The 288,358-nt window shown below is 35.0% G+C and overlaps 1 protein-coding gene across 1 annotated transcript; it reads right to left on the reverse strand.

Moving 5' to 3' along the window:
- Window positions 1-28,901: 28,901 nt before the first annotated feature.
- LOC150093783 (salivary peroxidase/catechol oxidase-like) lies at window positions 28,902-228,774 on the reverse strand. The gene is made up of 13 exons (XM_090412512.1): window positions 228,693-228,774; window positions 132,363-132,537; window positions 69,988-70,217; window positions 69,321-69,659; window positions 66,844-66,945; window positions 62,583-62,779; window positions 62,054-62,314; window positions 56,283-56,535; window positions 54,635-54,959; window positions 54,046-54,215; window positions 52,882-52,990; window positions 50,508-50,570; window positions 28,902-29,124 (listed from the first exon to the last, which is right to left on the reverse strand). Exons 1-13 carry the CDS (start codon window positions 228,772-228,774, stop codon window positions 28,902-28,904), a joined length of 2,529 nt encoding a protein of 842 aa, XP_090268638.1.
- Between the last annotated feature and the right edge of the window lie 59,584 nt (window positions 228,775-288,358).

The raw sequence follows: 288,358 nt of genomic DNA on the forward strand, positions 1-288,358 counted from the left end.
GTCGGTGCGTAAAAGTATTTACTAAAATAAAGAGCCAAAAGGCTTCAGTTTTGCGATACAGACGTATTAGTTTATCCCACATTTATAAGCTTTTCACTAGAATTATAACCAATAGATTAGAAACAAGACTTGATTCAATATAACTCTCTGAACAGCTGGTTTCAGAAAGAACTTAAGTACAATAGATCATATTAAATCAATAAGCTTGCTTATTGAAAATTGCAATGAATACAATCTTCCTCTTCACATGGCCTTTATAGATTTAAAAAAAGCTTTTATAGCATAAAAACGCCGTTAATAATAGAAACTCTTAGAAATTATGGCATTGAAAAACAATTTATTAACATAATAAACTATATTATTATGTTAATAATAATATAGTTTATTATGAAAGACACAAAACTAAGGTAAACAATAAAGAAATTGAAATAGTACATGAGTATGTATACTTAGGAAAATTGTTAACAAAGAAGAAACAAGGAGTCATTTAAGAATGAAAAGAAGCTTTTGGAAAATTGAAGAGATTTTTAAACATCAAAATAAAACCGGAGAACAGAGTAAGATTGTTCAACCAGTGTGTATTGTCTCTTATGACATACGGAGCAGAAACCTGGTCCAAAATCAAAAAGACAATAATAGATAAAATGCAAAAGGTTTAAAGACGAATGGAAACATTCCTATTAAACATAAGACTCAGAGATAAATCAGAAATGAAGAAATAAGAGCAAAAACAAACTTTTTAGATATTCGAGAAAACATACTTCGAAAAAAATGGAAATTGGTGGGACACATCGCAAGTCTCAAGGACAAGAGATACACAAAAGTTTTACCGACGTAGCGGTCATATGAAGGTAAAAGATCAGCTGGAAGACCTGAAAAAATATCGTCAGATGATATGAGAAAAATAACTGGAACTCTTTGGTACCAAGAAGCTCAGGATAGAAACAGATGGAGAGAGTTGGGAGACACCTATAGCCAGAAGTGGCTATGAAAACGGTTAAAAGAAAGAAAGAAAGAAGAGAAACTTCATTTATGTATAATGATATACAGTTTATGTTGCAGATTCGCAAAAATTCTGAATTATTCATAATAGTTGGTAGGTGGAATTAAAATATCACCGAACATATTATTTGAGTGACTTTGTGATGATGAAAAAACTTTCAAAAGGCATTCACACGATCAAAATCGAATCAAATCAAAAAAGTTTAGTAATGAGAATTCTTTTCTCTCTCTCTCTCTCTCTTTTAGGAAAGTGATCCTAGAATTATGAAGTTACTGATAAAAATCGTAACCACGGGGGGATCATAATTGCTCATGTAATGTGACCCCAGAAGAACGAGACAGACCGCCATTGTTACAACGGCTCGTTCATTTTGAAGAAACTTTGCACTCTCGGCAGTCGTTAGTTTTCCTGGCTTAGATATCAGACAGCATTTTCTCGCTTGTGAGATGTCTGCGGATATTAGATTACCCGATGCGTCACGGTTTGCTGGTACAGATTTATGATAACTGTATCTAAGATTCTAGTTTAGGTCATAGAAGGGAGTCTTTACTGAGAATGCCATTACTCTTGGCTATTGAAGAATGTTATGGGAAATGGTACATGTTTGACTTCATCTTCCTTCTCGGCTCTTATATTCTCTCTCTCTCTCTCTCTCTCTGTGTGTGCGTGTGCGCGCAATTTTTTCTTAAAAAGAAGTTGCTCAGTTAGAGATATACGTGATCCACCTTGTGCCAGCTATTGCGTTGCGAAGATACCATGAATAGGAAAGAGACCGGATATTTATAATCCACACTGAAGGATGATGTCTGGACGAGAGTGGCTTTTGGCTATTTTGATTTCTAAAATATATGGGCTAGTTGATGTGGTTTGGTTTCGAAGACTATATATCCTTCCTTGGATAAATGAAATAAGAATTTCACTTTTTGGAGTTGTTATTAGATATTGAAGAATAACTCGAATATCATATACAGGTCCTCTTCGATTTATATGTGGGAAAGGGGAATGTATTGCTAGGAAAGGAGACGATATTGATTTAAATGGAACATCATTTCACCATGTATCATAAATTCATGTCTCGGGATCAAAGTTTAGGATTAATGTGATTTAAACGTCAAGTTAAAAGGAGGTATTAAAAACAAACGATGGAATAATATGCACTTGTGTATGTTAAGGAATGTAGAATAGTATGTTAAAAGAGTAAATATAAACTTAAAATGTATATGGCATTATATGACAGCAGCGTACTGTGACGTGTCAAATAGTAACACTTCTTGAGGACCTTATGTATTTTTATTCGAAACTTACACCATCATTTCAAACACAAACTCGAACGTTTTGTAGTACATAGAAGAGGGCCTTATCATATAATAAGGCCTCTTCTATGTACTACATATGTAAGACCGTGTTTGTTTCTAGTACCCGATTCGAAACGACGTTATTTAGGACAAAAAGGATGTAAAATGTGAAAGTTTAGGTCGCTTGTAAACGACATTATTATCGAAACAACGTAATTGGTAAAGTGTCGATTCAGAAAGTATCCGAGTATGAAAGTGCGCAAGTACCCGAAAAGCATTATGTTTCATCGATAGCCGGATCTTCGATTATTTATCCCTTAACCAACATATGGCACTAATGTGTTATCGTTTCTAACTTTTAGGATTGTCATAAAACACACTTTAATGGCAATTGTTGATATTTGGGGTTAAAAGATAAATACAAAGTCTAATAATGACAAAGGACATTATTGCCTAGCACGCACTGGATTCATGTACTATATTATGAAACATACAATATGTAATGACGTCAATTACATACACATACACATTAAGGCTGAAACTACACTATTGAACTATATTTATATCTACTGAACTACGGAGGCTACGAGAAGGCACTAGCATTTGTTATTACGAAGTTAAAGGTATTGCTTGAACACGTATTATGAGTCTTCATATTTTGCCATTAGGTATTATTTCCATTCTTTCTTAATAAACTGATCTAGTTTTATTTAATATAATGGGTACACTTTGATATGGCTTGTGAATAAAATATTGACAAAAATATTGATAAAGCTGCAACAGATATTTTGTTTTTTATGAAAAAAAACTGTGCAAGCGATCTTGAAAGAGTATATACCACTGTGGCTGTAATATAATATAAAATTAAGTTAAATATATCACGATCACATTTACACTACAAAGAATTTTAATTTTAATCTATTTAAATTAATTTTATATGCTATTTATTACATGAACCAGAAAACCCTGCTCTAGAGACCAAAACGTAACTTTTTCAAGCCATTGCAGGCATCGGATAAACGTGACGGTGGTCTCACACCGGTGATGATATTGATCTCCCAGCTAAAGACAATCTTATATAAACCTATGTGCCCTTCAGGACTCGAACTGCAGCATGTTGATCAGAGAGCGGATATGCTAACCACTCGAGCAACCAGCCTCGCAAACAAAGAACTTATTAGCTAACAAGGAGATAAAAATATGAATGTACTATTGATTAGTTATTACCAAAATTTTTCTAGAAATATGCGTATATCGATATATTGATTACTCCCAGTTCTTTTCATTATCAGTACCATTATCTTGCTAGCAGCAATAAAAATAGTAATAAAAGCTTCAACCGAAGCCGTGGAGGGGTGAAAATATTTCTCATTTTAGGGAAAAGTATTACTCGTTTGTTATACATTATTTATATTTTTATTTATTTATCGTTTGTTATACATTATAGATGTTTTTTTTTTTAAAGCCGCTTATATTCCAAAATGCTTTCTGAAATTGTGCCTACACTTGCTGGCTTCACTACTACGAAGGGAAGTTAGAAAGTATGCATAACATATTTATTAAAATTAGTAAAACATCAAAGCAGAAAGTACAAGTTTTCTCTCAACGATTCTCAGTTTTACATGTAGTTGCTCCATGCATGCACAAGCAACTGTACGAGTGCAGGAAAAAAATGAAACTGGGAAGCAAGCCACGTATTACATCTTATTTCGATTCACATCTCGACTGCTAGTAAACTGATGGCCTTTTAGGTGCTTTTTATTATCCCAAAGAATTAATTATCTCAAGAATCAAGGTATAGACTGAAGGATGTTATAGCATTTCAAATCCAAACAGTGGAGTATTTTCACTGTTCGGTTTGAGGTTGGAGACTGTCATGCAAAGAGCCTATAACCGCAGTTTCGACATATGCTCTGTATCATTAGCTTCTAACCTCTAGTATCGAGATGGGAACTTTCAATGTGCGCACTAATCGTTGTCGATAAGTATACTGATCGTTCTTTCTCAACGAAATATTTTTGGTCGTTTTGGCACACATGCGGATCCACTTATATTCATCTCTGTAAAGTTTTGGAACTTTACAGAGAATCAACACACCCATTGTGTGGAAAGCTCTCAGTTCAAATCTGTTCTAGCAACTGAGAAAGCTTATTGAAGTTTTAGTTAATGGTGTGTTAGCCAGTCTCATAGGTACATGATAAGTTTTTCCTTTGAACGAACAGATAAATGAGTCGGAGAACACATCGATGGAACTGGCTGATCACGTACGCTTGTATAGCTGAATGAGTTACACATTCTCTATTTCTGCATTAACTAATTCAATTAATTCAATTTTAGTTGAAAAACCCTTATAAACCTGTAAAATCACTCTGTAGTTGGGAGATGGTTCTTCAAATATTGAATCGATATTTCTCACGAATATATTTATTATGATGGTGATTACAAATCTATATTAAATATATAAAACATTATGGCGTAGAAACTGAACATTTCGAAAGTTATTGTGGTATTTTAAAACGGGTTTTGAACCTTTCCGATTATAAAACAGCGATCTGCTAGCTTCTTCTCAATCTCAATTGAATCGGAAAGAAAAATAAATAAAAGTATCTGAAAGTATTAATGCTTATTATTAATCTCATTTCTATAAAAACTATTCAGTTCTGTTTGCTTTTCCATGTTACGAACCAAGAATATCCAGTCTATCTTCATTAGTAATAATTAATGTATTCCACTAATTAGCTTTAGTGCAATTAAATGCGACAATAGATTGAATTAAAATTCCATTAAAATGCCTCTTAGGAAAGCAAAACCGAATAAAGATTAACAGTAAATGCATTATGTATATTAAACATACATAATGTATATAAAGAGAAAATGGATTTATCCAAGATTAGTTTCGTCAATTTTTAATTTTATTAATAATCCGTGATACCTGATAACAGTGACTTAAGAAAAAAAAGATTGTGGTTTACTAGCATTTTTGTTATGCTCAAAATGACACAAATGAAAACATTGTTGGTAGCAGGCCTTCTATCGGTGCCTATTAAGCATTTATAGGCTTAAAAGCAGGGAAGAGGCAGGATATGCAATCTTTTATAATTATATGTTGTAGTATGTAAGCTATCGTATCGTGGAAGGGGATGTCTGGTTCAATTTATTTACTAGTTCTGATTCAGTACTAGTAAATAACTTAGAATCTCGCGAATTCGAGTTTTAGCTGCTTAAATATTTCACACACACACACACACACACACACACACACACACACACACACACACACACACACACACACACACACACACACACACACACACACACACACACACACACACACACACACACAGTCGAGGGCACCAAGGCAACAAACACACTCGCACTTGCAAGTGCTCCCTGAAATAAATTAAAAAGAGAAAATCTTGGAAAAGATTTTGTAGCACTCCAGGAGTTGGCAAACATAATTTTATAAAAATAAATTTAAAAAATAAATGACGATGAGTGTTACTTTGTTATTTATGTGATTAAATGGGCAGCCCAAATTTAAGTTGTCTATTCAATGACCGATTATATCCTAATGTCGCACAAAATTCATGATTAATTTTCCATGAACATATTTAAAAAAAATTGCAAGTACAGAGAAAGCTGTGAAATGCACAATCACAATCCAAACCTTAACAAAAACGATTGCCTTCAACTTTGGGAAGTTACTGACTAAGATTGACTATTTCAGTGTTCCGTAAATTGTAATTAAGTAATTGTTGATATTTTAAAATATTTTATTAACTAATTGCTTTTTATTATGATTATTTTTGGTATATATTAATGCAGAGGGAGCTGTTCTCCTGCAGCCGATAGTGCATAAAATATCACGCCCTTTAAATCGAATTGATGTTCTGTTTCTTGTGATTGTTTTTCTTATAATCGTGTGGAAAATGAGACATAGCCGAAAATTTTACAAATAAAGATTTAAATATAACCCGATTTCGTTATTAATTAGTTATAATAAACTACCCAAAAGGTTGTGGCTTAAAGTGGGATATGCAATAAAAAGTTGTCGAAACCACTATATGTATTCATATTACTATTGCTTTAGTAAGCCTAAGCATAATGAAACGGATGAGTCAGAATATGAACAATTTTGAAACATTAAATGAATACTCGTGACGTTGAATGTCTTTTTGCGATTTATGTAATTAAGCCATTAATTCCAACTTTAGTGTTAGTTCAACTTAAGATTATATCGCACAAAATTCATTATTAATTTTCCTCGAACATTTTGTTTTTATTGCAAGTTTCATTTAAATGGAAATACTTTGAATGTTACTCATAAAGAAAACTCACAATGCAATTACCTAAAACAGGATTATAATTAAAATGGAAAGCATTATATTTTTGGCGTAACAGGTAAACAGTAGGCTATACAAAATAGTATACTGATTTCAAAACATTCCAGGCTTAAATAGTTAGATCTCCTACTGTATCCAGAGAATAAAAAGGATTTATGTTTATTTATAAGACATTTTTGAGGATAATTCGTTTATTCTGTGATAAATGTTATACGAGAAATGTGATTCAGATCTCATCTGAGGTAGAAGATGGAAACTTCGGCTTTGTCAGACAAGGCTAAGTTTACCGTTCTTATACGGTGGCAGTAAAATTGTTTCTCCTATTGAATCTTCTGTTAAAGTTGGACTTTAATCTCTCGTGAATTTACACACTTAACATACTCTGACGATAGGATTAACAGCTCTGGTAGTAAAAATTATACAAAATTGATTCAGATATTTTAAAAACGTAATGTGATTGAAAATTTAAGTATAAAATTAAAAACTGAAATGTATTTATTTCTTCTTTTCATCCTAACAGCAAACATATAGTATGAAAGTGGCTATAAGAATGATAAGGATGCAACTAAACCCACCAAATGATCCAAGTGATAAACTCCATTCTCTAACAAGTTGCCGTTCAATGTCGAAACATGCCATGTCAATATCCCTAGCTTATCGGTTTGGTAGTTTCGAAATAACAGAAGTACCTAAGGTCATACACAGAGTATTATGCCTGCCAATTGAATATATGTCGTCTAATTCATCGAATGGTTTTTAATGTACGAGAGAAGCCCTTCATAACCTTCCTGTAACATTTTCAGTTGTTGTAAAGGGTTAGAAAAATGTCCCTCGCATCACTGAAGTTATTCGAATCTAGATCTTTCGAGCCAAAGGGCACGAAAGATCTAGTTTGTGACCTTAGGTACTTCTGTTATTTCGAAACTACCAAACCGATCATGATTTCCAAGGATCAATTGAGAATCCCTGCTTGCTCAAACGTAGAAATTTTCCCTTTCAGAGTAAGCAATCAATGATTTGATTGTACAGCAGAATACACTTAATAGCATTTTGAATGATGTTTGTTGCGAATTTTAAAAACACCTTTGGATATATTTTATTTGAAATCTATTCTCTCCTCCTTCAGACGCACACACACACACACAACTCAATATGCAGCATGCATTGAGTCTCGAGTGTTGAAGACTCAATACACGAGCGCACTGGCATTTGTCACCCCAAATGGTTAACCACAAAAGGAGTAACATGCAGCAGGTCTGGGACGCATCTTATGCACTTTCAGGCGTGATGAGATTGCAAACTGTACGCGAGGGAGTCGCACACAGATTTATTTGTCCGTTTTAACGACAGCTCAGAACGTGCGAGTGAAATGCACTAAGGGACAATTTTAAAGGCTTTTATCTAAGGAAATTTCAGACCTACACTTTCTTACTCGAAGCCAGAACTCATAAAACATGTCGATAAGGTAAGAATGGAGGAAAACATCTTTGCCTTAAAAGGAAGGTGACCTTTGAAAAGAAATACTGAAAGAAGAAGAATATGTGATCGGCACTTCTAGATAAAGCTTAGACTCGTCTTTATGGTCACGGAGACCTTTTAGACTGAGCAGAAGGAGGAATTACAGACAAAGGAAAACCTAAGATGGAATTGATTTTATCGACTTGTTTTCCCAGCAGATATTTACGGCAATAGGATCTCCTAATCGACTGATATTGATTTTGGCATCTCATTTTCTGTCGTCTTTTACTTTCTGTTTTCTCTCTATCGTTTCACATCCCTTCTCCTGTTCCATTACTCATTTCCTCTTTTACTTTTTCCAGCTATTTTCCTTGCTTCCTTCTTTTCATTCTTTGTTTATGGGAGTCCTTTCTGCAGATGAGTTTCTCTTATCATGTGATCAAAAGACATTTCGTGGTTTTTTAACGAATTTTGATGCTTTGTCTAAAAATCTGTAATTTAAATTATGAATTGAATGTTTCCTAACCCATCTATTATATAACGAACATTATAGAATTGGTCATTTTGATCGTATCTGACAGCATAGGTTATCTAAAATAACGTCATCTTGTGATCTGTTTTCTACTCTTTTAAACTGGGTGTCGGATTCTCTCTCTCTCTCTCTCTCTCATACATTCCTCCTACTCATTTGACAAACATTTCAATACTCCAACATTTCAAGCTTCAAGATCTTCAACCAATAACGGCTTAAATGCTGATCTCCATATTACCAGCCATTCTTCGATGGGATAAGACATCCCACTCACTTTAAATGCTATCAAAATGCATTCAGGTCTTTTTTTTTTCGGAAGTAATATAAACGTCTCTCTCCTGACTTTATTTTTCACAATACCCAACTTCTCAGGTAGCATCTCTTCTTCGTCCGACATCTTTAATTCTATACCTCTTCAGGCTCCTAAAAATTAATATCCTCCTCCACACATGACTGTACTTCTCGCCTGTTAGGTCTTACAAGTTCCAAATTTGCACAACATAAAAACTGCTCTCATGTTTAACGTGGTGCACTAGAAACCTACGTAAAAATTCTTGATAATGTTTATGAGAAGAGACTTCGACTATTTGATTATCCCTTTTCTTATCGATTCCAAACGACATCTCAAAAACGGTCGATTTCTTTTTTATAATTTTTGAATTTTTTTATCGTGGGCCTACTTCCACTGAAAACTCATCATTTCTGCACTTTTCCCTAAGTCTATAAAGACGCGAATATCAACTGCTCACTGTTTATTAACAATCGAAATGTGTTCTCCAAGCAATAAAACCTCCAGCTGTTCAAGACAAACATCATTAGGTTCCTTCCTCTTCCACATCTATTGAACACGTACAGCACGAATATATTATATATTATTCAATCTCTCGGGCATGCAACTGAGATTTAAAAACTTCTGTTCTCGCTCAATTAATTATGTTTTTTAAAACATTAATTGATACAGTTTTTTCTTTTATTTTTCCGAAATTATGTATAAGATGAATGTGTTTATCATTATCTAAAGGTTTAAATTTATGATGAATCCGACATCGAAAGATTGCTAACCCATAACACATTTATAAGGATTAGTGAGATAACATTTAGGGAATCGGGAAATCAAATCCTGCTCTGGAGATCAAATATGAAACTTTTATTTTATGACCATTTCAGGCTTTTAGTAATTAGGGTGGTGATTTCACACGTAGAATGAACTTTATCTACTATCTGGTGTCATCCCTTTACATCTATGTACACTGGAATGAAATTAAATATTTTGTAATTTAATTTATAATTTTTTTAGACTTGTTTTTCGACAAGTAAAATCACTCTATGAATCGATACGCTTCCAATAGTTACTGATTTCTCTATATTTCGCATCTATGCAAGTGAATGGACGCTTTCAATGCTTGCAGCGGAATAAACTATGAGATAAGATAGTGAACGTATTTTCTCTAGTGGAATAAGTCGTTCAAGACTTGGTATACATTGACAAATGATGAAACATTTTGCAAATTCAAAATGATGAATGAAACATTCATTCATTTGTATGGCATATAAATCAAAACCATAAGTAATTTCTGAGAAATGAATGTTGTTTGGTAAGCTTAATCAACACGTTGAGTTAATCGTGATGTAATCCAGTTCTGTAATGTTCTCTTAAAAATAATCCATTCTCATCATTTATTTTGATTATATGGTAAAGTTTTCGCAAGTAACATAAAAGTTATTGTACCGCTTCCAAATCATTGCAAAAGTATTAATGCACGATGTATAACCATATCAGTAAGTCAGTTAAGAGGCAAAATATAATAACTTTTTTTATTGATTTCTAAAATATTTACAAAATTACAATAATCATGTTCAGTGACATTCCACCTTGTAATTTTTACAAAATTCAGCAATGAGTGCTGCATATGTGATTCATTTTCTGCATTGCATTTCATTTAAAAATTGATAATAATAGTTTTCTACATCTATATATTTACAACACGTGTTCTTCTAATATTAACAATGAAGATTACACAGAATTTTTGAATAATGGACAATAATAATAATAATATGATAATGTCTCAGATAAATTACATATATATATTAATAGTAATAATAATAATTTATATATATATATATATATATATAAATTATATATATATATATAATTATATATATATAATATATATATATATATATATATATATATATATATATATATATATATATATATATATATATATATATATATATATATATATATATATATATATATATAATACATTGCACGAATACAATTGTTCATAACAGATACGTGCACGTACATTGTACTTTTTAAATAATAATAATTGTTTACAACGTATATTATTATAATATTAACATTGATGATTATTACAGACATTTTTTGCATGCTTGCATATTATGTATAAAATAACACTTTTTCTATTTTTATGGTACAGAATATTTACATATTTACAAATGCATATTACACTTGATGCTCTGTACAATATTCTGTATGCAGTTTAAGACACATTATTTCTTTTCAATATTTTTTTATTTGGATACAAATTCATAATTTTTTTTATATCAGTATCTTCATTATTGTTATACACCTTACTGACTGTTTTGTTACATAATCTGCAGTCTTTGATTATGAGGATTACGTGTAGATGAATGAGGATTAATCCCACCTACTTCGAAGCTTGGGTTAGCTTTTATGAAGAGAGTGGGATTTAGCCTTCACTATTTATGTTGTTGCAACTGTTTATGAATGGGATTGGATGCTAGTGATTTGTGTTGTGTATATTAGTGCTCCTGGTATATTAACTTTGTTGGTATATTTTTCAGAGTTCGTGTTTAATGTTCTGTAGTTGTCTATGCGTTTTATTCTTGGTAGGTTGTTGAGTTGCGTGGGTATCTGATGTGATCGCACAAAAGAACCATATGAGTTGTTGAAGGGTGGAAGGATGTGGAGAGTTGTCGTGGGTTGTGTTATACGAGATGTGTCACTGTTATTTCGATAGGTGATGTTGAAGTAATTCCTTAGTAATATTATGTAGTGTTTCAGATTTTTAATGCTCAGGATTCTGTGTATCGCCATGTGCTGGTCGGATATCGGCTGTTGTGTATAAGGTGTCCAAATCACTGTTGACCACAATTTTCCTATGTAATATTTCTAATTTTGTTATGTGGCTATTTGATGTGTTTGATTAGACTGTTATACCGTATCTGAGTAGGGATTCGAGATACCGTGATATAGGAGTTATTTTATGTTAGATGGAATAATGTTTTTTACTTGGAAGAGTTTTGCTGCGATGATGCGTAGTTTGATATGTAGTATTCTATATGTTTTTTTCATTTACGGTGGCAATCTATGTAAAGACCAAGATATTTTGCATGTGTTACAGGTGTGATTTCGGTACGTTGGCAGGTTTTTTTGTTGCTAATGCAGCAGTATGTGTGACAATGTATCGATATCGATGCGGGGCGCATGATTCTTGGGTTGTGTATTATCAACATCTGTGTTATGGTGCCGTTGATTAGAATTGCGTTTTGGTAGAAGTATGTTGTGATTTCATTTAGGTCTTGTTGTGGTTTGCAGAGAGCCGTGTTGATGTCTGTGGATTCCTAGTAGTAGAAATAGTAGTAGTAGTAGTAGTAGTAGTAGTAGTAATAATAATAATAATCTTTTTTTAACATTTTTATTATTTCTCAGATAAATTACATACATTACATGAACACAATTGTGCATAGCAGATACTTGCACGTACACAATGTTTTTTAAATAATAATAATAAAAATAATAATTGCTTACAACCTATATTATTATAATATTAACAATGACGATTATGACAGATGTGTTTCGCATTTTTTACGCTCTATATATACAATAAGAATGTATATAATTACTCTATATAATAATTTTTTTCCATTATCATCATACAGAGTATTTACATATGTATAGTTAACATATATTACATTTTCTGCGCTGTACAAAATTCCGTACGCAGTTTAAAGTACCTCATTTCCTTTTTAATATTTTTTTTCTTTAAATATAAATGCACATAATTTTTTTTTCATATCAGTATCAGTATGATGATAATAATAATAATAATAATAATAATAATAATAATAATAATAATAATTTAAATTATTCATTCGAAAACTTTATAATTCGTACATACTATTTACAATACATACATACATGTGGGGCAGACAGTCGCAATATTTCAGTCTTTATTTATAGTGAACTCAAGCTTCAATAAAACAAGGCTTTCTGGAGAGAATGCGAGGTTTTTTAATGGGGGTTAAAATTACAGTTTTCGGAAGGGGAAAAAACTTACTTGACTGTGCAGTATATAATTAAGTAAATTAAATATTTAGATATTTATTTACTTAATATATATATACGCATGTCAGCGTAGTCTTATGGCAACGTTTATGGTAGGCAGTAATGCTGGACCACAAAATGATACACTATAGATTTGATTCTAGTTGCCAACTAGAGGAATTTTTTGTTGGCTTTTTTCAACCGTTTTTTCCAGTTAGTCTATCCCTGTCATAAGCGAATATTGTATTCTTCAAACGAACGTGGGCCCTGTTAACACAAATATCAGCAAAACACTGCCAAGAACTCACTCAGACTGTTTTGATATCAATATCGGTGTTAGGGTTGGAATAACGAGATGACTGCAATAATTATAGTTTAATATGATATAAAGTATAAACTTCACCTTATAAATCAGAAACAGAGGAGATTTCGTGGAAAAAATAACACTTTAGCTTATTGTGTTACTTTCGTACATTAGGATTAGCCTATTACGATTTGAAACCTCGACCGCCTCGAGGATAATGCTTCAATATTAAACTGGTTCTCTAAATAATGGTCATATTAGCTTACGGATATACTTCAATCTCAGCGTCCTCTAGATTTGTGATGACTTTAACCCTAGAGGAAAACAACTTATTTTTATTAATGCAAATCACTGGAATTAGATTCAAAGTTTAATCGCTCTGACAAGTTGGACGAGTGAATTAATACAATCAGAATACAACGTAGTCAATGTTAACTACGTTGTGTTCCATGTTAATGATGATTAAATAATCTTATTAAGAAATTTTACCCGAATTTAAGAATGCATTTATTTCAATAATCTTTTCATTTTCTTCAGTCACTTAAAAGTCCATAACGACCTTAGTCACCAACCATAATAATCTCAAGAGACCAACTTTCGTTTCTTAGGTCTTATCTAAATGAGAGATTTTACGGAGCAAGGGGTTTATAGAAAAGAATCCCAGCAACTGGAAGACTTCTTTAGATAACAACTGGAGCGATTCCTCCCAAAAGATTACTTCGTATGATGCACGTGTCTGACGGTAAAGCAAGAAAATAAATCCACGCGACTTATTCCCGGGCGTGCTCTTTTAAATCGCCGCAAGTTCACTTAGGAACATTATAAGGTGCTCGGTGAATCCCTGGGCTCGTTATTCGTGGGAAGTCCCTGAGGATAAAGGGTGGTAAAGTTTTCTGGTTCAAGGTTTGATCGTCAGTGAATGACGAGGTAAATATTCGGAATGTTTTAGACAATCATAAAAAAATTTTCATTGATCGGCTAATTGCATTTTCCGGACTCCATTACATTTTCCAAAATTTTAAACCTTCTTTCTCTCTTGAACATAGACTGCAAACGCCTATGAAGATCGTTAGAAATGTTCATATGTTATCACAGGAAACAGTTTAACTTCTTTTAGGAAAATCAAAAAATAACGAGGCTTCTGTTTGGTCTATTATTTAATTTTTTTGTGCATTTTATTGAACCAACCCGTTCAGGTAGCTCGTATTCCTTTTGCCTTCACAGCTAAATTAATCCATTCTACCTATGTCATTGTCTGCTGATATTTTTCTGGTTAGCTAATTTTTTTTAAAAAAAAACTTTTAGGATATTAAGATAATACATATTTTACAATTAAATTAAAATTTACTTCCTTAATTTATTTAGCTGATAAAAAGAGACCAGAAAAGTAATGACGCAGCATCCCTATAAAATAATATAATGGTGTGGGGAATGAGACGTCATCTATCATTAATGTTGTGTCCATTTTGGAGCACTTGCCAACCTCGTTGTTTTGAAAGAATGAATATAAATAAATGAAGATTCTAGCATCTTTCATTCCATAAAGTGATTATGCGACACTCTTTTAGTCAAACGTTTTGTTGGAAATTGGTAGGTAACCAAACTTCAACTCTCGTCATCATCGCCGAGGTCGAGAGTATTTGCATATCGCACCAGATGAAAGGCAGTTTTACGATTCTGGGTATTATTTATTGTATCTACAAACGTGTGTGTGTCACTTTGGCAACGTTATTTACTTTACACAATTTACTGGTATTGTTTACTTTATCGAGTCATTTTTTTTTTAAATATTGCCACTTGTATGTAATTTGTTACATTGAAAGACTAAGCCTTTTTCATTTTTCATATTATGAAAAACTACACGAACTACACTTCCTTTGAAATGTTGACTGTTTAATGAATATATAATTCATTCTTTTAATAATTAGTATTTGATTAAAATGTGATTAACGCAATACTCTTTCTTCAATTAGGCCTAATTATTTCTAAATTATCTTGTGACTTTCTTCCTTCGACTACTTGAATATTGAAGAATGTCTTCGAATGCTGCTTCTGTCTGAATGTAATCTTGCAGTTGCCATCATTTACTTCTTATTTGTTATTTATTTCATAGATTTTTTTTTTCTTCTTACGTCAAGTGCCTTATTTTCGATGCACTAAACTAAATGAAGTCGCGAAAAGCGGTTGGACGATAATATTGTTCTCTTGCAATATCTGTGGGAGGAACGCAGATGAGAAATTGGAATAGAATGAAGATTTATGGTAGGATGAACCATCGAGACTTTTATCTAAGGGAGCGAGAAAATTTAATCGGCACGATTAATGGCAATCTAAAAGCGACACGCTAATGGCTCGATAAAAGATACGTTATACTGTGCATCGCGCGGAATATGTCAGGCATCCACACAGATGTGATGAAATCAGTGACATTTCTCATTTCCAGATGTGTTATTTTTACTTTACGTTAATTGAAAACATTTAAAGCAAAACAATTTCCCCCCTTTCATTCTGCATGCATTTATGCAAAATAGTGCGAGAGAAACTAGCTTCCAAATGAGATAGTAAATAGATTTAGAATGATAATGACTGAAACAAAAAAAAGCTGAGATAATCTTGAAATGATTCCTGAATTAAATAGATAAGAATACTCTTAGTTGACTCTTCAGACTTATTTATCGAGCATTGGATTTGTCATTCACTGTATATTGTAATGGATGATTTGTGTATTCATGAGGGAAGGAACTGGAAATTCTTCGCAAAATCTTAACTAATCCAATACGAAGTAATTTTTTCTTTCACATTGTTTTCTTTGTTTTTGCATTCCATTTTATAGCATTACTAACGAACTACACTGAGTTGTGCTTTACTTACAATCGCATGTGTACATATGGATTTATTTATTCTTTTGAATGCAAGATTCAGGCTGGTTTGTGTTTGGGTTGTTCTAAAAGTCCCCATATCGATTCTGTAGTTAAAGGAGGACTTTTAAAAGGAGTTTGTAGCAGTGGACCGAGTAAACACAGAATTCTACCCTGAAAAAATAAATACGTTTTACCAATCATCAACAGAATTTTGATATTTTTAAGCAAACAAGGGATAATTTATTTTCAACGGAAGCTATTAATTCGATATGCTCTAAAAGATAACCATCTTCTTCGTTCAGGAAGAGGAATTCTCTTTGAGATAGATTATGATATCGTCTTATTATGATAATTATCTTATCATAATGTGTAATTTGATTATGTGGATCTTACTATCACAGCGCCTTCGTATTTTCATCTTTGAGGTCTAACAAAGGAAGTATGTTGGATTTTCTCCTAATCATGAAATCTTATAATTACATTTTCGTGCATTAATCTATTCATTTTGTTGTCATGTCATTTGATTTTCATTGTAAAAATAGCCTAATACCTAATACGTTTTTTAAAGGAAATGGGCAGAGTACTTTTAGACGTAACTAATTTTTGGAAGATTACCGGCAGCCGGTTTCTATCCTTCATCGTTTTTGCTGAGAGTGAGTTCATTCTACCAGTTAAATGAAGCTTTCAAGGGAGAGAAAGAGAGAGAGAGAGAGATTACAACTGACAAGTGCCCCCATATAGTGGGTTTAACTCCGAACAGTAGCGTGAGTTCTATTATGAACAACTTACCATTATGAATTACATTATGAATACTTTAAATTAAGCTCAGAATAACAGAAATTAATATACGCTTTAGTGATAGAAGAATTAAAAATCCTGAGAGATTACGAAAAAAAACCATCATTCTTAAATCTGAAAGAAGTATTTAAGCCATGCAAATTGCGCTGGTGAATATTTAGAAAGCGTCGGAAATAGAATTTGATATTTTGCATTCCAGCAGTTATACAAAGCATGAATGATGCATCGGTTTATGATAACGGCGACCTTCTAACCCCCATAGTTTGTCTCCTCTTCATCAGACTCTGTGTGTGTACTTTGTCTCTGCAGGCATGTATTAGTTTTGGGTTAGTTTATCGCACCCGTCTAGCAAAACGTGAGCCTTCAACGAAACTTGTCGGACCATTAATCAAAAGTGTTGTGATATTAGTAAGGATAAGGTTCATAGAAACGAACAAAAAGAAAAAAAAAACGATATAACACAAAAAATGTCGTACATCATATTGTCAGTTGTTTTATCTCTGTGAAGTAGTCATCTGGGTAGAGCACATAATTTACATGTAACAGGATTTTAAATTTTATTTTTCCATCATGACAACGCTATCTTATATCTCAAAGGACGTTAAATGCTAAAATTAATATTCATGTACAAGTCACACAGTTTTTTTTTTCACGCAGTGTCTAGTGTTTCGATAAAGTGTTTTTTTATTAATAAATTTCACGAAAGACAAAGATGTCGAGAACCATTGTTTGGAAATAATCTTCATAGAGAAACAAAACTTTTTTTCGCCTTTCTATTCAGGACTTTGCCAGTTAAAACTTCAAACTACAAGAATAATGGTCTTAATAATTCTATTAATAAACAATAACGCAAAGATTTCAATTCTTTTAATTTAATTACTAAATTATAGCACTGAAAGCCTTCTACTAGGATTTTAAATTAGGTTTGACTTGGCCAGTGAAACCTAATTTAAGCAATAATAAAAGATGAACATACGGGCTCCTTCGCAGAGCTAATTTCTTTTAAACAGAGCATACTAAGGCAACTCCATTGCTGAGGATTAAATCCTCATAATCTCAAAATCTGCAAATTTCGAATATTTTTAAGTTTCTTTTGATATTTAGCTATAAAATATGACTGGATCTATAATATACCCCATTGTAACCTCTTTTAGTTTAAGTTAACTTTAATAGGTTAATCTAATTCTGAAATGAAGGGGCTATTGAATTTATGTCAATAATGTAAAAGATATATTTTATTAATGTAATGAAGGATAATGATTTCGAGGATTATTTAACCTCAAATTCATTATATTTCTTCTGAATTTAGATAATCAAATCCTGTTATATAGTCTTATTTGAAATTCAATTTACTGTTGCATAGATATTTCTTGAATTTTCCCGTAACTTCCATCCATAAATTACATCCACGAAATATTGTTTTAGTACGGTCTAGTACAGGTGCTAACGTATAGTACTGAGATTGGTATATTAGAAAGATTGGACCAGATAATTCAAAAACCTGGAACTAGAACTTATTCAGACTTCATTGCTCCAATAAGTAGGTAGTTAGTTGCACACTGAACGTTTAAAAATAATTATCGTTTATGCGCATTTAAAACATTGATGCTTACGGTGGGATTCAAACCCACAACCTCTTAGGTGAATAATGTATCCATTATCTACTCCACGCGGTTATCTCTCCGCGCGATTAGTCTAGTGCCTATGCGTATCACAACCATATGCCTGGGGGGAAGGAGTGTCCTAGGTTCGATTTCCGTCGACGACGTGAGGAGTTTAAGGATCTCCCTCAGCCATAGCCAAGTTAGTCGGTCTTGGACGTGGACAGTGGGGTTTTTTCCACTAGTTTATCTGGGGTTTTTCGTCCAGCAAGCAAGCAAACCGGCCCCGTGAACACACAGGCTACAGTCATTGGATATAGCACGGCAAGGAAGGTAACGGGAAACCACTTTGCTCATAATCATTTCCCTAGTACGAGTATGGTATATAGCTACCCCCACCAGCCGTATGGTTGAGAGAATAAAACTCCATCAACCAGGAGAAGATCATATCTTTCCTTTGGTTTCAAATGCTGTAGAGATCCCCAGGAATATTTGTAGACTTTTCAGCTGAAAGAAAATTGATCAGATGGAAGTAGCAGGAGTTTTCCTCTCAAATAACGTTAAAATTCTCTGATTTTAACGTTATTTGAGAGGAAATAACGTAGTAGGAGTTATTTCTCGTGAATCCTAAGCGAATTCTTCTGGTAAAAAAGTGTTTACCAATCTATGGCTTTGCCTCTAAGATTTCATAAACTCTTCTATCATTTTATTTGCGCTGGTCATTTAATTAAGGATCGTCTGATTCATTCTATCCACCACGAAAATAACGTAAATAAAGAATTCAACATATACGACATGTTAAGACATTACGAGCAGAGCTCATCGTATTCTGAATTATTCTCGTTAACTTTAATCATTCATCGCAATTGAGATTAACTGTCATAATCCCCAAGAAATGATCTACGAAACAAATATTTACAACATTCATAGCAGAAGATAAATTAGATTCTACCATTCATTTGGTAGATTTCTTGCGCAATCAGGTGCAATTCAATAAAAACTCTAGCTGATTGCCTTTTGGTGAACATTTTGAAATGTACGTTCAATACATTTTAAAATTTTAAAGATTTTTCCCCTAAGATGCACTCTGTTTCAGATCGTTTCGATAACATTACGAGCTGAAGCTCAAAGTAATTTTTAAATGTTATTTTCATTACAGTTGATCCTTTGAGTAACTCCAATGAAATTAATAAATAAATTAAGAGAAAGAAAGAGTTACATTTTTTGGCATTTAATTCTGTATGTTTATTGAAATGGTGGACAAATTGTTTGATCTTTTTAGGTCTACGGATTTTCGTTCTTCATTGCGAAGGCCTGCGGTCTAAAGTGGATTGAAATAATTTCTTATTTGGTCTTTGGTTTCCTTATTATATATATATATATATATATATAACAAGGACAGCATTTTTAACGTTTTTTTACCTATGTTCCATTTCTCGATCTTTCTTCGTTTTATCTCCTTCATATGTTTCGATCCTAAAATAGGGGGTGTCAGTCTGTTGAAATTGTGATCCCTGTTAGTGCAGAAGAGAAGTTGGCACATGTAGAAAAGGGTGTTCAGTAAGTGCTTACTAAAAATTCTTACTAAAACCTCGTTTCTACATGGACCAGCACTAACAGAGATCACAATTACTGCAATAACTGCAAACTAAATAATGAGTTTTGGCAGACTGCTCCTAAATAAAATAGCTTTGTTACTATAAATAAATATTTATTTAGGAGATCATATTTTCCAAATATACCCTGACTATTTGCATACTAATAGTAAACAAGTTAGCGATATTATTCCTATGTTTGCTGCTATTTCGTCCAGACTAGGCTCACGCGTGCGTATCTTATTTTACTAGAAATGTTTATTTTTTTTACCTGAACAAAAGAGAAATTTTCAGTGATTTATAATCCGTAAACAAACAATATTTATCATATAACACAGTAATTCATTTCAAAACACTATTTCAACCGAATATCACAGAATAAGAATCGTATTGTTGGCATCATATTTAAAGGATAAAATTAACGAACGTTTCAAAGATTTAAAAGTATATCGAAATATTATCCATAATATTAGGAGACCCTCACTGACGTTCCGAGAACAGTCTTTCATCTTTTGGTTGCCAATATCAGAATTAACAATTTTTATTAAAGTGCTTTTGATCAGGTGATGATAATTCAAATTCATGAAAAGAGCAAAATAATTTATTAAAATTTATCTCCTTGTTAATTGATTTTATTCTAGATCAGCTGATATTCATTTTAGCTATGAATATTAGTTAATATTTATTATTGTGAACTCCAGGAAATGTCTGAGATAACGCGTCAATTTTGGTTGCTATGCAAAGTCTTCTTTACCTCCTACAAAGACAGCATGACCAAACAGGAAACCAACAGATCATAATTAAGCGATGGCGTTGGTCATTGTGGTCGACATGATGGATGATTTCATCGGATAATAACTACATTTTAAACTTTGCTAGATATAAAAGAAAATTATTCATTATGTGTGTTCGGGTGTCTGCTAGTGCAATGCTATGAATTAATATCATGTTGACAGATGATGGTCGGTGTGACCAGCATCCTCAAAGAGTTAAAGGCGAAAATATTTCCACAAAAGATTCTTGGTGATATCCAGGAACTCTTTTTATTGTAAATGATCTCATTATTCATTATTGTATAAAACGAGGGAAGAAAAGAAAGTGTGGAAGGAGAAATATCCTGTGGACATCGAGAGAGAGAGAGAGAGATGAATAAAAAATAAGCGGAAACAGCATGTGAAGGAGATAAAATGAAGAAAGATCGAAAAAATGGAAAAGAGGTAAAGAAACATAAAAAAAACACAAAGCAGATAAGAAATATCTTGCTTTCTTTTTTATAGAATAATAAATCCTTTTTAAAGAATAATAAATACGACGAAAGCTTTTTACCCACATTATACAATTCCAATTCCATTTAAAAGATTTCAGTTTAAACTGAAATCTTAATGTGAATTTTAAAATAATCTAAACTGTACGACACACAATTATCTATCATTTCATGCAGTTACTCGAAGTTTTTTTGGGTTTTAATAGTTAATTATTCAAACTAGTACACGTATTCGACATAAGCGAGACTTTGACTCTTTTTTGCATTTCCATTTCCTCAGTGGAGAAAGATCGAATAGAATCCTGCATAATTCTATTCAAATAATTGCGATTCTGTTGGCATGATAGCCACACTCAAGGAAATGCGAGTCCCCGAGAGCTTAAAGAAATGCGAATCTTTAATTGCATTGCATAGACTTTCAGGCTTCGTTTTAGAGGCAATAACCGATGCAGCAATCTCTCTGGGAGGTGAATGATCTTCCATTTTGGTGAGGTACAGGTTTTCCTTTCAGGATCGAAGTATTCAAATCACGTAATTGAAGAGAAGTGCTATTCTTCGAGTGATCAGTGCATACCCACAGTGTATGCACTGTTGACTAACCCATCTCTAACTTTTATTTCTGTTTAGTTTCAAAGGCTTAGTATAACTTAACATTTTAGATAGAAATGGTTTTTTCGTATTCAGTATCGTGTAATATCTCTCTCTCTCTCTCTCTCTCTATATATATATATATATATATATATAGATACAGATAAGTGATGGGAGTTCCCTGTGCGCAGAGAACTTAGCTTACGAAGGAAAGACACTAGACTTGACCTTTTTTAACCTCCTATTTCCAAAGACTACAGAGATATATATTAATTGAAATCCAATACACGTCAATGATATTCACTTATTAATAAGTTAATCCAATGTCACCAACGGAACTTGCCACTCGTATGCAATACTAATTTTAAAAAAAATAGGGATTTGCGTATGATATGGAAACATAATGCAAATGAAAAACATTATTTCGTTAGATAAAAGGAATTTTACTTTTAATATTTTTCTATTAACTTTTTAAATAAAAATCAATCATATACACTCTTCAATCAATCATATACAATCATACACTCTTCATCATTTTTTTTCTTTTCATGTAATGAAGATGTATAAAAGGTCCCCGGACTGTTTCTATTATCCATTCTATCATGTATATCTTGTATATTCTTCTTGTATAAAGTCTTTGACCGGGTCTGACACAAGGACGTACTAAGCAAATTACCATCATTCGGTCTGACTCAGGACTTTTCACCAACCCTCTTCCTACTATATATCAACGACCTACTTCAGTTGACCTCCAATCCAAAACACAGTTTTGCAGACGACAGCACACTGCACTCCTCGCTTTCATTTGATAAACCTTATCCTACATACCTCACCTCAACCTACAGAACATCAACAACCCACCAACCTCATTTCCGACCTCCAAGACATCCAACCCAATCCTACGAATGGGGTTCGGATAACCTCATCAATTTCAATTCTAGTTAAATCCGGTTCTATCCTATTTCCCATAAAACATTTTCCAAGTATCCTCTTTGACGATACCCAAATTTCCAGACAGTTTGAGATCTCCCTTTTTGGAATTACCTTGACATCAAACATCACAACCATTACATCCTCAGCTTGCAAAAAACTAGGCTTTCTCTTTCGCTCAAGACGTTACTTCATCTCTAAAAAGCTGTTAACATTAAACGAATCACAAATCCGCCCAGCTATCGAATACTGCTCTCACATTTGGAGTGGGACCTCTAAACGCTCCCTCAAAATGCTTGACTTAATACAGAGGACAATTGGACTTATTAACCTCCCATCTCTTACCAACTCTCCTCCCCACTTTCGCACAGACGTTTGGTTTCTGCAATATGTATATTCTACAAATATTTCCAGGGGAAATGCTCATCTGAAATAACATCAATAATTCCTCCACTAAGCTCGTTGGAACACGAGCAGCTGCTGCACAACATTCCTTCACAGTACACCTAGAAACAAATAGAGTAAATTTCTCTTCCTCCTCCTTCATCCCTGCAACTGCTGCACTGTGGAACAGTCTCCCACCTGCTGTGTGTTTAAAGGAATACAACATACAGTCATTTAAATCAAATGTAAACAAGTTCCTCCTTTCTCAACTCACTACCCATACAGGGTACTAATGTACTATAGGTTGACCAACCAACCTCTTGTGTATGTGCACAACATAAATATATATATATATATAGGTTATAAAGGTCTTATCAACTACGAATCTCATCTATTGTCAACCATTAAGTTTGAATTTATTTTCTGTTTGGCAATACGTTTCCTGTTTTGAAATAAATGGCACAAACTTTATAATTATTTCTAGCTAATAGAAAAGATAGCGAAGAAAGAAGAAAGAAGAGGTGAAGTGAAGTTACTTTGAATTCTCTGCTATTGCGAAGACCTTTTGTTTGGTCGTGTTTTCTTAAGTAAATTCAAGAAACTTCATGCCGCAGTCAAAACTCGATAAAAAGCATTCACCATTGTTGAATGAGGACAGCGTGTGACTCTTAACAGAACCCTTATCTTCTTCTCTCACTCCCTCTCTCTCTCTCTCTCTCTGCTTTCCCATTCTCTCACTTATGCTATTCGCTACACACTCTTCTACATTAAACTTTTGTTATTACGCAACTCATTTTTCTTTTTTCCTGCAGGGGAAAAGGGGACGAGAATTCTCCTCGCAAAGTTCTAAATACGACCATAACTTTGCCTTCATTTTCTTAACTGAATTTGCACGGTTAGTCGGCAGCTGGGAAACTCAAGTTTCCTTTGTGAGAATGGTTTTCTTTTGTGCTAATAATCAACATCCGCAGTCAGCGTCAATGGAAGGACGTGTAACATTGCGATCGATTCATAATTCAAACCGATTTTTCCTTTTACTAATGACAGATGATGAATTAGTGCATTTCTTTTGGCTCCTTTATCTTTCTGTATTAACAGAGCCGCTTTTGAAATATTCGACTGCGGAAGTTTAAAAATTAAACTACATCCGCATTCTTTCTCTTCTCTCTTCGCATCTGTCTATCTTTATCTTTTACTTCTTTTATATTAACCTACTATTTATTTTGTTTGTATTTCTCTCTCTCTCTCTCTCTCTCTGTGTGTGTGTGTGTGTGTTATTGCTTTCTTTTTTCCTTTCCATTCATCATATCATCCTGTAAAAATTAATCTATTTGTCTTATTCTAAAGAGAAATACTTCAGCATATTAGATCTTTCCGTAACCCACGTTTAATGAAAATGAATTAATCCTCTATCATGCTATGTTTATTGTTCGCTACATCTGTCACCTGCATACGATCTCTGATTAGTTTGTCTATGTATTAAGAATTATCACTTAATATTTATAATATTGGTTATTTTTAAGCGAAAAACCGTACATAATAAACATAATAAAAATAATATACAGCCAATGAATGGTTCATAACTTATGCGGCAAGTTCGAGAAACTTTAACAGCCGCTATTAATCCGAACCCACCAAAGACAAAGTTTCAGAAGTCCATCTCTTTGTTTGACTCTACTTAATGCAACGACGTCCTCCGTGCAACTTTATCTCACGATGCTTCAGACCGTGCCTGTTTTGGTCGTAAACTAACCCAACTAGTCAACCAAATAAAAGTTGTCTATCTTTCCTTGTGGCAACAAATAGAACTTCGACCTTTTGTTTGATCCTTCTGTTTATTTGTTTCGTTTAAATTGAAGAAGAAGAATCCTTGTTTGAAAATGAAACTGTTTAGAAGAACTTGTCGAAAACAATTTATTAAAATAATTCTATATTATTCAGAAGTTCCATTTAGAAGAACTGTTAATTTCTTTATTTACTAATACTTAGTGCTGCATATTTTATTTTAGAGCCTCCGCAGCTCAGTTGGTATACACGAAGCCCTTTGGTCGGAAAGACCTGGATTCGATTCCTCGGTGATGTGAGGAACCTTTATCAGGTTCTCTTTCGACTAAACGTGAGTTAACCGATCTCATACGGGGGTAGGTAGAGGGTTTTTCATCCGGAAACTGGAGTTTTTTTTGTCCCTAAGAACGGCACCTCGTGAACACACGGATCTACAGTCAAAAATATATAGGGAACTTTTCCCCTATATATTTTTGAAGATGCCACCTAAGATTATGATTTTATTTTACATGATCAGTGTATTTATTTCCCTGTTTTTAAAACAATGAAAAATAAATGAAAAATTAAATGACTGAAGAACTCGCCTCTTCAGTAGTTTATCTCTTTCTCTTACTTCGTTTACATTCGATTGTTGATATTTCATTGAATTATTCGCATAGAGAATTATGCATTTGAATGAATGCACTATCCTACATTCTGTTGCTTGTTACAATGGAACATAAAACATATACTGATGTAATAACAATTGACACTTACATAAAATAACAAGGATCGGCAATAATATTTGCTCTAAAATGTATTGCTTTTTTGCTCAATATAATTAATTCACTATTTTAATACTTATTTGAGGGGATTGTTAAAAAAGTTTAATTTTCCTGTATTTAAATACTACGCTTACAAACTGGTCAGATGTGTCTTATCAACCGAATATAAACTGTTCCTTTTTTGTCTGAGTAATGATTGCTGTCCAAATTGAATGCTCCGTAATTTTCTAAGTCTCGTCACTTCATCAAATGCCACCAACCCTAATCCCAGCAAACTAAACTTCACCACTATCAGGCTTCCTGAGTAACACACACAAGTAACCCGAGATTAAAATTGATTCCTAGTCTTACATCTTCTACAGAAGATAAATAATTTTCACTTTTCTTCGTGATGAAGCTGTTAATAAGTAGCCTTTACGAACTATATCTCGTTTTTCAAATATATATATAACATCCTAAGTCATTTTAGGCAATACTTTTTATGAAGTCTCGGACATTGCTGGTTCCAGAAATGGGAAAGATGTAGGATTTTTTGTTCAGATCGCTTTCATATTGCAAATAGATAAACCAGTTAATACTTATATGACAGCACATATAGCACATACATAAAGTTTTTGTTTCCAAATTAGAATTTTATTTATTCATTTTTTTACTTTTCAAATTTACATGCAATTTCAAAATTATATTAACCGTGTCATATGCATACCCAAGAGAACAGCTTATTCGAGTTATAAAATGTATAACATGATATTAATGTTAATCCTCTAATCAGAATTGTGCAATATGTAAATTAGACAATGGCGAACAAGACTGAAAAATGGGATGAAAATATACAGACTGAAATACGCACGGGCATCCCCCTCCTCTACATTCACACCCATACAAAGAAACAAACACAGTCTACGCATCATCTCATCTAGGCATTGATTAATTTCTAAATGAGCACACTTATTCTAAATAAACTATGAATATTCTTACGTTAATTTAAGTATTCTGATCGTGCTTTTCTCCTTGGTTTTGTAAGCGGGTTTCTTTTTAATAAGCGCAGATTATTGATTTTGTTTGGGGGGGGGGAGATAAAGCAATATAGTAAAAGTTTTTTTGTGAATTACGGATTACTCAAGACCGTACGTAATGGATAAGTCAAAAACAATAATAATCCTGAGAATACTGGGTTTTATCTAAGAGTATATTTTGATGTATTTTCAATCTTATTGTCGTTTGCTATGAAAGTTTTAAGAAAACCAAGTATATTGCATTTCATGCATATGTCACTAATCCTCTTCCCATGTCGCCTCTCTGAATATTTGATTTATTATGCAAACACAGCACAATTTTTCGAGGTCAAGAAAACTCTATTCATCTGAAATAAGAATTATACTCAAGAGGTTTCTTGGATATGTTACCTAGATTTTCCTTAAGTAACTGAAACGTCTTATAAAATGGGAAGTATTCATATGAATGAACAATATCTTTAGTATTTGCACAAGGAGTTATTAAAAAGAGAGTGTCTCACTTATTTCCCATTACAATGATGAGACTCGAAAATGTTCGCCAAAGTCTTATCTAATGCAATAAACCATGAATTTTTGCATCTCTCTCATTCACACACCCACCAGCGTGCCGTTCACCCTTTTCGCTATCTATATTGCAGGATTGCCTTCCATTTGTCTGTTTGATCAAATTTACCTGACTGGCAGAGCAGAAGATTCATTTGAGAAATGCAACAACCGATTATATTATGTAATGGAGTGAATTAAGGTCTAGTGAATGCTTTCTGTTAGTAGAATTTGCCGAAAATAAATATAAAAGGGAGAAAAAAAACACACATTAAGCTTATCGTGAAACCACATTTGTATAACAAGCATATTTAATTTCGCAAACTCTTTACAGCCAGGCGCACACCGATGCCGTATCTATTATCTAAGGGCTGAACTGAACAAATTATTGCTTGGATTTAAAACGTTTGGCAAATTAATCATAAATACTTTCATCAAATGTTTCCTCTTTAGTTACGCAGGAAGGGATTGCTTTCATAAAGAGAGCCCTTCCATTGTCATCAATATATTCATTTGATTTGTCAAATAAACAGAATCACTAATTTTGTTTGTATAAAAGACTTTACATTCGAGTTTAATAAAGATTAGTTGTTGATTTAAAATGTAATTCAACATTATTTTTATTGCTCGAAATTTAATAAAAGAGATAATTTTCTCAACTTTTTTATATTAACTAGCATAGGTTATTTTTAAAACGTTTATGCGGATTCCAACGATTGGCTAGCTGTCTATAATCCAATAGGCAGATTAACAGTTACATAATCTATTTCTCCAGAGCTAAAAACTATTAAGCTTTAATATGCAAAGCAATGTTCTGATAATAGAATAGGAAATTCGTTTACCACCTAAATTTAATAATTTGGCTCGTAATTTAATGAGTTAAAATGCATTTATTTAACATTGACGAAGGATAACATTATCAAAATCATCATATTCAACTAACGCATTTGAATTTGATAAAGTAACTGAAGTGAGTTTTTAAACTTGTAATCTGTGTATAAAAACAAACACCTTTTAAACTTGGACATCACGCAGCTCATGAATACTTTGAATTTGAATAAATAAAATTCTTATGATTTACGAAAAAAGGAGTATTAGTATTTATTTCTTATATATATATATGAAATGTAATAAAATATGAAAAAAATCTCCTGAATCTGAATGTTAGTCAGCATTTTTCTTATTCATATATTCAACAGGAACAGATAATTCCTATTTATAAAACGTATTCATCAATCTGACTTTCCTATTTTTCTACGGCATTCATTTTATTGCAAATGTTTAACCCACTCTTTTATTCTACAGAGAATTTAAGTTCCATATTAATAAATCCGAAAGTCCTCACATCGCAGTGATGATGATCTCAGCAGGGATGAAAGAGAATTTATTATTTAGAGGAAGTTGAAAGTTTTTCATCCTTGGGAAAATTTCAAATTATTTCATACCCTTTTTAAGGGAACAGGAGGATCTTCTCAACATATTCAACCCCTTGGTCCCCATGAGTATGAAGAACGACTTCTGCTTAAACGTAGAGTTCACCCTGTGATTCCTTTGTAGAGCTTTCGCACATGCACCGATATTTGGTAGCATCCAGAGATGGAATACGTTCACCCCTGTACTCACATATTTTATTCCTCCCCTTACGACTCTCTATAGGAATTGATTCGGGTAAAGAGTGATGTATATTCGTCGCACGTACTGACTGATGACCACGCTTGGATTGTGAAGCAGGAAGTGAAGGCCAGCTAGGGAATAAGCAAGATTATTTCAAGAAGAAAGACAAGTTTGGAAACACGACTCTTCACCTGATGTCTCATTTGAATTTATAGAATTACCAAGGCATTTCGATAACTGATGTTTCCATTAGATAAGACTGTCAAAGAAAACATATCAAAGCTACTCTGTTCCCTTCCTCCCCTTCTACATACCCATCTCTACGTTTCCTATTGACAATGAGAAGAGAGAAGCAGAGAAAACATGCGAATGTCAAGATCACGGCATAAGTCGGTGCATAACGCTCAGCTGCCAAGAATTGTGTTTGCGTTGCTTTTTCGACAAACGATAGCAAACGTACAGAAATTCTAGAGGCATGGAAGATAGCGTGCGCTTATATATTTCCTCCTTTTTTTTACTTCTACGAATGTTGAGGCACTCTTTCGTTCAAAATAACCGATGAAGTGAATTCATGAAAGTCGATGTGTCCAAGAGTTTGAGTATGTCGACGAAACTGAATTATGGAAATCCAAATTGGGTTATACGATAGCGTAACATCAAAGAGTTGCCCCGCAAAAGGAAAGTCATCTAACTGCTCAGTTGCACAGAAATCAAATACCACCAAGCCGATAAAGTTCAAGTGGAATGGTTCTCATGAATACATCTGAAACTTTAGATTTAAAAATTTTTGGATTCCCAATGGAAAAAAAAAAAGAAAACGAAAAGCGAATGAAACATTTCTAAAGAGTTTTCATCGTCGAAAATTAAAGTTTATTCTGGCAGGTAAACTATTACGGTAGTTGCTTGACTTAATAGAAAGAGGAACTAGAGTCACAAAAGAAAACTGATGATAGATATAGAAGTCAGAGGTGAGTTATCAGAAGTTATAAGACTTCTATCTTTAAAATATTTCCTCTCTCCTTCTCATTTGATATTTGAATAAACATCTGAATAAAAAAATCAAATTAGGTGCTTGATATAAAGTTATTTTATTTGTAATGTTAAAAAGACTTGTCGTAATTCTGCATAATATATTTTATCACCTCCAGTACATGGTACAAGTGTTTTTTCAGTTTAAATTCATGATTATAAATTTCATTCCTAGAAAATATTTGTAGCTTTATAAATATTTTCTACAAATATTTATAAATATTTGTAGCTTTTGGCATTTTAGGCATGATTCGGGTAGGTGTTTCCTACGATTCTCATGAGATATCAGTTACTGGTCTTACTGAGCCTGCTCATCACAGTCCTCTTCGCAGATCAGATGTATTAGGTATTACTATCCTACAGAACGTCAAATACCAATACCACATTCAATCACTGATTGAGCTATCCTCAGATCACCACTCTATCTTACTTAAATTAGGCATCAAAATCAATTAACTCCCCCTCATTCCATCATAGCTTGGAAAGATTATCAAAAGTATTTCCCGAATATATTGGTCCTATACCCAGCATAAAATCAAAAGAAGAGATTGATAAAGCAATAGAAAACCTCAGTAATCAAATCAACAAAGCATTAGCAGCAGTCGCCAAAGCTACAACTATTTATAAGCCTAACCGTCTTTCAGAAGATATGAACAAAATTAAAGAGAAGAATAAAGCAAGGAAAAGACATAACACAAGTTCTCCACAAGATAAAACACTCCTCAACAAATTGAACAGTTCAGTCAGAAAACCTTTCAAAAACCACAGAAATTAGCAGCGAGGAAATAAATTATTATCTCTTAATCCTGAAGATAATTCCATCTGGAAATTTTTAAAAAATCTCCGAAACAAACACAAATCTATACACCCCCCCCCTTCTGTGCAATCAGATCAGGGTTTAGCACACACTGCAGAAGCAGAAGCTATAATAAGTAATCTGGAAAAACAGTGTAGTCCTACATACGAAAATTTAAACATCAATCATGTTTATAAGGTGCATTGTTATGTTAGACGCACACTCAAACAATCTGGAAATAATTTAAATTTGATTACTCCTACATTACCAGCAGAAATAATTAATATCATCAACCATCTGAACAATAAAAAAAAGCTCCAGGTCCGGATGCCATCACAAAGTCAAAATATTGCTACCGCGCAAAGCTATAGTGCATCTTGTCAACATCATGGATGCAATCCTTAAAATATAATCTTTTCCTCCCTCCTGGAAAATTACTGACATTATACCAGCTCACAAACCGGGCAAAGATCCTCATTTACCTCAGAATTATCGCCCCATCAGCCTGCTATCAAATCTGAGAAAAATTGCCGAAAAAATAATTCTCCCCCAGATTTCAAGAATCAGTAAATAGATTAAATATCATACAATGTAAACAATTCGACTTTCGTCGAAATCACAGTACCACTCAACAAATTCATCGTTTAATAGAGTATATTAATCCTGGATACAATTGGAAGCAACACATCGGTGCCATATTCTTTGACATTGCAAAGGCTATTAACAAAATTTGGCACTATGGTTTGCTTTATGAACTTATCACCTCTAATCTATCACTGGACATGATACGTTTAATCAGGTCATACCTCACCAATAGAAAAATGCAAGTCAAAATCAATGGAACAAGCTCTACCCAACGTAAAATTTTGGCTGGAGTCCCACAAGGATCCATACTTGCCCAGCTTTTCTTTGCAATCTACATGGAAGATATCCCAGAGAACACCATGGCGTCTATCATGGCTTTATATGTAGATGGCGATGCAGTATTATTAGCTAGATCACTCCGTCCTCACCTTTTAATAAAAAAAAAAACTTTAAGATAACATTTCAATGCTAGAAAAATGGTTCTGAGATTGGAGACTGCAAGTAAACTCAAAAAAAAAAAAAAAGAAGCGTAGCGGTACTCTTCACCAGAAGGCTGGAATTTCCCAAAGGGGACATTATTCTGTTTTGTACCAAACTCCCATGGGAAATAGAAGCCAAATATCTAATGCTGCTACTAGACGAAAGATTGTGCTTCAGTAACCATATCAGGCACATCTTTGTGAAAGTATCCAAAACTATCACTCTTCTCCCTTCCTTGATTAACCGACACAGCAAATCAAAAACAAGGAACAAACTATTCTCTACGGGATGGTGATTCGTCCTATAATTACCTATGCCTCCTCAGCTTAGAGCCATACCGCGAAAGCTAACTTACTAAAATTACAACGAGTGCAAAACAAATGCTTGCGAATGATGCTAGATGCTCCATGGTTCACGAGAAACAGATTCATCGTAATACTAGTATTCCATACATCTCCACGTTCCTTCGCTCTCTGGCAGTAAACTCCTTTTCAAACGCGGCTACGCATCCTAATCGACTGATACAACAAGCTGCAGACTACAACGAATATGATCTTTACAATCACAAAAGACTTAGAGCCGTTTTACTTTCCAATGATATCGCTTAATCCCTCATCTCCCAAAGGGCGAGCTAAATGCTCATAACTTTTTTCCCACCAATGATTACTTTGATTCAGACAACGGGGAGTATAAAAAGTGTTAAGCTTCATCCTTTAGCAACAGTACCGTTATGCATTTGTTTGTTTTTTTATAAGAGTTGCTCTAAGTTTAAGTGTTTCGTTTGCAGAAAATGGCGCCTTGCTGTGTTATGTGGACTGCTGGTTTTTCAACAACGTTCTGCCTGTTTGCTTAATTTTTAAAATCTCTCTCTCTGCTTATAAACATCGATTTCCTAGTTGATTTCGCTTTTAGCTATTCTATTCTAAAAAAACTTAGTCGCTTTCTTAATAAGTAGCTGTTGTATGACAAACAGTGAAGATAATAAATCTGCGTTGACTATTATCATACTTGATCTCATCAATACAAAAAAACGTAGTCCGATACCATATCATGGGAAGCATCTACACATTAACACACTTTTAGAGACGGTTACCTTTAGAAATAATACAGTCATATAGAAGCTGGCTTCTCTGTCGTCAAATCTTCAATTGAGTCACAAAATTTCATTTTAGCTTTCCCCTATAATCCAGCTTATGTAGCTATGACATCCATGTGACACTTCGAGCACTAAGAACCGCGATTTGTCAGTTGCTCGTCTGTGAACATATTGCAACTGTAGTTAGACGTTCCTCTAACCATATAATGATCGGTTTTCTATCGAGAATTCTAAGAGTAGTAAGGCATTTCCAAAGGCAAACAATTATATTGGGAATAAGATAACAATGCACGAATACTCTCATCTCTCCAATAATATATCAGGTACAGAAAGACAATAGAGTATCTACCAAATTATTATTGTACAATTTCACATCTATTTTACAATAGAAGGTTATTTCGGTTTCAAAAGAAATTTATTTCGTCGATATTACTTCTAAAAACAGAATAGCATTTCCTTCTGTCAATTTCAGAGACACCGAAACCAGCGCTCCCTATCGGAATTCGAAATGTAGCACGTAATTATTCTTGAATGGTGTACAGATTGCGAAAGCAAATCACCAATCACCATTTGCTAAAGCAAATCACGTGGTTCGAATTGCTGCCTGTCCACAAAAAGGAAATTGCATCTTAGTAGAAGGAATGAATTTCCTTTCCACACACACACACACACACACACACACACACACACACACACACACACACACACACACACACACACACACACACACACACACACACACACACACACACACACACTATTCTTCAAGGCACAAAACCCGAGATTAGTGGACTGTTGTCTTAAAATTCAACGTTTTCCTGCATCTCGTGTCTTGTTTCAGAGTGTGCGATAAAGGTCTCATTATTTTCAAGCATACTTCGGTACACTTTCATTAAAAAGACCAATTATAAATAAAAAAAAAAACATTCTCATCTTTGACACCACATAATTGCACACAAGGTAATTACACCAAGTGAAAAGATAACATTCTTATTTGTCGTGGAGATTTTCTTACGTTTGATCGGATCCTTAGAATCGAAACAATCAGATCAAGAACTGATGCGTCACTTTTAGATTAGGACATAAAAAAGAAGTAGAAAGATCTGAGGTAAGACGTTTATTCCCTTAAACATATAACACAGCCTTAATGTTAGATATCATAAACAAAGCCTTGTTAGCGAAAATAAATCGCGCCTCCTAACGGTGGAGTCTGTTGCGCTAAGTAATGATTTATTTGCTGCCTACTTACGAAGAGAATCAGAAAATAGCCGAGTGTTCCCTAATCCAATTTATCTGTAAAAAGTATCCGCTTCGGCACCTTTCATTTTTTTTAATATTTTCCCTTTTTCCTTTGCTGACAATAAAAACTGTCATTTTCTTCGTCATCTCCATCTTTCTTCTTCCATTTCATTGCCATTTCCTGAACTATATACTACCAGCATTTCGCTGCCATAAAACATGGTAGCATTTATGATTTCAGAAAGATTCCTTCTTTGATGTTACACAGCTTTAACCAGAATGATATACTTCATGCTTGAAGTTCTCCAGTGCATTTTCTCTTATAATCTCAAAAGATTTGTGCCTTGGGAAGAAGAACATAATTTAGAAACCCTTCAAGAATTTAAACATGCTTTAAAACTGGGGACATGAAATATTAAATCAAGTTTAATCATCCTGGCTTATTTAACTCCAACTCTTTTGTTCGAATTAAATATATATTAAAGTTTATTAAAAATAAACATTTTAATAGTAACTAATTAAAAATTTATTATAATGAATTTTATAAATAATAATCTTAAAATATATATGTAAAAATTTAAACTAAATTGCAACACCTATTCATTATTTTAATAACATGTATTTTTTAAATTTCTGCATCGAAAAATTTATTTTGAAAATGATAGTCTCTCTTTCCTACTGTTCCAATGTTTTGCGATAACACCAAATAGATCTTCCAATTATTGAGCCATCTCATTTCACTTTAATTTTCCACTGTTTAGATTTGTCGAAACATTTTCTGCAATTAGTTGCCTCTTGTTTCTCTGTTCATACTCCCCGTTTTCAGCCATTTGACTCTATCTATTTTTAGATGTAAAATAAAATAGATCATATTAAAATAACGCTACGATTCGAGAAAAACGCTCACTAGTTAACCGTTTTCTAACAGGTAATCTAATCTAATACAACTTATTCATAAACTAGGCGAATAATATAGTTACAAGCGGATGATGAGTATGGTTTCACTGCAAATCAAAATCAATCAAAGGTTTTAACGAACGTTAATTAAAATAATATATTTTTTATCTAAACTATAAGAATGATTAATTTTTTATTTTTAAAACATTCAAAGACTTTCAATTTTATGGCTATATAATTAAAATACATTTTTTGGGAAATATCAATAATAATAATAATAATAATAATAATAATATGATTATATAAGCACACCTTTTATTTTAAATATTGTCTGTGGTATTTATAGAGTAAAAAACGCTTGAAGAGGATGGGTGCGTGATAAATACTCTTGGAGGATAATGGATGGCAATGCTGTAGCCAATGAAGCTCTAACTGAGGCTCGAGGGTGAATGTTACCATCTGCCATGATCAGAGCTTTAATAGCTCAATAACACCTTATCCCTACACTGTCCTCTACAGATAACGATGAAGGTGAAAATCAGAGCTTTAATAGCTCAATAACACCTTATCCCTACACTGTCCTCTACAGATAACGGGAAGATGAAAAGCATTCTTGCTTCGCCCCTTTAAGCCAGTCCTTATAAGGAATTTTGTTTGTACCCGTGTGGTTGCCGGGATAAGATAGCACCAATGCAAATCCAAGCATGTCGTAAGAGGCGACTAATTGGACTCTGAGATTCGAGAGTTTGAGTTCGCTCTCTTAAGGTTTTTGCCTTAAGGGAGCAATTTGAGTCTCCGAAGGAAGGTGTTTTCCGGCACGGCCCGGTGAGAGGCTTTGTCGGTGAATGCTTGTCTTCGGAATTCGAGCGTTTCTGCTCGGTGGTGGTGGTGGGTGGAAGGCCAACCTTGAGTGGAGCCAACGCTGATATGGACGGTCTTTCGGTCACTATTGAGTGGTCTAGGGATCGTCTTAATTTTTAGAGATTGGCTTTACTTACGTATCACCAATGTAGTTCATGTATGTCGTACGAGGCGACTAAAATTGGTACTCAGGGAGGTTAATGGATGGCAATGCTGTAGGCAATGAAATTCTAACTGAGGCTCGGCTATTGCTGTTAGCCTCATTCCATGATCAGAGCTTTATATAGCTCAATAACACCTTATCCTTACATTCTCCTCTACAGATAACGGGGAATATGAAAAGCATTCTTGCTTCATCCTTTTAAGCCAGGCCTTATAAGGACTATTAAATTTTCTTTGACATACCTCTGTGGTGGCCGGGATAAGAATAGCTCCACCACAAATCCATGCGGGTCGTAAGAGGCGACTAAATGGACGCAGAGTTTAGAGTTTCGTTCTCTCAGGTTTCTTCATGAATTTTTCTCCTGGTGTGGGGGATGGTTAGATTTCGGGGGGGGGGTTCCTTGAGAGAGCATTTTGAGTCTCTGCGGAGGCTGTTCTCCTGCATGGCCCGTGAGGGGCTTTGTCGATGATGCTTCTCCTTGGAATATGAGCGGTTCTGCTCGGTGGTGGTGGGGGGCGTCACTGAGTGGAACCAACACTGAGTTGGACGATCTTTCAGCCATTATTGAGTGGTCTAGGGATCGTTCTAATTTTTATACAGGACTTTACTTACGTATCAGCCCCAATGTAGCTCATGCATGTCGTACGAGGCGACTAAAATGGGTACCCAGGGAGGATAGTGGATGGGAATGCTGTAGCCAATGCAGTTCTAACTGAGGCTCGGCCAGTGCTGTTACCCTCCTGCAATGATCAGAGCTTTAATAGCTCAATAACACCTCATCCTTACACTGTCCTCTACAGATAACGGGGAAGATGAAAGCATTCTTGCTTCGCCCTTTTAAGCCAGTCCTTATAAGGACTATTTTTTTTTTGACCGTTTTCATTTGTTTAATTTTATTTCTTTGTCATTGAATTGGGATATTTCAAGTTTTGCATTAAAATCGCTTGATAAATGGAAGTTCGATAACAAGATTGCAAATCACTGAATGTCATGCGACGGTAAAGAATGTTCGAAAATTACAAAAAAAAAATTCATTGCAGAACATGGAATGGCCTGACAGTAGTTGTTTGAATATGTTGCTGCATACTATTCTGTTCACTAGTAATCATTTATTTAGGTAATGTAGTAAAAATGTTTTGAATAAAGAATCAGCAGCAAATTCGAAACAAAAAATGTGAAATTATTGATACTAAAACAAGTTTATATAAATATGTGATGCTATTATTATTACTATTATTAATATTATTTGTTCGGTATCCAGAAGGTCCAAGTAGACCAGGGGTGGCTATTTCATTAACTCTAAATTATTCTTAAAAAGTGCCCACACAGTATTCGTGTTTTTGAGGAAGACACTGGAGAATAAATAATTAGGGAATAAAACCAACCTTAAATACTAAAGTTTAGCTTTATATTAGTGAACATTACTGCAATAACAACAACCGAAACACGTGATATTCTCAACCTTGAATAATAAGATAAGTGGCAACTGCCTCATATTCATAACATGTCCCGTGAATGAAAAAAAATATTAATCTCTTTCATTCTGCATTCTGTTTTATATATTTTCTCTCTTTTATGCATATACATCAAAATAAATATTATCATGTTCGACGGTACTAATTACATATTGCCGGATATCAAAATGTCTTATCAAATCCCTATTTTTCATCAATATCCATATGAATCGCAAATAAGTTGTCATTCAGAATTTATCAGTAATAAAAACAGTTAACCATAATATCCATAATTCGTCATATACCAGTTAATTACCAATTAATTTTTTTATCAAAGCGATGCTTCAAACATAAACCATAACAACTTAGTCCCATATGAAAAAAAAATTCGTTTAATATCTTTTATATCCTAAAGGGAAAACACAAGGCCGTTTATCCCTCCTAACGGTTCGAAGATCAATGGGCAGCTAACCTCCACTATAAGCCGTCATTAAATAGCTGGTCTAAGACTATCAGTGATCTTGCAGGAATTCGAAGAGGAAAGTACGTCAGATAATTGCTATCATCCTATAGTCCATAATTCCAACACTGTCTATTATCATGTGATATTCTACGGTCAATTTTATTGAGTGGCGAATTTAAAAATTCTAGTTTTTTTTCGCGAAGGAAACCCTACTTGTCCGTGCAAAAGTTTGATTAACTAGCGAGCCGACTGAAAGATTTCCTCTAGTCGCTAACTAGAATGGAACTTATAATAATGGACTCTCGTCGGACAGTCTAGCGTTATGGAGCATAGGGCATTTCCAGAATAGCTAAACTAGCATGTCCAAATTATGATCAAAATGTTAATGTTGTTTATATGAACATCGCTCTCTGCATGCGCGCGCATACACACTCACACACACACACACACACACAGTGCTTAATTTTTATGGATTTGTGTTTTTTAAACTTACTTTCTACCCAAATTATTTATTTTATTCTTAAGCTATTCATATATCGATAACACTTAGAGGGGACAACCATTCCATAATTTACTATTCTAACCGTAAAAATGAACTCCTTATATTATAATTTTCTCCTTCATTATGTTTGTATTATGCCATTGTGTAGACCCCACATCTGCTAAGGGTTATGGTGACTGGATATCTACGTTATATTTGTTAAAAGTTTATTTTTCACTTGGTTAGACTATAATAAATTTACTTTAATCCTTTATCCAAGTGTGTGCAAACAAACTTTGCGCCTGAAAGTATCTTCAGGACTGGGGAAAAGTGGTACAACACCGGGCAACTCGTTGCAAAGGTGGAGCAAGCTACCAACGCACCTATCTCAGTATCTCCCATAATGCAAAACACATCTCCTTGCGGATATGTATAATATTATGCATTAAGGGAAGGGCCACTACCAAGACTAGGTTCGACCTTTATTGAGGTCTCTTCAGTGGGAGCCAGGCCCAAGTGGAGATACCAAGGCAGAAGTATTAGCAAGGTCATCTCCTCCTATAGGAGCTGCCAAACGGTGTGCTACCTTTTTATTAAATTACTCTGAATTTAGAGAAAGATGTTAAAAGTTTACTTTTCACTTAATTATACTATAATAAATTTACTTTAATTTGTTTGCTCCACCTTTGCAAGGAGTTGCCCGGTGTTGTACCACTTTACCCCAGTCCTGAAGATATTTTCAGGGGCAAACTATGTTTGCACACACTTGGATAAAGGATTAAACTAAATTTATTATACGTTATATTTGTGTTAGCTAATTTATCCTACCTATACCAGAAATGGAAGATTAAAGTATCGCAAGTCTACCAACGACCGACTAATTGCAATTTCAGTTGATAACTGAAAAAAAAATTATCAACTGCCAACTTCTCTACCACCTAGAGTCCCACAAGTATAAATTCCGCTAATATAGATCTGCAACTGATCTCTTAGCCTACATCACCTACCTGGACACGTGCCATGGAAAGGTTAGGAGAAACATCCACTGTCATCCTTGACATTTTCAGGTCATTAAAGTGGTATAGGGATATGCTTAACAAACAACCTTCATTCGGTCGACCTGTCATCCTCTGTATTTGAATGGCTGCTTTCTCTGGTTGTTCACTGCTTGTCATATAGACAGCATCGTCTCTCTCTCTCTCTCTCTGAGCTTTGTCACCAATGCAGAAATGGAGAAATTGACAATGGAGAATAGGATAATTTGGTTACCATCAATGGTGGTATGAATAAACTACTGTTCATGCATTTGGGTGGTACACCTACAATCTACTTAAAAATGCTCGATGCTATTCAAAGGAGAGTAGTTCGGCTCATAGATGACCTCCCTCTCTCTCTCTCTCACACACACATTCACTTTAACCTGTATCTGAAAGACTCATCGTTTTAGCTCTGTTTCTTCTACAGGTACTTCCGTAGTGACTCTTCCAGTGAACTTGCAAAATCATTCATCCAAATTCTGTTGCGCTGGTTAAAAACAAACAAGAGCAACACAGGTGCCCAACATCCTTTTCAGTACTGCTGCATACTCATCGACCCTGCTTCTTTCCTTTCTTCTCATTTCATGAAACAGCCTCCTTCATAATATCTTTCCCAACTTTAACCTCCAGCTCTTTATAAGAAAAATATCAACAGACTTCTTTCTTGATCCTTACCTTCACCCACGGGCACCAGTGTACTATAGGTTCCTGTACGTTTCACGTGTGGGATAAATAAAAAAAAAACTAATGTATAAACTTCGATTAAGTATCCCATTCTTAGACTGTTAGTTAATCTTAAAAATGGCAATTTACCAACTTTAATTCTTTTGTTTTTCTTATTTACTTCAAGTGATGTATTCGGAGAGATCCGCTATGTACTGATACTATCAGTATCAGTACATAGAAATCAGTACATAGACAACATAATGGTCATGGAAATGTTGTCCATGCATAGGATGTCAGCCAACTTTGAATTGACCGAAATCTATCAAACTATCCTCTTAAAGTATAACTAAATAAACACAAATCCTTTTCTGAAAGCAAACATGTCCACTACCTCTGTTCTGTAGAGATTTTTTGTATTAAATATTGGTATATTAGGAAACAAAAAAGGATTTATATTACAGTTTTTGCACTTTTACATGACCGTACTTTCTGCATGGGAAGATGTAGCGTGATTATATTCGTAATTTCCATAAATACACTAAGGTAGCACTACAGGATATATAACAAATGGTAACATAGTCAATGAAATACTTAATCTATCCACAAACAAAATCTATTTGTACAGTACACGAAAAATGTCCGTTAAAAACTAACATTACATACATAGTATATATAGAATATACAGTAGTTCCTGTTCAGTCGACAATAAACATGATTTTCATCACTGTTGCATAGAAAATTTAATAAACACTGTTTGTTGTTGTTGTTGGACTATTCTTAGTCATTATCAATATCAGAGATCGCTACTGAGTTACCGGCAGGTAGATACTGAGAGTATTAAGGGTTCTCGTATGAGGCGGGCTTAAAGGACAAGATTCTTTTACAAATGTCACAGCAGAAATCATGGTATTCTTATATCATAGATAGATTGAAGGTATGGAAGAAAGATGAAATATATTATGGGCAAGTTATTATTATTATTATTATTATTATTATTATTATTAGCATAAATAGTAGTACTAATAAGAGTTTTTACTTTGTAAAAATATATTGGATTTAATATCTGCTTGCATTTTCTCTTCAGCTAACAGTCGATTATAACAACATTCTTTGGATAGATAAGAATCATTTTCAATTTTATATTAACGTGTTGCTCGTCCGTAGATCTTCGAGATAAATGCACTATAGGTTCATTGCATCAGTGCTATGTAACTGAACGGTAATCGAAAAATTCAAGTTGATTTACTGAACATCTCTTCACTAAACGAAAAAGATAAAATGTGGTAATAGAGACCATCCATGACATTGAAAATTATATTACCAATAAAGGCCTTTCTGCAGCAAATCGGTACATTAGACAACCCGAATCATTTAAGTTCTTTCAATAAGGGACGTGTTAATTCTGTGCCAGGAGCAAGTATTCAGATACCCCCCCCCCGTCAAATACGCAGCTAAATAAATGCTCATATCGTATAATATTGTAAGTATATTTTAATAAATATACTTACAATATTATATCTTTGCATATAAAAGCACAGTAAGGGTTATAGTATCTAAATGTATAACCATTAATGCAAAATAAAACTTTTTAAAGATTACTACAGCAGTCGCACCAGCAATTACTTAAATATCAGTAATACAAAAGTGATTTTACTTTTGAAGCTTTATATTTTATTATTATTTAATTTTAAAGCTGCTTTATATCCTACGCAGATTAATGTGGTCATTTTTATAGATGCTGAATATGTATTTATATTTTACAGCCATCGTAAAATTTTAATTACAATTTTAATGTAATAGACAGTATAATGATTAGTCTCAACCCGAACACGTTTTCTAATGAGTGGAAGGAGGGTAAGGTAATTCCATTACACAAGGGCGGAACTAGAACTGATGCATCCAATTATAGACTAAGCTGTATCTCTGGAGTGGTCATTAAGGTATTGAGAGGCTGATCAGAAACCACATACTGAGGTGGGGGGAAGATAATATGTACTTGGATCCTTTATAGTGGGCACTAGGCCTAGCTTTACCAATCTGCTCACGTTTTACAAGTGACAACAGCTGTGTAACGGGAATAGATATGCTATGATCCTTTAGATTGTGCCAAGACATTTGACAGGATTCCATATGAAGTTATTACACTTAAAGGAATGGATATATAAAATAGACTTTGTGATATGGATAGGACAGTGGTTGATGAGGTATCAAAAGAGTGATGGATGAAGTAACTGAATCAAGGGAAATAAAGACAAATCATAAGGTAATACAAGGTTCTGGGCTTGGACGTCTCCTGTTTAACTTTGATTTTAATGACATGTGCAGGCAGACATTCGATTATATGCGAATGATTCTTTGTTGGGTCAGTTGATAGGAGTCATATCTATGGTAGCCGTATTTTTTTTGAAAAATAAAGGATAAATCCGAAATTGTTTTATAATAAAAAAAGCAGGTTGCGTTTATTTGTTTCACTAAAACTAAAAAGCTTTATAACATTTATTATAAAATATAAGCATATACATAACATTATAAACAATCATATTATTATTTGGAAAAAATTTTAATTTTGATACTTTTCACGAGAATGAACTTTTTTTTAAATAAATCAGGTTTGTGCTTTAAAAATTCATAAAACTATACAGTTCATGTCAATGTTGCATTTGGTATAAATGCATGCTTTCAATGTTTCGATTTTTAATTGGGTGTTTTCACTGGTCCACATATTATTCACTAATGAAAATACTCGATCAATGGGGGGAAGGGCATTAGATCCAGGGAGACATAAGCAAAATTCGACGATTTTTATAATGTTTTTAAAAGATACGTGTTTATCTGTGAAATATTTAAAAATGTAAGCCCATATACGTTGGCAGAACTCGTTATTTTTGTCACCATTCTTCGATCTTCTCACTGGTGACATAACGTTTACTAGACGAAACTTTATCAAATAGTTCGCCGTCATTCAAAACGCTTTCCTCGACCTTCGCCCACAGAGGGATTTCTCGTAATAGGACTCATTCAAATACTTCCGTTTCCACGAAAGAGCTGTCCATTTATTTAAATAATCAATGCAGGTTTGGTAAAATTTATGAATTGCATCTTTAAATATGTTGGCATCGATATTCCGTTTATTATTTCAATTCACAAAATAAAGGACAAAATGCCCATTTCAGAAAAAAATAAACATAAAGGACAGAGTAGTGAAATAAAGGACTGTCATCTTATCTAACAGTGAATCCCTTGCAGGCCGAATTGAATGGAATGATTCTATGGGCAAATATTAAAGAGTGCCAATCTAATAATATCAGGTGCAAGGATATGGAATTTAGACTGAAGACATTGCAGACTGAGTATTATATTAATAAAAAATTTCTGCAAGTTGTTTATGAAGCTTGAGAGCAAGGAATGATGATGATGACAGCGAGATGAAGTTTAGAGACCACATGCTACGGTATTTAACTCATTATCTCGAATAGCGTCAACGGTGAAGGGTAAACTAATTTGTAAGAATGAGGAAAGATTCTCCAACTTTACAAAGAGCCATGATAAGTATACGTGTGGACTACTGTGCTGAGATATGGCCACTTGGGATCCATAGAGATGAGGAAACCGTGGAACTTGAGATATGAAAACAGACTAATGGAATGTGGCCTTCAAAGTTTGAGAAAGGAGGGATCTTGCATTAAAGAAGAAAGGATATAACAAAAACATAGAAGCTAGTAAGAGGATGTTACAGTATAGATACAAAGGAAAATTGGCAGCTCATGAGCGGAGAGAACTTTGAGTCATCCCTAGAGGTTAAGAATGTAGACAGGAAGCATGTGAAGTGAAGGTTTCTTTCATGACGTGTGATGAGTGAATGGAATAAGCTGAAAATGTACATTGCCATTGTCTCTTGGGCGAATGTTTTCAAGTAGTGCTATGAAAAGTACTTAGTATTGTATAACCTATAAGCGCCATCTATCAGCGATTCCCTAGAAATGCCAATATAATAATAATTATCATGTAAGAGCAAAATTACTATTGTAATTTTATAGTAAGTTCTTACATTTAATATAAACGCTCGAAATATTCATACAATACCATTTATATATATGACATACGTTTATATACAGTAAAAGTGCTATTCCACGTACAAATTTTGAGGCGAGGTAGAGAACATCAAAATTAACCATATTCACATAGGAAAGCATGACTGGAAACGCCACCCAAAAGTGATAGGTGGCACTGTTCGCCAGCTCTCCAGGTGAACAATTGGGGCTTCCTCATTCAAGCTTTTGACGTCGCACGAAGAACATGCATCGTTTGACGAACGCTGAGATGGCAGACATTCACCTCGTTTATGGGTTAGCTGACGGTAATGGACGAGCCTCTGTACGAATGTATCGCGAAAGGTACCCAAACAGACGCGTACCGCATTATCAAATGTTTGCGTATTTGCATCAGAATTTGTGTGACTATTGATCATTTAGGGATCGCAGGCATGATAGTGGGCAGCCACGATCGACGCGAAATCCCGCCATGGAAGAGGAGGTTTTGCATGCGATGGACAATAATCCAGAGACAAGCACACGTGCTGTTGCCTAAGCTAAAGGAGTATCTCGATCCACTGTATTGCATGTTTTGCACTCTGAATCCTTACATCCATTTCTTCTGCAACGGGTCCAGTTACTGATGGCCGAAGATTATCCTCGACGTGTAGAATTCGCGCAGCGGTTTCTGCAGAAAAGTGCCGTAGACCCGGATTTTCCAACTTGTGTTTTGTTCACGGATGAAGCTTCATTTACCAGCGAAGGGGTCTTCAATCACCACAATGCTCATGTGGGGGCCCATGAAAACCCACACGTTGTGCGATCACATGCTGCACAAGAACGCTTCGCCATTAATGTATGGGAAGGTATCGTCGGTGACTGTTTAGTCGGCCCATACTTGTTACCACCCCGACTGGACTCCCAGAAGTATCGGACCTTTCTGGAAGACGTTCTGCCGGATTTCTTGAACAATGTTCCAATGACTGTGCGTCGGCAGATGTAGTTCCAACACGAAGGGGCTCCAGCCCATTTTGGCATTTCTGTGCCTCAGTATTTGGACAGGTCCTTTGGATCTCGATGAATTGGGCGTGGTGGACCCGTCACATGGCCCCCCCACGCTCACCTGATTTATCGAACATTGATTCGCTATCGCCGCTGCTACTATCCGGGAAACTCCAGGTGTTTTCGAAAATGTACGGCAATCAATGCGTTGTCGGTGTCAGGCATCGATCACTGCTAATGGTCGTGACTTTGAGCACCTGATGTGAGACCATATTATGTATCCAACTACTACTGAACTGTTCAGTTACGCCTAATAAAGTTTTTTACACTACTTACTGCCTTCTGTTATTTCTGTATCTTTGTGTCCCTGTTAGTATCTTCCTGTGGCGTTCCCGGTCATGCTTTCGTATGTGAATATGGTTGATTTTGATGTTCTCTACCTCCCCTCAAAGTTTGTACGTGGAATATTGAACCACCCTGTATACATGGTTCCTCATTTAACTGAATGCAATTTAATCAGTAATTTAGCTAGGTGGTCATCGTATTCGCTTTGAAAGCTAACAGATTGTGAGTTCGATTCCCACAATGGGTATGAATGTTTGTGACTGTCTTCAGGGGAACATGTATTCCATTACCTCATGTGTGAGACCACCCTCTTTATTGGAGACTTGAAGTGGCTTGAAAAGTCTATGTTTGGTCTCTACAGCAGGGTTTCAGAATTGTAAAAATAACAAATAAAACGAATAAAAATAACACTATTCCCTATCACGGCCACGTTACTATGTACAATTGGTTTATAAGTTCAGTCACATGAAAAAAATAATTATATAAAGCATTAAATGTAAGACCAATCACTGGAATTTATATAATTTAAATCAAATAAGAAAATTCAAATATTTAAAATTTTAACATATGTTTATCTCCAATGTATATTGCCATTAATTGAGCGGGAGATGGTAAATCCCGTTTTATTTTATAGCCGGGTACGAAACTTGGGTCGAAATCCATCGACATCCATAGAGTTTTTTGGATGGATTTCAACCTGAGTTTCGTACCCGGCTATAAAATAAAACGGGATTTACCATCTCCTGCTCAATTAACAAATTCGCCGGTAAAATAGCCTTTCGGCTTATTATCTTTGTATATTGCCATTGTTAGTGGACCTTATTTTTCATCCCTCCAAGATATTCAATCACATTTCCACAGTCTGAAAAATAGTGTTCAATGTATGGGAAAGTGCATTACTACATCGTAAAATGGAATAATATTACCCAAATTTCATAAAATATAAAATGCTCTTGTATTTTTATTATTATTATTAAGGGAAACATCCAGAAATTCAGGGAGTCATCGATGGAAACCACATGCTACACGCACCAGCTATCATACTTATTCTTGAATTCATTCACACGTCTTGCACTCACAACATCCAATGGCAATCCATTCCAATCACGCACCACACTCTGAGAGAAAACTCTAGCCCTCATTCCCTTCTTAGCGGCATTCATTCTCAGCTTCCAAGGATTTCCTCTTGTCTTTTCCCCACCGTCCATAAATTGCAAAATTGCATTAACTGAAATCCTGTATGACCCTTTCAGAAGTTTGTAAGTCTCAGTCATATCACCCCTCTTTCTCCTGTTTGCTAGTGTCTGCAGTCTACAAATTCTCAATCTGTCTTCATAATCAGTATACCATAATCTTGATATCATTTTTAACACTCTCTCCACTGTATCAGAATCACAAAGGAAATCAGGAGACCAGACTTGCGCACAATAGTCCAAGTGAGGTCTTATCAAGGTCTTTAAAGAGGCAAAATGACATCCTCATCTTTACATGTCAAAGTTCGTTTCTGCATTGCAATTATCTTTTGAGTTGTATTTGCAATCTGTTACATGGCCCCTGAACTTCAACTATATCTACTAACATTCCAAGATCCCTAGCCTGATCAGTTTCTTCTAGCATAATCCCACCAATATAATACCCAATACTTACCTTTCTTTGCATAATCAGCAAATAGCTGCATGTCGCCTGTCAAATCATTAATGTACAGATTGAATAAAACTGAACCAAGGACTGATTCTTGTGTTACAGCACTAGTTACTTTAAATCTTGCAGACTCATATACCCACCTCCCGTATACCACACTTTTTGTTATCTGTCACTCAGCCGTCCTCTTATCCAAGTTAATATTTTAAAATCCAAATCCATATTCTCAAATTTATGCAACAATTTTCCATGCTGTATTCTGTCAAAAGCCATGGCAAAATCCAAAAGTATCATTATGTATCCATTCTCCTTGTCTAGTTCAATGGTAACATTGCTATAGAATGTGAGCAAGGTGCTAAAACCTTCCCTTAGTAAACCTATGCTGTGTATTGCAAAGTAAAGATTCACTGTCAACCCATTTCTGAATTTTTCCAAAATATTCATCACCATTCCTGTGATAATGATTGGTCACCACAGTTTACACCACCCTTGTGTAATGGCATTATTATACATTCTTTACATTCCTGGAGAATCTTCCCTTTCTGAGACTCAAATTATATCGCCTGATCAAAGAAATAGCCAGTTCAGCTGAACACTCTTTTAGTATCCATGCTGATATCCCATCGATCCCTTGATTGATTGATCGTTATTCAGTTTGTGCAACAGCTCTAATACCTCTTCCTCATATACCGGAGTTTCTTCATCCAGTGAAGAGTTAGCAGTGAGTTCAATGTTGTGTTTACCAGGTTGATAGCCTTTAACAAAATGGGCGCTTGTTAGTTGAACAACCTCTTCTGCATCTGTCACCCTCACACCGTCTGCATTCAGAAGAGTTATTCTTTCATGTTCATTCTTTTTTTTACTTGTAGCATATCAATAGAATTCTTTTGAGTTGTCTTTAACTTGCAATCAGTTTTGTTTCATACTCAAACTTGGCTTTCCATATAATTGTGACTATTCTAGCCTGCTGCTTATAATTTTCATAACGGATATCATCTTTATACACATCGTATTCCTTCCACATCATCCGTTTATTGCAGTTCTCTTGCACATCCATTTGAGTCCTATCCTATTTATTCTTCGAACTTTCGGAACACATTCTTATTTTGCATCACGTGAGTATTTTTAAATGTTTCCCACGCACTGCGGACATCCTTCCCGTCCAAGAACTGCTACCATGGTTCAAAACCCAACATACCCTTCAGGTGGTCATAATTTCTTGCTTTGTAGTTCACGTAACGTTTCCTGAATGTACCATTCACTGTCACCAACCGGAGGCAGAATAGTTACGCCTTAAACTGAAACACCCTCTGACACTATCATCAAATCTAACAGTATTTGATCTGGAGTTTCTTCTCTCATATGCTGCTTCAGGAAGTTTTCTTCCAACAGCTCACTAAATTCGGTTTCATTCTTCCCATGCGATTTCATAGCTACTCAAGCAATATTCGGATAATTAAAGTCTCCCATTAAGATTACTCTTTTCGCACCCATCGTCTCTATTCGGTGATGCATTTCTTCATCACTTGCAACCGATCCGCCAGGTCTGTAACTACACCCCACTATGTCTTTGATCTTAGATTCCACTTCACACCAGATAATAATTAATAAATTAAGATAATTCTTCTTAATTCATTCTTATCATATCGAGGTATTATACTTACGATTTTCAATTTCTCGCTATTCACTCTCGCCTCTTCCAACAACCCTTTCATGTTCTCCCTCATATTGAACCTATCGCTAGTTAAGTCGTTAGCACCTACTACGATTACGATCTCGTTTACGTTTCTTTTCGGGTTTTCAATTGCTTGCGTTATATTTTTAATTTTCGCTCCAGGAAAACTCGATGTTATAACTCTCTCCTCAACAGCACGTTTTATTATAGAGTCACCATATCAAATAACCTCCTTTTTAAAAACAAGTTTACTTACCTGATTTTCGTTATTTACTGACTTTTCTGATTCCGTGCTTTGTTGTTTTATTATTTTACTGCTTAATTTTCTCTTCCTCCCTATGTTCATTCAAACGCCTCACGACTTTCTGTAATTTCCGAATTGTCGTCTCTCTAAAAACTGCTTTAATTTCGCTATTTTGGAGGTTATTTTCGATAACCTTCTTAGCGGGGAAAGCCTTCTTGTTCTCAACTGCGCTGCTCTTCTTAGCATCATTACGTTTCTTGTGCGTTTTTGGCGCCATTTTAAACTATATTTATTATTACAATATCTTAACAAAAATATGTTTCATGTTATAAAACACAAAATTTAATTATAAATTTACGCTAATATGCTATAGAACACTCATTTTCTAAGGGAAAACAAAATAAAACAGAAAAAATCACCAATTTTACACGAGTTCTAAATTCACCGACCAATCATAATACAGCCTCGAACTCAATACGAGCGAATTATCAATTATTTAACTTACTTAATTAGTTAAATTAATTATTTATATTAATTTAGTTAAATATATTTTTATTAATTAGCTTATAATTTTTATTATAATAGTATTTATTTTAATACACCTTTTGTTTTAATTAATGTTTTGTAAATATAATTTCATACATAAGACAACTACACAACAGATTCAATCCAATACCCTTGGAGGGTAACGGATGGCAATGCTGTAGCCAATGAAGTTCTAACTGAGGCTCGGCTATATTGATGTTACCCTCCTGCCATGATCAGAGCTTTAATTGTTCAATAACACCTTATCCCTACACTGTCCTCTACAGATAACGGGGAATATGAAAAGCATTCTTGCTTCGCCCCTTTAAGCCAGTCCTTATAAGGACTATAACTACACAACAATCCCGTGTGGTGGCCTGGAAAGAATAGCTCCAACGTAACCTATGTGTGTCTTAAGAGGCGACTAAAATGGACGCTGAGTTTCGCTCTCTCAGGTTCCTTTCGGAATTTTGCTCCCGGTGAGGGAGCGGGGATTGCCTGCGTGGCCTCCCTGGAATACGAGCGGTTCTGCTCGGTGGTGGGGAGCCCGTCACTGAGTGGAGCCAACGCTGAGGTGGACGATCTCTCTGTCATTATGGAGTGGTCTTAGGGATCGTTCTAATTTTTAGAGAGAGCTTTACTTACATATCAGCCCATGCATATCGTACGAGGCAACTAAATGGGTACCAGGGGAGGATAATGGATGGCAATGCAGTAGCGAATGAAGTTTTAACTGAGGCTCGGCTCGGCTCGGCTATTGCTGTTACCCTCCTGCAATGATCAGAGCTTAGAGTGCTATATTACCTTATCCATCCATTTTCTTCTACAGATAACGGGGAATATGAAAAGCATTCTGGCTTCACCCATCTATCAAAAACAAAAAAAAAAAACTACACAACAGAAACTTCATTAACAAATTTAATTTCCAGTTTAGTTAAATTGTCGACAATTTTCAGAATCTTGAATTTAACTATTACATTTACATTTGTTTTCATTATTAGCTTACAATGCAGTTTATTTATATTTCTTCAGCTTTGCTTCTTTCAGTCCATTCCAACTCATCATTGAGTTTGAAAAAACCCTGATGATTATCTGCGATGTTTATGAGGACTGGAACTGCATCTAAATGATTCTTCGGTTGAGTCCTTCCTGTCGCTAGGGCAACGTTGATCTCATTCAGACAAGTCAATTATATACAGATATCCAATGACTAGTTTTAGGAATTTTAATAGTTAGGAAATATCAGTCCTTCCATTCTGTTAAATCAATGGCCTTCATTCTATTGCTTGAACATGAGATGCGGTAATTCCTGTAAAAAAGTCTTTCCATTACAATGTAAACAAAATAGAATCTATTATTGATTTAAATTTGCATACAATTAAATTTTTGCATTATTATTGGTCCGTTTGATTTCTAATTATCATCATCATCAGCATTTTTTATATTTATCAGTATCACCAGTCCTCACTGACATTCGGAGCTTTCGTGGATAAAATGATATTTACAGAAAAAATGTATAATCAAAAAGAGATTATAACATGTAGACTATCGTTCAACATGAATTGAGATACAGAAATATTGTACATAACATCAAAAAAAAAAATGAAGTGCCAAATGTAGCAACTATGAGGCGGTAAAAATGTTCCGTGATTGCGATTGCTAAATAAATACTACTGAAGTTCGATAACTTGAGAAAAATCGAGTTTCACAGATTAAAATTGAAATTCCTGTGTGATTTTGTTATTTAATTTTAGTTGATGATAGATCATTTGATGCAGCTGGCCCACGCAGATGCAATTGCAAATAAACTTATTTATTTATAATAAATATTATTCAACAAATAATTACTACAGAGTCTTATGTTTAGATGTTTCTCTAGAGATGAACAACATTCAGACAACTGTTTAATAAAAATAAAATAAAATTCATATTTTTTTACAAAATATTGTTCTAACTTCTCAGCGATCTAGCTTTTATTCGATGGATTTATTGTTATCTGAGTGATTCTTCCGAAAATAAAGAACGTTTTGGACCAGACGTTTTAGATCACTACCTTCTGTATTAATTGAAAATTAATTACGGTATTCGAGAGCAATGTTGACATAAGTGCACATTTGCAAGTCTGCACTTTTGCAGCAGAATTAAAAACTAGGAACTTGCAGGCCGAAATATATTTTCGGGATACAATACAGGATACTGAGAGATATGTAAGGTTACCATATTTTCAATAAAAGTGAACTCACAAATTACAAGAGATACATTAAGATTCTAACATACAGTGTGCGTGGATGGGGGTATGTCATGCTAAGTAATCTTGTAATATGACTGGGATGAGAAGGTGGATCTAGTGAAATAACTGATTTTAAACATTCTATGTATATATGAGCATCGTACAAAAACAAAGGATGTGTGTAAATGATGGTAGTGATGTACATTACTAATAGTGGAAATGATTCAGAGTGGATCGAGATCCAGTGAGGTGTTAGTCTCGTCTGCCATTTATCAGTTTGTAGGATTGAGGTTCATCCGAGATCGACCTTGGTCAGTGTCGTTAAAAGTACGAAACATAACAGTGAAATCAAATGCAAAAAAAAAAAAAAACAATCACGCAGATCACATAAACTGTTTAAAGGGAAATGCTAAATAGTGTTACATGTTTTTTTCTGACTTGCAGCAACAGATTTTCTCAACTGGGCGTTCATAGCGTTCACAGCTGTACAGGTTTGTGCTCAAAACTACGTACTGGTATCACAGATTCAGCTTCAGCGGAAGAATATATTACTATGTACAAATTTAGTTTGGTTATTGGAATTACTGCCGAAAAACTAACGCTATAAAAAGCGTATTATGTGTGAGCTTACTTACATTATCTTATTACTGACTACACAGCAATGGTCAGTATAGATGTTAGTAATTATGTATGCACTGATTCGAATCCTGACTTTCCAACTCTATAGAAAAGGATTAGAAAGTCAGGACAAGACCAATGCATACAACTTCACTACGTTGATTGCCATTTATTAGAGAAATGGACGATGATATCTGTGGCCAATTATAAACACCTAGTTTATAATTGGCCACAGATATCATCGATATCAATTATAAACACCTTGTTTCACTGCTGTCGTGAATATTAAGTAATCATTATTTATAGACCTGTCTACTCTTACATACTGACCTTTTTCTATCTGGTTGTTCCATGACCTTTCGCTGAATAGTTTTCATTTCATCCATATTACTACACAACACCTTAGCCAAAGTTACTTTTCGTAATTCTTTCAATTGACCTAAATAAAACAAATAAAAAAAGTCAAAAAATCTGAACTTAATATCATGAAGATTTTAAGCAACCCGTTTTTTAATTTCTCTTTTGAATTCAAATTTTCCCAGTTTTCAAGCCAAGTCCACATACGTCTTAATTTCTATCAAGTGTTCTTGTATAATTTAGTGCGTATAAATTTTCTATTGGGAAAATATGTAGACATATTCAAGACGTGTTGAGATATCTTAACATAAACTTACCGAGAAACTAAATGAGCATTAGTGTATTGATTTATAGTCTTGGGAATATGTAGATATGGAGCGTCGATGTCACCGATTCAAACGCCACAAATGCAGTTCTGGTTTTATAGTCGATGAATGTCATCATCAACTCGGCTCATTTATTATTCGAAATATGAGGCTTATTACAAAAATTCTACACACAGAATTACCGTCTTAAACGAAACACTTATTTTACATTTATTGGCCTATAATAATCTTCCTTCTGTTTTATCACTGCTATCCAACACTTCGGCAACTTTTATATTCCTATCAACAAACATTCTTGTTGATGTGTTTGATAAATCGAATCATCTCAGTAGGAAGCTCATCGACAGCGTTGATGTTTCCCGCATCTCTGGGTTTCCCACAGAGTAGTTCTTTCAACTTAGGGAGAAAATCAAAGTATGAGGACTCAATATATAATGATTGTGCCGAGGGAAGATGAGAAATCATTTGCTAGGTCAGAGCGAGGCCATGTTTCAAATATGATACATGGTCTCACACTGTCATGGAGAATAAGGACTCCATCCACGATATCCGACCCGAATCACGTCTTCCATTTTTAAGTTTTTACTCATAGTTTACTCATAAAACTGACAACGTCTTGATAAAAGATATCACAAAGAAAAATCTAGTAATTTTGGCACTAATGCATGGAAATGTAATTTTCTAAACGCAAATGAACGAGTACCCAGTAAATATATAAATTCGTGATTCGTTTCTATGAACAAATATAGAATGCTACAGGAGATACACGAATTGAGAAAGAAAAAAAAAACCCAAATAGGCAAAACCTCACCTAATGTGAATGAAGATTGAAGTCCTCCGTTTTCATACCAGAATCGATCCCCATAACGCAAACGAAAGAACTGGTGAGCTAAAAGACAAGCAAATGTTGGACCAACCATTCCACCAATGACCGGCATCTCTGCTAGTCCAGCAGGGAAGAGATCCACATCGTCAACTAGCCTACAAAATGAAAGTTTTGCAATAGATAAGGCTTAATAGAAAAAATGTATATGCTGATATTTTAGAAGTAATAATTTCATGAAATTAAGTAGAAGAAGTAAATAAGTACCCTCAGTCTATTTCATTATGCTGAAAAATAGTGTTTGAATTTTTTGATGTATTTCTAATGTCGAACCTTTTAAGAATAAACTAAGCCTAGCCGTGGACAGTTAGTATATCAGAGAAACGGAAATAATCAAATAAAATTTATAATTAAACACAAATAAACGAAACACCAAATTTATGTTTTACAAAAAAATATAATCAATACATTTCACTATATTTTAGGATAGTTACCTGTAAAAGATTTTACATTATTAATGTATTGTATTGATTAATTACATTAATCAATACATTTCACTATATTTTAGGATAGTTACCTGTAAAAGTTTTGCATATGCGTGATGGACCCATCACTCATTAATCCTTGCAGATCATTAAAGTTGTGAACAACGTGAAGCCCACAGAATTCTCTCCACGCATTATATCCTGGTATCCCATGATCCCTCGCGCGTTGAACATTCAGTGCGAATAAATCCATTCCAAAGTGATGACTTCTCTGGAATAAATGGTTTCTTAATTCTATTGTAATAGAAGAATCCACATCTTGAGACTTCTGATTACATAATCCCAGTAACAGTCCATCCACCTCACCATCTTGGTATACCGAATTCGGTCGGAATAGTTCATTACGGAGTGGTAATCCTATATTAATATTCGTATTGAGTATAACAATAATATACAAGAAGCTCATTCAATTATATAATACAATGAATACTTTTAATACGAATTATAATACTTTAACTTTTCATAACCTTTAACGAGTTGAGGGCAATGACCTTTGAGATTACGTAAAACAAAAGCTTTTGATTCAGGTTTTCTGTTACATACATTAATGTGCAACTAGCGAGTATGAAAAAGTTGAAACAATATTTCGTTAGTGTACTCTGCAATATAGGTGAACTTTGGATGCCCTGCTCAAATTCCTGTATAACGCACGTGCGTGCGTGCGTGCGTGTGTGTGTGTGTGTGTGTGTGTGTGTGTGTGTGTGTGTGTGTGTGTGTGTGTGTGTGTGTGTGTGTGTGTGTGTGTGTGTGTGTGTGTGTGTGTGTGTGTGTGTGTGTGTGTGTGTGTGTCACATAACTGCAATATTGGATTTGTTGGTATTCTCCTAGGATTTCTCTGGTAGACGATTTTGATCTTAGGATAGTTCCCACTATCAACCTGTTTGCTGATGTCGTAAGCATACCTTACAAACAACTTCAATGTCTTAAAGGCGGGTGTTTTATTGCTCACACCTTCAGAGTCATTTGTTTTATGTATGTTGGCACCATTTTTGTGTGCACCTTTGGAAACTGAGATCTCGTTTTTATAGGCCACAAATCCCACCAGTGGGACATTACGGTACCTGTAGTTTGACACGTGTTTCGATCGGGTCAGCTGACATAATATAACCATCTAAAGTCGAGAAACGTTTTGGCATTCTTATAGACAGAATGTTTAGGGGAAAGTGTAGGGCTCAAACCTTTTCATTTCGTATACTAATTATACATTATTACAAAATCATTTTATGTAATAATAATATTCTCCAAATATGGAACAATAATGAAAAAATGCATTTAAAACACTCGTATATTCTTCTATTACTCAAATCAGTTGAACTAAGATTAAATTAAAGCATAGATAGATTTAGATAATTGAAAAATGACCACGAAACATTAATAAAACATGAATGTTAAAGTATGCAAAAAAATATATTATAGTTAAAATTATTGCATAAACATTTCCAAAAATATCAATAACAGGAACATTGTAATAAATATTAGAAATTCACTTGATGCATATTTAATGAAAGCTGATTTAACATCGCGTGATAGCATTGCCACTGTTATATTACAGACAGTTAATTGTTGTTATGTGCTAAGAATCACAAGCGTTTATGTCGTCATGGCAATCAAGGAAAAGGAATGAATCTGCTGTTAAATTTATCCGTTTAAAGGAATGCAACTGTTGTCATGGTTACCTACTGAAAGGGACAATTCTGTGGTCTGACGTATATCTGTCTAACGATCCTTGTATCAGGCTGTGTCCAAAACGGAATGCTGCCGACCCAAAAACATTAGCCGCCCCTGCATTCACGGATGAATTATATTTCTCAAAATAATCTTCTTGTTGAAGTTCTAACTGGAACACTTTCATCACCACATCACCAAGAACGAGAGGCAGGAACTCGTTAAAAGTAATATGTTGCAACATTGCACCGATAATTTTCTTCGTTTCCTATAAATGAAAAATTAACACACTTCAAGAATCAATACAGATAATTTTTATTTATTTTTATAAACTTCTAAATTTATAAAATTGTTACTGGAAAAAAATCGACAAATTTTAGTTTTGCAATCACATGTAATTATTATATTCACTCTCACCATATCTTATATTCTATATTTTAAATATACATATACGTGCAATATACTGTAATTGAAGGAGGCCGGGAGAAGAATAACCCTACTGCAGCTCATGCATGTCGTACCAGTGACTAAAATGGGTACCCAGGGAGGGAATGGATGGCACTGCTGTAGCCAATGAAGTTTTAACTGAAGCTCGGCTGTTGCTGTTATCCTCCTGCCACGATCAGAGCTTATAGCTCTATATTACCCTATCCATTAATTTTTTTTACAGATAATGGGGAATATGAAAAAGCATTTTTGTTTCACCCATCTACCCCAAAAAATGCAATTAAAGGTTTTTTTCTTTTTGTTTGGAGATGGACCGAGTCCTTGACTCTTTATCCCGTCATCTGATTGAATAAAATCTGTGTGGATGGGGTGTTATTGAGCTAAAAGCTCTAGTCATGGCTGGGTAACGGCTAATAGCCGAGGCCTCAGTTAAAGCTTCATTGCCATCTGTTACCCTGGGCAACCCTCACCTCTGTTCCAATCGAAGGCTTTATTTTATCTATTTTGACAATTGATATTAATGTCTTTAGGGGTGAAGCAAGATGCTTTTCATATTCCCTACTATCTGTTACGGCTACAGTGAGGATAAAATTTAATGAGCAGTTTGCTCGGCCTGGATGGGCATGGAGATTATGCACCGCTACATGAAATTAAAGTGGCTTTCGGTCTTTTATGTTTGAATATATCCGTTGCCTTGTAGGCTATAGCTTACTGAACTAGATCTTTGGGGTGTATGGACATTTTTAGAAAACACTTTGTTGCTAAAGATTGTAGGAAAGAGAAGAGATAAGGAATATTTGTATCTCGATGAAGTTGATTGTTTCTGATGGACCATGGGGCGTTCAGAATCATTTGCAGGCACTTGTTTTACACGTTGCAGTTTGAGAATGTTAGTAATGGAGGTATGACTCCAAGTAGGAGAAGCATAAGTGACTATGGGACGAATCGTCAGTTGCTATAAAAGCTTTGATTCTGATGTTTAGCTTGCTGTTCCTGTTAATTAAGGGGAAGATCTGGGCGATGGCTTTAGATGCTTTTGTACACTAGTCTTGATGTGTTGGTTGAAAGTTAATTTTTTGTCGAGCACGACACGAAGGTATTTTGTTTCTGTCTGCCAGGGAATTTTAGTATTGAATAGTAAGATGTCTCCTGCAGGAGATATCGACCTTTTCGTGAAGAGAATGGCAGAGCTTTTTCGGGGATTAACTTGTAGTCTCCATTTGGAGAACACCATTTCTCTAACTTTAGAAGGTTTTCGTGAAGCTTTCTAGTAATCAGGTGTGGCCCGAGAGATCTGGTTAATAATGCATCATCCGCATATAGGGCCATGATGGATGACATTGGGTTGTGCAGAATGTCTGATATGTATATAGTGAACAGCAATGGAGCCATTAGGGATCCCTGCGGTACTCCGGCCAAGATATGGCGCTGAGATGAGGTAGTACCGTTGATCTAAACGTACCATTGTAAGTGAGATACAGGCTAAGATAAGTTGATGTAGCAATCCGAAGTACCATATTTTGTCAAATGCTTTGGATAGATCAATAAAAACAGCTCCAGTGTATTGACGCCAGTTGTAGCGTGGTAATATATTCAACTATTCTCAGGATTTGCTGGGTAGTACTATGGTGTTGCCGAAAACCGAATTGCTCTTTAGGAAGGATGTTTAGTTCATTTACTGAGGCTTGAGGTCGTGAGAGGATGACCTTCTCTGCGATCTTACCCAAGCTGGAGAGGCTGATAGGACGATCATTCTGAGGCAGGTGCGGGTCCTTGCCACGCTTATGAATTGGGATTACATCAGCCTGTTTCCAGGTGGAAGGAAAATAGTGAAACCTTAAGATTGCATTTATTATTATGGTCAAGTGCACTACAGCTTTTCGGGTTAGAAGCTTGATCAGCCTATTTGAGATACCATCTGGACCAGGAGCTTTTTCGTTCTTTAAATTTTTAATAATATCATATATTTCAGCAGGGGATATGAGTGCAATATGGTCAGCACCAGTATCAGGAAGTTCTAATGAGTGCCTGACCTGTCTGTGAATTTTAAGTAATCGAAGTCTAAGTTTTCATATGAAGGATTGCACTGCTCTTCTAATTTTTTTGCTATGGCTTTTGCCTTTTCTACATCTGTGTGAACAAGGCATTGGTCAGAAAATATTGGGGGGATGGAATCTGCCTTTGTTTCTGATTTTTCTCAGTAGTCCCTATTTTAACTAAGTAGGCGAGATAGAGACTAATTTTTCTTCCCATAATTGGTCTCTGTGAGTGCATCTCTCACTCACACACACACACACACACACACACACACACACACACACACACACACACACACACACACACACACACACACGCACGCACACACACACACACACACACATATATATATATATATATATATTATTTATTTATTTATTTATTTATTTTGGTATAAAGCTTAAGAATTATTTTAAATTTAAAGTTTTAAATGTATAGTTCATTTCTAAACTTAATTTTATTTTAGATTAAATTTAAATTAATTAGGTTTAATTAAATTAAATATAATTGTTGAAAAGAACATTCAGCAATTATATTCCAACACGACATTGAAATGATGATTATTAGACCCGTTGTTGACGGTTGTATTAAGTATACTGCAGTTTAAGATCTCTTAAAGTGCAAATGGGAATAACACCATTCCCTTTGATTATAAATGACCTAGACTCGATTCTCGTATACGATGTGAAGAATATTTACCGAAATATGCCACCACTGTCTGATAATGAGAATAACTGCGTGTAGTTTGATTCTAGTTGGAGGATCAAAGAGGAAGTACCTAAATTAAGCAAGAACTTGATTCAGAAGATAACTGTAGAACTGAACCCATATCCTAGATCAGCCGGAGCGCTTTACATAAGAACTCATTACGCCACTCCTCCCGTCGAAACATTTAATGGTACATTTTATTTTTAATGGTGATTTTCACACTGCATCTCATCCCATCTCTCTCTGCCTGTTAGTCTCGACAGTCTGCCATGGCCAAGTAACTTGACTTATTTTAAACTAATTAATGCTCTTTTAACTTGTCAGATACGACACTGTGGCCTCTCGTGTTGTAAAGAATCTAACTACTCATATTATTATTATTATTATTATTGGTGAATTTAAATTTATTTGAAAGGAGTGAAAATCTGAAGATATAATCAGTACCGATAAATGTATTATTTTCTTAAAAATATAGGAATTCTCTGTTTTCATCCATTAAGAACATTTTGTCTACTAAATTAAAATTTTAATACATTTTTCATTTGTTTACATTACGAATCAAATCTTATAAACTAGAATTTCGCACTCATTTACGACATTTGATGGACATTTTCATTTTTAGCATATTTACACCATTTAGCAAACAATTCACAAACAAAAGCTGTCAAACACAAATTTAGTAATGGGAAAGCAATGGCAGTGCTGACTCACACAGCTATGAAATATGTTAAACAAAACAGAATATTTCATATAATTAAATACTTATTTGTTCCGTAGTGGAACAAGGAAATATTTAAATTTTGATAAATTTATCTATTTAGGCAAGCAAATAAAAGCTAAAATTAAGTTTTAAAACACAAATCGTTTGGTTACAAGTAATAATGATGGAATCGTCTCGTGAAAATGGAATAAAAATACTAAAAACAGAAAATGTCGCATACTGCTATTTATACATTTTCTGTGTAATCGCTTACTTCTGTTCCTAATAAAGTGTGGCCACTTTATTAGGAACAGCATTGAATAACGAGTAGGATCCCCTCCCCTCACCCTTTTTTGCCTTAGGAAAGGGCTATATTCTATGTGGCTTTGATTCAACTAAGTGCCTAAAACGTTCCTTAACGTTCCTTTCGCTGTCATCGCCAAACTGTTGCACATTGGATGGTGACGGTTTGCTGCTGCAAACTGCTCGTTCTACCTCATTCCAGAGGTGCTCTGTTGGGTTGAAGTCTGGAGACTGAGCTGGACATTGAAGTAAAGGAAAAGCGATGTCGTATCCCTCGAATCACTTCAACACGCTGCGAGCTTTTGTGGCATGGCGCATTATCTTGCTGCAAGTACCTATTTGACAATGGGTAAACTGCGGCCATGCGTGAGCGTGATCAGGGATGATGTTAAGATAGGCTGGGGAATTCAGGCAGTGTTCAACTGGTATCAGGCAACCTAACATGTGCCAAGAAAGGGTTCACCCACGCTATTACACTCCTTTATACTACCCCGAGCAGTTGCTATTTGGCAGGAAGGGGTCCATGGTCTCATGTTGTTGCCACCACATTCTGGTTCTGCCATCAGCATGATATGGTATAAATTCGGACTTGTCAGGCCACGCGTCATTTTTCCAGTCCACAGCTGTCCAGTGTTGGTGATCACTTGTTTGCTGCATCCCAACTCCTGTTCTTAGTTGACAGTATTTGTACCAAGATGGTGACCCACTCTTCTACCTCCGTGACAGCGTTAAACGAATTGTGTGCTTCAGGATGATGTTCTGACTCCACTATTGTACTGAGCTAATTTGTTGTAACTCTCCTGGTACGTTTCACAATCCTTGTCATTCTTTTCTGACCTCGTGCATCAATGAGATGTTTCAATCCACAGAATTGGCACTGAATTGAAGTTATGTGATTATTATACCATCCATGATACACCCTAAAATGAAGCCCAGAAGAGTAGACGCTTGTGAGAGACTGCACTAACTTGTCTGTACCAACAATCATTCCACTCCCAAAGTCACTATATTACGCTTTTACCCATTGTCAGGATGCCTGTCTGCCGATTTATATAGCACACTGCAGCCTCGTGACTCAGCATCTTCAGGAACGGACTAATCTTCTAAATGGATACCTAATAATGTGGCCACACAGATTCATGGATGGAAAAATTCGGTTTATCATATTCAGGGTAACGCTGTTCAAATCGTGTAGTATTTTACTACGTCTAAGTATTGTTAGAGTAGTTCTTAATATATTATCTCAGTTAATTACCCATGTAATGCTTTTTTCATTGTTACAGGGTAACAATACTTGAAAACAAAAATAGATAAATACTGCAAACGCCAACAGTGTCTTCCCTATTTAACCACGATAACCGATTTCTACAAAATTCGCAGCTCTCTCTATCTTGATTACAATTTCTTACTATTAAAATTATTAAATTTTGCATAAATTAATTGTAGTGTTCATATTTTAATTTCCCCCTTAACCGACAATTTTCTGTCGTGTAATAACGCATTCCAATTACGTGAAGTCGAGTAATATTTATAAATTTAGTACTTAACACTTTAGTTTCAAGAATATCTCATCGGATGTTAAACAAAATACCTGAAACAGTTTCTCATCATCCCAATGAGGATTGATAACAGCCAGATGCGCTGCTAGCCGATTATGTTCTCTCATCCAGACCGTGTGCATCGCTGTTAGCCCTCTTTGCTCGTTCACCCTGTCATCACCTGTCATGAAAACACTTTGCATTAGAAGTTTCGTTGCTCTTTTGAGGGTATTTGGCGATTTAATTATATTCCTAGGCAAGGAATCTGATTTTTTCCCCAGTCCACTCTCGTCAACAGCAAAAAACAACAAAAACTAATTAAAACAGATGCATTTAGAATTACAATAAAAATGATATAAATAGAAGTAAACATTAAAAATAAACATTCTTAACATTACTAAAATATCACTGTTTTTAAATAAATAAATATTACTATTTTATATTTTATTATTACCATTATATAGTAGTAATATTACTATAACTATTTTTAAAGCAAATATGATTTTTTTAAAATCGTAATCAATGATCTATTTTGGCTTGCAGGGTACGAACCCACACTTTAAGATATATTACACGACTAACCTGCCTGGAAACAATTCCTTTCATCCCTAATGGTGCAATCTGATATTGTTCCATGAGCTGCAATGGGAAGAAGCGATTTTCTCCATTCAAATGATATTTCTTGAAGTCTTCCTTGGTGCAGATAAAGAATAAATAGAACAAATAACATCGTGTTGTGAAAATTTCACAAATGAAATAATAGTAAATGCTAAATGATACTGGTATTAATAATAACATATTAATAAAATTAATCATACTCTGCTCATAGTGTAATATTGTTATCCCGTCATATAATGAAAATAGTAAAAATGAATAGCATAGGTAAACATGGAGACTTCGACTTGAATCATCAAATTATAAATATTATAAATAATATTAAAATATATGAGCCTTCGCAATCAGTTGGTATAGACGAGCTATTTGGTTGAAAAGACGCGTGTTCTGTCAGCTACGTGAGGAACCTTTATCAGGTCTTTTCATGAAATGGTGAGCGTGCCGTTCTCAATACGGAGGTAGAAGGCCCTCTCCCTCCAACCCCGGAAACTCAGGTTTGTATGAAGAGGTAAATCGATGCCGTGAATACACAGTTTTCTACCTCTGCAGACAAAATCCTGACCACCTAGAGCGATGGCGCAGAGAAATGGCAAGCCGGCTCCATTAAATTGTCTAAATCTCTTAATCGGGGATTCAACCGATCTCGAATTGATGAGAAATAGAGAGAGAAAATATATAAATATAAATTAATGGATCTAGAATGTAATTGTAATTTTCATTTTTATGATCATTGCAATATACAAGAATAAAACACAATCTTGGTGAAACAACTCAGAGGTGAACAACATAGAGGGGTCTTTCCGACCATTCTTGGATTAGTTCATACCAATTGAAATGAGAAAAAACCACGTTACAATGGGCTTTTAGTTCATCTTTTTAGTAGAATGCATTGATTCATTAAACCAACGAGTGCTTTAAAGTAAATTAACGAACTATATAGCCCATGATTTCTCCTAAAAAAAACTACTGAATTCCACGAAGCAATTTACAAACCGAATCACAATTTATTATAATTGTTAAAACATTCGAGAGGATCAATGTATGTCATAAGAATTATTTTTTCTTTAAATTCATAATGTTCGGTAATGTATTTTATTAAGAACTCAACGAGTGTGTTTATTTAAAATCTAAAATAGAATTTAAAGTTTAAAAAAAGACTTAAATGTATTTCGTTTTAAAAACTGGTGATGTTAACTAAAATTTAATTTATTTTTCAGCAACCTTACTCTAGAACCCAGAATTTTTCAAGCTTTTGATCGATCTTTATATTTGAAGGCGAGTTAGCGGTCACATAGGTGATAGGGTTTTCCTCTAGATAACGCAAGTTTATCACCCCCCCCCCCCTCCAACACACACACACACACACGCCGAAACAGACACACTGACCAGAGGATAGAAGTTAACAGAGGTGGTATACTTCGTCTCATGATAATAGTTGCTTCTTCGGCCGTAATTCCGAATAATCAAGTTCAGCCTTACTAGTTGACGGCTAGCTCGGTATATTCAATACCAATATGTTCGATTTCCCACACGTCAATAGCCAAATATGAGAAACCTCGTCCGTCTTAAAGACAGATCTCGTATATGACTTTTCTTTGTGAAAAAGACTCTATTTCTTTGTTAAAAATTGAATGTATTGATATATATTAACATATAAATCTTTTATTTCTTATTTTTTCAATATTTATATTTCACTGATATTATCGTCTCTTGGGTATCCAGATAAAAATGTGACGTGCTTTTTTTGTATTATCTTTCCAAATAAACTTAACAGAACTTTAATCTTATGGGACATCAGTGAAAGCGGAACAACAGTTGAGAAACACTGATTTAGAGTGACTTGAAATAAACTAATTTTACTTCCTTCCTGCAGTTGATATCACGGAAAGAATTGAATTTCATGTCCATTAGGGTTGATGACCCTGTTTTTTTTTTTTTTTTTTTTGACTGAGAAAATGGAAGATTTACAGAGAGTGAAGTGTTTTTTTTTTTTTTTTTTTTTTATAGAACTAAGCAGCAAGCAGCTCTATAGAATAAAATTCCAGAAGAAGTTAAGAATATTATCGAATGAAGCAATTAATTCGGGCATATCAGCGAATGAAAGAAAAACACAAATAATTGCTTCAACAATCTCTTTGCTTCTAAGCATAAAATAGGGATGTTGTACTGAGAAATTTCATAAATTTAACGGCAAAAGGCAATTAGCTATGCTTTATTTACAACATAGCTTTTTTTCATAATTTTCAATAAAACTAAATATGCTTGATTAAAAAGTATGAAGCTAAAACGATGGGAAAATACTTAGTAATTTTACGAGCTTTCTTTTTTTGCAGGCACACCATCAATCCTATTATTATTGGAAGAAAATAACCCAAAAAATCACGAGGTTATGAAGTCTTTGTTTACTAAGTTGTATCATTTGCGAATTGCAAACGACGCTACTAATTTTTTTTCATGATTAGTGGGGTCATTGACGAAAATAGAACACTACATTTGAAGTGTCTAGTTTTACTGATCTTACCTGACAGATATTTATATCTGAGGGATTTATCTAGTCCTGGTTCATACGAGTGCAAAGGGGGGAGGGGGTTTACTAGTAGCAAATTAACGACTTGATATAAACTCAAAAGTCCCTCAAAATGCCTTTTAGGGCCCTATATTCCAAACTTTCTCACGGCCAGCTATTAGAGTTCCTAGATTTTCCGTCATCCCCCAAGGCTTAAGGTAGCGCGATCTCATATTTATATTAACCCCCCCTTCCATGTCTTTTGAATTATACAGCATTGGTCCTGTCAAAATAAACTAATAGTTCCAGCTGAGAACGAGACAGCATCCCACTACCACCAATATTGCATCGTTTTACGAAGCTCCCCTTCCCTCTACACATCCCTCCCACACACAAACAAAAATCTTGAACCTTCTACTAATGGCCTATTTGTTCTGACAGTTCGATGAGATGAAAAAAGATCAAAATTATTCTATAAATAAACTTACCAATATAAAAATAAATAAATTATATTTATTGTTGTTAATTTTTGAATTTTGATTATTGGCTAAGTTACCTGAAGATATATCCACGAGGTTATAAACGTGTGTGCATATATCATGTTTTTTAATTTAATTTTATTATAACGGGAAACGCTTTTTATATATTTTATTAATAAAAATGTAATCAGAAATTAAAATGAAACCTTAAAATTAAGACATATATGTAGTTAAAGGATGTACCTATTCTAAAAAAAAAAAAAAAAACTTGCACTTCGATATGCGATGAAAATCATCGATTTTCACTTTCCGTATATTATCAACAGCAATTATATGTATTTACTGTGTATGTTTTAAAGTGTGAAGAACTTGGATATCACTCCTCGGTAGTATAGTGGTTAGTATCCCTGCCTGTCACGCGAGAGACCGGGATTCGATTCCCCGCCGGGGAGTTTTTCCCCCCCTTTACGCATTCACACAAAGCACTGATATGCTATAGGTGTCGAAACATGCCCGTGTGTAGGATTGTTAAAATACTAATAAAAATAACCTATTTTATTGTTATTGCACTATGTAGGTTTTCTTAGGAATAAGTTTAATAATTGTGGTTATTCTTGTGTTGTTGGTTAATTATTATTTTCCCATTTGCTAGTTATTATTGTTGTAGTTTTTTTTGTTATTGCTCTTGTTGTTGTAAATTCATTTGTGTTCCTGTTGCTTTCTTGCTAATCTCGTTCTTGTATCGTTGTTGATGTTGTTTGTTAAGTATTGTGAGTATTTCTTAATTGATTATCATTGTTGTTTGCTAGTCGATTATTTATTGTACCATTGTTTTATTAACTGATTAATCATTGGTGTTTGTAAATTATTGATTGTTTTTGTCGTTCTTCGACTGATTTCATAATTAATAATTATTGTTGTTTGTTAATTGTAGTTCTTGTATTATTGTCGTCGATTGTTAATTGTAATTCTTGTATTACTGTTGTTTGTTAATCGGTATTCATCTTGTGTTGTTCTTTGTTAAATAGTGCTTGTGTATTATTCGAATTTGAATTGGTAAATACTTTTGTTACTAAATACGAATTTGAAAAATCCTTTCTAAGTCTGAGTTTCTAAATCCTTTTGCTATCAAACTTAATTTCTAAATCGTTTTTTGTGTGCTCCAGTTTCAAGCTAATCTAATTTCGAAAACTACACTTAAGCTATGATTATATTATTATACTAATTGTTTATATGAAATTACCTCCAAGGAAACTTCTTAAATTAATTTCTTCTTCTTTTGAAGATCCATACACGCTAGAACCATCCAAATATGACGTCACTTGATTGATCTGTTCCTGATGACCTGCAAATGAATGATAAAAACCTCTGAGTATCAAAATTTATGGTTTTGTGTCCATCAAGATAGATTTCCCTAAAGACAACGAAGTGGGTGTAGCTCGGTCAGCTCGAGAATCCAAATAGAAACAGTGGTGAAGTTTCCATGGATACAAGCATCTCTCAAGCACGTCTGGTTAAATAAGATAAGAGGATTAGAGAGATGGACAGGAGACAAAGCTGCGATAATATGAAAGGGAGGCCTCCGAGTATACCACACTTGACCTACAATAACTTGTATTCTGATGCTCGAACATGATCAGATTGTAGTCGCTTAATATTATCTTCGTTTTGATCAGATGATAAGTAATCCGAAAAGCAGTTGAGACAAGAGGAGCAAAGTAATAATGAGATTAATGATTATTACTCTTACAGTAAAGAAAAGAGAGCACTAAAGAAAATAGTATGTAAACATAAGTTAATATGTTTGCTTCTAAGAAAATAGAACAATTAACCGGTAATGTGAGAGGGAATTGCAGGCAACTGAAAACTCTTTCTTCTTTTTCAGAGACCTAATCGCTCTTTACGGCTTTTTGGACTTATGACCGATTTTTCTTTTAAAGTAATCCTCGGCTCGCTCAGCATCCTATAGTATAGACCAGGAATGGGAAAGTTCTTCGGTAATAAGAGCAGCATATAATGCATTTTTGAATGTTCAAGAGCCGCAGAAAATATTATTTTAAAATTGTATTTATAAATAATAAATTACAACTATATAGTAGTCCTACTCACCAAAGAAGAATGTGTTTAATCTCTACTCGTTGAAGGCTTTGATTGATTCTTCATTTGTGCAGTTAATAGTTTAAAATTTAGCTGGTAGGATGTCAACGCTGTTCTAAGAAGCTCGGTGAGGTGGCTGTTAGTGAGGATAGCATGATGTTTTGATAAATTTAATTACAGAGAAGACAGATTCACAGCAGTAAGTTTTCCCAAAAACAGAGAGTAGTCGGAAGCCAGTTTTCTGAAGATTGGGATACTTTGCTTCTGGGATTTGTTTCCAAATGTCAGTTACAGATGAGCTTTTATGTATTAACTTCAAACCCACATCTTCCTGCAGCTCAATAAGCTCTGTCTCTATTGAAGCAACATTCGCAGTAAAAGGTGCAACAACAGGACATCCATTGTTGATGACATCAATCACAAAAGGATTCACATGAAATTCAAAACATGGCTTTAACTTTTTTTAATTTCTCAAACCTATTCTCAAAATTATTTATAAAGTGTTTCTACGTTTGCTCAGTTTACTGAAACAATCCTTTGTCTTGTTTCAGTTGTTCGTATTTCCCTAGTTGTGTTCCGCTACCACCACAAGCGCGTAACTTTGTGTGTACTGCAAGAAGAGTGATGACGCAGAGTCTAGGTAACAAAGGCGGTGGTAATGCAATGATCATAGTAGTCGCTTTTGGAACTAATTTTGGCTGGAGCAACACAGGCCATCAAATGTCGAAACACTTTTTACCAACCAAATACTAGAGTAAAATCCACATTAACAGCCGTTTTGGAGATACCATTTAAAAGCTAAAAATGTAAAGTTTCAAAATATGTTTTTTATTTATCTTTAAAGCATTTAAAATAAAATATTGGTACATACTATACTACTATAAATCATTAACATAAAAGTTTAGAAAAAATGGCAATGAAAACCAGTATTGTCTTGGGAGCCGCAGTTTGCCCACCCCTGGTAGAGACAATTGCTTGTTAGTAAATAAGAACTCGATTTCGGTCATGGAAATATTCAATTAGATCCATATGAGACGTCAAGTGAAACTGTTTCATTATACGCTTTACATATTTCCTCTTAACTTGTAAAGATTCAATGGCCTGTTATTACTTAGTAGCTTGGTTACACACAAACCTAATTAATGTAATTTAATGTAATGATGGGTAAGTTAATTCCGTATTACATCTCCATGGTCTTTTTTGTCTGTCGAAGTGGATATTTTCTGTATTTGTATGTTTTTCATTACCTAAAACCCGAATTACAAAAAATAAAACCGTATAGGACCTTGTAGCTCACTTCATTTCAAACATTTAACCTCATAAAGATTCTTTGCATACTATATAGCATTTGAATACTATATCTTTCTACCCAAAGAGCATTGTCCATACCTACTGATCTGTGAGATTCCTTTGTTCCCATCTATCCATGAAGTGAAATGAGAAAATCATGTATAAAAAAAACCATGAAATCCTCATTATGAAAATAAGCAAACTGAACATCACTAATGGGAAAAAAATTGAAATAAAATAACATTGAAAACTTAAAACGATTAATCAAAAATGATTTCATAAAATAACATGCGGACGTGACAATCGAATTTATAAACAGATGCTTATACTTACCCAATCCACAGTTCTCTCTGGGCACAGGACTAGACCTGACAAATTCCATGCACGTTTGATTATACTTCGCAAAAAATGGATCGTCACGAGGGATAGTGATGGGATAACAAGATGGGTGGCGTAATTCTGCAGGAATTCCACAACATCGGATTTTTGTACCGTTAAATCCGACGGTGTTGGCGCTATGAGTGATGTCGTGGTCTATGAACTGTCCCCATTGCATTAGCATTAACGTTGCTCTAGAGGACGGTCGATTCTCATCTTGTATTAGAGAAGAACTTAAAAGCCGTGCACTTGGTAAAAGAGATCCGTTTTTCATCACACGTGGTTCAGACACGCCTTAAAAAATTACAATGAAGTGAACTAAAAATCATATTCAGTGAAACAATACAAATCACAATACAAGTATCCTTATAGTCTTTATAAGGACCGGCTTAGTGAAACAAATTTTTTTTTCAAATTATTAATAATTATAATGTAAGAAGAAATAAGGTGTATTAACAAAAATTAATAAAATAATTAAAATATTTAAAAATTAATAAAAGATTTAATTACTTAATAAAAATTATAAATAATAGATAATTTTTATAGTAAAAAATTTATATTTTATATCAGTATCATGCGTATTTTTCCTATAATATATACTATATTATGTTGCATAACTTACCGTCTGCATAGTCAGCTGGTAAAAACCGAACGAAGGAAGTCATACTACGTCCCCAGTAGGGATTATCCAAATTATTATAACTACCATCCGCAGTTCTATATCTAAGGTTATTTTCTGGAAAGCTAACAGGTTCATTGAGAAACCAGTAAGGACAATCATCGCCTAATGTCGTAGTGCTAACATCAACATTTTGCAAGCCATGAGTAATCTGGTCTTTGTTTAAATCGAATCTGTTAAAAATAAATAAATTGTCAAGTATGAATTTTTTTTATTCATTAATTAAAATTTTTTATTCATTAATTAACATTTTTTGATTAATTAATTTAAATTTATTCATTAATTTAAACAATACATTGTTTAATCTTATAGTTTGTAAGATCGCATAGTGAAGTTGAAAGCGATGATTTTTTTTAACGCTGAAAAATGCGGATAGGATATTTATAGAGGTGACTAAATGAGCTCAAACTCACTCAGATCCATACAGATAACTGATAACCTCAGTGGAGACTAGGGAAAACCCGGTTAGAGAGAGAGAGAGAGAGAGAGAGAGAGAGAGAGAGAGAGAGATTATCGAATTCAAGGTGCTCATTTTCATCAATTTAGTTGTTTGATGACATGTAACTGGGAATTATTACTCATTCATACTACGTTTATTCAATTTTACTGAAAGCGCTCAGGTTCCGTTTCCGTGTAGATTCAATGCTTTTAAGTGCGATGTAAGTGAATCTCAGAGGGGAGAACAGCGATTCGGTTCGTATTTTCTTAAACATAGTATGCTTGTAGTCACCCGTTTCAACACCATGCAATAATACTAGCATCCACATATACACAAGGGAAAGCCTTACTGTTTGGAGAGTAAACTTGTAGCCTCCAACGAAGCAACGGCTTGTCTAGCGAGTCTTTTTCCCTGCGGTCGAAGCTTGGAAAAGACTGCCACATAAGCTGCAGGATCATCATTAGACAAGCGAATACCTGAAATGAATCGCAGTCATGAAAGCCATAAATCTCATATTAGAATCAAATCTCAAATAAATTACATATAATACAAAGGAATCAAAGAAGACTTAAAAAAAGATAGATTGAGAGCAAGAAGACAGGATAATCCATCTTTTTCATAAATGCTTCTGATCTTTTTATCTATCACAAATTACTTTTTTTTGTACACAATGCGATTATCTGCTAGAACGAACATCTTACTTTGATATGTGTCTTTACATTTGCTTAAAACGAGCTCCTTACAAAATATTTTTTTGTAAATAGAAAGTTCAACACACTTATGCAATGATACATAATTTATATACTGTATTAATAAAATTATTTCATATATTTCTATTGTTTCATAGATATTTTGTTATTGTCATTAAATGACATTTGACCTCTTGGATTAATGTGTGCCTATGACAAGTTCGAGTTGGTGGTGCTAAGGAGGTCTGCTTTATTTTAGAGTTCGATTTTGATTTTGTCTTGCTTGTGTGGTGGTACCACCTGGAATAGAAAGAGAAATGGAAGCAGACGAGCAAATGTTTCTACTAAGGACCTTTGCAAACGAACAGAAGGTACGTGTGATATATTTTACATGAGGCGTATTTTCTGCATTTGGCCCTAAATAGAAAACTGCCGCTCAGAAACTATTAAAATAAAGTTAATCCTGTGATGTATTTTCAAGAACATGTTATGGTACTGAAAACTAAGGGGTGACGAATATCTAAACGAAAATTAACATCCCGGAATAAATGCTAATTAAAATTATATGTCATAGCTCGTAAATATACATGAATATGAGTATTATAATTTGAACTCATCTGGAGTTATTCGATCATTCTCAAGAAAGCGTCTCTTGCGTATATCGACGAACAGTTAAATGCAAAGGATCCCCTAACCTAATATGAGCACTAATTCAGAATCTTAGTTATTTTGCAAGCAATCAGACTACGTATCAATATCGAATAGGTATATAGTTTCAGGGGGTGCAATTCCAGGGGTGTAATTCTAGCTTGCCTCCTCATAGTGCACTTGGACAAATTCGGACAACAGGTCCAATATTTCTAGTTATCTTGCCTTTGTCGTCTGAATTTGCGAAATTAACGTTGAGGGTATATGTAGAGCAAAATTTGAATACCTCTCAAAGATTTAGATGACAACAATGTCGACGTTATTCTTGTTCAAAAGACTCACCGTAAGGATTAGGTCCAACTCCACCGCAGGGGTGGAATTCCTGGTGACATTTTCATTGGAACCACTTACCATCATGCTAAGTAACATGGTAAGTAACATAAGTAACATGGTAAGTTACTTATGTACGTAGTAACCTAGAAGATTCCCACCTCATTGCAACAAGTATTGTCAGCGGCGTGCATTTGATGACAACCAAGATAGGGAACATAACCATTACCGACCTGTATAAATTCCCCGTCCTCCTGTGGCCCTCTGTAAGTTTTACCAGTGCAGAATCACCCTGGATGCATATAGGTGACTTCAACAGCCACCACACACAATGGAAATATGCTTCCAACAATGAATGGAGAGAAATTCATAACATGCACCTAATTTTCGATGCAAAAGATGAATCTTCCTTCCGGTCATCAGCCTAGAACAGGGAGTACAACCCTGACCTCTGCTTCGTCACTCACGACAACAACGGACGACAATTATCTACATCGAGAAGAGTTCTCTCCAACTGTCAGTGAAGCCAAAATAGACCAATTATATTAAAGGTAGGTCTGCAGGTATCCATTGTCAGATCCATCCAACATCCCTACTGGAACTTCCAGAAAGTCGACTGGAATATTTGCTACCTGTCTTAACAAATGTGTCCGTTGGATTCCTCCAACAAGCAATAATTACAAGAGATTCGTGGGAGCTGTCTTAGCTGTCGATAAGAAGACCATACCAAAAGGCTTCCGCAAGGAGTATATCCCTGGATGGGACGATGATAGTAATAACGTGTATCAAGAATATCTAAAGTGTGGCGACCCTTACGTTGCAGATGAACTCATTCACAGTCTTGACAACAACCGACAGAAGAAATGGAATGAGACAGTAGAAAGGCTCGATTTTATGCACCCCATTAGAAAAGCATGAAGCCTTCTAAGAAAACTAGGTAGTGGCATCCTGACTGTCTGGGAACAATCAGCTATTTCTCCTAACCAATATGCATCACATATTGTCAACACATCAAGATATACCGCCAAGGACAAACAACACACACTTCAAATAAAAATAAAACTTACATATTTGAAAAAATAACAGACCATCAGACCCTTTATATTCGTGACCTTTCACTCTTGAAGATATTGACACTGCTATAGTGGATATGAAACAAGGAAGGACTCCAGGTTTCGATAGAATTTCTTCCTGATTTCCTATTGAAATCAGGCCAAAAAGCTCGACAGTGGTTGGCTTGCTTCTTCTCTGACATCCTCCACACTGGTAGGCTCCGGAAAGAGTTTAAGAGGACAAATTATCCCCATCTTAAAACCAGAAAAAACCAACAACAAACCAGAAAATTACCGACCAATCGCCCTTCTTAGCGCCTCTTATTAGCTCATAGAAAGGTTCATTCTCAATAGAATTGCCCCAAAGATAAGTTAGAACAAGTCCCAGTGTTCAAGAACAATGCCAGAAAACAGGTGTAGCTTTTGCAGACCTTACCGAGGCTTATGATGCAGTCTGAAGGCAAGGCGCAATTTGCAAGTTACTTCGTGCAGTCCCTAATTGAAAACATGCTAGTAACCGCCTGTTCCAAGTGTTTATGGACGAGAACAAAGAACACTGGATAAAGAATTAGCACAAGGATCAGTTCTGGCTTCCCTCCTTTCTACCTTATACATTGCAGATTTGCCTGATACAGCCTCCAAGAAGTTTTGTTACGCTGACGACATTACTATAGTCAACAGACACACCAACTTTACTAAAATGTAAGATATACTAAGAAATGACCTTGCAGTGCTAGATGCATACTTCTGAAAATGGAGATTATGCCCAAGTCCTAGCAAAACAGAAGTTTCATGCTTCCATCTGAACGATAACCAGAACTGATGATCTACTTCAACCACAAACGGCTGCGCTACAACTCATTCCTAAAATATCTGGGCGTCACTTTGAATAGAACTCTATCTTTTAAACTACATCTCATTAACACGGCATCCAAGTTAAAAAATCGAAACAATATACTGCAAAAACTATGCCGAACAACTTGGGATGCCTCAGCACAACGCTTCGCTGCACTACTCTTGGCCTCGTTTAATCTGCAGCTGAATACTGCTCACCCGTATGGCTGAACAGCGCCCATGTGTACTTGGTCGATACTCAGCTTAACACCACTATGCGCCTTATTTCTGGAACTGTGAAATCAATCCCAACCTACTGGCTCCCAGTTCTAAGCAACATCCCACCTCTGCAGATCCAATTTTCTTCTACACGAATACAGCAAAATCATGGAAATTCAAAATCTTCCAATCCACGAAGACATCCCACCCTTAGAAATAAACAGCTTAAAGTCAAGACACCCTCCAATCTTAACAGCGAAAAAACTTTGCGCAGACAACTTTTAACATGAAGGAGAAGTGGAAAGAGTCCTGGTGTAATACTTCAACAGGGGAAGGATTTCCATGAATTAGTGGACCCAACACAGAAGCCTTCGGGTTTTGATCTATCTCGGAAAACGTGGTCTACCCTTAACAGAATCCTCCAATTATGGCAGATGTGAAAACCAACTTTACAAATGGGCATGATTGTTTCACCCAGGTGCGAATGTGGATCACCCCGCCAGACAATTAATCGTATTACAGTAGAATGTGCCCAACGTTTCATACAATGGAAACCTGTCAGACTTCATCCATACAACACCAACTGCAGTCGACTGGATAATCAACCAAGACATTCAGTTGTAACCTATTCTTGAGTGTCTCTTTTATGATTGTATTATGCCCTTATTATCGTACATATGTCTATCACTACGTACATGTATATTAAGGATTAATGTAATGTAACTTTTCATGTGTGAGCCATACGCTAAATAAATAAATAAATAGTTTTAGAATTGATAGTACATATAGTACATCTGAAGGATTATAAGAAGTTTAATTTTATTAATTTTATTTATTTATGTATTTATGTTTAACGATACATTTTAGTTTTCCACTCTTTCAACATCTTTGAAAACATTCATTTTGACATCACAAATTTCTTCCTTCACCGTCTGACCTTCTCCATAAGGAAAGCAGCAACATTTCCAATGGGGGATTTTATCTTCCACATAACATGCAAATCAGTCCGAGAACACACACAATTTACCGAAATAATACCATCCCGTGAAAACCGAAGTTGTTTTACCGTAATCTACACACCAAACAACTTTTAAAGAGAAGGAGTTAATCCCTGCGCATTAATCGTGTGGGGATATTTTCTGATAGGTTAAGAATTATGACCGGACGTCCGTAAACGCTATAATTAAGTGCAGATTTAAATAAATTTCCTTGGCTGTTTCCATCCCTTTCGCCGAATAACGCTGCCCACTTGTTAATCAAATAACACGGTTCTGGGTTATAAGTCGCGTCTCTCTTGGCGTGGAAATTATAGGCCTACTTGATTTAACGGGTCATAACCTGTGCGCGGGAAACCTACTCCCCTGTTGGCTCGTTAACGTCACCGGTGTTTGGTAACACAGGAATGACGGGAAAATATTGCTATCGTGATGTTAACAAGGACTCACACCAGCCTGGCGTATTTTAATGTACGGCTAAGCGGTGTCTGTTGCAATGGTCATAGTGTAATGGCCTGGAAGATATCAGTTCAAGCAACAAATTATCGACCCCAAACAAGAGATATTAAGTGGAATAACCGCAGTTCTAAAATTACCACTTTAACCAAGGCCATAACTCTTTTTCTCGATCTATATGAAGATTACTGATGAAGTAACTGACTATTGAAAACTTTCATAGAGCTCCATCTATCAGAAGCAGCGTTTTCTACCTCCATCTACATCAAATGTAGATGGAGGCTGAACATTTTCTCCGCTATTTCTTTTCCTGGCTTTTTTAATGTTTATAAAGGTATAAATACATTAGTGTGTATAAAGGCAATTCAGTGCTGAGACTTGACAAGAGTACATCACTTAAATATCTAAGAGAGCACATTTCAATAAACGATCACTTTTATTAACATCACAATGGAACAAAACAAACGTTCATAATAGTATTAGGAAATTTGTGTGCATAAAAATAATCCTCTAATGCTTAAAGTTAACAAAGACAAAAACTATTAGTGCACATCTCTACCAGCTTCGGTTTATACGTCAATATATTAAAGAAATACACATATACTGCTGGAAAGAAGTCAATGACAATCCCATGGGCAAGGTGCTTCGTGCCATGTAATGAGTCGTTACGTACTTGTAGCCGGTATAAATTGTAGAAATATGATGCTCCCAACTCAGTGTAACTATGTCCGGTTGAAATGACTCCGAGAAGGGAACTGACGGAGTTTGAAAGAAGTATGATAGGATACTATGTTACAGGCCTATCTGTTCGGCAAATTGTTGAAACATTGGATCATTCCAGATCAACAATATGTGATACCATATTGAAATGGAAGCTCAAGAAGTGTACTGTAAGTGCTACTCGCAGTTGACAACCCACCACACTCAATGAGGGTGACCTTAGGGTGCTGCGAAGGATAATAGATAAAATAGGCATTCGTCGACCGGCACGTTAAATGCGGAGTTCTAGGCATGGATTGGAACACGAATCTGCACACAAAAAACAAAACATTCAAAACCGAGGCTCACAACATACGTTTCTATTGTAGTATTCAGGTGGTGTCGTATTCAGTGGTGCAAGAACGTGTACAGTGGGACTTGGAAAGCTGCGTTATGGAGCAACGAATCACGTTGCACCATCTACCGAGCAGATAGACGGGTGTGAGTGTGGTGGATGCCCAGTGAACGTGTCTTCAAAGAGTGCCTAACCCCAACTATGAAATTCGGAGGTGACGGTAATGGTATGGTCCTGATTTTCTTTGTTTGGGTCTTGGACCTCTGTTTGTGGTGCCACGAACATTGAACTCCAAGAGGTATCTGAGCATTCTGGACAATGCAACGCTTTCTAGTGTTTCTACGGAACTGACCATTGTCTCTTTCAGCAAGACAATGCGCTGTGTCAATAAGGCTGCTGCTGCTGTAACTGTGTGGTTTGTACACATGAACGTCTCCACATTTGACTGGCCTCCACGGAGCTCTGATCTCAATCTTATTGAACATCCGTGGGATGAACTTGAGTTTCCGGTGAGGTCAAGGGACGTCCGCCACACAACAGTCCAAGACCTCATTACATGCCTACAGGAAGAATAGTCCAAAATTCCCGTTGATCGCTATTGTACGCTTCTGGAAATTATGTCCTGTAGGATTGCTGTAATCATCGCAGCGAAAGGAAGTCCTACATCTTATTAAGGTAGACGTCATGGCTGTTTATTCCTCACAGGATGGTGGCCATTGACTTCTTTCCAAGCAATGTATACAATATATATTGATAGGATTAAATCACAAATTGTGATATCAGAAGAAGCGTGCAAAAATACGCTCTGCAATATTTTGACTCGAGAAAATACACATATCCTCTGCTAAGCCATTAACAAGCGTCATTAACTATCACTTAAACAGTTTCATTATAACAATTGCTGAAATACCCAAAACATTATCCAAGCAAGTTATTTTTCTCCTCTCTGAAACAATAATATACTCGCATTATCTGCTTATGATGCAATTGATCATTATCATGAAATTTCTTATGTGTATTGTTCGAGAGGGTGGGGGACAGAATATCATGATCTTACTATATAATTAAGTTTGCATTATTACTAGGGTCCTATCGACAGTTTTATTCCAAACTACTCTGTTATTTTTTCATGTTTCCAGTGTAGTCACATTTCTTTCTTCTAAAGCACTTCTAACTGCAATAAGAGTCTTACATCACCAGGTGTTTGAGGTCAGGAGAGGAAGAAAAAAACCAAGGGGAAGACTAAGATAAGAATCTTATATCAAGGACTGAGTGAGACTAAAATCAGGATTTTAATCTCTCCTGAATCAAGGACCTATTTTGCTGTATTTTCCTCTCATATTCCGTTTAATCGATAAGACCATTCTGCTTCCTAATATTTTTAATATGATGTTAGCTAAATAGCTGAAATATTTTATTTATCCTCCAAGTTTACATGAATGCGAGCAGCTTTCGATCCAGTCTCTTTTTTTACAGGACTGCCTTTATAACTACTCGGCTTATACCATTAAATTCTGTTCTGTGCTGTTCCTTGTGGAGTGCTTCGTCACCTTGGAAGAACCAGGGTCATCTTTAGATTTCAACACAGTGTCTCTAAGGTACGGTTCTTGCTTTCAAAGTATTTTATTTTTTTCCCTCCAATAATATTTGTATATATGAGTCGTCAGATCATCTCAACTTTGAATCTTTCTAAAATTTGCATATCTATTCTTCTTTTCGATGTGATACTTATTTCATTCCGCTCAAAATTAAATGGCGATCACGTCTTACTTCAAATCTTCTGTATAGCAGTCTTGTTCTGAACCAGTGTGAACACATCACTATGAACAATAACATAATCCACGAGACTTCTCATTTCTTGTGTGTTCTCATCATATGAAATTATGCTCATCTTTGTTGTAACATGGTATTAATAATAAATAGTCCATAATCTGAACAGAAATCCATCAGGTACTTTACCGTTCTTATTAGCTAATAAGATAATTTTTCTACCCCCCCCCAACATATTTTTCTTTATTGTCAGCTGCCTTCTTCAATGACTCTAAAAATCCCTCCACTTCTTGTTGAATCTTTTGTGTTACCATAGGCACAAATAAACTATGTTATCTAATTACTTACCCATATCACTTGCAAGCAATTGCCCTGCCTTTCAAGAAGCTTAGTTTCGTGTTTAGTGTTGAATTCTATACCTACTCCTTCATTTCTCTGATCACTATCTGCTAGAATCTATCTGATTTGTTTTAGAATTGTCATTAATAACATAATCATGTTGATGTTGGAATGTATTTCTCTAATAATAATATATTTTACATGGATGTTTCTTACATTGGTTGTACCCATCTTCCATTTTGTTGATCCGGAAGTTGTCAGGTTGTTTTAGCTGACGTTTAACTCTTCACCCTAGTTCCCTGACGAAAACAGTAGGGGGTTTGTTTAATAGAGTGAAATAATATCTGATTATGTCATAACATCATAATCTATCTGATGATGGCGAAGCTCAAAATTTTCAGTTCATACTAGTTTATTCTGTTGATGCCTACTAACCGGATCAGCCACCAGAAGATAGGGATTGAATATTAGATCAGAAATCAAAAGCAGTTTCTATCCCGGAGCTATCCGAAAGATTATATATTCTAACTTATCTAGTTTACACTCTTGAGCTGTTCGATATTTTCATACAAGTTCGTATTTTTAACGATTTAGGTTTTTCTTTAATTATGAATACATCACAACCTCTTCCTTGCAAACTACTTTACAATCTTACAGTTACTTTATGGCAGGGAGGTCTCAGATAATGCAACAGAGAGAAGAAAGTTTCAGAGGTATAAAATAGACACTAGTAATATATAGAAATGTTAAAACACAATCAGGGCTGTCATCTACTGATAGCGTGTTACGTCATTATATATATAATGCATTTTATTCTAAATTATGCATTCTAGTGCGAACAACGAAGGCTATCTGCTAAGAATATTGACGCTGACACGATAAGCACACATTATTTATGCATAACCGATAGACAATCTGTAAAAAAAATACAATTATTTGGTCTTTGAGTCACTGTACCTTTCTGTGCCAGTTGGGGCTCCACTTTATCAAACAAGTTATCTGCTACTTCCACTCCTTTCTTCGCTACACTTGTCAGCAAAAGCTGAGCGGCTTCAGAATACAGGAGTAGCGGCAATAAACCAACTTTACGGTCTGCTTTGGGAGATGTTAGCTTCGGAAGCTCGGGGCTCCAACCTCTCTTTACTGCACTTGTATTGTTGGTAGTGATCGACATTAATGGGACGTTTGCGCACGACACGCTTGCAGATAATCCAAGACATGTTGTAATGAATAAAGAAAGTCTCCTGGAACGAGAAAAAAATACAATAAAAGATGATCAAATATTGTAACACGCTCCATAAGCAAGATGTTATGATGGTATCGCAGGCAGACAAGTCCATCTTCACTTTAATGGCGACAAGATACTAAAACACATAAACCAAGTCAGATATCAGCAGAAAAATAAGGCGTGCTTATCACGAACGTTTCGACTTCCAGTAATATAACCTTCATCAGATAATTATCTGTAGGTGAATTTATAAAATTCGTAATATACTTAATGTACTCAAAATACATTAACATGCTTTTATGGTATGTAAAAGAACTACACCCACCTGATTGCTGTTCTCCAAGTAGCCATTCTTCAGCATTCGTTAGTTGCAAACAAGGAGTCTTCGAACTCTAAAGTCAGAGCAGTTAGTCGAGCGGTTGATCATTTAAGTATGTTAAGAACAAAGCGATCTTAATTAAACCGACAAGGTGTCTCTGTTTGTAGCCAAGGGGAATGATTATGCTATCCCTAGTTTCCGTACTCGCCTTAAAGGTTACTGGGTCGTTTGATCACGTTCTGACCTTGCGTGGTCGAATCAGAAAACTGTAAAATTGGTTTTGTTTCTTCCTATTCTCAAGCACTGGTAATAATAAAATAAATAGGAGGTAATATTTTTTGTCGATCATTGTTTACGATAAACTTGGAATTAATATAAAAATACAGAAAGTTTTATAAATTTTTATATTAATTGAATACAGTATTGTCTACAAGCATACATATTGTTGAATTATTTTAGGAGAATGCACATTATTTCTCTAAAATAACTCTAAACAATGCATTTAATAACAATGACTAACCTATTATAAGAAACAGTTCTATCATAATACCATTATTACAATAGTAAAACTTGCATCTAGAAACAATTACTGTAATCGCCTGTTAATAACAATACTTTTTCTACAAGAACTTTTACAATCCCCCCCCCCCCCCCACTGCAACTTTACATTACTGGTTAGATCACGTTTGCGAAAGTTGTTAAAATATTTGGAACGTTGTTTTACTTGCGGTATCTTCCCCCCCCCCCCCCCTTGAAATAAAAACTACGCCTTCGCAAAAACACAACAAATATAAATAAAAACTTAAATGTACCGTAAAAATTAAATATTAAAAAAATATTTTTTGTTCATTGTAATTGTTGTTGTTTCATTCTGTAGAAAGTCTTTTTTAGGCTGATAAGAAAGGAGTAAAGAATGTAGCAACAGTTCAAGCTTTCCGGTCACGGTGGCTCGTTGTCTCTCTCTTTCTAAGTTACAACTGGAGATGTCCCTGCAGAGGGAGAAAGAAGGGGCCTAAGAGACTCTTATCTGCACCAAAATAAATCCAGAGAAATGTCTTCTAGCGAGTTGCAGGGGAATGGAAATAGCACACTGTTTGCTAAAGTAGGCAAATAAATCTGGACTGTTTTCGTCCCCTGTGGACCGCTCTTGAGTGCTTCAAGCAGAAACGAGGGCTGTTCAGAAATGCTTTTAGTCTCAACGCTACTCGCTGCTCTGTGGTTGAACATTGTTGATGGATAGAAGAGTGGGGAGAAAAAGGACAATGGAAAACTCTGGAGTCCTTTGTGAATGGCAGAAGTGTCTCAGTGACAGGCAAACATTTGTGTAAATTCTCGGTCGCAACTTGAAACTCGCGCCTTCGTACTTTGGAAACGATGTTGCGGTCCTTACAAACCCGTTCCCTCCCTCCCCATCCCCCACCCCAAGAAACGTTAAACTGCTGTTTCATTTCCTTTGGGTTCACCAGGAAAATAGAAAAATTATCACGAGGACATTTTCTGGAGAGATAATTCCAGACATTTACACTCGAATGAATTTAACGTGCTGGCTGAGTGTTCTTTTATCTTGTCATTTCACGGGCATTTTCTTGTACAAAGAAAGTCTTCTTAGACATTCTAGTGCGAAGTGGAGGGAGGAACTAACTAGAAATTTTAGAAAAATAAACAAAATATTACGAATTCATAGGAGCAGTTTTAAAAAACGAACCAAGAAAACTTCGAATTTAGTTTGTGAGCCTTTTTATCCCCAAAGTGATTCTTAAATTTAAATGTTTATATACAGTGCATTTATCTCGATACAAAATTAGCGTTGCGTTAAAGGATGTTAATAATAATTCGGTTGAAATAATTTTTCTCAAAAGGTGGTACAGACTAAACTGTTCTATAACTGAATCTAAGAACATATCTGAATGCGTGAAACAAACAAGTTGAATTGATATTCGTGATGCTATGAAAGATCACAATACTAAACTTCCTGAGAAGTATTATTATAGACTGGACAAATGTCTCTTAAAATATTAAGCATGTCCAACAGTTCAACAACTATTTCCGAATATATGAAGGTCGGTTATATCTTCGAGGTTGAAAAACCCATTGCAGGCTGCTTGACGTACAAAATTCAGCATCTACGTCAATTACGCAAACCGTGCAACATTTTCCCTTTGGTTCAGAAGACATAGATTTGAATTTCATCAAGGACGCGAAGAATAATTTAGGGACTTTTAGCTGGGAATGAATTAGTTGATCTCACACAAATAATATCTCCCAAAAAGGCAAACAAACAGAAAATCACATGCAACGCTGGTCTTAGGTACTTCTGTCGGCTCGTTTCTTCAGTCGACATACTAAACCAAATCTAAGACGTCCAAAAACAATGTAAAAGGGATCACACAAAAGAGAGGAGGATGATCTCAAACTAAGACATTGCAATTGCGTTTTTCCTCATTATTTTTGATAACTCCAGAAGATTATGTTCTACATCTCATCCCTTAACTAACAAACACTTCACAGGGGGAGGACAGCACCACGATCAAATAGATATTTAATTTTTATGAAACAGGTGAAGCCTCAATTTACTTATTTATTTGTTTTTCTTCTCACAAACGCCACCATATGCTGTGTTCCCAGAGAAGGTCATAAATCATCATCTCCTAGAAGTATTCATTTCATAGCCAATACGACAAATGGGAAAGCAATGATATGGGAATGCTCAGAGAAATCTGGAAGTGGCTACAGATTGAATATCAAAAATGCTTTCTTGCCCAAGCAACATTAAATACAAATAAAGGACGGACAAACCACTGACTGTTTAGTTATAATTCAAAATAAACTTTTTTTTTATTCCTTCGAATGTTATATCGATAGCATATAATGGCCAAACAAATGGAAAATTATTTTTTGCATACTCCATATTAGGACTACCGGCATCGAAATATTTGTGTATGAGATCATCAGCAAACGTGATTTATGAAAATAAATATCACATTCAATTCACTTCTCAAATAGAAGCATCCGGGAACCTAACATAAATATTCGTTCCTTCAAATGATTGTGCAATACAAGAAATAGAAATATTTCCTCACTGCGAACAGTAAAATCAGAAAAATGAAAGTTTTCTTACTGTAATTGTATTTATTTTCGCTCTTTTTTCTTAGTTAAATGCCGTTGAAGACAAAATATTAGCTGAGAAAAATCGTAAATTTTCACAAATAAATTTTATAAATTACAATATCCAATAATTTTTGAAGATTGCCATAAAAATCAATGGAATCTCTACAGAGCAGGAACAAAATAATTACTCTGTGATTTCCTTTAGTTACAAACCCCAGCGGAAGTGTAATGAAAACAAATTAAGTAAGAACTGACTTATGGTATTTTATTTGTATACCAAATTTCACTATATCAGTCCTCAAGAAAAAAAAAATCCAAAAAATCAGGATATTCAGGATAATTGACAAACGAACATTTTGAATTTCATGCACAAATTACAAATTTTCTGGCAATGCTCGTGTAAAAGTTGTGTTAATTGTTGATAACAATTAAATTCTAGCAAACGTAACAACTCCAACGTTTTCAATGAATTAAAATTGGAAAAGTATTTTTTTTTTTTTTTAGTTTTTACAATGCTCGCACTCAAAAAAAGATTGTAAATCTATCGCATATTACGTGGATATGTCAGCATTTATATTAGAACGAAAAAAGAAAGGTGATTATCGGAGATTATATAATAATCTGCGATATTTATAGGCCCTGATATCCCACGAGGTATTCAAGAGAATATCGGAAAGGAAAATCAGATTTATTATGGTAAGTATAAAAAAAGAGAGTCATTACGAATAAAAAAAAGTCCAGTAATAGGATAAAAAGTATCACAATTTTTAGGTTAATAATAGAGAAAGTTTAGAATTATTTCTTACAGAAATTTCCACAGGTTTTCGAAGTAGACCCCAACGTTGAGATAAATATTATACTATAGATATTCACGAGAGAAGAGCTAGTCTCTTTATATCAATTTATAATGTCGATAAAATAATAATTCTTATTGCTTCACTTCTTTGAATACATGTAGAAAAAAAACAGAAAAAGAAATTTTAAAACCCATACCTTCCTGTAACGTGATATATTTTAATGATTTCGATACGTGTGATATAAATAAATATATCTGATCGTCCAAATGTCATGTTGTGCTCATAAAATATGGGAAAAAGTATCAAATGCAGCCCTAAATATGCATTTGGGAAGGCGACTCCATATGTGTTCCTTTCACTAACCTGTAAGTAACGATGACATCGTAATGGATAACTCATGAAGTCATTTTTCAATGTCCGAAAATGCGTGTTACATGCGGATAAAGAGCTCCCCTGAAAAGAGGTGCGTGATAAATAACGGGGAGGTCACTCTGTTTTCTTTCTACAGTGCCAGTGTGGCCATTAGGAAACCAGTAATATGACAGAAATGGGCACATACATACATACATATACAGAAAGCTACGGTATCCATAAACCGTACGCATTTTTTATGTTTTTATCTAATGGATCAGTAATATTAAGATTTTATTAATGCCGAAGTTGTGATGCTAATATGCGTTGCTTAAGTACATAAAAAGTTACCTTTGTGATATTTTATTATCTTTTATTTTATTTTTTTCTTCTTTCCGACAAATTCAGTTTACGGATTTGAGACTTATTTATCGATTAAATTTTCTTTGGAATGTGTTAAAACATAAAAAGTTTGAAAATTTTAAATTTCAAAAATAAAAAAAAAATAACAAAAAAATAAAAAATCTAAAACTCAAAAAAAAAAAAAAAACTAAAATAGAAAATAAAACTTAAAAGTCTTAATACTTTAAAAAAAATTAAAAATTTTTAAATTTAAATTTCACTTTAAAATATTAAACTCAAATTTGAAAATAATTTACATTTCAAAAATTTAATTTCAATTAAAAATTAAATTAGACAACGTGAAAAAATTTGAAAAAATTCAAATGAAAATTGAGCTGCACAATTTAAAAATTGAAGAAAGTAAATAAGTGTTGCATATTTTAAGAAAACCATTTCGATGCGTTTTTAAACATGTAAAAAGTCATTTATGTGCACAAAATTATGGCATTTGAATATATGGTATATTGAAATGCCATAATTTCAGCCAGATGAGCTTTCAATTTCAATGATTTTCATCGTGGAGAGCTTATTTTGAATATTTCCTAGTAGCTTTGAATCCGTACATCCTCCATCAATTTTCTGTACGAGAAATTATTGAATTTTTCAATTAATTGATTAATAAAATCCAAGAGGGACATTTAACTTTATAGAAACAGTATAGAGCACATGTCTAACCTTGACTGATGCATACAGAATATGCCTAACATACTCTTACTGTCTAACTGAAAATGCATCATGAAAGTTCAACTTTGAAATATAAATTTAAAATATAAAATAAATGGAGAAAAATATGTAAAGATATAAAGATTTATATTGTTGTCATGATCGGAAATTCATTTTTAGCATATGCACTTGTGATTTTATTCGCTTTAAAATAAATGCATTTTAAGTTAATCGAAATAATATTTTTCTTTTATAAAATGGGCTGGTTTTGTCAAGAATACTCACACGAAATTAGGAGAATAAGGAGCTGTACCTCACTAATACGATAGCCTCTGTGGCTCAGTCGGATTTGACAATTTCCTTCGGTTGAAAAGATCTGTGTTTGAATTCCGTTTGGACTTTATCAGAGCTTTTCAAAGGCATGTTAACAATTTTCATACAACAGCCTCCGTAGCTCAGTTGGTATAGACGAAGACCTTTGATCGGAAAGACCTGGCTCCGATTCCCGTCAGTGATGTGAGGAACCTTTGTCTGGTCTCTTTCGATTAAAGGTGAGTTAACCGGTCTCTTATGGAGGTGGAGGGTTTTTATGCAGGAAACGCGGTTTTTTCCCCCTCGGAACAGGCAAACCGGATCCGTGACCACACGCTGCTACAATCAAAAGTACATTACCCTCCAGCGGCTAGCTTGGGCGTTGTACTAACAAAGTCGCATTAATGTAACATGCGGATCCTGCATTAGCAGCTGAATAAATGCGCAGAGGAAGCTAACAGATTTCATACAGAAGTGGAAAGTTCTTCTGAAGTCAGACAACGGTGGGAGAACACATGCCAATTACATACGAACTACGCATAACAAGTAATAGTACTAACAGCTTCATTCCAGAGTTATGGTTATGAAAGAAAACATTCCTCTTAAGTGCTTAAGACCTTACAAAGATAGATGGAACGTCTTGCTACTTAAGGGCTTATTAGAACCATTGATTATGATGATCTCACTTAGACATATCTGAATAGAATGACCTATTCTTATGCTCTGGAAAAAAATTATTTTTCCAATATCGGCTTGTTTCAAAACTGTATACTTGATTATAAGACAAACTCACCAACGTCTTCTCCAGCTACTTGTAAATAAATGTTTTTGACAGGAACAACATTCTCAAACTTTCTTTTCATTTATTTAACAATAATACAATCTTCGCTAAAATTAAATATCTATCTAACTCATATATTGAATTATATTTCTTAATATTAATGCAAATAAAAAGTTCCATAGAGTATTTACTTCAAAAACAGATGAGACTTTCTCAATCTTTTATTCACCTATCGCATTCTACTGCTAGTTTTTTGTGTTTGTTTCTATTAACGGCATTAGATTCATCGGTAGAGATGCCCTTTTTTATATTCTAGTTACTGTGAACGAGGATGTTGAACCTTATTCCATTACCGGGAGGTATTTGGAGAGTACACTTTATCAAAATAATGGGCCCACAAAAACGGCAATTCACAGTTCGTTGCACTCTTGTTCACCAAGAGAAGTGTTTACACACCGTCTGAAAATTAATTTTGATATTTTATCGCCATTAAACAGTTTTTGTGTATGTTGGTGCTCTTCTTTGTTTATTGATGCTGTGAATCTTTATTTAACGGTCTCCTGGACAACGCAAGCACAGCAAATTTTTTCCATCATGATCCTAGGATTAAGAAAAACTAAACGAGAACTCTTTCAAATATTTGCTGAAAGCGATTTGAGTAAAAATATTGACATACATATATTTCATTATATATCGGTAACTGGTAATAACTATTATCAATCAGTTGTGGGTTAAAATTTCCCACTAGATGGCGATAAAAGTATCCTTCACTGAATTTGAAATCTACCACTTCTATCACCTTTTAAATAGCAACGTGTTCACATGTAATGCAGCCTTCGCAAGTACATATTCGAACAGAGAAAGTATTTATGCAAAACAAAATATGAACACGACTTTTTTAAAACTATTATTTCGTAATATAACCGACCGGAAACTCTGAACTTTTCTGAAATGCACGTCCAGCTCGTTTCCATGACAACAATGGCATCAGTAGTCTGCGAAGAGAATCATTAGTTGTATCAGCGGAGTGAACATCAAATCAATGATGCAGAAGGAGGTAGAAACCATGACGACGGTGTCATCATCATCAATCCCAACATCCTCCTTCGAACTATTTCTGGAAAACTTGTGTACGACTAGCTGCATATTTGCAATTTAAACTGTTCCAATAATAAACTGAAGTAGCAACTGTTTGTGATTGTCACTAGGAGATGCAAATAGTACTCTCATATTATTTATTAGATACAAAAAAAAATGCAAGACGAATTCCTAGATAGTATGGCTATGGTATTGAGCATTTAGTAGGATTAACAATTCTGTACTGTACAAATTTTCATTCTCTTCTTTAAAAAGAAGAGAATTATTGTACACTACCCATGTATTGACTGTTTAAAACTGTTTTAATTACGCGATGTAGAACTAGGTTCGAACCCTGAGTTAGCCTTTCTTAAAAAGTGATAGTGTTTTCTCTGCTACAAAATACACAAACTGGTCAAACTTTGTCTTTTGCAGGGAAGGTGTTGTCCGTATGCCCACTTAGTTCTATTATTCACAGCCCAGTCATTATTATCATCTTTGGCATTCCACAATCGTACCACTTCCGATAGATAAATATTCGTATGGATCAACTATAAACAAGTCCAGTATCACAACCTTGTTCCACAGTTAATATCCAATATTATGGCGATTCCTAATAGATTTCTGGAAATGGAGATCCCAACGTAAGGCCCATTCCTTCGTCATATAATCTTGCACAACTAATATAAACTTAAAGAGATTTAATGTCATATGTGGTGCAGTTTAAATTGCTACTGCTTTCATAAACAAATACTCCTTGCGGGAAAATTACCATTTTACATATAATAAATTATTTATTTATAACGCAATATTTAATTCAGATGCAACATCTGCTAAATTTTTAAAGTAATAGCATCGCTTAGCTATGAAATGAAGAAAGAGATACAGAGAGAGACTGTAATGTAGAGCTTGGAGAGTCATTTGTAGACATGAAATCTTGCAGAATCTTACTGGTAGAACATTGCTAACACGGTAATCTCATTTATTAAGATGTTTACTAACACAATTCATAAACTTGTACGAAGCAATTTAATATATGAAAACGGTTCTCTTTTATGTAAGAAAATATTACTTAGAAAATAAAAAAAACGGATACTAAGATTATCTGCTTTCATAAACAAATACTCCTTGCGGGAAAATTACCATTTTACATATAATAAATTATTTCTTTATAACGCAATATTTAATTCAGATGCAACATCTGCTAAATTTTTAAAGTAATAGCATCGCTTAGCTATGAAATGAAGAGAGAGAGAGAGAGACAGAGAGAGACTGTAATACAGCGCTTGGAGAGTCATTTGTAGACATGAAATCTTTTGGCACCTTTTGGCTACTTCTATATGAGTTATATAAGATTTCTGTATAACTTCAATCTTGGTATGGGTTGTTGGTGTGAAAATCGACCGTAAGATGCGGTGATTAATACCCTTGGAGGGTAATGGATGGCAATGCTGTAGCCAATGAAGTTTTAACTGAGGCTCGGCTATTGCTGTCATCCTCTTGCCATGATCAGAGCTTTAATAGCTCAATAACACCTTATCCCTACACTGTCCTCTACAGATAACGGGGAAGATGAAAAGCATTTTTGCTTCACCCCTTTAAGCCAGTCCTTATAAGGACCTTGGTATGTCTCCCGGGTCTGGCTCCCACTGATGAAACCTCAATAAAGGTCGAAACCAGTCTGGGTAGTGGCTCTTCCCATTATGCATTGCATTACACGCCCGAAAAGGGGGGGGTGCTTTTCATTATGGGATACATGCTAAGGCGAGTGATATGAAGTCATTAGCCTCTATATACAAGTAGCTTAGACGTGAATATATTTCACGCGAAAAAACTTTGTTTTGCTTACTTGGGAAAAGGATTAAAACCAAGTATAAAATTTCTTGTTATCTTTAACATATATACAGTATATATATATATATTTTTTTTTTTTTCATTAGAATTTACGTTTTCATTGTATTATGGGACTGCTTAATCTCGAGATAACATCCATGAGTAGATTTACATATGAAGGACATAAATTATTCCGACCAAAAGAATTTTTCTAGACCTCTTATAATTCGATTTCTGTTTGCCCATATATGAAGCAGTTACGTAAACGTCTCCCTCTCTCTGTCTCTCTGTCTGTCTATCTATCTCAAGGAAGAAACTCGTTATTATCATCATGATCAAATTTCTGATATTTATCATGAAAGGAGACCTTTTGATATTATGACGTGCGACGAGCGAAACATTTGGTAAACAAAGTGTCCATCATTGCTAACTTCCTAAATTTTCCTCCAAGTTCATATGTTATTTGTTAGACCTCAATATTGTCAGACTTTATATTTCTGTCTTCTAAGGCACTTCTAACTGCTTAAGTACACTTAGATCTCTATGTTTATCTTAGCATCGGAAATCATAATATGTTTTTTTGCTAACCTTTCTCTCCCATTCTCTTTATGCGAGCAGAACTAATCTCTAGAGGTGCGAATGTAAATAATTTCAAGTGACTTCCTTAATATCTTCATTTTTAATATGATTCTTCCACCGATACCATCTGATTACTGTATATTTTTCTCAGAATTCTTATATCTGTAATCTCTAGTCTTTGATCAACTGTTTTATTTCTAACGCCACTCTCATCCCATCCCATCTTCTCTTTCGTTATTAGGCCGAAAGACATATCAGGGTCAAGTAACTTTGATTCCTAAAACCTCATTACTGCTTATAATAGGGCGGTTATTCGTATCTACATTGTCTGCTATGCTATCTGTGGCCGTATTGTGTATTTTACAGGATGAAAAATCCGAGTTTCCTGAAGAAAAAACCTCGTAACCTCTTAATGAGACCAGATAATCCCCGAGAAAGAATCTTCGTGTCTAATAAGGAATTCAAACCTAGTTCTTTCAAATTAAAGTGCATCGTCGATACTGAATGACCTACGAAAGCTCTTGCTGTTAGATACAAGTTAACATTGGTTTGAAAACTATCGTTTACAAAGTTACTTTAGTGTTCTCACTGATTTCTCTCTTATTCCACATTTATTTATTCAGTTGATTTTTTACAATTTCAGTTTCACTAATTCTGTTGTCTATTTTCATATGTAATTTGCCATTTACACTAAAAATTCTGTATAAATTGTTGAAATGTTTTCTACGCTCTACCTATTTTGATAGTTTTTGTCTTTATCCGTATGAAACTAATGGCTTGAAATCCTGTAACTCAGTAAAATCAACTGTAAGGCACATTAGCACGTAGAAATAAACTAGTTAGAGTTACGAGCATTCTTTCGTATATCAAGCATGCGGTTGGAATTCACGCAATCCTGACGATGGTGAAAATCAAAGAGCAGTATCTTACCAAAGTCCAAAAAAATTAGGATTTAAAATTGTACATTCGTCTATCATTGGGAAAAAAAAGACCATACAGTTTTTTATTCTATTAGGACGTCATCAAAATGCTCGTACCGACATTATTTTTAAGAGTTATTTCTGTGCCAAAATGTTTTTCAGGTTGGATACAACAGTTGTAATAATAATAACCGTTGGAGTCCTTAAAATTTTATGAGTTGTCCAAAGAACAATAGCAAAGTAATCAGAAATGTGTTGGAGTTGTTTGAAATTTAGAAGACTCCATCGATATGACCAAAACCATAAATGTCACTAGCAAGGCACATTTGCTTCACTCGTCTATGCTCTTTGAAGCGTGTGGAACTTATGTTCTGACTATGACAAGCAGCCCACGACTCGAAAGACTTAAGAGACATCGTTGAAGCGGAAAGAAACGAAAATCTCGTGTAGAACTGTTTGTTTCTTCCGTCTCGCTTGAGCTCTCTCTGATTCCAGCTTTATCTTTGAGAAAACAATGACTTCGACCTTTTGCAAAAGTCGTTTTGTCTAATAACGAGCATGTTGTAATATTTAGGTAATACTAGGTTAATGGTTGTAACAAATTCTCCTGGGAGAAGTTAAGACGGTTAAGATTTATTTCTTGAGCTTAAGATGCCCATCACAACAGATCGGAAAGGATTTTAAGATAGAGAGTAACCTTTGAAAAAAATGAATTAAATTATAAATACTGATATTTACTTCGAATCAAGTGCAGCCAAGAAGTGAAGGGAAAGGAGGTTGCGATAATCGAATATTGAACCTTTTTCTCGGTGTGTAAACAAGTATCTAAAGTCTGTAGAAGCACCGCTTTAACAATAAAGCAGTTTTAAATTAAAAAAAAAGATAAAAATTGAATTATTAAATCAAAGAGTTATCATAAATAAATAATCCTCACTTAGAGCTGTCTGGAGTTTCAGTTATTGTAAGTAATGCGATGAAATAGTCTAGAACGTGCAGAATAAAATAATAATAACAATATTAAAATTGTACCGGATTTCACCACCAAGAGACAAAGTGGCGCTGTGCTGTTTCAAATGTTCATACTGTTCGCATGCTTTTGGCCATAAAGGAAGAAGCAACTGGAATAACAAAATGTTCTTAGGTTTTATTAGAGCGTGCATTAACCATGAACTTCTATTACATGAGGGAGTAATGCCACAGCTGCAATTCGGGAAACTGTGAAAAGGTGATTAGTAAGGGCTATTCAACAGTATCATATCTTCGTTCACCCAACACCACTCCCTTTGATTTTTGATTCTGGCTAAAGAACACATTACTGCTGCATTGTGTTAAAGAAAATCGTGTTATTTGGATGGAGTATATCGTATTGAAGAACCACAGCTGTAACCAGCCATTAATAAATTGATCATTCATAGACAGTAGCGCTATTCTTAGTGGTCATGTGTTGTACTAATTTTGTCGTTCCTTCTACATCTTTACAATATGGATGCTAAGTTTCGTTTCATAGCCTCCACAAAGCAGTGTAAATGAGATTATTTTTTAAATGTAATAATACTTCGGCCCATTTAATTTTGAATCTTCCTCTCATTGCATGATTTCGCTGTATCATAGTTAAGCCCCTGGTCCAGACATCGATCATTACAGATCGAATTATAGTATTATGATAATTTGGTATTATCTAGTAAATACTTTGAAAAAAGTGATAGTAACTTAGAGCTGCTACATGTATCCTGGAGAAAATACTTAGATAAATGAAACAAAGACAAGAAATTGGATAATAATTATTATATATTACTAATATTGCCAAAATACTTATTTTGAGTGATATTTCTTTAGCTGTAATGACTAGAAACGTCTAATCACTAACATAAAGCCAACTGGAACTGCTAAAAATGAAAAATATCATACAGTGTGTAAACTAATGTACGCAATCGGAAATGAGGATATTAACAGTAATAAAATGAAAATATTAAAGATAAATTTTGAATTAAAATCCAAATAAATAATTTAAAAGAAAATATATTAATGTTTGTATTTCAAATGACCCGTTTCTCTATCGTTTATATAGGAACAAAATCATTCTTATTAAGATTTGATCAACGAGAGAAGCAGTTTTAATTAATCATATTTGGAAAAAATAAGAATTGAAATTAGGTGGTCATTAATAAGGTATGGTAAGCTAGATTGGACTTCTTGAAGACAATGAAATGTAATCACGTGATATTTCTCTTTTTATTTCAATAGTCAGTGGGATGTCCATTTTGCCAATAATAATTCAGCCTGTAAAAACCACGAATATTCAATCAACACCTGGACAGAGAGAGAGAGAGAGAGAGAGAGAGAGAGACTTTTTACCTTCAAGCATAGGTAGGATGGAAGATTTATTTCTCTTATAAAAATGATGTGCATAAATTGAGCCTATTTTGAATATCTAACGCATTTTCAGAGATGCATTTCACGTATCAAATGAAAATTGTGTCGTCTTTTTTTTTTTTTGTTGAACCTACTGAATTATTTTGGAGATAAAATCATTGCGAGAGATGGAGTGAATGCTGTCATATCCTTGAGACAAACTATTACTAGAGCAAATGATGTCAGCCAGTCTGGTTATCCAAGTGAATAACCCAAAATTGTCTTTAAGTGACAGGTGACGTCCGTCTGAGACTAACATCTTGTTTATTGGATGCCTGAAGTAGGTTGATAGAGTTCCATATTTGGTTTTTAGAGGAGTGTACAAATTATCTAACGTTAGCCCATTCCAATATGATCCTGTAAAAGTGGACCTGTAAAAGAAGGTCAGCACATAATTAAGACTTGCTGGATTACTTGCTGGACAAACATCGACGAAGTTTGATATCGAGAAAAAAGTTATTTTAGCAGTGATTATTATTATTATTATTATTATTATTATTATTATTATTATTAGTCACACTGTTAGGACTAACTAATATTTGGACATAATAAAAAGTTTACGAATTTAAATGATTACATTTCAACATATTGTTTCTGTGACATAATTTATTGTTATCAAAAAATGAAATGACTACAGTACGCAGATATAATAAAAACACACAAACTTCTGATAGGAACAAGCATAGACATTAATAATTATCACCCAAACTATAAACGTTTCTTCCCAATGAAAACAGTTGTTTATTGGTGGCTTACGATAAGGAATGCAATTAGAATTCAAGACATGTTTGCACTTTTCACAAGTAATACAGGCCTCAGTTCACTGTAAAGCAAAAACAGAAAAAAAAGAGGACGTTCTGGCATCCTTTATTGATGGAAAGGGATTTACCACCATAACACAAGGCACAGATACCATTGGCTTACTTTGGGCTCTTTATGGAGTTCGTCTTACCCGGTACCTTCATGACAACTTAACATTTAAGTCTCTTTGTGTGCCGACATAAGGGATTTATATCTCAACTTTATGACATGTATTCTTTTTATGGTGACACTCACGGTGAAAATGTGTCAGGAGAGAAACTGCACTGTCAACTAATGTTTGACGAATGGTAACGATATCTGTCAAAGAATAAAGAAACTTCTCCGATCAAACTGTGAATACAGTTTTATTACAATTTACAAATTCGGTTTCCGTTCTCTAATCTCGTACTTCCAGAATATTATATATGGTTAATTATATGTGGTGTATATACATAATATAATAATATTAATGTACTATTAAACTACATTTAATATTTAAATATTATATAAGTTGAGTATATTGGTCTCAATTACTAATTTCTTTATAAAGGTTATATGTAATTAGATGCTTGTATCTGATTTCATCGGAAATGAACTCTCATTTTATATAAGTAACTTACATGAGATTTGCTGTGATCTGCTGTTCAGGTATTACTTGATGGTTTTTCTTGAGCTGCTTTGTGGACCTGGTTATCCAAGTTAGGTTGGTATTGCGCTTATAAAGAACATGGCTTATCTAATCATTAAGAGACGTCTTAATAGTATCCTCGCTGACGTAAGATCTCGAAATTACTATTAAGATGATTTTTGAACGTTACCGAATTTCGGTCCAATATTATAAGAAAACGCTGTCATAAACGTGAAACCATCATTGTTTAGAACACATATTTGCTAATAGATAAAATCTTTAGTTAAAAAAGCTCTAGCCATGGCTGGATAACGGCAAAAGCCGATCCTCAGTTAAAACTTCATTGGCTACAGCATTGCCATCCCTTACCCTGGAGTTCACCTCAGTATCATCCTCCGTGAGTGAATCTTTAGTTTTTTTTTGCTAGATGGGTGAAGCAAGAATGCTTTTTATATTCCCCGTTATCTATATAAGAAAATGTATGGATGGGGTATTATTGAGCTATAAGCTCTGATCATGGCAGGAGGGTAACAGCAACAGCCGAGCTTCAGTTAAAACTTCATTGGCTACAACATTGCCATCCATTACCTTCCCTGGGTACCCATTTTAGTCGCCCTTACATACTAAAATGGGAACCCTCCCTGGATATCAATTTTAGTATGTAAGTAAAGCCCTCTCTAAAAATTAAGACGATCCCCCGGACCACTCCCTACGAATGGCCAAAAAACCGTTCAACTCAGCATTGGTTTTACTGAGTGACGGGCTCCCCCACCACTGAGCAGAACCGCTCATATTCCAGAGTAAAGCATCCACCGACAAGGCTCCTCACGGGCCACGCCGGAGAACACCCTCCCCAGAGACTGAAAATGTTCTCTTAGGGCAAGTCTCCCCTCAGCGGTAGCAAAATTCAAGAAGAAACCTAAGAGAGCGAAACTCTCGAAACTCGTCCCATTTTAGTCGCCTCTTACGACATGCATGGGCTGCAGTGGGGCTATTCTTATCCCGGCCACCACACTGGGATCTTTAATTGTACCTATAGAATTAATTATGTATATTACATTAAAAATAAACAGGTGTTTTAATATATACAACACAATTACGAGAAATAAAAAGCTATTGGTATAATATTAATATAATTTCTAAAATAAATTTAAAGATCAATTTTGTTTTATTTTTATATCTACTTTATTTTAAATTTAAAAGTTTATTGTTAGTTAAAATTTTAATTTTAATAAAATTCATTCGAGAATTCCCATTCTGACGCAATTTTTATTGCTTGTTTGGTTTCACTCATTTGTTAACTTGGAAGTGCAGATAAATCGAATTTCAGAAATAAAAACAGAAATTATTTCTTTTTTATTGTTTTGTTTTGTTTTCTTTTCTTTTTTTTTCTCAGCTCTCTCTCTCTCTCTCTCTCTCTCTCTCTCTCTCTCTCTCTCTCTCTCTCACTTTCCTAGCCGATATCGGAGCTGTCCGTGTAAGCATTTACAAGCCAAGAAATTTTAAAGGTAGTCTTCGAACTTGAAGAGAAATCTTTTCGATTAGACCCAGGTGCTATTTTGAGATTGCCGTAGTTTTTTTATTTTATTTTTTTTTTTTTTTTATCTCTCTTCAAGTATTTTGGCGAGTTGAAATCGATTGCTTGATTTCCAGAGAGGAAACGGTTTTGAATCGTATTATTTTATCTCTGGATAAAAATAAGTAAAAATGAGGAAGAGATAGCGTAAAAGAAACGAGTATATAAAAGGACAAAGATTGGATAGGAAGTGTAAAGGATGCGCCTATTGAAATTTAAAAAAAAAGAAGCTGCTAAATATAACTGGAAAAGAAGAAGAACGTCCAAGTATCAATAGATAAAAATAATGTAAGTTTTATCACAATATTTCGGGTTCTTGAAAAATACTAATACTGAGAGTGTACTTTAAAGCCTCGTGGACATGTTTAGGCCTCTAAAACTTATCAGAGTTAATAATAAACTGGATTTTTGTTTACTTCTGTAGCATTAACATTTTAAAGAGAAAGAAAACCAAAGTATAACCTGTCTACTCAAGATGCCTCAGCAGCAGCAGGCATCTTGAGTAAACAGGATATAGCTGATGAACTATAAACCTATTTCTCTATGCCAGTTTAACTGTTTGGACTAAAATCTCTTTCAATTGGATAATATGAGTATGTGTAGAAAATATACTAAGGTGACTAGTTTGAATCTTTTTAAATATTTCGATAGATATTTATCATATTAAATGTCGTATCTACGGAATATTAATATAATTAATTATAAAATTAACTATATCAATATTAATAATAATTATATTATATTATAAAATTAATTATATTCATTGTTAAATCTTCCTGTGTATGTCATGTTTCCACAAACGAGACCATGGCGAAGTGAGTTTCCACTTTAGAAGCATGCCTTCCCTAGTTGGAAGTAATGCAATCAGATCGCTAATACCAAGTACGAAAAAACCCGAGTTTCATTAAAAAAATCTAACACCCTCCGTATGAGACTGATTAACTCACATTCAACTGAAAAAAGCTTTGATAAGGGTTCTTTGCATCCTAGATGAATTCAAATCCTGGTGTTTCCAGCCAAAGGGGGGGGGGGGGTCGTCGAAAGCAACTGTGCTACTGAGGCTCTAGCAGTTAATAAAAAGTATAATTGATTGTGTGAATGTTACATAGAACTGTTAGCGTGATAATGATACGGACATGTGCATGAAAGATGACATTATCATTAATATGGTAACGGGTTAAACATTTAAAATCATGCGACTATTTTGGAAAGATATTAAGCGCGAAAAATAATAATTTAACAAAAAACAGGAAGTGAGGCATACATTCTAATAGCCAAATTTATTATTTGAATAATCGGTAACTAAAATTTAATTTTTTTTGTATAAAATAAAAAAACAACAACGAAATCCTCCTTGAAAGAAGGAGCTCTCTCTATTAAGCATTTCGATTAAATCAATAGAGGTTTTCCATCCTTACAAAACGCAGAGTTCCTTGCAATCATCTCGTTTGTCTAGAGAGTAAAATTCCATCCCATGCCCGTATACGGGGCCTTTGTAATCAGCGCCGTTGACATTCTCAGAACTTTTGTTCTACCTTCCAACATCCAATTTCCTCTTGCGTGTCCTATTTCTATCTGGAATTGGTTGCTGATGGCAATTACAGACTTCTGAAGTACTCTCGTTAGGCCTGCCTGAATCAATATGATGTTTACTCTCTCATCTGTCAAAGCTATCTCTATTTGGCCAGTGCATTACGGGAGCAGGTACCTTTCCATCAATACAATATCCGTTTATTTTTCTAATTATTATCACTTTTGTCAATCTGTCTCACGAATATCTCTCTCTCTCTCTCTATCCCCCACTTTTCTTTCCCTTCTCGCGATCACACGTTCAATGCTGGCTGCATTTACACTGATTCTCGCAACTTTTCCGTCACAGCTACGGAATAAGAAGAGTGTAGGCCTTTAACAACGATAGAACAAACAATTAAGTGTAATATTTCACTTAGAAGTAGAGCCTCGGATGATACACCCAGACGATTGGAAAGGTAATCACCCAGTTGGCTTTCTTAAATAGGACTTTAATCTACTTCTTAACAAAATCCAATTTTCTGTTCCACTGCCATTATTACCAAAAATCGATTGCTGATTGTAATTACGAAGACTAAAAGGATGTAAAAATAAATCCAAAACCTCTCAGGGTATTCTTTTCTAGAGCCTTTTTTTTTAAACAAATTAATTAGCTAAAATTGTAGCACGTAATTATTTTTCTGTTAAGTGTCAAAATTATATGTATTTGTTACCGGTAGTATTTTTAAACGGTTCCTAATTAGCAGCTCATAAAAGCATAATTAACTAAGTAAAAAATCGTTACATTAATATGCAGCGAGAGTGTCTTTTTTTTTCTTCTTCTTCGTTAATCTATGTAAGTTAGGCTTAACCTTTTTATGGTTTGAATTCTTTTTGCCATTACACCGTTGTTTATCTTGTAGTTTCTCTGAATTATGGGAATTCATGGGGATTAAAAGTCAACTGAAAGTAGGTCTGTGATTAAAATGTGAAATATTTTCTTAGATTAGCTACTTATTAGTTACTTATGTGTTTCCTTTGCTAAGCTTGTCTCGTTTCTTAGATGACGTTAAAGGAGAAACCAAGGTTCTGTTTGGGTCAGATATTAAAATACATTTTACACTTGGGTGTAATTAATTTTTAAGAAATGCGGTATTTTCATTTAACGACTGTTGTGTATTTTGCAAACTTACTAACGGAGAAAAATCACTTTCAAGAACAAACACGCGTGGAAATATATTTGCGTTCTTCCTAAGTGTGATAAATATTAAAATTTTTGCGATGTAATTTGTTATTTTTCATTTTTTTTCTAGAGGAAATGTGATGATGTAATAATAGTGACTTGAATTATTTCAATAAAATGAGATTGTCGTATAAACCTTAGTTTGAACGATGGTGATACTTGTGCAGTTCGAAAGCTAATATAATATAAAATCATACGATATTTTACTCGCATATACATTTATTTATGGCTTTTACGACATAGGTTTAGACATTTCGGTGTTTTTATTTATAACAATTAAAGATGGACTATAAATGTCCTAATAATACGATAAATGTAAACGTTTCTAAAATATGTGGGTCCGAATCTTTCACTTTAGAGATATTTTATCTCAAGAATAAATTGTAATTCTTACATTAGTGGTTTTTACATAAGAAATTATATGCAATTGCGTATTCGACGAAATGCTGTTTTGTGTCTCTATCAAAAATACCAATTTTTTATTCAGTCTATTAGTTTCGCATATAAAATTGGTGAACCTTCTGTAAAAGATATCTTCGTATCTGTACAGTTTAATCCAGAAATCCGATGACAAGAGTAAAATGTGAAATGATATATTCCACTATTACATTTTTAGTATGCATGGGATGTTTCGAAGAAAAAAAAATCCAACGAAAGGTAAAAAAAAAACATTTCCAAATCCTGATCTCCTTCTGCGTCTTTTTTCTTCATGTCACCGACAAACATAACGTTGTTAGACTAGGTATAGCCAGCGGAATACTAACAACCCTTTATAAATCTCTTCGTTTGAAATTCAAACCATTATTTTTCTCCCGAGCTGATCAAGTACAGAACTAGTACACGCACACATTTTTTTACAAAAATAAGATATTCAGAAAAGTCTGCTTTGAGCGCGCGGGGGGGGGGGATGGACAACTCAGCAAAAAACATTCATGTATGTTTTATTACACAAAACATGAGGACGGCTGATATCTGTGTATATTATTTAAGGATAAAGAAATAAAATGATTATTTATAGTACATTTATGGAAAATGTTATTTAAACAAGGTATGCAAACAGCATCTGTACTGCATCTGGACCTTATCTCTTACACATGCTACATATCAGATAAATAAAGCATAAACATAACTCGGAGCAGCCAACAACTTAATTGTTTAACAATGAATAATAATCGTTGCAATTTAATGAAAATACATTCCGGATAAATCCAACACTATCCAGATGTTTGAACCAAATATTTCAGACTAACAACAGGGCTTTTAGCTATTTTGAGTGCATGTTAATAATGGAACTTTTAGCCTACTTCAGTTGCATATTAACAATGGAAATTTTAACCTATTTTAGATGCATGTTAACAATGGACATTTTAGCCTATTTTATATGCATGTTAACAATGGGCATTTTAGCCTATTTTAATGCATGTTAACAATGGACATTTTAGCCGATTTTAGATGCATGTTAACAATGGACATTTTAGCCTATTTTAGATACATGTTAACAATGGACATTTTAGCCTATTTTAGATGCATGTTAACAATGGACATTTTAGCCTATTTCATATGCATGTTAACAATGGACATTTTAGCCTATTTTAGATGCATATTAAGAATGGAAAGTTTAGAAAATTACGGTTGAATATATAAAAGAACTTTTGGCAAATTTCGTTGCTGTGTTAATGATGGATCTTTGATATTAATACACTATTATTCATACCAATAATAACATATTTTCAACTATCTAAGTTAAATAAATAAATTGCAATTCCTGAGAGAAAATTATAATATAAAACTTTATCTTCTACTATTGCAGATTTTTAAAACTGCTACCAGCAAAGGAAATATTAGCCCGGGTTTCAAAAGGCACAAAAGAATTGTCCATTTGTCTGAAAACCAATCAGTTATTCTTCTTTTTTCTTCTACAAGTACATCGAAGACTGGAAAAGGAAATTCCCTCGCCTGCAGTTCATTATTTATCCTCGAATATATTTCTCGGATTTTCGTACCAAAACGAAGACAGTGTGAGCAAGGTCAATTTGTCATCCTGGTGTTTCTGTATCGGTAATACACAGAAAACCATATGTTTCCAAGGGGCTGCGTGATTCTCATAGCTATTACAGCAGTATGTGGCTATGCCGGTGTTTTGCGAAACATATCTTAGCAATTTCACCAGCTGTCATATACTTCCAAGTGAGGGAGTGTTAAGGAAAAGCATTCAGAAAGACGAAACTTTCTTGCATATGTTGCGACGAAAAAGTGTACATTTTAGGAAAAAGAATCGTATAAATATATAGAAAAATGAATAAAAATAGTATTAAAATAGTGCTGTGAACACACACCTTATTATTCACGGAAATAATATTACCAACAGTATAGAACTTAAGAAATGACGAACTCAAAACATATCGATGTTATTTCTATGCAATTTTATGCGGGTGTCACTCACGATATGTTGTAAACCACTCGTAATTTAATCATACACTGGTTAAAGCTATATAATCAGGAAATACTATTTTAGACAGTAACTACGGATTTTTAAGCCACTTCAAACCTTCAATATGCAGGACAAGAAACCATCTATCATTCAAAAATAATCATTGATTTCAACCCTTCAAAGGAAAGCTATTTAAATCATCTCCATGCATTGCCTTCTTTACCACTAGGTTATAAAGTACTTCAAAGTCATAAAGATGATTGAAAAGACCACAGTTTGAACTCGGTCTAAGACAAGGAACGTTAAGGTGTTTTTACCTCAAGATCGTTAGCCAATGTCATTAAAGTGACAGAGTATGTCCTCTAGTAAAGCAGACAATCCAGCAGGAAAAGACTCATAACAGACCTTTGTCTTGACCTCTGCTGCGAAGTAACATTAAACAGCGCCACAATGATAATCTAATCTTTCATGTTGAAGATGTTATCGAAGTTCTTAAAAATAATTTCTATAAATATTACGTGTTTTATCAGCAGGATATCTCTCTCTCTCTCTCTCTCTCTCTCTCTCTGACTCATGCTTCCCCAAGGTTAAACATTGGATTATGCAATGTACTGACCAATAATTCAACTGTGTCATAGTCAAGGATATTCATTTTATTGATTCTGAAGAATATATTTCTGTTACGGTGAGTGTTCAGTTTTGTTTCACAATCCGATCATCACTGTATTGTAGATTATAGAAACTGCCCAAAGACTTCTTATCTCTCATATACAACTAATAAATATTACACTGATATTTGAATAATTAAGGGGGATTTAGGGAATTTATTTCGTTCCTTAAAAAGCATTTATACATATATAGACATTTGCATAAAAAGATGACAGATTATAAATGCATATGCTTATATCTCTGAAGCTAGAGCTTCCGTAGCTCAGTCGGTATAGACGAAGCCCTTTGGTCGAAAAGAACTGGGTTAGATTTTCGTCTATGGCCTGAGGAACCTTTATCTGGTCTCTTTAGACTAAAGGTGAGTTAGAAGGTCTCATACGGAGGTAAGGGATTTTTTCACCCCAAAACTCGGGTTTTTCGTCTCTCAGAACAGGCACACTGTCCCCCTGAACACATACACTGATCTACACTTACAAAATACATACTTAATCCCTCATTAGGAAGGGCTCAACCTGTTCTAAGGGATGGGAGAAGCAAGGAGGGAACCCATACGAAATAAATAAATCTGAAGCTAGTCAACAATCCAAAGCATTTAACAGAAAGAATCAAGTGTAGGGTTTTCATTCTAAATATTTCAGATTACAAGTATTCCATATGCCCACTTCTCTAGTAGTATATTTACGTATCGACTGATAACGTGACCTCAAATGTTTTGTTAATTAAAGAACAAGTGCTTCTAAGGTTGGAAAGCAAACACAGTCTTTGACATATTTTCTATATGCATGTTTAGTGCTTTTTTTCGGGAAAAAAGGTGCCCGTATTCACCATGAAGATGTTATTACAGCAACTTCCACACTTTTAGCAGATCCTCCGATATACCCTCGTCGTCTCGCTTTGTTGGCACGCTTTGTGCGCTGCACTCTCCTTATGATTGTAAATCTTTTTTCTTAATGACATTAACTGTTGTTTGGGAGATTCTCCAAAATGACTGATTTTACCATTTGCCCACTCCGCTGAAATTTGAGTTCCCATGTGTTTATCGACGGCAAGACTTCGTACATCACGACACACTTTACAGCCCAACATTTTATTCTTGACATACAGTCACTCGTTTCCCTCACATTTTTCTGCAAAAGAGTCCAATATTGGGGCCAATCAGAATCGTCTTCCTTTTGACCACGTGGATCTTCAGTCCTGGTTTCGTGATCCTCTTCACCAAGTGTATTTTCGGTGGTAGTTTTCTGCTTTACAGTATCACAAGTAGATTCGACAATTTCTGCTTCTTCAGCCTTCTTATTTTTACTCATTGGCATAAAGTAACTACCTATTTTACTGTACTGCGTACCGCCAGAAAATAAACAAGCCGCATGTTTATCTGAGATAAGCTATGGAGACCTCAGAGAGATAAAATAATTGGTCATTTTATTGAAAACTGCACCTGTTCTTGAGAAGTAGTCATTTTTCTTAACTCTTGAACGCACCAAAGTCTACGACTGGCAGGAGAATTGCTGTTTCAGCAAGAAATATTATGTTTCTCTCTCTCTCTCTTTTTCTCTCTGTCGTATTACGTTTGATTTGTTAGCTCTTCTAAAGAAGCATTAGGGATACGAGCATTTATAATCGGTGCGATATTTTAAAACAACTCCTTTCTCTATACATCAAAATGACAAGACTTACGCCAATTTTATTCTGTTGTATTAAATTCTTCTTAATACGCTTCTCTTAATAGGATCGAAAATTTGATCCTATGAATCCCTGATAATTGCTAATAAACCTCAAAAGGTTTGATTGAACTTTTGATCTTTTTTTTACGTATCCATTATCAACATCGTGTTCAATTTTTATTCTTACTAAGGAGAGTTAAAATAAGAGCAATCGTTGTATTAATAAGCACTGCTTGTGTTTGCTCAACTTCCTCTTACTGAATTACATTAATTATGTTAAGGTAACTTCGCAAAATTCTATAGAAGGGCGATTATTCACTGAGACAAGCGTGTTTCTTCGCCAGCTTTGTCTTGATGTACAGAGGATCAAATCTTATCTAAGCCTAAATTTAGTATTACGTTAATGAAGCATTACGGGAAAAGAGTCCTTGTGGAATGGAGGTAGAATCGAAAAGACTAATTGCATCAGATATATAATACATCTGGGTGCATCACTTCGCAAATCATTGAGCATCCGAAGTCGCAAATTACTCTTCTGTAATAACATTGTGAACATAAAGATATGTAGCAAGTTTTCTGTTGACCTTTTATCAATTGATTAACCTTTAGCGAGTGCATTTCTACAAATAGCCTTTGGGAAATAGATTCTTGTAGTGACGGAAGTGAAGTAGGAAGTGCATTCAACCATTGCCATATCACAACTGATTGCATAGGACTTAAATCTCCCAGGAGTCACTCTACTCTTCTGGATTTGAAGTTAACCGGCAGATGACCAACAACTCGATATAACCGAATGGCTTGTTCAGTTTAAAAGCTCTGAAATATTTATAGAGTAAGGCATTAATGGAAGGTATATTTAGAGGCTAAAAGATTGTCCCAATAATTTTACGAATATTTTTAAATAAGAACTGTTCCTGTTGCTTGCTACGCATTTAATAGAGTCATATATTTGGACAAATGTTTGAAATTTTATCACTGCAATTTGCTACAATGTTTACATTTTTGAGCTTAGTTTTAACTCTTTAATGATTTTGGTATTTGAACACAAACTTTTGTTTTTAAAAATTCAAATCAAACCAATGTACTAATCAAACCAAATATATTTTATTTGGTGCCTTTTTATTGCGCCAAATTTAATATAATATAATAATAAATATTGCATTAATATCTTTAAACTCACTAATATACATGGTGTGGTCACTTTATTAGGAACAGCATTTAATAACGAGTGGGATCCCCTTTTGCCTTAAGTACGGCCTGTATTTCATGTGGCATTGATTCAACTAAAATATGCCTACAATGTTCCACTGGGATTTTTGTCAACACCTTTCACAATACAATGGCATTGCCCAGTTGTTGCAGCATCGGACTGCTCGTTCCATCTCATCCCAGAAATGCTCTATTGGGTTGATCAGAATAATTCCAATACCCTACGTGCTTTGTGCACGGCGCATTCTCTTGCTGAAAGTGCCCATTTGACAATGGTTAAATTGCAGCCATGAATAAGTGAACATTATCAGTGACGATGTTGTAGTTCTGCCATCAGCATGATATAGCATAAAGTGGAATTAATCAGATTAGATAAACGATTTTTATATTCGTCACCTATCTAGTGCTCGCCATTAAGTGCCCACTGAAGCCGCATAGTCTTGTTCTTAGCTGACAGCATTGGCTAGAGTTTGTCGTTTGGTCCTGTATCCCATCCATGACAGCTTGCCATCAACCGTGCACTCCGGAATTGTTTTCATCAATCAACACCTTTAGGAACGGTCTATTTTCATATTCTATCCAATGGTATTTCTAATAAAGTGGCCACTCAATGTATAATATAGTAATAAATATTACATTAGTATTTTAACACTGTAAATATCGCACCAAATGAGTAAAATGTTTTTTTTTTATAATGCTTCTTATAATATACTAAATAAATTAAATATTACAAGTTTGCTGAAACGTTTTTAATTTAAGAAAATCATTATATAAAATTTTCGGTTTGCATTAATATATTCATGTAATATTAATATAATATAATTTTTCCAGTAGAAAAATTATATTATATTAATATTGCATGAATATGTTGATTCATACCAAAATTTTTATTGTTTACACGATGATTGATATATTTCTTCGAGGGTAATGGATGGCAATGCTGTAGCCAATGAAGTTCTAACTGAGACTTGGCTATTACTGTTACCCTCCTGCCATGATCAGAGCTTTAATAGCTCAATAACACCTTATCCCTACACTGTCCTCTAAAGATAACGGGGAAGATGAAAGCATTCTTGCTTCGCCCTTTTAAGCCAGTCCTTATAAGGACTAAGGACCATTTTGCACGATCCAAGAATACTTCCTCCAACGAATTTACAAGCTCCAACCTTACATCAGTTCTAACTACCTCACTAGCTACCATGCTTCAGGAATTCAGCAAAACAAATCCTACGCCATCTTCCATGAAGAAATTCCTTCAAGGCACTCATTCCATCCTGACAGCACTCAACAATGAATAAAACTAAAGTAAAACCCAACTCGCTCCTGATAGCCGCCTGGAACGCCGAGCCTCACCAGCAAGACACTAGAACTACAAGAATTTGCACTCTGACACAACCCTGACATAATGCTGATCAACGAGACTCACCTGAGACCTGCTAACAACTCAAAAGTGAGAGGATACACAATGTACCGAACGGACAGACTCAGCATCAGAGGGGGAGGCACTGCCATCTATATCAAACCGTACCTCCACCACAACGCCATATCCAACCCACAGACCACCGACCTAGAGATTACAGGAATCCAAGTCCACACAAACAATGCAGGAAGCCTCAAGATATATGCCGCCTACAACTCACTAAGCAACCCTCTATTGACAACAGACTTGGATGCCATCCTTGGCACCAGAGACCACACATCATAGCAGGAGACTTAAATCCCAAGCAAGCAGCCTGGTTCAGCACCATCAACAACAGAAGTGGCCACACACTACACAACACTCAACTCAGTTGTGGTAGCAGGAACCATCGAGCACACTAATTACAGCCCTCATGGCAGATCAGATGTACTCGACATAGCTATCCTTAGAAACATCAGTTACCAGTACCAAGTAGAGACGATCAATGAATTATTATCTGACCACAACCCAATCCTGATCAAACTTGGCACGCAAGACCAACTGGCTCCCCTGCACACCTTCATATCATGGGACAAGCTAGCCAAAATCCTACCAGAATTCATTGACCATGCACCCATCATCCACAAAAAAGAAGAAATAGATGAAGAAGTAAGCAATCTAACAAACCAAATCAAAAAAAGCACTAGATGCAGTCACCAAAACCACAACCAAACAACCACCCGACCAGACAGCTCCCAGAAAACATCATGGACCTAATCAGAACAAAACACAAAGCCAGGAAAAGATACCACAACACAAGAGCCCTACAGGGCAAGAAAACTCTGAACAACTTGAACAACCAAGTCAGAAAAGCACTTCAAACCCATAGGAATCAGGACTAGGAAAATAAACTATCATCACTCAAACAATATGGTTGAGATCACACAATATGGAAATTTCTGAAGAGCCTGCGCACCAAACGCAACCCACTAACTACTCCCCATGCAAACTGCACACGGAACTGCACACACTGACACAGAAAAAAGAGAAGCAATAGCAGACAACCTAGAAAAACAATGCAGCCCATCACATGACAACATAAACATCATCAACATTTATAAAATCCACCAGTAGATCAAGCGTACCTTAAGGCTGACAACTGACAAGCCAGACAGCATCACTCCCACTACTCCAATGGAAATAACCAACATCATAAAACATCTAAACAACAAAAAAACTCCAGGTCCAGATGGAATTACAAATAGAATCATCAAACTGCTTCCTCGAAAGACTATTGTGCACCTGGTTAACATAACCAATGCAATACTAAGGATGCAACACTTCCCCACTGCATGGAAAACTGCCGACATCGTACCAATAAAAAGCCAGGAAACAATCCACAACTTCTGCAAAGCTACCGTCCCATCAGCCTGCTATCCAACCTAGGAAAGATTGCTGAAAACATCATCCTCTCAAGACTAAAAGAAAAATCAGACAAATTAGGAATAATACCAAACGAACAATTTGGCTTCCGCCGTGTACACAGCACGACGCAACAAATACACCGACTAGTGGAACACATCACACAGGGATACAACTGGAACCTACACACAGCTGCGGGCTTTCTGGATGTTGCCAAGGCCTTTGACAAGGTATGGCATCAAGGCCTACTCTACAAACTCATACAGGCTAACATAGTTGAGATGGTGCCATTTATTTGCAGATAAAAATAAATGGCACCATCTCAACTATGCGCAAAATTCTGGCAGGAGTACCCCAGGGATCCCACAAAACCCGAGGACTACCATCACAGCTCTATACGCGGATGACACAGCCATAATGACAAGATCACTCCGCTCACACCTGGTGATCAGTCTTCTCCAGGATACCAACACAAAGCTAGAGAAATGGTTCTTGGACTGGAGGATATAAGTAAATCTCGTCAAAAGCTCAGCTATACTATTCACCAGACGCAAAGCTTTTATCCAAGATAACATTCAACTCCTCGGAAAACAGATACCATGGCAGACAGAAACCAGATACCTTGGAGTACAGCTAGATAAAAAACTAAATTTCAACAGCCGCATCAAGCTCATAGGCACAAAGACACCCAGAGCCATAGCCCAACTGTATCCCCCTGATCAACCGCAACAGCAAATTGGATACACGCAACAAGCTGCTACTATATCAGATGGTAATACGACCAGTAATGGCATATGCATCCCCATCATGGAGTCACACATCCAAATCCAACATCTTGAAACTACAAAGTATACAAAACAAGTGCCTGCGGATGATCCTGGACGCCCCATGGTTCGTCAGAAAAACGCAGATCCACAGAGAAATCGGAACTCCACACATTCATTCCCTCTTTCATGACCATGCGGAAAAGTTCTTCAGCAAGGCACACTCTCATCCCAATCCACTAATCAGACAAGCTTCCAGTTATAGTGAACACGACTATCACAAACATAAAAGTCCCAAGGCAATCCTGCTCTCAGCAGAACAGAGCTAATCCTATAGTTCACAATGTGCGAGAATAAGCCCCCCCCCCATCAAGCTTCTCGACACAGACAAAGGGGAAAACAAAAGCATTTTATGCTTCACCCAGCAAGCCAGTAACGTTGTTGTTGTTGTAATTTTTGTTTAATGAAGCATACAAGTATATTTAATGAAATATAAAATCACACAATAAACGACTCGCCTTATATAAGCCCAAACTGTTATGAGAAACTGTTTAGGCAACAGTTTCGGCATAACAGGAACTAAAGGAAATCAACCCAGTGGTGCAAAAATTCAAACTACTCTTGTCTTTATGTATATTAGATAAGCTATGGAAGCCCACACTTCAACCCACATTTTAAATTTGAAAAAAGCACATTGATTTGTATGTAGTAACATACATATTTATGAAAAACATTTAATTAACATTAAATTAATCATTTCAGGAAACCTAATACAACAATTCAGGAAGCTGCACTCTCAAGAAATTTTTCAAAGCTCAAGACATTAAAATGATATTGAGTACTTCAAAAGCGCTCTTTTCAAGCAGTTTGCTCTTTTTACATCCGTTATTTGTTGCCATATTGCGTGAATATGAGACAGCCTGTTCCATTACTTAGTTTAATTAATACTTAAGATCAGGTGATAAACACGGCATTATAAGTAAAGAACGTGTTATAAAAAGGTCTGTCGAATTTTTCGCAGCTATACGTTTTCCAGATTGTTAGGATTTGGCAAACTAGAGTTGACAGGATCTTGAGAAACCTCTTAAGGAAGCTGATTATTTTAATTTATTTTCCTTTAATTTCACGACAGGGGAGTGCTCTTGTTAGCGTTTGTCCATAATAATGTTAAATCTATTTGAACCCTAAGTTTCCTTTTGTTGCATTTTTTTCCTTTTTTAGATTTGGGATAATACACTATTGTAGTGGCAGAAATCTGCTACACTGACAAGAAATCAAATTTTATAAATCAGTCATTCTAGTTTATAAATTTTGTGTGTTCAACTTCATCATCGTTTTTGTTTTCAGTGATATCCGGAAAGAGTCAATTTTGTAATTTGTAATTCTCCATTCTTGACTGATTTAATTATTAAGTGTTAGTGGATAGCATGGGTTTATTATTGCTATTCCTGCTGATTTTCTGTAGCCTCTAGTGAATTGTTTATTATGAGCAGGTGAATTGCTTTCACAGAAGCATTGCGTGCTCAGCTCAGTCGTCTCTTGTAATAAGTCATAGGATTCTGGTATATATTCATAAACATTATATAGATAGTAGTACGGGACTGCGTAGTTAATTCATAGTGAGTAGTATGACCGAATGTGAAGTTAATTTTCTTAGTTGTTTTTGTGGTTGTGGTATTAGGAAATTTAGCGTTTATTTTCGACTGACTTAAAGAATTCAGCGAATTACTTTAGCTCAGAATGTCAGGTTTATAAGCAAGTAACTGATCCAATAAATGATCACAGTGTTACAACTAGTTGATCTCTTTCTTTCCAAACTTTGCGATACGCTCATCGTGCTTTGCCTACCATTAAATATATCTTATTGAATGTTATATGTAGATGGAACACAAATATTACAATACCTTTCATTTTACCTAAGGATGAAATTATATGCATGCGTATCTCAACTTCTTAAATCCTGACAATTATCCATCATAATCAGTCATTAAAATTCTGAATATCCCAAAATAACATCGATGTAAGCAATTGTCCTCACTTTCAGTGCAATATTACACATACGGTTCATCAAAAACATTTACAATTCAAACAAATATATAACAGCATTAAAGAGAAAAGAGATATCCCACAAGACATCCAGAATGAGCTTGAAATCTTCAAGCTTCATTCATTTCCTAATGAATGAAGCTTGAAATCTTCAAGCTTCATTCATTTCCTAAATGATAAAGAACGAAAAAGGAATTAAACAGTAATACAAAAATGTATTTTATTAATCTCGCTAAAGAAAACAGCAGACCTGCGTAAAAACAACAGAATTTATGAAGTGAATTGTCACTGAAATGCAGAACGACTCTGCATTGCAATTATAGTCGATCCACATAGATGACCCCCCCCCTCCCTTGCATTCTGCAGTAACCTCATAAAACATTGAAATACTCACCCACCTTCTTGACCTTAGCAAAGCAGAAAATATGCAGCTTACGAATGCTCTGCCGCTATTTGTTACAAAGTAAATAGACCCTCTGCTCTTTACTCTTTGATCAAACAGTTAGTAAAAGAAATGATTGGAATGGCTGCTAATAACATAGTATCCTAACACCGAAAAATACCATTCTTTTCCTGTATCCGAAAATTATAGGAATAAAATACAGTAGAACATATTTTTTTATTCAGAAAGATGACTAATTAAACTTTAATGAAATAGTATTCGTTTAAAGTTATTAATATTTTAATTACAACACCAGTATTAATCTTCCTTAAGGAATATAGATGTATATTGAATTCGAAAATATCCCTACACTTAGAAGCGATGTCCTTTTTAGGACTTCCAGGGTAACAAATGGCAATGTTGTAGCCAATGAAGTTTTAACTGAGGCTCGGCTATTGCCGTTACCCAGCCATGACAACAGCTTTTTAGCTCAATGACACTCCATCCACACAGATTTTCTTCATTCAGATGACGGGATAAAGAGTCAAGGACTCAGTCCATCGCCCAGTTCTTTTAAGAATTTAAGAATTTATCCCTACACTGTCCTCTACAGATAACGGGGAAGATGAAAAATATTCTTGCTTCACCCCTTTAAGCCAGTCCTTATAAGGACTATACAGGACTACAAAAATGATAATGGAAGTGACAATTGTGTCATGATATTATAATCAGCTGCATTATTTTTTTATGTTAATATCTATAGATTTTATTCATTTATTTTGATGTAGTTTATCTTAATCTAAAATGAAACCTTATATCTGTAACTTTTTTTTCTAACTTAAATATTTATTCTCGGTCGTGTTATTAGTGAAAAAGAAAAAAACAGAAGTTAAATCGTATATGGATACTTGACGTGTTACCGATATCGCAAGAAACTTTTTTTTTTCATGCATATCAAGATATAAATTTGAAGTGTGGTGATTATTTGGCAGAAAATATACTTCGACGTAGTCACATTAAAGCAGCAACAGCAGACTTGATATATATATATATATCCTGCAGATCATTCTGGAGCTAGATGATGTCAATCCTAGATGTAAATTAGAGGAAAATTGTCTGAAATTAACTCTAATATTATGCTTTAGCGGAAGCAAGGAAAGAAACACCGTACAGAAGGAGGCTGTACCTATCTTCGCTCACGACAGAGCTGAGACGTAGTGAAATTACTTTTAATTATATGGCTAGCTATTTAGGAGCAATTACTGTTATGGCATGAAGGAGAAAAGAGATCTTGTTATAGCAAGAACGGGCAAAGAACACCGTTATTATGTGTCTGGACGTTTAATTAGTGTATACAAACAACAATTATTCGTGTTATGGTTCCCATTTATCATCTTCCATATCACAATCTCACACAAGGGTGTCATTAGAACATTTATCTTCTAATTACAACTCAGTGCACTCGAAGATATGTGAAGAATCTGAAGAACAGCTATTAGATAGATTGGATCGTATCTCAGGTGTGAAGGCACATAAAACTCCCAGTTTACTAATTTCACTTCTTATCGAAGTCTTAATATTCGTCAGATACAGTTTTAAATTATGGCTGTACGTGCCTAATTTCTTGTTAGGCTTAACCGAGCTACTTTCATATCGCTGATATTAGGCCTAACTTTTAATGAAGATTTTTTTTTTAATCCATAAATCATTATACAAAGTATACGTTATAAATGCTGATGAGTAAAGTAAACAAAGTTATTAAGGATCGACAAGAAATGTTAATCTACAGAATATGTTTCAAATTCCAGTCTCAATTTTGACTCTTGCACCATCTGATATGTCAGTTTGCGATTTAAAGAAAGTTGTTATACTTCTCATTTCTCAAAGATTGCTCAGTAATAGAAAAACTCACCAGACGAACTTTCCAAAACCATTTCAAAATTTAAATAACAGAACAGATATATCCACAGTAAAGATTTTTTTTTTGTTCCCACCCACGAAAGGTTATTAGTGAACCTATAGTACATTTTGTAGTTTGTGGACTAAGAATTTTTTATGGTCACTTTAGGCCTCCAATAAACGGGATACTGTTTCACACCGGGCGATGAAATTCATCTACCACCTAATGGGAGATAAACTGAGGTTGGGACAACATAGAAGAATATAAGCAACATTCTTCGAATCTGTAGACGTTTCTATGTAGCAACTTTGCATCATTCCAAATAATCTTGTGGTCAGTGTTATTAATTGCCTAGTAAGCCAGACTCGTGGCGTTTAATAATCAATTAGGTAAGACAGGCATTCTGAAATGTATTTCAAAGGTAACGGCAGGTTTATCCAAAATAGAATAAGTTGCAGTCACACGGAATTTGATAAACCTACGTTTATCAAATTCCGTGTGTGGTTACAATGGAAAAAATATAATCTTTAGTCGACAGTAAAAGTAGGATGATTTTATATCGGCCTATCTTTACTTTACACAAACGTTATGTACACCTCCAAATACACCATCATCGTATAAAAGCAAAATCAAACATTGAAATATCAATTTACGTTTTATCTTCGATCATTTTATCTTTTTATTTTCGACTGAATTCTCAACTCGAAACCTTATTTATATAATTGAAATACAGGAATAAATTACGAACAAGAATGGGTTTATAAACTCTTATTTAAAAAAAAGCAGAAATTCTCTTTCCGGAAGTTGTTTTGACAAATGATCCAAAAGAGCAAATTCATTGATGTATATTCATAGGATAAATTGCAATGGATCATGAAAAGACCTCACTCAGAGCATAATATATTGATATCAAGCACCGCTCAGAATAATGAGAATATGTCTTCATCACATCCTAGTTTCCTGCATCAACTCTGACTTTAACAGATGGCAGCGTTGTGCTCCGAGGCTTATCGCTAACAAGAGACTGATGAATGATATTAGCAGTATTCAAGAACTAAATAGCTCTGTTGTTAACCTCCCCCCTACGGAGATACACACTGCCAGGATACTGTGGACATTAATATTGCTAATGCGTTTATGAAAGATCTATTATGAAAGATCTTCAATTCATTCGGTAAATACTTATACCGCCATCTATTTATGAAATTTTAAACAGGATGTTAGTGGTTTATTTATGGCTTCATTTAACACAATATTGATAAAACATAGTTTGGTAAAAGTATCGTATTGGAAAACTTACCAATTTATGATTTATCAGGATGCTATATCAAAACTAATGGAAGACAAGCAAAGAGAATATGAAAAATAACTGGTATATTATGGCATTTATTATGTCAGTTAATTGCATACTATATTATATGAATAGTAATATAATCCCAGTTCATATTACCACTTTTATTGAAAATTAATAATACGTTTGTTGTTAGTTATATCGCTTTCCTCAGATGACCAACTCTTGTGCAAGCCATAAACTCGGAGATTATATAATTACATTCCCAAAACGCTAAATGAAATTCCACCCAGAATTGCAAGGATCATTGACATCTACCAATTAATAATAGCTGATTCTGTCAGAAATCAGATCCGACGTACAAGACGCAGAGAAGCAATTATATCCAATTCAAATAGATAAGCTTCTTTATAAGCACAGGGTAACTACGATAATGTATTTGCATTTTAGCAAGTAAACGTGATCACGTTTGCTTACTAACGTTGTTAGTAATACAACCATTAATTGTTACTAAAATATCATGTTATTCTATTATTATCTATGTTTATATTCAAGTGTTTATTAATAATAAAAAAAAAACACAACACAAACCAAGCCTAATGTATTATTAAACAACAGACAAATTATTTAAACATATCTGAATAATTGTATATTATATATAAAATGTATAAAAAATAGAGTTAATTTAATCTAAATTATAAAAGATACGCTGCATATGCAGTTTACACCTTTTCTTTAAAATAATAAAAGAAAAATATTTAATGTCGTTATCGGATGTGACGTCATATACAACCTAAAAGAAAGTTTTGGTTTACTGTTGTGTTACGTACAATGAGTTCGATGAAACAAACTTAAAAGGTTGAGAAGGATGCAGTGTGATATCCAACTGCTGTATACGACACTATTTTCAAAACGATGTCTTTGTGTCCTTGTGTGCAATTTATTGCCATTTTCGCCTTTTAAAATCGTTCTTTATAAACGTCGTTCACACTTCACTGACTTGTTCGTGGCTATTACTGAAGAAAGATAGCGAACTACTTCATGTTCTTTCGGACATGCCGTTTAAGGAATAAAAGGAGTGAAATAGAACGCTGAAAGTGTCTGTCTAAATAAAAGGAATGAAATCTAAAAATAAACCGAGTCTATCTTCCCAGACGAGAGTTTATTTATTTCTTTCATTCTCCACTTCCACTTTTATTGAATTCTGTATTGATGCGTTCCTAAGATATGTGAAGGTTCTTTTATTTAAGCAATTTTATTCATAGTACTCCTTTCTTGGAGGAAAGAGATATGGAGTGGAATGCAGCCATAATTGAGTTTATTTTCCAAAGAATAAAAAGTCAAGCCTTAATATTTTAAATACTTCTTAACTCACCAATGGTTGAAAAAAAAAACCACAGTATGTTTGTACCGCGAATTGGCAAACTTTTATGGAAAAGGACGGAGTCAAAAGTTAGAAACGAGAATTTTGTTGGAATTTATTTAATATTTTTAAGATGAATCCCACTCACGAAAAGTTCTAAACCAATTGAATATTTATGACAGCACTCTGACACTCCTTAATTATAATTTTTGATAATTCCTGATAATCTCTATCAGGAATGTATCATATTTTATATCAAATACCTCTACTGAAATATCTTTCTTTTATGTTATTCTGTCTCTTATCATTTCCCCAATCCCTTCTTCAATAAATATTTATCTACTTTTGAATTTTTCAGAGTATCTTCAGGCGATTTATTTTACTTGTTCCCAATTCCTGGCGCAAACTTACATTTTCTTAAGTTCGACTTCTTATTCTGTCTCTTGATTTTATAAGCCTAACTTATTGTATATTTGTCTTCAACTATTCAAAATCCTTCCGAATTAAAATATATTCTTCGCTGTATTGTTGAAACACGATACATCCGTATCGTGTCTTGCGTCTAATAAGTACAGCGAGCAAACTTCTCTTGGCGTTCATAATGATGCCATCAGTTCCAGTTACTGCTCTTGTAATCCTTTGTATCCCCAGCAAATCAGCGTCTTCATCCGTGATTGTTCTACCATATTTGTTTGTATTATTCCAGGTAAGTCTGCGCTAAAGCTTTGTACAATGAAAAAATGTCAGTATTTAAATTTTTTTCAGAGCATATAAAATTTAATATTTAACTTTATTATTACATCCATATTTTCCCCTCTTCATCAATGCCATCAAGTTCAGCATTCTTAAACTTTGTAAATCCAGGGAGTTATTCTAACCTGTTTCAATACCCTACATTTACAAATGTAACATTTCCTGCTAATTCAGAAGGAATGATTTCAAACATTTCAACTCTTGTTGTAGAAAAGTGTATGTCATATTTATCCTGCGCATGCGTGATCATAAATTTTTCTTTATTTTTTTTATTTTTTATTTTCCTTTTTTCTGTCGTCCCGGAACAACACTAGTCTTCATCAACAAAGAAAAAATCCATATTAAATTAAACTACTATTTTTATTACCTCCTTATGATTACAAAACTCAATTTTCCACTCACCTATCGTCGAATTATTCGTCTGAAAATTTTAGGAAGCTATCAAATAAGAAACAGATTTTATTATTGGCAATACTCTTGGAATGACTCCTCACCGTGCTCTGGAGTGTTGTGGTTATGACAGCTGAATAAGATGAATAACGCATCTTTTGATATGGTGGATCATAGGTGGTGATAAAGAACAGACCACCAACTGTGAGATATGCACCATCATTTATCTGAATCACTACTGCACACAGCTACAAGAGCTTCTTTTTTCTTTATTTATTTTTGCTTCTTCCTTTTCTTCGATAGCTGATGCCAAACTTCAGCCACGTAGGTGCAAACAATATTAAGAAGATGTAAGAACAGCATTCTATAAGGTTTTAAATGTTCTATGTCAAAGAAAGAAAGAAAGGAATTTGATATGATATAAAAAGAAAAGGACAGAGAAATAATATATGAATATATATATATATATATATATATATATATATATATATATATATATATATATATATATATATATATATATATATATATATATATACAATTATATATTGTATATATATATATATATATATATATATATAAATAATATATATATATATATATATATACAATATATATATATATATATATATATATATATTATTTATAACGTTTTTGTGTCAATTATGTATCGAATGTTTTGTCTGTAATTCTCAGTTTTTTGTAACTTCAATTTTTTATTACTGTGTTCTACCTTTTGTGAATATCTGAAGATGGCTATAAAATGCTGAAACTAGTTGTATCATTTTCATTAAAATATTTTATAAACTTGGTTATTTTAACTCCTAATCCCAAGTATGCAAACAATTAAGTTTGCACCTGAAACAAAGTTCAAGTCTAAAGATGGTGCAACATCAGGGCAACTCATTGTAAAGGTGGGTAAAGCTCTGATCACTATTCTTAGTATTTTCCCATAATGTAAAGCACATCTCACTAGAAGATGTATACTGCAATGCATTATGGGTGGGGTTACTACCCAACCTTTTTTGAGGTCTCATCAGTGAGTAGCTAGACCCTAAATACCAAGGTTCCTTATAGTCCTCATAAGGACTGGCTTAAAGGGACTAAGCAAGAAAATGCTTTTCATCTTCCCCGTTATCTGTAGAGGACAGTGTAGGGATAAGGTGTTATTGAGCTATTAAAGCTCTGATCATGGCAGGAGGGTAACAGCAATAGCCGAGCCTCGGTTTGAACTTCATTGGCTACAGCATTGCCTTCCATTACCCTCCAAGGGTATAATCCACTCCAAATTTTTCTAAATACCAAAGGTTATAGTAATACGGAGCTTTATCAACTTTACCTATAGAATTTGCAACAAGGTGTTTTTATTTTTAATAAAAATCTCTGGAGGAGACATAGGTGTAATAAATTTTTTAACTTGGGGTTATTTTAACTCCTAATCCCAAGTATGCAAACAATTAAGTTTCCATTTAGGGTCTAGCTACTCACTGAGGAGACCTCAAAAAAGGTTGAAACCGGTCTGGGTAGTGACCTCACCCATAATGCATTGCAGTATACATCTTCTAGTGAGATGTGCTTTACATTATGGGAAAATACTAAGAATAGTGATCGGAGCTTTACCCACCTTTACAATGAGTTGCCCTGGTGTCATCATCTTTAGACTTGAACTTTGCTTCAGGCGCAAACTTAATTGTTTGCATACTTGGGATTAGGAATTAAAATAACCAAGTTCATAAAATAACTTGGTTATCCTAATATACAATATCCCCAAATTAAAAAATTATATATATATATATATATTGATTTTTGAAAGAAAGAATGATGTAATGTATATTTGATATTCAGGTGAAACTGAGTATTCATCTGCATTTCTTTAAGTAAAACTGCGAAAAATATTCTTATACGCAAATAGATTGCTAAATAATACAGCCTGGCTGGAAATACTGCATCACAGCAAATAAAAAAATACCAGAAATATTGAGGAGGAGCTTTACGATTTTATATAATCTGGGGCTATAATGTTCTTTCTAAGTCGGTAGATGTAAGGAAAATCGACTAAACAGTGAATTTCATTCCAATATTATTCAAAAGAATAAATAGATTTAGAAGAAAATACAGTGTGCTATTTCACGTATCTTGATTTTTAGAGTTGTTTGTCACAGAATGGAAAGAGAAACTAGACTTCTTCAGTTCCTTCTAGAGGATCTTGTATCAGGAATAACACATTACGGATAGAAGAGGCACTGAATACTGAGCTTGTTAATTAACCGAAGAATCAAATTATCATGTACATTTCTATGTAGAAAGCAAAGCAAGCAAACAAACAATAGAATTTGAGTAATTGTATTGTATACAAATTTGATCATTTTTGCTGGTCACACATCACAACGTGTGATGTGTGACCAGCAAAAAAATACGTGGGATGTCTAAATATTCATGCATATTTAGACCATACGATAAGAGATCTTGTTTATTTTACTGATATTATTTAAAAAGTAAGGTTTGAATTGATGCCAATAATAAATACACTCAGTATCCAGAAGATTATGACCACCCAACCTCTTTATGGCCAGAAACAGACCAGATGGTGGCGACGTCCTGGTATGTGAATTGTTCTCATGGACATCACCGGATCTTCTCATTTCAAATGAGTGCACCTCGACCGATTGTTATCTGTGGATTGTTTTGGACCAGATATTGCCTTACGTGGGGACAATGTAGCCAGATGAATCTAGACTTCTATCACGACAACCCCGTGTCACGAGATTCTCAATGGGCAAGTTTCGAAGCGTGCAAGCATTTCGTGAGCTTCCTGACCGTTTGATTTTCCATTTGAATTCTATGGAGCATTTTTGCGGGATGTTGTGAAACGCAGCATCAGCCAATCGACGCCAGTGACTCGGTTGGTCACTGACGTCTGGAACATTATTCTATCTAGTAGGTTAAAAATACGTCAGGGCACTGTCCTTCCACTAGACCACGAAATATGTTCGGAATACTCCAGGGCACCTTCCATGATCTATTGGAGTAAATTCCAAGATGAATGCAAGTGGTTATCTTGTCTAAAGGAAGCTCAACATCCTACTAGGTAAGTAGTCATAATGTTTTGGCTTATGCGTTATTTGTGCAGGACATGAAGAATCAGTAATTCAAATGCATAAGTAAGCAAAAAAATAAAATATTGAATACTATCCATGATAATATCTGGTAATGTCCAGAAAATGGACACAGATGCAATGAGAATATTCATGAAAAAGTTTCTGAAGACCTAGAGGAAACTGTGTAGAAGGTTTTGGAGAAAACATCCTACAGAACTTTGTAGGCCAAAACCAGATGTAGCCCCTGTGACAAAGTTTTGCTGTTATTCTTTGCTTTTAGACGGAATCATTGAGATACAAGACATTTCTAGTTATGCTAAGAATTATTGTATAAATAACAGATATAATGCACACAGACTGAGTCCATTACATATCTGTAATTGTTTCTTAATGTATCCGGTTTTCAGTAGGAAAGAACACAAACTATACGAAGAAAATTCTGACCATATACATCCGAGATAGTACAGTTTGCCTGATAAAACCTACTAAATTAACTTTTTTTTGTGGAATTATATATTTAATCCAAGCAGAATATCTGTTATTTCGTAAACAATGTCAACTGTTTACGAAAAACAAATCTTACACTTTTTTTCCAAGTAAAATTTAAACAAATCACGTCCTTTTCCTAATCACCAATGCGATATTCTCTGAAAACAAAAGAATACTTCGAATGCTTACTTTGTGCTCATGTTATTCTGATGTCGTTGAAGGCGGGTGGTATCAGGTGTTTAAAGAGAAAAGCCATCTCGATCAACTGATTCGAGGTCGAATTCCAGGTGTAGCTTAGCTAAATGATAATGATGATGAGAGTCGAGTGACATAAAAGGAACAATTATTTTAACTTCATGTCATAAGACACGCTGTTAACTAGCTATTTTCCTCTTCTTTTACTCATTAACTCTTTAACTGCAAAATACCAGTAATTTGGAAACAAATAGGTCAGGACAATCGATTTACGTCTTGAGCGACTATCTTCAAATGATGATGAAACATAAGAAAAGAAAACCTTACATTAAAGAAAAACTGTTTGCGAAAAAAAGCCTGATAGAATGTTCAATAATTGATAAACGTAAACTTCACACCTCGTATATTAAATTCAGAATGACATAGAATAATTAAATGCTGTCCATTAAGTTAATAGAAACACTGTAAAGTATTTGGCTGTTAAGATATTCCAAAGAAAATTTAATTTTCATGGAAGTCTCATGGATTCTTTTTGTTCAATTAATTACTTTAACCATTCTGGTGGCTGACATTGTCGTATAAAAGTGGTCGGAAGCACTATTGTTATCTTAAATATTATTAATTTCCTGTATTTACCAAATTAGTATATACCAAAAATCATATAAAATATTATTTCAAGTAAAATGTAATATAAAATTGAATAAATATTATTAAATAATTACAGAACTTCAGATTAATTCCAATTTAATGAAAATACCATTTTAAACTTTTATTAAATGATTATACTATTTTGAATATTTACATAAAATATTATAATACTTTTTAAATGCCAATATTGAGCGAAATATACTATAAATGACCACTAACTAAATCGATGCCCGAATCATGCAGTTAATCAGAGAAAAGAACAAAGCTCGGAAAAGTTATCATAACATACGGACCCCCACAAGATTGAAATTTTCTGAACAAAATTACTAACCAAGTCAGATAAGCTCTTAAAAACGATAGGAACTAGAAATGAGAAAAGGCACTCAAATCACTCAATTCTACAGATCATTAAATATGGAAATTCATCAAAGTTCTACGGTCAACCGTAAAGCACTTTCCCAATGTAAAGCGATCAGAGGTTCTTATACACAGATGCTGAGAAAGCTGAGGATCTGGTCAACAATCTCGAGGAGCAGTGCATTCCAGTATATGAAAACAAACTTCAAATTTATCTACAAGATTCCTCAGTATGTTTGACGCACTTTAAGCCACTACACCAACCTGGAAGCTATTCGTCCCACTATCGTAGTTGAAATCCCTAGTGTTACTAAATGTCTGAAAAACAGGACAGGAAAGCACCAAGTCCGGATGAAATCACAAACAAATTCATTAAACTTCTTCGCTCAAAGCCGTAATGCACCTGGTCAAGATCAAGATAATTTCAGTATTTTCCTCCACCTTAGAAAATTGCAGACATTATCTCGATACATAAACCAGGAATAGTTCCACAATTCCCTCAAAATTATAGGCCATCATTCTCCTACAGAACTCAGGGAAAAACTGCAGAAAGAATTATCCTAACTTAAGAATTATCCTACAAGAAGAAAGAGATAAAGGAAATATCATTTCTAATGAACAATTCGGATTTCGTCTCAATCACAGCAAACTCGGCGACTTGTTGAATGTATCACTCCAGGATACAATTGGAAATCTGCACGCTTTGGACGATGCAAAGGCTTTTGGTAAAATCTGGCATCAAGGACTCCTGTGCAAGCTTATAAAAGCTTCCCACTCAACATGATGCAATTAATCAAATCATATCTCATTGATAGGAAATATAAATTAAAAGCAATGGCATGAAATCCACTCAGCATAGAATTTCAGCTGGAGTACTCTAAGGCTCCATACTGGCCCACTCTTGTTCTCTATCTATATGGCAGACATCCGTCAAAATCCTACGACCATCATAGACTTATATGCAAATGATACAGCAATGATAACAAGATCTCCGCGCTCACTCGGCAACCAGAAGACTCCAAGATAGTATCACCACCTTAGAAAATTGATTTATCGAATGGAGACTTGAGAAGTAAACACCCAATAAAAGTTCAGCCATTGTATTCACTACAAAGCTTCCAGCATTCCCTGAAGGAGACATACAGATGTTGAATACTAAAATCCTATGGCACACATGAACAAATTATCTCGACATCTATTTGGACAGTGGTCGACATTTCACTAATCACGTTAAACTCGCCTGTACGAATGCAAAGCAATCGAGCAATTATATCCTATGATCAACCGACGTATTACACTAATAGCAAGAAATAAACTGCAGACTTATAAACAAATGATCCATACAGCAAAATCTAACATCCAAAGATTACAAAGGGTGCAAGATAAGTGTCTCCGTACGATATTAGATAGTTCAACAGATGCACCGAGATACAAATACCGCACGTATCTCTTCCTGTCTCCAGTCAATAGCAGTCAAGCACTTAGACGCCATCACACACACTCAAACTCAGCAAACAAGTCACAGATAGACACAATTGGCACAATATATGCTCTGTTGTACTTCCTGCTCTAGTTGGAATAGAGTTCGATTTTTTTAGGTATATTTCATCCACATAAGGTTGGAATTCGAAAATTAGCAATGAAAATATGCGCAGATTACACAAATGGCAAAATTCAATATGAGCTACGTTTTTCAGGATTGATTAATATGTAAAATAAAATTATGAAAATTTGTAACAAAAATTATGAAATTTATTATAATTTATGACTCGTAAACTCATATATCGATTCTGCTGTTAAAGAACATTATGGTAAGAAAGAAGCAGCGTTTGTGATGCAAATTATTTATGTACCCAAGTTATTTCATGTCGTATTTCTGCGCTCTTTAAATGTTCTGTAGGATTCAAATGCGCCGGGGTCCACTGCATGCTTCGATGCTGTTCTTTCACGTCATGTGTTTACAATGATTGCTTTGCGAAATGGCCAACACGTTATTGCATTGGAAGGAGTAAGGACCAATATCATAAAACTGTCAGGATGCAGTAGAGGCAGACTTGTTCAGAAAGCAACTCTCCATGCAGTCGTTGTTTTTAACCTCAGTTGGGTGGGCAGCAGTTCCGAGAATGCAGATTTCTACGTGTAGTTGAAATAATTGTGGGATTTTATTTTGGAGTTGCTTGTATACCCTAGCACAGATTTTCAAAGCTTCTGAGTACTGTAAGCAGTACCAGCCAATAAGAACAGTATCGACTCCTATTGGTCAGAACTAGATACCTACTTGAACTTTTTTGTGGATTTTTTTCTTATAACATTATTTATTAAGTTGCTAAAATTTTATTAAGTTTAATTATTTAACAATTTGAAGAAAGATCAAAAACCAACTAATACTAATAAATAAGCAGTTTTTGGAAATTTATAAAAAAATAGATAATACACCTTTCTAATTTTAGTATAGCTTGAGTATTATTTTTGGCCTACCCCTGAAGAGTAATGGATGACTGGATTAATACCCTTGGAGGGTAATGGATGGCAATGCTGTAGCCAGTGAAGTTCTAACTGAGGCTCAGCTATTGCTGTTACTCTCTTGCCTTGATCAGAGCTTTAATAGCTCAATAACACCTTATTCCTACACTGTCTTCTACAGATAACAGGGAAGATGACAAGCATTCTTGCTTCACCCCTTTAAGCTAGTCCTTATAAGGACTGTAAGGAGAGTAATGGATGGCAATGCTGTAGCCAATAAAGTTCCAACTGAGTCTCGGCCATTGCTAATGTATTAATTTGGTCTAGCTATTCACTGATGAAGCCACAAAAAAGGCTGAAACCGGTGGGGGCTATTATGAGGTCGCTCTCTTAAGGTTTTTGCCTTAAGGGAGCAATTTGAGTCTCCGAGGAAAGTGTTTTCCGGCCCGGACCGGTGAGCGGCTTTGTCGGTGAATGCTTTTCTTCGGAATATGAGCGGTTCTGCTCGGTGGTGTTGGTAGGTGGAAGGCCATCACTGAATGGAGCCAACGCTGAGACGGACGGTCGTTCGCCTACTATTGAGTGGTCTAGGGATCGTCCGAATTTTTAGAGCTGGCTTTACTTACACATAAGGTTCGGCCATTGCTAATATGAGTATACGTGCTCTTAAGATTTTTGCCTTAAGGGAGCAATTTGAGTCTCCGGGGAAAGTGTTCTCCTGCACGGCCCGGTGAGGGGCTTTGTCCGTGAATGCTTTTATTCGGAATTTGAGCGGTTCTGCTCGGTGGTGGTGGTGGTAGTAGGTGGAAGGCCATCACTGAGTAGAGCGAGCCACCGCTGAGGTGGACGGTCTTTCGCCCACGATTGAGTGGCCTAGGGATCGTCCGAATTTTTTGAGACGGCTTTACCTTTAGATAAGGTTCGGCCATTGCAGTGACCCTCCTGAGATCAGAGCTTTAATAGCTCAATAACACCTTATCCCTACACTGTCCTATACAGATAACTGGGAAGATGCTTAAAGGGGCGAAGCATTCTTGCTTCGCCCCTCTAAGCCGGTCCTTATAAGGACTTTTGACGCGGGGAAAGCAGTGAGGGCTAGTACTTTTTAGGACTTCCTGAGTGACAATGCTGTAGCCAATGAAGTTTTAACTGAGGCTCGACTATTGCCGTTATCCAGCCATGACTAGAGCTTTTAGCTCATTAATATCTCATCCACACAGATTTTCTTCATTCGGATGACGGGATAAAGATTCAAGGACTCAGTCCATCTCCCAGTTCTTTTAAGAACTTTTCACGCGGAGATTAGAAGCCTAAAGTCCTTTTTAGGACTTACACGGTAACAAATGGCAATGCTGTAGCCAATGAAGGTTTAACTGCGGCTCAGCTATTGCTGTTGCTCAGCCATGACTCGAGCTTTTAGCTCAATAACATCCCATCCACACAGATGTTCTTCATTCAGATAACGTGATAAAGAGTCAAGGATCAGTCCATCTCCCAGTTGTTTTAGGAACTTTTGACGCGGAGTTAATTCGATTCATTCGTCGTACGATATGATATTCTTTTTAGTGTGGTGTTTATTCAATTCCTTTGTCACATCTTTGGATCTTGGTTGTTTTAGATGTCAGTAATTTTCCGATTTTTCTTAATTCAAGAGTTGTGATTATCGAAAACGCTCATCATGTGTAGTATTATTTGCGTATACTTCTTTCTGCCTATGTAAGGTGAGTCAATATTATTCCTTGATTTTCCGATTTATTATTAGCGTATACGGGTCAGGAATGAGCGATCTGAGATATTAAAAGGAGTCGGACTTTGACCAAGCTCTTGCCCAATTCCGATAGCTAGCTGAATTAACTGAGGCCAGATTACTTGGGTGGGTACATGCTTAACTAATAGAAGACCAAACCATTGAATTTAGTCTTGAAGATATCCCAAACACTATCGCAGTTTACATTTATATATATATCTGACCCGCCCACACACATTACGCACGAAAGAGCACAAGACCAATAGCATATCCGTGTCGTGCATTGGCAAGAGAGTTAAAAGATAAAAGGAGGAATCTGTTCACATTTTTGAAAAGATGAAGGAGATTGTATTCTTTGTGGAAGACAGAGTTAGGGATGCTGTTCTAAAGAACACAGACGAATGGAAGAAAGCGGATGCAAAGAAAGTGGAAGTGGTTCAAAGAGTTGGAAGCATCTGTATAAATGAGTACTGGTTAGTAGCAGCTCTTGTTTTTATGATTTTGAAGGAATGGTAGCGACTAATTCAGCAGAGAACTACTGAATTGGCCGCTACCATTCCTCCAGCATTGCTATAGCATAGCATTGCTGGATATATCTTCGGAATATAATCGCGTAATCTTAGAGAGGATTTCGGTACACCAGCCCAAATTTATGTCGGGTGATTTGTATTTGTATAGAGTTATCAGCTGTAGAAGTGTGAAGTAGTGTCTTGAGCGGAAAAGTACACCATGGATTTTTGTTGCTGTAGAAGCTACGGATGATGATGTTTTTGCCAGGAAAGGTTGGAGATACAAGTCAGTTCAGAAAGGGAAATCTGATGTTGTTTAGATCCCTGGGCATTAACGAAAGTAAGGGGAGGTGATGGATGCGAGATCTTTCTTGAGAGAAAAATCGGACAGGACTGAGTTTTGGTGGCTTTGAAGGCTACTTGGTTGTCTTACCCCATTGAAATATAGCTAAGAGATATGAGTTCAGATTCCTGTTGGTGGATCTTGAGGATTGTAACAATTGAGCTCTAAAAAGCTTGTCAAATAAAAGGGAGAAATAGAGTGCACTGTCCTTGGCAAAGCTATGGATCCACTCTCATCCACTCTTTACCTCTTACAAGACTTAGAGATGGGTGAGAGTACAGCATCCCGAGGCACTCCTGTACTAGTGGGAAAATCTGAGAAGAGGAAACCATCCACCATGACTCGTAGTGAGCGACCAGTGAGAAAGCGATTCGTTTACACACACACAGAGAGAGAGAGAGAGAGAGAGAGAGAGAGAGAGAGAGAGAGAGAGAGAGAGAGAGAGAGAGAGAGAGAGAGAGAGAGAGAGAGAGAGAGAGAGAAAAGAGAAGGCAGACTTTAGAATGGCACATTTGGCTAAGTAGGCCCCTGTGCCAAACCCGATCAAATTTTGAAATGTTGAGAGCTACCACACGAATTTCTCCTAATTTTTCCATGGCTTGAGTCCAGAGGTGGGTGGTGAACATGGGAAGATAGGCTGTGGATCAAAAGTGGCAGAATCTATATTGCTGGTAACTGATTAGTTGGTGTCTCTGCCCTCAACTAAGACTTCTCGAGTTGAGGGATCAAACTATAAACTTTTTCATAAAATAAGAACATAGAAAAAAGGAAGGTAATAATAATCACAACACAACTCCGATGGATGCTAAAATTAATGCTAATTCAGGATTAAAAGTTACTACTATTTATGTCTGTGAAAAAAAAGAATTGGACCGCAGTTGCATCTGCTATTAAATTCCTTAAAATCGAGTTTTTAAAATCCATAAATACATATGAAGGTGTACGAATTACCTACTGCAGTTATTTTACTTGATTGTTTGATGACAACAGCATCCCTTGATGACAATAGCGAAGGTGTGGATCTTCGCTCTTAAAAGTGAGAAAAACATTAAAGCTGTGCTTCGAAGAGTCACTGAATGAATGTAAACCCAGCGGAGGGATTCTTGCAAAACTTCAATGCCGGCTTCAACCCAAGGTTAGCCATATGCATAAGACGAACGAAACACCGTTGCCTCTGATTTTGATTGAAATTAAGAAGGATCAATTTCACCTTTACGACTTTCAAGACGTTTGTAACTTAGTTATCGAAAAACAGTTCTCAAGGTGCAAAAAACCCCAGTGCCACCACTTCCTACAATATTTTAGAATTACACAAGCAACTAAAGAATTTGCGGAGGCTTTGGCTTCGAAGGAAACAGTACGTCCCGACAATCAAGAATTCAGTAAAACGAACATCGCCGCCTTAGTGAAAGCGACCTTATGGTAAATGCTGATAAAATTCAGTATTACCTTTTACTGCTGTTATTCTGATGCACAATCCATTCTACGCTGTCTGATGACCAATTTCTATAAAAGGTCCTCTTCACTACAGATCATCAGTTGGAACGGATTAGGAAGAAAACTGCTTGCATACAAGGATTTTCCGTACAGTATCACGCTAGTATTATCCTCATCCTCTTGCTTACCAACTTACCAAATAGAGTTTTGTTAGAAGAGGCAAGTATTAGGCATAGGCCAAACAGTACTAGTCCCAAAAGACCTGAATGCTAAGCATTACGGTATTCACCACAACCGAATTCACCGCCGGAAGGAATACAGCAGTCATTGGTCCACTCGAAGCCCGACACGAATGTAACATACAATGATCAAATATGTGCAATAAATATTCTCATCTGGGATCAACCCTGTCATATTCCATCTGGGCAGAGAGCACACTATCATTTCGGATTACTGGAATCAACTTCCTGTTACTCAAGAATCTCTTGGTCCAGTCCTGATCATAAGCTCAGAAAATGCAGTAACTAACTGCTCTGTCTCCTGACAGTCTTCCAACTGTTCCATCATCTGTTACCCCCCCCCACTGCTGTTACCCCCACAGGAACACATTCTCACCGTCTTCCAGAAGAAATTAAACATCTCATCCGTGAAAAAAAAAGCGCCACTACTACCATAAACTATGGTGCCAGTCAATCAACAATAATTCAATACACCCGAAAAACCATTCCTATTCACTATGCGTTAAAGACTTTCAGAACCGACAATGGAAAACGAAGCTCCACATCATTTTCCGCAAAAAATATGGTTCTTCATGTTCACAAAAATGAAACGTTCATGGTAACATCTGACCAGTCTTTCCGGCAGAACGAAAATGAATTACAAAATTTATAAAAAAAATATTTTGATTTCCATAGAGGATATTGTACGACATAACAGGTTTACAGAGTCGTTGAATACATCAGTGCAGGGTTTGACTGGCGACAACACTCAGGCATATTTATTTATTTAAATTGCGAAAATCTTTGACAAACGTTCGCACTATGGCCTACTATACAAACTATTCAAAACCAATTTCCCGCCAGTTCTCATGAAATCGGATTTCAACAGCTGCAAATAAAAAGATAAAATGAATGAAACACGGTGATTACAGAGAAGAGATGGAAACTACTTCTGGTAGTTTCCATCTTAATGGCTGACATGTCTCGCGTGCATTCAACTATCACTACTCTCTATGCTGATGACACAGCGATAACAATTAGATCAATAATACGCAGGCTAGTTATTAAAAAAACCAATTCGCTTTCCTTGACTTAGAAGATTTAGTCATGAAATCGAATCGATATCAATACGGAAAAAAAAAGTAATTCTCTTCATTAAAAGACGTGTAACCATGGAATTGTAATACACATGTTTCGAACCCCCACCCCTCAACTTCCTAGCAATCTACAGCTAAATGGAAATTCATCTAGATAAGGGCTTGGACTTCAAAGCACGCACACACACACACACACACACACACACACACACACACACACACACACACACACACACACACACACACACACACACACACACACACACAGCTTCTGCCTACACAAAAAAAAAAAAAAATATATATATATATATATATATATATACAGGGTGTTCGGGATAAATTTGACATATTTATAATTAATTATATTTTTCCGTAAGTTACATGTATTAACACACACTTCTCTTCATTTAAAAGTTTGTACCCTTCTTCATTCATATACAAGATGTCAGAAAGGATGGATAGCTGGAACCCACCTGAATCATGGAAGAGAATAACTTGTATCATGATGATTCGTGCCCGCCATCAAAATAAGGATATTACGACTGCTGCCCAATGCTCCCTGAATACAGTAAAAACAATCAGGCATGAACTAGAGACTTGCAATGGTGACTACGAGGATGTAGCAAGAAGAAAGATCCCTAGCAGACGATCTGATTGCGTTCGTACAGCAGAATTCCTCGCAAATCTGCAGGAACAGGTGTTGAAGAACCCTGACATTGGAATTCGGGCTTTGTTCGTGGAGTTGCTAACTGTAGTCAAGCCCTGGATAACAAGGGTAGCCAATGGTAGGCCGTATGTATGGCAGCAGGATTCGGCCCCTTGCCACACCTCTGGGAAAAGTCAAAAATGGTTGTCTGAAAATTTCTACGACTTCACCAGTCCAAATGTTTGGCCTCCAAACTCCCCAGACCTTAACCCCATGGATTATTTTGTATGGGGCGCAGTTGAAAAAGACACCAATCGCACTTCCAGTAATACAAAAGCCCAGTTAATGGATAAAATTAAAACAGTTTTTGCGGCCCTTCCCAGGGAGACTGTAGCATCAGCTTGTTCGAGGTTCCGAAGCAGAATTGAAGCTGTGATCGATGCTAATGGTGGTTATTTTGAGTAAATCTTGTTGATAGTATTGTAATTAACTCTGCCTGTAATTTTTTTTGTCAATTCATTAAATTTAATAGATACAAAGAAGATTTTCTTTTTCCTTACGAAACTGTCAAATTTATCCCGAACACCCTGTATATGCCATTTAACGTTACAAATAGCCAACAGCTAGTTTCCTAGCCATGCATATCTCCAAGATATATAATTGTACATAAAACCTCCTCATAAAATTTTTCGCAACTGCCGTTATTATCAGCTAATCCGTGAAGCAGTCCTCAAGATATCCTGAAATATAAAAGACTTAAATTAATCCTCGTAGATCCAGTGCCATGAGCAGACCAAGTGTCCACTAACTCACCCCCCCACCCTCATTACCACCACCAGTGTAGATAAAATGACAAAGAGTGTAGAACTCGATCCATTACCCACAATGGTCAATGACCAACGTTTGCTGACTGTTCATCGTGGTTCTGATCCCGTAAAGTATTTTTTATTTATATTACTGTTTCATGTTTATGATTGTAACGATAATTCTAAAAAAATGCATTTTATTCTCCAAAGGTGAAGAATAAAAGGGTGAGAAGACCAGTCTCCACACTCCAATCATTTATTGATAGTGAGTTCAAGCTATCGATGAATGAAAGCTTTTCAGGGGAGAGAGAGAGAGAGAGAATGGTAGGCAACTGTTGTCATCTCGTAGGAATAAATTCTAACACTAATATTATTAATAGTGTGATTTCAGGGGTCGCTTATTTGATATGTGAGTATAGAAACCCGAGTTTCCGATGAAATTCTACTTGCTCATTCCGAAGTCGACTAATTGGGAATGGCTTCGGGAAAAAGTTTCTCTACTTGCAATTTAATCTATAACAGCTTCGTTTAGGCGGGTAATGAAAAGCATTACCCGTGTAATACTGTGAAAATAGCGTTTGATTCAATAAATATAAATACAATAATTTAAATTAAATCACACCATTTACATAATTTAGTATAATAATTATTTATTATGTAATTTCTTTATTACTAGATCTTTTAGTGGTAATAATACTTTATAACATAATTTATCGAAAAACTATATAGTTACAGAATAATTTCTAGTAATGATATACCTACTTAAGAATGATATTTTCCCAAAGATAATCTCATTGGACTGATGTTTGGTCAGAGCAACACAAAGACAAATAATTTTAGTCTCGGATAGCTGTGTGGAATGAGAAAAAAGCCAGTCATTGGTTATCATACAAACAAAGTAAATAATCTTTGGAACAAAAGACAAGTCTTACTGTCTGGCTACACATGATAACAGTCCTTTTAATACTCCCTTTTAATACACATCGCTATGCAAGCGTTTGAAACCAAATCCAAAGGAATAGGGGATTAACCAATAACTGTTACAGAAACTATTAGAAGAATAGAAAATGCAAATAGATTCTTCTACTCAAAAAATTGTCTCATGCTTCACTTTATAGACTTACAATGAGAAGCTCTCATGCTCCTCTAACTACACTACTCTAATATTGTACAACTAGAAAAAGGAACTTAATATATGTCTACATTTTAACAGCCTACTTCTCTGTTTCATATAAAATTGATTTTACAACTGCAGTGCCGAATGGCATATCTGCTGCAACTAGGCAGGCTGTGGGTTTGACTCTTAGCCGGAGCATGGATGTTTCGTGAATGTCTTTAGGTGTTAGCTGAATTTCATCTCCAGATGGAAGTTCAACACCTACATTATTGGAGTCTGGATAAAAAAAAGTGGCTTGAAAAATTTCATGTTTGGTTTCTAGAGTAGTTTTTGGATTATTTAACTCAGTCCACTTAAGGTATTAATATTAATGTACTATAAGTGGGATTCATATAAAAAAAACAACAACTACATAACAGTTATACCGAGAGAGTTCTATCAATGCAGTTAACTGCTTCTGTTAATTTTGATTTCAGAGTAACTAACTATACGTTGAAGTTCCCAATGATAGGAAATCGATATATTTATTTCGAAGAATAGACATATAAGAGTGGATACTGTTTAAGACAAAGGCATAGAGTGAGTCATGTTAATCGTATCATGTGTGTGTGTGTGTGTGTGTGTGTGTGTGTGTGTGTGTGTGTGTGTGTGTGTGTGTGTGTGTGTGTGTGTGTGTGTGTTTTGAGCCACAAAAACTTTGAACTCTGTTAACAATGTATACTATTTTATTAACAAAGTTCTTTGTCCACAATGCTCATGGATGAACCATTTAATTGAGGAAACACAAAAAAGCACAAGAGACACCAAAAGAGCCCAAGTCAGCTTCTCCACTGGTTGTTAATGATTCAGATGCCATTCTGAATTGTTGATATACTAATTAAAAGCAGGAGCATTGAACGTTGATAATGTGTGAGTAGCATATTAACAGCATTCGAATTACTTTGTGCAAGAAACGGATATTGTGTCCTGTTTCCTAAAACTACTATAAAAGCAAATTACCCATTTATTTTTTTGTTAGCGTTTGCACACTCACAAGAATGTGAGGAATGCACTATTATGGTGAATGTTCACTAATGTACATTTATTTACGCATTCTCGCGAAACACGAGCCCATGCAGCTAATTATCATATAACGAACGTTTCCTACTTAGAAAACGATGAGAATAAATTATGTATTCAATTAAAAACTGTGAATACATGATTGTTCTTGTTTTGTTTTTTTTTGCTGGAAATTCTTAATGCGTCGGTGCATTAAAATTAATTGATAATTTCAGAATGGAACTGCAAACAGAACATATTTGCATCTGTCTGTCTTTCTTGTATCAAACACAAATTATCGGTTCCTACACAGCTTAATGCAAAAAAAAAAAAAAAAAAAAAAAAATTAAAATAAAATAGCGTGGACTTTCAGAGAAGTTAGGCCCGATATTAATTATCAAACTGTTTCGTCACCATAGTGTAGTTCATGACTATTTATGTATATAAAAGAAAATGAAAAAAAAAAACATTTGTAAAATTATTCTCTGTAAACACTTACCGAGCCAGTTAAAGGCTAAATTAAAAAATCATAATTAAACAATCTTAAGACCTTCCATAATTTATGAACTCTGAGTACATGCATTTTTGATTTTTTTTTTTTTTTTTTTGTTGTTGTTGGAAGAAACTTGCCAAGCATGAAAAAAATTCTAAGATGATTTTAAACAAAACAGAGAGAGAGAGAGAGGGAATTAAAATTGAATGTAATCTTTCATATTTAATATAACATTCAACATGAAAGATTAGAGAGAAAGACGCTAGAATTGAATTTGAAACAGTTATTATTTTAACAAAAATATCCTTATCCTTATAAGGACTGGCGTAAAGGGGCGAAGCAAGAATGCTTTTCATATTCCCCGTTATCTATAGAGGACAGTGTAGGGATAAGGTGTTATTGAGCAATTAAAGCTGTGATCATGGCAGGAGGGTAACAGCAATAGTCAAGCCTCAGTTAGAACTTCATTGGCTACAGCATTGCCATCCATTGCCCTCCAAGGGGATTGGATTGAATGAATCAATCACCGAATCTCACGGTCGATTGATTCAGCCCCACACGAATATCCTTCAACACATGGTAATAAAATTACCATGTGTTGAAGGATATTCGTTTCCTAAAAATACATCTGTATTTTTAGGAAAACAGTGGTTCTATAATGTTTATAGAACCACTTGTGAACCATTCTGTTGTAAAGTTCTCGAAATTTTGAAGCATCTTAGATTAATCTCAACTGAGGACGCTGCTGTCAATTCTTATATACTAATGCAGGTGAGTTTGGAACTGAGCTGCGAATAAATTAAGTAATTACTGTAATTACTGCATATAACAGATTTAGAGGACTTTTCTAAACGTAAGAAATGATTTATTAAAATAAAGTTATAGATTTCAATAATTTCGAAGTCCCCAGGTGGGTAGCTTGCCAAATGTTCCTCTCAATGGTCTAAATGTATATTGAAGTTATTAAAATGTCAATTCGACGAACTGTGACTTTGGCATGATTTTGATTATTTGGAATGACAGTTGAAACAATTTAAGTCTACGTGTATTAGATGCTTCGTGAATTATGGCTGATTATTCGCAAATGCAAATAAACAAAAAAATACATATAGATAATTGTCATCCTTTAGGGATTCGAACCCACGTTTTTCTACTTGAAGGGTAGATGTCGCAACTTCCTTGTGACAGAGCTATGGAGGAGCGATAGGGTCCACACCAGTGAAATCCATAATCATTAATAACGCGAATTTTTCAAATAGTGTAAACATTGATCTTCAAGAATACTCCATTATTATCGTTATGGTAATTCGATGATGCCTTCACCGTCTTCCTTCTTGGAATATATTAAATACGCTCTAACTGGGAGTAAAATTTTCAGATATAATCTGGGGAACCATAACCATAATTCAAAACAACTCAAATTAGCTCATATTTAGATAAGATTACAAACTGGGTATTTTTCTCTAAATATTTGAAGAGTTCCCGTTTATTCCGTCTGCAGTTTTTTGCTGGACCGAAACTGTATAAAGAGAACAAAAAAAAAAACTAGATAATGCAGAAAGAAGATAAGAAAGTGAAAGAAAGTGGAAAAGTGTTATAAGGCAATGAAAAAAGCAAAAGGAAAAGGAAATAAATCGAGACAAATATCTATTTATGTATAAATAGACTACAATTACTGCATAAATAAATATCTATTATGTATTAATATATATCATCATTGTTCAGTTTTATTTTCTTTTGCTTATCAGCATGCGTAATGTAGGCAATTCCCTTAAAGTGCATCTCCTGGTAGGATTTAGTCTACTATGCGCTGCTATTCTTACGTAAAAAGTTTCGTGTTCATTTTTCACCTACGCCTGACTTCCTGTGTACTATCTTAAATTACGTTACACGTTGGATTAAACAGTTTTCGGTTTTTGGAAGAGATGGTTGTTTACCAAGTGGCCTGAAAAGCAAATCTCTTAAAAAAAAGTAAGAAAAAAAAGTCTCCGAAAACATGAAAATGTGGTATAGGGAGCATCCCTTGGTTAATGGGCAATGAATTTTACATAAGATGTTGCAGGAAGGCTTAGAGGGAAAACGTGGTTTTGCATAATCAATAACGACATGGATTTGAGCGAGGAAAACTAATTGTTTTCTCGGCAGCTCGTAGCAGTTAAGAACGAAAGGTTTAGTGAGCACAGCCTAAGGAGAACGTCTTTAAGTTCTAGTATCATACCCAAGACAACATACAACACTCAGAGATGCATTAGCATTACAACAGGACAACACTGCGCAAGAAAACACACTTAGATGTTCTATGAAGTTTACACAGAAATTGAGAGTTAAGTCAGAAAGAACACGGGACGATATAATGACTTGAAATAAGCATTTCAGGAGCACGTTCTGAAAATACCATGAAAAGACACACGACTGGATCACACCAGCATCATTTGTACGCTGAGGATCATAAAAATTGATTCCGTTTTTTTTTTTTTTTGTCGAAGAGCTTCTCGGCATTAGCGGATAAGTGAGTTTGTTTGTAGTACAACACTTTTTAGAGTTTATCCTTATGATTCATGAACGTATGCAAGAAATGGAAAAAAATCCGTGGGTTTACACGTATCATGTGATGGGGAAGGAGCAAAATCAACATTTCTATTCTGTAGTTATGTTAATGACTACTCATGTATCTGCACAAGACCTGAAGTTCCTAAAAGCAACCTCGGTATGAATTAATTTTCCATACATTAGCGGTGGCCATTGAGAGTTTGTGTCACCGAAATAACAGTGAGATTTGTGAAATGGTATCCCATTACCCGTCGAAGTTCAAACTTTTCGAGCAAATCAAATAAATTCCAAATGTTTAAAAGATAAAACAAAACCTTTACTCCTGTGTTTCTAGAACTTACCTACTGCATCAATGTTACTAGATCCAGTTACTGCACTCGTTACTATATGTTTACATTGACCATGGGGGGGGGGTTGAATTATCATTTGTTAATCTCTCTCTCTAAATTTAAATAGACGAGCACACCATTCACCCCTTATTTTTAATATCACGTGAAACTTTGTAATAGATTTATTTCCTTGGTATCGGCCAATCCATCGTTAACTGCTTGAATATATATGGCCAATGAAACATCTTTCTATCAACGGAGAATTTATACCATCTTTCATGCCACAACTATCTAACAGCTTCATAATTAATAACGTGATCGTATTTCTTATAGCATTCGTAGTTCAATCAGTATCAACTGAACACCCCCCCCCCCCCAAAAAAAAAACTGAATTTTAACCTTTCATTCGCATTTCCCCAAAACACGTTGTAATACTCTTCCATTATCCTGCTAACATTCCGAAGGATCATGGAGAACTTAGGCATTAATCTAAGTGCTAATGTGCAAAAACACATTAGCACTTAGATAGCGTGCATCATCATGTTGGTACTCCTAAAGGTGTTCTTTCTATGAATCCGTCAGGCACAGAACTCTTCATTGTATCATAATAATAGTTGGTATTCCTCTTTTTTTCAGGATTTACAATATCGTCCTACTTGCAAACAGATACATTCTCTGTGTCAGTGTAATACCATAATATTACACTGACGCTGTACAGCAGATGGAACGACAGACGCTGGTAAAATATTCTTCTAGCATCTGATGTACTAAAATATTTTATTTGAAGAATGTGCATTGTAATTGATCACTCTTTACCATAGTCCTCGAACTATCTACTAATCAATTACGATGAATTTTGTGCAAACCAAGTCCAAACAGTTTGGGAATAATAGTTAACTTGTACACGAATAGCTTCCCATATAAACGTAGGCAATGGAGTTCGATACGTAATACTCTATGAGTTGATACTTAAGACCACTGACTGGTTCATTGATAATTTACTGATACAGATCTCGTATATCCTACCACAGTGACGTACTCAGGATTTAATTTTGCGGTGGAGGGAGAGTTGAGTAGAAAATTTTAAGAATACACGCTATGCATCGCATACGACCTATGACTGAGAATTTGCAGTGATGGCCAATCCATGATACCCGTGATCTTCTCTGGCCTGGCTGGGACAAACAAAGCAGGGCTCGATCCGCCAGAGCACTACTTCGTTCGCCTTGTGTTCACAGCGGCCGTGATTCCCGAGTGCTATAGGGTATTTCCACCTTATGTGACGGCGATTTCATAAGTAGCATAGAAATAGAAGATACGACAAAGCATAAATAAAAAAATGAATTTTAATTAGAAAAAGATTTTTTAAAAATTTTCTAGTGTTTTTTTTTTTTTCTCTTTTTCTTTGGGGAGTGCTAGGGTTCCTTGCCCCCCCCCCCTCTGGGTGCACCACTGTCCTACCATTTTATATTTTTACCACAAAGACGATGGCTGTTTTGAAAAGATCTCATATAATCTGTTGGATATACTAAATAGTGTTTCGACCAGTGGCGGCTTGTGGCTTGAAATCCTGGGGGGGGGTGCTGCAACTTTCGAAATATACATACACGTATACACTGTATTTACACTGTAAATACAGTGTATACGGGTTTGGATAAAATATCAAAATTATGGTAAAAATTTAAAAAAAAATTAAACATGAAAAAATATTGTTTATTATCGATAAAATTATACAGTTTGGTATAATTCAAAATTACTTAAAAATAAAAATATTCTTCTTGTTATGTTTCATGAAAAAATATTGTTTAATATCGATAAAATTATAGTTTAGTATAATTTAAAATTACTTAAAAATAAAATCCATTATCATAATCCCAATAATGTTCTAAAATAAAAACTATAACAAATGTTATGTCTTTAATTGTAATGTCCAAATATTTAAAGAGACGGAGTAAACACGATAAGCACTACGAACACTCTACTACTGGCACAAACTGCATATGAACAACAGTGGAACTGCTCGACGGACAGTGCCGCATTACGCGAATAGCTCGCATCTCACTTGACGTGCATATGCTTGCGCGCGTAGCAATATGACACTGGTAAACACAGCGCTGCTAGCGTCCTTCGCCCTCCTAAGTGCTACAAGATGGATTTTTATTATTTTTTATACAAAATAAGAGAATTGTATAGGATTGTTGATGATAAAATTAAATATTACAAGAAAATATAAATAAATTAATAAATATATTTATATATAGAGAAAAATTGGGGGTGCTGCAATTCCGCAGTGCCTATGCACGAGCCGCCCCTGGTTCCGACATATATCTATTATCCTCATCACTGAAAGAGAGAGAGAGAGAGATTGCTACAAGCGTCAAGCAGATTATTCCGAATAATTTTCATTATTATCACATTAGACTTCTGCCACACTGAGGTAGGGGTTTTAATTTCTTTTTGGGAGGGGGGGAGGATAAGCAGTGTTTATGTGTCAAGTACGATATCACAAAAATAACTGCGAACAAAAAGGTTAATCCATGAAATATAAACTGATTAAATAGCAGGTCTGCCACCTTCCAAGAGAGTCGTATGAAATTTTTACTGAGACAAGACGACTATACCCATTAAATAAACCCTAAATAAAACAGTACCCTACAGTAAACATTGTACATATTAAATAAAGCTAAAATTGTTTTACCTTTAAACTTAGACGCCAAATGGCTGCATTGAGCAATCTCATATATCTCATCACTCTACACAGAACTTTCTCTATCTTTTTATTCTTTCCTTACATCTAAAATTTACTCTTCTGAAAGGTCACAAACTACCCAGCATGACGTACTAACTAAACAACTATTACTTGAAACTCGGAGCTCCGCCCTAGGTAAGGTTGTGCGCCTCCAACATAGTAAGGTGGGTTGTAACAGTCGTTTTCTTTCTCTAGAGACTCATCTTTGCTGTCACTGCTACAAAGTTTAGCCTGACACGTTGGGCGGTAATTTACGCAACCTTCCTAAATCATGCAAAATCTTGCAAACTAACAGGAAAAATGCATCTTTTTCCTTGAAGGAGCCCATCCCAACGCGACAGAAACCTTTTGATAGTATGAAGGGCAATGTACTTCAAAAAGGAATTTTTATTTAGAAGAAAAGCTATCACCGATGGTGTGCTTGTTACAGTATGAAATACTCGAAGTCTTTCGCACACGACAGCACATTATAATACTTACATGCTGTTTTTGTTTTGCATGTATCCTATTCAGGAAAGCTGAAAAATCATGGCATATGAAGAGCCGAGGACGAGATAGGAGAAAACTTGGAAAAGAACCACCGTTTATAGAAGATGCTAATAGAGGGAAACTGTTACGCAGGAGGAGGTAGGAGTAATGAATGAAGAAGAAGAACAACTAACTCTTTAGGAACTTTTAGCAGGTTTCCAGAAGCAAGGCAAAATTATACTCAAGCCAGATAAACAACGCATGGAAGAATCTGAAAAGAATAAATAAATAGGAAAAAAACTTTAATTCGCGTAACGGTAAAAACTCAATTGTTTGTCGGAGAAAGAGCGAATGAATCCGTTTATAGCTTAGATGCGTTTTTCTTGATCATTATGAAATGAATAGTTATGTTTGGTTTGGTTTGTTAGTTTATATTAAGTTACCGTTTATATCTTTATCGGAATCTTATATGAATTTTTCCCTCATTCTCATACACGAAATGTAAACCTACATCATTAGTACTGAGAGGGACTAAAGGGTAGATAAGATAATCAACAAATCATGCTCTATAGTAAAAACATAGTTTACGTTTTAAAGGCACTTCAGATCTTCAATACGAATTGTTCGCTGTTCAGAATTACAGTTGTCTTATGTTGGTATAGTTGTTTTGCAGGATCAAAACAACTTATGTTTCAAGGATAAAAAAAGCGTACTCCTTCGGTTACCTCACTTTCAAATGAAAAACCCTTAAAAGAGTGATTCACGTACATAGATTCGAACCCAGGTCTCTTCAACAGAAGAAATGGTCAATACGGACTGAGTTACTAAGGTTCCTTAATAATAAGAAGGGTAATACTCTCACAGCTGGTGGAGAAATTTATCTACCTCCTAAAGACATTTATAAACATGCTCGGATTCGTCTCACATTCTATTATTTTGATTCATCATCATGAACCATGGACTCACAGCCCGTTGATGTCTGATGCCTGTTTCACTATCTTCTTCCATCTTTCTTTGTCCAGTGCACAGTGTCGCAGTTTTTGTATACCCATTCCACACCAGTCTTTTAATTTGTCTATCCATTCTCTGTATTCTCTGTATGGTCTACCTCTTCTGTTTAAACCATCCAAAATACCAAACATAAATGTCTTTATCTTCCGGTCCTCACTCATTCTACAGATGTGTCCAAATAATTGCAGCTTCCGTTTTATAATCTTCTGAATTAGATTCTGTTTTGGTTGTATCTTCTGATAGAGCTCTTAATTGGTGATTTTCTGTACCCATCCTATTCTTAGAATATTCCTGTAACAAGTTCTTTCAAATGCCAAAATTCTTTTTCTTGATTCTTTATTTATTATCCACGTTTCAGATCCGTACCGTACACCGCTGAAGATGTGCATTTTTCCAGTAATCTTATTTTTGTTTGCAGACTGATCACTTTACTTTTCCAGATGTTATCCATGGCAAAGGGAAGATTTGTTCTTCCCTTTGCAATCTTGATCTTTAGTTCTTTTTTACGGTCCAAGTCATATGTCCGTTTACTTCCCAAATATGTGAATTGTTCTACATTTTCTATATCATTTCCATCCTCTTGTACCTTTTGTTTTATGTTCTTCTCACCATATACCATTGTCTTTGTTTTTTCCAAGTTCATAACAAGTCCAAATCTCTTCCCTTCCTCATTTAACAGTTTCAGTGTTTTTTTTTTGTAGTTCTCTTTCGTCTTCTTCAATAATAACAATGTCATCTGCAAATCTCAGATTGTTAATTCTCATTCAGCGTATAGATATTCCTTTGGCATGTTCCTTCAATTTGTCCATTGCTCTTTCTAAATGTGCGATGAAAATGCTTGGTGATATTGGTTCACCCTATCTAGCACCTCTGCTTGTTTTAAACTATTTCTCCAAATCATCACCTATTCTAACTGCTGCAACTGCATTCTGATAAACATCTTTTAATGTAGCTATTAGTTTATCAATTCCATAGGATTCTAGCACTGCTAATGTCACTTTCTGGTCAATACTGTCAAATGCTCTCTGAAAATCAACAAAGCAAGTATATATGTTTTTGTTTTTTTTCCTAGCTTTCTCTGTTATTAACCCATTGTCAAAATCTGTTGAATTGTAGTTCTATCCTTCCTAAATCCTGCTTGCTCTTCTGCGAGGTATGTTTCCAATTGTGTTCTCAATCTTTCTGTCAATATGATCATCATCACTTTACCAAGGTGACTTATCAAGGCAATTGTTCTATAATTTTTACATTCTAGCTTATTTCCTTTCTTATATAATGTTACTAATATTGATTTCACCCAGTCCTCTGGAATTTTCCCTTCTTTCCATACCATATTACATAGTTGGTGCATTTCTGTAACCATACTTTCACCACCATATTTAATAATTTCTCCAGTAATGTCATCGTTACCAGGACTCTTGTTGTGTTTTAGCTGCCCTATTGCTTTTTCTACCTCTCCTCTTAAAATGTCCATATCATGCTCATTACCTGGTGGTGATATCTGCTTCAATTCTTCAGTGAGTTTCCCAATGCTATCTGAATCAAGTTTTTCTTCATATAACTCACTACAGTATTTTGTCCACGGCTGTGCAATTTTTTCTTTATTCATCAATACTTTGCCTTTTTCATCTTTAATTGTGGTCTGTTTTGGTTGCCACTTTCTATTAATGATTCTGATCATTTTGTATACCTCCCTTGTTTTATGCTCTCCATAGTACTGTTCCATATTGTTGCATTGGGCTTCTAACCATTTCATCTTATCCAATCTGACTGCTTTTTTCACCTCGTTACACTTTCTTCTATATTGCTCTTCTATTTGTTCTGATATATCCCTTCTTATCTTCAACATTCTTTTCTCCTGTACTAACTTCAGTGTTTCTTGTGTAATCTATTTCTTCTTGATCTTCTCTTATTCTGGTACTGTTTCTTCAACTGCATCTTCTATCGCGTTCATTACTCTTTTCACTCTTAAATTCGAGTTTTTTTCTTTCTCTACACTTTTAAGTTTCTCTTCTAACACTGTTCTGTACCTTCTTCCTATTTTTGCTTCACCTATTCGTGCTGTATCTCTTCTATTCTTATGTTGGGGTTTATATTTCTTTTTTAATTTCAATTTGATGTTTGAAATCACTAAACTATGGTCCGAGTCTATATCCGCTCCTTGAAAAGTTCGACATTGCTGTACTGATGTTATCCATCTTCTTTTAATCGTAATCATATCAATCATGTTTTTGGTTTTCCCATCATTTGATCGCCACGTCCATTTTCTACACTCCTTTTGTTGGAATCTTGTGTTACAGATCATCATCTCGTGGTCCACAGCAAATTCTAACAATTTTTCACCTCGTTCATTTCTTTCCCCCAAACCATATTTTCCCATGACCCTTTCCCAACCATCATTATCTATTCCAACTTTGTCATTCCAATCTCTTTCAATAATTAGCACATCTTTCTTTGGTATTGTTTCTATTGTCTCTGTCAGATCTTTGTAGAATAAATCAATATCCTCATCTGTGCTGTCAGGTGTGGGTGCATATATCTGGACTACTATGATTCGCTCATTAACTGGTTTGTAGCATAACAGTGCCTCTCGAGCTCTTTTGCTAAGAAGGAAGCCAACTCCTGCTTCGTGCATGGTGTCATGTCCTGACCATATTACTTCGCATCCATTGATCTCTCCAGATGATGTCCATCTCATCTCTGCCAATACTAGATTGCGAAGTTATTTAGATTGCAAAGAAGTTATGCACTAGCTCAACCAAGCCAGCACTGCTGGATTATCTCCATACTTGTGATGTGTGCAGAGAATGATTTATGTGAGAGGCACTCACTACAAGAGAAACGAACCTATTCAACTACTTAAGCTAACTCTTATTCAGTAATAAGTAGAAAAAAGCATCTTTGAAATTTTCGCGAAAAAAAAAGTAACTGGAATTGAAATCGAATATTTGACAGTTAGAAAGGGAACTGCACAGACTGTATTTTCATTTAGATAAAAACAGGAAAATACATATTTAAATTCCTTCACCATCTTTTAGTTTAGTTCGATATGTCTCATATTCGATGGATGCTTCGAAAGCAGTAGATTTATTTTTCTGAAAAAAAAAAAACCGGAGTCATTTAAAATGCAATTCCAAACACGTTTACCACAAGATACAAAGAGAGAAAGAGAGAGAGAGAAGGGGGGGGGGAGGAGAATTATGTTCTATAGTCTAAAGAAAAAAGAGAAATCTGAATTCTTCGGTAAATGTATTCATGTTTTGTCGAAATACGAGATCTGATTGAATAAAACGCGAATACCCGAACGGTTTGTTATTCAGACACACACAAAAAAATAAAAATAAATAAAAACTGAGCCTCTGACAAATTTAAACACGCGCTCACGATAGGCACCGTTTCGATTTTCCAATACAGATTTTTGAGGTTGTCTCCGAGTTCGTTGCATCGCAAATGGCACAGTGAAGTAAGATTTATAACTATTGTAATTCCCGAAAACTTCGAACATGTTAGTGATAGAGAAGACCGCTGAATTATTAAAAACAGAACACGAGCGACGAGCTTGTCATATTTGTGCGTTTTAAAATGCATCTAATATCCATCTTTGTCACTGCCGATATTAAGGTCAATAAATAGATTGCGTCAACTTCCATCAAATGCATTTCTGCTCGCGAATGGAAGGATATCCAGAGTGTAATCAAACGAAGAGCTCATATCAGACAATTATTATGAAAGAGTAAAGAGCACAGATGTAAGACTTTCCGGTTTGTTAATAGAATGAAAGTGGTTTTAGCTGTTTGCAAAATAAAGTGAATAAACACCTGAAAACTGTAATGAATTTTGTTTCCATGTGGGTTTGTGTTTTTCTTTATAAGTCACGCAAACCATCGAATACTGTAGAACAACGTTGAAGTCTGCAGAAAGAAGAAATGATTTATCCAACTTCTATCAATCTAATAATTATCGTAGGCATAGCATTTATAAAATATAAAATAAAAAATCATTTATCTTCTCTTCTTCTTCTCTTCCGTCTAAGACGGGTCGAGCCTTCTCTTGAGCAGGATCTTCCAGTCTTCTCTATTCCTTGCTGTTCGAAAAAGTTCCTTATATGTTCTGCATCCCGAGATGTTCTTTATTAATTTCAGCCAGGTAATTCTTGGTCTTCCGGATCTTCTTTTTTCAGTTGGAAAAGTATTGATTAGGACGTTAGGAAGTCTGTCTGCATCCATGCGTACAGTGTGTCCAAACCATCTCAGTTGTTGTTTTCTAATTTTTTCTATTATTGTCTTTTTATACAATAGTTCTTGTCTGACTGTGATATTTGTTTTATTTTCTATCCAACTTGTTCTATTTATTTTTCTTAAGCATTTCATTTCAAATGGCAGCAGTTTTTTCTCCTCTCTTTTTTTAACTGTCCACGCTTCTGCTCCATAGATGACTGTTGGTATAATTATTGCTTCATATAATTTGATTTTGGATTGTTTAGATATCTTGTTTGTTTTCCAGATTTTCTGTAATTTTCCCATGGTGGTCCATCCTATCGCTATTCTGTGTTTGATTGTTTTGAGTTCATCTATTGTTTCTGTTAGTTTTGATCCAAGGTATATGAAGTTGTCTACTTGTTCTAATTGTTCTCCGTTTAGGGTGGCTGAGATGGTAGTTCTGTTCCTCCCTATTTTCATCACTTTTGTCTTTTGTATATTTATTGTCATGTCATATGTTTTACAGGTTTCATTTAGCTTGTTGATCAACTTTTGTAGTGCATTTGGGGTTCTTGCAAGAAGAACGAGATTATCTGCATATTTGATATTATTTATGTTTAAACCGTTGACATTGATTCCAGGCTCATTGTCTATTGCTTTCTTTACAACTTCTTCTAGATATATGTTGAATAGGCATGGGGATAATGGGCATCCTTGCATTACTCCTTTTTGGATCTCTATGGGTTCTGTTGTGAGTGTGTCCTTTTTAATTATTGCATTTGTCTTAGAGTAATATTTTATTAGAAATTGTATTATATATTTGTCTATTGCTTTTTCTAGTAGAATTTTGAGAAGGATTTCTCTGTTGATGTTATCGAAAGCTTGTTTAAAGTCCACAAAACAACAATATAGTTCTTTATGGTCTTCCCAGCTGAGTTCTGCTAGTTGGTGCAATGTGAAAATTTGGTCTATTGTTGAATAGTTTCCTCGGAAACCAGCTTGTTCTATGCCTATCATTTCTTCGTAGGTGTTTGTTAATCTATTTTGTATAATTCTTATGAATATTTTATAGGTGTGAGGGAGTAAATTGATTGGTCTGTAATTTCTGCAGTCTCTTTTGTCTCCTTTCTTGTATATTGGGATGATCTTTCCAGTTCTCCAGTCATCTGGGATCTCTCCTGTTTGTAGTATTTTATTGAATAGGGTTGTTAAATATTCTATTGATATGCTGCCTCCATATGACCACAGTTCAGTAGGGATAGTATCAATGCCTGGTGCTTTATTGTTTTTCATCTGTTTTATTGCGTATCTAACTTCTTCTTGTAAAATTTTTGGGTGATCATTATTTTCTTCTATTGTTGGCATTGTAGTTTTGTTTCTCTGGTTTCTCTGGTGGAAGATAGTCTTAAAATGGTTTGACCAGATTTTTCTTATATATTCAATATTCCCGGTTTCAGTCATCTTGTTGTTCATCATTCTTACTGCTTTTGCTGAGAATTCCTTTGTAATTTCTCTTACAGTATCATGGAAGACTTTTAGGTTGTTTTGTTGGTATGCTTCTTGGCATTTCTTAGCTTTTTCTTCTAACCATTTTTCTTTGGCTTTTTTGTATAGGTTATCAACTTTATTTTTAGTGCTCTGTATTTTTCTCTATTCTCTTCATTGTTTTGTTGGTTTACAAGTATCTTGGCCTCTATTTTCTCTTCTATGGTAGCTATGATTTCTTGGGTTATCCACTGTTTGTTTATTTTGGGTTTGGAACCTAGAGTGTCTTTTGCAATTGATAACACTGTTTCTTTTCCTTCTTCCCAGAATTTTCCGCTGTTCTGTAAGATGGAGGGTTTTAATTTCAAGCACATCTGTTCTAAAAATCGACTTCTGCTTGAGCTATCTTTTAGTTTTGATAGGTTGACGTTTTATTCTTTTCTGAAATTGTTTTTCCTGTTCAATTTTATCTTCCCTTTGGCAGTTAGTATTTAGTGGTCAGTGTCGAAATGAAAGCTTCTTAATGTTCGTACATTATTTACTGATCTTTCCATTGTTTGTTTATGATGATATAGTCTATGCAGTTCTTTATATTACCATCTGCGGATGTCCATGTATATTTATTAAAGGGGTATTGATAGGACAATGTGTTTGTAATCATTAGATCGTTTGCTTTACAGAAGTGGAGTAATTGTTCTCCTCTGTCGTTAAGCTCTCCGTATCCAAATTTCCCCATCACATCTTTCTTGTCTGCTGTGAACTGTCCTATTTTAGCATTAAAATCTCCCATCACTATCATGAGTTCTCTATTTTTGGGATTATCTATTTCCTGTTGTAGTTCTTCATAGAAATTTTCTATTTCTTCCTCTGAATGGTTACTGTCTGGTGCATATATTTGGATTATTTTAATTGTTTGACCTTTTTCTTTTGCTTGAAGTTTGGCTGTTATTATTCTAGGAGACACCGGGTTTATTTCAATTACTGAGTGTGTAAGTTTCTTTTCAATTAGTAATGCAACTCCTTTTTTGTGTATGTTATCTTTTCTTCCTGAGAAGTACAGTCTTCCTTCTGGTAAATCCATGAATCCATCTCCGCACCAATGTGTCTCTGATAAACCTAAAATACTCCATTTCAGTCTTTTTAAATTTTCCTGGACTAATTGTAATTTTCCAGGTCGGTATAGTGATCTTATGTTGAGGGTGGCTACATGTTTCACATCCTTGGCTGACCACATTGCTGATTTCTCACCTACTCTATGTGGTCTTTGAGTAGGCGCGTCGGTTGTCCCGTACGCAGTAGCACTATCTCGGTTTGTAGATTTTCTCCTGCTCATGAAAGTTACTGGCATAATAATGTAGCCAGCTTGCCATGCCTCTGCTACATCCTTTGGTCCACGGCTCTTTATTCTTTATTCAGAGAATTTTATAAATTTTATAAATTTTATAAATTTTAAAAATTTTATTAATTTATAAAATTTATAAAATTAATAAATTATAAATTTATAATTTATAAAACAATTATTATGTGATGAAACGTTTTGAAATATTTTCGAAGGCTAAACGTATCATGTATTGTCGTTAGCTTGCATAATATAACTTTATATTAAAAGGGGAATTAAAATATTTCTTATTATAAACATATTTCTAGGTTTAAATATTTTATATTTATTTATATTTATCAAAATCTAGCGAATTATTTCATCATCCAAAAGTTAATCGACATGCATTGATATTTGATGGGAACATCTAAAAATCTAAGGCTATTTATGCTAACGTATGACGTCTCTAAAATGCGTGTGTTCTGTGGCCAGTTTGGTTGTGTTACAGAATGAAAAAAGTCACGTTTCTTCACTGAATCCCTTTCACCGCCATATAAAATTCTTCTTTTTCTGTTGTTCTGTTGAGTGGTAGACGGAATTCGAACCAACATGTTTTCCACCTAAGAGTGACAGAAGCACTCTAAAAATAAAAGTAACAATTAGCAATTATTTCTATCAAAATTGATGCACCTCCATACCAAAGTCAGAAGAGTCGATGCTCTTTGGAAGAAAACCGTATAAGATGAGAGAAATATTTAAGAGTATTCCGAATCTGAAACAGCTGACCTCCTGCGAAAGTGGTGATAGAGATTTTACTTCTAGGATCCTAGGATTTCCTAGGACAGAGACAAACTGGCTGGAGAATACACACAGTCTATAGACATAATATATATATTGCGTTTTTGGCTCAGCTATCTCGATGTAATCTTAAAAAAGCAAGATATGCAACGAGGTCAAAATATTATGCCGAAAGTTGTTCTCAAAAAATCCCAATACTGTTTTTTTATTTTGCGAAAAAAATACTAAAAAAGTTTGTTTGTTAGCGTCTTTATCAGCTGCGATGTTAACTTTATATTAAAAGGTGAATTAAAATGTTTCCTATTATAAACATATTTCTAGGTTTAAAACTTTTATATTTATTTAAAAAAGTTTGGTGTTGATGCATCGATTTTGCTAATACTCAAAAATAACTAACAAAATCTAAATCTAAAATGTTCCCAATGAAAGGCAAGGCTTGGTAAATGCTCACTTGTATGTCTCAAGAATCTTTTAGGAGTAGCACAACAGCAAATTCCTTGTGTATCGGGTACAAACTTTAGCAGAATTTAGTCTTTTCGCATGTTAAAGGAAATGCGGATTTAAAATGTTGTGAAGAGCCATCACTTGAACAATGCGGATTAATGCACTTCATAGTAAAAGTAACAACACAAATAATAAAAAAAATGAACTGATCGTTAACTATGTGTTGTAGTCAGCAGAACTTTAAGCTAATTACTACCATTTAAAATTATCATGTGAATTTACGCATTCTTATTGGAAAATCACCATCGACTCAGAAACCATCATGGGAGATCATCTATTCTGTCTCATAAATTGTTTATAATAAATCTACTTAATCCCATTCACTGACATTGTACTCAAGTATACTTTTGGAAACCTGTTCTGTTCGTTACCTTCTCTAAGTCTGTATCCATTAAATATGGATACAGATTTAGAGATCTTTCCACATATAGTAACTTAAAGATTACAAATACGTTTTTCAAGCATAAAGATTACCATAAATCCACTTGGGAAACAAGAAACCTAAAGGAATAATGGATTATATAATAGCTAATAGGAAACCAGCTAACATGATACTGGAAAGCCGGGTATTTAGAAGTGCAGAAATAGAATCTGATCATTATCTCTTACAAGGAAAATTAAGAATACCCCCGAGGTGGTTTAAATGAACTAAATCTATGCTAAGAGAAATCTCCAGCGATCTTTTAGAGTTCAACTGTTAGATGATAAAAGTATTAACTACCTTTATTCGCAAAGAATAAATGTAAGCCTAGAGCAAAGATAATAAAAAAAAAAGAAATGATAAATAAAAGAAAATGATGATATAGAACTAGAATGGAATAATTTAAAAATATATTAATAAATGCAGCAAAAGAATGCCTCGGAACAAAAAGTAAAGGGAAGAAGAGAATGGGAACAAGAAACTGGGATGAAAACATTGAAGCAATAATCAAAGACAAGAAAGAAGCACATAAACAATGGATAAACAGAAAATTACCAGAAGCAGAAATTAATTACATAAATACAAAAGATAGCAAAAAAGCATGTCGGAAGAAGAATAGAGAAAGATGGAATAAATTCATAGCAAAATTGGAAAGAGATCTTACACTGTAGAGGCTTAATGCAAACAAAATTCTAAGAAATATGAACAAGGAGGTAAAAGAAAAAGTGAAACTTGAAATAATCAAAGAGAACACCTCACTGGTCTTCTTCCAAAACTTATAGCAAGATAGTAATGGATCTGAAACTGATATAATGCTAACTACTAATATAATAAACTACTAATTATATAGCGAAAGAAATAACATCACAAGAAATTCCACAAGCAACACAGCAAAGAAAATCAGGAAAATCCCCTGGAGAAGATAGAATAAATATAGAACTTATTATGTGTGCATATATCCTATTCATCAAACGTCTTTTAAAATTATTTAACAATATCTGGCAGCAAGGAATTTCCCAGAAAGTTGGAACGAGGCAATTATCATCCTAACATATTAAAAAGGTGATAAATGCAACTGCGAAAACTACAGAGGAATAAATCTTCTAAATACTGGTTACATGCACGAATATTAACTTCAAAACTTAAATCATATATGTAGAATTTCGTATATGTAGAAGGTAAACCTCGTGAAGAACAAAATGGCTCCCAAAAAGGACGATCATGTAATATTGACCCAGCTTTTAGATTAAAAATCGTAATGGAAAGAACATTACGATTACAACATAGAAACGCACATAGAATTTGTAGAATACCAGGAAGTCTTTGACAGAGTCTTGAGGAACAAACTTTGGACCATACTCAAGAATCTAACCATTTCCAATTAGCTGCTTACTGCAGTAACTAACATATATCAAAACAACCAAAATAGCTGTAAGAATACATGGAAAAATTACAGAATGAAAATCAGTAAACAAAGAGGTTCGTCAAGGATACTCAATGTCACCACTATTAATTAATATCTATATACTTTTGTTTGCAGATGATCACATAATCATAGCAAGAAGTGAAGATGAACTCCAAAATGCAATATACACCGTAAACATAAGCGCAAAAATTTTTTTGCAATGCAAATATCAACAGACAAAAATAAAATCAACTGCATCCTATACTTTCAATTATTGGCAGTTGATAGAATGCCGAACAAAACTCATTTTTTGCCTGCTCTCCATTGGTCGGCATTATAAGTTCTCTCCTAGTAAAATCCCTTTCCTCAGGTATTTCTATATCCTTAATGATTAAATTTTTATCAGCAATAGCTTTAATTCATTTTATTAACTTTTGTAATTTCACCGTTTTTTTTTTCTGCAGGAAAGTTTTATTTTTATTTTACGATTTTATCAATTTAATTTAATTTTTATTTTATTTTAATCTTTGCCAACTAAAATAAAAATCGAAATAATTATAATCAAACAAACAATGAAGTGAAATCTTCAAATCAAGTCGATCTGTGATACCTATAGACTACAAAGGAGAAAAATTAATTTTAGTAGTGACGATGAATATTGCTTTATTGTTCATTAATTAGTTTCAATTATTTCTTAACAAGACTGGAGTATACAAATCGTGTATTTTTAAGTTTAAAAATCCTTTTTATCCGACTGAAAGTTTAAAGACGGTATTAGCAAGTTGATGTTCATAATACAAACAGTGTCCTCGACACAAATAAAAACTGGAATATTAACAAAAAATACAAAACATTATACTTAAAATAGATGAAGAGAAATAAATGTAGCATAAAACTGATACTCTCTGTACTTTCAGTGATGTTAGTTAATGACGAATCAAACAGTCTGTGGACAACATCATATCGACAAGATATGATAAACTAGAGCTAACAAATAAAGAATTATTATTAATTACTATAATAATTTTTCTCTTGCTGAATAATAGAAATATGTTTATATATCAGTAAATAAAGAAATAATTAAAATCTCTATACAATTATATTTAATAATTAATTATCTGTGCAATTTATTAAGCTTTTTAGTTTCTAAGGAAGATATATTCTAATATATGCAAATAAAATTTTCACCTTTTTTGAGAATAGATAACATAGATTCAAAATTGGCAAGAACGACTAACACCACATATTTAGAGAGTCCTTTTTAGGACTTCCAGGGTAACAAAGGGTAATGCTGTGTTTGGAGAGGTGGAGACCCTTGGAGGGTAATGGATGGCAATGCTGTACCAATGAAGTTTAACTGAGGCTTGGCTGTTGCTGTTACCCCTGGGACGCAGAGATTCGAGAGTTTTGAGTTCGCTCTCTTAAGGTTTTTGCCTTAAGGGAGCAATTTGAGTCTCCGTGGAAAGTGTTCTCCGGCACGGCCCGGTGAGGGCCATTGTCGGTGAATGCTTTTCTTCGGAATATGAGCGGTTCTGCTCGGTGGTGGTGTGGGATGAAGGCCATCACTGAGTGGAGCCACCGCTGAGATGGACGGTCTTTCGCCCACGATTGAGTGGCCTAGGGATCGTCCGCATTTTTAGAGACGGCTTTACCTTTACAGATGGCAATGCTGTAGCCAATGAAGTTTTAACTGAGGCTCGGCTATTGCCGTTACCACTAGAGCTTTTAGTTCAATAACACCCAATGCACACAGATTTTCTTCATTCAGATGACGGGATAAAGAGTCAAGGACTCAGTCCATTGCCCAGTTCTTTTAAGAACACCACATATTTAATAAACAATTAAGTATTAATTTATTTCTTCATAGTTTGTATAAACAGTGCAAAGTATATTAATGCGAATAATGGCACTGCTTTCTTTCAAACACCGGTAAATAAACAAATGTCAGGGTCCAAGCTATAGAGTTTCTCATATTCAGCTCCATATTTATCGGATTCATTTTTTAGACAAAATATTCTTAGCAGCAAGTTACTCATAATGAATGCATTGTACTGTGCGTTACAGTTACCCCTTCCCTTCACCACTGGCTAATTGTATGTACCACTATACATAACTATTATACATATTGAGAAGATTTTATATATTCTCTTACCAAGCTTACAGCATTGAAAAAAAAAATCAAACATACATAAAAAAAAGGGGGGGGGTTAATTAGCTTGCTTGTCAATGTAGGCGAATGGTTGATTAGGCGGTCCGTTATCACCTTTATTTTTATAAGTAACCCACTCAGGCAGTTTTAGTGGATATTAACTTCGAACAACTGACGAGTAAAAATGACAAATGATTGGTGTGAAAGATTGTGAAGACTGGCCATTTGTGAGCGCCATGGGGGGGGTACACTAACTATTTACTGAGATCATGAATGTTATCCTGCGTTCATATCCGCACTTAGGGTGGTTGCTATGAATGTGCCATTTGGATGATCTATCTTCAATAACCTTGTGATCCCATTAAGAGCCGAGCCATCATTCTGCTTAATGTTCCCATTATAACTCATGACAATTTCCAAAGATACATTCGTTCGGTGCCATCTGAACTCAGTATCGCAGGAAACGTCACGAAATTAAGCCCTTCCGTTCACACCTTAAAAAAATCATAGTAAGATTAGTAACGCCACCTGGTATCATTTTTTTCAATAGTTGATTTACGCCTTTCATCTTTAAAATATGAATTTGTTTTTCCTTTAAAATGAAGAATTCTTGTTTGTAGCGAACTCGTGCATTGTCTTTTTTCAATTATGGAAAAAGTCAAGATTTGTAATAAAATGAAAACTCAATCGAAGTTTGCTTTCCTATTCTTCCGTTGTATTAGTTGCGTCACAAACTAAGCCTAATGTCCAATTGGAATCTTCGTCTGTTTGATTACAAATCTTTTCTCTTGGGCATTTCGAGATAAGATGACAGACGGTTGTTGTTCATATGTGGCTCCACTTATCGAGTAGTGTCACCGGCTTTCTTCGGATTACGTGGTCATTGTGTAACTGGGAATCGATATACTGGCTTTCCCACGGGGGCGCTTTTCCATTTCGATTGTGAGTTGTGGTGATTAACCCGTGAACGGAGTTACGGCTGTAAAATAAGAGTGCGTGCTGAAGGAGAAATTGTTATTTGGGTAGGTAGGCAATGAGAAAGAGTTTTGACCCGAAGTAAGTTTATAGCAAATATGATTTCCACAAATATAATCATGTTGGTGTTGCTAAATCCATTTTTTTGCTTTAGAATTTAACGTATAAAGTCAGCCAAAGGAACAAAAGAACAGCATGATGATTGCAGAGAGGGAGAGATCAACATTCACGAAATTCATAAGATTTTTAATCAACAAAGTGAAATTTTTATGGTAGATTATTCTATGAATATTGGCGAAGGTCTATTCCTTCATTTTTCTCCTCTTATGTACGTTTAATCGCTTTTCATTTAAATTCTAAATCCACCATATACATGTCTAACAAAAAGTCCAAGCACCCAATATATAAATTTTATGTCTAGAAAGGAGATTACTGGTTTTCTCCTAGTCAGTTCGATCATGTATCTCAAAAGGACGAGTACGCAGTGGGGGAATGTTAATTGGGTATCATTTACGGAAAATGTGCGTACGTGCTATTACTCAACAATTAAACATTCCCAGGTCTATAGTTGGTAACGGGCTCACGAACTGGAACTCTACAGATGACACTGTGCACAAGATACGACCAAGTAAACTTAAAATACAATACTGACCAATGAGCAGCCGACGCTCTTTATGAAGTATGACTAAATCATTTTTTTATCAGACCCCAGAGAAGCTCTTGAATGAAGGTGCGAGTAGCTCGCAAACCAGCCCAGAAGTGGTTTCGTGACACACGTAGGTGAATGTCGTGAATTTTTAAAGATAAAGCTGCAACTTAGAAACTCTTGATGTTAGAAACTGAGGTCGATAGAAATCCCGGATGAACTGAATGCAAAATGAAAATATCGTCAAGAAAGTTCTCTTAGCTAGTGGAATGATTAATACTTTAAAAACAAGTCGGGCAAAATAACAGTTAAGCTTTAACCAAAATATAATATCATAAGACCTTCGCAAATCTTTGAGTAGTAATAAATAATAATTAAGTAATTATTAATGGATAATAATAATTAATTATTAATGGATAATAATAATTAAGTAATTAATAATGGATAATAATAAATAATTAATGAATAATGGATACTAATAAATAAAATAATATATCATTAATAAATAATGGATGAAGCACGGTCAGATAAGGATACGGAATTGTAGCAATATTTTAAATTAATTTTTTTCAAATGGAATTTGAAGACGTCCTTTTAAAAATGTATTGGATCATTAAACGAACAACAAAGAGGACTTAATAAATTATTTTGCAATTATGAAAACAAAATAAATCCGCACACTCAAATAACTCAGCTAATCCTTAACTATTACACATTCGATTAATCATAATTTTAGAAAATGGATCCATTCTTATGTAACTTATTATCTCTACTCGACATGTTTGAGTTACGCTATCTTCCAACTACATCGTTTAAGAGCAAGAGACTGGAGTACTTAATGAAGCCACATGAGGGTGAATTGGTGGAAAATAAACTCCCTTCTCTGTAGCTATTGACATAAAGAGCGCATATTTCATACGGGAAAGTTATTTATGATGTTTAAAATAGCCCTGGCTGTAATTAATGGTTATTTATGTAATCACCTAATTGCTTCGATAACGCTTTTCTCCAAACACTTGTTGTGACAAGATAATAAATTGCCTAATGGAAGCATCTAATGATGGTTACTAATATATGAGTTATTAATTTCCATAAAGTTCCCAAGTGTTAAGGTGCTGGTACCTCTTTGAGCTTTGGTTTTTGTCCTGCCTTAGTTTTTATAAAAGTTATGTAGTTAAGTCAGGCAGATGACTGATAAAATTATTTTTGACATCATTGCCATGAAACAAGGTGTTAATAATGTATGGCAACGAATACCTCTTCTCTTCTTACTCAAGGATTTGGTAGACATGATGCAAAATATCAGCAAATTTGAGCGAAACGCCATCTGGTAGTACTGCTAATTGTAAGCTTCAGCTCGAGATGCAAAGGTCAAATTTATAGACTAATTTGTGATAATCAGCATAAATTTTATTTAAAATTATGTAAACTAATATAAAAATAATTTCTTTATAAGAAACCTATGTAATAATACTACAAATATCGATATTATTAATTTAAAATTTGAGTTTTATAAGACACCTTTTCTTTTTAATATTGTAAAATATATTTTAGGTTAAATTCTTGGTTTGTTGCTGAAAATGTGTTCCATTTTAAGCAACAAACAATTACCTAATTTTAAGTGAGATAGTCAGTAAATCAGGCAGTAACAGCATCTACAAACATCACGACCAACAGCCAGATTATTGACTACTTGAATAAACATATGGCATCCTTGATATCTCAGATAAAATACCAGCCTGCAGAAGTTTATTTTACTTTTATTCATAATCGATAGGCTCAGCTAGAAAGCCGCTGGTTGTCCACTATCTTTTCCGTAACGACCTGGTCATTACAGCAGGGATAGTGAGCAGATTACAAAAGGGATTTGGGAAGCGGCAGAAAAGCTTAGACAAAAAGCTGAGTTGTTTTAGATTAGCGCTAAAGCAAAGTCAAGCAACTCCACCAGCGTTGTGGAGGGTCTATAAGACGTGTCTACAAGACACGTTCATAAAAGTTAAAATAGAAATTCTCAGTTTTAGTTTGTTCGTTTTTTTTTTTTCATTTCCTTTATTCAGTTAAGTCATTAATATTTAAATTTTAATATTTAAGTTCAATAACTTATGTGTTGTGGAAACATAGAGCGATGTCATTTGTTTAAAATATATTACATAAAATATTTCAACAAATTGTGTAAAATTGTCAAAGCTGTTATTAAGATATTTCTTGTAATCTTTCCGTAGATTCCAGTTAATTATGGCAGCCGTTTAGTTGGGACAAATACTGAAGAACTGAAACAAATCGAGAATATAACCCAAAGTTGCTTCGTTCATTTGGGCCAACTTGCCGCTTTATCGGGACAGTGGCTGTAGATGGTGCACGTGTGGTGAGTTACATAGAGAGTGTTGATGTCAGTCATCGCCGGGAAACAGATTAGAGAGGACGCGCGTATTTTGACAGTGTAACGATTCTACTTACTTTTGATTAAATCAGGTGTGGGTTAATGTTTTAGTAAAAAGTGTAACAAACACTGTAGTAATTAATTTTTTTATTTTTTGTTTTTGTTTTTATAACTATCAAGATGCCAAGGAAAGATCTGGCGTTAGCAGATAAAATCGCCTTACTCGACAAAATAAAAAGTCAATCGTCTAACACCAGTCATTGTCAGCTAACAGAGATAACCGACGTTCCAAAATCTACAATCGCAGTTTCTTAGGCTATCAAGACAAATTGCGAGAAGAATGGGCATCGCGCGATGGATGGTGGTCAAATGTTAAAAAAGAAATCAGAACAGTTAGCTGGAAAGTTTGGTCACGTGAGCTTTAAAGCTGCAGATGATTGGTTATCGCGATGAAAAACCAGGCATGATAATAAAATTTAAGAAAGCACACGGTGAGAAGGACATTGCTGATACTGCGAGGGCTGAATAGTGGACATCAACTGAACTTACCCGAATTGCTGCATAAATTTAGTCCTGATGAAATCTATGATGCTGACGAAACAGGTCTGTTTTACCGTGCCATACCAGATGGTTCCCTGAGCTATAAACTTACAGCGCTGTCAGGTTCAAAAAAAAAAAAAGCAATGGATCGCGTTACCGTGTTGTGCTACTGTAACATGTCGGGAAGTGAAACATAAGCTGTTGGTTATTGGAAAAAGTGCCAAGCCTCGATGTTTTAAAGGGCTCAGAATCGACAGTTTGCCACTTTTGTATCTTCTACCAGTTTTGTATTCTTCTGGAGAACTGTGTGGCACGTCCTCAATTAAATTGTTTAAACACTGAACTTGAATTTCTTCCTTCTAACACCACGTCCTTGGTGCAGTCAGCCACTGGACATGGGAATCATCGAAGTATTTGAAGGCATTGTATCGCTGAAGGGTGGTACACTATACGCCTGAAAAAATTGAAAACAATCTACTGACGTCATCCTCAACGGCCAAAGAAATCAAACCAAAGGTTACCATTTCACAGGCGGTGCAATTTGTTGCAGATGGTTGGAGAGAAATAAGCAGCAAAACAATTCAAAACTGCTTTGGTCATTGTGCTTTTACAAATTCAGACCTGGAAATGCCAAATTTGACTGATAATGAAATAGAAATCATTCTGGAACTGCAACACATCAAAAACTACTAAGAGGTTTTATGCATTGACAATAGCCTTCAATATTACAATGAAAATGAAGATTGTATGAATGCAAGTGTTGAACAAATTCCAACAAAACACCTAAAGACCCCGGAAGACAAGAAAGCAATGAGGATGATACACCTGAACATGAGCGAGTGATTAACTAGGAAGCCTGCAAATTTATTGCTAAATTCCAATGCTACTTTATGCGAGAAGACAATGAAAACAGTCCTTTATCTTAATTAGATATCTGAGCTGATTTTGTTCAGTTGCAGTCTAGAAAGGGAACACGCTAGAGTACACTCGATAATTTTTTTCCAAAATAATTGTTAACGAAAATATGCTTCTTTGATCGATACATACGTATAATTAACTGCTTTAGGGATACTAACACATATGTGTACATCTGGTTTTTTTAATAAAAACGTGGTTAACAAGGATATACAAAGTTTGTCTATTTTTAAAGATCTTTTCACTTTTTGTGATATTTTAGCTTTTTCCATAAAATTTCGCATAATTGGAGCAGCCGCTTAATTGGGACAAAGTATTCTATTCCCAATGTGTCCCAATTAACCGGAATCCACTGTATAATTATGATAGTTATTTCGAAATATTCCTGTTCAGAAAATCATATTTAAAATGCCTATAATCTATTCAATATATGTGCATATATGAATGAAGTCATGCAGATTTATATAAATGTATATAAATCTGCATGACTTCTAAAACCTACAGTTTTTTTTTTCATAGTAAAAGTAATTTAATGTTAGGTAATAAAATAACCTTTTATTAAATAATGATGTAATTAATATTTTATTTAAAAATTAAAATTCAGTTCAAAAATTTTAAATGTTATCAAAATTTTTTAAATATCTGATAAACCTTTAAATATCTCTCATCATATTAATTATTAATAAGGTGCAGGATGTAATTTGTGTTAGGAAAGTCCTTTTCAGGACTTCCAGGGTAATGGATGGTAATGCTGTAGCCAATGAAGTTTTAACAGAAGCTCGGCTATAGCCGTTACCCAGCAATGACTAGAGCTTTTTAGCTCAACAACACCCCATCCACACAAATTTTCTTCATTCAGATGACGGGATAAAGAGTCAAGGACTCAGTCCATCGCCCAGTTCTTTTAAGAACTTAAGAATTTGTGTTAAGGCCCAGATGGCTAACCAACCGAATAATAAAACTACTTCCAAGAAAGGCCATAGTCCATCTCGTCAACATTACCAATGCCACTGTTAGATACCAGCATTTTCCCACTGCTTGGAGGACAGTCACCATCACGCCATTGAAGAATCCAGGAAAAATCCCTCAACTTCCTGAAAGCTACAGACCTATCAGCCTGTTGTCCAGCCTCGGAAAGGTGAAAAGAGAAAGTGATGCTCATAAGGCTTCAAGCAGAAACAGATAAGTTAGGAATTTTGCCCAACGAGTAGTTTGGCTTCAGCAAGACCCATAGCACAGTTCAACAAGTACACCGGCTAGTGGAGATCATCACAAAAGGCTATATTTGGAAACTCCATACAGCTTCCCAGCATTCATCGATGCTGAGAAGGCGTTTGACAAAGTATGGCATCAAGGCCTTCTTTATAAACTCATAAAATTTAACTTGCCAATCAAGTTAATAAAAATAATCCACTCATACCTGAAAGACAGATATTATATATGCAGGTCAGGATTTGCGAAACGGTTTCGTCCTGACGCCGGGTCTTGGCAGGCGTACCTCAGGGTTCTCTTCTGGCCCCCCTTTCCTTTTCTCAATCTACATAGCAGACATCCCTCTGAATCCGAGAACAACATTCACTACATTATATGCAGATGATACTGCATTAATGGCAAGATCTCTGAGCACAAAACTGGCAACTAGAAGACTTCAAAGCAGTATACATATACTAGAAAAACGCCTAACAGACTGGAGGATCCAAGTAAACTCCCAAAAGAGCTCAGCCATACTGTTTTACAGAAAGAAAATCCATAGTATGGAGGACATTCATCTTTTGGAAGTTAAGATTCTATGGCAGACTGAAGTCAAATATCTTGGAGTGATACTTGATAAAAAAAAAACTCCAATTCAGCAATCATATAAGACACATTGCCTCGAAGACATCGAAAGTAATTGCACAGCTCTACCCTGTGTCAATAGAAAAAGCAAAATGGATACACAAACAAAGATAATAATTTACAAGATGGTAATAAGACCGATCATCACATACGTGTCCGCCCCCGCATGGAGCCACACTGCTAATACAAATATTCAAAAACTACAGAGATTACAGAACAAGTGCATGAGGATGATTCTAGATGCCCTTTGGTTTATCAGAAACTCCCAGATCCATAGAGAAGTCAACATCCCTTACATCTCTTCCATTCTCAAGATCTAGCAGTGAAGTTCTTTACCAAGTCAAGCAACCACCCAAACCCGTTAATCAAGGAAGCTTCGGAATATAATGAAGCTGAAAGCTACAAATGTCTTCTCTCTTCTTCTTCTTCTTCCTAACATGGAATTTAGGCCATGTGGCCTGTTCTGGTCTCATGCCATCTCTTTCTTGGTCTTCCGATTCTTCTTTTTCCACTTATTTTGTATCCGTATAATATTTTTGGTAGTCAGCTGTTGTCTATTCGATTTAAATGTTCTAGCCATTTTTGTTTATACTGTCTTATGTAGTTATTAATTGGTTTTATTTTCAGGGATTGTAAGATTTCTTCATTTGTTTTGTGGTCCCACTTGGTATATCCAGCTGTTTTTCTGAGGAACTTCATTTCTGCTGTTTGAATTCGTTTTTCATCTTTCCTTTTCATGGTCTATGTTTCTCAAGATTGACAAGACATTATATAGTCTGATTCTAGTGTGTTTTTGTACCAGGGATGGCTTAAATATATTATTTATTATGCCATTTACTTTGACAAAGTTTGATATTTTAGTGTCTATGTCTTTTTCTTCTTCGTATGATAGATCACATCCCAAGTATGTGAAAGTGTTCACTTGTTCTAGTATTTTATTATCTATCACTATTTTACTTCTTATTGGGTTTTCTCCTTTGAATGCCATTATTTTTGTTTTTTCTTTGGATATTGTCATATTATATTGCTTTGAGATATCATTTAATGTAATGATTTTAATGATCTTTGTAAGTCATCTTCTGATGTAGCTAATACTATTTGATCATCTGCAAATAGTAGTGTATCTATCTTCATTTGCAGGGTCATTTGTATACCAAATGGGTTATGCTGTTTCCAGATTGTTATTATTTTATACATATATTGAAAAGCAGAGGTGAGAGGGTACATCCTTGTCGTACTCCTCTCGATATATCTTTCCATTCTGAGGTGTGTTCTAATTTAACTGCTATTTTATTTACTGTATATATTTCTTGATTGGATTGTAAAAGATGGTTTGGTATGTTTAAACCGGTTAATATTTTAAACAAGTTTTGTCTACTAATTTTGTCAAAAGCTTTTTCATAATCAATAAAGGCCACGCGTGTTTCTTTTTGAAATTCTCTTCTCTTTTCTATTAATAATTTTAAAGTAAAAATTGGATCTATGCAGGATCGGCCTTTTCGGAAACCATTTTGTTCTTCTAGTAATGTTTTCTGCAACGTTTTTTTTTCTTTAATGTTTTCTACAATGCTACTTAGTTTCTCTTTTAATATTCCTGCATATATTTTATATCCTGTATTCAGCAGGCTAATTCCCCTATAATTATTGCAATTGTCTTTATTTCCTTTTTTATAGATTGGGATAACCAGTGATTTTTTCCAAGAGTTAGGGGTTTTTCCGGACATCCAAACCATATTAAAAAATTTCATAAGTCTTTCATTAAAGTTTTCACCTGCATTTTTGTATAGTTCTATATTTATATTATCTTCTCCTGGCTACAAATGTAAAAGGCGAAAACATATCTTAAGTCCAGTGAACAAATCTAATTTCACTGCCCTCACTGAGCGAGCTTAAAGCTCATAAACACTCCGTTCAAGGTTCTTCCTTTACAAAGGGGAATATGAAAAGCATTTTTGCATGAAAAGCATTTTTGCATGAAAAGCATTCACCCAACTCATCAGAAACGTTATTCGTTATTCAATTTGTGTTAAGTGATTATATTAAGTGATTATATTATCATGTAGTTAAGTAATTGTATATAATTATGGAAGAGAGGCATCGCATGTTATTCGCAATTAACTGACTTTTTTTTTCGTAATAATAAACAAAAAACTCCACAATTACGAAAACCTTTCCTTTAATATTTAATATACGTAGGTTCGTCAGCTTTCAAATACTAATTTCCAAATGCAAGGTAGCTATATATGATACAGTAAAGACCACCATATTCGTACAATGTATTTATTAATGTCAGACATTGAAAACTGATAGCTAATGGAAATCTTCCAATTAGGACCTGACATTTGACACACTGTTATACGCAGATGAGCAGGTATTCCTAGCTAATAATGAAGATGAATTGCAATATTCTGGGTAAAATTTAAATATAATTGTTGAAAAATGAATATAGAAATCTCAATCGTAAAAATCCAAATTATCGTATTCAAGGAAAGGAATTATTAAACGTAAAATATGTATTGAGAATACAATGCTTGAACAAATAAATTGCTTTAACTCTCTTGGGCATGGCCTGACTTACAAAGAAAAAATTAAATTGACATTAATAATAAAATTCAAAAGTGCAGTAGATAACTTGGAATAAAGTTTTTAATCTAACAAAAGTACAGAAGCATATTCGAATAAGAGGATACAAGACATTAGGAAGACCAATGGAGCGAAGCTTGGATTATTAGAAAATGATGAGCAACCACTTTAAACAGATGAAATGAAATTTATGAGAATTGCAGGATATCTGTTGCTGGACTAGATGAAAAACAAATGTATAATGTATAAACGAAATATAATACCTGCAACACCAACAATATAGGCAAAACACTTACAGCATAGCATATAACGATTCAAATTCAGGCTAGGACGAGAAGAATATTTTCAAGGTTTTTTTTAACTGAAGATGAGTTAGTTGGTCTCATACACAGGTGGTAGGTGTTCTTCCTGGAATCTTGGGTTTTCATACGGCAAAACAGACAAATTCTGGCCATAAGAACATATGCGATTAACAGACAGAATACACTTTTTGGCTTCTGGCGTCACAGTTGGAGTTGCTTCAACCAACCAGTCGACTGACCTGCAACACATAAAGAGAATGGAAAGGACCAGGATACCTGGAAAGGTTCTTCAGTACATCTCTAGATGAAGGCCAGCCTGGTTGCCCGAGTGGTAAGCGTACCCAGTCTCCCACCAACAAGTCGCAGGTTCGAATCTCGCCGTGGATATGGATGTTTGTGGTTATCTTAACTTGTGTACTTAACTTGAAATGGAGTAGTATGACCTTTATTGTCTTGCGCTATTAAAACCATAAATCATCATCATCTAGATGAAGATTTCCTGGAAGGCCTGCCAAGAGATGAATTGGTACCCCCAACAGACCACTAAGCCTACAGGATAAGATGATGATGATGATGATGATGATGATGATGATGATGATGATGATGACGTGTTTCAAGTGTCGTCTCACCTTCTCCTTAACTGGTTATATATTATTTGTTGGGGGAGGAAGATGAGAAATGGGTCAGTCGTTTTCCATGTATAACAGAAATTTCTTGTTCTATATAGAAAACCGAAAATATTTAAAATTAAAAATTAAATCAAATTATTTTTTAAAAATTGTATTCTGTCCTAGGACTAGGCAAGAAAGAGCATGAAATGAAGTCCTAATAACACGAACTTATTAAACTGTGGTCTTAATTTTGAACCAACGTACACGTCGACTTCCCGCTGAGCTGTACACTAAATGTAAGATAGTATCCCCTTTTTTATGTTCCTTTATTAATCGATGGGTAACCTCACAAACCAGAAGGAATGACGAAGTTAGCTTAATAATAATATAAAACAGATCCCTATCATACTCTTGTTTTGTTTTTCGACCGAAAAGTTAACTTCCTTTTTCAATGTCGAAATATACTTGAGAAAAAAGGCATGAAATAATGACAAACTTTAGCTTGGTGATGCCTCTACCAAAATGATAAAAGTACATCAGCTGGAAAACGAAGGCTGAGTAATATCGAAGCTCATGCAGACATCGTTTATCCAGAGTTTCACTCCGAAGACGATTCTGTTAGTAAACGCCATCAGTGAACGGAAAGAATTCTCTAGAAAAAAAAAGTGTGCTCCGAAGGTCAGTCAAATGAAATTCTTTCTTCTTGAATATTCTTGTTACTTGAAGCATGGTTAACAGCTGTTAAAGGAAACAAAACAACAGAGCGCATCTTACATCGAATTAGATCAAGAGGAACAACAGTTTCCTTGTTCTTACACGAAAAAAAAAAAAGAAATGACAAAAACTAAAAGAATCAGAAGTTTCCCCTTTAAAAACAAATGTCTACAGTCATATAGTTCGTAACATCATTACAGAACTTAGAGTTTTTTTTCCCTCTTGGAGAATTCATCTTCTAACAGAAGTGCGCACTAGAGGGCGCTTTGTATATTACATTATTATTTTACTAGAATAGCGTAAGTGGCATTTCTGAACTATTAGAGAGAAAAAAGATGACAAACGAAAAAAAAACAAAATCGGCATACGACTAAGATTTTTTTTTTAATGTAAATTCCACCTACGAAACCTTTGATACGTTAGTACCGTGGATGGGCTAGGTTTTTTATTCACGTATTTTTATTTTTATTTATACCTTTTTTATATAATTCGGAAAATCTGTTCTAGAGAGCAAACGTGGAACATTTTTCAGGCTACGTCGAGCCTCTGATAAGTGAGATGGGGTGGTGGGGTCTCACAAGGGCGACGAAATTCATCTGCCACTTAAAACACTTACAGACATCCGTGGCCATGGCGGGATTCGAACCCTCACTTGTTGGCCTGAGAAAGATCTTATTTTGACTTCGTACTCAGTTACCAGCCAGTATGTTTAGCGACTGAACAAGTTTTCTGACGTAAATTTTTCACTCTCGTTGAATTACTCAAAACATGCATTTGATGTGCACATGGGAAAATTAAGAATAACAAAATCATCACCTGCATTCTGACATCCTCCATGAATTACATCACAGTGAGTTGAAATACATATTTTAGGATGCTCACGTTTTTCTTGAAGGTGCGTTCGCCAGTCTCATACCAAGTAGCAATATACCTCCGAAAAATTGGATTTTTCATCCTGTAAATGGCAAGACTTTTAACTACAGATATAATACTGTCTTAGTTTGTGACCGTAATTCAGCAGAACAGCAACGACATGTTTTATTTCTAGTATATGAAAATTAAACTAGAAAAATTAATCAATACAACACTTGATATATTCAGAATTTTTATCATATTCCGAATATATTCAAAATAGGTTCAGATTTGCATTTGTGAGAGAGAGCCACTGAAGAGTAACTTTATTTGATCGAATAAGTGTATTGTATCATAGTTAACATTAATAATATTTTCAGAAAACATCGTAATAGGAAGCAAGGCAACAATAACAGTAGGTTAATGGGAAAACACGTCTATGTTACGTGATGCACACTACATTGAACAGCATCAGATGATGCATCATCTTGAGTGATGCTTCGCAAAATCTTTATTTCCACAATCCTCAAAATAGCGTTGACAACTATTGGCCACGATTCAAATGCTGCTCTTCTGGTTAGAATATCTATTAAATTTTGATGTAAGAATAAAAGTATTTTACTCCATTCTTCTACCCAAATGGCTATCACTTCTTGTAGTCCAGTTGAAACATCTTGGGAACGCCTTCAACTGACGACGCTTCTTACTCTTCCCAAAGGATGCGCCATGGGTTCTGATAATTACCGTTTATTTTTATTATTTATTTATTTGTTTATTATTTTGTAATGAGAAACTCACTTATGAAAAGTTGTAAAACTGTCGTGCCTTCATGGTTAGGAAAACTTTTCATAATATTCGAAAACTTTTCATAAAATTATCAAACTTAATATGAGCTTGGAATGGTTTTAAATGCTACGACAAGTTAAAACATGTTTGAAAATCAGGCGCTCCTCACTTTGTGTGTGGATTGTGTTATTAAGGCAAGCGCGCGCGCTGGCTTTGACTCAGTCTCCCGCGGTTGTCGACACCTCCGAGCGTGAGTGAAGTACGGAGGTATCTGTTCTAGGAAACGTGCGGTCACAAGCAAGGTCACTGCGATGCGGCCCGGCACGCCTGCAGTGTGCGCTGTCCCGTTTTTGCGATGCGATGCGATACAGCCTGCTGCAGTGATAGTGTGCGCTTAGCTTTATATTGAATACGAGACCGACGATACTCGACTCTTGCAAGGTGTTCCGTTAAAAGTTCAGGATTTGTGAAGTGTTCCATCGTATGAAAAGTTTGAGAAACCCTGCTCTAGAGAGTAAATATAGATTTTTTTCCTAATAAGCAGGCTGGCGACCTCATACGGGCGATGGAAAGTCTTCATATCTCAGTCGGTATGAACAGTTCCTTTTGGGTTCCGTCTATGACGCGAAGAATCTTTATTCGTGCTTTTCAAACGAAGATGAGTTAGTAGGTCTCATACGGTGATGGAAGAGCTGTTCTTCCTAAAACCCTGTTGTTCATCCCGTAGTAAAGGAAAACAAGCAAGCAGAACACGAAATTTTCAGACGTAATACTTTAGCCTCATAGAAGAAAGCAAAAACGATTATGGGAAGATTAAGATTCTTCTAACTAGAGACGGAAAATTTTCACAAATATTCATGCCCATAGCTGGATTTGAGTAGAGCTCTACACTGCAAGATCTCTCTTTCTCTATCTTTACGCGAGCGCGCGCGCGCGCGTGTGTGTGTGTGTGTGTGTGTATGAACATCCAGTGAATATCAGAGTTTCATATCTGAGTATTCAGAAAGTGATTGAATATCGAAATTCCTAACGATATTTAAATAGACGATTAATTTTAACCCCTTTTTTATTTTATTGAAAAGTAACTCGCATGAAAAAGAGTTCAAAATGACGCTGACAGTACGAGATTTCTTTCTTCCCATGCTCTTTTCTAAATTTAATAAACAATGACTTATTTCAATATACCTTAATGCAAAAAAAAATTATGGAATAAATAAATTTTTTGAAAAGAACTGGAATGATTGAATAAGAAAAAAAATGCATTTTAAAAAACAAAAAAAAAACGCATTTTTAAAAATCAAAAATTTTAAAAAATCGATGTGTTTCTTCCAGTGCAGCATTTTTCACAAATATCCTGCACACAGGTAAGAAGAGAAAAAATTCAATTGCCTTGGTCTTAACATCTTGGCATAAACACTCTTATCTTTCTATTTCTTTCTCGATGTTCCATGCAAGCATTGCCTACTCAGATATGCATTAAAAGTAAACAAAATTCTTTTTTTTTGACAGATTTCGCTGGTATGGAAATTTTAAAGTTGAAGTGTTTAATTTGAAGTAAGAATTTTAATTCCCCTTTGTATCCATCAACCGTCTAATTACTGAGAAAATCTCTAGGAAAAAGAATTATATAAAATAAGTAAAGTAAGTAGAAAAATATTAAGTAAAGAAAAAAATAAAAAATATATTCAGAAGTCTAATTCTCATGTAATTCTCTATAGAATCAGCGCAAGATCATCTCTAATAATTATTCCTCCCACTTCCACTCTATCACCAAAAGAACGAAACAGCAGAGTTTATATCAGCATCTATCCTTGTATGCTGACAACATTAGCATTAGTAGACATCAGTAAATATAACTTAAAATATAAAAAAGAAAACAAAATCAAATAGATACCTCTACGGAAAAGTAAATACTAAAGATAATATTATCATAAGCATCATGAATAAATCGAATTTACAGAAAAATGTTTTTTTTTTCCGAATCGCATAAATGTAGTTTTTGAGAAATCTAGAACTACATGATATATATATATATATATATATATATATATATATATATATATATATATATATATATATATATATATATATATATATATATATATATATATATATATATATATATATATATACGTGTATATCTTGTGTGTGTGTGTGTTTAAACATAGATTTAATGACTTAAAAACCGAGATTACTTATAAAGATTTTAATGAGAATAATACAACTAGTTTCGGCTTATAACAGCCTTCCTCAGGTATTCATAAAGGAAAAGAATAGTAATAAACATTGAAGTATCTAAACAAACTGGAAATTACAGGTAAAAATTGCCACACATAATTGATACATAAAAAACGTATTTTTTCAAGTTGTTCTAACAGGCTTGCCATTGTTTATTGCAAGTGTGCGTGCAGGCTCACGTGAATGCCAATATTGAATAACTGCAGCATGGCTGTCTGGGATGTTATAACTCAAATTGTTGTTAAGTGGACAGAGTTCAGCAGGATTTCCCTTGATTCTACAATTTTTCTCTCAAACTCATCCTCACAGCGAAAAATATTTTCTGATCTATCACAGCAAACGGAGTGGCTTTGTTGATCATCATTAGGGTTATTTGAAAAAAAAACATGACTGGATAACGCAATTGCATGAGATCTTTTGTAAGAGATGTCTCTCTTATGCTCTTCTATATGTTGCTCAATAGATTTGTTAGTTTGTCCAAAATAAGGGATATTGCAATCGCACCATAATTTATATACACCTGGATATTTTAGGTAGTGATGAATAGGCTTTGGATGGCTGATTAAAGAACGGATTTTAGGAAGTGTGGTGAAGAACGTCCTGATATTATATTTTTTAAGGACTTTAGCTAATTTTTTAGAGACTGTGCTAATGTATGGAATGGAGATGCTGGAATGCTATGTATGGAATGGAGACCTTTAAAATTAATAGTCTCTGTTGTGCACTGCCTAGGAGGATCCAGAAGAAATTTCTTAATCGTTTTTTTTAGAGTATCCATTTTGTTTAAAGATAAGAGAGAGGTGATTTATTTCTTTTTGTAGCTCATCTGGTTCATTCAAGAGAGAGCGTGCTCTGTGTCCTAAAGTAAATATAGTTCCAAGTTTTTGTGGTGGAAAACGATGAGAAAGATTATGCAGATATCTATTGGTATGAGTAGGTTTTCTGTATAGAGATTTTTAATCTTTCAGAGCATCGTGTAAGCATGACATCCAGGAAAAGTAAGCAGTTATTATTTTCTAGATCAGCAGTAAATTTTATAATAGGATGTTGGATGTTTAGATGATGAAAAAAAATCTCTGAGAGATGTGTGCCCGTGATTCCAAATAATAAAAATATCATCAACATATCGTTTCCAAACTTTTGGTTTAAATGTGAAGAAAGATATGGCTTTCGTTTCAAAATCTTCAAGGAAGATGTTAGCTAGAACTGGGGACAAAGGATTGCCCATTGCCAGGCCTTGTTTTTGTTGGTAAACGGAGTCCTGATATCTGAAGTAACCAGAATGAATGCAATGTTTTAATAAAGCAAACATTTTTTTGGATAATCCTTTAGTAATGTAAGTACCTCGCCAGTAGGAACGTTAGTAAATAAAGATATAATGTCAAAACTTGCTAGAATGTCATTTTCATTGATGGGAATATCTTTTATATGAGAAACAAAATCTGTGGTGTTTTTGATGAAATATGAAGATTTATTGGAGAAACACTTGAGGTGCTTTGCTAGATATTTGAAAAGTTTATACGTAGGTGAGTCAATTTCTTCCATAATTGGGAGAAGAGGGATGTTTTCTTTATGTATTTTGAGAACTCCATAGATGCGTGCGATAAGAGGATGTAAAGAGCGTAAAGAGAGGAGAACATTATGAGGAAGTTCACTCGTAGTCTTTAACAAGTTGTTTGTACGGTTTTGTAATTCTCTTGTAGGATCTTCCTGAAAAATTGAATATGTCGAATTATCTTCAAGTAATTGAAGCATTTTGTGGTAATCTTCAGAGTTGAGGATGACCGTGGAATTGCCTTTATCCGCAGGTAAAATAATAATGTTACTGTTCTGTTTTAGATTTTTTTAGGGCTTGTCTTTCAGCCAGAAAAATATTATCTGTTGGAGGTTTAGCATTATTGATAATGAAAATCGATTCAATACGAAGAAGTTTCGCCAAATGAGTCGGAATGAGTGAACTTGCCTTTTCTATTTTTGTAAGAAGAGATTCTTTAGGGATAAATTTTGGTGAGGGAATGAAATTGAGACCTTTGCTAAGAATATCCGTTTCCTCATCCGTTAAAGTATGAGAAGATTTGATCACTATAACTTATTCAGGATTAATACGGGCTTCACTATGACCAGATCTGTTTTGTATCCTTTCTAGATTATTAAATTTATTGATAAGAGTATATTTATTCTTGTTTTGTATTCGTGTGGCTTGTGCTTCACTGTTAATGATAAAATCATGTAAGTTAACATTATCCATAATTTCTTCAAGATTTTGAGTTAAAGATCTTTTAGTGCTGAACAAAAAAGCTAAACAACGTTTTGTGTCTGAAATTCTTTCGCTGAAGAGATCCATCTTAGCTTTACGATAAATTCTTTTAGCGCGTTCCGTTGTTATCTTTTCTTGAAAAGAGATGAAATTGGGAAAAACTGAATGGAACTTACAACGTTCGAGGAAAACTAACCTGTTTATTTTCAATCCTATTTTCTTCAATGTTTTTTTAAAATTCCTTTGTATGTTAATTAGAGACGCCTCGTCATTTAGGCTATAGATGTGATCATAGGCTTTTACTCGGTTATTGTGATACATTGTAAAACATAGATTTAATGAGTTAAAAAACCGAGATAACTTATAAAGATTTTAATAAGAATAATACGACTAGTTTCGGCTTATAACATCCCAGATAGCCATGCTGCAGTTATTCAATATTGGCGTTCACGTGAGCCTGCACGCACACTTGCAATAAACAATGGCACGCCTGTTAGAACAACTTGAAAAAATACAACGTTTTTTATGTATCAATTATGTGTGGCAATTTTTACCTGTAATTTCCAGTTGTTTTAGATACTTTGATGTTTATTACTATTCTTTTCCTTTATGAATACCTCAGGAAGGCTGTTATAAGCCGAAACTAGTCATATTATTCTCATTAAAATCTTTATAAGTTATCTCGGTTTTTGAAGTCATTAAATCTATGTTTAAAATGTATCACAACAACCGAACAAAAGCCTATGATCACACACACACATATTATATATATATATATATATATATTCAGCTTAAAGTTTTAAAAGAACTGGGCGATGGACTGAGTCCTTGACTCTTTATCCCGTTATCTGAATGAAGTAAATCTATGTGGATGGAGTGAGCTAAAAAGCTCTAGTCATGGCTGGGTAACGGCAATAGCCGAGCCTCAGTTAAAACTTCATTGGCTATAGCATTGCCATTTGTTACCCTGGAAGTCCTAAAAAGGACTTTTGGCTTGTCGTCCGTACCATCACATATATATAAAATAAGAAAAGAAGTGTGTGTATACACACACACACACACACACACACACACACACACACACACACACACACACACACACACACACACACACACACACACACACACACACACACACACACACACACACACACTTCTTTTCTTCCCCCCCCTCATTTTAAAATTAAAGCGCCACTATATCAACATTTTCTCTAGAAGGATATCTTCTATCCGGTTTTATAAAGCAAATTCATATTTCCCCCTTTACTACCATCTTAAACCGAAAACTTTGATAAGGATAGCACATTAAGCAGTGAAGGAGAAATGAATTTCAAATTCCACAGTTTTCTCCCTTATATTGGTATTCCTAGATTACTAGTAACATGTAGTATATTTTATTATTGTATCTTAAATACTTAGGAGATCTCTCTAGGAGTAATCAATAATTTCAGTGCTTAGGGTTTATTTTCCATTCAGATTGCAATAACACCATATTACTAAATTCATAGCAGTAGCATTAGAGTTTTGCATACGTGGTTGAATTTTTATCCGATTTCTCTGTGATCGGGATATGGAATTAATTTATAATGACTTATGGTTGGTGATTTATGACGTGAGTTCGTACCCTAAGTTAGATAAGTTAGTTTTAATCAATGGTGATATCTGGTCTTAGAGCTACCGTGGGAACTTGTAAAGACTTCGTTTCTCATGAGAATTCGCCGTAAAGTCTATATTTCCAAGTCGCGATGTTCATTGTCATTCGAGTGTGTTTTGAGTGTTGATTGCGGTCTCACGATAGTCCTTTAGTGTGATGTATTTTGTGTTTATACGCTATACGGAAGTCCTTCAGATCCAGCTCAGGTAAGCATATATGTGAATATTTTAAACATGAACAATTTAAGTCCCGATGACTTTATCCAATCGTTGGATAAGAAGTTGGCGCTCGATCTCCTCAAAAAACTGTTGAAGAAATTTGAGGTAGATTGGCCAGGGTTTCTAAACCTATGACTCCACGGAAGGGGGCAACTCAACACCAAGGGAAGACGAACCTGATAATCTCTGCTCCCACTCCAAAACATAATACAGAAACCCATGCTCGGAAAAAACGTAAAACAGCGGAGACTCAGATAAACGAGGGGATGGAAGAAGATAACCCCAACTCTGACCTCCCCATACCCAACAACGAAAAAGTTCCTCCATTTGTTCTACGGGAAAAAGAACGTTGGACGGCCCTTAGGCCTATTATGCAAAACCACCAAATTGCCTTTTCATGGGCAAAAACGTAGACGACGGAGTTAAAATCCAGCCTGCCACAGTAGGCGACTACGGACTCCTCACAAAAATCATGGATGAGTCAAATATTAAATATCATACGTACTCACTGAAGTCGGAGAAAAACCTAAAAGTTGTACTCAGGGGAGTAACAGAAAACATCTGCACAGATGAAATTACTGAAGACCTCTGCCTCCACGATCTCCTACCTTTCAGGGTTAGCAGAATGCTACGGGCTGACAAGAGTCCAATGCCCCTAGTACTCGTTGAGATACCGAAAACATATACAACATAACAACGATCTGTGGTCTGAAAATCACAACAGAACTACTAAAGAAATCCGCCTCGTCGGGCAAGTGATACAGATGTCAGAAGTACGGACACGCACAGAAACTCTGCAGAGCAGACTACAAATGCCTCAAATGTGGGCAAAAACCTCACATTTGAGGTGGGGTGGTTTTGCCTGCTCAAAACCCAGTACTTCATCAGCTAAATGCGCGAACTGCGGGGGCCTCCACCCGGAAAACTACAGAGGATGCAGTCACTACCCTAAGAATAAAACAGACAACAAAAGGAAACAGATCTCTCAACCCTGCCCACAGGCACCAGAGTTGACGGCTCCCCAGTTGCCTGACACCCAACAAAAGAAAACAAAATACCAGCTCTCACAAATGAAAATACCAACAGTCTGGAAAGGCGCCGTCGAAGCAGGACATACGGCGAAGTAGCCCGCTCATCCAAAGATATCCAGCAGGACCAAATTCTTCCAAACATGACAACAGTCATCACAGCCTCATTGGCAAACATGTTTTAAGACTTCAGTAAGTCAAACCCTTCACCAAACTCCACAAAAAGATTTCTAAAAGAAACTCAAACCATATTATCAATGCTTATTAATGAATAAAACTAGATCACTCCTAGACTCACTACAGATCGCCGCTTGGAATGCCAATGGCCTAAAAAACAAGACACTGGAGCTTCAAGAATTCTCTCACAGATACAACCCTGACATAATCCTAATTAATGAAACTCATCTAAGACCTCCAGACAATCTAAAACTGAGAGGCTACACACTATACAGAAATGACCGACTGGACTACAGAGGTGGTGGTACAGCCATATTTATCAGGAACTGCATCAGGCACAATGGAATACTCACCCCAACCTGCAACCTAGAACTCACCGTTGTTGAAGTCCACATAAAGTCAACTGGAAGACTTAAAATCTACGCCTCCTACAACTCCCCTGTTAAGATCCTGCTATTTTCCGACTTGGATGCTGTACTAGGCACAAATTAATCCATCATCGTCGCTGGAGACTTAAACTCCAAACATCCATTCTGAAACATCAGAACCACAAATAAAAATGGCAGTATCCTCTTCAGCTACACAGGATTAAACAACGCTGTCGTAACAGGACCCATTGAACCAACCCACCACAGCACAACTGGCACAGCCGATATCCTAGACATCGTCATCCTACACAACATCAAGTACCAGCACAGCATTCAAGCACTGAACGAATTATCATCAGACCACAACCCAATCCTACTTCACTTAGGGAACAAAGACCAGTCACCCCCAAAACCTCCATTATCTGGGAGAAACTTAGGAAAGTGCTACCAGAACACATTGGTCTGGTTCCCCATATAAAAGCCAAGGAAGAAATATACACGGCAATAAAGAACCTCACCAATCAAATCAATAAAGCCATAACAGGAGCCACAGTATCCACCATTACCCACAAACAAAATCCTCTCCCGGAAGAAATCATGGACTTAATAAGGGAAAAAACAGACAAAGACAAAGATATCACAAAACTTGTGCTCCCCAGGACAAAACAGCCCTCAATAGTTTAAACAAATCTGTCCGAGAAGCTCTCCAGAACCACAGAAATCAACAATGGGACAACAAGCTCACCTCCATCTCCACAGCAGATCATTCCATATGGAAATTCATAAGCAACATCAGGAACAAGGGCAAATCCCTCCCCCCTCTGCAAGCAGAACAGCACCTTGCATACACAGATGCTGACAAAGCCGAAGCCATAGCAAGAAACCTAGAGAAACAATGCAGTTCTGCATATGAGAACCTGAACATCAGCCAGGTATACAAGATCCATCGTAAAGTCAGGTTCACAGTAAATCGTCCCGATGTCAATCCAAGCCCTATAATGCCTATCTCACCTAACGAAATAATCGGCATCATCAACCATCTCAAGATCAAAAAAGCCCCAGGTCCTGACTTCATCACTAACCAAGTCATCAAGGTGCTACCACGCAAAGCCATGGTATATCTGGCAAACATCATAAACTCCATCCTCAAATGGCAGCACTTCCCCCAGTCATGGAAAATAGCTGAATCTCATCCCAATTCACAAACCAGGCAAAGACCCACACCTATCCGAAAATTACCATCCCATCAGCCTGCTATCCAATTTAGGGAAAATAGCTGAGAAAATCATCCTCATCAGACTCCAAGATCATATCAACCAACTAAAAATCATTCCACAAGAACAATTTGGCTTCCGTCAAAATCACAGCACCACCCCACAGATCCATAGACTGGTAGAATACATTACCACAGGATTTAATTGGGATCGGCACACTGGAACCGTCTTCCTAGACATCTCAAACGCCTTCGATAAGATCTGGCACCAAGGCCTCCTCTACAAACTTCTCATCGCTAACCTTCCACTACACCTGATCAAATCATACCTCTCCAACAGGAAAATGCAAGTCAAAATCAATGAAACAGTCTCAACCCAACGGAAAATCCTCGCTGGAGTTCCTCAAGGATCACTGCTAGCCCCGATCCTGTTCAAGATCTACAGTATATGGCAGACATCCCTCAAAATCCTCTCACATTCACCATCGCCCTTTATGCTGATGACACGGATATTCTAGCCAGATCTCGCCAACCATATCTCGTAACTAAAGAACTACAAGATACCATCCTGAATCTAGAAAAATGGTTTAAAGACTGGCGACTACAATTAAACCCGCAGAAAAGCAAAACAATACTTTTCACAAGAAGACGAGCATCCCCCAAGGAGACATCACCCTGTTCAACTCCAAAATTCCCTGGAAAACTGAAGCAAAATACCTCGGAATAATTCTCGATAAGCGATTATGCTTCAACAGCCACATCAAGAGCACATGCACCAAAGCTTCAAAAGTTATCGCTCAGCTATACCCCTTGATCAACAGACACAGCAAACTAAGATCAAGAAACAAAATTCTACTGTACAAGACAGTGATCCGTCCCACACATATATACGCCTTCCCAGCCTGGAGCCATACCTCCAAGACAAACATCCTCAAGCTACAAAGACTACAGAACAAATGCCTGCGAATGATTCTGGACACCCCGTGGTTCATCAGGAACGCCCAGATCCGCCGTGATATAAATATCCCCTACATCTCTCCACTACTACGCTCCCTAGCAGAAAAATTCTTTATGAAGACATCTACGCATCCAAACCAACTAATACAGCAAGCCGGAAACTATGACGGTAATGACCACTGGAAACATAAAAGACCGAAAGCCATCCTAACACTCAACAACGAGTAACCACTTCTGCCCACTCAGGGCAAGCTGAAATAGCTCACAAGTCTCTCTCATCACTACTCTCGAAAAAGACAATTGGGAATATAAAAAGCGTCAAGCTTCACCCTCTGCGCCATGTATGTCCTGCGTCCTTGAATTTTTATCCAAACAAATACTGGCCTTATCCTTACCGAAGCAGACAAAGCCGAGGCAATAGGTAACATCTCTATTATTGCAATACAAGCCTTCATATGATCATCTCGACTTCAATCACATATACAAGGTTCATCGGCATGTCAGATCTTCGCTCAAACTTTCTGTCCCATGCTCTAGTCAAATTGCACCCACATCACCTGTAGTATTATACGACATAATAAAGAAGCTTAAAAACAAAAAGGCTCCTGGACCTGATGGAATCACAACCAGGATGATAAAACTACTACCCCACACAGCTATTGTGCATCTGACTAATATTATAAACTCCATCTTACACTACAAATATTTTCCTTCCCACTGGAAACTAGCAGATGTAATTCCAATCCACAAACCTAGAAAAGACCCGCGATCACCTCAAACTACAGACCAATTATCCTCATCTCCAACCTGGGCAAAATTTCCGAGAAAGTCATTCTCACCAGACTCCAAGAACTAGTGCACAAATTAAACATTCTTCCTGAGGAGCAATTTGGATTCCGACAATTTCACAGTACCGCACAACAAGTATACAGAGTGGTAGAATATGTTAAAGGGACTTAACTGTCGTCAATGCACTGGGGCTGTTTTCCTTGACATAGCCAGTGCATTCGACAAAATCTGGCACTACGGCTTGCTATATAAAATTATAACATCTGTAATACCATTAGAAGTGGTTCACCTGATCAGATCACCTCTATGATAGGCGCATGCAAGTTAAGTTAAATGGCACACTCTCCATACAAAAACGCATCTTGGCTGGTGTCCCACAAGGATCACCACTGGCACCAACTCTTTTCTCCATTTATATGTGTGATATTCTGCACAACCCACTGTCATCTATCAAAGCATTATATGCAGATGATACAGCGATATTAGCCAGATCTTTAAAACCGCACCTGGCAATCAAAAGACTGCAGGGAAATCTACAGATAATTGAACAACATTTCACCAAATGGCGACTTAAAATAAACCCTCAGAAAAGCGTAGCCGTACTGTTCGCCAGAAGATCAATGCTTCCTACTGGACACATTCTCCTGTTTAACACAGAAATCCCTTGGCAGTCTGAGATCAAATATCTTGGCATATTGTTGGGCAGAAAATTGACTTTCAGCTCCCATATCAAGTCTCAATGTTTAAAGACATCAAAAATCATTGCACAGCTCTATCCTCTAATAAACAGAAACAGCAAATTGAGCACGAGAATCAAACTACTTATATATAAATTGATGATTCGTTCTCTACTCATCTATACTTCTCAGGCTTGGAGTCATACTGCTAATACTAATATCCTCAAACTAGAGTGTGCAGAATAAATGTCTCAGAATAATCCTGAACCCACCATGGTTCATACGCACTGTGCAACTTCACCGGGACACAGTGGTCCCCTATATTTATACCTTCATGCAGACTATAGTAACTAAGTTCTTTTCAACATTCTAATAATCTAATTCAACTAGCTGCAAATGACTACGCAACAGATTACATCAAGTACAAAAGACCAAAAGTTATTTTAAACTGCAACCTCAATGATTAATCCTCAGGCCCACTCAGGGCGAGCAACAGGGTCATTAATATTTTCCTCTCACAGTTTTCCCCATCAGACAGCGGGGAATAAGAAAAGCATCTGCTTCACCCTTTAACACTTTCATTGCCAAGCTGAAAATTGGAATTTCGTGTGGTGGGCAAATTTTTATTTATTTATCTTCTAGTTAGTCAGCGATGTCCACGCGATAACGCGTGATCAACCACACGACGAGGACTCGTAGCACGCGATATCGCGTGATTGGCAATGAACGTGTTTAGCCGATAAAGTTGAAAGTTGAATTTTCATATTTTGTATTCAATATACAGCCAAAAAAACGGTAAACTACGTTACATAATTTATGTAATATTACTATTTATTAAAGCAAATAATTATCTAAAAATAGTCATTTATAAAGAACTGATAAAAGGAAAGTGATTAAAAATCGAAATAAATTCAGACGCATTGCATTCGACGATCAGGATAATTAGTAGACTGTAGCTTTCGAATTGAACAACCTCATCTCTCCCACTGTCGCCGAGATTTATCTAATATTATCATTTGAATAATTCATGCATTTATTTTGAAGAAAACTCGATTCACTTTTCTTTCTATAATTTCCACAGACTTTTATTTTTATTTTACTTTCTTTTTATAAACTCTCAATTAAAGCAATCTTGTTAATAGCTTTTTCATAATATCTAAGTTGAATATTACAGCATCGAGATCATGTTCTTTATAGCCGCATTTCCTAATGCACGTAACAAATATTGATTCTGTTGTTAATGGCAACACAGGAGTTTTTCCTTTCTGCCATTTTTTATCTTTGGTTCATGGCTCATTAAGTCTGGCGATGCATTTCTCTTCGCAACTCTTTATTTTTCGACTTTCTGTCGCATTTCTCATTTTGTCTCTAAATGGATTTTCTATTCATTTCAAAGAGATGCGGACAGTTGGAAGTCAGAAGGGAAAAAAAGTAATTTTCTACGTAGTACTTGAGATGTCGTGTACAATTTTCTATTGCAAGTCAATGGAGTCATGTTAATACACCAAGACAACTGCACAGGACGAAACCTCTTTCCTCCTCCTCTACAATAATCAGAAAAACACGTAATGCTACAATGCACTGATATAAATATCCCACTTCCCCTCGTTTCCATGTCGGGTAGGTCCACAGTAGAACAAGTCGACACACCATCATCATCATGCACACAGAACATTTAGCTAAAAAAATAGTTTTGTACAGGATTCCGCGCATTTGAAGACTACATTCCATGCAGACGGCATTTTCCGTATGTAATGTCAGAGGTCCAAAACGTTTCTTGAATAGCTCAAAATATACAAATGAAAGCTTCGATTCGCTTTTCATATGCTTCACCCGAATTGGATGAAATATGAAGAGCGGTACGGCTTCAGCACACACACACACACACACACACACACACACACACACACACACACACACACACACACACACACACACACACACACACACACACACACACACACACACACACACACACACACACACACAAATTTTTTATAATGCATAACCTAATGTTATTGAAATTCGTATTTTTTTCTCTTTGTACATAAAGAAGGATCTACTCAAGGCACTACTTTTCACCTCTATACCTACTAACACTATCCTGTGCGTAGACCACGCAGGCTTTCGAAACCGAGTCTGGATGATAACGATGGGTAATTCTTATTTCATTAGTATCATATGTATGTAAATTGCGTATGTTATTCTGGCCGGTTTATCTGTTTTGCGGGATGAAAAACCAGAATTTCTTTTCGGTAGTGAAATCCTTGCGCAACTTTATGAGATCCACTAACTCACCATCGACTAAAAGGCCCTGATAAATGTCCTTCGAGTCCAAGATGGGATTCGAATCCAAGTCTTTCGATCCTAAGACATCGTCGAAACTGATTCAGCTATGGAGGCTCGTTAACACTATAAAAACTGAATCCACCAAATTCTAGAATAATGCTCACACGTTTGCAGTAGAGCACTTAAAATTCTCTAAGAATGCTTGATGCTATCCGTTCACGACAATATGATTGATTAATAATCCTATCTCTCTCTCTCAAAAATTCACTCTAATCATACGAGTATGATTAGAGTTCTCATACGAGTTCTGCTATTGTATTAGAGTAGTACTACTTTCCAACTTCAAACGAAAGTTATTGAGCTGTCGTTTCTAGTTTTATAATCATTCGTCCATCAATCTCCTGACTTTGTCGTCCACAAATACTACAACATTCAGTCTGTTTAAGAAATGAACACGTGAATAGAATCCTTTGTGTGTGTGTGTGTGTGTGTGTGTGTGTGTGTGTGTGTGTGTGTGTGTGTGTGTGTGTGTGTGTGTGTGTGTGTGTGTGTGTGTGTGGAGTAGGTATACTTTTATAGATATGCATACCACCGCTAAAAATATAACAGTGCATTTTGTTTTATTGTCTACTTATGTCTTTGCTAATTCAGTAACCAAATAAGAGTTGTATTACTGCTGTAGATTGAGTGAAGAAATACTGAAAAAGTATCTTAAATATTCCAATGTTCTATATTTCACTAACTAATTTAACGTCGAAGAGTGAGTTCATTTTTAACACAAGCTCAGTTCTGGAGGAAACATCACCAACAACTTCCAACTTCACCAACACATCTTTGAAGCAATTCCCAGCAGTTAACATCGTAATGTTAACAAAGTTAGTTGGTTGCAGATTTCAAAAGTATCCATTTTAACAGTAATGTACAAAAAAAGCTACGCATTTATTGCTAAACTAAATGTCTGTTTATACATTATTTAGACCTATCATCTGTATACTCGGAGTGAAAGGATTCTTATTAGAATTGGAATTGGGAATCTTTTACAAAAAATTCCGAACCATTTCAGTTTCACATCAATAAATAATAAACAAAATGAATGACGATAAATACTTTGTAAGGAGCATTTTAATGATTTTGTCTGGGATCCTTTTCCATATTTAATTCCGGTTTTGATAGGAAGAATTATTTCTATCGTTCCCTATCGACATGAGACGTATTAATATACGTCTCGCGTTCTGTATATTAATATACTTTATGATAAACTATCAGTATAAAGAAGTGTACTTTTGTTAGTGTTGATACATATTCGTTACAATAAATGAATACATGCTGGATGTTTCCGACTATATGTCTATTATTATAATTAGCACACCTTAGTGAGTAAATATATTCCCTCGATGAGTCCCTGACTCCCTGGGGGCCCTCAGATGATGATGATAATAATAATATATGAAATACGTTCACTTTGCTCATCCTTCTTTCCGGATTCAAGCTATTATTCCCAGTTTCTTGAATAATGGTAATGCAAGACAAAGGAATGCCATCCAGCTTCCTTCTATTGGCCATCTCATTATATATTTCTATGCATTTAACGCCATTTGTTCGAAGTCTTTTTTGAGAAAATGTCCAGACATTTTCTTTCATAACTCAATATCTTTGTATTAGTTATTAGGCCTATCGATCGGATTCAGCTAATTTAAGCGGCGCATTGAAATCCTTTTGTCGTTTGGAATCGCTTTAATGATTTCCTTGTTCGTCTCATCAGGCCACTCGTTCTTCTAATCTCAATCGATGGGAATTCTTGTGGCCAGTTGCTGCTTGGCTAAAAAAAATTCCAGATTGTTATGAACGGAGTATTGACTAAGGTTTAATAAGGAAAAATTTCTTCTCTTTTGTATCAACGTTATCGATAATCGATCGTTCTTTTAATTTACCGAAGTTATTGTCTCAGCTTCGGATAACCACTTTTCACAACGAGTTTTTCGACACGCAAAAAAGAAAATGAAATTAAGGAATGGGATTATTATAATGTTTTATTCAACCACAATAAATGTCAATAGCACAGTAATAACCTTTGTTTAGGAAACTTTGTTTTCAGAATAATAGCCAGAAAATTGTAAATGGAAATACCGCTTGGGAAGTAAAGTATGGTATGTCTTCAGATGTTTATGGCTTTTTGAAAAACAACGATCCATAATAGTTGCAAACAGACCAATAATAACAATTCGGGTATTTAATTTCTACATTCATATTATTTACATTAGGAACAACATTTAACCTTCTGGCGATAGCTTGTAGATAGCATACACTCTCAGCTATCCCCTGTAAATATCGCTTTTTAAAAAGATGTCAGTATATTAAAGTGAATTACATACGCTTTTAGGGATCTTAAAATTTTGAATTTATCAATAAATTGGTAATCTTTGGGTGATCTTTTCCCCTCCTTTTTTTAATCAGGGCCATCTATTTCTTACTTTTCTTTCTTCTTTCTTTGATGATTTACCGAACTTTGTTCTTCTTAAGAAGTTTGAAAAATTCATAGAAAAAGAATATTTCAAGTTCTTTCAAAATATCATATTTGAATTTGTCGATGCGGACCAGTTATTAATATAATATGATATAATATTAATTTCAAGCATGAAACGTAATGAAAGCAGTACAACAATGTCGTGTGTGTGAACAAAACTAACGGACACATTTTAAAGGAATATGTTTCTTGAGGATTATATTCATTGGGAAAAACAGCATGAGGAAAGCTGGTTCAGAGAACTGCGAAAAATAGAATAAAAGCAGAAGATGGGAAAATGGTTTGATATCTTGGAAGTTACGCCATTCATGGATATTGACCGGTGACAGTTTGCATCCTTACATCATTAGAAGAAAGAGGAGGAATGGTAGTGGCTGTGCAATCTCCATTGAGAGTACCTACAAGAATAGTGAAGAAACACAAACTCCAGGAGAAAGTGACTGGAGTCTCTCTCTCTCTCTCTCTCTCTCTCTCTCTCTGTGCGTGCACGCATGAGAGAGAGAGAGAGAGAGAGAGAGAAAGAGATGGAAGTGTCGTCTATTAGGCAGCTTGTGCTCTTCTCTGTATAATCGGGAATCGGAAGGGAGGTTTCAGATACTCATCCTCAATTTGAGACGGTTGATAGGATTTGGGATGTATAAAAGTGTTAGAAGACCAGGAGAGAATGTGTCTTGAAATAAAAAGCATAACAAGAAGAAGTAGAGATCGGAGTAAAGTAGGATATTTTTTCTACGTAATAAGGCAGGACTTTGCTTTATTAGCATTGAAATTCGCTAAATTATCTGCACCCCCACTTTAGAACAATCAGGAGATTAAATGTTTAACTAAAGAATGCAATGTATCGGCATGAACAAAGTCATCAATAATATTTGAGATTAGTAAAAGTCACGGATGCACAGAAGGAAGAGATTAGGCGAGAACACAGAATCCTGGGGGTAATCCAGCAGTGATAGAGAAATCTGATCAGAGAGGAGCCTCTATGACATTTAAAATGAATGATTACAAGGCAATTGATAATCCAGTCAAGAACAGAAGGAAAAATATAAAGATCTCGATGCCAGACATGATCAAATATCTTGGGAATATTAAAACCGACACATGATTTTATCCAAATCTTTCCAAAGCCCGTGTCCAAAGGTGGGTAGGTGAATGAGAAATACTGTTGCAGAACGAGAGTAGTGGATACGTATTGGTGATATCTTATTCATTGACGGGTCTCCAAGTAGAGAAAAGCTGTTGATTTATGATCTTCGCTAACAATATGGAGAGTGTTGAGGTGAAGACAATGGGAAGAAAGTTGGAAAGCATGCGCTCATGTTTAATGTAGTCTAGTTTTTGGTTTAAATACACAACTAAAGGCATAGATTTTCTAAAGAATGGAATTAAAGAAATGACATGAATTCATAAGAAATTCAAAAATTAATCATTCCACACCCATCTCTGTTAAAAACTGTATTCATTACACAAAACGAGTCAAATATACCAAACTCGGTTCATTAACTAGTCTACGTAGGTTAATAAAAATCATTTGTTAATGATGATATTGTAAATAAGTGATATTGATAAAAAGATATAAATAAAATCCATCTTAACTTTCATATTAATCGCATTAAGAGTGTAAAATCGACCTATTGTTGAAAAGCGCCTGAACCTGATAAAAAGACATTATTATCATATAAATTTATGTTTTTCGTGTTACATTTCAACAATGGGATTTATTCTTATCATATGTTGAATTATCTCTAAATGAAAACATTATTAGAAGTGTGCGCTCAATGGAAAATTTATGAACATTTCCTTAAGTTTATCATTTACTGAGCCATCAAAATCGGATATTTATTTTACATAATTCCAATAGAATTACAAAATTGCTGCTAACGAGAACATTCAAATGTCGCCACATCGCTGTTTCCAGAGTTAAAAAACGATACTTTAATGGAATCGTTTAGCTATTGAAACAGTACTTGAGTCGGCGAGAATGATCCTTACGCCATTTCCTTGAACGTGTCTTGTTAACGATGATATCTTACTCAGGATTGTAAAATCATTTTAGTATTGCATTAGTCCACAGATAATCACACACACATTAAGCAAGGCAAAGTATGATTAGTGGCAGCTAATTTTTAAATTCTCCAACTGAACAACCCGAAAGGATGATATGCTAACAATTAATTTATCCTTTGGCCGATGAGGTTAGAATTCGGTTATCTCACTTCATTTACATAAGGAACTCTTTAAACATCTCAATTAAGAGCAATCCCTTTGTTATAAGCAATAGAAAGGCTTACACACCAAAAAAATGCAGATATGTAATTTAGTTTTGTACAGATGGATGACAGATCAATTCTCAAAGCAGTCTGCATGAAAAATAAAGAGAAACAATAATAGAAAATTGAGCTATATTCTATTAAACGAATCTCCAGTACCACAGGAAGATTAATATTTATATACATATTCATGTCCCTTTATACGAATAATGTATGATGTGAAATATAAACACATCACATAGTTTCTATAACTGAATAAGTAACAATTACTTTACTGTCCTACTGAAAGATTCAGGAAGAAACAATCAGCCACAATTACTTTATCATCCAACTGAAATGTACAGAAACAGGAACGGTGAAACTGATACTGACGCAACAATTACTCATCTTGCTGAAATATACATGAACGGCAACAATGGAATACACATACTTAAATGGCAACAACTGTTTTAATATCCCACTGAAATATACCGGAATAGCAACAATGAAACTCACATATTTAAATGGCAACAATTGTTTTAGTATCCAACTAAAATATACAGGAATAGCAACAATGAACACAGATACTAACATTGAAACAATTACGTTAATATCCCACTGAAATATCAAAGAGCAGCAAACACAATCATTGCATCAAAACAATTACTTTAGTATCCCCATAAAATATACATAAATAGCAACAATGGAACACAGATACTTACACTGCAACAATTGTTTTAGTATCTCACGGAAATATTTAGGAATAGCAAACAATCAACTCACTTAATCCACCGAAACAATTACTTTTGTATCCACAGGAATAGCAACAATGAATTTCAGTACTAACATTGAAACAATTACTTGAGTATCCCACTGAAATATTAAGAAAAAGCAACTATAGAAAACAGTTATTGACAATTCAACAATTGTCTTAGTATCTCACTGAAATATTGAGGAACAGCAAAAAATCGAACAGTCACTGACATGGAAAGACTTACTACAGCAGTGTTTCCCAAACTTATGAATGTAAAGGTCCCCTTGGAAAAATTAAAACATTTCAAGGCCCCCATAAAAAAAAATCGTAATACAGACATATATTATTATAATATTTATTGTATTATATTCAGTACAAAACATACACAGCGAATATTACAAAAATCAAATACAAATATTACATTTTTAGCATCTTATATACACATTTGACATGGCACACACTTAGTCTTAAAACATTTTAAATTTGTTTTCATTATTTCACGGTCCCCTCAACAAAACTAACGGCCCCCAAGGGGGCCGCAGCCCACAGTTTGGGAAGCGCTGTAATAGAGTATCCTGTTGAAAAATCCAAGAACAGCAACAATGGAACACACAGTTACTTACATTGAAACGATTTCTTTATTATTCCACTAAAATATTCAGGAACAGCAATAATCGAGCATGGTTATTGATAGCGAAACAATTGTTTAATATCCCCTGAAATAATAAGGAAATAGCACAATCGAACACAGATACTTTTTTTGACATTGTAACAACTGTTTTAGTATCCCACCAGATAATCACATACATTAAAAACATATTGTTGAAATGATCACACAACGTTGCTATTCAATTTTATTTATTATCAGTCTTTCAGTGGAACGTGCTTTATTGTGAGAAACTTAATTAGCAGAATATAAAGAAGAACATATCTAAATAAAAACAGTAAAATAATGCTTAAATATTCCCAAAGTCTGAAGTTTATTACTGTTTATCATATGTTAAAGTCAAATCGGTAGGCACCGAGCTTGAAAAGAAGTAACTTATTCCAACCATTTGACTTAATTACACAATAATAACTGCGTAACGTAATTAACTGTGTGATGAAGTTGGAAGGTTTCGTCCTATAATAAAAGCCTTTGCAGATGAATCCAGAGAATGCCAATGCACTCCGCTGGAAAGACTACTCAATAATAAGGTATTATTACTGAGACTCAGTTGCCGTTATTGCATTTTTATGACACAATTCAAGCAGGCCAAGTGTTATGCAGATAACACATATTGGGACATCCATTGCGTAGAAAATGTGCTGACTGGCGGGTTAATTCCCACTCAAATGCAATTACTGTCATTGATCCGTAAGTTCCTATTCCTATCGACCGGCTGGTGTTAGAACGCAATCGATCAACTATACTTTAGCCATCTAGTTAAGCACCTCGTGTCGAGAGTATATTTCATACATTCACTAACTTTTATCTCAAAAATACACCACTAGCCTCACGAGGCTTCTAAATGCCAACTATGTGGAGGCCCAGAATTTAATCCCTTTCATCGTAAATGGCCATGCATGCATGAAAAAAGGCCATTCCGGGAGGCTCTGAATAAAACTTAATTGCTGTTCTTAAACAAGGGAAAATTACGAGCCCGTTGTCCCATTGGTGGCATAACATATAATCGCTTTGGTATTAGCTTCGCTTTATAAAAGTGAGATTAGTTGTTTAGACAAATGAAGGTTTTTTTTTTATTATTATTGGGATCGATAAACTGCAAATGATGAACGTGACACAAAAATGAGTTCTTGGTGGGACGAAGTAGGATAAATAATGGGGGGGGGGTCATCTTTAAGTTATGTCGCATTTTAGCGGATAGAAAGGGAGATGAGAAATATGGTATTTTGTGTATACTAAATGGGAATATTTCTGGAAGGTTAGAAAGTCATAAAGAAGCCTAAGAATGTTTTTTTAGAAAAAAAAAGGGTGAAACGTTCAAATTCCAAATGCAATATTTTAATAAATATTGCATTTCATAACTGCATAATAGATTTTAAAAACTTCAACGAAAGAAATCCATTTGACGATTTGTATTATAATATAGATTGTGTGTGCGTGTGTGTGTGTGTGTGTGTGTGGTGGGGGGGGGTGAGAGAGAGAGAGATAGAGAGAGAGAGAGAGAGAAATATGATAATCAGTATTAAAAAATTGAATGAAAGTGAAGAAGTAACGTGTGAAACATTCGTACGTATAATATTTATGTTTAATGTACTTAAAAGACACGAACTCTATCCAGGAATCCTTATCAGAGTTCGTGTCTTTTAAGTAGTGCACACCAAGATAATTGTAAGGCGAATATAAGTAATTCTGGGGAAGAGGACGTGTTTAAGTATTGCACGCCAAAGTAACTCCTGAGTTACAACTATTGTTATTTCTACATTCTACATCTACCATTGAAGTAGATGTAGAATAGACACAGAGTTAAACACTGTGTCTGCGAAGTAGAGATTGAAGAGATGGATCGTAACAGTCAACACTGTCACAATCGTAACAATAAAATTCTAAGCATGGTATATAGTTAAAAGTTGGTTGGGTGTAAAATAGCATCTTGAACTAAGTAGAAAGCCTAGTGTTTTGGATACTCAGAAAGTTATTGATGTAATGTGTTTTTTCCCGGAGAAACAGGAAGTAAATATTAGTCCGAGAGAGATCTGATCTTGTCTGGTAATTTTTGAATTACTGAGGTTAAGGGAATTTGAGCTGAAATTTATTTTGCGACAGAAGAGGCAAGATTGTTTTTGGTAGCATTGAAGGACACCAAATGGGCTTCCCTGCATTGAAGGATAATACATAGAACAGTGGTCGCCAAAGGGGTCGATTCGGGCTCAGGGGTCGATTGGGGGTCAACAGAAAAATATAAGACATCATTGTATGGGTAATATTTAATTCGGTTAACTTGGATTACCTCCATGACAAAAGACATGGAGGTGATGACAACGCAATTAAGAGTGAATCTTGGGATCAGTACCTTCATCTTACAGGTCCATGAATAGGACCTGTAAGATGGAGTAAAGTCATGAAAATAGTTACGGAGGCCAATCAAGTAGGCCAGAATGACGTATTTACCAATAAACGGATGTTGGTGGTTCCTGCCGGCCGGCGCAGTGGGAGCGAGATTGCAACACGTGCGTGGTTCTTATTTACTGATACTTACAAGTATTCGATCCCAGTCTCATTTTTGCGCATCGACATACAAGTGAGCGTGAATGTTCTAAAATTCATCAACATACATATTATAATTCAATCGTTATTCATTCACGAACTAAATTTCTCTATGTTGAAGAGTTGAGCAGCGCTGGTAGTAATACCAGTAGTTTATTAATATCGCTGGTAGTAATACCAGTGATATTAATACCAGTAGTTTATTAATATCGCTGGTAGTAATACCAGTGATATTAATACCAGTAGTTTATTAATATCACTAGTAATACCACTGATATTACTAGTGATAGTAATAGTAATATAATAATATATACTATATTAAACATACAATAAACACTGTAGCTATAAAATAAACAATCTAAAAACTCACATAAGCGTCTTTTTTTTGCTTGTCCTATTATAATTACGTAATAGTAAAATATAGGGGGGTCGATTAAAAGTCAAGAAACGCTTGAAGGGGTCGACGGGCAAATGACTTTGGCGACCCCTGACATAGAACAATGTTTAAGACATTGTTTGAAGATGATTTTGATGCTTGGTTTATCTGCTCACAATATATTGTATTGTGAGCAGATAAATTTATTGTATGCTTAATATAGTATATATTATTATATTACTATTACTACTACTATTACTATCACTAGTAATAGCACTGGTATTACTAGTGAGATGAATGGAGAGTAGTACTCTTGTCTGCATAGCGGTGGATGGGATTAGTGGTGACTGCGAGTAGGTCGTGTATTCATGAGAAAAAGGGCAGATTATAGGACAGAGCTCTCAAGTGCTCCTGCATTTGTAGTGAAGCTCGAAGTCATCAAATATGGCACGCAGTGAACGATTAGAGAGATAGGAAGCTAGCAACCGAGGTAGAGCGTGCAGTTAAACCAAAGGATAGCAGTTTGTTTAGAAGACTTCGATGCCAGACCCATCAAACGCTCTGGAAATATGAAGAGCAAGAGCAGAAGTTTCTCCGAATCTTTCCATGGTATACGTGTCCAGTGGTGGGCGATGTAAGCTACAAAGTTATCTGTGGGTCTTGAATGGTGGAATCCGCACTGGTAGTCGCTGATTAATCCGTGTGGCTCTAAGTAGTGGAGGCGTTGGCTATTGATGGCTTTCTACATTATTTTGGAGAGTACTGAGGGGATGGCAATTGGTAGGTAGTCTGGGGGTCGATTTCTATCTCCCTTTATTGGAATACGCTGGATATGTGATGGCACCCTGGAGCACAATGTTTGAGAATAAATAGAGATATGTCCAAGTTTTAGTGTCCAAATTATTTAATACTTTTTCGAAAAACTACTGGAGACATTTGGTGCAGGTATTTCTGTATAGTAGGAGGAAATTTGCCTTTATCATTAATGCAAAAGTTTACAGGCAAAAGTTTGAGAAAAGAGTAATGCTAGGCGGTCAGGTTTATATTTGAGTGAAGAAATAGTGGTGGCATCAGGATGAGAGAAAGGTGGTAGTGCGGGTGAGCAGAAGTTTCGTCGAACGGCCTTAGTAAGGGACGAGAAGGCAAGGCTGATGATTGTTCTGCATTTTTTGCGTTCTTCAGGTATGGGTAAAGTATTAAATGAAAATGCTAATGCTCGCCACCTGCGGTAAGCTGAATTTTTTTCTTCAAATGTTCTGATACACCTTATGTTGAATCAGGGCTTGGAAAGTGGACGAGGATTCTGGATTGAATAGGATAGGAAGGTCTTCATCCCGGTGAGAATCATTTTTGTGACTCGTTTAGAGTAAGTGTTAGGGTCGGATGAACTGAAGCTATGGTCAGACACTTTTCCATGGTGTCTGACGTGTAAGTTCCATAGAGCATCCTATTTGACTCCTCTGCAGTGTTAAAGGATGAGAGGTCGAGAGATGCATGAGGAAGGACATTCTCTCAGAGAGGACACCTAAACGATATGTTTGTAGGGGGAACTGGTTAAAAAGAGATCCAAAGTATTGAGTGAGTGAGTGAAAAGATTGTTAGGAATTCGTGTAGGTAATGAAAAGATTTGTTAGCTCATTGCTTATGGCAAAGATTTACGCCTCTTGTTTAGCGTGGTCAGTGGTGTTGGAAAAGTCAGTCAGTCAGAATTAAGAATATTGATGTCGCCTAGATAACCTCACTATTTGGATGGCTGGACTACACATGGTCGAATTTTATGGAGAGCAATGTGAAGAGGTCTGACCGGTTATCAGTGTGTGGAGAACGGTAAATACAGCAGGCGAATGTTAATAGACGAGGCAAGGTAACCAAAGGAGATTGAGAACAGGGGATACTAAATTACAACTCTCTGGTATGCAATCTGATCTCACAAAGATGCCAACCTAGAGGCGAAAGGAATAGCGTAGTGTATAAATTGGACATCGGAGATGGACATATTTAGCTGGTTTTCTGTCAAGAGTAGGAAGACTGGTCTGGATGACTGTAAGTGATAATGAATGTCATCATGTTGATGTTAATGCTAGTGAAGTAATAATGTTAATGTTAGTGAAGTGGATGTGAAAGTGAGTTTTAATGAGAAAATTCTGGCATGGTTTTTGTAGTGATTGTTTGCGTTGTGTATTTTTTATTAGAATTAATTTTTGAGGGAGATTTCTTTTTGTAGCAATATCACTGTATTTATTTGTAAGGTTCGCATCAGTTTTTTATGGCTAATGGAAGCATAGAGTGTGGACATGCAGTGAGAGGGGAGTCTGCTTGACATAACGTGTCCTCAACAATGCCAGCTTCGCATATCCTTGCACGGACACTCTCTCCAGACACAACTTGGCAGAGTATGTGGCACGGGAAGTATGCGTTAGCTGACTCGTTACTGATAGGTTCAAACCCGTGCACTAACTGAGGCACCAACGTTTTAACTGATGTACCCTCGAACTGAAAGAAGTTACGGGTCTAAGTATGTATGGTGGCCTTAAAGGGAATCACTCTAATTACACGGATAAAGGGGGGGGAGACAGAAACCGGAATCCCTCCTCTGGAGACCAAATGTGGTATACCTGTCACATAAGACTATATAAAACATTATAAATTACATTTTCGTCATCTTCATTAACCATTTTATTTTATGGCTGGACGAAATCCTCCTCAAAATTCCAGCCATTTCATTATCCCTTCTCTTCAACCTGTATCTTTATCTTCCTACAGTTCTCTTACCATTTATGTAATACCATTCAAATATCCACTTTGTCCATTATTGAGTGAGTGTTACTGCTTGCAGTATGACCTGCCCATTGTCATTTGGATGTATTTCTCTTAATTTTGTTACTCTAAGTTTATTATTATTAAATTTCATTACCATTTCTACAAAGGAGACTGTTATATCCATAAAAGGGGCGTTATGTGGACGAGAAAAGGCTCTTCGCAGCCTACATGGGATTCGAACCCATGTCTGATCCAACCAAAAGGGCATTGATACTGAACAAGCTAAGCAGGTCCTTCATCTGGAGACTAGCAGATTAAAAAAAAAAGAAATAACGTTATGTCATCTGACCTTCTCTCTCTCTATCGCACACATTTAATACAGAATAATTTAATTCACTTTCTAATAACCCCTAAATAAATATTGTGCATGCTTTAAAAATCTATTCCTGAGTTGATTTTACTTTATTTTATTGAATTATTATTAAATGAGGTTATTTAATTGAAGCCGAGTTAATTGCTCTATGGAAAGCCGGAGTTTTTAATGACCGCAACCAGGTTTTCCACTGGGGAGCACATGCAATGAGTAACATGATATACTCGCCTCATAAGCTTCGATCAATAAATAAGCCAATAACTGTTAAGTTCTCCATACAGTAAGCCTTTAACAGAGTACCATTTGTAGCTAAACAATGATCTGATTCACAGCATTGTTGGCACCTGGAATTCAGTTCATGTCTGGCGCAGACGTCACAGAAAGAAATAACTGCATTATTGTAAAAATCCTCACATAAGATAAAACTCTTAATTCCCGGTTTCTGTTTCTTTCAGTAATATTTTCTCTAAGATCTCATAACCGCGACATAATACAGATGCGTTGTTTGGGACCATCTTCATTAATTAATGTTACCAGAAGCGTAAGGCACACTCAATTATTTAAATCTGAGGTAGCTGCAGATAAATTCAGTGACAATTACCCTTTATGTTAAGACTGCGAGAAATGTAATATACTTTATAATTATGTTTTTTTTTCCATCGCACTTTTTTCCCTGGCACACAAAGTAAATGTTTTTTTCTTTTTTTAATTAGAGTACAGGGTCTCTTTCTCGCACACGTTGCGTTACATTAAAATTTATTCGGTATTTGGAAGATGGGATCTATCTCTGAAGATTAAAATTTTGAATATGCACCGTAAAAATTAAAAGAGATTTGTCAAGTGAAGAGAGTATTTAAGACTTTCTAAATTAATATCAACTTGGAGATAATTAGATGGTCCTACCAAGAAAGCAATGAAATTATTAATGCGAAGGAAGCATCCACGTGTATCCCTTTGTCGTCCTGGGAGTGCTCGTGTGTGTGTATGGAAAAAATATCTTCGTTGTGTATATATAATTTTCTGACATCTGTAAACACATTAGATTTATTTTTAGATCCTTCTCTCTCTCTCTCTCTCTCTCTCAATTTTTTTATTACAGGCAGATTAAATCTGAGTTCAGAAGGTTTTCTTTCTTAAATTAATCCTAATAAGCTTGCTTAAATCATTTGTCTTTTTTTTCCTTCACAAACTCCATACCTGGTTTCTTTGTTAAACGCTTAATTTGATGAACAAACGATGCTCTTTTGTTCACAATATCCGATTATTCATTATACTGGGACATTTTCCCCCAGAAAACTTTTTTATTTCTTTAACGCTCTTATTTCTGAAGTCCTGTGGTGGCATCAGTTATTTTTAATGACATTAGGAAGGGTCTACCAAGTTCCAATACCAAAATCCAATCCTGTGGTTTCCCAAGAAACCACAGGATTGGTACTTGGAATGTTAGAAGTATGAACGAAGGTAAGCTGGAAATAATAAAGATGGAAATGGAGTGCAAGAAGCTGGATATATTGAGAATAAGTGAACTCAGATTGTCAGGAATGGGCCATTTTCAGTCAGGGGACTATATGGTGTATTACTCAGGACATGAGACAAGTCGTAAAAATGGAGTATTTTTCTTACTCAGGAAAAAAGATGGCTAGGTATGTATTAGGTTATAATCCAGTGAGTGACAGAATCATTTCTCTCAGAGTGAGTAGGCATCTGCATGCACCCACTACAGAGGCACCAGAAGAAAACATTGAAAAATTTTATGGCAAGTTACAAGAAGTGATAGATGCAGCAAGTAAGCGAGATTTATGGCCACTTATCGGAGATTGGAATGCAAAAGTGGGAGAGACTGAGGAACAAGGAATAACAGGTCGTTTTGGTTTAGGTATTCGTAACACTGCAGGGAAGAACTAGTTGAGTTTTGTGCAGAGAATTCTTTGTTTGTTTCTAACACCTACTTTAAACAGCACAAAAGAAAATTGTACACATGTATATCATCTGGTGGATAATGCAGAAATCAAATTGACTATATACTTGGACAAAGAAGATAGAGAAGTGAAATTCAGTCAAGACGTTTCCAGGTACAGACTGTGGAACAGACCATGAGTTATTAGTGGCTACGATACACGTGAAACTACGGAAACTGAAAACAACACAAATGTCAACCAACTGAATACAATATTAGTATACAGAACAGATTCAACACAATCAATTTGTGCGAAGGAAAACCAGATGAACTGTGGGAAGAGATTAAAGATATAATTAAAACAGAAGCAAAGAAGAATATTGCAACAATTTATAAAAAGAAAAAGAAGTTTAAATGGCTGTCAGAAGATGCCATCGAAACTGCCCAGGAAAGGAGGAAAATGAAGGCCACAGGAAATTTGCAGGAAGTATAGCATTTGTATGCAGAGTTTCAACGACAAGCCAGAAAAGATAAGGAAAAATACTTTAACCAGGAATGACAACAAATAGAAGACCAAAATAAGAAAGGAAAAACAAGAGATCTATTCAAAAAGATCAGAGCACTAACAGGGAAGTTTAGTGCCAAGGTAACAATATTGAAAAGTAAACACAAAGGATATCTTAAAGAAACAGCAGACATCAAAGAAAGATGGAAAGAGTATACAGAAGCCCTTTACAGAAAGGACTCCAAAATTACTGAGAAATTTGAAGAGCAGGATTATGCACAGGAGCCAGTACCACTGGAGAGTGAAGAGAGGTGGAAACTGCAACAGCTATCCAGAAAGAAGGCACCAGGAGGAGATGAATACCTGTTGAGCTGCTCCCTGGGAGAAGAGGCAGTTAAAATTTTAACAACTCTATATCAGCGAATTTGGATCACAACTACATGGCCTAGGGAATAGAAAAAATCAGTTTATATACCTTTATTGAAAAAAGACGATGCAAGAGAGTGCGAAAATTACAGAACGATAGCACTGATTTCTCATGCAATAAAGTCTTACTTAAGATCATTCAGAAAAGACTGGAACCATTCATGAAGAGAGAGAAATGCCAGATGTACAGACAGGAACAAGAGATCAAATTGCCAATGTGAGATGGATAATAGAAAAGGATGTCTACCGTTGTTTCCTTGACTATAGCAAGGCTTTTGACTCTGTAGATCATGTGAAACTGTGGAATGTGTTAAGAACAATGGTTGTACCAGAGCATTTCATTATCCTTCTGAGGAATCTTTATTATGAACAAGAAGCTACTGTCCGAACAGATCTTGGAGAAACCAAGTATTTCACAATAGGTAAAGGGGTGCGACAAAGATGTATTTTATCTCCGTACCTGTTCAACTTGTACAGCGAATACATTTTAAGAATGGCAGGGCTGGAAGAGTCTTCAGTTGGAATTAAACTTGATGGAAGAAATATTAATAATTTGAGGTATGCAGATGATGCCACCTTGCTAGCAGAATGCAAAGAAGATTTGGAGGAACTTATTATGAAAGTTAAAGAAGAAAGTGCTAAATATGGTCTTAAACTTAACTTCAAAAAGACAAAAGATATGGCAACATATGAACTTAAGGATTTTGAAGTAGATGGAGAGAAAATGGAAGCAGTTAACAATTTTGTGCTCCTAGGATCCCGAATTGATCAAGATGGGTATTCTACTGAAGAAGTTAGAAGAAGATTATTACTCAGAAGGAAAGAAATGACAAATTTAAGCAAGATCTTTAGAGATAAAGATATTAGCCTCGCAACAAAAATCAGAATCGTGAAAGCAATGGCATTCCCTGTGGTATTGTACGATGTGAACGTTGGACCCTGAGAAAGAGTGAAAGAAGGAAGATAGATGCATTTGAATTATGGGTTTGGACACGCTTACTAAGAATACCATGGACTGCAAAGCAAACCAATAAACCAGTGATAGACAGAATACAGCCAAATTGCTCCCCCGAAGCTATTATCATCAAGCAAAAACTGTCATACTTCGAACAAATTATGTGAGCAAATCACAGTCTGGAGAAGATGCTGATGCTTCCTAAAGTTGATGGAAGCAGAAGAAGAGGAAGACCAAGAATTAGATGGGTGCATGGAATTAAAGAAGCAACTGGAATGCGTTTGGAAATTCTGAAAGATATGGCCAGGGACAGATCTGAATGTTGAATGTATGTTCATAGAATCACCAGGAATCGAAAACGATTCGATGGAATATAACAACAATAACAACCAGAAGATATGTAATTGTTTGCCGATGATGCGAAGATAGCTCTGAATTCTGATCTTCAGTAGATCTGATATTCAGTAGCATCCCTGATTGCTCTGAATATCAGAGCAATCAGGGATGCTACTGATATTCAGCACTTAAAAATGATTTGAATAGGCTGGAAATTTGGGCAAACGAAAATGGCTATCAGTTTAATGTTAGTAAGTGTAAAGTTATGCACTTTGGCGTGATGAGATTTCCATCGGCATATTATATTACAGGGGTTATGCTACAAGAAACTGATTAGATTAGGGATCTTGGTGTAATGATGGATGGGAATTTGAAATTCAAAGGTCGGATATCAAAAGTTGCAAATACAACTCAGAAGATAATTGCGATGTTGAAGAGAACCTTGAAATGTAAGGATAAGGAATTTTGCTTCTTTTGCTTTTTTAGAGGCAAAATTACTTCCAAAATAAGGCCTTGGTAAGACAGCAAATGGATTATTGTGCGCAGATTTGGTCTCCGGGGTTCCAAGGGGGATAAAGAAGCTGTGGAAAGGGTACAAAGAAGAGTTACAAAGATAATATCAGGATTATGGGATTTGGATTTTGAGGACAGATTGCGAGTATGTGGATTACAGACTCTGATTAACTGATTAACAAAAAAGAGAGAGGTGATATGATAGAGGTCTATAAACGTTTGAATGAATGTTATAGGATATCAACTGATGAAATGTTTCGTTATATGGAGGGTGGGGAGAGCACATGGGGATAACCATTAAAGTTAAGTTTGTTCGCGGTCAAGAAAGGGGTAAGAGCTGGGTTTTTCTCTCAGAGAGCAGTGAGTGAGTGGAATAATTTGCCTTTAGGAGTACAGAATGCATCTAGTGTGAATGATTTTAAGAGAAAGTCTGACTGTTAATGCGGTTGATTTCAGCCTCCGTCGATGAGTCCTATCAGAATTTATTAGCATTTTTGTTAATAAATTACGATATGGTTTCTGTTTCTTAATTAGAATTATTATTCACTAGAATGTTGGATAGAGTAATTAACAATACTCCGTTTATAGCAGATTATGTTACTGAAATATTTAAACTATATAAGTGCTTTTTTAATTAGAATACAGCGTCTCTCTCTCTTTATCACACACACACACACACACACACACACACACACACACACACACACACACACACACACACACACACACACACACACACACACACACACACAGAATGTGCGTTACATTAAAATTTATTCGGTATATGGAAGATAGGATCTATCTCTGAAGATTAAAATTTTGAATATGCACCGTAAAAATAAAAAGGGATTTGTCAAGTGAAGAGAGTATTTAAGGGATTCTAAATTAATACCAACTTTGAGATAATACAAGGTTGTCTTATGTTAATCCTAGTTGGATAGATGGTACGACAAATACCGGATATTATGCCTGTAAATGCAAGCAAGAGAATAATTGACGAAACAATAGTTAATTAAATATGCGAATTAATAAATTGGTAACTAAGAAACTCACCATCAACATATTAAACATTTAATAGAAATAACCTATTTAAAATAAATTGTTGTAAAGGAATTAATTTTAACGAATATATTTTGTTAAAAGGATTATATTAATGAAATAAATATTTAAAATAATTTATTACAAACAAAACTTGTTGATTAAAATGAAGTAATACCTTAATAATTTAGTTTATTTCCGTGGAAGCTCTTCCAGAACAGAGTGATTGCAGAACGTATAGCCCGGTAATGTTATAGGTGGGTAAGGAGGTAAGGATTAGGAGAGAAAGGACCGTATTAATTTTCTTGTTGAACAGCTGAAGTTTAAGTTGTTGGAAAATACTTCGTGGGGAAGGATATTAAGTCGAACGGAAGCAGTGAAATAAAAGGGAAAGAAGAATACGTTTAATAAGTTTGCAGTTAGACTGTAAAAATGTGTGTGTCTGTTAGTGAAGAGACACTTAATAGAAGGAATGGCATTTCAGTGATATGAACATTGTCTAGAATGTGACTTTTCAAACAGCATATTAATGGTAGGAAGCCGACGTTCAAAGTATCCAACAATTGCTTATATGCGCACACATACATAGAAATTTGTTCACGTGTTTATTAATTTAAATGAATATTTATTATTCAATAAACTAATTAAATAATTCCCTATTTAAGTTTTTTCTCGATTGTATCTGCAGTTGGAAACATCTCGTTACTTGACTCAATTCTGTTGATGAATTTGCAGTGTCGGCGATCCGTTGTGCTGGGATTTGGCATTTCAACAGGATCAAATGTATTCTCGCAAATTGGTTTCATCTCTGTAATCTCTCTATTTCTCTGTACTCTTTTCTTTACTTTTAGATTCCCGCTTCTATACAATAAACAAATAATCTCAAGACTCATTTCGAAAAGACTGTTTGCTTTCAAGGTGTTTCCGCGCTGTCTGAATATTTCTACGTTTGTGTTGCAGACCAATAGAAATAATGAAGGAGAGAGAAAAGTAGTTAATTTGTTAGGGAGGAGAGAGTGAGAGATCCGGTAAAGCCCACGAGAGAGCAGACCAACACGAGCTAATTCATTCTGGCAAGACAATTTCGTTAAGTGTCCAAGAAGGAGCATTTGTTTGCGATGCCATTTAAGCACCTCCTTATTAATAGTCCGCTTCTATTTATTTAATGGGAATTATTAAATTGCTTTTAATGTTTTCCGCGTCTGAGGTTTCGTTCGTTTAAATTGGAAAATAAAGTGATTATTCTTTGATGGGAAGAACGTTTTTTTCCTCTCTTAATTGACTTACTTAAGAAATGCTAAAATTGAAATTAAATTTCCCACACTCGTTTGAGTTTATTCCTTTAAAAAATATATTTCTCCTTCGAAGAAAAAAAAATTGTAATTATGCTAATGAATAGGTTTGAATATAAACTCTTTCTATTTGTTTGCACCTGGCATGATCATAAAGTATCAAGATTTTAAGGGTGTAAAAATTTATTTATTTCTGTATATTTTTTTCTCCCGCATGCATTTCTCATGTGACTTTCCTCCGTTGGCGGCTGCGTTTAACAATAAATGTCAAAGGTTAGACTTTTGTGACATTTCCTTCATCATGAAAAAAATAGATAAAAAAAACGGATGTCTTTTTTTTTTTCTCACGATGTTGATTTGTAGAGAAGATAATTAATTGGCAACCTAACTTGGCCCAATACGATTAAGTAGTAATGGATTTTGTTATTTGTTGACTGCAGACAAAATCCTGTTGTTACTGGTTTGGTTATTAGGCCACATTGATTAAATGATGCTAGTCATTGGAAGAACATTGCAAGGAAGAATGACGAAAAAACCGATACAACAACAAAAAATGGGTGCGGGGACATGAAGGCAAGTGAGAGACAAGCAGGAATTGATCAATTATGAAATCATCATTGGTGGTGTGTGTCTATAATTTGTTTTGCCAACCACATGGTGCTTGCTCAGAGTGACACGGTGATTTATGATGCATCGTTTCTAAGCCTAGTGAGTGCAGTGGTTTCAAATACCACCACCCATCGTATATGCATTGACATCGAAAGCTGGTGGGAATAATTAAAGAGGTTTCTGTCTCCGTATGGTTCATGCGAACTAAAAGTTCAATTTTGAATTTTGAAAAAAATCTCAATATTCTAGTTTTAGAAAATTCGTTTCCTTATGAAATCATTTATAATGCACTTTTTAATTTAATTTCTATAATAATAGAAAAGTAAAGCAATTTCGGTTTTATTTTGAAAGATAAATTTTAGGCAATGACCCAAACAAAACTCGGATATGATGGATAAATACAATCATAAGTTAGATCACTTAGGTTTTCTTCTTTGGACTTATCCTAACTGATTTTCAATGATAATTTAACTCCTAAGAACTAAGAAATTTTAAAATTACAAGCATTTGAAATTTAAATTAAGAAAACTGAGTAAAATAGAATTATTTTTTTTAGAAAAATGTAAAAAATTCAGAAAATTTTAAAACACCTAAAATATTTTCATAGGATAAATATATAATAAATATCAAGCAAATTAAGTTATTTTATTGGGATATGGTAGGGGCTTGATCCAATACCCTTGGAGGGTAATGGATGGCAATGCTGTAGCCAATGAAGTTCTAACTGAGGCTCGGTTATTGCTCTTATCCTCCTGCCATGATCAGAGCTTTAATAGCTCAATAACACCTTATCCCTACACTGTCCTCTACAGATAACGGGAAGATGAAAAGCATTCTTGCTTCGCCCCTATAAGCTAGTCCTTATAAGGATATAAGGACGTTATTATTGGGGACTTCAATCCAATACCCTTGGAGGGTAATGGATGGCAATGCTGTAGCCAATGAAGTTCTAACTGGGCTCGGCTATTGCTGTTACCCTCTTGCCATGATCAGAGCTTTAATAGCTCAATAACACCTTATCCCTACACTGTCCTCTACAGATAACGGGGAATATGAAAAGCATTCTTGCTTCGCCCCTTTAAGACAGTCCATATAATTTATAATATAAATGTTATTATTGCTGGAGAGTTGAGCCGGTTTTGTGGAAGATGAGTACCGGCATGATGGTTGTTGTTGTTGCGAAGAATGTTTTTGATTTCAGTGGTGATTAGTGAGTTTTAGATTTTGTGAATCTTCTTTGTATTCCGCTATCAAATTTTGAATTTTGATGCAATTTTCCGGCCCTTGCCCATTCTCTTCGCCAATTGTATATATATATATATACACAATTGGCGGTATATATATATATATATATATATATATATATATATATATATATATATATATATATATATATATATATATATATACGGGAAAACAAACGATGGACAGCCTTTAGGCCTATTATGTAAAACCACAATATTGCCTATTCATGGGCAAAAAACGTAGACGACGGAGATAAAATCCAGCCTGCCACAGTAGGCGACTACAGACTCCTCACAAAACCATGGATGAGTTAGATATTAAATATCATACTTACTCACTGAAGTCAAAGAAAAACCTAAAAGTTGTACTCAGGGGAGTAACAGAAAACATCTGCACAGATGAAATAACTGAAGACCTCCGCCTCCACGATCTCCCACCTGTCAAGGTCAGCAGAATGTTACGGGCCGACAAGAGTCCAATGTCCCTAGTACTCGTAGAGACGCCCAACACACACAAGAACATATACAACATAAACAACGATCTGTGGTCTGAAAATCACAACTGAACCACTAAGGAAAAGACCCTTGTCGGGCCAGTGCCACAGATGTCAGAAGTACGGACATGTACAGAAACTCTTCAGAGCAGATTACAAATGCCTCAATTGTGGACAAAACCACCCAGCAGCAGCCTGCTCAAAACCCAGGACCTCACCAGCCAAATATGCAAAGTGCGGGGCCCCCACCCGGCAAACTACAGAGGCTGCAGTTTGCCAGGTGGGGGCCCTAAGAATAAAACAGACAACAAAAGGAAACAGATCTCTCAACCCTGCCCAGACGCACTAAAGTTGACGGCTCCCCAGTTGCCTAACACCCGACCAAAGACAATAAAATACCAGCTCTCACAAATGGAAAATATCAACAGTCTGGAAAGCCATCGTCGAAGCAGGACATACGCCGAAGTAGCCCGCCCATCCAAAGATATCCAGCAGGACCAAATTCTTCCAAACATGACAACAGTCATCACAGCGTCATTGGCAAACATGATTCAAGACTTCATTAAGTGCAAATATTCACCAAACTCCACAAAAAGATTTGTAAAAGAAACTCAAACCATCTTATCAATGCTTGTTAATGAACAAAACTAGATTACTCTCAGACTCACTACAGATCGCCGCTTGGAATACCAATGGCCTAAAAAACAAGACACTGGAGCTTGAAGAATTCTCTCACAGATACAACCCTGACATCATCCTAATTAATGAAACTCATCTAAGACCTGCAGACAATCCAAAACTGAGAGGATACATGCTGTATAAAAATGACTGGCTGGACTATAGAGTCGGTGGAACAGCCATCTTTATCAGGAAGTGCATCAGGCACGATGGAATATTCCCCCCCCCCACAACCTCCATCCTAGAACTCACTGGTGTCGAAGTCCACACAAACTTAACTGGAAGACTTAAAATCTACGCCGCCTACAAATCCCCTGTTAAGATCCTGCTATTTTCTGACTTGGATGCTGTACTAGGCATAAATGAATCCATCATCGTCGCTGGGGACTTAAACTCCAAACATCCCTCCTGGAAGAGCAGAACCACAAATAAAAATGGCAGTATCCTCTTCAGCTACACAGGATAAAACAACGCTGTCGTAACAGGACCCACCGAACCAACCCACCACAGCCCAACTGGCACTGCCGATATCCTAGACATCGCCATCCTACACAACATCAAATACCAGTACAGCATTCAAGCACTGAACGAATTATCATCAGACTACAACCCAATCCTACTTCACTTAGGGAACAAAGACTAGTCACCTCCCTCCCCCCTACTTCACTTAGGGAACAAAGACCAGTCACCTCCCCCCCCAAACCTCCATTGTCTGGGAGAAACTTAGGAAAGTGCTACCAGAACACACTGGTCCGGTTACTCATATAAAAGCCAATGAAGAAATAGATACGGAAATAAAGAACCTCACCAATCAAATCAATAAAGCCATAACAGCAGCCACAGTATTCTACGATTACACACAAACAAAACCGTCTCCAAAACCGAAATCATGGACTTAATAAGGGAAAAAAACAAACAAAGGAAAAGATATCACAATACTCGTGCTCCCCAGGACAAAACAGCCCTCAACAGATTAAACAAATCTGTCCGAGAAGCTCTCCAGAACCACAGGAATCAATAATGGGACAACACGCTCACCTCCATCTCCACCGCAGATCATTCCATATGGAAATTCCTAAACAACCTCAGGAACAAGCGCAAATCCCCCCCCCCCTATCCAAACAGAACAGCACCTTGCATACACAGATGCTGACAAAGCCGAAGCCATAGCAAGAAACCTAGAAAAACAATGCAGTCCTGCATATGAGAACCTAAACATCAGTCATGTATACAAGATCCATCGTAAAGTTAGGTTCACAGTAAATCGTCCCGATGACAATCCAAGCCCTATAGTGCCTATCTCAGCTACCGAAATAATCGGCATCATCAACCACATCAAGATCAAAAAAGCACCAGGTTCCGACGGCATCACTACCAAAGTCATCAAGACACTACCACGCAAAGCCATAGCACATCTGGCAAACATTATAAACTCCATCCTCAAATGGCAGCACTTCCTCCAGTCATGGAAAATAGCTGAACATCATCCCAATTCACAAACCAGGCAAAGATCCACACCTACCTGAAAATTACCGTCCCATCAGCCTGCTATTCAACTTAGGGAAAATAGCAGAGAATTTCATCCTCATCAGACTCCAAGATCATATCAATCAACTAAATATCATTCCACAAGAACAATGTGGCTTCCGTCAAAATCAAGCACCACCCAACAGATCCATAGACTGGTAGAATACATCACCACAAGATTTAATTGGAATCAGCACACTGCAGCCGTCTTCTTAGACATTTCAATGACCTTCGATAAGATTTGGCACCAAGGCTTCCTCTACAAACTTATCATCGCAAACCTTCCACTAAACATGATACACCTGATTAAATCATATCTCTCAAACAGCTGAATACAAGTCAAAATCAATGAAACAGTCTCAACCCAACGGAAAATCTTCGCTGGAGTTCTTCAAGGATCACTGCTAGCCCCGATCCTGTTCAACATCTATATGGCAGACATCCCTCAAAATCCTCTCACATCCACCATCGCTCTTTATGCAGATGAGACGGCTATACTAGCCTGATCCCGCCAGCCACATCTCGTAACCAAAAAACTACAAGACACCATCCTGAATCTAGAAAAATGGTTTACAGACTGCCGACTACAATTAAACACCCAGTAATGCACAACCGTACTCTTCACAAGAAGACGAGCATCCTCCAAAGGAGACATCACCCTGTTCACCTCTAAAATTCCCTGGGAAACTGAAACAAAATACCTCGGAATAATTCTCGATAAACGATTATGCTTCAACAGCCACATCAAGAGCACATGCACCAAAGCTTCAAACATTATCGCCCAGCTATACCCCTTGATCAACAGACACGGCAAACTAAGATCAAGAAACAAAATTCTACTGTACAAGACAGTGATCCGTCCCACAGTCATATACGCCTCCCCAGCCTGGAGCCATACCTCCAAGACAAACATCCTCAAGCTACAAAGACTACAGAACAAATGCTTGCGAATGATTCTGGACGCCCCGTGGTTCATCAGAAACGCCCAAATCCACGGGGACGTAAATATCCCCTACATCTCTCCACTACTACGCTCCCTAGCAGACAAATTCTTTATGAAGACATCTACACATCCAAACCAACTAATACAGCAAGCCGGAAACTATGACGGTAATGACCACTGGAAACATAAAAGACCGAAAGCCATCCTAACACTCAACGACGAATAACCACTTCTGCCCACTTAGGGCGAGCTAAAATCTCACAAATCTCTCCCATCACTGTTCCCGAAACAGACAACAGGGAATATGAAAAGCTTCGCCCTCTGCGCCATATATGTCCTGCGTCCATGTTATTATTGCTGTAGCTATCATTGTGAAAAGTACAGTCAAATGTAATAATATTCTATTTTATTCTGCTGATATGATTTATTCTCATTCCCTTAGTTAAGGATTATTACTTTCAAAATCATGAAAAGTATCATATATATTATATATATATTCATTCATTGAAAATTTTAGTATTTAGACAAGTCAGTCTTTAAATATTTGAACTCACCAACCAAACATTTAGCGAATCATTTTTAACTCTTTATTTTTCGACTTTTAAATAAACGATCCTGTAAGATGAAATAAAAAGGCAGCTATCAGACAACATGAGTTCATTTTCCGAATGGTGATTTCCATAGGAACCTATTCAAATGAAATAACAGAAAATTCCATTGAATAAGTGAGTCTTTAGTGGTTAAAACTCCATAATTTGAGCAATGGTTTAGCGTTTCCCATGCCACCTGATACGGATTAAGATTTATGAACGTTAAAAAAAGTCTTTCGCTAAGGCTGTTTAGCACAGGAAATAATTGTACTACACAACCATCAATGCGACATCTGTTATTAGAGACTGCTGATTAATTTCTCTTCGGGTTCTTCCGGCTTGTCTGTGCTAACGATGTACGGATGTCTGTCATTAGGTGGGGCGACAGCGTACAGCTTGTTTCATTGGATGTTCAGAGCAAGTTCAAGTTTCCATTATCGAAGTCCCATCTAACTGACTTCGTTCGTGTATAAACTTTACCCATTACGCTCTCAATCTGTCCTTCCTCTCGATCTTTTAATCTTAAAAGAAATTTGAGGACATTTTCATTATTTAACTCGCATTTCCGAGGATATTAAGTACCTTCAGTGTGCATGCGTTTGATTTGGTGAAGTATCTGAAAGATATTTTTCAATGCTATCCTGGGATACAAAATATTACTTTTCAAAGCATGCAAAGTTTAAGAGCGTGTGAAGAATATAGAATCATGATTCAATAATCCATGCTCCGTTGACTGACTTATGTATATATATATATATATATATATATATATATATATATATATATATTTTTTTTTTTTTTTTTTTTTTTTGAAAAACACGCTTTGAACATTCGTTACGTCCAATGACTATCCTGCAATGACAAAAGCGAAATAATGTGGGTAAGTGATAAATGAATTCGTTGGTGATGTGTCAATAATGGTAAATAAAGTTTTCAAAGTCTATTATCTCGCTGTCACATCAGAGAGTATTGCTTACTTCCCGAACAAAACATTCAGCAAATAGCTTCCTGCCAACACATCAATCACTCACAGATACATGATAGCATATCGGAATACTTCGAATTCACAAAAAAGTAGTAATGTTTTTTTATTTATTTTATTGCGTTTTTTTTCTTGGCTACACACAAAACATTCGATCACAGGATCTAGAAAGGAAAAACATGTATTTATTTTGAGTGAAGCATACAGAAGTGGAAATACCAAAAGAAAGGTACCGGAATCCTAGCTTTCATAAGATGTAGTTTGAAGATAAATGCACATCTTTTATACTCATTTTTAAAGCTACATTCATAGTATATATCTTTAAAATGTCAACGCATGAAAGGGTATTCGTGAATAATTCGCACATATTATTAATTAAAGAAATATAAACGAGTTATATGAATATTTTAATATATTTCCTGTTTCATATCTCAAAATTGCACATTTCAAATATCTTGTATTGTTGTCTCTTGTGGTTCTCTAAGAAATATAATACTGTCTTGTCTTAGGGTTAACTTTAATATTAGTCTTAATATTTTATTTCTTTCGATTCTCAGCGAGAACTCGACGATGTCTTCTGTGTTTTAATTTTTTTTATGGTAATTCAAGTCTTACACGACAGATGCGCAAAGTTGACATCCTATAATAAGTCATGTTTCGTTTTATTCTCTGAATTGTTGTTTTCTTGGGAATACACAACTTTCTTAAGATGTCAAGGTGAGTTATATAAACGCCATATACGTGACAGTTGCTAGCCTTAAGATATCAACTTTATATATGTCAATTTTTTTTTTTATTTTCCTCTGGATATATTTGCGATCAAAATACGGAATTTGGATATGGATGGGAGAAGCTGCTTGCAAGTGATATTTTCTCTTTGTGTTTGTGTGTGTCGTTGAAATAACACTCGCCTGTGGAAAGACATCTGTTGTCGAGATTATTGAGGTGGTGTCAATTTCCTTAGTCCTATATTTGAACCTTCCGAACAATATTCAATAAAATCCTGGAAGTCTATTTTCTAGTCCAATAACATTACATCACTGATTGTCGCTTTTGGCTAATTTCAGTAACAATTGGGAGTAATTTCTCTACAAGGAAATATATTATAAATAAATACGTTACCACAGAATATACGCTTCGTAAATATTTGATATGTATTGCCTTTTTTTATTCTTTGTTACCTTTTTTAACATTTTTTTTCTTTCATACATTTTTCACTTAAACATCTCGGGGTATGTATATGTCTTCATTGTTTCATTTATTTCTTATTTTATTCCTTGTATTGTACTGCTTTATTTATTTATGGATGGATGCCAGAAGATTAATAGAAATTATTCTTCCTCACACAAATATACTTTCATTTTACTCTTTAGAGACACTTGTGACATTATGATTATGAATTATAGACACGTTTACACAAGAATATTTTAATATTTGCCAAATATTTCAGTTCTGAAAATAACAGACTATCTTCAGTGGTTACAAAGGAACAGTTTTTAACAAGGTGGAATACCAACAATTGATCATTCAAAAGTAGAACGAGCCGCGTGATGTTACATTGCTAAGCATTAAAGAGAGGAAAATTTCATCAGAGTGATGATTAAATTATAGTTATTTATTAAGGATTATAAATTATAATCCTTACGTTTTTCACAGCTCCCGCAGTATTTCCCACCCTCTCTTGTTATATTTACCGATCTTGTTAGCCAAGAAGCAACTCATAGGTGGTGTTTGTTAATGACTCTAGGTGACAGAATCGCCTTATGATGAAATTCAAACGGTTCTGTGAATTTCTTCACGCAGCGATGGAAATAAATAAAACATCTCCTTCTAAGCCCTTTTTATAACCATTTTTGGTTATAACATCTCCCTTTTCTCCTATTTTTCTGTATTGAAGGCTTCCCGATGCCAACATTCTTCAGCCGTCTCCACTAGGTCATCCTTCCACCCTCTCTTCGGTCGTCTCGGCATTTCTTCCTTCGGATGGGTGCCACTGGATGATTAAAGTGTGTTATGACATTTTTGTGTGGATTGTCTTTGTCCTTTTTTATTTTATTCTTTATTTATTATTACTATTATTTTAAGTTTGGATAAAAACAGGATAAAACGTAGTGAACCCTATATAAATGATAAATGAGTTGAAAAATTCAGACAGTTAATTTCATATGCAACTTAGGGTAATAAAGAATTCCATTTTGTATGGTATTCCGTATTGCTTGAAGTTCCTTTATTACCCTAACTCGATAATTAATGGATAAGAAAACCTAAAACAGTAGAAAACATCAACCATAATAATTAATCCACACCAAAATGTCATAACATACTTTACTAAACAGACTGACTTGCAATAATCCTAAATAAAAACAGTGGTAGACAACCAACTAGATTTTAACAAGCTTATTACTGGAAAGGTCACCAATTACTTGAATTCTTGATTTGATTTGATTCTTATGGTGCAACGACATCAAAGTCATACTACACCAGGACACAGATTACAGCAGTACATATGATAAAACGATTAGGAGGACAATCACGAACATCCATGCCCTTGGCGGGATTCGAACCTGCAGCCTCTTGGATGGGGAGTGGATAGAATACGCTAATCACTCTGCCAACCAGGCGGGCCAGTTATTTGGAATACCCGCTCATAAAACCAGTGCGTAACAAACAGTAAAGATAAGTTCTACTCCTGTCTAGAATGAGGCGAAGAATTTTTCCATGGACTTTTCAACTGAAGGTGAGTTAGTTGGTATCATATGGAAGGAGAAGAGTTTTCTTCAAAGAAACGTTGTTTTTTTTACCCTGCAAAACATCCAGAAGAACATACAAAGTCTAAAGATAAAATGCATCGGTCTCATAGTCTTCGTTGTTTCGGGCGTAAATCTAAACAACCATCCAACATAACAAAGACGAGCAAGTAATACTGGCTGTAAGTTTGGAGTCCTACAGTCATTAAGATCCATAGACTGACACCATCCGTTACTCAAGAGAATAAGTAATCCCATATAGTCTTTGTTAATCACAGAATTCTTAGATATTATTTATTATGCATGAGATTTGTGAAAATTTCTTATGTATCTTAAAGAGTGGGTAGCATTTGTTTTGATATTAGCGTAGCAATTATAATAAGCTTCTCGAATACAAACGCCATTCAACACATTTCAATTTGTATCCTGATTAATAGACTAATAATCACGATTCCAACGAACCTGACGGGATATCGACAGCAACCCAATGTGGTGAGTTCCCTCAGAAAAGTTACATCATGCAGCTAGCGGTTGATCACGAAGCATCGACAATAAAATACTTAGTGAATTTTCCCATTGATTTGCATTTTGTGTGGAAGCGAGAGCAATTCCCTATTGCTCCCACATTTGCCATTACAACAGAAAAAGTAAAAATAATAGAATATTATAGAATTTCGGTTTAATTCTAATTTCAATTTTAAGAAATCTTAAGATTCATATTGATGATTTGATTTAATTACACAGTACCGATCGAGAAGTTTAACTCTCCTATAAAATAATCATTTTTCTCTTGACCAGAAAATGCAGATTATTTTTTTAATATTTTTCTTTTTTGCCCTGAACGCTTCTTATCATCTCTTATAATTTCCTTCTTCTTCAAATGCCTTCGATATAAATTTTCTCTACCGTCAATCCTATCATCCATTTGACAAAACGGTAACTGTTTTGATAATTTCATTAAAACAAATAAAAATATCCATTTCGTCGAACTTTTAAATCAATATTCTTTCGTATATTTACTTTAACCGTAGCTAAACAATACTGTTTGGTTTACTATCGAATATTTCAAACTGCAGGAAGAATTTAAAAAAAAAATGTGATGGCTGTCAGTGTAAAAACAAGTCATTGTCTTGAATAAAACCAATCAATAAATCCCAAGATGTTCTTGTACTTACTAATCGTTCCTCATCTGACTATCAAACTTTTATAAAGGCGATTAGAATCTGAAAGAAAACAAATGTTCTCTTTGGATATTTCTCTTTAGGAATTAATTTAGTGATTACGTTAAAGAGGTAGTCGTTTTTATCTAAACCGCAAAAACTAAAGGGAAATATTTTTTCCCCCTTTATTCTCTTAAAAAAACTCAGCTCTTCTCAAAGTAGCAAAATCGTTGCCTAGACACACACTGTGAATATAATCGAAAGAATTTCTTCAAAAGCTGAAAATATCATTGAAAGTTCTTCGGGTGTGAATTTGTGCACCAGTGGCGTTCAGAGATTAGAAAAAAAAAAAAAGAACGCGAACATAAGGAGAAAAAAATTGATGAAAGCTTATTTTTCACTCGAAAACTGCACTCCAATCTTTCTTTAACCTGAAAACACCAAGCGTGATCAATAAGGCCATGCGAGCAACTGTGGCACACTTCTTTGAAAATATAGAAAACTGCTGTAATTATCAGAGGAATAAAATATCGCTTGGTAAATAAAAAAAATTGAATTCCATGTTCCGGAAACAAAAACAATATCACGTCAACAGGAAATAGTCACTTTGTAAGATAGGAAAGGAGACCGGACAAGAAATTCAGATTTAAAGAGAGAGAGAGAGAGAGAGAGAGAGAGAGAGAGAGAGAGAGAGAGAGAGAGAGAGAGAATGTACCCCATTCCCTTAACATAAACAAAATCGCAATATATTCCCAAGGCAAACCAAATGTGATCTATTGTTATATAAACAACCATATTTTCCACATAAAATATGAAATAAAACTCTGATCGGCGTGTAGTAGCACAGCAGCTGAAATTGTTGAATATTTTTATTTAACAATTTGAATATTCTTGTTTTGTTTGTTTGTATAATGTTTTACTATGGAACTTCGAAAGTATTTATGAAACAGGATTCTTATACGTTGAATCCTGTTTCATAAATAATGAATCCTGTTAAGTTTTCGCATTTTTTTATTTATTTTGATTATCGTTGTGGCATAATATATAACAGTAGGCAGCAGCGTCAGATGTTTAGACTTTATAGTTGTGCTCTGTCTTTTACTTTTACTGCAATGATCCCTCAAGAGTAAACTGATTTCATTTAGTTTTGGAAATATAATATTTTCTCATATGACCGAGCACTTACTGTTGAATATTAGTCCTTATATTCAACAGTACAGCCTCTGTCATAAATGAAGATAAGAATGTCTTCATTTATGAAAGAGGGCGTTTGTATAGTTCTGTATTATTATGCAGACATATCGTTAGCATCATCCTGTCACGATGCATGTACTGTTGTTAACATAAACAGAAAAACATGCATATTTTCGGGGGTCGGGGGGAAGGGAGTCTTCTTTTCCAGCAAAATATGGTAACCCCCCTTGTGGTTTCTGATTAAATTTTCAAGTACTTCTAACTGCAGGACAGAATAAACTAGCAGAAATATGGCAGCAACCATGTTGCACTGATAATTTGGATGCTATCAGTCATCCTACCATTTAACGTATCTCCATGGTGATGTCCTTCTAGACAGCTGTAACCAGAGAGGTCATTAGTCAGACACCCTAAATCCTGCTTTGACTGGTAATGAGGTCTCATTAATATTATTTTCGAAGCGAGACTAGATAAGATAACTGGAACAAACTCGAGAACAGAAGTCATACGTGTCTTGATTTTTTTTTTTTTTTTTTGTAGTTGGGTAGCCCAAGCTTTTAAAAACTACATACAAACACATATTAAGACGTATGAATAATCCCCTTCTATATATATAGATATTGCAACATTACACTAAATGACAATGATCCTTCTTGCTCCACTCTACTGCTACGCTCCTGGCAATATTACTTAAATAGCTTGTATGCCGGTTTTGTTTATTTACATGAATGCAGACTGTTTAGGAAAGTGTAAAAATCTGTGTATTTTTGACATAATTATTTATTTATTATATTACTAAAATGAAGAAGTTGTATTCTTTTCCGTTAAGATCGCACAATGGCTTAACTTTATTCAGTTATAAGATATCCTGACCAATTTTTCGTGAAAGTTTCTTAGCACGAGGAGTAATTGTACTTGTTCTAATGTAGGATAAGCCCTACTCTGAAAATGCTTTATTAATATATATATATATATATTAATTTGCTTTATTAATATTAATATATATATATATATATATATAGATAGATAGATAGATAGATAGATAGATATATACGTCCAGGTTACAACGGATGCGAAGTGCATATTAAACTTGTAATACCATTGATATTACATTGAAATATATGATGGATACGAAGTGTACAGGAGTGATGTATTTTATCCATATTCACGGCGACGTGGTTAAATAATTTCAATACGACTTTCAGTTCTCAATGACAAAACGACCATAAGAAAAGTCCTAAAAAGGACCGGGAGATGGACTGAGTCCTTGACTCTTTATCCCTTCATCTGAATGAAGAAAATCTGTGTAGATGGGGTGTTATTGGGCTAAAAGCTCTAGTCATGGCTGGGTAACAGCAATAGCCGAGCCTCAGTTAAAACTTCATTGGCTACAGCATTGCCATCCGTTACCATGGAAGTCCTAAAAAGGACTTACCTCCTCTTTTCTCACCATTACCAATTTAATATTTCACATAAGAAAAGTCCTTATAAGGACTGGCTTAAAAGGGCACAGCAAGAATGCTTTTCAACATCCCCATTATCTGTAGAGGACAGTGTAGGGATAAGGTGTTATTGAGCTATTAAATTAAAGCTCTGATCATGGCAAGAGGGTAACAGCAATAGCCAAGCCTCAGTTAGAACTTCATTGTCTACAGCAGTGCCATCCATTACCCTCCAAGGGCATTAATCACCGCATCTCACGATCGATTCTTACTCATAACCCATAAGAAAAGTTCTTATAAGAACTGGGAGATGGACTGAGTCCTTGACTCTTTATCCCGTCATCTGAATGAAGAAAATCTGTGTGGATGGAGTGTTATTGAGCTAAAAAGCTCTAGTCATGGCTGGGTAACGGCAATAGCCGAGCCTCAGTTAAAACTTCATTGGCTACAGCATTGCCATCCGTTACCCTGGAAGTCCTAAAAAGGACTTTACCCCATAAGAAAAGCCAACTTTCAATCATTTATAATATAATCATATAAAAATATTTGGTGTACCTTTAGAACTGCATCATGTATTCACTTTTTTTCATCAAGAAGAATATTTCAACTATTAAGCAAACTGAAAGTATGTCGCACGTTGTATTTTTATTATCTTTTTAATTTTTTGTATTTTATTATATTGTTTGCCTATTTAAGAAACCACGTCTTTTGTTTCATCTTTATTTTCCACACCATACCATCGTCAGTGGATTAATAAAGGAAGGAACCAACATATGAATGCATCTTTCTATGGACAGAGAGTTCAATAGCTGATGATTGAGAAATGTCATAGGCGCTGCGACTACAAGAAAAGGTCAGATCATATGGTTTTAAAATACTGGTATGCAAATTTGATGCATTTTCTTTCAGTGCTTCCGATATGAAAAATTAAATTTTCAAGATATAAACCAAAATAGCAAATATTCGCATCGTTTCTTCTATAGGTATATTGCAAGCCATGTGATACATGTATGTATCTTGTCGAATCACAAATCATGCAACGTGTTTGTTAAACCATTTAAACTTTAATTCTTAAAAAAAGTTACTCTCTACAGGAATCCGAATAAAACGACACATTATCTTTTGTTAGACACAAGGTGGGGTTAGAATCCTATCTATAAGACGAGGAAAATTTATAAGGGCGTTCATCTGAAATCGGATGATGCATAAACTCATTATCAGAGAAGATATATTCGGTCGTTTACTCCCATTATATCATAATGAACAGTAACGAACAAGAATTTAATTGACATATTGGAATAAAAATTGGAAAATGGCTGAATTCATTCTTAATGAAAACATCTTTAAAAATCTGTTCCAGCTGATTCACAGATATTCAAATACATACGTAAAATTGCATGCTACATGCAGCATACACATTAAGTTTTAATCGGAGTTGAGGCTTTAAGCATTTCCTGACTCTAATCGGAAATCATTCAGTGAATTCGTTTGATCTGGAGATGTTTATTTCATAACCTCTAAGCGAAACTCTGCAAAAATGTTGAACTAGAATTAAGTCTACTATTTTTACTTACCCATCAAACACGCATGTACATCCGAAACGCTAAATTTTGATACACGATGATGCACCTTTACGAGATCAAAGGAACTATAACGAATTTTATATGTTCTATAGCGATTAAGAAAAATCTTGGGTCCGGTGAAACTAGTTTCGGCAGTTATTCAATCATTTATTGAGTTGTACGAAATTCAATACACTGGGAAGTAATGCTGTCTGAGAAACATATTGTCTCCGCTAAACTTAGAAAAGGGGATGTCAAAATCACTATAAGATGACAACTACATGACAACCGAATAAACTGGAGTTTACTGTCTTTAGAGGAAAAAGGTTTAAAGTTACAACTGAGATGAGAGTAGTTGGATGACAGGCTCTTCAAAGTTCTTTCAACTATTTTTAAAAGTGAAACAAGAAGATGAACGCCCTTTCTTCCTTTTTAAAGCATTTTTCTATATATAATGCAAGTATCAGACTGTAATAGACCGTGGTATATCTATTACAGTCTGGGTTTTTTTCTAACTTGCAACCCACTTATAGATTGTGAAATAGTAATGAATAGATGGATAATGTATTAAGAAAATATACATCTATTTTGCATGAATGTGCATTTTTTACTATTATGCCGTATTCCACATATTGCTATCATGACGTAGAGAGCGAAGTGTGTGCTTCTGAAGCTGTATTTAGTGACTGGTGGCGTCTACTATTACTTTTATTAATCCATTGATTGAGATAAAATAACTATTCTATTAACTGGTTTTGCTCAGTGGATAAATGGCTTAGTATTCTTTCTGCTCAATGACTTTCAAGCAAGGGCGGCAAAATGCAGCCATGGGCATGCCAAGACATGAAAAGTAATTCGCCCTTCTGTCGAGTAGTGTTAAAACAAAAGTGACACATCTACCTATCCTACTTAACGATTTTCAATAACGATCAGTATAAGTTACTACTTAAACCATTGTGATTTATAGATGACATGTAAACTGTTCTTCGAAACAATCCGACTACTGATATTGCAGAATTAGCTTTGCATAGTTCCTTATATCTCTCCTTAGTTGATATATTTTTGTTGGTCTACATAAGTATTTCTACGCTATCGAACTTCATCGTTCTGATCCCACAATCCATTTCTATTATACTTCCCGAATTCTTGGTTGGTCGTAAGCTAAACTGCTGCAAACGATGGCAATTGGAAAAGTAGGAGATTAGGAGTAAGCTACGTGAGTGTCTGTAGGAAACAAAGCGACAAACAAAACGTACGAACTAAAGAGGAAAGTAATTATGAGAAGAAATCTCCGCCAGGCACGTAGGATCTGTGCATGGCTATGCGAGGTGCAGTAATCACTTGGCAGTACATCTTCTTCTGAGGCTAATAAAAGATGTCTGCTGTGTACGGTGACTAAAGGCCTTATTACCGACCAGTACGGGATGGTTGCTCGGGAGGGTGTCATTACCAGGCATCTGCTCATGATCTGAAGAACGTGCAATGGGAAAAACGTAATTTAGCCCGCCTTACTTGGCAAAAGCAGAAATTGGGATATGTCAAGAACAAAAACAGACCGGTGGGTTGCGGTTCAGAAGTTATTATGCTTGCCATACATGACAGACTCAACTATCATTGATGCTGAAGAGGCTTAATGGAAGTACACAATACGCTCGGCCAACCCCCCCAAGTAGCTTTCTTTTAGTCTTGATTTGTCGTATTAGATTCTCTTTCTCGCTAATAAGCATGTAAACAATCAGCCGTTGCCAAGCAACAATGTCCATCTCTGTCTTTGATACAGACTAAATGAAAATGTGTTAATTTCTCATTAAGATAATCAACTTACAGATAAAACTATTAAATGGAGATAGTTTGTAACTTATTCAAGTTGCTTTCTTGTTTTTATCTGACCCTCCCCCCTCCCTGCCACACACACACACACACACACACACACACACACACACACACACACACACACACACACACACACACACACACACACACACACACGAAACGTCGCGAGACCACCGGCACATATTAGTTCCATATGTGTAAAAATACTTGCGTGGAATTCGGACCAATTACAGTAATCTGAAGAGTCTTAATTTTTCAATACTTTATTGCTTCTAGATTTTTCTTGGTAGCAATAAAGAAGATCACCAGTGAAGGCTCGAATCGGGGATTAAATCAGTCAAATGTAAAGCAAGAAATACCGTGTGTAATTGAAATAAATACAACACATGCATATTCTTAAGTAATCAACTTTTAGGTGAATAAATTTCCGAGTAGATTCAAAATAATACAAACATTTGTTTCATCTTTTATATATACAAAGAATATATTACCGACTTACTATTACAATCTATAAGCGCCGATATCACTAGAGCTATCTGTGATATTCAATTTATTAAATCAAACGTTTGATGGTTATGCATAAAAAAACAAGATTACACAGTTGATAACTTTGCAAAAGGATTTTGGGCAGCCAATTATTTCAACAATAACAATATTCCGAGATTACACAAATACGTTGATACGAAGTAACCAAAATGTTTTCGTATATTTTATTTAAATATCTGCATAAAATTTTTCTGAAGCCCGAAATAGTTTCTTATTTACATAACAGATACTTTTCTGAACAAACAATATTTAAATTAAGAAATAAGATAAATAGTTGTGATTGTATCTATAGTTATTAGATCTAAACGATAAATTATGCTTGCATTTTTATTGAAGTGTATTTCGTATAATTTTAGATTACATTGTCAAAACTGAGGCTTGTTTGCGATCGCATTGTTGCTTTGAATCTGGTCGAAATGCCTGTTTTTAGAGGCAAAATTCCCGTGTTTCTAACAATACATAAATTCATTGTTAGAAAAAATTTGAGAAGCAACAATGTTTGCTCTTCTAATTACCTGATTTTTAGAGGAGCAAATCGTAGCTCCTCTTAACAAATTGTCTTTAAAAAGAGATAAAAATTGTCTTTTTTAAAGCTTTTCAAAATGCAGTATTTACTTTTCACTTGTAGTGAAGTAGTGTAATATAAAATGTATATTATTTTAAAGTTTCACAAGGGTAAGTTATGAGCTCCAAGACGAAGAATTGCGATAATAAAAGACAGTCTTTATTATCAATAAGCTGAATACCCAGTGGTGCATACAACAACAACAACCAGTTGAGGAGTACACTGGTTCAAAAGTCCCACATATTAGAATATTAGCCAAGCATGCTCTTAGAAAAAAAATGCTGCTAAAACATAGTATAACATTTAATCCTGCTTATCATAAAATGTAGTTCATTACGTAGCGCTATTACAATTACCTTCATATTATTCAGTGAGAGTCTAAATGAAGTCTACATAATGAAAGGCACTTAGTAAATTATAACAAATTAGTGCATGAGAAGCTCATCTTAGCAATCTTTTAAAGATGACGAACGAAAAATGAACTTCTAAACCACTGCATAATAACAGCAGTACTTAAGTTACCGACGCAGTTCTTTCAAAGTTTAAACTTTTCGTGTCGAACGCTTTAGGAGTCAGACGGTGTTTGCCTCGACTGATATTAAAAGGGTTCGCCGCAATTCTCCAGCGAGCTAACTAATTTCACATCAGAAGAAAGGTTAATGTACTGTGCAAACATGCACAGTTCTCTTCATCAGGATGTCACACATTCTGTCTCGCAAAACAGAACGATTTATTAAGTCTGAAAGCCAGAAGTGTGACAGAGTAATTTAGAGAAACAAGGAAATGACAAAAGTACTGAAATGAGAAACCCTAAGCAACACTTCTGTGGAAAAGAAACACAATTAGATGTCATTAGTAATGCACAAATTAACTTATTTGTAAAAATCGTGGCTAATAAAGTTTATGGACAAGATCACGCTTTTTACTTAATTTAACAACTAAGGCTTTTTTGCATGGCAAATGCTTAGAAGTAATGTTAATTGCAGGATTCATTCGATTCACTTGAGTAACATAACTAGGAAAACAAATGATGATAAACATACGGCATTGTAGTTGCACATAATGGCTATGAATGCATCTGGATTGTTGCCAACCTAATATATTGTATTAAAGTGACGTCATTCCAACATCGACTTATTCTTGCCTGCTACAACAATACTCGTATATTCCATTGGATTTTGTTTTTTTTTGCATTTGATGTTGAAAACTCGGATTTATTTGTGCATTTTCTGACAATCTACTTTGCGAGGATCACTCTAAAATGCCACATCATCATTCTATTGTTTCTTTCTTTTAATCACATCCTTTCTACTAGGGAATTGGGGTTTTTTTTATTTTTGTTTTATCCATGTTTTATCTGGTCACAGCTTCACGTTTCCGGCTCAAACAACAAAACCATTAGGGAGGTTTCAGAAGGGCTTCGTTGTCAGACTGGCTGCTGATCACAAGTAAGCTAATAGCCCGAGAGGAAAATTCTTTGCTAGCATGAGGCCAATTTATTAGTTGAATCGCAGCGCCAATGGGGGGAAATTAACTGCCCTACCGACTGCTGTATCTGAAAGGTGTCGCAAATGTTGCGCGTGCTTGCCCGGGAATTAAATTTATGTGACAGGCTACCCTATTGAGAGATGCTTGGGGAAGCAGTTTATAACTAGTCACAGATTTAACAGTCGACGCATTCCTATCGTTGGTCGGATTCTTCCGCTCAAATAAATAATGCTATCTCCAATGATTTTCTCAATTGGGCAGCATTAGGTGGCTTGCTTAGTCGGTGATGAACCTCACACACTTCCTCATAAGAAACGACGTTATGGCGTCTTCAACATGTCGTTTGATCCCGATTAAGTAGATCAATAACTCTCGCTCCATATTGTTTCCTCTAAGGCACTGCTGAGGAATTAAGCACCGCTTCCTTCCACCGTTTTCTGTTAACTTTTGCCAGCAGTTGCAAAATTAACTCCTGATGTGAGCATTCTTCTTGTTTTCATTTCCAGAAGAATCGCTGTAGCGCAGTCGGTGCTGGCGATTCCTTTGGTTCGAAACGCGTCTAGGATGCGAGGAACTTTCATATAAGGACTTTTCAACCGAAGGTGAGTTAGTCTCAACTGGAGATGACAATTTTCTTCTTTCAAATTTGGGTTCACTATCCCACTAAACAGGCGAAGCAGCTGCAGAACACGCGAACGCAATTAGCATACTCAATGCACTGACTTTGCAATCTTAGTTGCTTTGTCTACAATCACAATTAATTCGATGTTTTGGACAGTTTTTTTTTTTCCTTTTCAATTTTCCGTGTGTCTTTTATATCTAAAAATTAATGTGAAGATCTCTGTCATCATCCGGCGATAGTTGATTGGCTGCTTGAGTGGATACGTCTCTACGTTCAAGGCTATAGACATGGAGTTGTATCTCAGTGGCATGAACGCGTCTAAGTCTTTACGTAGTAATATGAATTTATACAATATGAGATTGCTACAACCACCATATAGAGCCTCCGTAGCTCAGTCGGTGACCTGGGTTCGATTCTCGTCCATAACGTGAGGACTGGTCTCTTTTGACGAAAAGGTGAGTTAGCTGACCTCATACGAAGGTAGAGGGTTTTTCCTCCCGGAAACTCGAGTTTTTCATCCCTCACAGTAGGCAAATCGGCCAGTAGAGCACACTGGCATAATTTCCTAACAGAATATTACCTCGTATTACGGTTAGGAAATCCAAGGATACTTGGAAGGTCGTTTGCGCTTAATTGCCTGTTAGAGCCTGATGGATGGGATAACCACCAAGAGTATGCGATTATCGCAGACTTGAAATGGCTTGAAGAAAGTATAATGCTTGTTTTCTGAATAAGGGATGGATGATTATCCAATCACTAAAACACGTAGACTACTGATATGCTATAGGCTTATAACCTTTCCTGGGTAGGATTATCATGCAAATGAAGAAAAGAAGCCTTGTAAGAAAGTTCAAATTTCTGAGACAAGATTAAGGATCTTCAGTCAGTCTTGGTGGTCCTTAGTAGCTGAAAAATCAACAAAATATTATAAGATGAGCATATTTTCATCTTCCATATTTCCCAGTAAAAGTCTTTTGGGGGACGTTGGACACCATTTGAGATTTTCTGGATTGAATGTGGTTAGAATGCTCGTGCAGGAATTAATAGCGTTGATAAAATTCGTATACACATAACTTAAATGTCGTCATTTTCAAGTGATTTTATTAATTCTTTATCTTTTAAAAGAACATTTCATGTTAACATCATGCATAAGAACATCAGATAAATTAGAAGAAACAGGTCACGCGAAGATAATGGCGGATGTGCATTCTTGACGCTGTTTTTTTTTTCATGACCACTGGATGAATCAGATGTAAGCGGAAGTCTTGAAAGTAAGAAAAAATTCAGAAGAAAAATAAATTGCATTGCTGTGAACGACAACTTAAAATAGCGTAATGAATAAGCACACCCGTGGAACGTCCTTTCCTTCCTGGGAGCAAACAGAAGTCGCTCCGAACGAGGTAATGACCTGAAACAGAGGTGACTTCAGAAACCGGAAGGAACTGAAGTCTTAAATGAACAGCGTATCACCAAGAACCGGAACTTCTGGACAGAAAGTAGTCGATTGTTTTTAAGAGAAAGAATTTTTTTATTATTATTATTCTAAGACAGAAAAAGGGGTTTATTCCAATATTTTTGTCACAGTTGTACTCGAAATGATGTTTATTGCTTCTAACGGCATTTTTATCTCAGCAAAGAGCGCATGCGAAAAATTATACATGCAGCGTGAAAAAGGATAGCAAACAATTAAATTCTAGTTCCATCTTGTGCTGAATTCCATTCAAATGATTGCTTTCCAAAGAGCTCATTAAGAAGATTTATTCTCGAGCACTATAGACGAGACGTTCGTTGAGGTTTAATAGTGAAATCAGTGAGTACTTCCTTGATTCACCTCCGCCATATCGTAGTCGGATAGTGTAAGACACACACACACACACACACACACACACACACACAGAGAGAGAGAGAGAGAGAGAGAGAGAGAGAGAGAGAGAGAGCCATTATTGTCTACGCCTTCCTTGCCCCTGAGGGAGCCATTCGTTACGCCATATCAGCACTCGTAAATTGAATGTGGTCGCAAGCTTCGAGACGGAAACACCCTTTCTGTTTTCAGAGCGTAAAAATGAAATTGCCTTCTATTCTCTAAAAATAGTGAAGGAAGAAGGATTAATGTAGGTAACCTTCGGGGGTTCGCTTGATGGCAAGTAGGTCACCGGAAATGTAATTTGCTTGCGCATGTAATTCGATAGAGATCGTTCGCCTAAAAAACTATTCCGATGTGCCTGTCTCAAATCCGTTTCCAAATTTTAAATCCTCCCCCCCAAATGTTTTATATTTAAGTCTCTCTCTCTCTGTACGTGTGTGTTTATTTTCTGTTGTATATTTTTATCTAATTTTTTAAGATATCTACTACCTGCGTGTCTCTTCTTATGAAAAACGATAGCAGATAAACAGAAGGGGAAAAAAGAAGAAAAGAAGGATTATGGGAGAAAATACTCATTGACCTATGCGTGTTAATCTCCTTTTTTGGTTCAGATTCCTTGTTGATTAGTCCTTCGTCTCTACAAAGAACAAGATGCTACATTCGGGTTTACTGATTGCCTTTATTTGTTTGTTTGTTTGGCTACGACTCTACTTGAAGTATTTCACTAGCACTATTGCAATAATTCTCAACTTTCCGTCACCCTCTTTGGTATAAGAGCGCTAAACTAGAATCCTTACCTAAAATAATAATCGCCTGAAAGAGCAGAGTTCGAAAAGAGAGCTTTAAATGCTTTCGTCATGTTTCTTACAAAGCTATTACATGATTTTACTGAATCTCCTTAGTTTGCTGATTATACGAACTGTCATGAACAATAATGAAAACCATTTAGAACAAAATAATCAGATTCATTTGATCAATGTTTGGTCCATGGACAGCACTTATCATTTTAGCATGACTAAGTGGTACTCGGTTATTTAAAATTTTAACCGGGAAAAACCTATTAATTTTATGTGACACGTGCTGATTCTCTTATAGACAGAAATTTCGCTTCTCAGAAATAGGGATTCGAACTAAGTTCAAATGCCGTCAAGAAGAGAGATTTCTGGGAATTTTCAAACTTTAGTAATCCAGTCTCGGATGGAAGTGGAAATACTTCTCACGACAACTAACTCTGATTTTTATTCTGCATGCAAAACAACAAAACTGATCTGAGAATACAAGAAATTGGCAAAACATAAACCAGTTTTAACCAACGAAATCCACACTTGTATTTTCAGTTGGCCGAGAAATGACCTTGAGAATTATAAATTTTAATTTTCAAGTTTGAAAAATTAACCTAGCCTAACCTAACCTCTCTCTCTCTCTCTCTCTCTCTCTCTCTCTCTCTCTCTCTCTCTCTCTATCGTAAAATAGGCAGTCACTTTCTAGCGAAATGTTTGAGACGTATCCACACTTCAACTTTATTTCTTGATGGTTGCTGACTGGTCAGCGAAGACAATAAGAATAACGACACATTAATCACCTTCGAATTCTCACTGCCACTAAAAGCTGATACAGAAAGTCACTTTGTGACAAGCATGTTCGGAAAAGTTGGCCCTTAGGGATTTCTTTAGTCCTCTCCAGATTTATGGTCGCCCTAAGATCCGACAGCTTCTAAGATGTACACGAAAGATGTCGTGTTCTTCAAGCCAATTTTCTTTATATTTTCCGACATAAAGAGAGGAAACATCCCTCTTTTCTTCGTAACAATTCCTGGAGGTGATGGATGTCCTGTTGAATTAGCTGGCACCTTCCTGTCTGTCTGTCTGACTGAAAAAAAAATCTGTCTGTTCATTGTCTCTTCTATATTACCTTTATTGCTCAAGGAAATGTTTCTGGGGTTTTTCCGAGCGATAGTTTACGTCTGTTCAACGAGGGCAGAACAATTCATGAAATAATGCAACAAATAATTCCCAAAAGTAACTCCTTTAATAATGGCATTTTCTGTTTGCAATAATTGAATAATCGACAATAATTGAATAATCAACAACAATTGAATAGTCGATAACAATTGGATACTCGACAACAAGTCATTTCGGCTATGCTAATTTATGCTCTATCAGCAAACAATTAACCTCTAGAATTGTTGACTGAAACAATATTAAAGAGATTTGCAGTAATAACACTGACGTATTAGGCGTAGCCACTTTTACATTAAAGTTATTAATGAAATATTTTAGTTAAAGGAAATTTAACCTTAACTGACCTTAAAATGAATTTTAACTTTAACTGACTATTTTACTAACTATTATGATTTCTGTAGCAGCAGTTAAGGTAAATTCTTAAGAATAATATTGATAGTTTAAATAATGCAGCTTAGATTTGAGTGAAAAATCACTTTCATGTTATCGAAAGAATTGTTCGAGTTAGTCCGCCCACTCAATCTAACAACTTAGCTTTTTCTTTCATTATTGTATTATTTTTTCCACTAATATTTTGAATAATAGTGCTGACGATCAGTAAAAACTGATAAACATCACAACAGGTACATCGTTGTGATAACTGATTACACTAAATGTCGATGAGGTCATCATTAGTAACATTGTAACAATTAACTGAAGATGCCAGTTAGATTACTTTGTGGCAACATGAATAAAAATTAAAGAAAAAAAGGTTTGACAACCATGGCAACTGATGACTAAGATATAATTTAATATCAAGTTTCTTAGATATAAAGATATCGAAAGTTATATCAGTTCCAAGATATCGAGCTGATAAGACTATGATAACCGCTCGGCCAACCAGGTGGGCAGAGATATGAGAGACAGAAAGAAGTAGTAGTAATAGCAATTTTGAAGTAATGTTGTCTCAGGAAGATCAGGAAATATGTTATTCCGATAGCGGAAGAATTAGAAGAATTTTTTAAAAGTTTGAATTTTTTTTAAGTCTTAAAATATTCAAAAATTCATGAATATAGAACTTTAATAATTATCGTAATTACTGAACGCATTAAGCTTCGGTAACTCAGTTGGTTTCGACCGAGTCCACACACACACACACACGCACGCACGCACGCACGCACGCACGCACAAATCTATAGACATAACATACTTTGAATGAGAAAGGTAATAAGAAATCACATTGGCTTATCGCTACATTACTATGGAATGATTATCCAACCAATCTTCGGTTTGAGAGAACCAAATTAAAATAAACTAAAAATGTAAAAATAGAAATAAATCATCCTGGAATTTTAAGACAGAATTTAATGTATTTTTTAACGACATACAAGAGAAAGTCTTAAGTACCGTGAACTTCATAACGGAGAAGGTATCTTCCTAGTCCTAAATGCGAAAGAAAAATTCTACTCATCCCCCTCTCAAAGGGAAGTCAGAAAAGTGAATATCATTTAAAGAGCTAATAATTCAATATTTTAAAACTTTACTGTTATATTAAACACACTATTAGAAAGTAAATAAATATTAAAACATCGAAGCATGACAATAACATAAATAAGAAACCAACTTGGCGGAAAACTCAATTCAATGGACTATAAAGAGAAACATATAAAGAATCCAGGCTTTTTTATAATAATATACAAACGATTTAAAGTTTTTTTAAGCTTAATGCTGATATTTTCATTTATCGTGTTACAACCTGCATGGGTTATTGTCATCCGTGCTCGAAAGAGAGATGTTTGCTTAAAAAATACCTCTAGTGTGCAAAAATACCTTTTCGCCGCTGGCAAGCAACAAGGTTATCAGCAACTCACACATCTGGAAGCTATTTTCAGTCCGCTTTTCACCACTTACTGTTCACTCGGCGGAAACTAAACCATATTTATTTATAATCGATTACATAAACAGCCCATAATGGCATATCTAACAGAGCGAACTGAATGACAAACGATTCCATTATTATAAATCGTTTCCTGGGAATAATTCATTCATTCATGTCTCCAGTAATCGTTGCAGGCAACTTCTAATCAGACTTTATCTCTTCTAACGTTCTTCGGCCCTTTAGGGGGGCTACGTTGTAACGTAGAGATGTTAGACCTCTTATCAAACCTCCCACTTCTTGTGTGATAAGGGCAACGGTGTTGGTGGTTATCCATGAAAAGAGCTTTTGAATTTCGAACGAAAAATGGTCGCTGCGAAAAAAAGGAAATGAGAATAAACTTCAATGGAGGATACGTTTCCACTTCCGGCCTTAGTCGATAGTATTTGTAGCCCGCTCGTAAAATTCAACCACGATAGAAGGACTAACCGTGAATCAGTCTTAAAAAAAGTCATCGAGAAATAAAACCGGCTTTTGTGCGTATGGAAAGTAAATGAGATATTTAAGCTAAAAAAAGCGATTTTTTTTAAAGAAATAGTGTAAATCATTTCTATTTTATTTATTCATTTTTTTAACGTAAGGGAATTACGAAAAATGTCTGCTTCAAATCTTTTCAGTTTCCTAAAAAGAAGGAAAAAAATTATTAAATGAAATAACTTATCGACGCTACCAGTATACGTTGCAGTTTTATGAATTACCAATACAAATCAATTCTTTATAGTCGTATTTATATTAGTTAAAAATACATCAGTACCTACAATTTAATTAAATTATTATTAAATGCAAATACATATCATTAATTATTAACTACAGAAAGCCCTACCATTTATTATTGTTAATAAAAATATTCATACTTATTTTTACTTTCTTGATTGTATTAAACTATTAATTATAAATATGAATTATAAATAAATTAAACAGCAATGCCTACTAACATAAAATATTATTAACTATAACAATGCTTAAAGCTGTATGTATATAAATTGTACGCATCTACATTGTAATCATAAGATTACAATGTAGATGTGCGTATAATTTATGTGAAAGTATTTATATGCCGATATGTATACATGTATATAATGTAAATAAGTAGCTATGAATAATAAAATTAAAGTTAATTATTATTATTATTATTATTATTATTATTATTATTATTATTATTATTATTATTATTATTATTATTATATTCATTACACAGAAATTGTTAATGTTAGATGAGCATGTGTTGTAAATACATAATATAAAGGCATCAAAGTATTATTAAAAAATTTAATTGAAACCCAATGTAGAAAATGAACCATATATGTAACACTTAGTGCTGAATTTGTTTGAATGGCACTCGAGATATTTATTGTACATGCGTATAAATATTTTAGAAATTAATAAAACAACACCTATTAACTCTAACATTACTAGAATCATATTATTATTTTAATATTATTATTAATTACTGTTGGAGTATTATTTTTCAACTATTATTTTACGAACTATTCATTTGGAAACTTTTATTTCCAAATGAATTTCCAAATTACACAGTTTATATTATACTTGACAAGAAATTATATTCTCATTTTAATTCTTTTATTCAGTTGCAAGAGATGTTCACTACTGAGATCGGTTCCTACCTATATTAAGATCTCATCAATGAAGAAATATTCCGAAATATGTATAATATAGAAAGAATATAGTCTGCTAGTGATCCTTCCCACTAATGGTTTTACATTATGAAATACTAAGGCAACTGTCAAGTCCAGAACTTCTCCATACAAGTAGGCTAGTTGTTAAGATAAACACGAACAAACTTTGTTTGCTTATTTTTGAGCAAAAGATTAATATTAAAATATCATTTTATGTCAAATATAAAATTCTTTCTATTTCAGTATAAAATGTTTTAAATCTTTTAATAATCTAGAAAAAATTTAATAATATATAAGTACACTCTTTTATTATTTATATATAGTGTATATATGAAATTTGCATAGGTAAATGATTTTTAATCAATCGACCGTGAGATGCGGTGATTGATTCATTCAATCCAATACCCTTGGAGGGTAATGGATGACAATGCTGTAGCCAATGAAGTCCTAACTGAGGCTCGGCTATTGCTGTTACCCTCTTGCCATGATCACAGCTTTAATAGCTCAATAACACCTTATCCCTACACTGTCCTCTACAGATAACGGGGAATATGAAAAGTATTCTTGCTTCGCCCCTTTAAGCCAGTCCTTATAAGGATAAATGATTTTTTGTGAGATGAGATTTATCATATGGTGATACCAGCAATGTGTATGCTCACAGCTGGAATCGATACTTTGAAATCTAACATCCTAAGACGAAAGAGCACAAAACAAATGCTTACGTATGATAGTAGATGGTTCATCAGAATTTTCTTAATTCTCTAGCAGGAAAGTACTTTGCAAAGGCGATTAACTGATCAAACAAGCTTCAGATTACAACGAATATGATCCCTATAAGCATAAAAAACCTAATGCCATTCTACTATTCATTGATTGCACTTAATCTCACAGCCTTTAAGCTGCATCCCCTCTTCCCCATCCTTCTCTTCTTCTACTACAAGAAGAAGAGAAGGATGGGGGGGGGAGCAAATATTTATGAAGATGCAAGGAACAACAAGCTGTAAATACTCGAACATCCAATATGGAAGACCATGTAGTGCTAAAATACCTACACGGCTACTAACAACCCTGTAATGCAACCACGCAAACTTTTAGAGTTACTGGATTCTTAACAAAACATGTAAACTAAAATTGGTTTTTAATTTCCCTTATCGTTACTGATTCCACTTGCAAATGCACCATCAAGATAAATTTAAAGAAAAATGCAATCAGCCTACTTGACCGAAATGAGCAACTCACATTTGCTAAACTGCAATCTAATAAGCTACTTCTTCAACACTGTATTATATACATTTTGAAAGTGAAAAAAAATGTAACAGCTTTACCCTGAAGTGAAAAGTTATTACGATTTTTTTTTTTTGTATATGTGTGTGTGTATGTGTGTGTGTGTGTGTGTGTGTGTGTGTGTGTGTGTGTGTGTGTGTGTGTGTGTGTGTGTGTGTGTGTTTACTTTAGTATAAACATACATCAGCTGGTAGTTACGGTTTCGGTAACTACAAAATGGTCATTTGTTTTTGATATGCCTTTTGAAATGATAAATTGTGACTTATTGTTCGGAATTAAGAAAGAAGTGACTACGGCAATGAAGCCAGTGTATTATGTATGTAAATTGTGAGTAGTTCTCTCAAGAGTTTACTATTTTGTTGGATAAAAAACACGAGTTTCCAACAGGAAAAATCCTTATAATACAGCTAACTTACCTCCTTCAGATGAAAAATGGGATATCAAGAAAAACTTCTTAGTTGTTTCGAACATTTCCAGATCGACACCAATGAACGCCATACTAATAAGTATTAATTATGAAGAATATTTGAAAACAAAGAATATCAAAAATCAGAATGATTTGTAAATTTCAACTGAAAATAAGCTCTGAAGATTAATATCATTATTATCTGAGACCTCCACGGAGCCAATGACTCATCGAAAGAGACGAGTCTCACTTATATCAGTTGTCATGCCTTCCTTTAAACTCATTCACACTAGATGCACTCACTACCTCAAAAACAAACTATACCACTAACTCACTCATTGCTCTGCAAGGAAAAAAGTCACTGTTTTTCCTGTCTTAACCATGAACACACTTGACTTCCATACATGTCCCCCCCCGTGTTCTCTTTCTGTCTTCTACGAATGAAAAATTCCATCAAATAATATTCTAAACACCCAATCAAAAGTTTATGTACCTTTATCACATTATTTCTCTTTCTTTTGTTAATTGACCAGCGTCTACAGTCCACATACTCTCAATCTGTCTTCATACTTTCCATTCCAAAATATCGATATTCTTCGTAGATCTTCTTTGTACCCTTTCAACGGCTTCTTAATACCCCTGCGAACCCAGGAGACCAAACATATGCACGGTACTCGTACTACAGGTGCGGTCATATCAAAGCCTTGTGAAAGGACAAGACTCTAAAAACATTGAATTAATAGTCATTATAATTTGCCCAAATTTCCAGCCTATTCAAATCATTCTCTAAGTGTTGGATACTATTCTCGGTTGCTCTGACTATCTTTGTATTATCAGCAGACAATAAAATATTTCCTATCAGATCCTTTTCAATATCACTCTGTAAAAACACAACTGGCCACCATAAATCCGCAGAATCACCGTATACCACGCTTTCAAAATAATCTACAATCATGTTACTAAACACACTAATACAGAAATCCATTAAAACTATAATATACTAAAGATACACCAATAATTTAAGCAACCCACGCACGCCTTTGAAATTTACTCCGTTACATGAATGAAGGGAGAAAATGTCTCGAATGCCTGTGCTTAAAATATCAGCAAGACATCTCAGAAATTTCTACATGCATCTACTACAGATAACCTCGTCAACTTTAACGCTAGTAAAACCCAGTTCTGTCTTATTTCCCACAAAAAAAGGACTATTTTCCCTCAGTACTATTTTTGATAACACTCAAATTCCCAGACAAGATGAAATTTCTCTTCTCGAAATTACCATGACATAACCTCTCATGGCATAAACACATCACAACCATTGCATCCTCAGCTTCCAAAAAAACTAGGATTTCTCTTTCGCTCAAGACGCTACTTCACTTCAAAACAACTGTTAACTCTATATAACTCACAAATCCGCCCAGCTATCGAATACTGTTTTCATATTTGGAGTGGGGCTCCTAAAAGCTCCCTCAAAATGCTTGACTCAATACAGAGGAGAGCAATTAGACTGATAAATGATCCATCTCTTACCAACTCACTCCCCCACTTTCATATAGACGTTTAGTCTCTGCAATTTGTATATTCTACAAATATTTTCATGGAAAATGCCCATCTGAAACAGCATCAATAATTCCCCACTCTCTACTAAACCCATTGGAACACGTACAGCCACCTTCCAACATCCTTTCACAATACACCTTGAAACCCACAGAACAAGTTTCTTTTCCTCCTCCTTCATCCCTGCTACTGCTGTACTGTGGAACAATCCTCCCCCCCCCCTGATGCATTTCCCAAGGAATACAATATACAGGCTTTTAAATCGAATGTTAACAAGTTCCTCCTCTCCCATCCCAGCCAACCTCTCGTATATGGGCCCAACATAAAAAGTAATAATAATTTAAGAAAATAATCAATAAAAGAAAAATCACACTGATCTTAGAAGCTTCGTACCACACACACACACACACACACACACACTTGCACACACATTTGCACCTGCGATAATAATAAACGGAGTAATCAATAATCTTTAAATGGACTGACTTACCAGACAAATGGAATTTTCATTGCTTATATCACGGAAACATTTGGATGTTTTGTTGAACTCTGGTCAACAACTAATTCTCGTTTAGCGTGAGAGTTGAAGCACTTTGTGCAGTTAGTCATGCTGATATAAGTGATAATAACAAGTACATGAGATTCGTTTGCTTGCTTTAGTATTTTCTTCTGGGAATAGCCAAGACGAGCACATTCTTGTAATTTCCATGTAATTTTGAAATGTATACTACTGGACCGAAAATATTAGAATACCTTAATTATAAAGAGAATTAGCATATTTCAATACTTTAAGCAACCCACGCACGCCTTTGAAATTTACTCCGTTACATAAATGAAGGGAGAAAATGTCTCGAATGCCTGTGCTTAAAATATCAGCAAGACAGCGCCGAAATTTCTACATACATCTACTACGTTTTGCATCTAACTCTTAAAATACAGATTTATTATCAATAAATCTTGTTCTTCCAGACATTTCGAGATATTTGCATTCGAGTTTAGAAATTTATAATCCATAACGTAAAATATATTCTCTCAATTTAGAATATTTGGTTGCAAAACTCTAATGCATGAAGTTTCGTGTATTCTGAAACCTTGAGGTGTTCCATTTTATCTGTAAGGCATTTATGGATATTTGCAACTATTAGCAACTAAATGTTTGACTTTTATGATATTCAGTGGTTGTTTGGGGTTTTCCGCTGGCATGTGATTCTCGTAATTGCTCAACCTTTCTTTTAAAAAAAAGAAAACTGTATTACAGTCCACTATTTTGGTGAGTTATGTCAGAGAAGTAGCAAAAGTTGTGATGGAAATATAATGGAGGGCCACTTTATATAAAATCTTATTCGCAAAAGTTCAAAACCTACTGTGAAGCAGTACTGCAAGTAAGGCACGGATACTGAAAAAATACACTGGAAAAATTACTGGCATTTGCTTGGAATCTTACAATGATGTTCATTGAGAATATTGACGGAGAAAGTTAGTTTCGTAGGGAAAGTGTAGTAAAACTAAATGAAGAGTTCAAAGTGCAAATGGATGCAGTGTCGCTTTGAACACTGCAGAAACACGTTTTTGCTGGCAGTTTTTCTGTGTGTGTGTGTGTGTGTGTGTGTGTCAGGGAGAGTGAAACCAGTAAGAATGTCGTTAATCACAGACCGGTTCTCGATTGATTAGTGACTTTCTTCACATCACAGATTTTTCTACGACTTCAAGGTTTTTGAAGTAGAAATAGAAGATTAATGTTACTCAATAGGGGAGGGTGTGTACTGTTTTTGAACCAACTGTTGATGTTCGGATGACAAATTACGACTGGGATCAATGTGAAAGCCCAGTTATTTGTAGCTGTTTGTGTTGGATGCCATTGCAACTTCCGCCGATTTCCTAAAAGAAGAATTAGAGGTTTTATCATTAAGGACAAACGTGTTTAAGGGAAATGAGATTGGCTATTAGTTCCTTTTGATTATGAATTTCTTCTATCTCTTTTTAAGAGGATATACACGAACAAACTGCGTATATTTCCCAAATACTAAGTCTGATTTATGAAGAACAAAACAAAACAAAAAAAAAAACCCAAATTTCTTTGTGATAAATGATAACCTTAGGAATATTTCTCTGGTTCTAATGGAACGATATGCATCAGTTTTGAGAATGACTTCGTACAATTCGTATAATATGAGCTTCTTTGAAACGTATACCCTACTAGATCATTGCAATTCTTAATATATCTGATTATTTACATCAGCCAAAGATCATTCTAAGATGTTACTATTCTTACAGTCGGTTTTTTTTTGTTTTATTTTCATAAACACTTCAACGAATGTTTAATTCCGTCAATGCTTTGAAGATGTTTTCCATCTGGCAACTGTCTTTACCCCTTTTTAACGTCGCATTTCATTCGTTTAGTTCTCTACACTCACGTCACCAATTCATTGAGTTATTATGTTTCGTTGCGTTATTATAAGATGTTTGTTAAATAAATTTGATAGAATAAGGCATTCTTTTTTATAATGTGATAAACACAATGACAGACACAACGTGACTATTGTAACCTGTCCTTCTGTCTTAAGCTCTTTATCGTTTATTTTGCCATCATTAATTAAATGCAACCTTCTACATTTTACGTAGTTGGGAGATCAAAGTAAAACAAAACGAAGGATTAATTCAAACTCGTTTCTCTCCTGTCGGTAAAAGCTATTCTTTTGTTGTGTATGAACAATGGCAGTTATAGTCGATTCCAGTGCAGAGATATTTTTAGTTACCAAAGTCCCGGATGTTAGCCTAAATTAGTCTTACAAAGCATTGAAAGAAAATTTTCTTAGTGATATAGGTAAACAGTTGTAAATTAATCCTGTAACGTAACTTAAAAATACAAGTGTTCAGAGGCTCTGGAGCTTTGTGGTATCCCCTAAAAGCCATACGTTTTTACAATCCTTTCAGCTGTTTATAAACTTACCATAGGACCTTCAAAATAGCAAGTTAAAACAAATATGTTTATATACATGAAAAGTTTTCTTGTATTCTGATGATATTGATAAACACTCTAAACACAAAGTTTAGAGTGTTTATCAATATAATTATTTATTTCTTTAAGAAAGAATAAAATGAATTATATTTAATTGTAAACTATAATTTAGCATTATAAACTGTATAGATTGTTTTCTAAAATGATAAAATAACATAAATATTTAAACATTTGTAATTACAGTATTATAATTATATTATAATTAAATGTTATAAGTAGACTCATTGTTGCTCATTGCTTATTCGTGAAAACGAGCTGATTTGTGATCTTAAAGTTTACTAATACTAATAATTTTACTAATTTAATCCTTTATATTTTTAAAAGGCTTTCAACTCTGCACTATTAGAGAAATGTAATCTTTATGACACAGCATAAAAATAAAGCCATTTTCTATTTAATAAATTCCAGTATCCAATGTTATAATATGGGATTAGAAACATTTCTATCCACGGAATTAAAGCAAACATTGAAAGGAGTTCACCAACGTCTTTCATTTAATTTATTGCCAGTCTTCAATTTTTAAAAATGTATCAGAAATGTTTAAAAATTATTTTAAACTAATTATAATTTGTTGTTTACAGTGGCGTCGTATTTAGATTCTATTTAATGGCATGAATACTTTTTCACGTCCCTACTTTTTTAATTTTATTTATTTTGTTATTATCGTCTCGCTTGTCAGCAAATATCTTTTAAAGTTTTGCATAACATCCAGTCATGTAAATAAGTCAACATGGGTCCGGTGGTGAAGCAGTCACTGCACATATATTCACTACAGTATTCGAATTATCCATGACATCTTGAGGAGAAATGTGATGCTGTACGCAAACGCTATTCGACACAGTGCATAATACACCTCGGAATGTCTGCATCGTTGGATAGCAGCTGGCATTGACGTGTCAAATAAAATTTACCAGAAAACATTTTGCATCCTAATAAACACCTTACTAACTTCGAATGCACAAAGCTTTCTTATTTCGAATGTGTTTATTATGCGGGTCACGATAAGAGCCTGGTATGCTGGCTCTTCCTTCAATTAGTCATCCCCTCTCCTCTTGTCACAATAAATTTCTTGCTGTTGCTAACAGAAATATTACTGACAGCAGCTTAAAATATGGGCTAGCCTTAGCCGATTCTAAATTTTAAGAGTATTTCTCTGTAGTATTCAGATCAATTAAGTTAAATTGGTACTCTTAGGTGCCCAATGTAATTTTGTGTGTTATTTATCATCTACTGTCATTTTGGCAATATTAATAGTGAGCGCCATGCTGTTGTAGTGTTTCAATAAACACAGAAATTCGTTGAATAATTAGTTGGATGTCACAGTAATTGTTTTAATCAACAATGGTGGGCTAAATAATTAGTTTTGCCTCGGTGTACTATTTCACTCAATATTGTTAGCGTCAATAATATTAGCTGTGTTTCAAATATAATTATTTTAAATATTGTTTTGAATCAGTAATGATTGTTTAAATAAACTCCAATTTTTTTAGATAATGAATTATATTTAATGTTGAAATAATAATTTTTTTTAAAAAATTTAATCAGAGGCGAATTAATTGTTGCTATTTTTGTCTCTAGTCATCTCAGTTATTTTTCGTTTATCGGTATGATAAACTGGACAGTACTAAAAGGCTTTTAAAATTTCCTCGATGATTTTTGGACATTTATATTGATACCGGTACAATGGAAACATTATCTCCAGCTACAAATATCCTATAGTTTCTATAATAAATTTATTATAGTCTAACCAAGTGTAAAATAAACTTTCAACATCCTATAGTTCAGTTTCAATTCCAGTCTCGGTTACCATGGTAATGAGTAAAATATTTTCCTGAACAACAATGAGCTCAATATTATTTCTTGTGCTTCTACAATTTATTTTCACAACTTCAACAATAAGTTGTTATGGTTACAAACAACAATATTATCCTAAAGAATAACTGCTACGCAACAGTAAGTTTAATCAATCTCGATTATTTGCTTGGCAAATAGTCTATCACGAACAACGTCATTCGACTATTATTGTAGTAAGCATAATAACAATTGTTGGACTACATTTAAATGTAAGTAAATGTAGTCCAACAAATGTAAGTAAAAGTAAAGTAATGGATTTATTGCAAAGCTGATTAAGATTAAAAGATTAGCTTGAGCATCACCAAATATTTACTTCTCGAAACTCAACTGCTCTTCGTAATGCAAGTTTTCAGGCTATTCCCTGTAAACACAACCATCTCACAATAGAAATCGAAGAGAAATAATTTAAATGCAAACTCCGTCCTAATAGCAAAAGTGTCCTTCCACATTTGTACGCTTCTCCTGTTCAAACATTGTCCTTCCACTCGGTGTCTACTCCCTTTACTTGTCTCATTTTTCTAGCACCGTAGAAGACCGAATCTGCTGTGGCGTTCGATAATACCAACTTATTTACTTTTCTATAAGAATTTACCGATGCTATTTGCTGTGGGGAAACAGTTCCTTTTCAATACATGTCCACTTTCAATGTTGATACGAAAAGTTATTTTTTTCCCGTTCTTGTTTGATGTGCTTCGTTTTTTCCCCTTTATCTTGGATTTATTTTATTTTATTTTATTTTTATTTTTTTGCTTCTTAAATTCGCAAAAATTTCCTAGTGCAGTAATCTTTTATACTATTCACCTTTATCGACTTTGTACCTAATTAAATTTGAGAAGGATTAAATAAATTTATAATAATAGTACTTCTGAATTCCGCTATGTTTCGCAAGTGGAAAGTTATTGAATAATCAAGACAATTGAATAATCATATACTCATTGAATAAATTTAGTTTAATCCTTTATCCAAGTGGTCACACTTGGATAAAGGATTAAACTAAATTTATTATAGTCTAACCAAGTGAAAATAAACTTTCAACATATGCTCATTTGTTAAACAATTTTCATTGTGATTGTTATTATTCGAGTATACATTGTTGAAATGAATTATGTAACTTATTCTCAATTAATTGTCAATTTTTTTTTCAATAGTTGTTTTTCATGATTTTTTATTTTATTTTTTTACCAACCCTATAGTCATTGTAGTAGAGTAGAACCGAGTTCAAGTAAGGGATTGATAAAGGAAAACAAATCTATTGATATTTTTGAATAGCTAGTATCTAAACGTATACATTATATTTGACATCAGACTTTTCTAGAAAATAAAAGGAGAGAGAATGAAAGAAGAGAAAGAGAACTGGTTCGATAGATTTCAAACCTGACTTGATATTGAGTAATTGCAGCTAGTGATAGATATATTCAAGAAATTTTAGGGAAAATTTCACTGCACCCTCCAAACATGAGAACAGTATTCCAAAGCAGAACATATTCGGGATTTTAAAAACGCTATCTCACTATACAGCAAGAAATAGCGTCTTGAGCAAACGAATATGAAGAAGAGCGAATATTAATGATTGAAGAGATGGTGGATACGATGTGATTGTGTTAGGAAAGGCCTCTGGTGCAACATCAGTCCAAGAAGAGAACTTATTAAAATGCAAAGAAAAATAAAGTGGTATCTTAGGAAAAGCAGTTTATTATGTTCACTGATTAGTTTAATAAAAATCCAGATAAAGTGATTGTTCATAACTTTCTCTATTATTACAAAGATTAATCGACAGCGCCTAGTTGAGCAAATTAGTCAGTTGTTTGCTAGAAGGAGTATCGTTTTTGAATCGACTATATGACGATGATAAAAAAACATAAGATGGATGAGGGTATCTTCCCAGAACAACTGGGAAGATACCCTCATAAGTTCTTGGAAAGCTTCTTGATATCCCATATACAAGCCTTCTTGGAAGGCTTCTTGTCATCAATACTGAATTTGAAAATGAAGAATGATGTTATGTTTCCACTTCGCTCACATCTACACTACGCCATCGTAATACACTGTTGTTCAAAACCTAAGCACGAACTACATTTTTCCCTGTATAAAAAACATTTTCATGAATACAACTAAATGTAGACATAATTTATTGCCATCATACGAATAATTATATTGCAGCTTGTACAACGTAGTACAATATTTAGCACGTTCTAGAGGGAAACTGCTTACTCCTTCTTCAGAGCAAAGCCTCCCAAATGAGTTCTACGGGGTTGAGATCTGGGGAGCGTGCTGGCCACTTATTTCAGTTAATCGAATATGACGTTGAAGAACTTCGTTGCAATTTCGTTCACCAGTCATAGTCCCTTTTTCCAATACTTGTAGTTCGGTGCGTCCATTAAGTATAATCCCCTTCCCCCTAGCACCACCGTATCTATCCCTTTCAAGAACATTATTGCGATGGTAAGCAGTACCACTTTCACGCCAGATCAAGCGTCGTTTAGAATCAGAGAAAACACTTTAGACGATACTTGATCTAGAGCGAAAGTAGTACTGCTTACCATCGCGAGAATGTTTAAAATGTGTAAAGAGTACATTAGCCTATTGGTGTCTTGTCCAATTTTTAAGGATACGACACCACTGGAAAACGCGCGTGCTGTACGATGAGCTGTGGATAAAGGAACGCAGACCACAGGTCTTGTCGAGATGTCTGGCCGCAGTTTGTCGAGATCCGCATAATGGTGCTTGTGTGGAGCCAACTTGCAAGCTATCAAGGCACTTGACGTGGTGAATTGATTACGTTTTGCTGGTATAATCAAAATTCTGTCTTCACGTTCCGTGGTGGAGCGAGGGTAACTTCTTAGCAAACGTTTGGAACACATTCCATTGGTTTGAAACGCTGTCCAAAGCCTGGATACAACGCTATGTGAGATTATAAACTCTCTCTGGCAATATTAGTAATTCTTCAAGCTTTCGGTCCTTCTTTAAGCTTTCCAATAATCCTTCCTCGCCTGAAATCATGTAGTGATGTCTTTGAGACATTACAAGACATCCAAGTTTGGAAACTTTATCCTTCAAAAAAGAGCTTCCTTCAAACACAGTTCATTTAGCGCAGCCTTTTGGCTTTTATCCTGTTGAATGCTACTACGTGACCCTATGAGCGCGATTCGAACATTTGATCTTCAAAAATAATGTTTGTCCTTTGGTTTTGGACACCAGTCCATTACCTAAAGACTAAAATGTTCTGTTAGTCAGAAGCGAATTCTCCATGCTTGCTGCGCAAGCCTATTTAATTGAGAAAGAAGTAATATTTATTTGTTAATAAATGCATGTATTTATAAGCATTCCATTTAGGCTTTTATTTTTGTAGACAGAAGACGTCTTAAGCTTGCGTGGCAATAATTGAGCTTTGCGTTGTGTATCGAAGGCCGATGCTTGCTCGTCTAATCAAAGCTACCTTGCTCGGTTGTGGGAGCTTCCAGGTCGTAGCTGCAGCACTTGATTTCATGCGCCCGCACAGCCATTTCCGCTCCGTTCACGTAGTCTTAAACATAAGGCCATACGCAGTCAAAGTAGCTCTAGCCAGTGAGCTTCAGCCAGCCTTTACAAGTGTGCGTGTTGCTTGGGAAACGTAAGTTACAGCCAACGTTTTATGACGATGTTATTGACCAGTTCATAAAGAAGAACCGTAGGGTAGAATTTGTATTCAAGTAGCTAAACAAGTAGAATATCATTTGTAAAATAAATGTTGTATTTGTATGACTAAATGTACATAAATTTCTAAATATATAGTTTTATTATTCATTATTCATTTTAATATTCATTATTCCGCTAATCAGACTTCACACCTCTCACTCCCTGAATGATAACAAGAGCAAGCGTGAATTTCAAGACCAGCATTCGCCCCTGCTGTTAGCTAGCATCATTCTTCGCTATTTTCTCTATTGCACGCAATAATTATTGTTGATTTTACTATTATTGTCCAAATGGTGTTGATTTCATTGTTGCTGTCAATATACTGTTGATTTTAATATTGTTGTCTACGTACATTTTTGTTTTCTCGTCTTCTGTTTTTTTGCCAGTTCCTTTCAGTTCATCTCCTTCTTAGTTACCTCCGATTGTTCGCTCTCCATTTGTTTTATATATAAAATATTTGGACGAGAAAAACAGCACATCTTAAGTTCCTTAGATTTCAATAGCGCATAAGCAAGCCAATCCAAATAACTGGAATTTGATATTTTGGAATATCTGGAAAATTCCTAAATTAATGAGAAATCGTTTAAAAATTTTAGGAATTCCCAATTCACGGAGAATATTTTCTTTGTTGAGTAAGCTGACCTTGTATATTCTGAGGTCTGAATTTGCTACTGAGCAGATAAAATTTTGGAAGAACGACTTATTTTTTTGATAAAAATCATTATGTAATTTGAATGGAATATATCAGAAATTATTTCTCAAGGCATCAGTTTATCTTTTATCGTCTTCAATTACTTATTTTTAACTAATTGAAAAAATCGTTTAACAGAAAACAAAATACGTAATCGTTTTTTAAGGACAATCAGACGTTTAGGCAGAGGTAAAGTTTTAGATCATAGCAATTAAAAAAATGAAAATTTAATGTCATTGATCTTTCGTTAATGATGTAAAAAATTTCATGATATATATATATATATATATATATATATATATATATATATGATGTAATGATGCAATATATAGTCCAATTACCTAGCAACTAATCTGCATCTGATTGCTGAAAATCTAAAATAACCACATTTTAATAATACAAATTATTGAACTACCACTAAACGCCAAAAAATCACTTATGAAGTGAGGGAAAGCAAATATGGAACTTGACGAACAGTTGGATCAAAGGAGAGTAAAAGAGTTTGTCAAAACAGTTGAATATCATTATAATTAGAGAAGTCGGAAGCAACATCGTATTCATTTTTATATTCATTATAATCAAACAACTTAATACCATTATTGTTTTATTTTCATATTAGACTTCCTAAATCAAATTATTTAGGAAGTCTAAGTATTCCTTAACAAATCTGTAGACTGCCTAAATCAAAAAAAAAAAAAAAAATGGCGGTCTACAAATACTTGTCATCAAAAAGCTAAGTTCAGATTGCTGGAACTCTAGCAGTCCCTTTTAGTTCAGAACTATCTATCTAAATGGGATGTGACATTCTAGAAATGATCTCCTTACTCTGATCCTAAATTTCTTTTCGGTACAAAAAAGTTTCACTTTTCAAAATTAAATTACTCCCATTTAACTCATAATATTTATTTTCTTTTACATAAACCGAACAAATGATGCGCCAAAATTAAACTTATACCAATTTTGCTATTTTTCAATAAGCAATTGAACAAGTTTGATTCATCCTCAAAAATGTGCGAAGTGATCTATCCGGAAATGATTTATCCAAAAAGTAGGCTCTCGAATGAAATTATTATACAGAAAACACCCTACTAAAAGACTGAGTTTTATAACGAATTGGTTAGAATTTATAACTAAAAGAAATCGATTTATAAAACAAGCTATTGAAGATATCTTGTTTTTCAGGTTATTCTTTTAAAGGATTATGCAGTAGCTTAGCATAATTTTAAATCTCTCTCTCTCTCTCTCTCCCTCATCATCCCAGTGGGACTTGCCGAATTGATAATTCTCATTAGTTATCTTCCAATCGGTTCATCAATCAACCAGCTTTATGACAACGACGGAAAAGGCATCCAACTTAACCTCACGCGCACTTTAATTACTCTCCGAATTTTGTTTATCGTTAAAAATTAATGGAATCCTCACAAACGTGGAATGTCATTTCCAAAGATGTTTTAAATAAACATTCAGAAATTGTGACGTCATTAATACTGTAAAATAATAAAAAAAGCGGAACTATTTCTATGGCATTCTTACGACACGCAGCACTCCATTATTTTATTACGGAATTTCCCCATTCTTGAAGAACAAAGACCACCTTCAACAGTGTACGTCACTGAAGGTGCATACTATTGTGTGATCTGGCAGGTAATCAATCATATCAACCGCTTAGTCGTTCCATTGGCTGGCATTCTCAAAAGACGGCCTCACCACTTGTGAGTGTTTTGATCACTGTGAAGCAACTGTCCAAACTTTTCAGTTTACCTGGTGGTGCCACCTAGGTGTGCATTAAGTAAATACCCGTGCACTAGGTGTGGCAAAAGAAATCTTTTTTGTTATGTTGTTTGAATAGGTTCGTAGCTTTTATAGAAAACATTACGGAATTATTATTACAAATATCTCTTACGGAAAACAATAGTTTAAAATACTTTCTTTGTATTTTTACTGCAAAAGTCTCAAGAGTCTAGGCAGTTTATTCTTAAACTGTCTAAAGATCGCCTCCTGGTTAACTGTTCACTCTATAACTAAAATGTCTTTTGGTTGGGAAGGGGGGAAAGAACCGGTTTCTGTTCCCGCTGTAACGGTAAAACTTAATAAGGGCTTCTCACCTAAAAGCAAATCCGGCAGTCTCATACGGAGGTGGAGGGTTTTTTCCTTTCCTCATTATATGCCATCCGACTACCGGCCTAACACAATTGATAGGCCTAATACACTCGCTTCACAGCTTTAGTTGCTTTGCCGTAATCTAAACAGCCAGACTAATTAATGATTGTCAATATATATTTCAGGCAGTGTCAGTCAGGCTGTTCCTTAGGGAATCTCTTGTCTTATGTCGCCACCTTTAGATAAATGCATGAAACGGTTACAATAACCTAAGCATCTACTGTAAACATTTCGAAGATATTTTCTTTTCTTAGGAAGGATGACTGATTTTCTCGTCAGGTGCTTAATGAATATGTAAGGATGATGTTTACTCTTACACTCCCTAATTAATGCTAGAATGTTAATAAATCTAAAAATTATATCGAGTGTCATTCATTGAACACTTTTTAAATGATAGTACATATCATTTTAGGAGCACTTAACAGAATGTCAAGAATCTATATGATTTTTTGTCTGTCCGTACTCATCCAAAACCCTAATTTCTAGCTGGACAGATTTTACTAGAATAATAAAATATGTCCAGTACTTAGAATAGTTGTTAAAATTATCTCGCAACTTCAAATTTGGTTTCAAGTGGTCATTTTAGGATAAACGATGCCAAGAAATACGACATGATATAGGATCCAGACAAACTACCTACAGTGCAAATGTAAAAAGAAGCTATTGTTATGGCATTGTTTTATTGTTATGCCTGTGGAATGAATTTGTTCTCATGACGGTGTTTGTGGAGGCTAATAAAATCCAAATCGCAGATAGCAAAAATTGCACTGCCTAAAATTAGACAACCAAAAACTAATTAGGAAAAAAAAAATTAAAATGTCGTCTTGTCATGAATGGAATTATGTACAGAGTTCTACAACCATTAGTTAAATTATTTAGTAAATAAATAATAATATACTCATATAATGGAAAAGTTTCATTTAAAGCAAACAGATGCATGCAACGTACGTTTCCATGACAACACTAGGTTCTGTTCATTCCATTCAGTAGAACGATGTTAGCGGTTATTCCAAAACCTTCTGTGTTCAAGTCTGATTATCTTACATCATTTTAATCTAAATTAAAACCTTATCACATCAGAAAAGCCTATAGTGTTTGCTGCAAGATGAATTGAACGAATACTTTAATTATTGTTGCTAAAAACTGAAGCTGAACAGGGAGGGGGAGGGTTACGTAATGCGTAAACATTTTAGATGTAGCTGATTATTAAACATATGCATGCCCATAACTTACTATTGTTTAGGGAATTTAAAAAAATCCGGAGTAAATATCACAACCGCTTCCTAATTAGAAGCAAAAAAGGAGAAGACAGCAGACGTTGAGTAAGATGACACACTGTAATAACGATTCTAGAAAAAAAGAAACAAAAATAACAAACACAAAGCACAAGGAGTGCGCCCACTATCGTACATTGTAGGCATAAGCTTAACTAGAATTTCGCTTTGTCCAGGATTGGCCGTTGCTTTCAGCCACAAAAAAAAAAAAAAAAAAAAAAAAAAAAAAAAAAAAATCCCCGTTGTCAGTAAACTCTATTCAAAGTTGACGTCAACCAAAGAACGCAAATCTCTGTGACCATTTTCGCCCCCACTAGAGATAAGTAAAGTCCGGTAAGAAAGCTGTATCTTGAAGCGAGCATCAAAAGGACAGATCCCAAGTGAACTGCTAAGAAACCGGAAAGAGAACAGCAGGAAGTTTTCCTTTTCTTGTCTTCTTTGATATTCCCTATAAGATGTTTTTTTTTTTTTTTTTTTTTTTTTTTTTTTTTTTTTTTTTTTTGTAAAATTTAGAAGTAAGGAAGGAAAAGAACGCATGATGTATTCTGGACCGAAAATGAAATGGTTCTGCTCGGAGTTTGCTAGAGAAATACTGAAGGGAGAAGAAACATTTGAATATTTTTTTTTTTTCTTCACAAAGTACACCGAGTTAGGGAGTGAAAAGTAAACCATGTTTCCATTTTGCTTTCGCTCATCCGAAATTTTGCTAGTTGAGGAATCAGTGTGTGGAGCGATCAGTATTCCTTATTTTAAAATCCCTATTCTGATTGCACGTATCCGCAATGCAAGCTTGGGATAGCAAAGACATTGACAATTCATATCACACTTGAATTTTGAGTTCGACGTAGCAACATCGCAAAAACCTGAAGACAGTTTCTAAGAGTTTGTTATGTAGCAGCCTTTTTTTAAGCTACAATGCGCAGTCTTACATAGGTGCATCCACGACTGCAGCAATTCAAGTAATTCCTTTGATTTCAATGTCTTCTTGAACCACCTATTAATACAACCCCAATTGACTCCATTTAACTTTCTTCTCTTCCCTAAACTGAAGGAACATTTGAGAGGGCATCCCTTCGTTTTTGAAGAAAAAAAGCGTACGGACCGTTTTAATGATTATTATGAAAAACTATAATCACAAATTCATCCTCCCTTAAAATATTGTTCTCACATGAGGTGGCACACCAAAAACCACTCTGTAAAAATGGTTGATGGCTTCTCTTCTACAGGCATTTTCATGGGTGTGTTGCTCCGCTGAACCGGTTAACACCATTCTCACTTTCCCTGAAGTCAATAAACACATGAGCTGCTGGTCAACATCATTCCTCTGTTCAGCTCCAAACACACTGAACTAGCTTCTCGTTATCCTCTTTCCTATCTTTTACCATCATATTTTGAGCAGTCTTACTCACACAGCTTTCGCTACGGACTACAACCTTTAGTTGTTACAAACCAAATCATCATATCCTTTTTGATTCTTAATCGCTTATCCACACACAGCCGTGATGTGCTATAAACAGGTCCGACAATTTTTCGTGAATGTGCGGGACCGATATATCAAAAATTAAAAGAGCTTTTCAGGGAAGCATAAATTATCCAGCCATACGCAAGTGAAAGTTTTTTTTATAACTCACGAAAATGCTAATAGAAAAAAATCAGCCGGATAGCACACTAATTTAACTGACATTATATATTTCTACATAAACTTAGTTTTTTTCGTATTCCTAATACAACTAAACTTCCTCTCGCCAATGAGAATACACAACATCCGCAGACTTACTAATAATCCCTAAACATTTCGTCGGTCAACAAGAGCCTCCTCCTATCGTTTTTCGATCGGCATCAAATACAGAGTACTCATCGTTGAATGCCGTTTTATACAGCAGCCGTTTTTTTGCATATTTTCCCTATTTTTAGAATTCCTGAATAAGAAATCTACCACGCAGTGTGCATAAAAGAAGAAATATCACGGAAATTATTTCACTCTAAATCTTAATGGAGGTGGTAGAACATTCTTAAAAGAATTCATTCTTCACTGACTTGTTGACTTAGAATTTATCCACGTCCTTGAACTTTTCAACGACACTAATAAGATTACTGGAGAATTCTAATAAGATTTGGAAATATTGTAAGAGGCTGAATTCAAACAGCTGTCAGTATAGCTGAGCGTGGAATATAAGCATTAACAAGAGAAGCTGTTTTTCTTTTATTATTTTATTTTTAGTAAATACGACAGCTTCCTATCAGGATTTCCGTTGCTATCAAAAATGATGCAGTAACACTACGCTAGGAGGGGAGGTTTTTTTTCCCCGTTATGTAAATTAAATTTTTTCCTTCCTAACTTCCCTAGAATCATGTTAATAGAAACAGTGAGCGATACCCGAAATGAAAACAGTGTTGCTTCAAGAATGAATACTTTCCTTATCTATTTTAAATCAACATCTATGCTCTCTAGGATTATTATTATCTCGCTTCGCTACATGTGTTATTATTTGCCAGGCCAGAAATTTAATTTATTAATTCTAGCGGGTAACATATGGCCCTGCAGGGAATGAATATTAATCTTGCATGCGGAACATCTTTCTCTCCAACCTCCACATACGAGTTTGTGCATGTGTGCGTGCGTACGTGCGTATGCAACAGCCTTTGGTAACATTATATTCAGCCTTCTTTACGTTAGGCAGCAGGCATATGGAAAATATAATGAGTCGAGTAAAAGGTTCTCTAAGGGCAAAAGCGTGCCACACATTTAGATTTGAAGAGTTCATTACAAGGTTTGGTGGAAAGAACGGTAATGCCCTGTGCCTAAATATTATACTGAAGACAAAGAAGCTATTTTTCCTTTCTTTTTTTTTTCATTTAAAATTACTATATTTTTTAAAAAATCCAATGTTGTTTTTTTCCTTCTTTCATACCTCAGCCAACTCTGTGAGAGAAAAAGAATTCAATCCAGTTCTATACACTTTCAGATAACGTTTCTTTCAACAGAAACATTTATAAAATTACAAATTTTCTTATTATTATACTAAAGAAATTTATTTTTTTTTTTATAAAATTTTAAGCTTTATTTTACAATATTTTAATTAAAAAAAATAATACTTTAATAATTTTAATACACCTTTTATTTATTAATATACCTTTTATTGTTATAATAAGGTAACAGTAATGTTACTTTATTATAACAATATCGATTATTGCACACTATGTAAGTATTTTTTATTTCGAAAGATACTCAATGAAGATTATGGTAGAAATGCATATTTCAGGATGTTTATTGTTGAATCATTTTAAATTATGTTTGTCATATATGTAATATTCATTGTTTAAATGTACATTTCTTTAATATATGTTGTATGTTGTGAATTAGAAAATTCATTGTTTATATGTACATTTCTTTAATATATGTTGTGAATTAGAAAATTTCGATATTTTATCACATCACAATATAGTCAGGATATTTTTCCCGTTTTAAAATGAAGCGGCATTGCAACAGGATTATTTATCTGTTATTATTATTATTATTATTATTATTATTATTATTATTATTATTATTATTATAAAAATTATTATTATTATTTCAAACATCTTGCTACCGAATTATTTCCAGCTGCAGCGGAGTTTCTCGTTTCTTGTTGTCCAGTGATACTTGCAGATATCAACAATGCGTACACAACTATGCTAATCAACTGAAAAACAACAATTGATCCTGGGACAGATGATATACTAATAGGTTGTTGCTATATTCATTCTTGTTCAAGATTCTCTTCACAAATTTCAACAATGTAGTTGTAGTTAATACAAATTCGAATTATCCTCTCTGCAACAATGCTGTATATTAGCGATTACTAATTGATCTATAGATACGGAAAAAGCATATGACAAGGTGCCAAAAGAGAAGCTATTCAAATCCCTGCAGTTGTATTTTGTCAGTGGGGCATTATATAAAGAAATACTTAGTCTTTATTTGAGTTGTAAGTCATCAGATAGAACTGAAAAAAGTTCAGAAAGATAGTTTAATGTTAAATTTGGTGTGAGACAAGGATGTACATTATCCCCTCTGTTATTCATCTATAATATAGATTCCATATGGATCACATTATGAAGGAAAGTGGTATTAAACCTAATATCAAATTTGGAGATGTTAATCTAAGCCCTTTACTTTATGCAGACGATGTTATATTTGTAAATAAATCCAGTAAAAGTCTGCATGATTCACTAAAATGAATAACTGTTGTAATAGATATTATATGAAGGTCAGCAATAAAAAGACAAAGACAATGAAAATAGGCAGAGTCACTGAAAATGTCAACTGCATTGTGAATGGAGAACCTGTAGAACAAGTAAAACATTTCAGCTACTTAGGCACGATATTTAGTGAAGATGGTAAATTAAATATGGAAATAGACAATAGAATCAATAAAACTGGTATGATAGAAAGGAATAAGTATATTAGTTATATTATTTTAAATTAGCTGTATACAAGACAATGTTCAAGCCAATTTGATGAATCTGCGAGCTGAGTTAGAAGTAAAACACTTGACCAAAGACTAGAGACCGAAGATATGAGAGTCCTGAGAAAGATTAATGACGTGAACAGATGGCATCAATGGCGATATCATATTAAAAACGAGGATATTAGGAAAGAACTTGACATTGTCAGCATCCAGGAATGTGTTAGCAGAGCTTAATCTCAGGTGGTATGGACACTTAAATAGAATGGGCGAGGAAAGATTAGCAAAACAAGTGTTCTCTGCTAGGTTGGCAGGAAAAAGTCCCAGTGGAAAGATATAGGTGGATTTAAAAGGTAAAAAGTGCCTTAGAAGACAGAAATATAAGCCCTGACAGTGTTGGAGTCTTGACAGGTAACAGACTGATTTGGAGGAAAATTGTTGATAGGAAGTTAATAACGATGTAAGTTTCATGTAGTTCTTTCATACCCTGTACACCCCCTTGAGGGTACATATCAGGAATATGATGATGATGACGATAAATAGAACAAATGTGCCTTACTTAGGAAGAGGGAATTAAATGCGTTTGAATAAGAACCCTGGCTATGACCCAGGGTTCATATAATTCTATAAGAAGGTATAACATAGAAAAGGGTTTGGACAAATAATGACAAAAAGTAAAAGCCATCCATTGCTCATGAACTGCAAAATCTATTTTACCTCACCGTGGATTCGAGGCACGGAACATCATTAATAGATCGACAACCAAATAGAAATCAATGAATCAGTTAGAAGAGGAATTGTCACTGGAGAACGATTAGAATTTAGAATACAAGGCACAAGACAAATGACAAAAAAGGAATGAGACCAGTGATGGATGTAATGTGCAGCAAATGATACAAGTACTGATGGAGAGTCATGAACATTCATTACGTGGGTTACAAGGACGGACCACACTATAATCGATAGGTTAGAGGAGATCCTTAAATTGAGTTGTAGATCAGGACCATCAACGATGATATTAAAGAACAAAAGAAGAAAATCTCTTTGACCATGAACTGTTATTAATGCTTTTCTTAATGTTTAGAGGGAAATAAAAATGCACCATTGGTAAATTTTCTGTGACAGATGGTTTCAAAATTAACATTGTGATATAAATCCTAAAACGTTTTTGTGTATTGCTTAGGGGGTCCAAAAATACAACGTTTATCATTTGAATAGCTGCAAATCTCGTTTTAAGTGTGCATAATAACTTTCGTTCGTGGAGATGGTTAAAAACTCTTTCTGATCTCAACTACAAATTGAAGACATTAAATCGATCAATCTCGGTGTATTTATAACCGTCACGGATACGCGAGTAACGATATTCTTTGAGTGAAAATTCTAGATTGAAATTCTCTTTCTAGGAGACAAGAAATCTTCATGAAGCACTTTTGAACTGTTGGCGAGTTAGCCACGCTCATATGAAAGCAACAGAGTTTTCTTTTCCGTAAACTCGACTGCAGATTTAGAAATAGTCCGAGAATGCACACACACACACATACGTCAATTACAGACATGGATACTTTCTTTCATCACAGATATTAACATAACTATATAGTTCCCACTTCAAAGTCTTAAAAATTAAGCATAATCCAATTAATTTATTCGTAAGTGTTTTTTTTTCGATTAAGATGAATAAAAGAAAAACAGATAACGAATCGACGGAACTAACAGATGCTTAAAGCTACCGAATGCTCATATTATACGGCGCAATCCTGAAAATTTCTTTAGATCTTAGATGATTTTCATCATCCGATGCGAGACCTCCGTTCTGCTTATTAGAAGCTATATATGACTTAAAAATGTTCCATATTTTGTCTTTAGAACATGTTGAAATTTCAAATTATTAATAGTTGTACTAGTGTGCTATAAAACTACACGCTCTTTGATAGGTGGCATTTGGATAAAAAGAAAAAGGAAATGACGCCTAGCTCGGATGAGAGAAGCTGCTCACAGAAAAGGGTTGTTATTACACACAGAATTCCAAGAAAGTTTAGAAATCCTTTACTACTGGGGAAAAATAATAAGAATGTGGAATGCTGAAGTTCATTGTTAGATAGGAAACAGTGCACAGCGGGAGCTTAAAACGAATTTACCGGCTGTGTAATCATTGAAAGTTGTTTCATTGTTTCTATATAACATTAACTTCTATAATTGTTATAATTCATCTCTTTTATAATTATCCATTTTATTTTTTATTTATAATTTTTTAATGAATAATTTTATATTGAGTTGCATGGAAACACATTACGAAAATTCATTTTATTATCCATTTTATTTATTATGTATTATAATATTTCGTTTTTAACCATATTTTCTTCCAGGCAAGTGGAATCTTAGTAAAAAAAATCATTTGATACATGACTTAAAACTGATTTTAGAGTATGTTAATCACAATCTAAATACTTGTATTACCTTTCTGTATAATGTATCAAACATATCTTAATATTATGTATTCAATTACATAATATGTTTAATTTAATTTTAATTAAATTTTAAAAATCCGAGTTTTTTGATAAAACAGATTAAGAGATCTTGCTATTTTCTTTATCTATTCAATTGTAGTTACGTCTTATTTCTGAACTGATTCACTTAAATATGATACTTGAATCTTCTAACGGATGGAAAATCTATTACAAAACAGTCGAAGCCAGAAAAATATAATCCATCATGAAAATAATATAAAATCAATAACATATTTACATACTATATTTACTACGCATATTCATTTATGGAAATTTCATATAATGTGCATCTGTTTACGAATATTTTAAGCCATTTTCAAGAAATTCTTAAGTTAACCAATTTTATATAGAGATGGGATGTTTCGCACTGTTAGAAATTCTGGTTTTCTGGTTCACCATCATCATCAATTGACAATCATAAACCATGATCGATTCTGAGTTATTAGGTTTGAGTTTCTATGGGATACTATATCTGGAGTTTAAATTCGTCTTTTTTATTTTATCTTTTTTTAATCTGTAGTTCGATTGACATTGATGCATTATTGTATTCACCTAGGTAATAGCATCTGCATTAACAATTAGAGAGTTTGAGACGGATGTCAAACCATTCGTACTAATTTTATAGAATTTATCTAAATAAACTATTTTATACTATTAGAAACAATAAAATATAAAAATAATTTAATCTTTTTAAGGCAGTTTTAAAATATCCTTTAAAATACAGAATACACCTTTAAACAATCCATATAAAATAATTACTATAATCTAACAATGAGATGAAGAATCTAATATCTAATAGGAGTGGGAGATTCATTCAATCCAATACCCTTGGAGGGTAATGGATGGCAATGCTGTAGCCAATGAAGTTCTAACTGAGGCTCGGCTATTGCTGTTACCCTCCTGCCATGATCAGAGCTTTAATAGCTCAATAATAAGAATCTAATAGAATTAGGAATCCAATACCCTTGGAGGGTAATGGATAGCAATGCTGTAGCTAATGAAGCTCTAACTGAGGCTCGGCTATTGCTGTTACCCTCCTGCCATGATCAGAGCTTTAATAATAGCTCAATAACCTTATCCCTACACTGTCCACTACAGATAACGGGGAATATGAAAAGCATGTTTGCTTTGCCCCTTTAAGCCAGTCCTTATAAGGATATATAAGGAAGAATCTAATATAATATAATATATATAATATAATATATAATAAATTTAGTTTAATCCTTTATCCAAGTGTGAGCAAACAAAGTTTGCGCCTGAAAGTATCTTCAGGACTGGGGTAAAGTGGTACAACATCCGGCGACTCCTTGCAAAGGTGGAGCAAGAAACCAACACTCCTATCTCAGTATCTCCCATAATGCAAAACACATCGCCTTGCGGATATGTCTAATGTTATGCATTAAGGGAAGGGGCCACTACCCAGACTAGTTTCGACCTTTATTGAGGTCTCTTCAGTGGGAGCCAGGCCCACGTGGCGATACCAGGCAGAAGCATTAGCAAGGTCATCTCCTCCTATAGGAGCTGCCAAACGGTGTGCCACCTTTTTATTAAATTACTCTGATTTAGAGAAAGATAAGATGAAGAATCGTTTTCCCGTGTGGTGGCCGGGATAAGAATAGCTCGAATGCAGCCCATGCATATCGTACGATGCGACTATAATGGGTACCCAGGGAAGGTAATGGATGGCAATGCTGTAGCCAATGAAGTTTTAACTGAGGCTCTGCTATTGCCGTTATCCAGCCATGACCAGAGCTTATAGCTAAATAACACCCCATCCACACATTTTCTTCAATCAGATGAAGAGATAAAGAGTCAAGGCCTCAGTCCATCTCCCCCCCCCCCCCAAAAAAAAAAATCGTTGATTATAGCGTAACTTGCTTAACGTTGTGAACAGCGAGGTGTCAAGGTTTGGCTTTCTGGTAGTTACAGACAAGGAGTTTGAATTTTATTTTATCCTTTTTTTTTCCTGTTTCTGCAATATAATTGCGATTGGTATATTTATTAACCGAGATAATATTAATTCTACGAGGATGTCATAATAATAATAATTCATTACGAATTATAATTTATTATAATTCGGCAATTTGCTGCTACATTTAAATTTCCCCCTCTTTACTGACTGTTTTTGAATCATACAGATATACTCTACCTAATAGGTGAGAAAGATATAAGATGTTCAAAACATTGGAATATAAAAGCTATTCAAAAGTTCTTTGATTACGGCCTTTCAAAACTCTTTCTCAACTAGAAGGAGGAGTCAAGGAGACACACTTCTCCGTTCTTGACTATTCTATCTTCTAGATGAGCGTTCGTAAAGCTTAAAATTACCATTCAGACAGCAGCACTTTATGTTACGACGACTTCAAGTCCTGCAAAGAAATTCGTAGTCATAGTAACCGCCAAAATCAATGACAGACATTAAAATAACTCTAAAGATTGTAACATACAGACTATTGGAGAAGTCATCTTGACCTGTTTACGATTTTTCAAAGGTTCTAGTACAGGCTACTGTGGAAAAATAATAAATTGTAGCGAAGCACGTTATGAATTTCTATAGCGTGTAAGGTGTTAATGACAGAAAGAGTGTATCGTTGTTGGACAATTCCACTAAACCTTGATGTTTTGGCAAACATTGTTTACAAATAATGAAATAGGAGAGAACTATCTACTAGATGGCACCTCTGTTAATTATACTATACTCAGTTCGCTCGATGACCATAAGCTCTGTTGTTACCTACCGCAGCAGATTACCAACAGTCCATTACAATCTCCCCGTCGATCATATCATAGTAGCAGTTCATATATAACATGAATATAAAGAAAGGGAGAATTTATTTATCGAATGATTCAGAAATAATAAAATACGATGTACTCATACATTGCAACAATCATAATTGTTGATAGGTTATAATTGTCTTTTACTAAAGAGGGCGTTACTCTCCTGTCTGCCATTCTATCTAACATGCAACTAATGAAGATACATTGCCATGCATGGTAAATTTCAAGGTAATCTGAGTATCGTTAGTAGTTCATGGATCAAAAAGTTATAGATCGCGTTGTAGGGGAGATACAACTCACCAATACGAGCCAGTATGATAGCTTCTTTACTATACATAATATTAAAAGCCAGGGTGCGATTCACTGTTCGTTGCTATAGCAACGATAGTCCTTTTATTGTTAGTTGAGTAAATCTATAGCCGTTTATCATTGTTGGGAAACTGCGTTGAACTTTGGGTGCTTGTTACACGAAATGGTTATGAAATAATGTATACGTACCTCTAAATATCCTTTATTGTTCGTTCCATTTTGCCCAGTTACCGGTGCGTAACTTGACATCTGACACATGTTATCTTTGCTGTCAGGGATCGGCTATCTGACGTTGATGGAACGCAGGTGTTTGCACGTCTGTTCTGTCATGCACACAGTACGTGGTGACCGTAGTTAGCAATGATCTCCGTGTGCACAGAGTTCCATCAGGAAGAGAGACAGACATCCGCTGATAAAGGTAAACAGGAGAAAGCAATGAAAAGTGAATGCTATAAATTTCAGTCCGTCACTGTCTTTTTCATCCTTTTATGTGCGATTTAGTTTAAACTTTTTTATTTATTTATTTACTCTCTTTTCGTAGTCTTTTGGTTGCCAGTTTTATCTATTTTTATGATGTCCGTTGCGTTACTTATGTACGTCTGTCTTTCTGTGTTTCTTAATCGATATATTATCCTTAATCTGCCTTATCATTAACTGGAGAGTGCTCCTCATTATTATCATCAGATTCCTGATGCGTAACCTCAAAGGAGCGTACAGAACTCTATGATATTACTATACCACTAACTTTCAATTATTACTAACTTCCAATCAACAATTTTCCTCTAAATTATCCTGCCATTTGTCAGCACTCCAATATTGTTCAGATTTCATATGTTGAAACCTAAATCTTGGTATTCTAGGTGTATTAGAAGGTCAGCAAAATTACCTGCTGACCCTCTACTCTGCTCACATTCTGACACGTACAACTCAAATGCATAGTGGGTATTGTTCGCTGTCTCCTTTTACACCATATAATTGTAATGTTTTGAACAACTTAAGTACCGATCCTTGTCATATTCCCATAAGTTTTTAACTATTTGTCCTTAAGTAAAAATATGTTTTGACAACTTATATTTGGCCTGAATCCAATTTGTTGTTCTCCAAATTCCCCTTCTACAGTTTTTCTCATCTTTTCAAGTATACTTGCCCAGAGAAGAAATATTTCTGTAATTCTCACATTCAGTTTTATCTCCCTTTTTACAGATGGGTACTGTGAGAGCTCTACTCCGATCATCATTCGACCAGACTTTCTGACCAGAGTTATGTAGCGCAGTTTTTGTAAAACTTATGCCTCCATATTTGAGCATTTCGGATTGAATATCATCTACTTCAGCTGCCTTTCCATATTCAGGTTTTAATGATATTTTCAACCTCAAATATTCACACGTATAGCTGCATTCCTCTTGGATGTTTTCTATGAGTCTTCTATCACTTCTTGTTTCATTTAACAATTTTTAGAGTAATTACTTCAAACGTTTATCATACCTGGATTTCCAGTTTTCATGCGGTTAATCTCTGGTTACTTTTACAGTACTATTTCCTCCATTTCTTATTTTTTCAATAGGAATGAATAACAGGAAGGCTCCATTGGAGCCTTCCTGTTATTCATTCCTATTGAAAAAATTTATTTATCTTCTGGATTTTTCATAAAGCCTTCCCATAACTTTTGTTTAGCTACATTTATAGAACTTAGAATTTTTATATTTCTGCCTGTATTCTTTCATGGGTTTTATGTTGACTTGCTTTGTTAGTAACTCTTCACATTTCCTTGTTTTCCAAGATTGTCTTTTTTAATTTCCTGAGTCCAACATAGAGTTATGATTTTTCTATCATTGTAGACAACTTCACCACATGCTTCTATCGCTGAATCAATCAAAGTCTTCTTCAAAGTTCTGCTACTTGTCTCCAAGGCTTAATTCGTGTTTTTTTCTTGAATAATATTTGAATATTTAGGTATGCAGTTCACCTCTGCAAGCTTCTCAACTTTGATTCTTTTTAAAATTATTTACATATTGAAACGAAAAATACGTTATTATAAAACATATTTTTCGTTTCAATATGTAAATCATTTTTATCATACTGAACACTAAATGATAACTTCCTACTTAAAATTCCCTTGTACACACTCTCGTGCGTTGAGTATTGAACCCACCATGATGATAATCGCTGTCAAAAATGGCATAATAAGCGACACGTTTCTAACTTCTGGTGTCTCCCCATTAGGTGGTTGTTTGGTTGACATAAAAATCAATTTTGTAGTTTTCTATATAATTGCTAATTATTAAAATTTTTATAAAATTTTTCATAAATAAGAGAATTATTTTAAATAAAATATAATCGTATACATATTTAATATATAAGGATACCACAAACCATTGAGGTTCTTTAGCTGTGGATTTCACAACCGTGACCGTCTCGAGGATAAGGGGGGTTGGCCCTATGTGTCCTTTGTCTGTAGGTGTGTGTATTCATGGGGCCGGTTTGCCTGTTCTGGTGGACGTAAAATTCGAGTTTCCAGGTGAAAAAATCCCCTACCTCCGTAGGAGACTGGCTAAATCACCTTCAGTCTTTATCTAGTCTCGAAAGAGACCAGATAAAGTTTCCTCACCTGACTAACGGGAATCGAACCCAGTTCTTTCTGACCAAAGGGCTTCGTCTATACCTACTAAGCTACACGGTTCTCTTGAAAATAACTGTTTGAGGAAAATAGATAAAGCAGCATGGACTGAAATAAAAACTCATCAGGAGATCACAGAAATACACTATCATATTTTAATAACAACAAGTATCAGAGAAAAATATTTACACAGGTATGACATGTGCATACCGAATGATTATTTAAAGGTTTCATCAAATTCTCCAAAACGGAAGCGTAGAAGGAAAGACAGAAAATAGATAGAAAGCATTAAGATATAAATGGTTTGAACTTTTACAGAAATTTAAATAATTTTTTGCAAATAGATTGATACTATTTTTCATGGTAGCATCAAACCACCTTAGGCTGATGGAGAGGAAGATGATGAATATTTAAAAGTTTATATTATATTCTTAGAATATAGAAATAATTGCCTTCAATCCTTACATAAGAGAGTATGAGTTCCCATTAACTTTAATCCTTCAAAAGTTAAAATTATATATATATATATATAATACTTCAGATTTTATGAGTAACGCACATAATTTTAATTGTAAATTTTATATTGAGAAATGTTTAATGATTTATGCATTTTTAATTAAAAAATCAATATTAAAATATTAACTTAAATTTAGATAAAGTACACGTGACTCCAGTTTCAATTTTTTTTTTTTTTTTTTTTTTTTGCCTGATGGGTGATGAAAGAATGCTTTTCATATTCCCCGTTATCTGTAGAGGAAAATATATGGATAGGGTGTTATTGAGCTATAAGTTCTGGTCATGGCGGGGTAACGGCAATAGCTCGGCTGTTGCCATCTGTTACCCTCTGGAATTCTCCTTACCCAACCCCGTCCGTTTCAATTATATATAGAAATAAATATTTCATGTTATTTTATATATAATAAAACTAATATCTTTATTTCGGAATTTGCTTAAACTGAGAGTTTTGCAAAGAATTTGGAAAATATACAAAATTCTATACATGATTCTTTTTTTGTGTTGATTTTGTATATAAATAAAATAATCGCTAGTATAAGGTAAGAAACAGTTTGCCGATAACGCCAATAAATTAATTTAAGCAATTTGGGATTGTTAGGAAACGTTTCATATTTACTGACCATTGTGAAGAATTGAAAAGTGAATAGACAAAGTATAAAACTTAATTGTTGTGTCAACAATATAAACAATAATGTATAATTGATGATGTTACATATATATGTATATGCAACTACAGAACACTCACACAAGGGCATTCGTTCTCTCTTTAAATTATAAGCTAAGCTTTAATCTCTTTAATACAAGACGCTGTTGTGGTGGCCACAAGAAAGGCTGTTAAGAAGAAAAATGGTACTCTCACCTAATCCTCAGGAAGACGAAGATTTCGGGATAAACCTGCGCTAACTGAACTCGGAGACAAATGTCGGTCGTTAAATCTGCTACGTACGGTGGGCTCCACACCTTAATCTCACATTTTCGAAAAAAGTAATCCTTCCCATATTTTCTGGGTGACAGAAGCCAGCAGCAAGATTCCAATGACTTAGGAAATAGTGAATATAATATTTCTGCTCCGTTTTTGCCTTTTGTGGTCATAATGACGTTCGCCATAGAGAAAATAACAATGGAAAATACGTATGAAAGTTTCTGTTGTGAAGACTATTTTTTTCTTTTTTTTTCTTCTTCTTTAACTTTTATTATGTGGTAGGATTATATGAACCGTGAAAGCGCCTTACAGAGATGAATTAGACTAAAATTTTCCTGAAAAGAAGATTACTGAATTTAATATTAAACACGTGTTAAAGAAGCAGAAATGATCCAGGTACTGAAGAAGTATCATAAAAATTGATTACGTATGCTGTATTCGTAGATGTCTCTAGAATAAATTGGTTAGTTCTGTTAACTTAAAAATGTAACTCATAATGCGCGATTTTATTGCGAATAGTTTAAACAATGACTTAGTTTTTTTTTTATCTAACTTGAAAAATGAGGATTTTGTGAAAAGAACTTGGAAATGAAGAACAAATAATTAAGCACGTGTATTTATTCATTCTTTGTGTTACGTTTTCATTTAATAAACTGAGGCGAAAAACTCAACGCAGGACCTGCTTTTCTTAAAAAAAAAAAAACAGTTTGTGTTCCTATGATTAATTATTTGAGCAAATAACCCCTCCACCGACCTACTCAAAATTTGCGAAAGAGAAATTCCCTTGTTTATTGAAATTTAGTTGTGCGAGCAATGTTGTATTTATCTCTTGAAGTATTTATCTGATTTTTTTTTCAATTATTATTAGTATATTTCATGACATAAATGTTCGCTAAAAGGCAAAATCTTGAGCAATAAATATTTCAAACTACATTTGCGTCAAAATACTTACTGAAATTGTTCATTTTTTTGCAAATGTATTTCTACATATTTTTTAATTTACTGTTTATAATATTACTTATAACTTCTTCGTTACCTTTATTTTAAAAAAATATTTTTTATTTAAAATTTGTACTATTAATTTTTATATAAAAATAAGGAAACTAAAATATTATATATTATATTAATTTTTTTTTCTCCAAAACATTAATAATTTTAAAGTAAAATGAAATAATTTATGAATTGTATTATGTTTCTGTAATATGTTTGCAATATAGTTTGTTTTTATTGTAATTTAATTATTATGGTTCCAACAGTAGCTTTTTAATTTTATTTTTATGAAGACATATTTTCTCAAATAAAATGGAACGTGATTTTAGAAAAATTATGTAACTGTGATAATAGCCTTCCGGATCTAGAAATCCTCAATATGGAGGATTTTGAGCCAAACATTTCATTTTTTAGCATTTGCTGCAATTTGTGCATAATTAATCATGTGTGAAAATACTTTGAAATATTTGGAATAATCCAATGAGATTCCGAACTGATCAGCTAACTAGTTGCTGGTGTATATCCTTGATGCCGCGTATATCCTTGATATACGCGGCATATTTTCTTTTGTCCGAACTCGTCAATAAACTTCTCCAAAAGCAGAGTGTACTCTGACTATATCTAGCGAAGGAGTTTTGTATTAACTACAATATAGTCATCTGGCAGTCAAATCTCCAAATGAGTTTTGATCACATTTCTTATATACGATATTATATTTCCTCGAATAATAAACAAAATGAATCAACACTGACGTAAGTAATATGGCCTATTACCTATGAACGTAACTCCACATCTGAATAGAGACAAACTAAATAATATTGTGATTTATAGTAAATCAGTGATTAGATTAAATGGATCCATTTAATTAAGAAAATAGCTACTTAGCAACCCTCCTTTATGATGTTTTCAGGATCAATACACCAAAAACTATACATTATATAAATGGAGTTCGAAAAGATCTTCTTATGTATTGGACGGATTAATGACATTAAATAATATCTAGTTGTTCCATCGTATGTGTTTCGCCTCAAAAACATCTACTTATATGTTGCAAAAAAGAAAGAATTTTAAAACAAAAACTCGAACCTAAGTTTATGTTTATGAACCCCACAATACTTATACGACCTTGAGTCCAATATCTTGAATATTTGTGTGTTTGTGTTTTCAGAGAACTCTACTGATGTTCATTTTAACATGGATTTTGTCCAAAATAACAAGATTATATTTTAAACAATGATCTAAAGAGATATTGCATTTTTAAACAATAATAGAAGGTTTCATTTTAAACAATACGAAAACATACGTCACATTTTTAAACAATGTGCCTAGTTTAACAATACGTACGAAATTAGCGTCAATGGTTATTTGAACAATGAGTGTAACATCTGTTTTTTTTTTACGCATTTAATCATTGTTATTTGAGACTAATACTGATAATGATTTGCAAACTGACTAAATATCATCGGCTCAGTTCATTGTTCCGATTCATCGACGCAACAATCTCCCATTTTTACACTGTGTGAGATCCTTTTCCAGCCGAACACAAATCCACTTATCTGAACATTGTGCTCCTTATCGTCCAGGAACACACTTTCTCGATATCAATATCAGAACATTGAGCCTGACAGAAGAGAAAAAAGCTGACGAGGTGTTTCGCTGTGTATAAACGTAGCCATATGTCACAGCGACAGACTGTCAGCAACATATGTTGCTCGGAACGCCAAAGAAACAAAAGAAAGGTGATGATATTTTGAGAACTTATCACATATGGATCTTTTTTGTCTTTTGGGAGAAAACAAAAAACACTTTTCGACACGTTTAACCAGCAAACGGCTTCAGGACGAAACACCATTTTGCTCTGTACATTACGCCCACTAGAACTTTGAAGTTTTTTCTTAAATATTTTGGTATTTATTGTTTGACGAAAAGAATCGATGATAGTCAGACGTTATACAGAGAAGCGACTTTTATAAAAATTCCTTGACCTTTACTTGCGAAGAATATAATCATGAAGTATTCAATATTTGATTCTATTTTTGTCCTTAACTGTATTTTGGCGTACTATGCCTGCGATTTTTAGATTTTTTTTCCCTTCTGGAATCGTGTCTTAAATGATGTAAGAAATTAAATATAAATAAATCAAACATCTGGTCCGATGGAATAAAATACATAGCTTTTAATAAACACAACTTTTTCCCATAACTTGGTTTAAATCGGTCAACTCTTCCACTTATTGAGGATCTATTGCAAAAACATCACGTTAGAAACGCATTAAAAGTCCATTTAGAATGCTGCAACCGTTCCCATTAAATCAAGCGGAGGCAGAACTTCGTGTATGTGCGCTGTTGTGATCAATACGTAGACAAGTGATCCGATGGATCGAACGTCTTCACGACACCTTTTCGGCAGGGAATATTTATTGTCGCATACTAAACGATGGCAATCACATGAACCCTTTAATTCAATATAATACTGATCTTTGGATACGTTACTGCACAGTAACTAATATCACTGGCTCTTTTATATTTTCATATCAAGTGTTCTTTGATACGGAGTGACTTGCATACACAGTCGCACCCCACATTAGATCATTTAAATTCAATATAATGCTTTCATTAGTTCTTTGGTATGAGTTGTCTCTAACTTCAGTCCGCTTTTTAGCACAGTTAATGTAGAGACAACTTTATTATTTGTAATGTATGTCAAAGCAACTCGTGATAATATATATACAAAGTGTTCCAAAATTCATGCAAGATTTAAATTTAGCGCCATTTGTGCGGTAAAGTGTTGCCAATGAGAAAAAAAAAAGACAGCGTGACAGCTGACAGTTCAGGGTTATTAAAAATAACCACGCACAGCGAAGAGAGTTCGTTGTATGGATTATGGAACAACAACAAGTGGATGCTTATTTTTCGAACAAAATCATCTTCAGCGATGAGGCTCATTTTCATCTTGATGGCTTCGTTAATCGACAAAATTGTCGCATTTGGGGTTCAGAAAATCCACGAGTGATTGTTGAGAAACAAATGCATCCACAACGTGTCACTGTTTCGTGCGGATTTTGGGCTGGAGGCATCATCGGTCCATTCTTCTTCGAAAATGCGGCTGGTAAGGCAATAACAGTTAATGGTGCTCGCTATGGCGACATGGCAATCCAGTGTTTTGTGCCTAAATTGCAAGATATGGATGTGGTTTCAACAAGACGGTGCCACATGCCATACAGCCCGAGAAACAATTCAATTACTACAAGCCACGACCACCCACGCCTTGAAGGAGGAAATTGAGTGCTGTATCAACGAAATTCAGCCACATTTATGCAAAACGGTCATGGAAAATTTTGACAAAAGAGTGCGTATCTGCGAGCAAAGCCGTGGAGGCCATTTACCCGATAGGCTATTCCATGCATAACCCTATACTGTATACTTTATGAATCAATAAGAAATTACAATTTTTAATTAAAAACCTGTGTTTTCTATCAAAATTACTTCTTACGTGAATTTTGGGACACCCTGTATATATATATATATATATAGAAAGTATTTTTAACTTGGGTATAGTTATGTTAAAGATACCAAGCAATTTTAAACCTGGTTTTACTCCATTTTTCCCAAGTAAGCAAACAGACAAAATGTCAAGTTTGCGCCTGCAATTGATGCAAGACTAGCTGATCCTACAGGTAGTGCAAGACCAAGGCAACTCGTGGTAAAGGTGGGCCAAGCTCTGATCACTAATCTTAATATTTACCCTTAATGCCAAAACACATCTCCAAGAAGGGGATGTATGATGTTTTGTATTAAATTAAAGGCAAGGGGCCACTACCCAGACCGGTTTCGACCTTTATTGAGGTCTCATCATTGAGGTCTCATCTCATAAAATTGCTTGGTATCTTTAACATAACTATACCCAAGTTAAAAATACTTTCTACATTTATATCTCCTCCTGAGATTTTTATTTAATAAGGTTATAACACCTTATGGTAACTTGTTTTGGTAAAATACTTACAAGCTCTGCATTACTAAATCTTGGTATTTCTAGCCTAGCTCCCACTGATGAGACCTCAATAAAGGTCGAAACCGGTCTGGGTAGTGGCCACTTGCCTTTAATACAAAACATCATACATCCCCTTCTTGGAGATGTGTTTTGGCATTAAGGGTAAATGTTAAGATTAGTGATGAGAGCTTGCTCCACCTTTACCACGAGTTGTCTTGGTCTTGCACTACCTGTAGGATCAGCTAGTCTTGCATAAATTGCACGCGCAAACTTGACATTTTGTCTGTTTGCTTACTTGGGAAAAATGGAGTAAAACCAGGTTTAAAATTGCTTGGTATCTTTAACATATATATACGTATATATATATATATATATATATATATATATATATATATATATATATATATATATATATATATATATATATATATATATATATATATATATATATATATATATATATATATAGAGAGAGAGAGAGAGAGAGAGAGAGAGAGAGAGACTGTATATAAGCACCCCGCTGAATGATTTTATTGTACAGTGCCCGTGAGTGACTGGAAGTAAAATATAATTTTTTCTCAAATACTGAATGCGAAGAGCTCTTCAATTCCTCATGCAAAAAAGATATGCTTCCGTTATTTTTTTACTAAAACGTACCATAAACTTTCTACACCATTGGTGTAAAAGTAACTCGGGCACTTAGTGCAAGTGATCTCGATGTTCTAATGCTTTTCTTTTTTCTTTAGGGCTAAAACGGGAAAAAAAAAGGTTCCGAGGGCATTTTCTTGACCTTCCAGATGTAGAAACTGATGAACCTTGCTTATTATTCTTTAGAAACTTTTTAAAATTTTCAAAGACGTATCGAATATCTGCCGGGGGTCCACTTGGACGATAACAAGTTTGTTCCGACCCGTGTCAGGCTTTCCATTGAAACCCTGAACTCCGAAGAATGAACATTTCTATGACTGTTATCTGAAATCGAAGCAAAAATGTTGATCCCGCTGGCAAAAGAAAACATCCAAAAGATGCTGCTACTCTTAGCAGAGTAAGATTTGTGATTGGAAGGAAAGTTTTAGATTTTTTTTACGAAAAAAATTCGCCAAAATATGAAAGAACGACAATTTTATAGCATAAGGAAACGCGATCATTCTTTCATGATCTAACAAAATTCCCTCTAAATTTGATAAGTAAAAATATATAAATGATGCACTATATAAAAAAAGAAATCATTAGGTAGCGAATATCTTGGTAGTCCTGTTTGAAGAATATCACAGTCCAGGCCTCTTCATTAATAATCACTGATTTCAAACTAATTAATGTCATTTATGTATTCGTAAGTTTAATTGAAATAATACAAACGTAACGAACTATATTATTGTTACACTAATAGATATCTCGTATTTGATATACCCTAATTGGTATTAACACTTTGTCATAAATTATATTAACACTAAATATTTTATGATATTTGATAATGCGTTATATTTAAAATATGGGAAGCAATCGAGAAAATAAACTAAAAGTATATTGCTATCCTCCTCCATTTTTTTTTTTTTTTTAGTTTCCACAATATATAAATTAAGCAGTGAAGATTTATGTTCTACTGTGAGAAAATATCATAGAATATTTTTAAAAAAATTGCCATTCGATTGATAATTAAAGTACATGACTGCTGACAAAATTATATAGGATAAATTTTTGTACAAACACTACTAACCTTATCCAAGTGGTAATCATGAGTTATTTGTCATCTTATGAAACCTTATGAAAGGTGTGACTTGACTCTTTCGTGAGTGAACTGATCTAAAGTGCGAGTATTCTGAAATAGATGTGATGACGGAAAATGTGTGTGTGTGTGTGTGTGTGTGTGTGTGTGTGTGTGTGTGTGTGTGTGTGTGTGTGTGTGTGTGTGTGTGTGTGTGTGTGTGTGTGTGTGTGTGTGTGTGTGTGTATGTGTGTGGGTGGGTGGGTGGGTGGGCGTGCATTAAGTTCTGTAAACTTGGTAAGAGAGCACGTATGGCGATTAAACTCTTCCGGCCCAGTCTTCAAATGTTCGATAGGACTATAATGATCTCGCCTATTCTACATAAGGGAATGAAAGGCGCTGGCTAATATTTTTATATTAAAGGTTGGCTCGGTCCAAGGCATCTGAATGGTATTTCTTTTGAAATATCAAGGCACTGATGATCGCTTTCATGGTCCCAAAATGATGAATGCATCAGGAATATTTTCTGATAAAATCACTGCCTAGAGATCAATCTCCAATGTTTTCAAAATCTAGGTTTTTCATGTGACTTTTATCCATGAAAGTTTGCACACCTATAGTACATTAATAAAGTATTATTTCCATTTTTTTATTTATTACATTTTATAATTTTATTTATTTATTTTTTACTTAGTCCGTAAACAGTGCTCAAGATACCAAGCATGGAACTTTTCAAGCCACCAGATCTCCACCAAGTGTAGGAGTGGTCTTACATCGGGCGATAAAATTCATCTGCAACTTAAGACAATTACATACGTCCATGCCCGGCGGGATTTGAACTCGCAGCTTGTTGGTTGGAGAGCCGATATGATAACCTGTCGGCTTACCAGATCAGCAGAATTTGTCGAAATGAGCCCTACAGATGGTCTTCTGGTATCTAAATTTCGCATTTGAATAATGCGCGCCATACCACGTGTCCCGAAGTTAGGTATTAAGTTCAATTCTTATTAAATCGGATTTGGATTGATAATGCAAATAAAGAACTTAACAGAAACGTAATAGTTATTTGGAGCTCATTTCCAAACAGATCTTTTAGTGATTCAATGGAAGAACTGCTGGAACTGGTGCATGAAATTACTTGAATCAATACACTTCTGCATACGGCCAAGAAGATTACACTTTGAAGGAGATAACCAAAAGTAACTTGAATGTGGCTTGACTTCTCTAGAAAAAATTATATACCGGATATCGTTGATTACTCCTCAAGTCAAAATACGAGTACTACTATTAGTAGTAGTAGTAGTAGTAATAATAATAATAATAATAATAATAATAATAATAAAATTTATATGAAATCATTACTATTCAAATCATACAGTTAATTGATCGAAATATTTCCTTGTTAGGCATTACACATGCAAATGTTAATGCAATTTAACATTTGCCCAGAAACACTCATAAAGAAGGTACAAAAATTGTTTTCATTCTAATTTTGGCATTGTCGGCTTCATTTTTAAATCCATTAGGCACGTGTTATTCGAGTCAGACTGGGCAAACGCGAATATCACAAAATTATATGACAATGCTTTTAGTTTAAGTAGGAAGTCGTGTTACGAAGTAAACGCATGTTAATTTGTATCCATGGTCCATTTGATTTGCTGGTGGAGCGCAACTAACAGCACCTCTCGGAAGCTTAAGTTTCTTTCCGAATTTCTTCGAGAAGTCATTCCCCGTAGTACGAAAGATAACAATTTCGTGTTTTTCCGAAGTTAGTCGTGCTATCTCGTGGTTTTAATCGATGAGCTGTCACTGCACACTGTCGGGAACAGTTTGTTACGTTCTTTTTCTTATCATTGCTTCCCTGTCTAAAATAATAACATTCGTTGTTAAGAACATGCTAGAGAATATTCAAAACCCCACGACATTATTGATTTCAGAAAGTTACAGAAATTAAAGTCGAAAGAGTAACATTTCCACCTTCTTTGTTCCACTAAGACTGTCAAAACAATTCATTGGCAAAATTCGTTCTCAAGTCATGTCCATCCCTCATTAAACAAAAACGATGCAGTTCTATTGTAATCTAATTTGTCTCCGAATTCTTGATGCAACTCTATCTTCTTTGGTCCTCCACCAGGTGGCATCCTTGTTAATGTATTTTAGGTGACAGAATGATATTCAGGTATATAATAATAATGTCATAAAAAGGCGTTCCTGGAATACAACGTCATTGGACGATGTAATAAAATATACTTTCTCTAAATGCAAGCACTTCGTTTTGATTTGTCATTTTCATCCCATGCTAATTAAATTCTCATATGATTCAAGGAATTTTAGTCTTAAAAGTTTGCTGAGTTAGTCGTTCTCGCATAGTAGGTAATGGAATTTTTTTGTCTCCCTTTGAGCAAAACTCAATCAAAACGTCAAGTTATTTCATATTATAATTCAAAATATTTATTAAACAACTTGTTACATAAAATATTCTCCCTATTTTTATAAAATTTTTAAAGAATTTTCTTAAAAAAAATTTTTAAAAATTAATAAATCAATTACACCTTTAATAATTTTCTGCTTTTGTTGTATATGTAATACGCTTGAATAATTGATTTGTCATTCTCCATCATTGCCCTATACGTAGACGACACAGCTATACTAGCCAGATCTATTAAACCTCACCTTATCACCAAGAAACTGCAAGAAAATCTGCAGAGATTAGAGCACTGGTTCTCGGAATGGAGACTGCAAGTAAACCCTCAGAAGAGTATTGCCATGCTCTTCACTAAAAACTCAATACTCCCCAAAGATGATATCTTCCTATTTAATACCAAGATTCCCTGGAAAGCAGAAGCCAAATATCTGGGTGTACTGCTGGACAGAAAACTAACTTTCAGTTCACATATAAAAGCCTCATGTTCAAAAGCATCAAGAGTCATTGCACAGCTTTACCCTCTTATCAATAGGAATAGCAAGCTGGATACCAAAATAAAACTGCTCCTTTATCAACTGTTGATTCGACCCATTATCACTTACGCATCCCCAGCCTGGAGTCACACCTCAAGTACAAATATCCTCAAACTACAGAAAGTGCAAAACAAATGTCTCCGCATGATATTAAACGCACCATGGTACGTCAGAAATGTCCAACTTCACCGGGATACAAATATCCCCTACATCTATTCTTTCCTGCAGTCTTCAGCAGTGAAGTTCTTCTCAGTGTCCTCTTCACATCCAAATGAATTAGTGCAACAAGCAGCAAATTATGATGAAACAGACTTCTCAAAATATAGGAGACCGAAGGCCATCCTACTTCCAAATGAAGATCTCTGAATTGCACCCACTCAGGCAGAGCTCTTAGCTCATAAACTTTTCCTCACACAGTAATCCTTATCAGATAGCAGGGAATAAAAAAGCATTTTGCTTCGCCCTTATAGTCAGCAACGTCTTGCGTCTTGCGTGCGTGATTTGTCATTTTGAATTTCAGGAAAAAGTCCTTTTCAGGACTTCCAGGGTAGCAATTAGCAATGCTGAACCAAGGAAGTAAACTGAGGTTCGGCTGTTGCTGTTATCCTGGGTGTGAGTTTTTGAGTTCGCTCCCTTAGGGTTTTTGCCTTAAGGGAGCACCTTGAGTCTCCGGGGAAGGTGTTCTCCGGCACGGCCCGCTGAGGGGTTCTTGTTGGTGAATTATTTTCCTCGGAATTTGAGCGGTTCTGCTCAGTAGTGGGGGAGCCCGTCGGGGTGCTAGGACGGGGCGGCCGTCAATGAGTGGAACCAACGCTGAGACATGGACGGTCTTTCGCCCACTATGGAGTGGCCTAGAGATCGTCCGATTTTTTGAGATTTTACCCTTTACTTACTAATCAGGGTAGCAAATGGCAATGCTGTAGTCAATGAAGTTTTAACTGAGGCTCGGCTATTGCCGTTACCCAGCCATGACTAGAGCTTTTTAGCTCAATAACACTCCATCCACACAGATTTACTTCATTCAGATGACGGGATAAAGAGTCAAGGACTCAGTCCATCGCCCAGTTCTTTTAAGAACTGATTTGTCATTTTCATCACATGCTAATTAAATTCTCATATCATTCAAGGAATTTTAGTCTTAAACCTTTGCTGAGTTAATCGTTCTCGCATAGTAGGTAATGGAAGTTTTTTTTGTCTCCCTTTGAGCAAAACTCAATCAAAACGTCAAGTTATTGGTTTTGATTGAGTTTTGCTCAAAGGAAGCGCAAAGGTTTTGCTCTTGCCATGATCAATCAAAAATCTGATAAGTGATTAGGTGAGAATCGACCGTGAGATGCGGTGATTAATACCCTTGGATGGTAATAGATAGCAATGCTTTAGCCAATGAAGTCCTAACAGGCTCAACTATTGCTATTACCCTCCTGCCATGATCAGAGCCTTAATAGCTCAATAACACCTCATCCTTACACTGTCCTCTACAGATAACGGGGGGGGGAATGAAAAGCATTCTTGCTTCGTCCCTTTAAGCCAGTCCTTATAAGGATTGCACTGGGTGTGTAAAATCACGCTGCTCTACTTTATTTTTAAACACAAACTACTTTCGGCGAGTCAACTTCAGAGAAAATTAAAAATATATATATCCGATCCAAATGTGAGTAATATAACTGTTTGAAAAAAACATTTAAATAAGAAAGTGCTGCATACGTGTTTCATAATAGAAATTTTAGAATCAGATCATTCCTTATCACACTAACTTAATCTAACTTGTTTTGAATCTTTTGCATATATACTGCGGCAATCGTATAATTTAGTTATTATATGGCTATTCAAATCATTTTGAAAAAAAACCCGCAAAGAATTATGAAGAAAAGATTAAAATAAACTGAATCATTTTTTTATCCAAATACCCTTGAAACCAGAGCTAGTATGTAACAAATTACTTAAATTATAGCGAAGAGGTGCAGAAAATTTGGAAAAGTTCCTTGGGACCAACGAATGGTTTCTTCAAACGAATGGGATCAACGAATGGTAACATACAAGAAGCAGATTCTTAAATGTTATAACTTCATATTATAAACATATAATGGTCATAGCTAATTTTCATGCCAATTTGTTTATATGAGCTTGTTCTGGAGGGGGGGGGATATAAACAATAAAATATGTCAAGGATATGAAAAATTATATAAGCAAATTATATATTAGGTCTAGCATTATTTCAAAGCCGAATAAGATGATGTATTCAAGCAAGCTCTCTGGTCAACTTAACTTAGGAAACTCATAGTTTTTCTACATTCGGTTTTGAAATAAAGCGGGATCTAATATCCACTTTGCTCATATGGTTTTTTTTATTGTTCATAAATACACATACAACAACAACAAAAAACGAAACTTTTAGCTACTTTAATATCTGCAAGGTTTGGGCTATTAAACACAGCAATAGGAAATATGCGAAAACATGCAACCTGTCTAGTTACACATGACGTGTGATCATCTTTCTCGTTTTTTTTTTTTGTGTTTGTTTATTCAGATGAACCGGATCAAAGCCTTCTGTATGCGATACAAAATGCGGCATTCATTCTCAGCTTCCAAGGATGCTCTCTTGTCCTTTTCCCACCCTTCATAAATTGAAAATTTCCATTAATTGAAATCCTGTAATGAAATCTGGGTCAGATTCGTATGAAACCAGTTAATTCACTTTCAAATGAAGAACCAGGTTTTTCCGAACAAAGGGCTTCGTCTATTCCAAGTAATCTATTTCGTCAATTCTGTTTCAGAGAGGTTCTCTGAAATAGAATTATGTTATTTATTTATTTTTAATCACACTGCAAAATGTATTATTATATTATATTATAATTTTTATTTATGCGATGCCGTGATTCGAGGAAATGGGAATGGATGTTTAAAACGAGTGCACTGCATTTCCAGACTATACATACGCCATCCATATATCGTCACCAAAACGTATAGCAACTAAGTTAGCTAAAATATCTTATAAAGAGGTACTTAATTCTGCAAAGTAGTTTTGATATATGAACTAGTATGTCTAAAATGGTTCTTTGAAATACCAAGAATTTAATTAGCACATTACAGTTATATATTAGGACAATTCATTGCATTCACAATAGGACATATTGGAATTCTGACCTATGGATCCTTTAATATAGGTGTGGAGTTAGAAGGTGGTTCAAATCCTCTGACACAATTTGGGGTCTCCATCAAGTGCTGAATTGGTTGAGGAGTAACTTTTCTCCTTTTGTTTAGTAGTCATTTGTATATTCATAATAACTGTTACATCTCTCTCTCTCTCTTGTAGGCATTCAAAATAAGGATTAAACAAACTTTATTGTCTGATTACACTGAAATAAAGTGCAGAATTAATATCAGTTGTAATTGTTTTGTGAATAAAATAGTTCCCGATTGAAACCAAAAACAGAAAGTGATAGACATAGTCTTATTCTCATTCTCTTATTATTATTAGACCTCCAGGAAGTCAAGAACTTGTTGAAAGAGACCATACATCACCCACATTAACTATCATACCGTCCCTTAAACTCATAAACTCACACAGAGTTAACTTCCACGGATGTCCTCCTTGTCCTCTTCCCATCTTTCATATAAAGAAAGATTTTATCATTCAAAAACGCCGTCTCAAAAATGTTGACTTTTATCATATCATAAAAGTCACCCTCTTTGTAGCCTTTCCGCAGTTTCTTCATCCCTCTGAAGACCATATCTGTGCACAGCAAAATAATAGAATGAAATAAAAGTGTAGATCGAAATTCATTCCAATATAAATAATCCAGGTGCGGCAGTATCAAGGCTTTGTAAAGAGATAACCTGATTTCATGCTCTTTTAAACATTAAAATTTTCATCGGAACTGTTTTTGCAATTGTTGTTATGTGAGCTTTGAACTTCAAGTTTCTATCCACCATAACTCAAGGATATCTAGCCTCGTCAGTTACTCCAAGCATAATCCCAAAATCATAATATGCAGCTGGAACTTTAATCACGCCAAAGTGCATAACTTTACCATTAGATTATATACCATTAGAAGCTCTAATTTCCCTAACTATCTTTGCATCATCAGCAAATAAATGAAGATCTCCTATCAGCTCCTTTCCAATGTCATTAATATATAGATTAAACAACAGGTCTAAGATCTGATCCCTGGGGCACACACTAATCACCTTAAATCTGGCAGATTCACACCCACCGTATACTACGTTCTGATACCTGTTCGTAAGCCACCCACTTATCCAAGCCACTAGTTTATATTTCAATCCAAGATTTTCTAGTTTATGCAACATCCTTTCATGTGGTATCTTATCAATTTCCTTTATCCAACTCAGTAACATTATTATAAAATATCAGCAGATTTCTCAGGCATGATCTCCCTTTAGTAAATCCGTTCTTTTTTTCAAAGTATATCTTGTTTTCCAACCCATTTTGGTATGCAAATTCCGTGAAAGAAAAATATCTATGAAGTTAATATTAAAAACACAATCCGTAACTTTCTTCAACACCAGATCAGAACAAGAATCGTCTCACGACATAAGATTTATATACTAGTATCAAAACCTAAGGACGAACATTAGTTTTTGAAGATTACAACCGCAAATCCAGAAAATCAGCTTGTGGCAATTTGTATAATTGACGATTTCGAGTGGAAAGCAGATACACATTCAAATTTTCGAATTGAGCAAAGGGGTCACGTGGTAACACTCAACAGCATAAAAGGCAAAAGGCTGCGCTAAGCGAACTGCGTTTGAAGAAAGCTCTTTTCGTGAAGGAATAAAGTTGCAAACTTTGATGTTTTTTTATTGTCGCCAAGACATCAACCAGATGATTTCACGCTCGGGGAAGGATTTTTGGAAAGCGTAAAGCAGACTGCAGAATTACTGATATTGCCATAGAGTTTGGAATCTCACACAGAGTTGTATCCAGGCTCTGGGCAGCGTTTCAAACCAATGGAATGTGTTGCAGAGGTTTGCTAAGAGGCGCCCTTACTACGGAGCATGAAGACAGTTTTTTGGTTATAACAGCAAAACATAATCGACACACCACGGCAGTTAAGCTCGCAAGTCGGCTCCATTCAAGCACAGGTACGCGAATATATCGACAAACTGCGGCAAGACGTCTGCGACATGTAGGCCTATATGCCAGAAAGCCTGTAGTCTGTCATTATCTCCACAGCTCATCATAGACAATGTTTTAAGTGTTGTTATATTCATAAAAATTGGACTAATGTACTATTTACGGATGAGAGTCGTTTTAGTCTTTCCTCAGATTCTGTATGATACTTAATCTGGCGTGAAAGTGGTACTGCTTACCATCGCGAGAATGACGTTCTTGAAAGAGATAGATCTGGCGGGTCATGGTGTGGGGAGGCATTATGCTTGATGGACGCACTGAGCTACAAGTGCTGGAAAAAGGGACTATAGCTGGTGAACGATATTGCAACGAAGTTCTTCAACGTCATCCTCGATTGTTCCATGGTGGTGGTCTAGGCGAATAATTCATCTTTATGGATGACAATGCCACACCATGTTGTACTTGTGCAGTGGAAATACTTCTGGAGACAGAGGATATTAATCGAATCGAGTGGTTGGTACGCTTCCCAGATCTCAAGCCCACAGAACACATTTGGGACACAATAGGAAGACACATTGCAGCTCGAAATTCCCCTCCAGAAATCAAACAATAACTTATCCTTGCTCTGAAAGAGGAGTAGACAGTTTTCCTCAAGAACTCCTGAATCACTTGGTGCAAAGCATGGTACGATGTTGATAGAGTTCCATCGCAGTGCGAAGTGGGCATAATCCATACCAAAATATCTCTCTACATAGTTTTCTGTAAGCACTGTACGTTAATTCCTTAACCACGTCCTTAGGAAATTTGTAACTTTTGTGAAAAACGTATTTCAATTTAATTTGTACGAAATTTATAACACATTTTTGTGTAATATAATTTATTAGTGTGATGGCAATTAAGTTATATTCACATTTGGCTGCAGCCATGAAAAGGCCTTCATATACAGGTAAAAATGTAGTTCGGTCTTAGCTTTTGGACACCCGTATAACAAGAAGAAACACAAAGATCACTAAGTTTTTGGTGTTCTATTGTAGATGTGTAGTTGAAGTCTGCGACGAAATTTACAATCATTGAAAATAAACGCATGCTGGTATAATGCATATTCATTTTTAACCTATTTTACGAATGTCAGAGTACAATATTTCCTTGTTGCTGTTGACGAAACATTTATATAATTCACCAACAATCATTCAACAAAACTGACTGTTGTTGGTAGCTTTGAAAATGAATACTTGTTGAATGAATAGTTTAGAAAGTTTATCTCAAGAATAAAACAGAGGTGATCTGCAATGGAGATTATTATTTAGACTTCGATTTGGAAGTCCTCCAGATAATTCCAGCTGGATAAATAGATCGAATTTCCACTTTCCCAACGAAAAGGGATAGGCGCGAATCCGAATGTGGTGGCATCAATGTTTTCAAAAAGGTTTTAAGTGGATACGCAAAACACCATTATACTATGTTTGGTGTTTTATCGAGAAACAGTACTCTCTGTTTATTTTCATTAAAGCCTTTGACTTTTCTATAGCTCCAGTATATCTTACGAATTCCCTTGAAACTCTTCAAGAGTTCTCTTAATCTCACTTTCTTACATAATTCAGAACAATGTCAATGTTCGTGTTTCTGCCCAGCTAGCTAAAAAAAGAGTTGCTTAAGTAAAAATAGAAGTTTGGTATTCCACTTTGATACCAAAAACACTCGGAAACAAGAAAAAAAAATCCACATTACGAAACTCTTGGTCGTATCTAAGAGATCCTTGTGCTACTCTTTCTCTCACACCCACTCAAGTACTAAGATGTCACGAAAGGTCGTTGCTAAGGAAACAGACAAATATATGGTTCCTTTTTAGCCTAGTAGCTCGGAAAGAAAACCATTGCTGCAATGAGTAAGAAATAGATCTTTTTTCCTGCTAAAAGTGTTGCTCAGAGATGGTGAGAGACCCCCAGGGTAAGCATGCCATTATCAGCTTTCACGAAACAGAGTCTAATAGTTCTTCCCGAATATTCTTGCAGAAAGTACTTGCTATAAAGGAAGGAGGAAATATTTCCAAAACAAAGAATGACACTGATGAACTAAAGCATTTCGAATGTTAAGTTATGCAGACAGGTTTGTTGATGAACACTGACAATCGCGACTCGTTTAGGAGGAGATATTGTTTTACCAGTTACTCATTCTATCTATTCTTACTCATTTTGATAGGCCATTTAATTTTAAGAGTTTATAATGATTCCTTTATACGGCATCTTCGTCTAACTGCTCTAACAAAAACGCTCACTTTTTTAATCATTAGCTTAAGGGTAAAATTTGGAACAATGCTTGGATGTAATTTAGAACAATACCCATGCCACTTATCAATATCATAGTCGTTCGCAACCCTTTTGACTGGGAGGGTAGGGGTTTTAGGCAGAACTTCGAGGTTTCAAGGATTCGATTTCGCAGCGTATTAGTTGGAGAGCGGCCTGTAGGTTTTCAGCATTTTGACTGAAGTTTTTCCTCCCCTCTTTGAGTCAAACGCTTGTGCGAGTCACGTGTCAGTAGCTTAGTATGCTGAATACTATAATTCCACATTGATCCAAATCATACATTTAACTTTATTGAATTCATTACAGCCGACTAACTTAAACGAGATAGAGTTTAACCTATTTAGTTTATTCATAACAGAAAATAATAATTTATAAATCTATGGATCCTAAATCAAAAGGAAAAAATCTATGCATGATAGAAATAATGAACTCATTTATTAAACCCTAAGAAATAATAATAGACGATAATTGAAATGCGTGCATCTTTAATGAATTTCCACTAATAAAAATGAAAAGAGAGTACGATAGATTAAGACTAGTTAAGCATAATTAATGTTGGGTGTAAATAGAATTAACTGGAATATTATACACAGTCCTAGCCATTAAGTGTGTCCATTGATTGAGCTATTCACGCTCGTTTAGTTCGACGCTAGAGACAGTCTACTAAGAAAAAAAAAACATTTTATTATTATTAAACTCCTGTCTCTTCACCTGATTGCTTCTCTATTCAAATGAGCGACTTTAGATGGCTCTGTAATACTAAAGAAATGAATGAAATAAGAAAAATAGGCTAGTCTGGACTTTAACGACATTCTTGGGTCTTTTTTTTATCGCTCTATGGAATTTAAATTTCTTCTTTGAGTAAGAAAGAAAGATTAAACGCTTAATCTTCTAAACAGGTTTTCGCTTTCCATGAAAAGATGGAGTTTGGAAAAGTGATGAAGATTTCTCGTGCTTTTGTATTGTATCTCGTTGGCTTCGGAACACATGGTCGCCTTCATTGTTCCCAGATGGCATAATCATGCATATTCGTTATAGGAATGTAAAACTACCTCTTCAGCGCATGTGCAGAAACTAGCTTAGTCATGTGGTTAAAGGAGGTATCAAGCAGACGCCGGAATTAGCTACAACATAACATATTTCAAATACTGTAATAATAATAATAATAATAATAATAATAATACTTTTTTTAAATTTTATTATTTCTCAGATAAATTATATACATTATATGAACACAATTATGCATACCAAATACTTTCTCGTACATAAAGTTTTTTTAAATAATAATAATAATAACAATAACTGTTTACAACGTATATTATTATAATATTCATAATGATGATTATTACAGATGTTTCTTTGCAATTTTACACTCTATATATACAATATCAATGGATACAATCACTCTATATTGCATACTTTTGTTACAGGTATTACATACATTACGTACATTTGATTACATATGACACATTACTTATATTTGTTTACATATAATACATACATTACATACATTAGTTTGCATGTGATACGTACATTACATGCATTTGGTTACATATGACATCTTGGATGAGAACTAATTTCTCTGCTTTCATCCTCGAAGCTTATATGTAAGCTTATCTGAGCATGACATCAGTTGGTTATTATTTATTGTTTTTTTTTGCTGTGTTGGGAAGCGCTACGAAATCTATGATTGAGAAATTCGCGAGCGCACGCACACACACACACGCACGCACGCGCGCGCGCGCACACACACACACACACACACGCACACACGCGATAACTTGGAATGTATTGATGAGTCGCAGAACTGGAAGCCTGAACGAATATATTGTGTTTCATTAAGTTTGTATGGTATTTTGGGTGCGTGTTTCTTGTTCATAGTATGTCCTTAGAGCTCTTTTCAGGCTATTGTAGTTTGTAAGGTTTCTGTATTCAAAAGGTAACTTGTTTATCATGTCTGGGATGTAGAAGTTTCGCGTGGGCTTTCTATAGTGATTATTGTATTTATATGTGATATAATTAGTTGTCTTAGGTCTTGTTATATGGTATGTGTTTCTGACTGTCCTGTAGTTGGCATCGAAATAATGTTTTAACAAAGCTCCATAGTGACATAAATGTTTTGCTGTCAGTATTTTGTGTTCTGACATTGTAATGTATATAAGGTCGTTATTTTCTCTTTGTTCCCAAAAGATCAGTTTTATCATTTTGTACTGTAGCGACATTAATCTATTTAATTTGTTGGGTGCACAGAAAGCATACGTTGTTATAGTGTACCTTAGTATATTTTGGCATAGTGCTTTGTGTATTAGTGTTTTTAGGCGTATGGGAACTATGTCTTTTAACCTAAACCTAAATTGTAGTGTTTGCCACTTATTGTTCGGAGTTTGTTGTGTAGATGATTTATGTGGCTATTACAGTACATATCTGCATCGAAGTAAATTCCAAGGTATCGTATTGCTTCAACCTGAGTGATTGTAGTGGTTTTGCTGTTCTGTGTTTTTATGTTGGAAAGTGGATGTTGGATGGTTATATATTTGTTATCAACTGGTCGCGTCAGTGGATTTCTGAATATCATTAATTTTGTCTTTTCTGAGTTTAGGTGTATGGAGTTTTTCGTGAGCCAGTCTATGATCAGATTTATGTCATGTTGCATATTTGTTTGGGCTATGCGTGCGTTATTATGGATGCATATTAAAGCTGTATCGTCTGCGTATTGGAATATCTTACCTTTGAGTGGTAGCTGATTAATATCGTGCGTTTAAATGTTGAATAGAGTTGGAGAGAGTACAGCTCCCTGTAGTACTCCACAGGTTACTGGTAGTTCTCTGCTTCGGTTTGACCCGATACGTGTGATATGCTTTCTATTTTGGAGGTAGTTTGTAAACCACCTGTGAAGAGGCCCGTCTATTCCAACATGCCTCAACATTTCTAACAAGATTTGATGTGTGAGTGTATCGAATGCTTTAGTTAGATCAATAAAGACTACCATGGCAATTTTGTTTTTGCCTAAGGCGGTATTAATTACGTCTGTAAAGTCTACCAAGAGAGATGTTGTTCCCTTATTTTCTGAAAACCATATTGTGTTTTGGGGATAATATGAATGGTCTCTGTGTATGCTGTGAGTTTCTTCAGTATGATCCGCTCCATAATTTGATTGATAATTGGTAATGTTGGTATGGGTCTGTAATTGCTGATTAAATTTCTTTTTCCATGTTTGTATATGGGTGTGATTATGGCAGTCTTTAGCATACTTGGTATCTGTCCTGTTTTAAATATTTTATTTATTAATTTTAGTAGGATAGGACTTAAACTAGTTGCATGTTGCTTTATATTTTTAGGTCTTATAGCGTCAATTCCTGGGGCCTTTGTTTGGTTTGATTTGATGTATTGCTGAGAGAAGTTCTGCTTATTTTATGGTTGGGAACCATAATGTCTGTTTTGATTGTGGTCCAAGTGGAGGATCACGTTTTGTGATTGGGAGAATATTTCTGTGCAATTCTTGGATGGAGTCTGCAAAGTATTGGTTAAAGTCATTTGCTAGTTGTTGGATAGGTTTTGCGTCTTTCATGAAGCTGTGTTTTATGGTTTCGGAGGCGGTGGTGTTGGGAACACAATCTAGCATCTCATTGATCAGATGCCAGGTTTGTTTCATGTTGTTTTGTGCAGAGCAGAGGTTAGTTTGTCTCTGTAGTAGCTTCTTTTTATATTTCCGATTTTTGTTGTAAGGCGATTCCTTGTTATCTTATATTCAGTTTTTAAAGCTGTGTCATTTGGATATCGATTTAATTCTTTCCATAAAGCGTCCTTTCTGTGTATTTCAAGGATTAAGTTTTGTGTTATCCAAGGATTTTGTGTTGTTTTTGAACGAATTCTGACTTTCTTTGTAGCTTTCTTATATATTTCCTCCAGTGTGAGTTTAATGTTGTTGTATAAGATATCTGCTGAATCTGATGCCAGGTGTTCCCAATCTGTTTTTCTTATTTCGTGGTTGACTATTTCTTCGTCTATTATTGTTTTCTGTCGCTTCTCTTCTGTGGGACATTGCATGGATATTGTCTTTGTGTGCAGGTTTAGAGCGGCGAAGTAATGGTCTGCTACTTTGCACTTTATGACTGATGCAGTGTAACTGTTTGGTGGTGCTCGGACAGTTATATGATCTAGACAGGAGGCAGTGATAGTATTTCCGAATATTTCTTCTCTAGTACATGATGTTATTGTTGGTATTAGATTATATATGGATAGCGTGCCTAGGTATTGTACAGTGTTGTTCTGGTTTTCGTTTGCAATATTTCTGTTTATGTCGCCAATTATCATTAGGTGTTAGGTTGAGCATATGTCTTGGCTTGAAAGCCAGCAATTGAGTTCGTGCAAGAATTTTATCATGTTTAGGTTTGGTGGCCTGTAAATAGCATTTAGTATTATGGGATGCTGTCTATTGGTGATATTAGTGATTTCGAGGCAAAGGGTTTCAGCATGCTTAAACTGATAGGCCGTTTCTTTTGCTATTAATTTTTGTTTGATAAATATTAATATTCCACCCCCTCTTTTTGTTTGGCGGCATGATCTATGTTGCTGGAAGTCTGGAATTTGGAAAGCAGTCGCTTCGTCATTAGTTATGGATACTTCTGTAAGAATCAATATATCAATATTATCAGTGTAATTCCTCAGATAAGCCTGTAACAATAACCAATGTTTTCGGATGCTTCTGATGTTAATATGCAAGATTAAGACACCTCTCGCTTGTAGTGTGTGTTGTTTCTATGCATCAAGCGATTAGAAAGTACAATTACTGATGTAGTCTGGTGTAATTACATTTTTCTGATGCTTCACATTCATTTTTGTTGTGTTGAGATCTTCTTATTGAACTAAGTTGGAGTCTTTTGTTTCACTCTGGCAACCTGTCTATATCTTCCGAGCTTTTTATTTGTATAGACTTTGAAGTCTGTGACTCTCCCAAGTATATTTTGCCGTCTTTCATCCATAAAAATGTATAATTTTTTCTGTTTTTTCTTTTCTTGCTTGGTTCAAAAGATTCTGATAGAAAGATTGGCCTATTGTCTTGCGAGGCATTTAAATCCTTGACTACTGGTTTTTTCAGTCTGCTGGCTTTTATGAGATTGTCTCTTGTAGCCTTGCTTGTCAGACGGATTATTACCGGTGCGGGTCGTGGCAAGTCTTGTTTTTTGTTCTTCCTGGGAATCCGATTTATGGTCTGAATATCATTATGCTGTAGGGGGATGTCAATTGCATGGCCTAACTTTAAAACTACGTCTCTGAGATTTTCTGTGGATTCAGTTTCTGGAAGATCGTTTATGACAAGGTCTTCTTTATGTTGTTGTTGGTTTAAAACTTCATATTGTAGTTTCAGGGAATTAAATTCTTGACGAAGTTCAGATGTGTCTTTTATCAATTTGTGCTGCCTATCAGTTAGTGCGTTAATGCTGGTTTTAGTGTCTTTTACCGTTTGTAAGACTTCTTCGACTTTTGAATTATTAAATTGAACAAACTCTTCATATTCGCTAATTTTTTGTTATTTGTTTATTCTGTTTATCAAATAGTTCTTTGACAAGATCTACCAAGCTGGCTTTTATATTTTCTAAACCTTTTTCTAGTAATAAATTGATGGAACTCAAATTATAAGATTAACCGGTATTTTTTTGTCTGTTCAGTTCATCGTCCGATTCTGCCTCCGGCGTAATCAGTTGCGTCGTGGGTGGCGGCGTTTCTTTGTTCTCTCTGCAGTATAGGCATTTCCATTCCTCTCGCATGGCATTGGATTTGCGTTGCCATGTTGTTTCTGAAAGTCCGGAACATGTAAAGTGAAGATTCCTAAGGCATTTCCTGCAAGTTATATGACTTCTCTCGGACGATAATTCCTTTATGCACTTGTTGCACTTCATGGCTCACCTTTCTTCCCTTGAACAACTGTAAAGATGGCGACGTTCTTTGTTCTATGCTCGTTAGTGACCACGGTGAACTCTGCTCAATTTTCAGCACACTCAAAATTTGGGTTTCAGTTGGCAGATTTCGATGAATTATATATCACTGTCTTCATCGTGACAAGAAGAGTTACTTTGTGACACTTTTAAATTAACAACAGGGCTTTGAACCACATTAAAGTATAAAAACTGGACCAGCGAAACAACAATGCAACTGTTCGTATGTCTACACAGCGCCCTCTCAATAATAATAATAATAATAATAATAATAATAATAATAATAATAATAATAATAATAATAATAATAATAATAATAATAATAATAATAATAATGTCTATGCTTACGTTATTGTGGATGGATATTATTGCTGTATCGTCTGCGTATTGGAATATCTTACCTTTGAGTGGTAACTGATTAATATCGTGGGTGTAAATGTTGAATAGAGTTGGGGAGAGTACAACTCCCTGTGGTACTCTACAGGTTACTGGTAGGTCTCTGCTTCGGTTTGATCCAATACGTGTGATATGCTTTCTATTTTGAAGGTAGTTTGTAAACCAGCTGTGAAGAGGCCCGTCTATTCTAATATTCCTCAGCTTTTCTAACAAGGTTTGATGTGTGAGTGTATCGAATGCTTTAGTTAGATCAATAAAGACTACCATGGCAATTTTGTTTTTGTCTAAGGTGGTATTATTAATTAAGGCTGCAAAGTCTTCCAAGAGAGATGCTTGCTGTTCCCTTATTTTTCTGAAAACCATATTGTGTTTTGGGGATAATATGAAAAGTCTCTGTGTATTCTGTGAGTTTCTTCAGTATGATCCGTTCCATAATTTGATTGATAATTGGTAATGTTTGTATGGGTCTTTAATTGCTGATTAAATTTCTCTTTCAGTGTTTGTATATGGGTGTGATTATGACGGTCTTTAGCATACTTGGTATCTGTCCTGTTTTAAATATTTTATTTATTAATTTCAGTAGGATAGGACTTAAACTAGTTGCATGTTGCTTGATATCCTTAGGTCTTATACCATCAATTCCTGGGCCTTTGTTTGGTTTGATTTGATGTATTGCTGAGAGAAGTTCTGCTTATTTTATGGTTGGGAACCATAATGTCTGTTTTGATTGTGGTCCAAGTGGAGGATCACGTTCTGTGATTGGGGGAATATTTCTGTGCAGTTCTTGGATGGAGTCTGCAAAGTATTGGTTAAAGTCATTTGCAAGTTGTTGGATAGGTTTTGCGTCTTTCATGAAGCTGTGTTTTATTGTTTCGGAGGCGGTGGTGTTGGGAACACAATCTAGCATCTCATTGATCAGATGCCAAGTTTGTTTCATGTTGTTTTGTGCAGAGGTTTGTTTGTCTCTGTAGTAGCTTCTTTTTGCATTTCTGATTTGTGTTGTAAGGCGATTCCTTGTTATCTGATATTCAATTTTTAAAGCTGTGTTATTTGGATATCGCTTTAATTCTTTCCATAAAGCGTCCTTTCTGTGTATTATTAGGATTAAGTTTTGTGTTATCGAAGGATTTTGTTTTGTTTTTGAACGAATCCTGACTTTCTTTGTAGCTTTCTTATATATTTCCTCCAGTGTGAGTTTAATGTTGTATATCTGCTGAATCTGATGCCAGGTGTTCCCAGTCTGGTTTTCGTATTTCGTGGTTGACCATTTCTTCGTCTGTTATTGTTTTCTGTCGCTTTTCTTCTGATCTTCAGATGAGATTGTAGAACAGCTAATCAGTGCCTGCAGCAAGATAGCTCAAACTGACTATAAATACTGCCATGATTAAGTGGCGAAATATGCAAAAAATATGGCTTTCCTACTTTTGATAACTGGTGGCAGTATAAAATAGAGACTGTATTAAAAAACGAAACAGCAAAAATTCTCTGGAACTTTAGAATCCAAACTGATCGGCATTTGGAAAATAATAGACCTGACATCACAATTATTGAACATCGAAAGTTGGGATTATTGACATCGCTGTACCTAGTGATAACAACATTAACAACAAAGAACTAGGAAAAATTACTAAATATCGAGATCTGGCAATCGAAGTTGGCCGGCTGTGACTTAAACACACCAAAGTCATCTTATTAGTTATCGGTGCACTTGATACTACTTCAAAGAAGCTATCCAACTATTTACAGCAATTAAACATCAACGAAGTGACCCCATATGACCTACAAAAAACAGCATTATTTGGAACAGTCCATATTTTACGACGCTACCTGACGGACTATTCCTAGATTCTTTGGTAGAATCTGAATTTTTCTGTATCACTAGTCAAATTGTTGCTTAAATCCAAGTTTTGACTGTATATCAGTTATGTGAATAAATAATAATAACAATCATAATAATCATCATAATAATATTTTTTTTTTTTTTGCAAGTAGGGTTGGATTTGGACATGTTTGCGTCCTTGTAGTGGTGTTTTTTGAGAGGGGTTTGTCATAGGTTTTTTTTTTTTCTTTGTGTGTGTGTGTGTGTGTGTGTGTGTGTGTGTGTGTGTGTGTGTGTGTGCGCGCGCGTGTGTGCGTGCTTGCATGTGTGCGAGGGGGGGGGAGAGAGAGAGAGAGAGAGAGAGTGACAGGAATTGCTCTAATTTTCTTTCTCGCTATAATATTTATATAGCGCCTGTTTCAGCTCTCTGTATGTTCCTAGGTTTCTGTCGTCGAACGGCATTTTGTTTATCATGTCAGGTACGTAGAAGTTTCGGGTGGCTTTGCTGTAGTGATCGTTGTATTTATATGTCATGTAGTTTGTTGACTGTGGTCTTGTTATCTGATATGTTGTTCTAGTTACTCTATAGGTTGGGCTGTAGTAATGTTTTAACATGATTGCGTAGTGGCCTAAGTGTTTCACCTTAAATATTTTGTGTTGTGTCCGTGCTGCCTGCATACGTGTGGGTTGTTCCTAGAATATTAGTTTTACCATTTTATCTTGCAACCATTGTAACCTGTTAAGTCTGTAGTCTGCGCAGAATGCATGTGATGTGATTGCGTATCTTGAAATGTTTTCACATAATGCTTTATAGCTTAGTATTTTTATGTGTGTTGGGGCAATCTCTTTTAATCTGTATAGTTTGCTTGCTATTATCCTAAGCTTGGTATGTAGGTAGTTTGTATGGCTATTCCAACTTTGATCAGCATCGAAGTGAAGTCCGAGATAGCGTGTTGTTTTCACCTGTGTGATGGTTATGGTTTCAGGTTCAGAGCTTTGTGTATAGAAGGTTGAATGTCGGATAGTGAGATATTTAGTTTCTATGGGCAGGGTTTGGGTTTTTTTTTAATATCATTAGCTTTGTTTTTCCAGGATTTATATATATGTTGGTTTAGGATAACCAGTTAGTGATTTGATTGATGTCGTGTTGCATATTTGTGTAAGCGATATTTGCGTTGTTGTGAGTGGATACTATGGCCGTGTCGTCTGTGTACTGGAAGATTTTACTTTTTAGGGGAAGATGGCTTATGTCATGTGTGTATATGTTATATAAAATGGGAGATAGGACAGTTCCTTGCGGTACTCCACAGATTACCGGTACCTCTTTGCTGTACGCTGATCCTATACGTGTGATGTGCCTCCTGTTTTTCATGTATGCTTTAAACCACTGGAGTAGGCGACCTCCAACTCCGATATGCGTTAGTTTCGTTAACAAGATTTTGTGTGTTAATGTGTCAAATGCTTTTGTTAGGTCAATGAATACCACTAATGTTATTCTGTTTTTATCTAATGCAGCGTTTATTAGGTCTGTGAAATCTTCTAGGAGTATTGCTGTTCCTTTATTTTTTTGAAAGCCATATTGTGTTTTGGGTATGATTTGAAATTTTTCAATGTATGTGGTGAATTTGAGATGCACGATGCGCTCCATGATTTGGTTGATTACAGACAACGTGGCGATGGGTCTGTAATTACTTATAATGTTTCTTTTTCCATGTTTGCATTAATGTTAATGGTGTATTAACTTTGTTGGTATATTTTCCAGAGTTCGTTTTTAATGTTCTGTAGTTATCTACGTGATTTAAATTTCTTGGTAGGTTGTTGAGTTGCGTGGGTATCTGATGTGATCTCACAGAAGAACCGTATGAGTTCTTGAAGGGTGTGGGAATGTAGAGAGTTGTTGTAGGTCATGTTATACGATATGTGTTTCTGTTGTTTCGATAGGTGATGTTCAAGTAATTCCTTGTTAATGTCATGTAGTGTTTCAAGTTTTTAATGCTCAGAATTCTGTGTATCGCTATGTGCTTGTCGGATATTGGTTGTTGCGTGTAAGGTGTCCAGATCACTGTTGACACGATTTTCCTGTTTAGTGTTTCTAATTTTGTTAGGTGACTGTTTGATGTATTTGCATAGACAGTTATTTCGTATCTGAGTAGGGATTCGCAGATACCGTGAGGAGTTTTTTTTATGTTGGGTGGAATAATATCTTTAACTTGGAAGAGTTTAGCTGCGATGATTCGGAGTTTCGTGTGTAGGTATTCTATATGTTTTGTCCATTTAAGGTGGGAATCTATATAGAGACCAAGGTAGTTTGCACGTGTTAAGGTTTGATTTCGGGATATTTGCAGGCATTTTTGTTATTAATGCAGCGGTATGTGTGACAATGTATCGATAGTGGTGCGGGGCGCATGATTCTTGGGTTATGTATTATCAACATCTGTTTTGGTGCCGTTGATTAGAATTGCGTTTTGGTGGAAGAATGTTTTGATTTTATTTAGGTCTTGTTGTGCTTTGCAGAGAGCCGTGTTGCTAGTAGTGCGGTGTTCATCTGCGTACTGAAATATTTGACTTCTTATGGCCATGTTATGAACATCATTAATGTATATGTTGAATAGTGTGGGTGATAATATGACGCCTTGAGGAACACCGTGTTTTTTTTTGTTTTTTTTTTGTATACCCCGGCTGTGACATGTACCTATTTTTGTTACTTGTATTCTGTTTGGGAGGTAGTTCCTGAAACATGTATGTAGTGTTCCTCTTATACCTATTGAGTATAGTTTGGTGAGTAGTATGTCATATTCAAGTGTATCAAATGCTTTGATTAAGTCAAGCAGTACAAGGACGATATACTTGTTTTTGTCGATGGCTTTGTTTATTGTGTCGGAGATGTCTTTTAATAAAGTAATGGTGCTTTTTGTTTTCTGAAAGCTGTATTGGTTTTGTGAGATGATGATGTTGTACGTCTGTAAATAGTTCTGTAGTCTGGTGTACGTTATTTTTTCTAGAATTTTTGAGATGACTGGTAGTGTAGCTATTGGTCCGTAGTTCTGAGTATCATTTCTTTTACCGGGTGTGCATATTGGCGTAATTATTGCAGTTTTTAGTTGTTGTGGAATAATGTCTGTGTCGAATATTATGTTCACAAGTCTCAAAAGTATTGGATGCATTCGTTCAAAGTGTGTTATAAGGGTCTGTGAGTCGTATTTTGTCTCTTCCTGGAGTGGTCTTTGGTTTTAGTTGTAGGAGTGCTTCTTTCAGTTCCTGTTTTGTTACGGGTGGAAAATACATCGTTTGTTGTTGACTTTGTGTCGGTAGTGTTTTATTGATCGTTGGTATTTTGTCTTTTTTGAGTTGTGTGCTATTGTTTGTGAAGGCATGATTGAATGAGTTTGCTAGTTCCTCTTGTTTTGTGTCCTAACCGAAGCATTTTGCAATAAAATCTTGTGCTGAAGTTTTGTTTTATCGAGTTACTATTTCGTTGAGTGTAGCCCATGTTTGCTTAATGTTGTCGTTATATTCCACGAATTTTCGGCAGTAGTAGCGTATGTTTGCCCTACGAATTTTTGTTGTTAGTTGATTTGTTGTGTTTTTGTATAAGGTTTGTGAATATGTGTTACTGGGTGACTTTTTAAGTTTTTTCCATAGATTTTCTTTTACAGTATATTTCTGTGAACTTTAGTTGAAAATTCTCGTATAATGTTACAGGATCGTGTATTTTAAGTAGGCAATTCTAGTCTGTATTTTTTACTTGGTTATCGACAATGCTCTTTAGTATGATCGAGTTTTGTCGACTTTTGTGGTGGTGGGAGGGGGAGGGGGAGGTAACGTAATAAAACGGTTGAGACAAAGTAGTGATCGGCAATTTTGACATTAATTACTGATGATGTATATGTATGGATGGGAACCCGTATGTTGATATGATCAATGCATGATTGTGTTAGTGAGTTATTGAGTATTTCCTCTCTTGTTGGGGAGAGAAGAGAAAACTGCATTATATCCTCAGACATTAAAGAGATTGACAGATAGATAGAGACAACATTAGATCACTAGAGATTGCCTCCATTACATAAAGTGAAAAAGAAAGTCGTTACAGATAAGTAAAAAAGACAAACTCCAACATCCACATAAAGATAACCCAGTAAAACACAAATAATATACCATGCAAGAAGCATTTGGATAAGAAGCATTTTTGATGTAACCTTCATCCTGCCTAAATTATAAATCCGTTTTTTTTTCCAGCATCATATATCGATGTATTTAATGGAAAATTAACAGATAATTTACCCCGTTATTTTCTCAGACACAGTGAATGAGCTGTGGACGTATAGTGGATATCAAAAATATGGAGGATCATTCGGAACTTTGTTTCCGATTTATAAAACATGCGCTTGTTTACAATGTAATCACGAAATTTTATGACTATCAAATTAAACGTTCAGAAAAGAGTCAGATAATCTAGGAAGCCTACAAGGGAGAGCAATAATTTTCATTTCAGGTCTTCGGTATGTTGGCGGTTATGTTAACCGATGATGAACCTCATCTTCCTGTTAAAGACTTTTATATTCAAGCCATGATATTAATGGAATCTACAAGCCTGTTGTTCGCAAAGAGCAGATAACAATTATTATAACAGATATACCTTTTACCAATTTGTAATGTGTTAAAAACTGTTTCGATCCATCACAGAATAGTGACTGTTACTTTCTTTTTAAGTTAGCATTTCAACATCCCATCAGTAACTGGATTCTATAGGTATCGGGGAGCAGAGAAAGTAAGCATTTCTGAGGAGTAAAAATGCAGCCAAAATCTCCTCCGAAATCAAATATGGTTCTTATTGAAGCATCCATTAAATGCATGATGAGGGACAGTTTCAACCATGGCGATGATAATCAAATACCCACTTTTTACCCCCCCCCCACTAATTCTAATAAATTTACAAAACTACTCAATAGTTTCAAGCATCTTTGCTAGCTTTTTGATCCCAGCCAGACAAGGTTAAGAGATCCACTATTGATTACATCTAGTCTTTTTCATAACTCCCACCATTACCATTCACATTTTCTGTAGGAAGTAGGCTGAAATCCCTTTTAAGCACGTTAAGCAAGTTTCTATTATTCATTCCCCCCCCGGGATACATTTCATCGTCTTTGGATCGAGCTTTGTTTCTTGAGATTCGTTATGTTTAGCTCCATGTAAGATACATTGTCCCAGATATGGGATAGAAGATTTGGATCACGAATTTATTTTTTATCGTTGCTAGGGATTATATCCAACTAGGTTCACAAGACGTGATTTTTTTATATATTGTCTTACGAATAGAGTAATTATTATTACACCTTACAATGACTTCGATCTTAACAAAATTACTTAAATTACTAAGAGGATTCATTAGACACTCCAAGATTAAAAGCACAGCTGATGTTCGAAATTCCTTTATCTACTTGAGAATCAACAGACTAAATGGTGCTATAAAGGTTAAAAGTAAAATCCAAGATTATAAGCGATGCATTCAGCCAATTCTCAAGTATTTTTGGGGTCAAATTCAGAAGCGAGAACGTTTCTTCGACAACGCTACAATTGTACGATGCTTTCCGCAGGGCATTTGTCAGCCGGTAGCACATACTGGATGCTGTCCCTGGAGTTCTTTAACAATGGGGTTTGGCTGCCACATGATAGTAAAGAAGTGGCGGCTAAAAGAGGGGGAAAAAAATCCATCGCTAGTTCGCCCACAGGAAAATGTCAGATCTTGTGTTGGGGAAAAAATGCTCAGTCATTATGTTTGTTGAAAGTAGCAAAAAATTGGGAAAGAATGAAAGGAGCACATTCTGCCAGTTACCGATAGCTCGATAGCACGAGCTCTTCAAATGTACTGTTTTCTAAGTGGCGCTTGATTATAGCCATATTTTCTCCGCTTGTGGCTCATTTAGGGATCAGAAGTAGCTCGACAGTTTTTTTTTTAACTCTTCATTTTATCCGATTCTCTCTCTTTCTCTAAAAGTTACTGGTTGTGTGATCATTTTATTTATTTTCAATCTATAGTCCTATCCAATTCCAATAATTCCCCCAAAATCGAACGATATCTTTTTAGAAAATGAAATAGTTAACACTCGCATGAACATTTTCCATCTTTCCGAGGTATTTTAATTCATTAAAATAACGTTTC

This window comes from Typopeltis vanoorti, chromosome 23, assembly GCF_054136105.1.
Source record: "Typopeltis vanoorti isolate ZY-2024b chromosome 23, IOZ_Tvanoo_1.0, whole genome shotgun sequence".
Lineage (NCBI taxonomy): Eukaryota > Metazoa > Arthropoda > Arachnida > Uropygi > Thelyphonidae > Typopeltis > Typopeltis vanoorti.

Bases quoted from the DNA above. Each gene is read 5' to 3' on its own strand.
- LOC150093783 (XM_090412512.1), bottom strand. From the start codon at position 228,774: ATGGCGTTCATTGGTGTCGATCTGGAAATGTTCGAAACAACTAAGAAG. The intron at 69,660-69,987 runs GTAAGTTATGCA...TAATTTTTTAAG, and splicing joins ACCAGCTGACTATGCAGACG to GCGTGTCTGAACCACGTGTG. The intron at 66,946-69,320 runs GTAAGTATAAGC...ATTCATTTGCAG, and splicing joins CAGAGAGAACTGTGGATTGG to GTCATCAGGAACAGATCAAT.